This window comes from Halichoeres trimaculatus, unplaced genomic scaffold (assembly GCF_033239565.1).
Source record: "Halichoeres trimaculatus isolate MK-OKI-2021-1 unplaced genomic scaffold, fHalTri1.1 fHalTri1_scaffold_7, whole genome shotgun sequence".
NCBI lineage: Eukaryota > Metazoa > Chordata > Actinopteri > Labriformes > Labridae > Halichoeres > Halichoeres trimaculatus.
The window spans coordinates 37,747,902-38,036,259 of record NW_027437185.1 but is presented as its reverse complement, the minus strand read 5'-3'; the positions used below and the strand labels follow the sequence as shown (position 1 = coordinate 38,036,259).

At 39.1% G+C, this 288,358-nt stretch overlaps 6 protein-coding genes and 1 non-coding gene across 15 annotated transcripts; 2 read left to right on the top strand and 5 right to left on the bottom strand.

Annotated features, from left to right (window-relative positions):
* Positions 1-7,718: 7,718 nt before the first annotated feature.
* Positions 7,719-11,021, bottom strand: ccna2 (cyclin A2). 2 transcript variants are annotated; one of them, XM_074674912.1, is made up of 9 exons: positions 10,975-11,019; positions 10,426-10,863; positions 9,545-9,806; positions 9,328-9,434; positions 9,022-9,245; positions 8,736-8,940; positions 8,506-8,619; positions 8,278-8,411; positions 7,719-8,202 (listed from the first exon to the last, which is right to left on the bottom strand). In XM_074674912.1, exons 2-9 carry the CDS (start codon positions 10,642-10,644, stop codon positions 8,151-8,153), a joined length of 1,317 nt encoding a protein of 438 aa, XP_074531013.1. In that variant the 5' UTR covers positions 10,645-10,863; positions 10,975-11,019; the 3' UTR covers positions 7,719-8,150. The 2 variants fall into 2 exon arrangements, with proteins under 2 accessions (XP_074531013.1, XP_074531012.1); XM_074674911.1 differs by having other exon boundaries at positions 10,426-11,021.
* A 1,261-nt stretch (positions 11,022-12,282) lies between these two features.
* bbs7 (Bardet-Biedl syndrome 7) lies at positions 12,283-19,044 on the bottom strand. 2 transcript variants are annotated; one of them, XM_074673322.1, is made up of 19 exons: positions 18,556-19,044; positions 16,826-16,891; positions 16,636-16,698; positions 16,380-16,555; positions 16,102-16,288; positions 15,940-16,012; positions 15,750-15,857; positions 15,515-15,645; positions 15,195-15,279; positions 14,951-15,053; positions 14,652-14,844; positions 14,460-14,534; positions 14,307-14,375; positions 14,064-14,203; positions 13,780-13,944; positions 13,460-13,569; positions 13,254-13,357; positions 13,026-13,149; positions 12,283-12,913 (listed from the first exon to the last, which is right to left on the bottom strand). In XM_074673322.1, the coding sequence occupies exons 1-19, from the start codon at positions 18,589-18,591 to the stop codon at positions 12,780-12,782; spliced, it is 2,142 nt and encodes a 713-aa protein (XP_074529423.1). In that variant the 5' UTR covers positions 18,592-19,044; the 3' UTR covers positions 12,283-12,779. The 2 variants fall into 2 exon arrangements, with proteins under 2 accessions (XP_074529423.1, XP_074529424.1); XM_074673323.1 differs by having other exon boundaries at positions 14,307-14,372.
* Positions 19,045-19,455: 411 nt separating this feature from the next.
* tmem33 (transmembrane protein 33) lies at positions 19,456-26,874 on the bottom strand. The gene is made up of 8 exons (XM_074674209.1): positions 26,762-26,874; positions 25,709-25,776; positions 23,648-23,742; positions 23,352-23,539; positions 22,798-22,865; positions 22,377-22,510; positions 22,117-22,200; positions 19,456-20,517 (listed from the first exon to the last, which is right to left on the bottom strand). Exons 2-8 carry the CDS (start codon positions 25,754-25,756, stop codon positions 20,388-20,390), a joined length of 747 nt encoding a protein of 248 aa, XP_074530310.1. The 5' UTR covers positions 25,757-25,776; positions 26,762-26,874; the 3' UTR covers positions 19,456-20,387.
* Positions 26,875-83,668: 56,794 nt separating this feature from the next.
* Positions 83,669-87,025, top strand: phox2bb (paired like homeobox 2Bb). The gene is made up of 3 exons (XM_074674385.1): positions 83,669-84,301; positions 84,925-85,112; positions 85,490-87,025. The coding sequence occupies exons 1-3, from the start codon at positions 84,061-84,063 to the stop codon at positions 85,916-85,918; spliced, it is 858 nt and encodes a 285-aa protein (XP_074530486.1). The 5' UTR covers positions 83,669-84,060; the 3' UTR covers positions 85,919-87,025.
* A 4,863-nt stretch (positions 87,026-91,888) lies between these two features.
* LOC141793075 (LIM and calponin homology domains-containing protein 1-like) lies at positions 91,889-220,659 on the bottom strand. Of its 5 annotated transcripts, XM_074673420.1 has the most exons (29): positions 220,581-220,659; positions 220,082-220,386; positions 164,377-164,447; positions 158,806-158,875; positions 152,851-152,957; positions 142,607-142,637; positions 134,379-134,489; positions 131,637-131,835; positions 121,530-121,794; positions 117,968-118,231; positions 117,036-117,071; positions 114,227-114,350; positions 113,864-114,021; positions 111,249-111,726; positions 108,055-108,357; positions 107,903-107,969; positions 107,701-107,789; positions 107,504-107,609; positions 107,134-107,208; positions 104,502-104,530; positions 103,760-103,873; positions 101,218-101,310; positions 98,742-98,906; positions 98,536-98,630; positions 98,178-98,339; positions 95,130-95,225; positions 94,689-94,797; positions 93,206-93,308; positions 91,889-92,479 (listed from the first exon to the last, which is right to left on the bottom strand). In XM_074673420.1, the coding sequence occupies exons 2-29, from the start codon at positions 220,181-220,183 to the stop codon at positions 92,454-92,456; spliced, it is 3,648 nt and encodes a 1,215-aa protein (XP_074529521.1). In that variant the 5' UTR covers positions 220,184-220,386; positions 220,581-220,659; the 3' UTR covers positions 91,889-92,453. The 5 variants fall into 5 exon arrangements, with proteins under 5 accessions (XP_074529521.1, XP_074529522.1, XP_074529523.1 ...); XM_074673421.1 differs by lacking the exon at positions 117,968-118,231; XM_074673422.1 differs by lacking the exons at positions 117,036-117,071; positions 117,968-118,231.
* Positions 220,596-224,396, top strand: LOC141793076 (transmembrane O-methyltransferase-like). Of its 3 annotated transcripts, none has more exons than XM_074673426.1 (5): positions 220,596-220,673; positions 222,775-222,860; positions 223,073-223,363; positions 223,732-223,928; positions 224,011-224,396. In XM_074673426.1, the coding sequence occupies exons 3-5, from the start codon at positions 223,108-223,110 to the stop codon at positions 224,341-224,343; spliced, it is 786 nt and encodes a 261-aa protein (XP_074529527.1). In that variant the 5' UTR covers positions 220,596-220,673; positions 222,775-222,860; positions 223,073-223,107; the 3' UTR covers positions 224,344-224,396. The 3 variants fall into 3 exon arrangements, with proteins under 3 accessions (XP_074529527.1, XP_074529528.1, XP_074529529.1); XM_074673427.1 differs by having other exon boundaries at positions 220,671-220,728; XM_074673428.1 differs by lacking the exon at positions 220,596-220,673 and adding an exon at positions 222,631-222,676.
* A 34,203-nt stretch (positions 224,397-258,599) lies between these two features.
* Positions 258,600-258,708, bottom strand: LOC141794039 (U6 spliceosomal RNA). Its single transcript, XR_012598486.1, has one exon. It is a non-coding gene; the product is annotated as a U6 spliceosomal RNA (small nuclear RNA).
* Between the last annotated feature and the right edge of the window lie 29,650 nt (positions 258,709-288,358).

Genomic DNA, 288,358 nt, shown 5'->3' with positions numbered 1-288,358 from the left:
ACAGAGATGTCTCTATGATGAATTAGACAAAGCAAATTGAACTAACTATAAACTAAAATCAGAACAAGGAAGATCCCTCGCCGTGGTTTAAAGGGCCTGAGCAGCTCCTTCAGGCTCCTGCAGGTGACTTGATTTGTCACACCTCCAGGCACACGTCCTCTCCTGAATCTCTGAATAGAAATTTGTTTGTGTAGATTTGGAAAAGCAACAGGTACGAGGCGGTTGGTTCCCAGTCGGCTTCAAACTGCTGACTGATGTTTTCGCTTTGAGCAGCGCCTGGTTGTCAGTTTCCAAAGTGAATCTCTGTGAGTTTTTATTCATGAGTGGAGCGCCGGGGGACATCCTGGTATACAGAAGTGTGGACGGCTCAATCTGTCAGACGCTGACTGACACACAATAAGCCCCGTCATCAATCAAAGGGTCTCCCCAGCCGCCGCTGATCCCCTCTGCTTGCTCTGCTCCTCTCTGCTGAGGGCAGGTGTTATCAATACACATGGAGTCATTTCAGCAGATATCACCTGAAGGGAGCGTCCACAAATATTACATCACTTTATCTGAGGCAGTGAGACTGAGAAACATACTCTTTGTCTGAGGTATTAGTATTTTGAGCATTAACGACTACTTTGCCGTATTTGCAGTTGGAGGAGGAAGTAACCGGAGTCTGACGGGAGGAGGGAGGAAGTCTTCAGCTTTCAGAGCTATACAGTTTCTGCCTCAGGCTGATTCATTAGTTTGTTAATTAGCTGGAAACGAAAGGAACAAAATTGAAAATAACAGAAAGATCTCCATCATAAAGTGATAGAAAACACCTCACTCTTTTCAAATGCTCAGCTGAAAGCAGGAGAATAACATCTGTGATCGACAATTTATTCTTTCTCTTTGGCTCAAAGCAAAGTCCGTCTTGATTTATATTTCAGTAACTTGAAGCAGGTGTTTTCGACTCTTCTTCACAGGTCTCGCTCCCAAAATTATGACCACAGGCTCAAAGACCGGCGCAGACGATGAGGAGAAAACAACATCACAACCTCTCCTCATCTCTCATCTTTGCTTGAGCAGGAGCCGCCCCCTTACTGCCAGCGGGATGAACCCAGCAGGTTTCTACAAATCAGAGCGCTCTGTGTCTGTAGCTGCCACGGCTCTTTTTACGTTTGACTTCATTTGGAGTTTTTTCAGTTGGACACGAGCCTGTGTGCTGATTTCAGGGACTAACCTGCAGAGTGTTTATTGGAGGAGGGCTGAGGAGCCACAGATGGCGACGCAGTGCCACAGGACACTGACTATTTCAGCTCAGGAACAGAGGTGGAGAAAAATCCCAGTTATGGGATGTAACCAAGGTGTCAGACCTCATTAATCAGCAGGGTCTCCTGCTGAACGAGGCTGACAAGCAAAGTGTTATTACTCTGAAATAACCTGTGGTCAGACCTGTTGAGGAGCTCTGGAGGTTTCCTGTTTTGATAAAGTGTTGTCAGAGTGAAGTGTTTCTCAAACAGACCTCTGGAAATTCAATTAGATGCAAAGTTTGCGACTAGAATCATGAATAAAGTAAACATGAGGCTGGAGCCAGCAGCTGGTTAGCTTAGCATACAGAGGAGAGATGAAGATTACATTTATGTGTATGACTTGAATAAAAGAGATCAAGGCTTCAGGGCACGTTCTGCTACCATGGGATAGAGCATGGTTTGTGAGCACAGATTAGAACTATATTACAAGGTAGCACAACAGCTTAGCCAGCACAGCTCGTGATAAAAGCTGGTAACAGAGCTAACAGCTAGCCAGGGTCAATCCAGAGCTAAATACTCTTGTAAAATATCATCATCACCTTATTTTTCTTTCTTTTTTTATTTGCACAAATTTAACCAAATTAATGACTGATCTTGATGAGTACGCTTTAGAGATACTGATGGTTGCATTTGACTGTCACTGGACAAAGATAAAGTAGCCTGTCTGGAGATCCTACATGTAACCATGGCTGCATTGTTTACATGTTAACTCAGCTGTTAGCAGCCTGTAGCATGTCAATGCTAATTGGTGCTAGGCCAGATGTTTCCCACAAAGTGAGGAGAAGGAGGTGAGGATGATGTGCTGGTTCTCAGGTGTGAGCTAAGAAGTGACGACATGGACCTGTCCTTCCATCCATCGTTATTGGGAACGTAAGATCTATCTCCAATAAGATGGACGAGCTAGCTGTGCTAACCCAGCAACAGAGGGAATACCAGAGGGCAGAGTAGCATCATGCTATTCACAGACATGGCTAACAGAGCTAACACCAAACACCAACATTCTATTCTATCAAATCTTTACCAGTTTTTCCACCTTAAAAAGCTATGCTAAGATGCTACTGGTTAGGCTAGCAGCTCCAAAACTTGACAAGCTAGCTAAAAAATAAAAGGCAAACATAGAGGAAACAGGTAACCAGGTTTAGCTAAAGCTACAACATTTGAAAATGATTGTTGAACATATTCTTGTTTTTACTTAAGGCAGGGGTCTGCAACCTTTACTTTCATAGGAGCCATTTTTCCTCAGCTCACCTGGATCAAAGTCACAGAAGAGCCACAAAATCGACTTTACCTTAAGAATAAAGACTATAAAGTCTTTAAAATTGTGAACAAAGTCAAAATCTAGTAAATTGTTACCCCAACAAGCTCTTCTAATCAGTGAAATTGTACATGTAATTTCTTCGTTTTTTTTATTTTTAATAAATTAGCAAAAATGTCAAGAAATTTTGAAGTTTCAAGATTTTGCTTTTATTTTTGCAAATTTTCAAAAATTTGTAAAAATTTGAAGAACTTTTTAAAATCCAAAAATGTCAAAAATTGGCAATGTATCAAATTGAAAAAAACATTTCAATTCAATATTTAAAAACTTGCAATTTTTTTCCCCAAAATTTGCAAAAAGTAAAAAAAAAAAAAAAAGAAAGAAATTTCAAAAATTTGCAAGAATTAAACAACCAATCACTTACTTTAAGAATCTTAAAAAAAAAATAAATCTAAAAAAAATTGTCAACATTTTTTAAAGAAATGTTACTTCGGATTTTTTTTTTTTTCAAAATTAGAAAAACAAAGAAATTTAAATGACCCATCCCCCCTCTCCTGCCAAAAAAAAAAAAACTTAATTGCAAAAATTCTTTTTTTTTTATTTTCTTTTTTTTTTAATGAATTTGATAACTTGTAGATATTATTACGCAACTTCTCAATAAAGTGGTTTACTCGTGTTTTGAATAATCAAGCATGTTTATTAGGCCAGCCTGTGGACAGTTAAGGAAAATAAAAATTCTTCATTTAATTAATAAATTTTCAAAGCTTCAAGGAGCCACTTCAAAGGAGTCAAAGAGCCGCATGAGGCTCCAGAGCCACAGGTTGAAGACCCCTGACTTAAGCAGCTTCAAGGAGCTAGAAGTTTATTTATTTTACAGAAATACTGAAACTACTTCCATCTGTTTCTCTTTTCTTGCTGAGCTAGCCGAGCTTAATGCTAAATCTAGAAACAGCGAAAATGGTTAGCATGGGCTAAAGCTGTTTCCTAACTTCCTCTCTTGATCCTTTCACTCAGTATTTTTCTGCCCCTCACTGTTAAACAGGGTCAGGTCTCATTATACCAATAACAACAAGCTCAGTTTATTATTCTCCACGACAGCTTCTCACACAATCATTGTGTTTCTGTGCCGCTGTATAAGGAAATCAGCAGTGCGTAATTAAACCGCTCCCCTGGGCTAATGGTTATCGGTTCCTCACAGACTGTTCAATAAAACACGGCCTGGCTACCTCTGACTAATGGCCGTACAACAATCAAACCAAGACATAAAGAATCAGAGCTCCAAAGCCTTCCTGAGAGGAGTAAGAGGTGACGGATCCTCCAGCCTGTGTTAAGTTATCACTCTCAAAGAGCAGGTTTCAGAGAGCGTGCAGCCTCTGGCCTTTCCTTCTTCATATTAGCCTTTTGCCTCGAGGGTCTCATTTACTCTGTTCCCCTGAGGAGTCCAGAAACAACGAGCCACACGGTCCCTTTCATATTTGTCATCTGCAGCACATTCTCAATATCCCCTCCTGCCAGTTCACCAATGAGATGAGAGGAGTGCAAATAGCCCTCCTGAATGCTCTGCTTTAATGAGTGTGAATCAGGATGCAGATTTAATCTAGCTTCTGCTTTTTCTGCTGTTTAGATGTTTGAGCTCTGAGAAGAATTACATGATGAAGAAGAATAACACATTTTTAATTACTCTAAGATAAGACTCCTTAAACTCCCTGTATTGTGCAAAATACGCTAACAGAAACAGGAAATAGCTTTAAAGAATGCACAGTGTTTTATAAACAAGAACATGAAGAGATTTTATTTTGTTGTGAGAGAATAATGAGACTCCAGTCCATAACAACTCATCTGTCAAAGTCATTTTCTTACATGAATCTGCAAAGGCACATTCAAGCAATCCAGCCAGCTCCAGTCCAGGCGGTGTTTGGGAAAAGTGTCCCTCTCTCTGCTTCACAACACATGCTGAAACCTGTGCTCAAAGCGAGGCTGTCTGAAGGAGCGCGCCGGCTGAAGCACAGATTTCCCCACCGAGTTGCTCAGCTGCTTCAGAAGCATCCAGAGAAGCAGCAGCATCAGCATCAGGAGTCCCAGCAGCATCCCCACATACAGGCTCAGGTTCCAGCCCCAGCCCAGAGCCAGGGGCAGCGAGGTGGACGCCACCAGAAATTTTCTGGGGGCAGGCATCGGGTTAGGCAGCAGCCCGCCACCCCTCCTCGTCAGGAAAACACTCCTGCCCAGGCTTTGGGATCTGCTCAGGGGTTAGGCAGAGGCTGTGCTGCAGCTGGAGGAGCCATTCTTTAAACAGGTATCCAGGTGGGTTGGCTATGTGATAGAATTCCCATCAGCTCCCATGGTTTAATCCTCAGAGCCAGGCACAAAGCAAACCTGTTGAGAGTGTGAGCATGGTCTCAGAGCTGCTCCTTGGTGAGATGGAGGAAATCTGTCTGCAGCTGGGCTGTGTTTTCCTCCTCATCTCCTGTCAGACTCCTCGCAGAAAGCCAGCCCCCCACTTTATCAGGAGAGAGGGAGAGACAGCAGCGCCTCGCACGCCACTGGCTGGCTCCAGTTTGCTCTGAGCGTGAATCAGATCGCAGAGGAGTCAGGAGGAAACGTCAGGAGTGGACAGAGAGGAGGGAATATTTCTTTACTCTACAGGTTTAAATTCATACAGTCCTAAAATCTGAGGATCACTCAATTTTTTCATGTTTTCTTCATCAAAAATTAAGGTTGTATCAAATAATTTGATAATTTGCTTTAATTCTTTCTTGAACACCAGATTGAGTAGTTTTATTCACTGAAAAAAATCAAAACCTTTTTTTATAAGTTATGTTCTTAATATCTTTTCTTCAATAGTGATTTTTTGATTTATTGTGATTTTCTACACAGTAAACTGTTTAATTAAAAACACCTTTTTCATTTTTTGTTTGAAATAATGAAAGCCAGATGCCGTGTTTCATACAGACATTTAAATTAAAAACATAAAGTGCATCAAGTTTGTCACTTTAAACCACCGTGACATTAAACTAATGTTGCAAAAAAAAAAAAAAAAAGAAAGATGTGGTCACTTGGTGAAACCTGTGTTACTTATAAAAATCTAATATTGCAAAAAAAAAATGACTATGATTATTATTTTATCATTTTTATTACACTGTAAAAAATAAACTTCAAATGGTTTTAAAATAAGTGACCCAAGAACAGAGAAAACGTTGATTTTGACAGCATCAAAAAACACATCATCAATTTAAGGAATAAAATATTTTAGATAAACTTTTTTTATTATATATATATTATACAGTTATACAGTGGAGCAGCTCTTTGGCGCCATCTACTGCAGTGGAGGTGCTGAAGACATATTGTACTTCCAACTCCTCTAAAATAAGAATTTTTATTTCAACTAAATTATCAATACTAAGAGTTAGAATATCAATTTTGTATCACAGGTCAAATTATTGTGATATATTCCCATACCTGTATTTTTTCACACCTCACACCTGAGACCCAAGCTTTTGTCTGGTGTGTGTTTTTATTCCTCCTTGCTATCAGGGATTAGTAAGACCTTCCAGGTATAAAACATAAACTCCGTCTTTGTACAGGAAATTTGGTTATCTGTGTCATTTTTGCTATTAGTTATTGGCAGAGGTGTCAAGTAACTGAGTAAAAATACTTTGTTGCCTTACTTAAGTAAAAATTTTGGGTATCTATACTTTATTTTAGTAATTACTTTTTTAGCCAACTTTCTACTTTTTACTCCTTACATTTTAAAAATAGCCTCTACTGCTACTCTGGTTTCATTCCAGCTTCTTATCGTTCAAAAAGACAAAACACAAGATGAAGTAAAAACCTATCCTAAAATAGATGAAATTGCACAATTTGGAAAGAGTGAATTAGATTGTGGATGGATGAGATGTATATAAATGTAAAACTATTCGAACACCCCACTGGTTTCCCACTTCAGCAAAAACACAACAGAGGTTTGTAGCATCGTATGGTGTGTCAAGGTGTCCACAGCAGAGACTCAGGGAGTTATGTTTACTTTTATCTTTAAGTGGTTTTGAAATCAGTACTTCTACACTTTTACTTAACTAAAAAGCTTGAGTTGATACTTCAAATTCTACAAAAGTTACTTAAACAGGGTATATGATAAAACCCTGAGGTTGTTTTCAGTACTTTTTTAAGACTTTATAAAAACCTTTCAAAAAGTTTTGCGACTTTGAGTTGTTGGCAACACATCTTAAACGGTTTTAGTTTGCATTTTTACAGACGTTATGTAGGCTGAGAAGGAATAAAGCTTGAAAGAATTTAATTTATAGCTGGTGTATTTACCCCTCAAAATATTTATTGTTGTATCTTATTGTAACTACAGTCTTTATGTATTTATTTCATTTTTTTTATTTTTGTATTTTTCAACCGACTCCATCGTTTTCTGCTGTTAACGCAACAATTTCCCAGTTTGGGATCAATAAAGTAATTCTATTCTATTCTATTCTAAAACTTTATTGGCCAAATGTTTAACATCCCAATCAGGGGACAGTCGCAAGAAGGAAATAAATATTCATGGATATTTTTGGAGTCAAGGCTTGAATACCTACAAAATTTAACACCTCATAAAACCGCAATCAAGACTTTTTAAGGACCTTGATTTCCCAAAACTGATTTATCAACTTTTAATACTTTTTAAGACCCCGCGGACACCCTGAGGTGTCCACGGCATGGGCAGTTTCCCTACATGTGGCTAGTACCTCAAAGTTTTCTAAAATAAGGACCAACAGGTCTGAGAGGAAGACATGTAATAGCCACACATGTAGACGCTGGGTCTTCAGGTTAATTTTTGGCAGCAGTGTGTTTGTTAAAGGCCAGTGGTAAAGCTTTTCATAAACACCATGCTTGGGCAGTCAAGGAGATAATCCATTGTGCTGAAACCTCCAGCTAATTTAGCGCTCAAGCCCCAGATGAAAACATGCATAGAAAGCACAATCACAATTAATAAACCCTGCCCCATCATGTAAGCTTAATTAATACCCAGTAATTAAGAAGTCAGACAGATGAGAAACCAATGAACACACCAGGTCTTTCCTGAAAAGGATTTGTAATCAGTTTGCCCCAAGTCCCCCTGCCTGCTGCCTTTCAGACCCAAAAGTGGTCCTCTGCTGCTCCCATGAGTCCGGTATGACCATAAACACGTAGACGTAAAGTCTTACTTTAAATGATTTTATTTACAAGAGCCATATTTTACAGTGCAGAGGACGTCTTGAAAAGACATCAGTGTAATGAGACAGCTGACTCCTTGACAGACAAAAACACTTTAATTGCCATCCCATCAGGCCGTTGGGTTAATGTTCCAGCTGAACCATCAGCAACCACTGCTTCACTCAAAGCTACAACAGCAGGTAGAGGTTTACAGTGATGATTGGGCCTCGACATTTTGTCTGTTTAAAAATCAAACTTCCAAAATTGCTTGATTAACCAAAACTGTGGCATTTGTACGTTTATATAAAAAACATTTTTAAAAACTTTAAACATCTGGCGCTACTCCTAAAAGAGCAGGCCAGGACAAATTGCGGCACATCATTAAAAAAAAACAAGGAAAAAACTGGGTAACAACTCTACAGGGACCGGGGGAAGAGTCAGTTCAGCTGCAATTTAGCTGGAGCGTCGATGAGGGAGACTTCAGAGTACCTGTGGGAGACATAAGGGTTGGGTTAATCTGGAGTAGTAATAATGAAGTGTTACAGCGTGAAGACTCTGACTCACTTTGCGGTCTTGTATTTCTCCCGTACAGACTGCTGGGCGTGCTGCGCCGCGCTGAGGTAAAGTCTGTGCAGATCCTCAACACACGGCATCAGATCTTCCAGGGAGTAGCCGCTCATTTCTGTTAGGGACTTGGGCTGAGGAGGAGAGGAAACACCTGTGTCAATCATACATCTTCAGTACAAGCATCAGGAATGTAAAGAGAAGTATAGTATGGCACTAAAAACTTACCCATGAGCCACCAGTTACTGTGTGGTTGGCTAAGATGTAGGCAGCGGCCGCCGTGTGTGAAGGAAGGTATTTCAAGAAGGGATCAGAGTCGACTAGGCTGAGCTCACTGAGGTACTGAGGGAGGGGAAATGAAGATAAATGAGAAAACGTGTATGTAAACAAACGTGCAGCTGCTTTAGTGAAGTTTCTTGGCTGTAACATGCTCTGACTGATGTTTGCAGCAGGCTCACCATGGCTAGGCTCTCCACTTGTTTGCTAACAGAGTGGTGGAGGAAGTAGTGTGTGAGAAACTGGTTGATGGTTGGTGCTGCCAGATCAAAGGAGAGCACTTTAAGCACCAGATGCTCCATTCTTAACACTTGCTTCTTGGTGTAGGTGTCGTCTGTGATGTAAACAAACTCGGCCACCTCCGGGGGATAGATCTCCTCAAATTTCCTGCAGTAGATTTAAATAGTTGTTAAAAAGGAGAGCACCATGTTTGAAGGCTTTAATCTTAGAGAAATGATGGATACATACGAGGCCAGGAGCATGGCAGCGGTCCCGACCAGCTGGAGCTTCCCCCTCAGCACCGACATGGAGGACAGGAATCGATCGATGTAGTTTACAGCCAGATAAAGCGTCTCATTCTGGAGTTTGTACTCTTCGCCGACCTCCACCAGCCAGTCCACCAGGATGGCCCTCATGCTGTTAGTGATGTCAGGCTGCTTCTTCATGTAGCCAGCCTTGGGTCTGGTTTTTACCTGCAATGCAGTCAGTGTTACTGAGGCAGAGCGTTCATGAAAGGTTTGCAACTCAGGGGACAGCGCAGGACGTACTACTCACCTCCATCTCTCTCAGGTAGGTGTAGATTTCAGCAGCATATTCAGGAACCTCATTTACATTGACTGGTTTGTCCCCTCCTTCAACCACAGACATGTCCATGGGAGAGTCTGTTCAGATACAAATTTAACCACAACAGTTAAAACCCCACCGTACTTAAGCGTCCGTTTAAAGTTGGATTGTGATGTAAATTTTTAAAACCAGTCTGCTTTCAACCCACCAAAGCTGACGTCCATAGCTGATGGAATATCAATAGTGGCCAGGGGCTGTCGGAGCCGTGCCACAGCATTGTTAATCGTGAGAGGCGACTCTTCAGTGACGGACTCTGCTTTGACAGCTTCAACCACAGGCTGCGGCTTCTTGGCACAGACACTATCAGGCTCATCCACGTGGATCTGAAATGAAGGCTGCTTGGCACAGGGCTTCTCATAGCAGCTTTTGCTGAAATCTTCATTTTTACAGGATAAGGGTTGTGATGAATCCTGGAAGCACGCAAAAAAAAAAAAAAACACAACAAAGCAATTCAGATTCAATCTTTGAAAGTTTTTCCAAATGTCAGCACAGGTACAGAAACTCTTTAATAAGACGAAGTGCAACACAGGTTCATGTGATAAAACTAAGAGCTATGTGGGGAAATGAAGCAGTAATTGGTGTGGGGAATCAAGAGGCAGATTATTTTGTATTAACTCTGGAGCATGTATTGCTCAAGAGACAAGCTCGGGATTAATTAGCAAATTTTGTAACAAGTAAAAACGAATTGTGCACGAAATTGTTGCTTAAGTTTTCAGCAGAGGGAGAAAAGAGTTGGAGGTTTAATTTAAGACAATGCTGCATTAAATTAATGTGCAATCACTGGAAATAAAATGGCGGAAAAATTGAGTTCAGTTTAAAAAATAACTCAAAGTTTACAGTATCCAAGCATGTGAATAACACAAACTATATTCCAAAAATAAGTAAACCGCGCACTTTAACGGTGCATTGTTAAAACTTAAATTAGTTGCCTCCAAAACCCACAATGGGACCCCATCCTGGCTGCAGACATCATTAGCAAACACTAGCACGAGCAGGGGGAAGCTACTTAGCATCGTTACCCAGACTGACCTGCTTGGTGCCGCGCTGGTTGTGCGGTTTGCTCCGCTGGTTGTTCTGCAGGGCTCCGAGCACGGTTCTGTTGGCTGCTGCTTGTTTGGGCGGAAGATTCTCCTGGTTCTCGTTTGCAGCAGCTCGGGGCTTTAACGAGCCTCTCAGTCTTGACAGCATATTTTCTTGGTTGTGATACTCGCTAGCCGCGCTTCCCTGTCCTCTGTTAGCTCCTGACATGTTTCTCTCGAACAAATACTCCAACTTGTACACCTTTCTGTACAAAGATGCTACAAGTGAGGCGGGCTCTCGGCTCGAAAAACAGATAGAGCTGTTTAAGTTGCAGAAGATCGCGAATGGACTAAGATTTCGAGGCTAGCATTAGCTGCTACCTTGATGAGGAAGGTTGAAGACTTGAAACTAAGCAGTTGAGATGGCAACGACACTCGAACTGCAGAGCTGGAAACAGCGCAGAATAAAAACAAAGAAGGCAAAGGTGACAGGATTTATCTACAAAGAGGAAAAAGTGCGTTTTGAACCACCATGCCACCCCGTTTCGTAACAACCAACCTGCAAACAAGCCAGCTAGCCCCGGTCCATCTGTAACATGTACCGATGCTGCTTTCTCTCAGTTCAAGTAGCCCGCGAGGATTGAAATGGACCAATCACAGAGCGCTCAATGAGTGACGTCTCATGTGTACGGGAGCCGATGAGGAACAATGTTGGCTTGATTACAAATTCAAAACCGGTTTGACACATCGGGAAGGCAAAAGTCACACAAAGAAATACGTTAGGCCAAAAAACAACAGCTGGGAGCTCATGTTAAACAGACACTTCAGCGGTATAGCTTTGCTAACGTCACTTTTATACAGAGATTCGCTTTTTTGTTTTTAAATATATGGTTTATGACATAGGGAAGTACAGAAGCGTATTGCATTCACTTAAAGAAAAAAAAAACAACTCAGGTTTTTCAGAGTAATTTATTCTTCTGTTTGTTTTTTGTGGCAATTAAATTTGTTTTTCTGATTAATATTTTTTATTGGTTTGTTTTTGTTATAATTATTTCTGTTTTTATGAGTAATTTTTTTGGAGAAATTAATTTTGTTTTTCTGATTATTTTTTTTTTATTGGTTTAAATTTTGTTATAATTATTTCTGTTTTTATGAGTAATTTTTTGTGGTAATTAATTTTGTTTTTCTGATTATTATTTTTTTATTGTTTTTTTGTTGTAGTAATTTCTGTTTTTATGGGTATTTTTTTTTCTGTTTTCAGATTACTTTTTCCTGTTTTTCAAAATAATTTTTTCCTGAAGTATCGAGATACTTAGAAATCCTGCGAGAACCTCCAACCTACTGTTTTTAATGGTATTTTTTAACTTAACTTTCTACCGGCTTTCCAATGTAGAAGCAATGTAGAAAGTTAAGGATAAGGCATATATGTGCCAAACAGGATCCACAAAAAAACAAACCGAAGAATAAATTCCTCTGAAAAAAATGTTGTTTTTTAAAAGAACATTACATAAAACCATACAAATAAAAAAATGCCATCATTGGGGCTCCTAGCCCTTTTTTAATAACTATTGAAATATTTATTTGGTTTTATAAAAATACTTAGGATTAGCCCACTGGAACCTGCAAGTACAATGAATGAGAGTCTCCAACTTTGGTGGCAGTTACAGACGACAAACTCTGGGAACCCCTGTATTAAACTATTCAGTAGTCCTCAATTTAAGAGTCAAAAAGACTACACTTGTGGATATGTTTGACAATATATCTTCTATAAATATTGAGGGTCAAATAAGAGAAATATCCAGAACAAAACACATGATCAGAATGACAAAAATTCAAGAAATTTATTTCAAGCTAAGAAACTATTGGTTTAGGAGATGAGATGAGATTCAGACATAAGGAAGGAGGAACGAGGACAATGAGGGACAAATAATTTAATATTATCTTAGTGTATACTGTTATGACAGAAGCCTTTTTCTAACTATGAAACAAAGCTATCATAGTTGTATGATACATTATATTTCCCCTAAAACTCCTGTTTCAAAGAGGTAAGTCACAGTGATATGATGTTACAAAAAGAAAATAAATTCTGTGCGCTTTCAGCTGAAACTCTCAAAGTCATCCAAACCTTAGCCTCAACGACCCTTCACTACACGGGTAATATTATCGTGGTTTATTTTCAACCACCTTTGGTTACAATGCTGTCAAACAGACATGATAAATAAAGTCAGGACAAATATCTACACTTTGCTATGACTTTACATAAACATCTTTCCAATGCTATCACGTAACGACACTTTAGCATTTACAATACAAAAATAGCACATATACAGACTGTTAAACACACACCCTCTGGTCTACACGACATCAACCCTCACTGAAAAAATTCAACAGAGAGTTCAAGTCGTAACTGTCAAGTATCTCCAGCAGTGAAGACACTTTGGTTTTCACGTTCTGGCCTTTGAATTTAAATTTGTCGATGAACAGGTCGGTGATCATTCCTGCAGGAAGAGAGAGAAAATAAACGTGTTTAAAGTCACCACTCTCCAACAAACTCTTCATTGTTAATGCTAGTAAGGTAGAGTGCAGGACCAGATTTTAAAAACATCGTACCATAAAGCCGCTCGAGGTGTGCAGGCTGCTTCTTGTACTCCTCAAGGAGGTTAGCAGATTCATCCAAGATGCTGCGATACTCTGGGATCAGGAAGTCGGCGTTCCCCTCATGAACCTGAAGCTCCTAGCAGTCAGAGAAATCAGACATGACGTGGCTGAAAAGTTAGTAATGAACACAGGCATTTTCCAAAGATTGGTGGGTTTGTTTTCAGAGACAGAGACACTGACTTTCAGAGCATCAATAAGCTGAACTTTTCTGGCCAAAAGCAGCTGGTACTCCAGCTTTGGATGGATCATTTTCAGCGTGTGGCTCACAGAGTCGTCGTCGATCTCTGGAAGAGTTAAAAACACAAGGAAGTCAAATTTTGGCAGGATGAAATTTAAATGACACAGTTCTCCATGTGACCAGTGTAAGCTGAAAATAAATCACACACCGTATGAAATGTTCAGGTTGATTTTCCTCTTGGTGGCTTCTTTTGAGAGGACGTCACTCAGTATGGAGATGGTAGAGATGTTGTCTGACCTGAAGTGACCCTCTCCTTTACTACAACAACAAAACAAATTGAAAAACAATGAAATCAAGTTTAAATTCCAAATTTTCTTTTAATTCTTGACTAAATGTGGGAATAATTTAATCACAACATTTTAAAAGAGTTTGATAAGATTTTAGACCATCACACTCTTTATTTGTTGTCTTTAAAGCTCTACACATGATCTACATAAAACAGCTGTCAGCTGTCATGCTCACACTCACCAGTAGGTGGCTTCAAGCTGTGTTCCCAGAAACGTGTTACTGAAATAAAAAGTGATACTCTCTCCTGCTGGTGTTTTCTCCGGCACCTCTGGCAAACAGAAGACCACCCAGGAGTGGATCTCTGCGAAGCTGAACTGTCCCACCAGACTGAGCCTGTTCATGGGCCTGTGTGACGGCAAAGAGACGGATTCTTCTAAAGTCAAAATCAAAGTTTTGTAAAGTAGATTCTATGTTTAGCTTTGTGAGTTTAGCTCAGACTTTGCTCTGGTAGTTCAGCTCTGTACCTGTCTTGGTCGATGCCGTGTGTGCGCTGGTGGAGGGACAGAGGTTTGATCTGATACTTGCGGACCTGGCACGTCTTGGGTTGTAGTCTCGGGGTGATGTAAGCCTGCAGGGTCCCATACTGCCCCTCAATGGATCTCACCTAAGACAGAGTTCATGTGTTTAAAAAATACTGTTTTCCTGCAGTGAATCCTCAAGATCACTGACACCAAGGAGTTTTAATGCGTTATTTTAATGTGTTACACCTTCAGCTCCAGCCTGGTGGTGTTAGCCTGACATCTGTATGTGGCCAGGAGAAAGTTCCCATTGGGCTGCTGAAAACACAACATGTGACTCAAACTTTTAGAAGAAGCAACAACTTAATGGTTTTATTCTCACTGACTGTTTACAGAGCTCACCTCTGAATCACACTCACTGAAACTGACAACAGCTGAGTTTTTATCCACATCCAGCAGGTCAATGGGGACGTCACTCTGCAGAAGAGATTTGTCTTTCAGTTATATTTTTTTATTCTCTGCAGCGTGAGATCCAGAGAATCACTGAGTCTGACGTCACACCTTCGTCTACCAGAGACTGAGAAATGCACAGACCTGCAGCAGCAGGTTGTCGATGGCAGTCTGCACCTCCAGACTGAGGCTGTAGCTGGCGTCGTCCTGGCAGAGGGTGAACTTGTCGTTGATGCTGAAGATGGGAACAGCAGAGACGGCTGTGCTGGACTGAGACGTCTGCTGGTACTGCTCACGGCCCTGCAGGACTTTGACCTGCAGCTGCTCCAGCTCTGCCCTGAAGAGGACTCAATGATTAACAGATGTGTTTAACACTTTACCTGAACCTTTATTTAACCTCATCAGGGGCAATGTTAAGGTATAAAACATAATTGTTCTGGTACCTGAGGGCTTCCACTTTGGACTGGGTCTCTTTACTCATCCTGACCTCGTCACCTGGACCGGCCTCAGCCTTCTGTGGCTCTGTGGTCAAACCGGTCACCCATCCTAAGAGACACGGAGACATAATGTGCATTCCTGATCTTTCACAATTTAACTTCTTTATAAATGGGGGGACAGAAACAGAATTACTTTCCCCTCAGTTTTATACAAATAGTTAAATGGAGACTGTGTTCTTTTAAATCCAACCTGTGTATGTAGCAGTCAGGACTTCATCATAGGACTCCTTCCCGACACAGCCACCCTGGATGGATGTCACACTCTCTGATAACACCTGAAGTCAGGACAAACCAGATTTTTCCCCCATTAAAGTTCAGAACAAACTGTGTCACAAATAAAAGACACTAAAACAGGTAAAAGGTAAAAGGAAAAAGTGAAACTTTAGTCACTTATAGGTAGGAAACACGACACAGCTTCTCTCCAGAGTTTTCTGCAGCTTAGCAAACACTGGACTGACTGCAGTACCTCAGCTTACAGCATGTGATGAGTTGTGTGGATGATAAACTCACATGCTCAAAGCGTAATGCGAGCTCATTGGAGCTTTCCAGACCATAGATCTCAACCGTCCCATCATCTCTGCCCACCAGGACGTCCGTCACTCCATCTCCAATGATGTCATAAGAGTCAATGCACCGGATTCCTGAAAGAATACCACACGTTATCAGTCTGAGGTGTTTGGCATTTGTCATGTGACTAATTAACGTTAATGTAAGCGTGTAGCTAGTGTTCATGCAAACAACAAACCTCCTTTCTTCTTGTCATTGTCGATCTCCCATTTGGTCGCAGCCGACTGCTCACCAATGTTCACCAGTCCTATTTTACCATCTGTAGTCCCATAGAGGACCTCCTCACCTGTAGGGAAATCACTGATGTTAAACCAGATAACACTTCTGTATGAAGCAAGGTTACGTTACACACATTATCACTAACGTGCCTCCATCTTTGTTGTATAGTTCCAAGACAGACGGAGGACCAGGGACTTCGATGTCGTAGGCGAGCTCAGACCCCTGCAGTTAAAAACACACACAAAGATAAACAGTGTGTCGCATTCTTAAAGCAGAGAAAAACACAGAAGACATGAAAAAGTAACAGGAACCTGCAGAACTCTGAGAACTCGGTCTTGACACGCCAGAACCGGGACAACGCGGGTCAGGTTCTCTGAGGACAAACATGTGATATCATTGATCTTGTCTCCAGAGAGGTAGTAGTCCTGGTCCTTGCAGTCACAGTAGTGGTTGTAGATGTAACTGGCGCACACAAACAGGTCGGCCCCGGCCACGTGCCTGGAAAGAAGACAAGGAATGTTGATCTGTGCAAAGAAAATGACCTGAAGGTCTATGACAGTCAGTTAATGAGGGAGGAAATGGTTCCTACATGGCGTTAATGCTCTCAGTGAGGTTGGCTTCAAAGGTGAGAAACTGTTTGCCTTTCTTGGTGAATCCTCGCACTTGAGAACCAGAACAAACAAAGATCTTCTCCTGTGGAGTTCCTGCAGCTCCTCCAAGGTCCATCCTGGAGATTTTTGGTCCTGGGAGTGTTTTAAACACAGGCTGAGGCAGGGAGAAACAACAAGGTCAGTCTGAATATCCAGATCTGATAGATAAGGATAAGAAATGACCAGGACACGCACCACAGCCTCTCCTTTCTTCATCCCAAAACATGTCAGTACCCCATCATGGTCTGCAATAGCAACCTGAGAGAAAGAGGAGAAAACTGTGTTGCTGTAATATAACATGATTAAATAAACTCACAATCAACTTCTAAAAAACTCATAAATCTGTTTATGACTGCAGGCACGCGTCCTTCCTGGGGGTAAATACCTTTTGTGTTGCCTTTTTCCCCAGTGATGGAAGCAGCCGCATGGTTTTCTGGGATGTCACACCAACCTGAGAGGACAAAGTAGGAGCACAAGTGTTTTGGTGGCCTGGCTGATTAAAAAATGATGCATGTCTAGGCCTGTCACGAAAATCAATAAATCAATGAATCGGAAGATAAATAAAAATGTCCTCAGTAAGTTTGCCAGCCTCGATAAACTGACACGTGCTGCATGCTTGTTTTCCTCCTCTCTTTGGACCAAAGAGGCTGAATGAGAAGATGGCTCACTACGTCTATCTTTCCTAACATCAGGGTGCATAGGTTCTATAGCAGAGTCAGCAGATTTATAGCGGAGTGAGCATCTGTCAAAAATGCGATCTTTGGGGTGAAGACGGGGCTGCTGGCGCGTACACACGGAGAGAGCTGAAGCGAGCGTCCTGAGGGGTAAGGAGGAAACACACGCTAATATGAGTGATGGCACCAAAGATACGGTTCTTAAGCCGCCTGCCACAGTCCCAGTGTGGGAATATTTAGTTTTTATCAGAATGAACAAAGTGTGAGCTCATGAACACCAACCAGCTGATATGTCGCATTTGTTTGAAAATAGTGGCGACGAAGAAGAAGAAGGGGAGGTGCAGCGGAGCCTTGTTCTTTGACAATCCGCTCTTACTGAGGCTTTTGGTCTGCAAAGTAAATAGAAATAAAAGCGCCAAATGGTGGCGCTCAAAGACAGATACATTACCGAAGAAATGCAGCTCTTCAATACGGTTGAAAGCCAGAAATGTTAAAAATGTTTGACAGACAGTACGGATTGACTGGGAAAAAGGACATGTTACAAACAATTCAGGAACTGTATAAACTCCCTTTGATTTAGGCTATAGTTTTAATTGTTGTTTTTTTTTGTAGTTTTGTTTTTTCTATAGAGACAGGGTCTATGTTTTATTGTTTTTGATTAGTATTAATTATTTTCATTGACATGTATTTTTTTCTAAAAGAGAGTCCATTTCATTTTCATTGTATTTTTTCTCTTTCTTCTTTGTTAAATTTATTATATTTTTTGTTTAACTTATTCTATTTCAAAGATCCTGACCTTTTAATTACAGTTAAATACTCTTAAGAAATTAAAGTTTCTTGCTTTTGATACGGTGTACTCCCTTTATTATCCCTTTTATCATAATTACATCAATGAAAAAATGGAAAAAAAAATCAAAATAATATTGACAATAATATCGTTTATTGGCAATAATATTTCAGAAAATAATCATCTAGCAAAATTTGTTATCGTGACAGGCCTAATGTAAATTTTTCCTCTCTGGTCAGGTCACAGTTTTTCTTGAATGCATGTTTTTTAAAATTTTCTTTTTTCTCTTAAACTAAAAGTCTAACTTGGGCCATGAGTCGGAAAACAGCATTGGCTATAAACTCTATATGGGAAGCATCAGTTACTACAGCTGTTTATGACAGGCAGAAGTTGGAGTGTAATTTGAATAATCTCTATCAAATAAGCCTTACATAATACGAAAAATAGATTACAGCACAAATTTAATTACATGATTTCCCCCATCCTCTTAAGAAGCATACTGTGTTAACCTACATGTCAATAAATTAGATTCTGGGCACAGAAAGTCACTTGAGGAAGATATACTGGCATTAAAGGGTGTTATTACTCACATGTCATAACATAAGAATCCTAAAAAAAGTCAAAAATAAACCCAAATTGTAACTGAAGCTTTACCTGAACATAATCGACCCGATTTAGCTGAATGTCCATCTTCCTCCTCCACAGGTCGTCTTATTTTAGCAGAGATCAAAGTATGAAGCAGGTCTTCCAGGTAGCTTATCCGGCCATTAACTGCAGAGATCATCAGCTGTACTCCATAAAAAGCTATTCACAGCTTGTTGGTAACATTTCCATCCGAGATACAGGGCGATAAATGTGGTGAAAAGAGATTAACCATTCAGAGCGAGGAGATAAGCTGGGCGTGCTAACGTTAGCTTGCGAGCTAATTGGCTAACACGGTTTATCCCTACACCCGCTGTAAACTTTGGTTAATGTAAGTTTTAATTTACACATATCACATATAAAACCTCTAAATACCTCTAACTCATCGCCGTTAGTTTCTCATTTGACTCGGAACTAGACTCCTTCACCGCTTTATAACGAGTGTTGGACATAAAACTGTATCTGTACCATTAGGGAACTACAAGAACGCAGCATTCGTCGCCAATGGCAACGCAGCGACGTCGCAACAAGCTGGAATGCTATTGGATGCAAATAAACGCGAGAAGTTGAAGCTTTGTTCTGATTGGTTGAATGTAAAGAACTACATATACATTATAAATGGACCGGTTTTGACATCTGTGGCTTTGAAATTCTTAATTCTATGTGGATTTTATCATAATTATCACAGTTGGAAATGACTACTTTGAGTAATTATGATGATTTATGTCATGATTGAAATCCTATTTATGCTCTCAAACTAGGAAAATAAAGCTTATCACTAATTCAAGTGGCAATAAGTAACACTAAATTATGGTAAAAGGTCTTTCATTTAGGGCTTTGCTAGAAAAGAAACGTTTGGATAGAAAAATAATTAGTTTTTCGTGTTTTTTAAAAAAATACTTGGGTCATTCATTATTTGTTATTATTTATTTGTTTAATTAAGAGATCATTTTATTCATATCATATAAAATGTGGTTTGTTTGTAGGCAAATTAACACATGGGACATGACAATAAAATCATAGCATGCATCAGGCAAGGAAGCTACATAGCACAAATGAATGAGACACCCAGGACAGCATTCAGACTGACAAACAAGGTCAGAATGCATTCAGAAATATGACATGCAACGCATTTAAAAAAAAAATCCTACAGCAAAATATCAGGTATCTTTAAATATTCTGTAAAAAACAGCAGATATCCTTTCTCTCATTTTATCACCCTTGATGTCATCATACCTTCATAGAAAATGCTTGTTGAGTGAGTTCATGGCATGATAAGATAGTTATAGTTAGGCATTAAGACAAATAAGAGCATCACATGCCTCGCACATAAAAGAAAGAAGTGGACAATGCAGAGACAGCAAACAAACCCCATCTTCCCTCTATCTAATCTCAAGATTATTATTCAAAATCAAGAACGTACGCAGAATCACATTTCATTAAAGAAACTAATCTCAGAATGTTAATTTGTCATCATAGAATATGCAATTTTCATGAATAAATAAGGTCATAGGAGGAACATATAACAGCCGATGAACACAAGACAGCTGATGTCTGCTTTGCTTTGTCCAGTGAACATAAAGTGAGGAGTGTCCACTGCTTCAATGAGGTCACATTAAGAAGAGGGGGAGGAAACTATCAGCGTGAAACTTCAGTGCATTACTGGCTGCTCTCCACCTGTACTCAGACATCCAGAGGAGTCAGAGCACGGACTGAAGAGTCCACATTCAAAGAACAGTTCCTTCTGTTGATGGCAATGTCTGTTCCCATCAGAGTGTAAGTCACATCCTAAATGCTGGAAAAAAAAAACAAAGCATAAAGAAAAAGAAACTACGGTGGAGGAATCAGACCCCCGTGGGAGCCAGGCGGCTGATGAAGGCGATACTGCTGAGGCACATCCTCCTGAAGAAGACGGGGCAGGCGGGCTTCATGATGAAGTGCTCTAAAAGGATCCGCAGCTCCGTGAACAAGGTGCTGTGATGGAAACAGACGTATTAATGGACTGTCGTGACGAGGGAGAGTCATTCTGAGATTGTTCAGTTAAGGCCTCACTCAGGGATTGTGCATGTTAAATGTGCCAATGAGCCTAATTCACAAAGCTCACCCAAAGGGTTAAATAAGCCTTAAATAAGCTGCAGAGAAAGTACAGCGGCCATGTGCCAGCATCGTTTGCATACATTTGAATGATCAATTATATGTTGTAGGACAGGATCTTTTCTATTCAAATAAGCCTCGGTGAAATAGCCTCATGCAGGTGGAGTGAAATATTAAAAGGGATAGTTCTGATTTTTTTATATGAACCTGTATGGCATCCTCATCTGAAGTTACGTACATCAGCGCTGTCTTACCCCTGTCAGCGTCCTGTGACCCGAGATCTGGTGCAGTTTTGGTCCAGACGAAAGTAGTCCGGCAACATGGCTGGGGTCACGAAAATAAAGCGTTTTTCCTCTCAAAACAAATTGTGTTCAAAAGAGTGATACATTTGTGTCACAAAACTGCAAACGGGGAAAAAAGTCAGACCCCGTTATCGCTTGGCACTACTTTCTGCTGCGTATCACTGCGCCGTGCGATGCATCCAGCTGACCAGGGCGTGTTGTCACCGTCATAACAACTTAAAAAAGTTAACGATGATATGTCTGACTTCGACACTGATGAAGATGACATTACATTTAGCACAGAGCCAAGGGGATTTATTTATGAACCAAAATAAACTGATGCTGAAATTCGTCAGATGGAGTTAGAACGGGTGGAGAGAGAGACGAGGCACAGTCATGTCGCTCCTGGAGCCACAGCTGGAGCCGTGAAAAAGAGAGTGACAGACAAATGCTGGTGCACTTGTCAGAAGTGTGAAGTCATGTCGAAAGAGGTGGAGTGCTACTGCTGTGTTTACAGGAAAGGTCTGTTAGACACCCTCATTCAGTGCAGGGAAGTCATTATTGTTTGTGATGCAGACAGAAGCTGCAACGCTGGCCTCCTCATCAATTGAAAGGCCTCCTCATCAATCTGTGGCGTGATGAGGTTCAGTTCGTGGCAGCAGTAGCACTCCACCTCTGTCGGCAGAGCTGCACACTTCTGACAAGTGCACCACCATTTGTCAGTCGCCAGTCAGCTGGATGCACCGCGCGGCGCAGTGATACGCAGCAGAAAGTAGTGCCAAGCGATAACGGAGTCTGACTTTTTTCCGGTTTGCAGTTTTGTGATGCAAATGTATCACTCTTTTGAACACAAACTGTTTTGAGAGGAAAAACGCTTTATTTTCGTGACCCCAGCCATGTTGCTGGACTACTTTCGTCTGGACCAAAACCGCACCAGATCTCGGGTCACAGGACGCTGACAGGGGTAAGACAGCGCCCGAACTATACCTTTAACATCTACTGGGAGCTGGTAGCAACTGTGCTGCTTTTTTTTTTTACAATGTTTTTTTTGCTTAAGTTTTTCCCTGAACAAAACAACTCCTTCATGATTATATTATCAACGCTTTAAACCTGAACCTAAACTATAATTAACTAGACTGATAGGATTCTTTGCTTGATTAAAACCAGCACTTTGTCACAGTATGACATGGTATCTCACCGGCAGTAAGGGTTTCTTCTGGACGTGTAGCGCAGAGTGAGGAATCTGTAGTAAATGAATGGCAGCAGCAAGCTTCCCTGTCCGCTACGGATCATGAACCATGTGGGAAGGAAAAAAAAATGAAATTAGTAAATACAAAAACATTTCTTAATAATATTCTAATGCCAAGAGAAAATCTTTGTCTGAAGTTTTGATTTCCTGATATATGGATAGGACATCTCTGGACGGTTCCTGAGCATTAAAAGGTCAGGTAGACTTACCTGAAGAGCATGAAAACAGTGGCTGGCATCAGGAAGATCTCGTTGCAGGCGATGAACTTGAGGATGTTTTGCTGATTGGTTGTTAGTTTGTCCAGAAGGTTTCTGATAAACATCAGGCTGCTGGGGCCCATCGACTGCAGAGAGATTGGCAAAAATCAATCACAAGCTCACAAATAATGATAATAATAATAATACAAAATTAGAAATTTGAAGAACTATAGAAAAGTAGAAATTATTAGTATTTACACGGGAAAAAATGAGTACAAAAAAGATCACTTATATTTTGGTTGAGTTTATGAATTACTAAAACAGGGATGTAGGTGCTCGTCTTTCCACACGCCTGATTTCTCTGTTAATAATAACTTTTTCATTGCGTTTACAGCAATTTAGGTAAAAGAGGAAATCCACAGCATATACTCACATCAAGGACTTTCTTTGTGTAGGTCGTTGCGTGGAGCAGGGAAAAGAGAAAAACTGGAAAGATGCTCACTGAAAACACTCGTTAAGGAAAAGCTGGAGAAACGTTACACAACTTCTGAGGTCAGCTCAAAAAGTGGTTCACACAGAGATGATGGAGCGTTATCAAATTTTTCATGATGAAGATCATGAGGTTTGGTTATACAGGGGCACTGGCTCTGTATTAAATCCTCTAAAAAGCCTGGGTGCAGCACATCGTGCACTTTCATGTGATACTGATCAGAACAGCTGAAAGCTCAGCGTGCGCTCATGGAGTCAAAAAGACACAAACATGAGTAAACTCTGCCTGAACTTTAAAAGCATCATAAAAGTTTAAAAGGCAGATTTTGAACAATTGAAATATCACCACAAATAGTTGGTTCTTAACTTTTTAAAGCTCCAAATCAAAGTAAAAATCTACCAGCTATTAGTTCCTGACCTGTACATGAATGTGGAATCTTAACTAGGTATAAACAACTATCTCGTCTCTAATGATGTCAGTTTGAGGTGGAAGGATACTGGTGATGGGATAGGAGTTAACCAGGATGAGTGAGTAGAGCAGGTAGTGACAGCTGTCCTCCTGAAGCGCCTGGGCCAGGAAAGCTCTGCTCAGCTGGAAGCGGGGAAGCCTCTGATGCAGGCGAAGGGCACTGGTGAGGGCGTTCGCTAACAAGGCTCGCTGATAGAAGTTAGCTGCAGCATAAGGTCTGAAACACACAAAGTGTAAGACACACATTCTGATCCATGTCCAGGCAGAAAATAATGACAGGGAAAAATACTGTGAATTAAACTTCAGAGGAACTGAGCAAACTCACCCCAAAACTGGGAGAATAAACATTACAGAGCAGTAGACTGTGAAGAGACGTGAAAGCCACATGGCAGTTTCCAGCTTGTTACTCATTAAAAATTGCTGTGGAGGAAAGAAGACAGTACATTTGGTATTTAAAGGAGAAAAAGTTGAGAAATACTTCCTGAACTGGCTCTGTAAAACATTGTGGGTGAAAAACATAAAACTATAACTGCATCTCAGAGTGAAACAAACGACTGGAAATCTTTGAGAACTTTATGTTTCTGCACATTTTGGTTTATAAGCGCTGAAAACTTGCCTGTTGGTAAAAAGGAGACTTTGAAGTATTTTGGAACAGCCAAGATAAACAGACCAGACTAAAAAACAACTTAATTCAATCTGGCGGTTAATTTAGGTAACCCTTATCAAAAGTCTGGAGACGACACGCAGCTGTAGCCAATGAAGCTCTTATTATCCTGAAACTGACTGCTTTGGCTCAGAGTTTGAAGGCAAACTAAGGTAACAAACATACTTTTAAAAATCTGAAAACTCTGGCTATGTAGGGCTAAAATTATCTATTCTTTTCTTGCAAATAATTTTACATTTAACTCGGTCTGAATGTCTGTTAAAAATTCTGGAAATTGGCCAAAATTAATATATATATATATTATATATATATATATGTATATATGATATATATACATATATATTAATATATATCGACATATCGGCATCTGCCTTTTTTTTTAATCCGACGGTAGATATGAAACCAATTCCAAACTATGTTGTTTCAGCTCTGATGCAGCTGCGCCGCGGCCTGCAGTCACTTCCCCAGCACCGTCTCACCCACGGTACCCACAAAACTTTATTTAGTGTAGAAAACAATCTATTTATTTCTTTAAGTTTTCATTTAGCTTTTTAAAATATGCTGCTGAGCCTGGGAGCTGTCTAATAAACTCATGCTTAAAGGCATTTGAATGCATTTAAGTGTTGGAGTTTGTATTGTTTTTACATTTTTTGCTGCCAATATTTTCACTTTGACTGCAAATTAATATCGGCTTCAAATATCAGTTATCGGCCTCCTAGACTACTAATAGTCGGTATCAGTATCGGCCCTAAAAAAGTCGTATTGGTCTATCTCTACTGCACTTCTTTTGTTTTTATTGTTAAGAAACAGACAGGCTTGGTAATCTGAAAAATAACCATATAGACCACATCGTAACACAGCTTGTCTTTTTTTTTGTTTTTTTTTGTTTTGGGGGGGAGAGATTTATGCAACAATGAGTTATATACAACATGTTTGTACAAAGGATTACACAATATTATCAGCATGATATTAAAATTGGCAGATAAAAGCCTAAAAAGATAGTCATCAGTGTTCACAGATATAACTTCAAGTAATATTTGGGGATGAGTAGATGACTAATTATGTGCGTCAGATGACAGCCTCTCCGGTGACAATAAACAGAGTGTACGACAGTATTTCAAAGTGATGGAGATCAACAAGAAAGGCACTCTGGCTGTTTGCAATGCTTCTGAAGTACATGTGACTGGAGGACTAGCAAAACGCTCTTCAAGCACAACACTCTCCCTCATCCTAAACAGCTCAGAGAGCATCTGAAAACAAACAGAAAATGTTGGTGCATGCCAAAACCTGTCAGTAGATCTTGATTTAGTCATTCAAAATGGCTAAGAATACAGCAGGGACCATATTTCTGATTGTATATATTCATAGAAGAAAACAGTTAGTATTTGTGAGAGGATCAAATGCTGGTGTGTTTCACATCTGTTTAAAATTCTAGCCCTGAGACTTGGTGTTCTTAACACTGGAAAAAGGTTTGTTTAAGGTATCAGCCAAAATTAGTTTGTAAATATCAGCGTATCCAATATAGGAACAAATCCAATACTGGATAAACAGGATGTCTAAGATTTCCTAAAGATAATCCCATGATTATGTTTTTAAATATCTTTACAGGCTGAGTAGTACAAGACATTTATCTTTTTCAGTAGAATTAGCAGGATGTTGGTAATAACAGGGTGACAAATAGTAGAAACTAAGGGTGTCATTATGTACTTTAAGCCTACTTACCACAGGCCCAAGTTGGGGAGGAGGCCCTTGTTGGTTTGTGTCAGCCATCTTTGGATGTAAGGGTTGCTCTAATGGAAAAAAAAAATTGCATCATGAAACATGACTGCTCATACACACAGGAATAGTAAGCACCTGAGTTTTTGTTTCACTTCAAACATGAGCTGGATGAAAATGGGATTGGTTGGTTTTGGTTCTGTAGCAGGATACTGAAAGAAACTGACAATAACATCCAATATTTTTTGGTGTTGATGTTTAAAATTCAAACATGCTAATTTTACCAACATATGTGTACAAACAACATGCACATGTATTACAATGGAATTAGATTTCTCTTACCTAATGGTTCAGTATCAATTCATTTATAATACTTTTGGTAAAAAATGATATTTACTTAAAATACAAAGTCACTCATTGTAGAAAAAAATCATTGGGTATCAGAGCTCTAAAGGTCAGCGTAACCTTATTTTCCTGGAAATACTCATTTTAGGCAGAGTGTTAACCAAAGCTGCTGGTTTATCCCATGTATGTATGTCTGTACATTTTTTAATTTAGTAAACAGGATGCCAGAGAAAGCCATTCAAAGTGAAATGATTAATATCTCCAGGGATTATTCTTATAAAGGAGAACACAAAGGCTAACCGGCATTTATCTGCATCACTTTCCCTTTATGAAGAGGAAAATGAGGTAGCAACAGCTAAGCTAGCATCCGCTACGATTTCAGTAACTGTAATGTAACTCTTGGGTTTTGGTGGAGTGATGTAAACAGAAATAAGAAAACATGTACGCGTTTAAACCAACCTAGACCTTTATAAGAAAAAGAAAAGAAAGACAGACTTCTTTTTGTGGCTCATGATGCTACTGCTAGCAGCAAGTGGGTCTAGAATATTCTGTTACCATCGTTACTAGCATGGGAGCTAACGTTAGCTTTTCTCCTAGCTCATGATGAATATATGTTTCTCTTTCTACGCTAAGGCCGGAGCCAAGGCTGAATACAACAGCTCGAAATCAGAAAATATTTTATGATTTATATTAATAATATGACACAAAGCTTACCGGTGCTACAGAGTCAGCGTGCTGTGAAGAAGTGACAAGCCGCTGGTGTCACTTCACTAAGGTAAATGATCAGCTGACCTTCTGAAGCAAGAGGATGTCATCTCGCGAGATTTCAGAATGGTACTTCCTGAGCTACACTCACCTCTAGTGGTCAAAACAATGAATTAAATGATATGATCAATTATCAATATAAAGCCGTAATAATACATAATACAGATACAAAATTAAAGAAGCAGAAACCATATGAAATAATAATTAAGCGTTAAATTCTTTGCTCATAGAAAATTCTGGGGGATTGTACCACTATCACTTTTCAGGTTGTCTAAATGCAATGTAACTAGGTACCTTATTCTCGTGTACATGGGGGTAAGGCAGTATTTATAATAATAATAATAATAATAATAATAATAATAATAATAATAATAATAATAATAATAATCATCATAATAATAATAATAATAATAATAATAATAATAATAATAATAATACATTATTAGTATTATTAGTATTATTATTATTATTATTATTATTTATTTATTTATTTATTTATTTATTTATTTATTTATTTATTTATTTATGTATTTGTATTTCATTCTTTTATAAATACAAATTGATACTAAGAAAAATAAAAGATCCCCAAAACTGAATGAAAAGGAGCAGAAAGAAGAAAACTCTTATTGTATCTGCCCCTTCTTTCACAGGATATTAATCAACAATCACATGACAATAATATAAAAAAAAATTACAAAACAGAACAGCTGCAGGCAAACATGCCTTTTAACATTTCATTTTTTCTCAAAAAAGAAAAAGAAAAACAGCCAAAAAAAGAGAAAATTTTTTCCCCCCATTTATGCCACTCAGCATGATCTTATTTAATTTCACTGTATTTACTAAGAAATCTGGAACATTTTTTAAGATATAATAATAATAATGATAATAATAATAATAATAATAATAATAATAATAATGATAATGATAATGATAATAATAATAATAATAATAATAATAATAATAATTATTATTATTATTATTATTATTATTATTATTATTATTATTATTATTATTAGTATTATTAGTATTATTATTATAATAATAATATAATTTGATGCCACATATTAAAACATTCCCTTCAGCATACCAAACAGTTAACTTTATATTAAAATGGGGTAGATATGTGTTACAAGTGAACCTCGAGTAGGGATCTGTAGGACTAGAGGCTGCTCCAGCCAACATAAGACCAGCTACAGAATCTGCAGCCATCTTCAGCTTCCCCATTGTTATTCTGTTGGTCTGCACATATTAACTATCTAATGCAAAAATACTGATTAATTTGCTATCTATGCAACCCACACTATTTGAACAAAATTCAGTAATGTCACCTGTATTTGGGACATTCATATTGTTCTATTTGTTGCTTAATAATATGTCTATGTCTGGATATCAGCTGAATTTTATGTGTTAAACTTGAGGACAATGTTTCTTTGACACTGATCTGACAATTGTGGATTGTGTCCTTGAGGTTAATATACACCAAATCAAAATTACCCTGCTTCGATAGTTCATTACAGCTTGATATTATTGTGGCTATGCTTTAACATTCTCTTATTGAAGCAGGCACTTTGTGAGGATGGCAGATCCAGGATTTCTCTGAAATCTATAGAAAAACAAAGACAAAAAATATTGAAATAAAAATATAAGAAAATTAAAAAGTGATATACAAGTTGATAGAACTAAGTACATTTTAGAAAACACTGGAGCATAAAAATAAGAGACTTTTCCAAAACTCCATAGGGATAGATTTGCATGAAAAAAAAACAAAGTCACCAATATAATCCACAAGATAACAAAGTTATATCAACATAAAATATTCTGTTGAAAATATTTGTGGGGAGAGAGCTGCATGCACTGATTTTTTCCTGCAGTCTACTGGAGTCCTAAAAAGCTGTAGTGCGCCTGCGCCAAGGTTGACGCCCACGCTCCAGCGCAAGAACAGGCTCCATCTTTTTAATTTAAGGATCAAGGAACCAGTTTGTTAATGCATCAGATAAAAAACAAGAGTTTACTCGAAGAATTATTTTAAATCAACGCCTTTTTTATGAATTGAATGCAGACTTTAAGTGTTTTAACTATTATGTAAAGATCGACCACGAGAGGGCGCACTGCACCAGACTATGCACGCTCCTGCAGTTTGGCCTATAGCCTGTGTTGGATAATTATTTTAGCTTTAAGTGCACCTTATTTGGTCCCAACATGTTTTAAAATCTTACATCTGACTGCTCCTGTAGCTCATACATCCGCAGATTATTGGCACGAGTGTCGCAGGATGATGTGTTTGCTGGAGATGCCATTTGAAAATATAGGCAGTGTAAGCACTGTAGAATCTAATTATTTCTTTGCAAAACCTAATTAGGCATTAAAAAAGGTTAACGCCAGCGCCTGAAACGTTTTTGTTTAATAATCCCATTACTGACGGCTCATCATGTATAAAATGGTGCAGGAGGACACTAAGTTTCCACTTGTTAAAGGGAATCTCTGAGAAATAGTCGCAGTTTTTTGACACTATCTGCGTTTGGAAATTAGGGCTCGTAATTAAACTGCGGAGACTCAGCACAGCACCGAGTAAGTAAGGCTGCAGCGCCCTGCCGTGCATGCATTTTATGTCTTTAATTCATGATTTTGCTTAACTGCTGCAGAACGTAGAGTGTGTTTTTTTTCTTTCTTATAACGTGGAGTAGTTCACCGAGCATGTGTGAGTTTAGCAAACGGCGTCGTGCAGTGAGAAAAGAGCTTGATGGTTTTTTAAGCGTCAGCTCCTCTCGGACCAGCTGCAGCCACCAGAGAGCTGAAGCTGAGAATTTCAATGAGACGCGTTTTCTGCCTGACTTTTAATCCGAGCAGCTTCTGACACATGTTGAGCTAAAATGGTCCTTCTTTAAAAATCAAATAGAGTGTTGATTTTATCTGATACATGCAGCTTTTTTTATTGTGATTTTTTTAGGCCCGTTATTTGAAAAATTGTAAGGATGCGAAGTCAGCGCTACTGCAGATACACGTTTAATATTAAAGAAAACATATTAAAGGAGCATTTCTAACTTTTTCTGCAGAAAGTCTTGTTTTTAATTTTTTTTTCTAAATAAAAGCAGATTATTTAACGATAAATGAAGTGCAATCTTTAATATAAGTTATATTGGTGTAAATTTTAGCCGATTTTAGTGTTGTTCTTTACGGACACGTATTTTAGACTCTCACATTCTGGGATTTTACCGTAATTAAAATAATGCGCATAAAAAAAATAAATTAAATAAAATAATTAAAAAAATAAAACAATAAAAAAAGAAAAGAAAAAGAAAAAAAATTACAAAATAAATAAATAAATAAAAGATGCAATAAAAGTCAACCAACAGCTTAATACGGGATCATTTTATTTTAAAATAATAATCGAAAAAAGATCAGGTGTATTTTATTTCTATGCTGCAAATTAAAATGAGTTGGATCTGATACAAATTCAGACTGTCGTCATACTTTGTTCGAAATATTGAGTAAAAAATAACCTAAAACATAGAGGAAATTACAGATTAAATTATTACAGTAGTAGTCGAAATAATAATAATAAAAAAGTGTAATTTTTTATCATCTGACTCTGTTTCCCTGTGCGTAAACACAAACATGTCCACCCTGCGCGTAATCTCTCCCCTTTAACTCTGCTCCTATAATCCGTCACTGCTCCTCTATGGACTGTTTTTTAAAAGAAAGACACAAAGAGCAGAGAGTGAGTGACAGAGCAAAGTGAAGCTTTCTAAGGAGAAATAAACCGTGCTGCATCTGAAAGGATGCGCTTGTAATCGCTTCATCTCCCTCCCTGGATCTGCTCGCTAAAACAAACAGGGAGCGGCCAGGGAAGGAAATCAGGACAAGCGCGGAAGAAGACGGGAAGAAAGAGTCGGTTTGATGTGGAGGAAAAAGAAGGACACGGTGCATTTCTCTCTAAATGAGTAGAGTCACAAAAAGCGAGTTATCAACAGACTTCTCCTCCTTTTATGTCTTTGTGCGCTGATCTTTGGAGGCTCGGGATGATTGTTGCATGATGAGCTGCAGTGGGAACAGAGTCCAAGTGATTTATAGGAAACTTCAAAGGGGATCACAAGTTAGTTTTAAGTTTTAAACAAGATTTTATTGCTTTGACTGGCTTGAAGTTAAAAAAAAAAAATATTTGTTTACAAAATGTGCTAATACATTTAGAGTGGTCAGAGCAAAACAGGCCTGAGTCAACAAAATCTGCATGAAGAAAAAATAATTTGGACTTAAATTTTCATAGCTTCCTTTTTAGGGCACATGCAAAAAAAGTGCATGTTGATATCTGTCATATTTTGTCAGGAAGGAGTGAAAAATTAGGATTTTTGCTTCTTTAAACTGAACAAACCATGCAACATTTCCAAACCCTGCATGCTGGTTGAGTTTGCACAAAGTCAAAAATCTTTATCCAGCCATCTTTTTGAAAACTGGCACCATATATTTTGAAGAGACGTGTGTTTTTTTTCCTCCTAACTCATCTGCTGCACCCTCAGCCTCTCCTCTCCTCTCCTAACCTTTTCCCTGCATGTGAATCATCCAAAGGCTCTTTGTCATAAAGCCTCTGTGCCACAAAGAAAGATGTTTCACATCAAGCTGCCAGCAGCTCCACACCTGTAGAAGAAAATAAGCTTCCTGTGCCTATAGATAAATTCATTTTTCTGTATTTTGCTCTTCCTGAAGGTCTGTTGAGCAAAGCATCATTATTTATTTGAAATTAAAAAAGTAAGGTCTGTTGAATTATCTTAAAAAGGGAAATAAAAGGATGATATTTTCAGAAGTAGAGAAAAAAACTGAAAAGAAAAATAAAAAACCCAGAGCTGAGTTTTGCTCACTTCCGTCCTGAGGTCTGGGGGGACTGTGGTGCCCACTGTGAGCTCTGAGCCAAACACTGTTGACACAGAAAGCAACCAGAAAGCTGACTTTTCCCTTTTTGGGAGCAAAGCGATGTTTGTTTCTGGGCTGAATGGGGGCCTATAATGGCTCTGATGGCATCAGGATTGTCACCACAAATGGTCTGGGCGTTTTGCACGGCTGTTTGACAGAGCCTATTATGTCATTGGTCACGTCCCTCCACTCCTTGCTCGCTTGGGCCTGAATGGGAGTGAATTAATCAAACGGTTTGAGAGAGATCAGCCAACTTAATGCACTTTGTGTCAAGGTCTACAGCGATCCCAGACCCTGGCCTGGCCTCCCTCTGTACCTGCACATGGAGACCTGCAGCCAGGCTCCAAACAGGGAAGAGTGCAATCAATTTGCTCCACAAAACCTGACTCTCAGTGTGATTTTATCCGGTTTATGGTGAGAATATCACTGCATGTCCCTTCCTGGGATCATTTTAAGCTTTTTTGTTTGTTTGTTTTGACATTTTATTGTTTCTTTGTGCTGCTATGTCTCAGTTTTTTTAATTCTGGGTGTGACTGAGCCTCTAAATTGCTGAACCAATTTGAAAAGGTGACATTTTCAGCAGTTTAAATCCCCAGATGTGGTAAAAGTGGCATTAATGTTTACATTGTGTGAAGGGATTTTAGTCTGGAGCAGCTCAAATGAAGAATGCTCTGTGTGACACCAATAACTGAGTGTCATCCATGTTTCGGTGTTTCTGAAAATCTACCTTCTTTGTGAAATTAAGCCTCTTTCCTGCTCTTTTTTCTTTAAATCAAAGCACAGTAACTACCTTATTTTCACAAGAGAGAGGAAGGAAAACGGTTCAACTGGTCCAAAGTGGATCTCTGAGCCGTTATTGCTTCATCAAACACAATCAAAACGTGAATTAATCAAAGCACTCTGCGTCACAGCGCGCATGCATGAGCATTGTTTGGCTGTAATGGATGGCTTTAAAATTTGACGTTATTATTTCCCGTCATTTCAGGAAACAAATTGAACATTTATTGCATATATATTAAAAATTATACAGTCGTGGAGAGAGGCTGATGTCTCTTTTATTGAGGCGCACCGAGAGGTGAGGTCTCACTGGATCAATTTCCCTGTCTTGTTACTCCCGCAAGAGGATGTTTGGAAAATGCCTGCACCGCTAAATTGATTCAGAAACGAATTCATAACTTGGGGGGTTTAAGCAATTTTGCAGCTACCATTATTTTAAATCCTAATCTTTTCCTTTGTTTCATGTTTTGATTGCTTTACAGAGGCTTGTAGCGTTCTGCTTTTCGCTTTTTATTCTCAGTTATTCTCAGTCCGGTCCACGGTGGCCCCTTTTCTTGTCTGCAAAGAAAGAAAAAAAGAAAAATGCATTTAATACACTGGGTTTTGGGTGGCTTCACAAACATAGCCATTAAGCAGTCACAATGCTTTTATTGTGCACTTGATCTCAAAATAGAGGCTGGTCTGACTGCAGGATCCAGACGAACCTATGGAAAAGGCCTTGTCTTTGTCTGCCTGTGTGGAGATGAATGGCCCGTGTCAACCACATGATTAGTTTGCACTATTAAATTGTCAAAAAGGAAGGATTTTTCCCTAATAGTGCCTTTTCGTGAAGAATTATGGAATTCAGAGTTGTTTGCGACGGCCAGGGAACTTGCAGGGCTTTGCAGGGTTGAGGGCGAAGGTCAGACAGAGTTCTCAGAGCTGTGGCCAGTGTGGCGCGGCGCTCGGAGGGGATGTGGAGACAAATAGGCCTGTTTCCTGCACGATGGGAAGATTAATCTCGACATTGTACCAGATGAAGGATGTCTATGCGGTGACACTGTGATTCAACAAGCTTGGGTGGCTTAGCTGCCTCTGCATTCACGAGACAAATGCGTAAAATTGGTGCGTAAATGCGCTAAAACGCAAAGATACCACCGAAAACATCATCAAGTCGGAAAAATTATACAAACAAAACATGAAATATCCGACATACAGCTCATTTTAGAGACTCTGATAAAACTGGAACGGGAGGTGGGTAGATTTGGATTAAACGTTTTCGTCATGTGTTGCGCAGCTGCAAATAAAGGGAGCGATTGTTCCTTGCAGAAAAATGAGCCTGTTTCCTGTTCAATGGGGAAATAAATGCTTAAATTGAACAAGTATGTCCACGCTAACACCGTGATTCAGCAAACTAAAGGTGGGTTAGTTGCTTACACTTTCCCGGAAGTGCGTAAAATTGGTGCGTAAATGCGCAAAAACGCAAAGATACCACAGAACACATCATCAAGTCAGACAAATTAAACAAACATTACATCAAATATCTAACATGCAGCTCATTTTTGAGACTCTGGTCAAAATGACACGAGAAGTGGATTAATTTAGATTGAAAAAAAAAGTTTTCATCATGTGTTGCACAGCTGCAAATAAGGGGGGCGAATGTTCCTTGCAGAAAAATGAACATTTTTTCTGCTAAATGAAGAAATTAATCCTTAAATTGAACAAGTATGTCCACGCTGACACCGTGATTTAGCTAGCTTAATGTGGGCTAGTGGCTTGCACATCCTCGGGAGTGCGTAAAATTGGTGCATAAATGCGCAAAAACGCAAAGATACCCCAAAAAACACCATCAAGTCAGAAAAATAATACAAACATAACATGGAATATCCAACAAAAAGCTCATTTTTGAGACTCTGATAAAACTGACACAGAAAGTGGGTTAATTTAGATTGAGAAAAAAAAAACGTTTTCGTCATGTGTTGCACAGCTGCAAATAAAAGTGCGAGTGTTCCTTGCAGAAAATGAACATGTTTCCTGTTCAATGGGGAAATAAATCTTTAAATTGAACAAATATGTCCACACTGACACTGTGATTCAGCAAATTGAAGGTGGGTTAGCTGCTTGCACATCCTCGGGAGTGCGTAAAATTGGTGCGTAAATGCGCAAAAACGCAAAGATATCACAGAAAACACCATCAAGTCAGACAAATTATACAAACATAACATCAAATATCTAACATGCAGCTCATTTTAGGGAGTCTGGTAAAACTGGAACGGGAGGTGGATTAATTTAGATTTAAAAAAAGGTTTCGTCACGTGTTGCTCTGCTGCAAATCGGGGCGATTGTTCATTGCAGAAAAATGAACATCTTTCCTGTTTAATGGGGGAATTATTCTCTAAATTGAACAAGTATGTCAACGCTGACACTGTGATTCAGCAAACTGAAAGTGGGTTAGTGGCTTGCACATTCCCGGAAGTGCGTAAAATCGGTGCGTAAATGCGCATCAGTACCAAGAGTGTTGCATTTAATGACCCAGAAAAAAAAAGTCTGATCAAAAAATGACCAGACTGATCCAAACACAAGCTCAAACTTGACTCTGTGCATTTCTTATTTAAGGAATATTGCAGGCTGTGATCGCGCAGTAACACAGCTGTGATGCTTCCCTGCAGGAGCGCGTCATGACAGCCATGCTCCATCCAGGAAACCCCCTTCCTTTCTCCTCCACCTCTATTCTAGTGCCAAGGTTTTGTGTTAAATGTTAACAACTTGGCCCGATCCATTTAATCGCCAACAACAAATGTGTGTTGACTCTAACACTCGCCTCCTTTGTGCCCATTGTGCGGCTGCCCTCACTTGAAGATTTATGTATTTTTGATATTAAATTCCTTCTGTCATCAAGACTGCTCTCTTGTTGACTTTTCTTGACCTGCCGACCTCGTTCCCCAAACTTTCCCATATTTAACGCGGGAGCTGCAGCCTCTCCCCCTCCGGCTCCTCCGGCTCCTCCGGCTCCTCCGGCTCTGCTGCAGCTCAATGCTGTGTGGCTCCTTTTGTTGGCATGTGCTGTTTGCACTGTTCTTGAACTTCAGTGTGCTGCCCTGTCCCCGAGCTGTACTTTGAACCCTGCGGAACAATATCACCAGAAAATAGTGCCTTGTTGTTCTCAAAGTCAGGGGCTCGGAGTCGTTTTTACTGCAGCTCGATGAACTGGAGGAGACTGTTTAATATCTGAACGCCCTCAGAGCAGCCTGATGTGTTTTCTGATTCTCCCCACGCAGCCTTCATGTGACGCGTTCACGCAGCGTTGACGCACAATGACAGATACCCACACCTTCACCATATATGACGTCCCTGTCTCCTTTACAAGCCTCCCTCTGCTGCCCAGCTTGCTAATTAGTTAAACAAACGTTCAAACTAATGATCCCACTGGCCTGGCGAGCTCGGGGGGTTTTGTTCGCTGTCTTCGCCCCGGCCTCTCCTGCTGGAAACTTGGCCCCACTGACCTGAGCTATCAGGGCGCTGTGGAGACGGCTGGACCGCCCTGTCCGGAGTCCACCCCCCCAGGGGCCAAAGGGCAGCGACCAAGGCCCGGGAATGCCACCACCAGCTGCTAGCGGTGACACCGTGTACAAAAGGGGCTTGGTGAGCCATCCTTCTATGGGCTGTCAGAGCGGTGACAGAGCGGTGACAGAGCTGAGCGGACACTTATTTACTCTCTCAGAGGAGCTGAGGAGCAGCTCTGCGCGCTCGGTGTGAGACATCCAAGGTTTAAACTCTGAAACTGCAGAAAAACAGAATCATTTAAATTTATTTCTCATCTCTTTAAACTCGTCTTTACTGAAAAAGCTGCAGAACATTTGGGTCATTTCCTCTTTCACTGAGCTCTGATTGGAGATTAGAAACTTCAAACCCAAACTCATGAGCTCCCACTGATCAGAAAGTCATCATGAAGTTATCCTGTCACCTTTTCCCTCCGGTCACGTGATTATCTGCTGTTCAGGATTGAAGAGCTGCTTGGTTTCCTCATTTTCCAATAAGCACGGGTCGATCTGATGCTTTAAGCTGTCTATCAGTCATGGGTGGAGGGTTTTAATCATCAGCTCTTCAAGGCAAGGCAAGTTTATTTATATACAGGGTTCCAACAGCTCAACCCAGGTTAAATTTAAGACTTTGTACGACTTTTTTAAGGTCGTTTGAAATAAGATTTAAGACCAAGTCAACAACGAACAACAATTGAAACAAAGAAAACAAACAAATAAAAACATCACATAAATTACCTGGCAATTTTAACCCATTTTTTTTTTTTTTTTAATAAAACATCACTTTTTACCTTCTTTTTTAACCCCATTTTTACAAAATGTATGCCTTTTTCACATGTCTTTTGAAATTTAATATCTAATTTAATTCCCAATTTTGCTGCCATAATCATTTTTCCTAAGCCACTTTTGGATTTTTTGCCATTTTTTGCAATTTCATACCTATTTTGCACCTATTTATTAACCTTTTTCTACTTTCATACCATTTTTACCCATTTTTTTACATTTTCATTCCTATTTTTTACCTCAATATAAACATTTTTTTCCCCACTTTTGGACATTTTTTTTACATTTTTTAAACCCAATTTTACAACTTTATACCTATTTTGCAGCAATTCATCTTTTTTTCGGCCACTGTCGCAACCATTTTTGGAATTTTTACGTGGTTTTTGAAATTTAATAAAAAACTTAATTCCCAATACTGCTGCCACAATCAATTTTCCTAGGCCACTTTTGGATTTTTTTGCCAATTTTTCCCCATTTATTTCTGTCTCCTGGCACTGTAGGTAGAACCAATGTCTGCTCTAAAAGTTCCTGGTGCAACCACATCACCGTTTTGTTAGTTCTGCTATTGTGATTATGCGATGTTGCTGTGAGAGTAAACCAGTGAATTATTTTTGAAAAATAGATAAATGTTACTAAATAGTTTTTTAGTCCAATCCAACATAAATCTTACTGATGTGTTCAAATTTTTAAGACTTTTGAAAATTGGATTTAAGACATTTTAATGCCAATTAAGGCCTTATTTTTTAAAATAATGAATTTAATGCCTTTTAAGACTTTTCAAGGATCCTCAAGAACCCTGTATATCGCACGTTTCAGCACAGCAATTCAAAGTGCTTTACAGGCAGAGAAAAAAAAAATTCAATAAAAAAGGGGATTAATTAAAAAGATACAATAAAACAATAAAAAGTAATAATTAAAATCTATTTTAAAACAGATTTTAAGATAAAATTTGCAGAATTAAAGACAAGATATTAAAATGAATGGTTAAAATGCTCTACTAAAGGCAGCTGTAAAAAGCTCAGAGTTTCAGCAGACCTGATATTTTCTGGCAGCTTGTTCCAGATATTTGGAGCATAGAAGCTGAATGCTGCCTCTCCATGCTTGGTTCTGACTCTGGGAACTGAAAGCAGACCTGATCCAGAAGACCTAAGCGGTCTTGTTGGTTCATACGGGATCAGAAGATCATTGATGTATTTTGGAGTGTTTTAAACTCTATCCTCTGACAAACAGGAAGTCAGTGTAAAGACCTCAGAACTGGACTGATGTGATCCACTTTCTTGGTCTTTGTGAGGACTTGAGCAGCAGCGTTCTGAACCATTTTTTAGGGAGACCTGTAAAGACGCTGTTACAGTAATCAAGCCTACTGAAGATAAAAGCATGGACCAGTTTTTCCAGGTCCTGCTGACTCATCAGTCCTTTAGTCCTGGACACATTCTTTAAGTGATAGTAGGCTGACTTTGTAACTGTCTTAATGTGCTTGTTAAAATTCAGATCTGAGTCCATGATCACCTGGTGACACTGAAATGTATAACTGTGTGTCGTCAGCATAGTTAGTTAACTGACTTTGTTGTTTTTTATAACCTGAGCCAATGGGAGCGTATAAATGTTAAACAGCAGAGGCCCCAGGATGGATCCTTGGGGGACTCCACACGTTATTTTAGTCCGCTCAGATGTACAGTTACCTATAGACATGAAACACTCTCTGTCCTTCAGGTAAGATTTAAACCAAGTGAGTGCTGTGCCAGAAAGTCCCACCCAGTTCTCCAGTTGGTTTAACAGTATGTCATGGAATCAGCTGGAAAGAGAAAATGTTTTCAAGTTGAAGAAATGCTTGAAGAATTTGTGTGCAGCTATTTAAAAAACTCACTGAGTCATATTTTAATGCATTAATTAATTGATTTAAGAGATAAGGTTTAATCTCCTTTGAGGAATAAATTCATTCACTGCAAAAAACTGAAATCTTATCAAATGTTTCTGTCTCATTTTAAGTAAAAATGGTCTTTTTATTCTATTCTTATACTTTTTTTTTACTTGTTGCAGCAACTCAGACCTCATTTTTGTCTTTACACAACATGAACAAAAAGTGTTTTGGATTGCTCAGGTGAATGTGGCTCATATCAAGTCTAAAAAGACAATTTTCCGTAAAATAAGACAAAAAAAATTTGATAAAATTCCATTTTTTTGCAGCGTGTCAGAGCAAACTCAGCTCTGATCTGTGGTGGATCGCTGTAAAAAGGGAATCTTCGATCAGTTGAAGTGATGTAATTTTTTATAATCAAACCAACTCAACATTTTCAGTTAAGGTTTCTGATGTATTTTTGTGGATCATATCAACTTGAAATTCTGCTACAACTAAAAAAAAGAAGTAGTTCGACAAACTTAAATTAATTGCTTCAATTGGTCACACTTTAATAAATTAAATTATTTGGAATGAAATTAACAAGTTCATTTAACACAACTTAATAAGTCTAATAAATGAAATATTTTAATTCTTCTCAAATCAACATTTTGCATTAATCCAACTTAAAGTTTTCAGTTGTTTCAACTCAATAATCTGCAAAACCCAAAAGGACAAACCGTAGGTGAGGAGGGAACACTGTGGATATGAGACCCTGATGCACATTCAGATACCACACGGGGACAGTGTGTCTGTGCTCCATGGCATGGACCAGCTGCCTGGCTGTACTCCACTGCGCTAGCTGCTTGTCCTGGCTACCTGGTCGTTTGTGCTCCACAATAGCCACGGTTACATGAGGAGTTTTTTTTCTTTCCAAATTGAATCTTTCTGAATGACTTTTCCGTAAACAATAGTAAACATGGAAAGGAATGTTCCAATCTCTGGTCTACATGCGCCGCTGTAATCAAACAGAATAGTCAATGGGGCATGCGCAGAAAAACGTAAACATCACAAGATTTATCAAAGCTGAAGGACGACAGTTTGTTTATCACAGTGTTTTAATACTCCGTATTGTGAGTTTGTCGTCCGTCCAGTCTTGATATTATGTTAATTTCTTTCAAAGTTTGGATCAAAAACAAACTTTCATCCAGTGCTGACGGCTCGCTGCCATTTTTAAAGTTGAGGAACGTCTCTAGTTGCGTCTTACGTCATATCTGAGCATGCTCTGAAAGAACACACCCTGACAACTTTCTGTTTGAGTGGATACATGATACCTCAGTCAGTTTGGGGAAAGGAATATTCCACCCCTGTGAACCTGATCAAATGTCCGTTCAGATTGGCTCTTTTCTTTCAGAATGAGGTGAATACAAAGGTTAAATTCTTTTTGTTTGAGCAAATAAACCGAATACAAGCAGAATATTTGGGTCCATGTAAAAGTGGCTGAGGAGGGCTCCAATTAAAATACTCTCTCAGTAATGGTAATTTGAATATAACTGAAGACAAAACCTAGTTTGTCATTTCTGATCATAATTTTACCCCATCAACACATCTCATTTATTGACATTTAAAATATTTAACATGCTTAAAGGTACACGGTCCATGCCATGTGGAGCACAGAAAGCCTGTGCCCTTGGCAGGTTTACATCTTAAAGTGATACTCCGGGATGTAACAAGTTGGGTCCTATCACAAGGTTTAGGGCAGAAATTACCCCTACAGCAGTGTTTTTGTGCAGCAGAAGCCCAGAGCGCTCACACCAAACACCCCCTCCCTGCTCCTCTGCAGGTTTCCTCTGCACTCAGACGGGGCCATATTTTACTTGACCAAAAACACAAATAAAAGGACTCCCACTGAAAAAATCTGATATCAGTCTGCATTCACGCTTTATTAAGAGAATTTTCAGCGCGTTACTTTCACACAAAAACACCGCTAAATAAGGCTCTAGTTCTCATCGTGTCTCTTCGTCCTGGCAGACTACCTGCGTTTGTTTATATCTGACACCGCGCGCGCTCAGACTGATACACTAAGCGGCGAGCGCCTTGTAGCCAGCTGTGGCTCTGCAGCGGAGGTAGCACCGTTTTACAACACGACATCCGCACCACCACAGACTTTGGTCTTTTTAAATCTAAACTTAAAACTCACTTTTTTTAGAATGGCTTTTAACCCTGACTAAGGCTTTTAGGTATCGTGCTCTTATTAGTTTTTAACTTGTTTCATCTCTTCCAAATGGCTTTTATGCAGCCTTATGCACACCTCCTGTTGCATTTTTAAGTATCTTTCCTTTTTTTATGTATCGTTCCTATTTTATTGTTTTATGTTGCTTGTATCTATAGTGTTCTTATTTATCGTAAGACACTGCTGTGAAGCACTTTGAGGGCCTTTTGGGTTCTGTAAAGGGCTCTATAAATAAACATTGATTGATTGATTGATTGAAATGTTATTAATTTGAAATAACTTAAAGATAACATGTGCATTAAGATTAAATAAATTATCTAGATAAAGATAAAGATATTGGTGCAACTGCTTAAATTAATAAAATTGGGTTAATTCAACGAAACATTTTTTTCAGTGTTTTTGTTTTTGAGGTTTTTCTTTCCCTGCAGCGCGCGCCCTCATGTTTGTCCGTTTCCCCGCCGGTGTCTGCGCGCTCTGAGGAGGTCTGGACAGAAATGGATACTAATTGCGGGGCCTGTACACTGCTGGCTGCTGCAGCGCCTGCAGGCACTTGGAGGACCTGCTTGTCACCGGCTAATTGACAAGGGCTTGTCTGTCCTGGGAGCAGCTGGTCCTAAACGCAGCGCACAATCGCAATCTTGACACGGCCTCCACTCGCCTGGAGGAGTTTGGAGGGGAAGCGCCGTTAAAGGGAGATTTATTGAATCTCCCTTTGGGTGACGCTGTATTAAGTAGCGCAATATAGGCTGATTTCCGCGGGTGCAAAAGGGAGCCACACTCCGGGTATTAATAACAGAAGGTGCCAATTAGGCCAGACAGGTGACATTTGTGGTGACATTATGAATCACAGCAAACAAGACAAGCTGGGAGCAGATCCGGAGTCTGCTTTAAGGAGAAGTTACTCTGAGCAGCTCCATCACACACACACACACACACACACTGAATGCGCAGGGGTGTGTGTGTGTGTGTGTGTGTGTGTGTGTGTGTGTGTGTGTGTGTGTGTGTGTGTGTGTGTGTGTGTGTGTGTGTGTGTTTCTGCAGCCAGCTCTCACAGTAAAATAACCAATTCATTATTCCGGCCTGTTTCTCTTCAGCCATGTCTGTTTGGAGGAAAAAGCAAAGCAAGTATTGTTTCCTCCTTCAACAGGAGAAGGTTTCCCTGCACTTTCCCACTGCCTGTAAAGAAACGCTGCTTTTCGAGCCCCTTTTGAACAGAAAATCCTGATTTTTGTCCCTGGTGTTCTCCGGACGCGCTCCTTTCTTTCTGCGGAACAATGACAACAGTGGAGCACCCCGCCGGTGCGCCGCAGTCGGGGATCCCTCGGATTGTTTTGGACATCTTTGGATTTCATCAATCAAAATGACTGCAGTTTTCCATAAAAATGCAAGATTTGGTCCTGGAACCGAGCGGGCAAGGTAGAAAATACGAAGCTGTCCTTCTCGATGATAAATGGCCATCCTTTGATTGAACAAACAGAGAAATACGTGCCACAGAATCTGAGAAACAGGCGAAGATTGTTGAGATACTCGTGACGCGAAGTCCTGCGTCAGACCAGACCAGACATGAAGTCATGAGGAAGAAATCTGAGGCCTTTGGAGAAACGGTGTTCACAAATATGTGAGAAATTAAAGTAAAAACTTAGCTTTAATCAGGTTAAAGCAATAAAATTCATGTTCTACTAAAATAGTTAAAGTCTGTTTGCAACAGGAGCTTTTATTCAGCTGAGATTCTCCATAACTTCATGATTTACAGCCAAAAAAATCATTTTTAACCTCATCTTACTGACCCTCAAAGTTCACACCACATTCTGCACACTGTAACAAATTAATGTGAATTTATGAGAAAAATTCAACATAAAATTTTATGTTAACTGCACTGTAAAAAAAATCAAGAGTAACATACTGGTATGTTTAGATATAGCACTGTAGAATTAATCAATGGTAAAATCATATTATATTTAAATACAGCGATAAAAAAACAGTAAATGATGGTAAAACTGCTGAAAGTAATTTGAGTTGTGATGGAGGTTAACTATGCTCCACATGGCATGGACTAGCTGTCTATGCTCCAAATGGCTTAAACTGGCTGCCTCCACATGGCAACATCTGGCTGTGTGTGCTCCACATGGCACAGACTGGCTGTCTGTGCTCCATGTGGCATGGACTGGCTGTCTGCGCTCCACAAGGCACAGACTGGTTGTCTGTGCTCCACATGGCAAAACCTGACTGTCTGTGCACCACATGGCAATATCTGACTGCATGTGTTCCACACGGCACAGACTGGCTGTCTGTGCCCCATGTGACATAAACTGGCTGTCTGTACTCCACAAAGCACAGACTGGCTGTCTGCGCTCCATGTGGCATGGACTGGCTGTCTGTGCTCCACATGGCACAGACTTTCTATCTGTGCTCCACATGGCAACATCTGGCTGTGTGTGTTCCACGTGGCAAAAACTGGCTGTCTGTGCTCCACGTGGCATGGACTGACTGTCTGTGCTCCACGTGGCATGGACTGACTGTCTGTGCTCCACGTGGCATGGACTGGCTGTCTGTGCTCCATGCGGCACAGGCTGGCTGGCTGTGCTCCACATAGAACGAACAGGCTGTCTGTGCCTCACATAGCAAGGTCTGGCTGTCTGTGCTCCACGTGGCATGGACTGGCTGTCTGTGCTCCAGTATTTTACTGATATTTTACAGTAAAATCTTTGCACCATTTTTTACAGTGACAGTTTTGACAGCACTTTTATAAACTTCACTGTACAAAATGCTGGCAGTAGGGATAGTCACTAATTTTCTGTTATTTACACTGAACCTTTTTTTCACTGTGTTGTATTCAATCATAATACTAAAGTTTATAATTAATAATTATATATTTTTTAAATTTTCTTTATTATATCTTAACTTTTTGATTATTTTCTCTTACATAGTGTATAGCTTGTAATTCTGTATTATTTGGGTAGTTGCTGTTCATGTTCTTTCCTGTTAACTGTTTGCACCAACACACTAAGTCAAACTCCTCGTATGTGTAAATGTACTTGGCAATAAACCTGATTCTGACTCTGGTAACAGGATTTTATCTTGGAAATTTCCTCTTAAATCTACAGTAATTTTTTACAGTGTGCAGTAGCGGCCATATTTGGAGCAGACCTGGGATAAAACCTCAGTTTTTTAAACCCGACAACAAATGAATGAGTCAGTGAGCAGCAGGAGCCTCTTCACATGTTGTCTCTAAACGGCTTTAATCCTGAAGCTAATTATCCAATATTGACATTTTGTCCCGCCTCAGGTCACGGGGTCAACAGTCGGAGATAAATTGCACCAAAAGGAGGTTACAGGACGACAAAGGGAGAAAGGAAAGGAGGCGAGGACTGAAGCGAGGGGAAGTCACTGTAAGCTGAGTGTAGGGCCTCTGTCGCTGCAGCTCATTGAGATGAATCAGCTTCTGAACCGTTTTTATGTCTGTTGTTGTATTTGTGATATTTTTGGCTCGATTAAACTTTATGGGCTTTTAATGTCAGAGTATGAGGAAGATGATATTAAGATGAGGATTTATAGCCTGGTGCTCGGTGGAGGCTTCGTGTTTTATCTTCTGTGTCTTTGGAGCTGCAGCACATGCTCCATACGGCCTCTTTAATGGCTTTATAACAGGTATTGTTTCTCTGTGAGGACACCCACCCCTCTTCCTCTCCTCTTCCTCTCCGACGTGCAGCAGAGCTGATGGCTTGTCGTTCTTGAAGAATTGTTTAATTTCAGGGCCCCGGCGTTTCCTGAGGTGAGGTCTGCATTGGCTGCTAATAGAGATCTAATTGATGGGCAGAGTCCCGTTTCCGTGCTCTCTCTGCCTTTATTGCGCCCCGGCGTCTGCTGTAAAATAGGTCTGTAATCAGATTGGGCCTATTCCTCCTGGAGCAGGATGAGAGCTCAGGGCTGCAGAGGGAGAGACGGGAGAAAAGAGGAGAAACAAAAAAAATCAAGTTAAGACTGGAGGAGAAATTCGACGTACAGAAAAGTGAGCTTATCGTGGATTTCTCCCCTTTTGTTGGACTTTTTCTCTTCAACCTGTTTTCTTAAACTAAAGTCAGAATACTCCTCTGAGAGTTTGTAGTTTGCTGTAATATTTCTGCCCCTCATCTAAAATTCAAACTTACAGGATTAATATAGATCTGTCATAACATGCTTTGTTATTGCTTTCATAACTATTATTCTAACGAGGTTATCTGAGCTTTCATGACTCAGAATCACTCCTCCTGATCTAATCAGACGCCACACAGGCCCGTCGAGCTCATACCGCTCTTGTCACGCAGCCACAACATGTCAATCACGTCAAACCGGACGCTGAGAGCAACAGAAGCGCAGTGATCCTCCAGTTTCCCCTCTCCTCTGCTCCTCTCTGTCTCCTATAGAGCTTCCTGGAGGGCTGTGATTGGCCGCCTGTCCGGGGCCGCGATAGCAGCCCTGGAGCCGAGGATGATTGATGATGGCGAGGGCAAGGCCGAGCGCTGGCAGCATAAAGCCCCATAGACGCCTCAATAAAGAGCCTGGGCGAGTGGAGAGCCTGGGCCCCGCTCAATAGGGCCCCCACCGCCTCCGAGGACCCACGGCTGGAGGAGTGCACGCAGAGAGGGAGAGGCAGAGGAGGAGAGCTGCTCTGTTGTTGGATAATCCGTTTATCCACCGAGCCAGCAGCCGTCTGAGGCTGGATAAGTGCAGCGACGGATGTGTGTGGGGTGAAAATAGCAGGGGATGGCTGGTGGAGAGCAGGAGGAGGGTGAGGAGGGAGGAGGAAGGAGGGAAAATGGAGTCTCAGGATGCAGATAAAGCTAGGAAGAAAACCATCCTGAGCCAGAAACAGGTGTCAGCGAACCGTCCGCTCCTCCTCTCCTCTGGTGGCCTCCTCCAGCCCACAGATGCATAACTGTGTTGACCTTTGCTTCTGCAGATCAATGACAGCCTGCCTGGTTGGATTCCTTCGGTGCAGCGTCCACAGACCGCATGCAGCCCTGTTTAACCCCCAGCAGCACAGCAGCTCTGAAAAGCACAATTAGGCAGCAATCTGCTCTCCCCATGCCAGCTTTCAGCGACTCCAGCGTGGATACACGACGTCCTGCAGACCCTCCGCGCTGGAAGCTGGCAGGACGGCGGTCTGAAGGAGCAGCGGGGCCGTCGCCTGATGGCCTGATGGTCGTTTAGTCACAGGGAGCACGAATCAGAGAGCCATACGCGGCTCAGACCCTGCACAGGTTGCACTAACATCTACATTTCTGATCATTAGACTGATCCAGAAAGTCTTAGACTGATTTAAAAGCTGAGCTCTATGTTTAACTTTAAAGAAACTAAAAAAAGCTGTAAGTGCAAAAAGTTATCATGCCTCTTGAGATTCATGTATAACTTCTTTTTTATGTCTTGTGCAACAATAAAGCTTCCACATTTCAACAATGACTGCTCTTTTCTCAAAATCAAGATGTTTGTGGATTTAACTGCTTTGAATTTAATATTTATTCCTCTTTAAAACATCCTGACTTCAGCACACATGCGCTGATAAACATTTTATTTCCTTTGAGACCAGAAGTGATCATCAAACAGAAAGTTTTAAGTCGACTTTTAAAGAAGAGAAGGCGTCTGCCTCCTCTGTCAGAATCTGTTTTTTAAATGAAGAGATTAATTTAAAGAAAAAACCTTATGCACAAAAAAGGATAATAATAATAATAATAAACATATTTGAGTAAAAAAGTGCCAAAGGCTAACACACGAGCTAAACGCTAAAACACAGGGTACAGGTTAAACAGAAGCTAAAAGCTAAAACACTAACTAGAGGCTAAAAAAAGGAGCTAAAAGCTAAAAAAAAAAAAAAAACAAGCTAAAGGCTAAAATAGAGGCAAGAGGTTAAAACAGGAGCTGAAAGCTAAAACACAAACTTAAGTCTAAAACACGGGCTAAAGGCTAAAATAAAGGCTAAGGTTTCACAAGCTAAAGATTAAACCCAGGCTAAAAGCTAAAAGAAAAGCTAAAGGCCAAATGCAGGCTAACATAGAGGCTAAAGGCTAAATAAGGAGCTAAAAGCTAAAACACAAGCTAAAGGCTAAAATAAAGGCTAAGGTCTAATACACAAGCTAAAGATTAAAAACCAGGCTAAAAGCTAAAAGAAAAGCTAAAGGCCAAATACCGGCTTAAATAGAGGCTAAAGGCTGAAACAGCAGCTAAAAGCTAAAACACAAGTTAAAGGCTATGAAACTGGCTAACGGCTAAAACATGGTCTGAGGGCGGAAACATGAGGTAATAGCTAAAACACAACTTAAAGGCTGAAAATAAAGCTAAAAGCTAAAACACAAGGTGCAGGTTAAAACAGTAGGTGAGAGCTACAACACTAGCTGGAGTCTAAAACAGCAGCTAAAAACTAAACCACTGGCTAAAGGCTAAAACACGGGCTAAAGGCTATGAAACTGGCTAATGGCTAAAACATGGGCTGGGGGCTGAAACATGAGCTAATTGCTAAAACACAACTTAAAGGCTAAAAATAAAGCTAAAAGCTAAAGGCTAAACACAGGCTAAAGGCTAAAACAAAGGCTTAGGGCTAAAACATGAGCTAATGGCTAAAACACAAGCTAAAGGCTACAGGAACATGCATAGCCAGGTGTGTCCTCACTTTTGATTGAAGCCAGGAGGGCGTGGTGTTTGTAGCATTAAATCTTTTGTTCTTGGTTGTTTTTTTGTGTCATGTTTAATTGTATTTGTATAAATTGTACTTTTTGTTTGTATTTTTATTTCATTAAACAATACGCAGTGATAAACAAAGGAATGAGTCCTGTACTAGTCTAGTTTTGCACCCTTTGCAAGCAAACTGAGGTAAATGTTTAAGTTGTTTTTTTTTTATTGGTACATTATACCTCAAAGTATAATGCTTCAGGATGTGAAACTGTTTGTTTGATATTTTAACTTTGTAATAATGAATGAAATTGTTTGTACATTTATTACAAGTATGTAAACTGATGTTCTGTATGTTTTTGGTTTCACAGTGGAAAAACAAAGAAGACTGAGCAACAGTTGAACTCTGTGCTGTGTCGTTGATGTTGAGGGCAGCTACAGTAATATTTAAAGCTCCCATCTCCTGCTCCTTTCCTGCAGTTTAATCTGGATCATTGATGTCTTCATGAAATGGTAGTAACATGTTTTGGTCCAAAAAGCCAATAAATCAAGCACAGCAGCATTGTTTCCAGGCTCTCATAGCCCCTCTGTTCAGAACGCTCTGATTTAGTGGGCGTGGCCTTCATATGTAAATGAGCCACCGCTGATACCGCCCCGCTCTTCCACGTCACTGAGAGCGGCGCCACGAGCTCTGAGTGCACAATGTTTAGAAAACAGAGAAGCTCCTTTACCGTAACATTACAGGCTAAAACAACAGGCTAACTGCAGCTAAAGTTAGCATCCTGAAGCTAACACAGAAACAGGGGGGACACTGAGGAAAAGCTCTTCCATCTGCTCCACAGCACACAGCATTTAAAATACTCACATTTCCAGGGTCCCAGGTTTGTTGGAGGATGGTTGGTAATGCGCCTGGATTCAGGACCAGTCTATTGGCTAGCCCTCTGTTGGACTGTCCAAAGTTGGAAAAGCAGGCGGCCGTGAAGTGACTAGCACACACATGCTCAGTTTTACTGAGAGTAGCTGGAACATTTCCTGATAAATGAACTCTAGACACTTAGTCTGTCTTCTTCTGAGATGGGAAGCTTGAGCATGGAGCTATGTGGCTGTTTACAGTCAAAAACAGAGCAGTGATGGCTCTTCAACTTTGGCATTCTCTGACTGTAAATCCATGTGTCTGGCTGCTCTCTGAGCCCCACAGTCCTCCCTGTCATCCCGCTGATATCTGACTCATTACCAGGTTAAACCATCTCTTCCTGATTCCAATCAACGACTCAAAGTATTTCCTAACGACCCTAAAACTGTCCTAACAACAAATTACAGCTGATTACTTTCCAGCCAATTAAAGCTGCACAAAGTCTGCGTGAGTGTTTAAAAAGCCAGCGTAATAACCGCAGAGGAACAGTCACACACGTCTTTATTGATTTGAGATTAGTGCAGAGGGCCTTATTCATGGGGTATCCATAACCTGATTCTGCCTCTGATTTTAATTACCTAATTGGAGTGATTATTTAGCAATGGGAAACCATTCCACCTGTTCTCCTGTTTGTTATCACCCATCACACCTCACAGCTGAAGAAGCACCAGAGGAGAGGGATGTTGAGGAGACTGATGTGAGAAAAAGGGGACTGTCCCTTTAAGAATCACCCTCAGAAACACACACACAGAGAAATAAAAGTGTAAACATCAGCTCAGACCCGTGCACCCTGCTCTCTAACATGTAAATGTTCTGCAGCCTGACTGAATCTGATCAGCTCAGAGGCTGCAGACGTTTTCCAGCCCTGAATCGTTTCATCCTGTGATGCTGTGTGCATTGTTGGTGGGCAGAGGTTAACAAAAGGCCAGGATGGATCCAAGCCACCGGCGTTGGCCGCATGGGGAAACGTTGGCAGGCGAGCCGGAGAATAATCATGGGCTAATCTGATTTCCAGCTCTGATAATGGAGGCCGGGCTAAATAAGAAAAATTCCAGGCAAATTTGTGCAAATGAAAAAGGATTCCTCCTGACATAATGGTACAGTGCAAGGCTGCGTCTAATGAGCAATAATCTGTCTAAGAGCTTCTGCCTCTCTGAGCTCTGGGTTCTCCCTCCATCTTCATCCCGCCTCACCCCTCAGCTCCCTCGCCTCCCCCTCCACTCCAGCTCTCATCAGCTCCTTCTCTCCGGAGGAGGCGCATGTCACAGCTCTGTGACAGATACTGAGCAGAGGAAGAACAGGAGGATGAGGAGGAAGAGGATGAGGAGGAGAGGTGAGACAGGAGTGAAGATCCTTCAGACCATTATTAGGTTTAAAATCATTTCTGCACACAGAGCTAAAGATTTAAAATTTTAAAAATAGCAATGGTCTTTTTAAACTTATTTAATCAATATTAATGTGAAGTCATCGCTTTTTCCTCTTTAATTCAATGAAGCTTATGTTAAAAAATTCTCTGACATCAGTTTCTCTTTTTTTCTTTTTCTTCAAGAGAAGTTTGGGGGAATAAGCTGAAACTAAGGCAGCTGTTTTTACTGTTTAACTTAAAAAATAATTTAAAAAAATAAAGTAAAATAATTAAATAAAATACAAAAACTTAATAAATAAAGAAATAAAAAAAACTTACTAAATAAATAAATGAATAAATACAATTAAAAAAATAAATAGATAAATAAATAAAATATAAAAAACTAACTAGCTAAATAAATAAATGAATAAATGAAATTGAAAAAACTAAATGAGTGCATAAATAAATAAATAATTAAATAAATAGATGAATGAACAACATTTTAAAAAACTAAATAAATAAATAAATCGAATTGAAAAAACTAACTACAAAAATAAATCAAATTGAAAAACTTAAATGAATAAATTAAATAAATATTTTTAACAAAATTATTAAATTAAAAGAAAATAAAAAATATTGAATTAAAAAAACAAGTACATTTTTGAAAAATTATTAAATCTAAATTATAATAATAACAGTAATGAAAATAATAAAATTCTCTTTGTTTTGATTAGATATTCCCATGCTGAAATCTTCCTCACTGACGATGTTTAATAATAATAATTTATGCTCTTGTTCCTCATCACAGTAACATTTCAGCGTGTTGTTTTGAACATGCAGGAAAAGAAAACAGTCATTTTTCACTTCTGATTAATGTTTTTATCATTAAAAAAAACAGCTGGTGATGTACAACTGTAAACACAAACTTGATAAAGCAAAACAAAAAGAATTAACAGGTTCTTCACGTTATAAATTTGTGTCATCTGTGTGTTTGTCAAAAAGTATTCGTTGATTTCTGTGAAATAAAAAAAATTGATCCAACTTTAAAGCTCCTGTAAGCAACTTTTGCTTTGCGTTGATTCTGGCGCCCCTTGTGGACAAACTTATTTCACTTCCCTCTCTACACAAGTTCTGTTGTATTTTTGTGTATGTGGGGTCTTTCTGAAACCTGCTCCATAATTCTGCCTGGACTTATCGTCGCATACACCGCTGGTCTGCGCTGTGATTGGTCCTCAGGGTACACCACATTTAAATACTGTGCTGCCGCTTCCTGTTTCCTGTTTCATCCGCACAAACAAGCAGGAAAAAAACAGAGCTGACGGTAAAATTTGATATTAGTAGGAAAAAATATAAACAAAGACTGTGTTAGCATAAATCATTGCTTTGTTTAACTGACAAATCAAAAATCAGATTTTTCTCCACAGTTTAAAGCGCGGGTAAAATGTGAGACACAAAAACAATCGCTCAAATCTCCAGCTTTAACTTTGAGATCTATTTTTGTTCCCTCTCTTTTTCTGTTTTTTTATTTTTTTATTTTTTAGAGTGAAATATAAAAGCGTCCAGGAGATAATCAGCTCAGAGGAGTGGCCGTAAAAAGCAACATCATGTAATAACAGAGGTTTTTCTCATTACAGCCTAATGCGGCGCTCTGTAATATGTGTCATGGAGGCAATATTCACACAGCAGCAGCAGCAGCTGTAAGACAATTTCTCCTCCATAGAAAAATAACACCTCCTCCTCCTCCTCCTCCTCCTCCTCCTCCTCCTCCTCCTCCCTCGGCCTGCAGCAGCAGCAGCTCCGCTCTGTGTTCCTGACAACTTCCATAAATTATTGGAGATTTTCATATTTCAAATTTCATCTGCATTCACGCGCAGCGAGCAGGGCCCCGGCGGAGGCAGCGTCGGGGTGTCGGGCTGTGGAGGCAGCGGCCCCCACGGTAGCGGCGCTGCCACCGGCTGCCCGGCTCCGTGGCCCCAGAGACCCTCGGCTAATTGAATTGCATCCCCTGATTAGATTATCCTTGCAGCAGCTTGCTGCCAATCTGAAGTATGGGTGCCTTCTATCCTACTTAACCCTTCTGCCCCCCACCCGCTGCTGCAGGCACACACACATCCATACACACACACACACACACACACACACACACACACACACACACACACACACACACACACACACACACTGAGCCAAGGCAGAGTGCCCAATATATTCAGGGCCATCAAAGTTGGCCCGTTTTGTTATTTTTCTTTTGCATTGTCTGGCCTTGTAAAAGCGGCCATCTTTCAGCGCCTGGCGCTCGCCACCGCTCCTCTTTACCAAACAGCCGGCACACCGAGCGAGTGGTTGCTCCCTGTTTGTTTATTTGTTTGTTTTCTGCTCAGGTTTGTTTTTTTTTCTGCAGGAACCACGGGCTGACTCAGGGAGACAGAGGTTCATCAGAGCCAGACTCAGGCCTTGATGAGCCGAAGAGAAGACCAAAACAGAGATTAGAGCTCAGAGCTGGGACTTTGATAACTCTTTGATTCTGTTCAGTTACTCTTTGTTTGTCAACTTTATTTAAACCTTTGTGGCTGTGTGTAGAAAACTTAAAGCTAACAGGGTCTATAATCCTTCTTTCTTTTAAACATTTTAGTGTCAAATTATGCTTTTGTCATATTTTGGTTTCACTGTTTCTCCTTTTTGTTTTACAAGTGTCAAACTTTAACCTTTAGTTTGTGTTTTAGCCTTGAGCTCTTGTTTTAGCTTTTAGCCAGTATTTTAGCATTTATTCATGTTTTTGATCTTTATAGTGTTTTAAGCTGTAGCCTGTGTTCTAGCCTGAAGTTTGTGTTTTAGCCTTTAGCTCATGTTTTAGCTTTTAGCCAAAGTTTTAGCCTTTTTTTGGTTTAGCATTAGCTCATGTTTTATCATTTAGTTTGTGTTTTATATCCTTAAAGCAGTGTTTCATCCTTAGTTAAACTTTTTTTCAGTATTACACAAATGTTTAGCTTAGCTTCTTTTGGGTTTTTATGATCCAGTGTTTGATTTTTTAATTACATTGTCCCAGTATAGCATCCTCACTTTTCTTCGAGCTATTTTTGGTGATAGCTTAAAATTTATTTTGGTTATGTTAGCTAAAAAATGAAACATTTAATTTATTAAAAAGCCAATTTATTTACTTTTTTTATTTTTATTTTTTATTTTATTAAGTACTATCATTGCTTCTGTTGTTGTTATCATGTGCAGCTATAGCCTGTCTGTTTCTTTGCACATTTTTCTGACATCTGCTCAATGCACTATTTTTAACTTAAATTGTTAATATATTTTTATTCTACTCTGTAAAAATTTCTTTATTTAATATTGTTATTATTATTATTTTTCCTACTACATAAGTTCTGTTTTTTCTACTTTTTTTTTTTTAAATATTCAGTGTTTCTCTTAGTGTCATTCTCTTCACAACAGTTAAACTGAGAGAGCAGCTTTAAACCACAGTCAAATCCCTTGTGAATAAAGCTGATCCTGATTCTGGTTCTGTTGTTGTATATTAGTAGCTGTTGTAGTAGAAGTAATATTTTTATATCATTTGATCATTAGCCATCATTGTTGTGTTTGCTATTATATCTTATATTGCAATAATTGTTAATAATTATGTCACAATTGTCAATATCACCATCTTTCTTTTTATTTATTTAGATTTTTTGCTTCTTTTTTTTTCATGTAATCTTTGTCTTTATCTTTAATTTATTACCACAATTATCACTGCCATCATCACTTTACATCCTTTGGTTTATCTATGTCACCGTCTTGTATTAGTTAGTAATAGTTTTTCCCACGGTGCAGGACACAGTGTTATAAAAACAGCTGTTTGTTTGTTCACCATCACTGAGCTCAATAGCGCTTTATTTGATGATCTCATTTTTATCCTATTTATTTGCTCTATCTTTTATCATTACTTTTTTGTTTTTATATTTATCTTCTTGGGTTTTTTGTGTTTTATTATGTGTTGTTTTATTTTTCTGATTTATTTATTTTACTGATCCATGCTGCTACGTGTATATATATGGTGAAACACCGAGCACTTTATATGTCTTGTCACTCTGACCAAGGTTTGATGCATCAATTAGTTGTGTGTTGAAATGTGATCACTCTGTCTGCAAAACAAATCTACCCTCAGGTATAAATAAAGTAAAGTTGAAGTTAAAGTTGTGTTGTTGCACAATAAAAATAAATTAATTTAAAAAATAAAACAAAAACTTTTTATTGTTTTGTGATGTGGCTCTTTGCCTTTCAGTGTGCAGCTCTCTGAACCATTCATAAAAATATATACATGTATATTTATATATATTAATGGTGTGCCGATCAATTCCTCCCAACTGCAATAAGACTTTATGACACACAAACCTGAACTCTCAACTCTATTCTATTCTATTCTATTCTATTCTATTCTATTCTATTCTATTCTATTCTATTCTATCAATTTAAATTATTGATAAATTGATGCTAACGTTGGGATCAGTATTGGTCAACACTTGGGTGATGACATTGATACTTAAGTTTCAGTTTCTTTTCTCTTCCTCTCAATCGCTCATGTGCCCTATAAGTAGATAGATAGATAGATAGATAGATAGATAGATAGATAGATAGATAGATAGATAGATAGATAGATAGATAGATAGGTTTTCATTTTGTGTCATTTTGTTTATGTGTGAGAGGAAGTGTGTTTTCAAGACCTTGTGTGTGATGTGGCTCTTGGTCTCTGACTGGTCGGCCACCCCTGTATTACAGCATTATTTGTGGTTTTTTTGTGATTATTTTTGTTGCTTTTGTCTTTTTTATTTTCAAAACTTCACTTTTTGTTGTTGTGCATCAAATATCGTGAACTGGGTCTTATGCTGAAGCTGATGTTAACGGTCAAGGACACATTCAAGGTCACTGATTGGTCATTTTTTTCACCATTAAAACAAATAATCATCTTCATACTTGGGTTTAAAATGAAAGGAAAACGTCAGCTTCAATTCCAACTTAAAGGAAGCAAAAAATAACTAAGATGATCCAGTTAATCATCACATTTCAGAGGCTTTATGGCCCAGATTTTTAAATTTCTTCCTAAAAATAAAAACAGATATTTCATATTGTGTTATAATCTCTAACTGAAGCTCAGTTTTAATCTGAAAGTCCAGGTTTCTGTGTCCACACATGAGTTGCCTCCTGACCCTGTGATGACTGTAAACACCTCCTCTGTGCCCTCTTCCTCCTCCTCCTTCCTCCTCCTCCTCCTCCTGGCTGGAGCAGACCCATGTCATCTCATGCATTGCCACATTTCAGTTTTGGCCCGATGCATAACCCAGATGAATATAAGTGTTCGCTGAGGAAAAGTCATGTTCTGATGTAATTATCATCTATTGCTTCCTGTAATCGTATCAGATCTCTTTGAACAATAATCTGGTGGTGAACGTCTGGAACCCAGCCCTCCTCCTCCCTGTTTATTGTTCTCCACTCCGGTAAAACGCAATCCAATTGAGGGACTCAGCTATTAGATTTTTTGCTCTGTAGAATAAACTGAAATCGTATTTTTGCTGGAAATTATCAATACATCTCTGGGAGCGAAAGTAAGAAGACACGGAGCAGAAGTAGACCCTGGGTAGAGGAAGAGGAGGGGTGGAAGGGATGAAGGATGAGGAAGAGCTGGTGGGAAGACTTTCCACTGACTGGAGACGGGAGTTATTGACAAACTGAGGTCAGGAAATACGCCACAGTTTGCAAATTACATCAAAATACTGAAACGCTCCTGCTCAGAGAGACTTTATTGTTCAGTGTTTAGACCCTGAGAGGGAAGTGGGTGGATTAAAATGCTGCATGTTTATAAAATCTACGGTGGCCCTGAAGTGCAAAACGCAACCGCAAAAACAAAACAAACACAAAAAAGAAAACAAACACAAAAAAGAAAACAAACACAAAAAAGAAAGCGAACACAAACACAAAAGAAGAAGAAGAAGAAGAAGAAGAAGAAGAAGAAGGAAGTGTAACCTTCAGCGGACATCGCTGATTGGACAAGGCAGGCTTTCCCCGGAAACCAAACTTGCTTTCCCGTTGCCTTCTTCTTCTTCTTTTGTGGGTTTTCTTGGCGGTAAGCATAAAACCAATTGGTACATTACCGCCACCATGTGGAGTGTGAGGTAACACGACCATTTTGGGATTTCTTTTCTGTGTTTGTTTTTTTTTTGTGTTTATTTTCTTTTTTGTGTTTGTTTTGTGTTGTGTGTGTTTTCTTTTTGTGTTCGCTTTCTTTCTTTGTGTGCGTCCCTTTTTTGTGATTGTTTCCTTTTTTGTATTTGTTTTCTTTTTTGTGTTTGTTTTGTGTTGTGTGTGTTTTCTTTTTGTGTTCGCTTTCTTTCTTTGTGTGCGTCCCTTTTTTGTGATTGTTTCCTTTTTTGTGTTTGTTTTCTTTTTTGTGTGTTTTCTTTTTTTGTGTGTTTTCTTTTTGTGTGTGTTTTCTTTTTGGTGTTTGCTTTCTTTTTTGTGTGTTTTCCTTTTTTGTAAGTTTAATTTTTTGTTTGTTTTCTTTTTTGTGTTTGTTTTCTTTTTTGTGGTTTTTTTTTCTTATTTGCGTTTGCTTTCTTTTTGTGTGTTTTCCTTTTTTGTGTGTTTTCTTTTTCGTGTGTTTTTTCTTTTTGTGTGTTTTCCTTTTTTGTGTTTGTTTTGTGTTGTGTGTGTTTTCTTTTTGTGTTCGCTTTCTTTCTTTGTGTGCGTCCCTTTTTTGTGATTGTTTCCTTTTTTGTGTTTGTTTTCTTTTTTGTGTTTTTTTTTTCTTATTTGCGTTTGCTTTCTTTTTGTGTGTTTTCCTTTTTTGTGTTTGTTTTCTTTTTTGTGTTTGTTTTGTGTTGTGTGTGTTTTCTTTTTGTGTTCGCTTTCTTTCTTTGTGTGCGTCCCTTTTTTGTGATTGTTTCCTTTTTTGTGTTTGTTTTCTTTTTTGTGTTTTTTTTTTCTTATTTGCGTTTGCTTTCTTTTTGTGTGTTTTCCTTTTTTGTGTTTGTTTTCTTTTTTGTTTTCATTTTCTTTTTTGTTTTCGTTTTCTTTTTTGTGTTTTTTTCTTATTTGTAAGTTTAATTTTTTGTGTTTGTTTTCTTTTCGTGTTTATTTTTTGTGTGCACTTTGTTTTTTGTTTGTGTTCTCTTTTGTGTTTGTTTTCTTTTTCGTCTTTGTTTTCTGTGTTTGCTTTCTTTTTTGTGTTTGTTTTCTTTTTTGTGTTTGTATCCCTTTTTGTGTTTGGTTTCTTTTTTGTGTGTGTTTTGTTTTTGCGGTTGCGTTTTGCACTTCAGGGCCACCATATTAAATAAAAGAGCAGCGGTGCCAAAGACACATTTCACAAACGTTTCTGAAAACTGCAGATGTGACCTCAGTAGCTCATATTTTTCCAAACTATTAAACAAAAGCATGAATAGAGAAAAAGTGCAATCAAACATTTTCTTTAATTTAAAAACTGCAGCTTGACTCACATTAGCATTAAAAAAAAAAGCTCATACTCACAGGCTCCACTCATCTTCTCCCGGCTCTGCAGCGATGCAGCAGGTCTGCAGAGTTTTGCATCTGGTCTGCTGAAAAATTGATGACACACCGAGTTTGAGGCAAACCAATACCTTTAATCCAATCAGCCGGCTGAGACAGTAAACATGGACAGCTTCAGAAATCCATCCTGAAATGTGATTTAACAGAAGAACAGAGCAGCCAGGGATTCTTCGTCAGTGAGACGGAAAAACAATTAGACATGAAATAAACATAAATTTAGAGAAAATTACACAACAGCTGTGCTGCTCAGGAGCAGTTTGGATAAATCGTCGGTGACTGGTCCATAAAACTTTATCTTCTAAATTTAGATTTCATGTCTCTTTGGTAAAAGTAGAGTTTGACTTACTGATAGTTTCACTCTTTCTTTGGAAGCAGCTGAACTCAGACTGTAGGAAACTGATTAAAGGAATGAGAGACCGTGATTAAAACTTTGTCAGAGTTCAATGAAATTTAGGAATCATTTAATAAAGAGACTCTGGATGAAGAGCTTTAATGGCGTTAACTGCTTTAGTGGATATAATAATTTCATGAATAAGATTAGGGCTGCAAAGGGGTGGACACTTTCTGGAAACTCTCCAAGGAAAGTAAAGCTCAGGGAATTTCAAGTGAAGTTTCCAACTTTGAAAATTCCCAGAATTTTCTAACCCAAAATTAGATTTATTTATTTTTTGTTGTTTGTTTTTTTCTCCTGAGTTTAGGTTTTCATCCACCTGTGTACCTAAGAATTGATCCTGTTTCCTCAGAGTTTGTGGATAAAATCATGTTTGTATCATGAGCAGAAATGATGGAAAAGAAGTCATGTTATTGCAAAGTTAGTCAAATAAATAAGAAATAAAAATGGTCCTAATAAAGATCCCTGTGGAACGCCACATGTTCAATTAACAGAGTTTAGGGCAAAACCGTGGATAACAACATAATGCTCGCTTTCATTCATGTAGCTTGTGAACTATTTTAGCAGCTAACATCAGTTAGCATGTCATGACCATAGCCTGTATATAGAGTGGACAGCGTGGCTCCGTCATGTATCATTGTACGGTTTTGAAGCCAGAATTCCCCGTCACAGGCGAAGCCATTGGCAGCCAGAGTCTGTGCAGTAGAGACTGAGTGGAACCTGGTGACAAAACTAATAATTATTTCTTTGCTTTCGAGAGTCTAACCACTTCTCGACTCTACCTCCTGACATATTTTATGATCCCCGAAAAAAATACATAAGAATGTTAGCTGTCAATCACCATTAAACGTTACGTAAAACCTCCTTTTTAACCTCTTATAACTGATGAAAACAAAACTTTTCAGAACAAAGAGGCCTTGAAAACAAGACAGCCAAATAATATCTTCAAATCACCACAACAATCAGACATGAGAAACATTTCTACCAGGTGGATTAATTTTTTAAAGTTTGACCACAGCCCATCTGGAATGACTGGGGAGATGGATTTTTTGACCTATACTGCAGCCTGCCACCAGGGGGAGCAGTTTTTGTGGAGACCTCACTTCGAGCCAGGCAAAGCTAATGACTTTGATCGTTTTTTAAAGCTCCTGCTTCCAGTTTGTGTTGACTTTGGCACCCCCTGTGGACAAAGCAGTGTACTGGATCACAAAGCAGATCATCGGTTCCCAAAGAGTAGGAGAACGATTTAATGTAAAGCCATAAAAACAAAAAAGTTCTGATCCGTGTCCCATTAAGTTCCCCGCGATGAGACTGAACCAGGATAACAATGGAGTTAGCAACAGATTCATTTTGGAAACAGCAATATGTGCACACAGGAAGTCTAACTTCTTCTAACCAGCTGAGTTAAATATGTCTTTGATGTCTTTTCAGTTGGTTTTTCAGTTTTTGTTCAGTCTGTTTAAATACTCTGACAGTAGGGGGCGCTGGGCTCTGGTGTCGCTGTTTTTAAGGGTTGAGGATTTAGAATTTTGCGAACTCCTGGAGCAGATTTCATCCTGCTCTCCTCCAAAGTCAACTATATCTGACCTGTCTTTGAGTTTTTTTGCCCCGAGGAAAGATAAAAAAATAAAATAAAATAAAAGATAAATAAATAAATACAAATATATATTTTTATTTTATTTTATTTTTATATTTTAAATTATTTTTTATTTTATTTTATATTAATTTTTTTATATTTTATTTCATTCATTATATTTTATTTTATTTTATTTTATTCATTATATATTATTTTATTTTATTTTAATATTTTATTTTATTTGTTTTATTTTATTTGTTTTATTTTATTTCATTTTAAAAAAGCCACTTTAACAGATTCCTACTTTGACATTACAACACAGAAACTCTCCAACTCTCCATGATGGCGTTGTTCCCTTTCATAGACCAATACATTAACATAATTTTCAAACTGTTTTATATTTGTTAAAGCATTAACCTTTAATTCCCCTCTAACGCTGTTAATGCTTCATTGTCTACAGTTTACTTTATTCTCATTAACAACAGTTTCTGTACTGTGGGGATAAACATTAACTTCTGTGGAGCTCAGTGGGAGGATTTCCAAAAGAAAGATTTTAAAGCTAACAATATTTTGAATAATAAGTTGAAAACTTTTTGTAATATAACAACTTTTCTTCTAAATTTGAGGCCAGTGCTGCTGTAAATTGAAGAAAAAAAATCAGAATCAAAGTCTGTGTAAATACTCTGAGTGTGACTTTTCCTCCAGACATAGATAAAATAAGCTACTTCCTGACTCTGTGAATCATCTGTTTTCAGTCAGTGTTTGTTAAGGAGGACGAGTTACGGTGAATTCAGACGTCAGTATTTTAAGGAATATATTATTTTTTTTGTTTCAAAGTCTGACATTAGAGAAATCTGTTTACCTGCCCAGAGCCCAGAGCCCAGCCCGGAGCCAGGCGAGGAGGAGGAAGAGGATGCTGAGGCATGTCTGCGTCTCTGCTCTTCCCCTTCCTTCCCGTGCAGCCATCCATCCATCCAGCAGCTCTCCTGAGTCACTTTTCATAATTATTAAATTACATTCCTGGCAACCCATTAAGCAGGACATTCTCTTCTTAACCACCTGCTCTTCCCCCCTCCTCCACCCCATTTTACGCCATCAATCTTTCAGCGTTACCGGAGCCCCTAAAAGCTTTCTGACTGCTCTATAATGGGGGACAGCGCGGGGTCAGGGGGTGCTACAGGACTGTGTGCTCCGAGCAGTGATGCCTCAGCATTTGGGCGGGGGTGGGGGGGAGCAGAGGGGCAGGGGGGGGCTGTGGTGTGAGGGGGCAGTGGGGGTCAGGGTGAGCAGGCCGCTGTAACAGGTCACTGACTGGACCTCTGGAGGAGAACAAGAGGAGAAAGACGTGTTTGTACGTGTGATTATGGCTCTGTGTGTGTGTGTGTGTGTGTGTGTGTGTGTGTGTGTGTGTGTGTGTGTGTGTCCAGTTTAGCAGGAAAGTCTGTCCACCTCCTCCAAACTAAACTACAAACTGAGCTCATAAACTCTGATTGTCACGTTTCAAACAACAGAGCGATTTAATGAATAAATTTGTTTCTTTGTCGCTTTGCATCCTGGGAAAAGTAGTTTTAAACTAAGAAAAGAAGAGTAAAAAGAGAAGATCTGCTCTCCAAAATGAATGCACACCTTGGCCAAAGTCACATCTTTCAAACAGTGGGTCACAGTGCTCATGGGAAATGGAGTCTTTCAACTGAATTCTGCCAAAGGTGTCTCTGCAGTTAACGCCGTACAGATCGTCCTCACACAACGTTTAAGATCAAACTCTACACTGAATCGTCTGTGAAATAACACTTTAAAAAGATGGTCAAAGGGAGAAACTAAACTTTAAAGCTGTGTACATAAAGATTTTCAGACAATCTAATCATTATTTATCCTTTTTGAAGAAATCACTGGTTTGAAAGTTACGGAGCTTTAAGAGCTTCATGCAGCTCTCTTTCCTGAAATGAGTTTTTAAATGTGTCAGTGATCTGTTTCCTGAACTTTTATCCAGATTTGTTCAAAGGCAGCAGCAGAGCAACAAGAAACTCAGTGAATGGAAACGGTACGATCCAAAAACGTAAATTGAAGATTTGGACAGTCAGCTCTCTCTGTTGAAGACAGTAAACTGAAATCAAACTAAACACAGACTAAAATCCTTCAAAGCAGAGCTGTAACCGTTTCTGATCAGCCATGTTTTTAACTTCCTGTTCTTTTAGGTTGATTTTTTTGCTATTTTATTGCTACTGAATTTACATTTCACGATCAGGTTACTCAAAGGCCAAACTAGAGACAAGCATGTCAGATCCATGCCTTGTATGAAGATATGTTAAAGGTCCCATATTCTGCAAAAATCACTTTATTAAGTCTTTTAGTGAAATGTGTGGGTCTTTGTCTTTCCTTCCAGCCCACAAAATGTGATATTTAATGACCAAACCTGTTCTAAGTAGAGCTTGTTAATGTAAAATCCTGACCTAAAACCAGCTGTTTGGATTTTGGGGATTTGCTGACGTCAGCGATTCCTTCTTTAGACCAATCAGGAGCAAGTCTGACCTGATTGGTCCAGCAGTGGGGAGGGGAATGCCAAAGTTGAAGAGCCATCACTGCTCTGTTTTTGGCTGTAAACAGCCACATAGCTCCATGCTCAAGCTTCCCATCTCAGAAGAAGACAGACTAAGTGTCTAGAGTTCATTTATCAGGAAATGTTCCAGCTACACTCAGTCAAACTGAGCATGTGTGTGCTAGTCACTTCACGGCCGACTGCTTTTCCAACTTTGGACAGTCCAACAGAGGGCTAGCCAATAGACTGGTCCTGAATCCAGGCGCATTACCAACCATCCTCCAACAAACCTGGGACCCTGGAAATGTGAGTATTTTAAATGCTGTGTGCTGTGGAGCAGATGGAAGAGCTTTTCCTCAGTGTCCCCCCTGTCTCTGTGTTAGCTTCAGGATGCTAACTTTAGCTGCAGTTAGCCTGTTGTTTTAGACTGTAATGTTATGGTAAACGAGCTTCTCTGTTTTCTAAACATTGTGCACTCGATCACTTTCATGTTCAAACATTAGCACAAACTCTCTGAGAGAAGAGTTCACACACACATGCAGTGTTTTCATCTTTATTGCTTTTTGTTCCATTTATGTGCAAATATAACTAGAATATCCTGCATCCTTTGAAATATTTCTTTCACTCCATTTATTTGATTAAATGTTGACGCTGGTGATAGAATATCAACTAATTTAGCTTTTTAAGACACATTTCACTCAGATACATACTGATAAAAGGAAAAACAGCAATTCCTCTATGTTTTCATTAATTTCCCTCAGCTCTAAACGAAGCTATCATTGTTCAGATTTTATACTCTGACACAAAACTGTGGAAGACCTTTCCCTCCTCCTGTGTATGAGTGAACACACACACGCACACACACAGGCCCTGGACCGGATGTTGAGATAACATTTGCAGGCTTTATGGATTTCCCCCGCAGTGGTATTGACAGGCGAGTCAATAAGCCAGCAGGGTAAAGACAAACCCAACCTCACGATTCACTTAACATTGACTGGAGCTGGATCTCCAGGACGACCCGGGGAAAAGATCAGCGCTCTGTCCAAATACCCAAATGTCAAAACCCTACAGATGTTCCTGTGATGGGTGTGGAAAGGGTTAACATTTCTACATGGCTGAGAGCGTCGATATAACACAGGAGGCTTCATTTGTTTCACTTTCTGTGATTTATGATCCTCACTCAGCGTTTGGACGTACGACGGACAGATGAGGCTCAGTTTCAGATCCAGATGTTTGAAGCGTTGTTTTCTACGGTGTTGGTGTGTTTCACGTTTGGTCCCAGTCTTTGTTTCTTCACTTTGAGCTGCTTTGTTGAGCTTCCTCACTGATAAATGATGGGTGGTTGTTCCAAACAAAGCAAAGCATCCTCTCTTTCCGATTCTGACCTGTACGTCTGTAACAGCTGGTACTGCTGTCACTGTAAAACCTAAATAAAATTGGCCCTAGGATTGATCCTTGAGGCACTCCAACATTATAACCGATAAAAGACAAACACGCATCATTAATTCTTATACAGTGTGTACAGAACGACTCCATCCATGCAAGTGCTTTACCAGAGAAATTAAACTTTGACGATTTAGACGACAAGATGTTGTGGTTTACAGAATCAAAAGCTTTTTTGAAATCAAGATAAACAGCAGCAACACCTCCACTGTCAAGACTGGATTTTCCACGTCACTGAGAGCGGCGCCACGAGCTCCGAGTGCACAATGTTTAGAAAACACGGAAGCTCGTTTACCGTAACATTACAGGCTAAAACAACAGGCTAACTGCAGCTAAAGTTAGCATCCTGAAGCTAACACAGAGACAGGGGGGACACTGAGGAAAAGCTCTTCCATCTGCTCCACAGCACACAGCATTTAAAATACTCACATTTCCAGGGTCCCAGGTTTGTTGGAGGATGGTTGGTAATGCGCCTGGATTCAGGACCAGTCTATTGGCTAGCCCTCTGTTGGACTGTCCAAAGTTGGAAAAGCAGTCGGCCGTGAAGTGACTAGCACACACATGCTCAGTTTTACTGAGTGTAGCTGGAACATTTCCTGATAAATGAACTCTAGACACTTAGTCTGTCTTCTTCTGAGATGGGAAGCTTGAGCATGGAGCTATGTGGCTGTTTACAGCCAAAAACAGAGCAGTGATGGCTCTTCAACTTTGGCATTCTCCTCCCTGCTGCTGGGGAGATTTCTCATGTGATGACTCTATTTTAAAAAACACTAAGGGAGCTCAGACTGATGCTGACGAACTGTGTGTTTCATAATTTGGCTGAAAAGTGCATCAAACCTCTGCAGGTGGTTTAAAAGTTTAAAAGTGACTCTGACTCCATCTGTGAAAGTTTGCTCTAACTTTAGGTTCAGTTTTGCTCGAGGCGAATGTTTCAATAGAGGGATTAATGTTGGTCCTCGCAAAGATAGTACAAAAACTGTGTGAGTGTGTGTGTGTGTGTGTGTGTGTGTGTTTTAAAGTAAAAAGTCTAAGTGCAGATGAAGGGCCTCTGCTTCACCTCACAGCAGGCTGCTCATTACCTAATGCTCAGATCCCAACACATATTATTCATCTCTGACAGCTCACTGGCTTTGCATGGAAACACACACACACACACACACACACACACACACACACACACACACACACACACACACACACACACACACAAACAAAAACACACGTCAACAACAGGCTTTTATGTGTACAAACTGTACAGCAACACAAATCTCGTGTTCTGCATGAGACCGTGAGGAGAAGTGACCTTGCACTCCATGCTTAACACACACACACACACACACACACACACACACACACACACTGAAAGCATATGAGTAATGAACAACCTTAATAACACCTCCAACTTTTCCTGCTCTCCTCTCTGCTGGCTGTTTAAATTCACATCCCCCTTTAACGTCGCCCTAATCTGATTACGGGCGGGCTAATGGCTCTCCTTCTGCTCCTCCCAGACGCTCTGCCCAGACCTTGGAAAACACACACACACACACACACACACAGATGCAGAGTGTTCAGGGTGTGTGCTGCTGCAGCAGAGCTACATCTGCAGAGAGCGGTGGAGGGAGAGGAGCTGAGAGGAAGAGGAGGAAGAGGAGGAGGAGGAGGAGGAGGTGGGTGTGTGGTGTTTATATGCATGTGGGTGAGTGTTTTTGGGAGGGTGGGGAGGTGGTGGGGGAGGCAAACTGCACTCCAAAACCCCTCCCATCACTTTCCCTTTCTCCTCCCTGCACCGCCGCCTCCTCCCCCCTCCCCTGGAGTAAATCTATAGGGAGGGAAGGCAGAGACAGGTGCATTTCTCCACAAATTGAGTTAGCCAAGACATGCCACATCCAATTGGGCTAAATTGATGTGAGAGTTTGTGATGTCTGCCGTGGGTATTACAGCAAAGGTCAGTGTGCCGAGACAATGACATCAATCTGCTCCACGTGGCCGAGCGCTCGGGCCCCCGCCAGCCGCCTGATTCAGATGCAAACCTGCAAACACAGGCAGGGGAAGGAGAGGGCGGACGGACGCTGGTCCCAAACTGGTCGCCAACTGGTTACAAACTGGTCACAAACTGGTGGGCATTCTGGGATTGAATGGAGGCTGAAGAAGAGCTCAGTACATGCAGCCTGTTGGCTTTGAGTGCCACACTCCCTAAATGATCATGACTCTGACAAGAAATATCCAGACAAGTCTAAACATTTGACCAAAAGCAGGATTTAAATTTCTTCTCAGGGGTAAAAATGATGCATTTGCTGCTTGTTTGCAGGTATTTTGTTCTCATGTTTATGTTTCTGTAGTCTTAAATCAGTCACATGGAAGAGCCCTGTCTTTTCCAAAACACAGATATCAGCTGATTCTCTCCAACTCAACCACAACAAACCAACCTGCTCCCCTGAAGTAAAGCAGATCCTGCTGCAGATGACAGTTAGCAATGGAAAAGCTGCCTTTTGTCTCATTTACTTTTTTGATTTAGTCATATATACGTCTAAACTTTCTACTGAATACCTGGCAATTAGCAATTAGCTTGGGTCAGTTAGCAGCCTGGAAAAACAGGTGGATACAGCTAGCTTAGTTTGTAAGATCATCAACAACAGTATTGATTTCATCTGTTTCTAGCAGTGAGCTCTTAGTGAACTCAGTCTTCAAAGAACTTCAGAAAATTCCCATTTTTGGCTTTAACTGCACATTTCTGACAGTCGACAACAAAGAACTCACCAAACAGACAGTTTCCCATCATTTCTCAGGCTGCTTATTAAGCTGTAGACACGTTGATGAGTGTTTTTTTTAACATAATGTTTACTTTTTATTTTGATTTGCCACAACATGGAAGCAATTCATTTTTTGGTCGGACATAGACTGTTTAAACACTTTAATATCAATTCATGAAAGGCAAGGACAAAAAAAAAGGAAACAAAATAAAAAATTGAATAAATACATAGATAACTAAATTATACCCTATGTGTACAACAGTGTGGCAGTTTTGTTTTTCTCTTCAGCATGAAATCACATTCTTATAATATTTCTGATCTTTTTCTCTGTCTGCTAGAGTCACAGCAAAAGGAAAAGTATACAGTAATTAAAATGTTAACGACAGTTTATTTGGCCTCTAGAGATGAGATGAATGAGTATGACAAAAACTTACAGTGAAGCATCTTTTTACCACTATGGCCCCAACTTAAGGAACAGCCTACCTGAAGACCTGAGGGCTGCATCTAATGTTTATGTCTTTAAAAACAAACTCAAAATCTACTTTTTTAATCGAGCTTTTACCTGAATTACCTTTTAGTGTTTTATCTATTTTAAGTACAGACCAATTTTTATTTTTTTATTTTGTCTTATTTATTTATTCATTTATTTATTTATTTGTTTGTTTTTAATTTATTTTTTTGTTTTTTATTTTTTTTATTTTTTTATTTGTCTCTTCTATTTTAAAATCTTTTATATTTTCCGTATTTTATTCTCTAGTTTTCCTGTTTAATCCTTCATTTACTTATCATTATATATATATATATATATATATATATATATATATATATATATATATATATATATATATATATATATATTTTAACTTAATTCCAAGTATTTTTTATTCTTAATTCTTAAAAATCATTTTCTTATTTTATATTATGATATATTTAATTTTATACTTTTTAACTAACCTCCAGTGTTTTCTCATTTTTAAACCTTTAAGACGGCGTCTCCTCAGTACGTACTGGGTACAGCAGTGTGCCTTATCATTGTTTTTTATCTATTTTTCTTTTTATTAACACTATGTATGGGTTGCTGTGTTGGTGGAGTGGGTTTGGGGTATAATTCTTTTATTTGATTCATGTGTCTGTTTGTAAAGCACTTTATTCTACATTTTATTTGTATGAAAAGTGCTATATAAATAAATTTTGATTGATTGATTGATATAAAAAAAAGATAGAGAAAATAAAAACAAGGGAGGGTAAAAGAGTAAGTACAAAATATATACATATTCATGCACATACATACTGATGTATTTATTTATAATTCTGAAGATTAAAAAAAAAATTGATGAATGAATTTTAACCGACTTTTGCCATAACTATCGTGTGTTGCTGCTGTTTTATTCACCAACGCAGCTTTGTAATACTTCTTGCTTCTACTATAATGGAAAACAATTACTACATTTTTTATGATGGATACTATCTAAAAACCTCCTGATGACTCAGCTAATGAGCTTAAAACAATACATGGAACAAAAATGCTACTTCCAAGTGAAGCGTACAGGTGCAGCTCAGGTTGGTGTCAGCAGGTAACCACATCACAAAAGTTAGCGAGAGCGCTTTTTGAAGTTTAGGAATGGATACAGACCTGAAGATGAAACCAAATCAAAGAAGTTAAAGGTAAAGTCAGCAGGAGTTTCTGTTATTTATCAGTAAACACATCATCCAAACTGGGCTCCTCCTCTTGGGCTCAGTGCCAGCTGCAGCACACACCCACAGCTTCTGACCATGACTACATGAACACACTCTCTAACCCAGCAACCACTTGTAGCATCACATTTCTTTGTGGGAGAGACTTGAGAGGTGTGCACCTGACTTAGCATGTTAGCATAAGCTAATCATGGGTATCTGACACATACCTGGTTAGCAGAAAGCTAACCTTAGGTCGCTCTTCATCCTGATAGTGGAGCCAAACTTTATCTGTTTGGCGTTTCGTTTCACTTTGGTTGTTTTTCTTCCTCTGTGCTACGTCTGCTAGCATAGCTGCTCTGATTAGCTTCTTCCACTCACCAATCAACATGCAAAATCACTTCCACGCTGGGTTCACTGTGACTGGCTGATGTAATCATGTCCACTTTCCGCCCAGAAACGTCTCGAGACAACCAAAACATCAACATCCAGGCAGAGGAGGGGGTTGAGGCTGACACAGACACTGACACACATGTACAGAGGCCCAGAGGAGACGATTTTTACAGGATTATTCCTGTAAAAAAGGAAAATCCTGCAGACGAATCTGAAAAATACTGAACATCACAGAGTAAGATTTAGATTATCAACATTTTCTCCACAGTTTCCTTTCTTCTTTAACTAAGCGGGGGGATGACGTGATTTTCTACATATCTTCTTTCTGCTGATTCCTATTTTCTTTAACCGCCGTCAGCGCTAACAGCATTACTCCTCTCTCCTGATGCCGTCTACAGACGCTTCACAAAGCATTAATAAATTGACTTAATGTACATGTCAGATTTCTGCTCCTCTGCCGTGTTTTCATGAAGATGCCCACCTTTAATGAACACACACTGCCTATCAATTTCACATCCTACACGTGAGTGCTGGAGGTTCAGGGCTACTTTGCCTCTGCTCTCAGAAAATCCAATAGAAACTTCATCATGCTGTCACCTCGGCCGGGCCGGCAGACCCAGATTTCAGGGCTATGGCTTTCATCCCACCTCTATTCAGAGAGCCATTTTCTGTGATCACATTAGCTTTATTGCTCCTCTTACGGTTCCCTCTGTCTTCTCCCTGATACTCTATATCAGCCCGGGGCGATTGGTTTTCATTCTGTGGCTTCAATCTGGACCTGGACCAGCCTGAGCCAGGCCAGCTACACTGACGTTAATTCTTATAAAAGCTATATGAACAGCCAAGTCCAGCTCCCGACTTCATAAACTCACTCCATCAGCGTGACGTCGTCTCTGCTGCTGTGTTTAAGGTAAACTTCAGTTACAGTAATTTAAAGCTTGTTTATAAAGAAAACAACCTGGATGTTGTTTTGGTGACTCTTTATATAGATGTAAATACTATAAAAAAAACTTTTCCTATAACACTGTGTGGACAGATCTGAAGGTAGGAGACTTGAGGTGTTTTTTCTGGAAGGACGTGATGTTTACGCCCTCACCTGAGCTCATTAAGACCCCTGAGCTGATGCAAACAGACAACCAAATACCTTTGTTTCCCTAGAAAGCTAACATTAGCGTGTTAGCTATTTCAGACTTTAACACAGGAAAGTCCAGAGTAAATTTTTTTGTTGACTGATAGCGTCAGTTAATTCATCAGGATCTGGAACAGCTGGAGTTTATAACAATCGATGCCACATCCACAGAGTATTTCCAGTCTGCTCCTGGCTGGTTACTGTCTCCTGTTTATCATCAACATTCACATTTATTAAATACTTTATGAGTTTATGTTTTTTGGCATACAAAGTATTTTTTTTAACCAGTGACACTAGGTTATACTTATACTGATGTGTCCCTTTTTTGGTGAAAACAACATTAATGTTTGTTGTGTGAGTCTTTAAGGCTTGTCTGTGCTGTTACACTTTAAACAGTTAAAGGTTTATAAATTATACACATACAATTAGAAATTGATCATTTTTGACTAATTTAGCTGGTTCTTTTTTAAAGATTTTTTTTATTTATTTTCATTTTTTTAACCACTCTCCGCATGTTAATTCTTAAGTATTTAAAAAAATATAAATATAAAATAAAAAATGATTTATTTTATGTCACTGTATTTTTACACAAATAATTCTGATTAAATAAAAAAATTATAAATAAATTTAATTTCTATTTTTTTTTTAATATTATTTTGGTAATAAATTAACAAAGGCAATTAAAAAAAGCATTAATCATTTTTGACCATTTTAAATTGTTCTTTTTTAAAGATTTGATTTATTTTAATTTTTTAGCACTCTCCTCCATGTTAATTTTTAAGTGTGTAAATAAATATGAATATATAATTAAAATTAGATTTATTTTATGTCGCAGTATTTTTTACACAATTAATTTAATAAAAATTTATAAAATGTATAAATATATTTAATTTAAAAATATTTATAATTGTTTTTTCTTTCATTATTTTGGTAATAAATGAACCAAGGCAATAAAAAAAAATCTGAGGAGCCATTTGGGAACCAAAAGAGACAGGGTTTGAAAAGGAAAAAAAACAGCTCTTTAAAAACAAAAAAACAAACAAAAAAACAAAAACTTACTTCCCCAAAGTGGAAAAAAGTGAGAAAAAACAAACAAACATAAAAAACAAATAAAAGGAAATTTACCTTGAGGATCTTCAGCTGCATCGTGTCAGTAATTCAGCCATGTTCAGGAGTCTTTTTTACACCTCTGTTCCTGAAGATTAAACTCAGCATTTAATGAGGACAAACTGACACCATTACAAAAATGATCCTGTGTTTTCAGCTTTGTATAACTTCACATTGGTTTCACTTCAGTTAACAAAAATAATCAAGAAAATCAGAGTAAAGAATTTTAAAAAAGTGTTTTTGTGGACTTACATCACCTCATTGTCAAGCTCCTGTGAGGAACAGCTTGTGTCTACTTTGGCGCCCCCTGTGGACAAACTGGTAGCTACCATCTCTTTGCACACTGGCCTGTCTCTGAGTGGTATATTTAACTGAGAATAAACAAGTGGATGAACTTTTTATTGTCAGAACACAACTTTCATATTACAGGATAAAAACAGCGATTATTTGAGGTTACGGTGGACACATTGGAAAAAAAAAACAAACAAAAAAAAGTTTCTGGGTTTAAAATGCAGGGATTAAAAAAACAAAACAGCCATGTTGACATTTTATTGCACACTATCACTTCAGATGTTTTCAGTTATTTATTGGCAGCTTTGTGCAGTGTCTTGTTTAAAGTGTTTTGCTCGGAAAGAAACTGTATGTGTTGTTAATGTCAAGAAACTTTTTATTAACTCACTTGGTGCTCAGCAGCTTTTTTGCCTGAGTATAACTTGTGTTGTTGTTTCTGTAGGAAGCTAGAGTCCACACAGAGACCCAGGCCTTTTAGAAAGGTCATGTATTAACATGAGTATATTCTTTAACACAAACTAAACAGCATTTTTCCAGCCAGTCTTAAAACCAGACAAAGTCTCCTGACAGGAAGAAGCAGCGAGTGATGGCAGCACACTGAAGATCTGCTTTGCTGTTTGGTTTCCTTTAATCTCACCTTTGTTTTTGCCAAATGTGCTGAAAATGAAAAACTTCTCTGAAAAGTTGCTGTAGGTCCCCGCTGATGAAGCAGGAGCCATCACAACGCCCTCTGTCATCAGGTTTCCAGGAGCCCATGGGATCCACGGAGAAGCTTCGATTCATCCCCAGCCAGTGGAAATCGCAGGCCAGAGATTTGTCTGAGGAGCAATTTGCTGTCATTTGCCGAGAGCGTGGCGGCCTGATGCATAAACATGGTCCCTAATACGCCAATTCATCATCAGGCAGCCGGGGGACTCGGGGTGTGTTCTGATCAAATTTGCACACAGCGATGATGAGGGGCATGTTGGTTTTGATGCAGAAAAGTGCAGATCCAGCTATTTGTCACGTCAGGCTTCAGCAGAGGAGCCAGAGGAGGAGAGAGACGCGGTGTAGAAATAGAAGAGATAGAATATGACCAGAGCAAAGAGACAGGAGGAGAAACATCAGATGAGAAACAGGGAGAAACGGTCATTAAAATGATCAACAGACAGAAAACAGAGAGGAGCTGTTTGGTAGATTTTAGAGATTTAAGAGATTTTAGAGATCAGACTTTTAAATTACACAATTATCTGTGTCTGTTTGTGAATCAAAGACAATGTGTGGAGTTTGATCTGTGAAGGAAAATTACATCAGCGTGATTCTTGAGTGTTGGCTTGTTTTAATATTAGCTTCAAATAATTCAGAATGAGTATTTTCATATCTTTAAACTTCTCTTTCCATCTCTTGATCTTGTTTTTCCCCAGAGCCTCTGGTGTTGGAGCCATTTCTATAATTTCACATGTTTTATTACTTTACTTTACTTTAAGAGATTGATTTTCTTTTGGGGGATTTAGGATTAAACTTCATAAAGTTTGTGTTATTATCAACATGTTTTAGTTCTCATATGGATAGTTTGATTGTTTTTTTCACTGGGGGCAGAAACAGAGGAGACTTGATTGATTTTTGTTTTTAGTGAAATGAGATAATTTTTTCTTTGAGATCTTCAAAACTAAAACTGAAACTAAAAGTACAGTGGGGTAAATAAGTATTGAACACGTCAACTTTTTTCTCATCATATTTATTTCCAAAGATGCAAATCAACATTCGACATTCGAAAAGTTCAGTTTTGGTCTCATCTGACCAGACAACATTCTCCCAGTATTCTACAGGCTTGTCAAGATGCTGTTTAGCAAACTTTAAACCAGCTTCAACATGCCTTTTCTTGAGGAATGGAGTCTTGCGGGCTGAGTGTCCATAGAGGCCATGGTGGTGGAGTGCATTGCCTATTGTTTTCTCTGTAACAATTGTACCTGCTGCCTCCAAGTCTTTCTGGAGCACTTTCAGGGTGGTCCTTGGCTGGTTGAGTCCTCTTCTGACTATCTTTCTGACTCCCTGGTCAGAAATCTTCAAGGAGCTCCTGTGCGTGGCCTGTTGATGGTAAGGTGGTGCTTCTTCCACTTGTGAATAATGGCCCCAACGGTGCTGACTGGAATATTCAGGTTTTTTATAGGACCATCAATTTGCTCTAGCCCAGCTGATGTTGGTTTGCACTAATTGGAAGTTCAAGTAATAATTACTGACAGATTTCAGGTGGTATGGTGCATTTCCTGTCCAAAGTATTCAGCCTTTCCATGGTGTGTTCAATACTTTTTTCCTGTGTTATCGTACTTAATTCACCATAATCATTATTTATGGACCTGAACGTTGTGATTTCTTTTCATGTGTGGATTATTTGAGTTAACACCAATGTCTGGGAGAAATTTTGTTTGAATTGCAGCTTTAGAAAATTATGTGTACATATATCTTAAATGTATTCCTGTCAGGATGTGTTCAGCTTCAGGTATGTTAAACTGATGCATTGTTTTTATATTAGGTAAACACAAACATGTTCCCTTCATTTTTTTATTAAAGAAACTAACTTTCAGTCCTCCTGTGATTGTTTTAGTGGTTTTTCATGTCTGAATATCTAAAAATTGGAATGTTTTAGCCTCATCTCTTTGTTCTGTAAAGATTTTATTGCTATCCTTTAATATTTTTTGCAATTTTTTTTGCGGGTAAAAGCACTTTTCATGATGTAGTTACTTAAAAGTCGAACGTGGGACAAGAGTTGGAAATTAGCACTCGCTAATAGGGATGGGAATGGAAAACCTGTTACTGTTGAGAATCAATAAGAAATGTTTCAGTCCATTGTTATGGTTAGTCTTTGTGCTTAAAGATTCCCTTATCAATTCTTTACATTGTGCCGGAGCTGCCGGGCCTTACGTCGACTAGTCTGCTGCAGCTAGCTTAGCTTAGCAGTTTGATAACTGTTTGATTCAGTACATTCAAAATGGTATAAATCACCTTATTTACCAAAATAACAAAATAGAGCAAGCTTGATGCTAACGTATATGGGAAACTGCATTGATATGCTAGCAGTTAGCATACATCAGTATAACTTCAGCTTCAGAATAGAATTTCAAACATATCACATCAACTCTTTGTAAAAAATACTGAGAATTTCAAATGTCCAACGCTAACAGGCTAATGAAAGGCTCATGGCTGACGGAAAGGTTCCAAACAGCTTAAACCATTGCTATAACCACTTAGGGACACTAGATGGCCTACTTGAATTATTAATATATAACAACACAGAACATCAACGTCACACTGTGTGAAATTTTGACCTGTTTCTGTTTAATTATGCCCAGAAATATCCAGACTCAGGGACCAATTACATTTTATTCACTTACAGAATAAACTCAATTAAATGTTGTTGACACAGAAAACCTGTAAAGATACTTTTTGTACCAAGAAAACTCACAACAGGAATTGATAAGGGATTGGCATTGACACAATCTTATCAATTTCCATCCCTAGTTTTCTACTCTTTCTCTGAATCTGACGAATCTCACGTGACTTGTTGGTGATTGTGTCGGCCTCAGAGACCCATTGTGTTTCCAACTGGAGACTGAAAGTGGTCACAATATTTGTTTTTATTTATAAAAGACTGAAAATGTGATAAAAAATTTCTTTGGGTAGAGAAGAGTTCTCTTTTAAGACAACGTTAAGGACACTTTTAGGTGGAGACGACTGATGGTGTGACTGGAATCAGGACCAAGCCGCAGCATCTCATCATTAAGCACCGAGGCTAATTAAAGGAAAAGTCACACAGGGTGAAAACATGGAGCTGAGAGACTCAGAGATATCTCTGGATGTAAAGACATGGTGGGGTTTGAAACTATTAAAAATCAAACATAGAAAACACAAACATCCCTCTAACACAGCGACCTGACAGCGGTATAAAACATTTCACACACCCTGTTTGTGCTCCAGCCAACTCACCATCCACATGTATTGATTTGAGCAGGAATACCCACTCTATCTCTTCCAGCTCTGTGCAGCAGCCTCATCCTTCAGAGCCCGGAGAACGGCCTTCTGGGAACAGGAAGTGAATCAGAGGCTGCAGTGGACAGACTGGCTCTGATGGCTCCCATCTGGCTGTTCTTTAAGGATTCCTTCCAATCAAATTATGTCTGATTGATCAACAGGCGCTGCCATTGGACGCTGGTCATGGCGGCATAAATCACCCCGGCTGTCAGTGCGGATGGCTTTCCTGAGGAGGAGTAACGGTGACAAAGCGAACATGACAATCAGGGAAGTTTACTTCCTCCTGGACGATGTTGAGTTTCGTGATCTGAGTTCTGTGTTTGTGACGGTCTGAGATGAGTCTGATCAGACAGGATGTGGTCAGTTCAAGTCTTAATAGAAATATTATGATAAAAACAACAATAACGTACTCTGAAAAAGACAAAACAATGAGCCAAATTTAAAAATATGGAAGATTAACTGAGGGTAAAAAGTTTGATAGGAAAAAGAAGTAAAGGAACTGACTCTCGTACTGCTTTGACATTGACACTGATTAGATTTCTGCTCGAAAGAAATAAATTAGAAATACTTTCCATCTTCTTTTCAGCCTGGAGCAGCACATTATATCCTCTGTAATAAATAAAAAGCAGAAAGAAACAATCCTGCGTTCCAGTTTTTACGAAAACAGATATTTGTCAAATGTTTGTAGAGTTTTTACTTTCCTAACTGGCTGTTATAACTTCAGCTTTTTCTTTTGAGCGATCTCATGTGGACTGAATAATCTTCATTGAGAACTACCTCATCTGGTGAATTATGATGTACCAAATCTCCCATAATGCATTGCTACTTAAAAGTGTCTTTTAATCTTCATCTTTTTGTTTGTTTGGATTGATTCCTGCTATTAAAAGTTACTTACTCTAGCTTTCAGGACACACAGGGGTGCATCCAGAGAAGGCCAAGGGTGCCACGAGCCCCCTTTGAAATCTGATCAGCCACCCAAGCTGTGATTGGCTGTTTGACTTTTAGGAGGCAGGACTTTTGATAAAATCAACTTTTTTGTGCTGCTGGAAGTTTTTCTTTGATCATAAACTAGGAAAACTCAGGTATTTTCCAAGAAAGATGCTCACTGTACAATCTAGCAACGGTTTGAGACAATTTCAGAAAAATGCAGTTTTCTTGCAATTATTTACTATTTTAAAATTGTCATTTTAGACAAAGAGTTTTCTTTTTAGTCCTCATCAATGGTGGGAACATTTGACTGTTTGTCGTCTGTTATATTTTTAATTAAAGACAAAATATTTGTTTGGCCCATTGAAAATATAAAAATACGTCATTCTCTTGACATTAATCCACTCACTAATTGTTATATCAGCTCAGTATCAGTAACAGCGTTCCTCACAGAACTTATTAAAGTGAGTGTTTACAAAACTCTGTCACTCAAACTTCTTCTTCTACACATTAACACCAGCTGCCTTCATCTCTTTATTCACACCCCACCTTCTGCAATATTATATAATGATATTGAAATATTGTATTGTTTTTTTCAATTGTATTATATTATGTAATGTAATATTATGTTATGTAATATTATATTATATTATATTATATTATGTTATGTTATATTGTATTGTATTGTATTGTATTGTATTATATTAATTGTATTTTATTGTATTATTTTATATTATATTATATTATATTGTGATGTATTGTATTGTTTTGTTTCGTTTTATTTTATTTTATTTTATTTTATTTCATTTTATTTTAGTTTATATTATATTATATTATATTATATTATATTATATTATATTATATTATATGCTTGTATGGATATAAATGCACATTTTTATTACTGTATCTCAAAGTTTACCTGACTGGATTTTTAGATAGCTAGATATCTAAATAGCTAGCTAAATAGCTAGCTAGCTAGCTAGCTAGCTAGATAGATAGATAGATAGATAGATAGATAGATAGATAGATAGATAGATGGACTGAATTTATCCAAAGGGAAATTCAGGTTTGTTTATTTGTCAGTAAACAATGGAGAAGGGATGGAAGTTAGTAAACTTTCCTCCTTTTTGGAAATGTAATAGAAGGTAAATCAGTGATTTAACAATTTGTTTTTGTTTTTATTTTCAATCATCCACAAAACTGCAAAGTTTGTATGTCCCAACTTTCTGTTTGTCTGAAAAAAATTTTCTTGCTCACTATTTTCTTTTACATTTTTCAAAATATACATTTCAATCAATCAATTTTATCAAAGCAACTCATAATGCAACTGGAATCATGATATCACAGCCATTCTTATGTCAAAAGACTGTAAGAAGAAGTCTGTTGAAAAAAAGGGAAATTTTAAAATCGTGCTCCACGCCCCTCCTGGTCGGGCCACCCCAGTCAGAAATGTCTTAGCACGGCCCTGCTCACTGTCCCATAGATAAAGAGACATTTGGAGTTACATGTGTTTCACTGTTAGTTTTTATGTGGTTTGAAATTATCTATCTATCTATCTATCTATCTATCTATCTATCTATCTATCTATCTATCTATCTATCTATCTATCTATCTATCTATCTATCTGATAGTTTCTGGGCAGTAACAGCACATTTAGAGGATTTTTCCTCTAAAATGTTTAAATAAATCAAACAAAGCCTCTCCTCCAGGTGTGTCTGATACACTGAGCTGCTCGTTAGGATAATCCAGCCCTGCCTTGTTTGGTCTCTTTTGACTATATGGAAATAATAATAATAACAATAAGTCATATGACCCCTGATGGGTTATGCAGATGGCTGCTGGAGGCCAAACGCGCAGTGTGACGTACTCTGAGGTCACGTGTTCAGTCATAACACATCAAAGGAATATGAGAAGAGAGGAGCGAGACAAATTAGCAGCTTTAGAAATTGATAGCAGGTGTTTACATGAGCTATATTTTGCATATTATAATGTGGAGGCAGAGGGAGGGGGGGGTGTAATAAAGCTTACAAAGCGCTGTATAATAATCAATATAATTCACAATGACCTTGACGTTTTATGATGGATTGGGAGACACGGCCTACTGTAATTGCAGCCCACTCCTCCCTCCCTGCTTCCTTTAACGCCTCCGCTCCTACAGGCTGAACCCCTGCTCCTTTTCTCCTCCCTGACATTAAGAATCGCTCCATCATCCTCGATGCGCCGCCTTGTCGCCTGCCGCTCAGATGACCATTAATCGCTTAATTCCAGTAAAGCTACGTGCGCACAAAGGAGCGCTGTCCGCCGCTTAATGCATGTGTGATTAAGCTTTCAGGGCCGCACACACGGCATTATTAGCCAGCAGGTCCTTGTATAGAGGGCCAAATGCCTTCAGGGGGCCCGGGGGTGGGTGTGGAGAGGGAAGGGAGGAGGGGAGGGGGCGAGTTAATGACACTGACCCTCACTTCCCCAACAGCTATTCAATTCAACAATAATAACGGGTCACGCAGCTGATTTATGAGGCTGAGGCTAATAATTGTCAATTGCTAATGCGGGAGCCGGGAGGGGGGGCAATGCCAGTAGACTTTGCTAAATAAAATATGCTTTGACCCCAAAGGGGGGAGGCCAAAACAAGGAAAAACTGACAGATGATTTTTCACATAAGCCCCCTCCTTCTGTCTTTACACCAGCTTCCTCCAACAGCGGTGTGTGAGAGTGTGTGAGAGTGTGTGAGAGTGTGTGTGTTTGGTGTTTGTGCGTCCAAACACTCAGGAAGAGTCTGCAGCAGCAGCAGCAGCAGCATCAGAGGCAGAAACATCCAGTCCAGACTCCGTCCACCCCTCCACCCTCCTGCAATAAATTAATAACAAGCAAACAATGTGTCGTGGAGAGGCGGATTCAATTACCAAGTTTATTTACAGGGAAAATCTCATGAAGGCCATTGACCAACGTTAAACAGCGCGGGATGAAACGATGACAAGAGCCCCGATAAGAATTTAATTCCATCTCATTTCAGACGATTTTATGAATCAAATTCTTGAACACTGGCAAGAGATTTAATGATCACATCTTCTCGAAATCTTATTTCAGAAGCGGTCGATGGCATTTCTCTGCGTTAATGTCGACTTAGAGGTTGGAGTAATTTAGTAATTGATTCCTTGCCTGGCTCGCGCTCGTGCCAAGGCCGCGTTTGAGGGTAATATGTTTCCTAATCTTATCCCTCGGAATAAGATTTTTATGTTAATCCACTGGCTGCTCTCTTGGTCACTCGGGAAGCGCAGATAAAGGCGGAGAGAGGCCAGAGGAGCGGGAGCTGGCTGGAGCATCTGGGAGATAAAGAGAGGAGGGAGATAAGACGAGATGGAAATGTTTGGCACAATCAGACTTCATCCAAACCTCCACATTTCTTACAAATCTCACTGATATGAAACTAAAGTGAAAGAAATTGGTGCCAAAATGAGTTATAAAGGTTAATTTTCTTTATAAGTTATTATATCCTGCAGCCAGTGCTCACAGCTGCCTCGGATGCGCGTCACAGCCCGAACAAAAGACGCACCAGGTGAAAACGCGTCCAGAAAACGACCCAAACCAACAACAACAACAACAACAACAACAACAACACGAGCCCTCATGCAGCAGCAGCTCTGAAGTCTTTTGTGGTGAAGTTTTTTTCTTGCTGTAGACACAGGGAGAAGACACCAGGTCATAATTGAATTTCGTCTCTTCTCCAGATGTCACTTTCCATCTGTGCGTTTGGAAACGCGATGCGCTTTTTACGCACAGGCCACAAACACCTTTAACTCACTTTGCATGTTTTTTTCTCCCCTTTCCTCTCATGAAAAACTGTTTCTCATGCAGTTACACATAAATTTATAGAAAAATTAAGATAGTTTGTTCACTGATTGGTGTTTAATATAAATATGTTGAAGGTTAAGTTTTGGGTAAATTGAACCTGGATCCGTCTGAGCCCTCGCCTTCACCCATCCCCATCCTGTCTGTCAAATTGAGACATCAGACTAAATTGCCAGGAGAGCATCTCCAAAATGATTTTTTTTATCAGCCCCTCCTCTGACAACACGCCGCCTTATTAATAAGCGTTTTGATGAGCGCGGATCTCCTCGGGCGGAGGAGTGAGACGTTTGAGGTGAAATGTGACAGTGGGACCCTCCCATCGCGCTCTCCCCGCTCTTTATCCTCCTCTGATTCTTTTGCCTGTTTCGGGGGAGTGGATCCATCCAATCCATCCAGAGACAATGGCATTTTGTTCCTCTTTTTGTCCCTCCTGTCGACCCGCATTCCGATATTGCTGAGCAACGATAGTGCGCACTAAATGGAGAGGAGTTGCTCCTGCATCCCGCCCTTTGTCCGGCACTTGCCAGGGGAGTTTAGGGTCTCGCTCACTCCGCATTTTGCTGATTTATTTAAGTGAAGGCATATGGTTGCAGCCCTTTATTTGCCTCATAATTACGCATTAACTACCGCTTAACGTGAATTACAGGCTCATTATCTTACTGTAAATCACCGCTCGGTGCATCCCTGAGTGGGATGTCTGCGGGTTTGCATCCTGCACAAGCGTTTGAAAATGGTTCAAATCCACCCAGACTGCAGAGATCCTCAGTTTTGATTTAATGCTCTGACATGAAAACATCAAACTGTGGCCCCTCATCCCGCTCCGACCAGCTGAAAGAATTAAAAGATGTTGAAACTATCAAAGAGGAGGCGTTTGAATGGCTGGTGCAGGCTGGTGGAGGGACTATAGAGCAGAAGAATAAAGAGCTGCTTCAGTGAAAGAAAGCGGTGGCTAAAAGCTATAATTGAATTTGCCTCGGAGAAATATCAGAAAAGACTTCTCGTTTCTTTGAGCGTTATTAGATTAATTCCCAGAGATGGTTTCTTTTCTCGCTGCCAGACGCGTGGAGGGAGGACGGTGGACCATTTGGCTCTTTGGTTTCAATAATCAAATTAACCATTTGGTACAACTTTCTGGTCCCAGCTCGTGTGTGGAAAAGGGGAAAATCCAAAAAGAAAACATTTACATAACAGGCACCGGGTTGTGTCAAGAAAGAATTAACTTTTCTCTTTCTGCCTCTCGTTGGTGTGAAAAGAAAAACGCGCAGGGAAGAAAAGGCAGAAACACACAGCGACACGTCAGCGGCTGTGGAGGAGGAATAATTGATGGTAAAAGGGTGCGGGTCTTATTTTCTCTGATCATACAGGAGCTGCACCGAGCAGACCGGACAACAAGAGGGTAAAAGAGGCAGAAAATAATAAAAACTGCTGCTTTAGGTTTAAACACTGACGGACTGCTCTGATTCTTCACCATTATCACATCTGTCCCTCTGTCACCCTCTGTCACCACTCTGCTTTCATCCACTTTACAAACTGAAGCATCTTTTTGCTCATTTATAAAATTCAGCTGACATGTTTAGGTAATTTTTTCTTTAATTTCTCATTTTAAAACCAGCAGGTATGTTCATTTTAACCTTTAAGATCTTATTTGTTATATTTTGATGTTTACATATATTTTATTGTTCTCCTGTCTCTGACAATAACTCCTGCTGTAACATCACAATTTCCCAGTTTGGGATCTATAAAGTAATTCCCTTCTGTTCTGTTCTTTTCTATCCCCTTATCATAAACAATAATAAAAATAAAAGAAATCTGAAAAAGAAAAAAATGAGATTATTTCTGATATTATGTTTTTACATCTAAGATAGAGAAAAAGAAAAATAAGACGTGAATTAAAAAGCATTTTGACAATAAGTCCACATTTTGTACCCCAGATTAGGACTCAGGATTGTTTTTTCTGACAATTTTATTTATTTATCTATCTATTTTTATTTATTCCTTTATTTTTATTTTAGAGTTGTTTTACTCTGATAATATAAACTGTATTTAACTGTATTTTTTTTAATTTATTTATTTTTATGTTTATGTATTTTTTGTTTTTGTTTCTGACAATTTGATTAATTAATTTATTTTTATTTATTTATGTTTAAGGGTTGTTTCACTGACAACTTTAATTTCATTATTTATATCATTATTTATGTTTAAGGGTAATTTTCTTTCGACAATTTAATTTTTTTAAATGTATCTACTTATTTTTATTTGATCGTTATTTGCTGACAATTTAATTATTTTATTTATTCTTAATAATTTATTTTTAATTATTTTTTTATTAAAGGGTTGTTCTACTCTGATAATTCAAATTTTATTCATTTATTTATTTATTTTTATTTGTTTATTTTTAATTTTAATTTTATTTCAGGGTTGTTTTACTCTCACAATTTAAATTCAATTAATTTATTCATTTATGTTATTTTTGTTAAAGGGTTGTTTTATTCCAACAATTTAAATTTTATTTATTTATTTATTTATCAATTTATGTTCATATATTTTTTTTTAATTATTGCTCATTTTTAATTTAATAATAAGACCGATAATTTGGAGGAAACGATAATATAAATATTAGATAAATAATAAAGTAAAAAATAAATAAGTAACACTGGATGAGTGATAAAGCTGTTAAAATAGAAGCTCTGAGTCCATGTTTCTCCTCCTCAGCCTCCTCCCTGATGCTGCAGCCTCCTGTGGTGATAAAACCTCTCTGCTCATCCACACACACACACACACACACACACACACACACACACACACACACACACACACACACACACACACACACACACACACACACACACACACACACACACACACACACACACACTCTCGCTCTCTGTTCTGGGAACATCGTGGTGATATTTCACAGCAGAATCTCTCTGATCAATAACTGAAACACGGGGCTGGTGATGGACGCATCCAAACAGCAAACACTCTTCTTGCTAAATGTAATTGTTGAACCGGATTCCCAGTGTGTGTGTGTGTGTGTGTGTGTGTGTGTGTGTGTGTGTGTGTGTGTGTGTGTGTGTGTGTGTGTGTGTGTGTGTGTTTGTTTGTGTAATTTGGAGGAGAACAGCCTCAGCCTCAGCCAGGACTTGAACTGTGTCCACTGAAAAAAAGCAGAAACACACAGAGAGAGTGTGAGCGCCATAGAAAAGCTTCACCTTATTACACAAACCGAATTAAGACTCAGCCAATCTGTGAGCCTGAGAGGTCCGATGACTGCCTCCCAGTTCGTTACTTTCATTACAAAGATGTTATTTGCCAAATAAACGAAATAATGAAAGTAATAAAGACAATTACAAACTCATTTGAATCATAAAACACACCCGGAAGTTGAGCACGGATGATGCTGCAGCGGAGAGGAGGAGAGGATCAGGAAAGAGGTTTGATTTGGCGAAGGAGGAAAATTAGGATTAAATATGAGGAGAGACCAGTTCACGGGTCTGTGCGTCGGATTCAAACCTTCATTTATTTTCCTGCACAAAAATAAATCAATATATGGAGGAGTGGATCATTTATTGATAATAAAAATAAACAAAAGAGCAAAATAAGGCTGTTTGTGATTTGCGCAAACACTGTTAGAGGTCATAAGAAGTCACTCTAGCCTCGTTTTACGCATTTTTAAAAAATCTTTTCTTGGATTAAATTGGGAAATTGAAAACAGATCAGAGCAGTTAACCACAGCACGAGAGTTTTAAAGTAAAAATGATTCAAAGGAAATAAAATCCAGGCCATAACTGATGCCAAAACATCCCCAACTCGTGATTTTTACACGTTTCTTTTTTTCTGAATCTGAGGTCATGAAGTGAAAATATCCCTCAGACCCTGAAGGCTCAGGACCTGCGTGTTTTTCTGCCTGAGTGCAGCAGATGAGAGTGAAAAATCCCGGGGAAAAGCGCCGGAGCAGACGGGCAGAGAGAGGAGGCAGAGGGGAATACTCTGTGAAATCCTGCCCAAGGTATACGGTCGCTTAAAAGGCTTAAAAGCTTGGAGAAAATTGGATCAGGGAGAATCGTCACCCAACTTTCATTATTTCCAAGTGGTGTGATTGAATTAAAGGGCAAGATGGTGGTTGGAGAGGAGTGGGGTGGATGGGTGGAGGGTGGTGGTGCTGGTGGAGGGCTGCGTAATGGCGTGGTATTAAATTCTAATTAGAGATGCAGGGGATCAATGATAGGGAGGTTGGACAGCCCGGGCCCCCAGTGCCAGCCCAATAGACTGATGAGTTATTGTCATGTAAAAAAGCGCTAGCAATAAGACCAAACGCTTTGCTATTGTCCAAGCGGAAAGAGCCAAGTTTATTATGAGGACTATATGCTCTAGAGACCTCGGGCTAGGCGGCTCTTAGGGGGCTTTTCATAAAACAGGGCTAGGTTCCTATAAAGGAGGCCAGTTTTGGAGCAGGCGCTGAGCAGTGAACATCTACCCACCGTCCAGCCTCTTTCCAACCAGTTCAAACCAAACCAGTCCTCTCTGCCCCCCAGTCCAGACCGCGCGTCCTCCTCTCGTTGCTTTTGGTTGCATTTTTTTTCCTTTCCAACCCAATTTTTTGGGTGCAGTTTTTCTTTGTCATCTGTTTTTTTTTCCGGGAAGTGCAGCTTTCTAACTCCACCGAGCCTTCTCAAATGTATAAAATGGAGTATTCTTACCTAAATTCCTCTGCCTACGAGTCATGTATGGCCGGGATGGACACCTCGAGCTTGGCATCGGCCTATGCGGACTTCAGTTCGTGCAGTCAAGCCAGCGGCTTTCAGTACAATCCCATCAGGACCACTTTCGGGGCCACCTCCGGCTGTCCGTCCCTCACGCCGGGCTCCTGCAGCCTGGGGACCCTGCGGGACCACCAGAGCAGCCCGTACGCCGCAGGTAAGCAGCGGCTCCGGAGCCTCAACCCGCTGTATTATAGGACGTCTTGATTGCATTTGAAAATGGAAATGTGTTTAGTATTTACCAAACGAAATTTGCTTACACAAATGAAAGAATTTATCACGTTAGAAGCGATTGCAGGCAAGCGGTAATTCGGTTACGGGGTTATACTATCCCAGTCACACCCAAAACCGCCAACAGAATTATCTTAAGCTGCCAAAATGATCGGCATAATTTATTTACTTTGCGATGAGACATAAAGCTTCGAAAATAATTAGATAACCAAAGACTAAAGCTCATTATTGACACCGAATTGGAGTTACAGTAGCAACACGCGGGGCGGATGGGAACATTATGACAAGTTTTCAAACTTGAGCCTCAATCTGAGGAGCAACAATTAGTTTAACATTACAATTAACCGCATCACAGGTCAGCAGCGTTATCAATTCTGAAGTAATTCGCAGGTAATCACGGGCCTAACGCGATTGGAAGCTTTAGCCCCGCGTCCTTAACCGGATTTTAAACAAAATATCGAATTTGACTTCACTTCTATCTGACAACACGACGATTACACACACACACTCATATCCTCCTCTAACGGAGCCTTTCTGTTCCCTCCACAGTTCCCTACAAACTCTTCACGGATCACGGCGGACTGAACGAGAAGCGGAAGCAGAGGCGCATCCGGACCACGTTCACCAGCGCCCAGCTCAAGGAGCTCGAGCGGGTTTTCGCTGAGACACACTACCCGGACATCTACACCAGAGAGGAGCTGGCACTGAAAATCGATCTGACTGAAGCCAGAGTGCAGGTACACAGACACCGAGCCGGCTCGCTCCATTACGCACGGTTACGCACAATTACGCACGAGTGGATTCATGATCCAGCAATTATACACAAAAACATTTTTACATATTACAGCTTATCTTTTATTTCTCAGAAGATTTTAGTGGAATAAATATGTGAACGGACACACTGCGAGGTTATAACAGCTGGTAAATGTCTTCTGCATTAATGCGCAAAATAAAAACACGTATTTATGATCATTTTGAAATCCTTAAACTTAAATTACAGTCATAAGTTAAATATGAAAAAGGGTTAGGCCACTTTTTTCTTTGACCAAACAAGTTTTCTGCACTGTTTATATTAGAATGATTTTGTTTCTGACACTATTTCTCATTTTTCCAGGTGTGGTTCCAAAACCGACGCGCCAAATTCCGCAAGCAGGAGCGCGCAGCTGCAGCCGCCGCAGCAGCAGCCAAGTCCAGCTCCGGAAAGAAATCCGACTCCAGAGATGAAGACAGCAAAGATAACAAATCCACCGACCCTGACAGCACAGGAGGCCCGGGCCCGAACCCCGTCCCCACCTCCAACTGCGGCGGACCGAGCCCCACCGGAGGCCAGGTCAACACCACCGGAAACGGCCAGGTGGACCAGGTGAAGACTTCAGTGTCCACCGGTATGGGCGTGACAGCACCGAGCCAAGGCTGGGCCACCGCCCCGGGGACCATCACCTCTATCCCGGACTCTTTGGGCGGGCCGTTCGCCAGCGTACTGTCCTCTTTGCAAAGACAGAACGGAGCCAAAGCGACGTTAGTAAAGACCAGCATGTTCTAATGCAGCTCCGCGGCGGAGGAGGAAGAGGAGCGCAGAGGCAGAGGGAGCCTTCCTCATCCTCCGGAGACTGAAAAAGCAATTTCTCGACACAGACTAAAGGACAATAACCCGCAGTTAAAAAGAAGAAGACAACTCTCTTGTTTTATTTTTATGCCTTGCCGCCGTTTCTTGTGGTCAGTGGACACTTAGCTGTGAAAATATTCATCTTGACAAGTCATATCGGCTCCATGTTCTCCTCAAGTCGTTTAGAGTCACGTCTGCAGGCTAAAAACATGAAATCAATGATATATCAATGTGTTAATTTCAGCGAAGTGACGCTTTTCTTGGTGCGTAAATCCAGATCTCAACACAAACTCATCGAGAATATCATAAAAATGCAGAAAATGAAAGATTATGTGACGAAATGACTCTTTAAGATGAAGATTTTTTTTGCGCCAAATCACAGAGCAAACACACGCCTGCGCATTGGAAACGCGTCGTGCCATCAGTGCGTAAAAAAAAAAAGGAGCCTGGTTAACTCTCATCCCATGTCAGAGTTCAACAGCTGCTTTGTGAAGTGGAGAGACGCTGAAATCCACGCGTGGGGACGCTGCTCTCTGCCTCTCCCAGCTGAGCTTTTCTTTCCCGGGCTGCTGAGAGTTTAGTTTCTTTAAATTATCGATATAAACACAATGATTTCCTCGAAGAAAAAAAGGCACAAACTTACTGCAATGTTCACCTCTGACAGGAAATGTGTATGTTTTGTGTGTCTTTCTACGGCAGTGTTTTTGTGGCTCAGATTGTATAGTGTTAATACGTATTCTTGTCTCCTCTAGTTGAACCATAGGCCATACTCCCTCGTAGATCGATCATACAAGTCCTTTTTGATGTTTTACAAAGTTCCCTGGAAGAATTTATTTTGGGTATAAACGGGGAATGATGCAAACCTTGTATTTATTTGGATATAATTTGCATGTTTGTCTCTTTGTCTGATTTTAGGATGAGTTCTCTTCCATTTTGTGAGCATTATGTGACATGTTTTTGTCCCGGATCTGAAAGTTATTTATATGTAGGTAATGAATGCTTATATTTAAGAAGGAAATATTTCTACATGTGCACATAGTTTTCCAGGTGTACCATTGAAATGGTTGTTGATGATAAAAAACAAATAGTCCAAGCTGCTTTGTCATGTTTTCTTTTCATGGATGAGGAAAACAAAAATTTACACTCCTCAAAATCAGTTTTTAGATCCTGCTTTAGAGAAAAAAAAGCTTTTTATTTTTGCAACTGTGTCTGGAAAAAGATGGGAAGGTTCAGCACCACGGACAGCACCGCCACACCTCGAAAGACTTTAACTCTTACATATTTATCTTTAACCCAAAAATCTCTATGCTTAAGGATTTAAAGGATTCAATCCTTTTTTTGTGCTCATGTTTAGATTTAAGAATAGATTTCTGAAACAGAAGAGATAAAGAAAAACATGAGAGAAAATGAGACTTCACAGGAGGAGAAATAAGAAGCATCTGATCAGGATTTAAAGCAATCAGTTTGAAGTTTTCAGCAATGTTTTAAATTTATTTAAAGTGAGAAAATCACATTTAAAGCTCAACATTTGATGAATTTAGACGTTAAATTATTAAAGCAGGGAATTTAGAGCAGGTTATTTACAAAAAGTGTGACCTGTGTGTTGTGTTTGGTGAATTTTTTGGACCTAATTTTGCACAAAATTGACTGAAGATGTGTTTTTTTTTATCCAAGAAAAGGATTCATAATTTGTTTTCTTAACCAAGAACTTCACAGTTTAGGATTACAGCGACGGCACACTTTTAAATTTATCAAACTAAATCCAAAAGTCTCAAGTTTCCAGCAGCTTTAACCTAAACTTTCTGTGCAACTGGACTTTAGCGTTGTTTGTACTTTTGTAGCTGCATTATTGTTGAATTTTCTTTGAAATGAGAGCTGATAAAAGTGGAAACTAATCAAGACAAAAGGAGGAAGGAAAGTGTGGTGCAAAATTTAAGAGCTGCAAGAAAATTGCTTCTATTTTTATCTAATTTCTTAAATTTTATGACCTGTTTAACGTACTTTCATCTGGAGAATTATCTTTAAAAAGAAAAGAAATACCAAAGATAAGTTTAAACCATCTTAACATCAAACATTTTACAGTAAAGTTAAATTATTTATCTAAATAAAAACCCTGTAATCTGAGGGATGAGTGCTGCAGATGGAAACACACAAACACATCTTTCTAAACAAAAACAACAATAAAAACATGAAGTTTAACGTTGTTTGTTCTTTTTGTAGCTGCATTATTGTTGAATTTTCTTTGAAATCAGAGAAGATTAAAGTGGAAACAAAACAGGAAAAGAGGAGGAAGGAAAGTGTGGTGCAAAATTTAGGAGTTGCAGGAAAATTGCTTTCATTTTTATTTAATTTCTTTGATTGTACGACCTGTTTGACTTCCTTTCAGCTGGAGAATTATCTTTAACAACAGAAGAAACACCAAAAAATATTTTAGACCATCTTAACCCCATAACGCCAAACGGATCATATTTGATCCACAACTTTTTCAGCCCTCCACAGAAGCAGTGTGGTGTTTATTATCCTGAACAATCAGAAACATGCAGTGCACAGATAAACCAACACTGGGTGGTAAGTCTCTCATTAGCCGCCCTTCCTGTGACTCTCTCAGACCGCCAGGACTCAGGAAGTGGACACAGGTGGTTTTAAAAAGGTTAAGGTAAGAAAAACATCACAGTATTTACTGTCTCATCTATAGGAACAGTTACTGGATTCATGCAAAGTCAAAATACTCAATAATTCTCAATCTATGTTTGAGTAAACCGTGTTGAAGATGGTGTGTCAGATTAGATACAGCGGGTATATAAGGTCATGTAACTAAAACAGTCAATCAACATCTACTCGTATTTCATGCGCTATATCAAACAGTCTTTTTATTTTTAAAGGACATAATTTGGTACATTTAGAGTGATTTATTTGATTTTTTTAAATGATTTTGTGATTTATGATGTTTTTGTTTGTTCAGGAAAAAACAATGGTTGAGCGTTGGGACCTGATGGATCAGATATGAAACAAACTGAAACTCAAATATGGAAAAAAAGTGATATTTGGACATTTTTTGGGGGGTTGTTCAGAGGAACCAATCAAGGCTTTAAGGTCAAAGAACTGGAAGTTTCTGTCAATAATTTAATGGTTAAGGATATGGGATAATCACATTTAAAGCTCAACATTTGATGAATTTAGACGTTAAATTATTAAAGTAGAAAATTTAAAGCAGGTTATTTTCAAAAAGTGTGACCTGTGTGTTGTGTTTGGTGAAGTTTTTGGACCTAATTTTGCCCAAAATTGACTGAAGATGTGTGTTTTTTTATCCAAGAAAAGGATTCATTATTTCTTTTCTTAGCCAGGGGACCTCACAGTTTAGGATTACAGCGACGGCACACTTTGAAATTTATCAAACTAAATCCAAAAGTCTCCAGTTTCCAGCAGCTTTAACCTAAACTTTCTGTGCAACTGGACTTTAGCGTTGTTTGTACTTTTTGTAGCTGCATTATTATCAAATTTTCTTTGAAATCAGAGCCGAAAAAGGGGAAACTAAACAGGAAAAGAGGAGGAAGACCCAGGGGCGTATGTAGTGGTTTGGGGGCCCAAGGTAAACCCAGTCCATGGGGCCCTCCATGTCCTTGTAACTCCTCTTCCTCAGAGCTAGACTGGCCTTCCCTGGGTCCACTGTCTCTTTCCCAGAATCAAGGCATGACACAGTGCTAATCTTGTTCATGCTAACTTAACACAACTAAATGCATTTCCTCAAGTTCTGTACTTTAGTTTGATTTAGAAAAAAGTGAATCCATCATTTAGTCCACTTTGTCCTGGATTTGAAATCTTTTATGGTCCATTGACAGCTTATTTGTCCCACAGTGGGGAATTTACAGAGTAACAGGAACAAACAAGAAAGGATGAAGTGAAAAACATTACAATAGGTAAATATTGAAAAAAATAATTGAGTAAAGAAAAAATTTGTAAATATCGAGCACAACATCAAACTGGAAAAAAATCTACTGAAAGAGGTGATATTTACAGTTAGCATACTTTTTGGTTCTATTATTTTAAAGTGAATGTATTTTTATTTGACCCCCTGTCCAGTGAGTTATGTTTCCAAAAAAGAGATTTATACAATAATGTTTATCACCAACTCCAAAAGTTTGATTTAGAGAAAATGATCCTGTTTCCTGGGCTAGATAAAGTCCTTAAAATCCTAAAAGTCTGATATGTTTATCTCAGATCTCAGAGCAACATTGGTTTTATTTCACACTTGGTTGAAAATAAGAAAAAAATGGTAAAAAGTGTTTTTACCACTTTCTTCCTGAATCAAATGTTCAGATGTGTTGTAACATGGAATAGCCCATTGAATAAGAAGGGAGGGGGAGGAGCCAAAACCATCATTACAGATTAAGACTTTGATGGAGTTTGAAGCATGTGAAGTAAGATTTAGAAAAAAGAAATGCTTTCAATTGAAGAGAACTTCATAAATCAGTTTTTAAGAGATGCTTTGGGGGCCCCTGGGCAACTGCCTGTGTTTGCCTAACTGTAGCTACGGCCCTGGGAAGAGAAGAGTTACAGGCAGCGAATGATTGGAAACTTCAGTAACGAGAGCAGGAACGAGCTTTGAGGAGGAAAAGTGTGGTGAAAAATGTAAGTATCGCAGAAAAAATGCTACTTTCAGATGGAGAAATATCTTTAAAAATACAAGAAATACCAAAAATTATTTTATAACAATTCAAAATCAAACATTTTACAGTTGAGTTAAATTATTTATCTTAATGAAAACCTTGTAAATCGAGGGATGAGTGCTGCATCTTTCTCATCTTTCTAAACAGAAACAATAAAAACATGAAACACACTCAGAAGAAACAGGAGTCCACTTTGAATGTATAACATTTTATTTATAAACATACAGTTTGCTATAAATGCCGCTGCATTTCAACACCAAATGTTCCTATAGTTGGGATAGTGTTCAGGTGAATATTACAATAAATACAGAACAGACAGAAAAGGTTTCATCCCCCAACTATCCCGGTAAGAAGACCGTCTGGATACAGAGCTCCGTCTCAAAGATCCCGCTATAAGAGACTCAGCTGAGGTTTATTTAAGATCTAAATGAGGATAAAAAAATTAAAATACACGATCGGAACAGAAGCTTAAAAATACTGAAGATCAGAGATGATGAAGCTTCGCTAAAGGAGGAGGAGGAGGAGGAGGAGGAGGATGCTCGTTTGCTTTCATACAGCAAATCATTTGGTTATAGGCTTAACGTGCATTTTTTTTCTCAAACATCCGATCTGTCGCGTGTTAAAAGGAAGGAAAAGGAAAGAGGCGAATGTGCAGCTGGCAGCACGGATCCTCAGCTCAACCCAGAGGTTACAGGAGTTCATCTGCTGCTGGTTCGTCTGCTCAGACTGCCTCCAACGTGAGCTGATGTTTCTATCTCTGAGAAATGAATCCCTGCTCCCTCTGCCTGATGATAACAAACCGGCTCTTTCTGCAGAAATCACAGAGGAAGCTGAAGTAAAGCGCGATGTCAGGGAGGGCTGCAGCGTGCGCGTCTGCAGTTTCAGAGTTCAAATTTGGCCAAATCCCTCCCTACACCTTCAACGACGAGAAAAAGAAATAAAAGAGGAAAGAAACACCAAAGAGCTGGTGTTTTTATTTCATTCCTGCATCACTTTGCTTTTCCTCTAAGGCACATTGAAGTCCTGACTCCCCGCGCCGGAGGAGGAGCCACCTGCTGTGACCCCGACCCTCAGACACGGCTACACGTCCTGTTATTGCCCTAAAGATGAAACTACATCCATAACATGTGTGTGTGAGTGTGTGTGTGTGTGTGTGAGAAGCACATGAGAGGACTCAGGAGGTCACCGTCAGAACCAGGATCTGGACCGAGCTCTGTGTTTGAATCAGACCTTTATTGCACCTCGTGTTGTTGGCGTTAGTTTCTCGTTTTTTCAGATCCAGCCTGTCAGAAAAATAAAAACCTGCGGTCTGAGCTGCCACACCACGTCTCCAGGTTTCACTCCAGTTTGTAGCTTTGATCACTCCTCAATAAGAAAATCTCTACAGATAAAAAAGTGATTCTTTGATAAACTGCGTTTCCTTTTTTATGGGACTGAGCTGGATCCTTCTCGAACCAGACTCGCCGACTCGCCCCACCCCAGAAGAGTCTCCCTCCCACTCACGCTCAGCACGATGATGACACAGAGTCTGTGGCGCTGCTGCGGCGGCGTGGACCAATCAAATCCAGATTCCTCTCACGGATGAGATGACATAAACACGAAGAATAGATATTGTTTTTCTCCAGACTGTCCCCGGATCCCCCGTTTGTTCCTCCCCACCGTGATGAATCCTCATTGGTTACTGAGCTGCGGAGGATGCAAAGATCCCGACACGCTGTGAAGGACATGATTTGTAGATAATCACTTTAAAAAGAGATGTGGGGGGGTGGGGGTTCATCCGTGAACCTTGTGCTTTCTGTCGGGCGTCACAACGTGGTTGGCTGTCCGGCCGCTTGAGAGGAAGAGGGAGAAAGAGAAAAGGAAACCCACTGATGTTTATTTGAGGGATTTTCAGGTCACACTCTCTGATACTGACTCTGTTTTCTCTGTTTCCTCTCTGACCCTGGTGTTAAAAAGTTCCTCCCTCCTGATGCAGCTTCAGATCGGCGCCTCGCTGCGTCTGACTCGTCTGACTCGTCTGACTCGTCTTTATTAAAGCTGCAGCGGATCGAAGCTTCATATTAAAACACACTGCTCTTATCACACACACAGCGGGGCTGCAATAACGGATGAAACCTGGGATACACACTGAAATCTCTCCTCATGAAGCAGTGCCAGGCTCAGTTTGGAAACAATAAATCAAACGCAGCTTTCTGTACTTTTCTAACTGCTTTATGAGCACTGTGTTATCTGCTGCTCCGACGACACCATCACCTTATTGAAAACTGCTCTTACTCATCAGCGCAGAGGAGGAATACGGCCAGCATTACCAAACAATAAGGAGCGACAACTCCTAACCTGGTTTATAATTTTAGAAATGATTAATCGCTCTCATTCTGAGCTCCATAAAACAGAAAACGCTTTCTCTGATGTGTGGTTTTCTGTGGTTGATTTGCTGTGGATCAGCTCAAAGAGCGAGATCAGATTCTGATTTAATTTATGTTCCTCGTGGACGGATGGAAACTTGGCGTAAAGACAGAAACAAAGAAGGAGACTGATGAAGGAGGAGGAGACTTACAGCGGGAGCGGATGTAGCACTGGTGGCAGTTGAGGAGGCCGTTTCTGATCCGGACGTCTGTCCCCGTGGTCGTGTCGCCGAGCTGTCCCTTACACACGCCACACTGCGACAAACACAGGGAGGGTGGTGTGTTATTACACGTTATCTATGATTCAGTCTACAGTTTAGGTAAATCCAATGTTTTAGGGACGAGTAGTGTGTCGACCTCAAAGTTTCCAAAAGTTTCCTCGATCACATCAAGAGACTAAATCAGGGGTCTGCAACCTTCCTAGATTACCTAAATTACCGTCAGGCCAGAGCCACAAAATCTACTTCATCTTCACAATAAAGACAAAAAAGGGTAAACAATTGTAAACATTATAAAAATCTATAGAATAATTATCCAAACAAGAAGTTTTTTTTATCATTATTATTTTTTACATTCGATGTCTGGGTTTGGATTGGAAATAAGTTTGCAAAAATTACAAGAAAAAAGGTGAAATGAAAAAATTTAGTTAAAAAAAGTTTAAGGTTTAAAAAAAAAAGATTTTGCAATTTCATTTTTTTTGATTACGCAAATTTAAGATTTATTTGCAAATTTTGGGAATTTTGGGCAATTTTTTTTTTAAATTAAAGTTTAGAAATTTAATTAGTTCACAACTAAAAAAAAAAAAATGTAATTAATTCACAACAACTAAAAAATAAATTAAATTCATTCACAACAATTAAAAAATAAAATTAATTAATTTACTTAAAAGAAATTTAATTCATTCACTTAAAAAAAGAGATTTAAATTAATTCACTTAAAAAATAAATGTAATTAATTCATTACAATTTAAAAAAAAGAAATTAAATTAATTCATAATTAAAAATAAATTCAATGAATTCACAATTTAAATTTTAATTAATTAAAAAAAAATAAAACAAAGAAATTCAATTAATTCACAACAATTTAAAATAAAGAAATCTAAATTACAACAATTTTTTATTTTTTATAATTACTTATAACAATTTTTAAAATTAAAAAAATTGCAAAAATGAAGAAAATTAGGATCCAATAAATCTGCAAAAATTTCATAAAATTTAGAGAAAAGTTTAATTTGATAACAAGTATTGATAATATTGCTTAATTCATTGATGTTGTAGGGGGTGAAGTAGAGCAGTGGCAGGCTTTATTGACAGATGGGATGAAGATTTAGTTCAACTTAATGTTAACGTAGGATTTTATTTAGTGTCAGTGTCTTTAATCATCAATACCCTCTGGAAGAAAAATAACAATTCTTTATTTCAATCATATTTCTTAAAGCTACAAGGAGCCACTGCACAGGAGACTAAAAGTTCCTCAGTGTCTCTGATAAGTTTTAAAAAGTAAATCCATAACAAAGGAGCTGATGAGCAGAGAAAACCAGGGAATAACAGACTCTTTCTTTGTGATATGAGGAAAAAACATTTAACAAAGGTAAAAATCTGGACATGAGAATAAAGCTCTGTGTCTGTCACCGACCTTAAAGCACTGAATGTGGAAGTAGAGGCTGAGTGTCTCTATGATCATGGCCGCTCCTTTCCCTAACGGCTGCCCACAGCTGGAGCACAGCTTCTTCCCGCTCACAGACCTGCAGGATGAGGACAGGTGGGGGACACGGAGTGAGACAGGAACATGTGATGCTTGATCTCTCTGATTTTACAGTAAAGTCAAACTTTTAAAATTCAGAAACACTGGATCACACCAGGCTCTGACACAGCCAATGTTTGCAGACGTGATTCTCTCTGTGAAACAGGTAAAGACTCAGAGACAGCGTCATAACTCTGAGCGTGTTCAGCGTCTCTCTGCTGCAGTGATCCATGTTGTGAAAATGACGGTGCAGAAATGGACCCCCCCACCTCCTCCCACCTCCCCTCCCTCTGTGTGGGATGCTTGTGATGCAGGGAGCTTGTGATGCGGTACCTGTTGGGCGCTGGAGGCAGGGTGTCTGGAGCTGGTGGACATGCTGCGGGGGGTTTGGATGAGCTGTGTCCCTTGTTATTATCAATGGGAGCAATCCTGGAAATGGACAGCAACATGCAACATGATGAAGACTCACAGCTGCGGCAGCACTCGATTGGCTGTTGGGGTCTGACTCGAGCCAATCAGAGGGGAGAATGATGTAAAAGCCTGAATAACGCCTGGACTGAAACCTGTGTTTACTCCATCACTGAGAGCAGAGTCACACTCTGACATGTCCCCAACATGTGATTCTAAAGAGGCTCTTTCTCCAGGAGGGAGGACAGATCAGAGGTATCACGTGCCACCTGCTGGTCAAACAGGGGAACTGTAACTACAGGTCTTCCCTCTGCAAAGACCTGCTATGACAGTTTTGCCCAAGAATTATTATTCTGTGAGCCTAACATGATTACCAGAAATCAAAAAGAAATCAAAATGAATAATAAGGTTCAAAATGATAATACAGATAATCTAAACATAAAAGGAAAAAATGCTACTAAATGAAATGTCATGAAATGATGATGCAAAAGTTGAGTTTCACAGCGTGCTACCAAAACCAAAAGAGGCTGAAAGAAAATGCTGAAAACTAGTTTTTAACTTAAAGGGGCTGTGAGAAGTTTCTAGGTGATAATAATGAGATTATCAGCACCAATATATTATTTTGAAATGCTAATTCTCAGCTTCCTGATCAGGTCGAGTAGGACCAGATTGATTTACGGCACGTCTAAGTCTCCATGACAACGCCACGCCGGCTGATTAAGAGATCTGTGTTTTTCTCTGCTGGAAACGATTTCTGTGATTAATTTTGTAGTGATGGTGGACACTGGAGCCTAACTGTCAGACAGAAAAAGGACAGAAGAGCAGAAGAAGGAGAAACAAGAGAGAGATAGAGCACAAGCTAAAGGCTAACACATGAGCTAAAGGCTAAAACACAAACAAAACATAGGGTACAGGTTAATACAGGAGCTAAAAGCTAACACACTAGCTAGAGGCTAAAAAGCTAAAGGCTTAACCAAAGCCTAAAGGCTAAAATACAAGCTAAAGGTCTAAAATATGGGCTAAGGGCTAAAACACAAGCCAAAGGTTAAAACACAAGTTAAAGGTTAAAACATCAGCCAAAAGCTAAAATGATAGCTTAAGGCCAAAACACAGGCTAAAATACAGGCTAGAGGCTAAAACAGGAGCTAAAAGCTAAAATACAAGTTAAAGGCTAAGATATTAGCCAACAGCTAAAACATGGGCTAAGGGCTGAAACATGAGCTAATGGCTGAAACACATCTTAAAGATTGAAAGTTCCAGCTAAAAAGCTAAAACACAGGCTACAGGTTAAAACAGGAGCTAAGAGTTACAACACTAGGCGGCTAAAAATAATCTAAAGGCTAAACTACAGGATTAAGGCTCAAACACTGGCTAAAGGCTAAAACATAAGCTTAAGGCTGAACATGAGTTCATGGCTAAAACACAGACTAAAGGCTTAAATGTAAAATAAAGGCAAAAAAAAAAACAGACTTTAGGCTAAAAGAAAAGCTAAAAGCTAAAACACGGGCTAAAGTACAGGCTAGAAACTAAAACAGGAACTAAAAGCTAAAACACAAGCTAAAGGCTAAGACACTGGCTAACAGCTAAAACATGGACTAAAAACTAACACACTAGCTAGAGGCTAATGAGCTCAAGGCCTAACCAAAGGCTAAAGGCTAAAATACAAGCCAAAGGTTAAAACACAAGTTAAAGGTTAAAACCTCGGCTAAAAGCTAAAATGATAGCTTAAGGCCAAAACACAGGCAAAAATACAGGCTAGAGGCTAAAACAGGAGCTAAAAGCTAAAATACAAGCTAAAGGCTAAGACACTGGCTAACAGCTAAAACATGGACTAAAGGCTAAGACACTGGCTTAAGGCTTGAACATGGGCTAAGGGCTAAAACCTGAGCTAAAAGCTAAAACACAGGATACAGGTTAAAACAGGAGGTGAGAGCTACAACACTAGCAAGAGGCTAAAACAGCGGCTGAAAGCTAAAAACAAGCTTAAGGCTAAATCACAGGCTAAAGGCTTAAACATTGGCTAAAGGCTAAAAGAAAAACTAAAGGCTAAAACATAGGCTAAGGGTTAAAACATGAGCTCATGGCTTAAACACAAGCTCAAGGTTAAAACACAAGCTAAAGGCTATAAACCCAGGCTAAAGGCCAAATGAAAAGCTATAGGCTAAAACACAGGCCAAACTACAGGCTAGAAACTAAAACAGGAGGTAAGAGCTAAAACATGGGCTAAAGGCTAAGACACTGGCTAACGGCTTAAACATAGGTCAAGAGCTAAAACATGAACTAATGGCTAAAACACAAGCTAAAGGCTAAAACCCAGACTAAAGGCTTACAGCCCAAGCTAAAGGTTAAAACACAGGCTTAAGGTAATTAATCAAGTTGAAGGCTAAAACATGAGCTAAAGGCTGAAAGGGCTAAACTCTTTGTGCTAATGTAGCCTCCAACCCACAGTCAGCAGTTATTCTGCAGTGGTCTGTTCAAACTTGAGAGTCTATCAATAAAATGAAGAGCCAGGTTACGTTAGCTCTGCTTGGTGAGGTTGGAGTTGGTAGATGAGCTCTGGTAGGACAGAACCAGGATTCACTAACGTTACACGTTACAGACACGTCTCAGAGCACCGGGCTGTGAGGAGAGAGAAATATAGCAGCTGCTAAGCTACGCTACAAACTGACAAAGTTAGCTTGTTGTCAGGTTTCAAAGCGTAGCTCTAACTGTTGATAAATACCTTACCAAAAGGTGGCGCTGCAGCGATTCCAAACAGATCCTCCTCACAGCCTCTTTAGCTGCAGCTCTGTGTTTAACTTCTTTGTTGTGGGAACAAACTGATTTAGCTTTTCTGATCGTTGCTTTTTGTCTCTCATAGTTTAAGTTCAGCTGGTGTGCTCTCAGTTCTTTCAGGACAGAAACTGATGGTTGTAAAAATCAAAGGAGACAGAAAAAACACACAAACAGACGAGAGCATCCGGGGACACACACCTCCTGTCTCCTGCAGGCCGGCCGGGCTTGCTGCTGTCGCCTGAGGGCTGCTGAGGTTTCTTCACAGAAGCGGAGGATTTGGCGGACGCCTGGGGAAGTTTTTGGCCGTTCTGCAGATTGTGACTGGAGGTTTCTGGTTGGCCGCTGCTCTGGCTCACTGAGCTGAGGATCAGAAATGTGCCGAGGTCAAAATCAGGAGCTCTGAGTCTGGATATTACTCAAACATGGCTGAGGTAACAGGTTTTTCCCTCGAGAACAGGTGAAAACTGCGTCCCATTAAAGCCCCATGAGGTAAATTGTTAGACCAATGTTGCTCAAAGTATCTGTGAGCAGATCCCCTGACAGATGGCTGACAAACCTCCTGGCTGTTTTCATGCTGTCGTCAGCCGTGCTGATGTCACTGGTCCTGTCGTTTTCTCTCCTCCTCCACTCCACGCTCTCCGTGCTCGCCTTCTGAGGGCCGTGAAAAACCAGGAGCAGTCAGCACAAACTAAAAGAGCAGAGTTTCTCACCTAGTTTCAGACTTCCTGCACCAAACAATCTAAAAACCAGGAAGCCACCCACCGACTGCCTCTCCAGAAGCTCCTGCTTGCGTTCCCAGTCGGCCAGCGAGCGGACGATGGTGTCCTGAGGAGCCGGGGTGGAGGACAGCTCCCCTCTGCTGGGGGAGGGCAGGGCGGAGGAGCGGGGAGTCAGAGGAGTCACCGTTTCCTCCAGGATCCTGCGCTCCTGTTGAAGAAGAAGAGGAAGGAGAGCAGAATTAATCAACCCAGTCCAATCCGCTTTATTTTGTACAGCACATTTAAAAAAACAGTCAAGTTTCCCAAAGTGCTGCTGAGAAAAAATAAAACAAGAACATCAAGACATAAAATAAATTAAAAACATAAAAGGACAAAGATCACACAGCCCTTTTGCTGAAAAGCCAAAGACTAAAAATGAGTTTTAAGACGTGATTTAAAAGTCGTTAAGGTGGGGGATGTTTATATTTCCAGCGGCAGATCGTTCCACCACAGAGACCGATCAGCAGATCTCAGGGACCGTGAAGGAGTGAAGACATTTAAAAGATCAGAGTTAAACTGAGGAGCTGATTCATTGAAAGATTTAAAAAACAAACAACAAACTTTAAAAATTAATTCTAAGATTAATTTTAAAATGAACGGGGAGCCAGTTAAGGGACGCCAGGAAAAAGAAAAGCAGTGTTATTAGTATTATTTTAAGTAAGTATTATTTTAAAATTGTTACATGATAAAACTGAAATAATCTTGGATAAAAGCCTGAGGTGATAAAAACTGTATTCAACAACTGAATTTTTTGTCGATCAAATTTAAAACCACATCCAAACTTTATACCAAGATTTAAATTCTGGGTTTGAAATACGGTTAAAGAGAGTCCAGGAAAATTCATAAAGCTCAGAGCCATCCAGTCTTTCACGTCTTCAAGGCCCTGTTTACACGACAAAAGTTTGTGTTTTAGTTCGGCTGAAACGCTGTTTGCGTGTAAACGCGAGGCTGAAACGCAACAAAACCTGTGCATTTCACCTAGAGCTGAAACGATTCCTCGAATAATTCGAGGTACTCGATTACAAAAAATACTCGAGTAATTTTCTCCACCTCGAGGAATCGTTTAATTTTAAAAAAGATCAAAGAGTGGCATTTCAAATCGAGCTGATGCCATATTCAGAGAGTTTTCAGACCCCTCAAGCCACCTCTCTGTCAAGCATGTATTGATCTGCATCAGCTGCTTGTACCTCATATCTCAACAGATCGCACAGAACTTGGAATTTATCACCCAAAGTCACTTGATTTTACACTTGCTTGAAACAAATTTTCATTTGAAAAATAACTGCTCTTTAACTTAACAAAAATGTGTTTTATCCGCTTACTCGATTAATCGATGGAATTTTCAGTAGAATACTAAAATATTCGATAGCTGCAGCCCTAATTTCACCCTTATAAACTGTTGTCGTGTAAACGGCCCATAAAACAGTCCAGCAGACAAGCGGTCATCTTTCTTTTTTATCAGCAGGTAAATCTGAGTGTCGTCTGCGTACAGATGGTAAGACACGCCGCGCTTTTTAAAACCAGGCCAAGAGGAAGGAGGTGAAGGGAGAAAAGGATGGGACCAAGAACAGAGCCTTGGGGAACTCCACAGGTAAGGGGGGGTAAGAGAAGAGACACAGTCTTCAACTTTTATTTTAAGATTTTACTTTAAGATTGTTAGCTCCTCTTTTTGTCTGTTTTTTTTTTCTATCATGAGATTGTAAATGTAGTATCTCCTTCTGACTGAGGTCTTTTATCTTCATCAGGATCTAACGTACTCAGTCACGACATTTTTGACATTGTTCTGTTCTCTATTTAAATGTTTTAAAATTTGTTATTGAATTGAAACTGTCGTAATTGTTTTTCTATTAATTAATTTATGTATTTTATTTATCTATTTTTTAATTTTTTTTAAATCATTTTTTTATTTTTTTATTTATTTATTTATTTAATTATTCAAAAGAAGAAACTGTCTTAATTGTTTTTTTATTTATTTATTTAATTTATTTATTTATTTATTTGATTTTTTATTTTTTTTATTTTTATTATTTTCATTTTTTATCTTTTTAAATTTTTTTATTATCTCTTTTAATTTTTTTTAATTATTTTTATTGTTTTAAAAAAAAAAGAAAAGTAAGAAACTGTCTTAATTGTATTTTACTTTTATAACTTTACTGGTACAGAGAAGCGATGGTTGGAGCCCCACAGCTACTCCCATTTAAGATGGCTTCTCCTTTCAGGAAGTCGGTCAGTGTGCGGGAACTTTCTCCTCATAATTTAGACAAAATTGTCTTTATCCAATTCACCTGCCCGAGGAGTGGATGTGCAAAGATCTGTGAAACCAACACAGTGTTGGAGGCGAGCACTGAGAGCTGTGTGATCCTCTGTGTCAAAAACATGAAAAGAGCTGAGTCACCAGTCAGTGGAGGATCAGTAAAAACCCTTAAAAGTGCCGACTCAGCGCTGAGAAAGGCTTTAAAACCAGACTAAAAAAATGTCACCTCCTCGTGATACTTCCGCTCCTCTTCTGCCACCTCCCTCTGAGCCTTCTCCCACTCCTCCTTCAGCTTCTCCTGCTCGCGCTGGTACTTCTCCTGTCGCCATGGGAACAGACACACGACATACAGCAGAGAGCCTCAAACCACAGCAGAGGTGGAGATTTAACAATGCACGGGGCTCTGAGAGGTTTCAGTTAAACTCTGCCTAAAGCTTCATGCTCGATCGTACACTAACAGAGACATAAGTTAATCCTCCTGTAATTACTGCTGAGCTGAGAAACCCCCGTGTTGGGAGTCCTCTGTGGGATATTTACACATCAACTCAAAGATAGAGACTTGTGTGTAAGGGATGCAAAGCAAGCAGAAGCTAACCAAAGCTAACCAAAGCTAACCAAAGCAGGCACAGACAAAGGTAGATCATGCAGTTTGTTGACAAAGGGTTCCTCCTCAATCTCATAAAGAATAAATAATAATCTCAGTTATTTTGGTTTGTGTGACTGTGCAGAGGAGACATCCTCCTGGTTTCTTTAAGATTAATCGAACATGATTTTAAATAGATTTTATAATTTCAGAGGAAGCCAGGAAAAGGATGAGTTTAAAGCTCAGAGGTTTAGAGAGAAAGCACAGACAGCAGCATCACACTGAATCAAACACTGACACTGAGCACATCGATGCTTCACATTCACCCATTTCAAACAGTCCTGCAACGACCAGCGAGCTAAACGATCTGCTCTGATCGCTGCTGGCGTCTTGATTTATTCTTCACCATCACACTGTGCAGGTACCACTCTAACGTCTGGACATACGTGGACCTGAGATGATCCTCTCATCAGGAGAGACAGAGAGGGGGGGGGCTGGGCAGCAGCAACAGCAGCAACCTTGGACGAAGTCCTTGAGTGTGTGTGCATGTATGTGTTACAGTGTGTATGAGCGTGTGTGTGGTTTATAACCGATGACCTGACAAAAAGCCAAAGTACAGGTTCTCCCATGACACACAAGCCCCCTCTAGTGGTCACAGTGAGCATTGCAGGGGTCTCTGCTCAGTGTATCAGCAAACATTGAGGCAAGCTTTGCAAATAGCAACGACACCCGGATCTTTCTGAAGTGAGCACAGGTTTCACTGATCAGCTTCTGTTGATTTGGTATGATCTGATTTAACTTCATCAGTTTTAGTCCCTGGTTTATAATCTGAGGAAAACTGGGATTGACTGGCAAACAGGTACAGGTTTTTTAACACAGAAGCTCCTGTTATGGAATTTGTCCCTTATTTTAGGCATTCTGCTCACCAATTTGTGACAGTCAATTCACACAATGAGGCATTAACAGTTTTAATTAGTTTTAGCCAGATATAGAAAGTATTATTTCATTTCATGTCATTTGAATTGTTATTCTTATTTTTTTTAATTATTTAACCTTTATTTTACCAGAAAAAAATCAATCATGATAAATAAATAAATAAAAATGTGGTTATTACAAGAATATTAAATACAAACAAAATTTCATATAATTTTAACTTTAAAAAAAAATATAATTTAACCTTTATTTTACCGGATAAAAAACAATCATAATTTATAAATAAATAAATAAATAAATAAATAAATAAATAAATAAATAAATAAATATTTAAAAATAAGGTTATTACAAGAATATTTCATACAAACAAAATTCCATTCATTAATACTGTTTTTTTTAGAATTATTTTACCTTTATTTTACTAGATAACAACCTATCATTATAAATAAATAGATAAAAAAATAGATAAATAAATAAAGGGTTAATACAAGAATATTTAACACATAAAAAATTTCATTTCATTTATACTAATTTTTAAAAATTATTTAACCTTTATTTAACCAGTTTAAAATCTATCATGCTCAATAAATATTTTTTTTAAAAAAAAGTGGTTTATAGAGGAATATTTATACAAACAAAATCTCATTTCATTTATACTGTTTTTTTTATTATTCAACCCTTATTTTTCCAGTTAAAAACCTATCATCATACATAAATGAATGAATAAATAAATAAATAAATAAATAAAATACGGGTTATTACAAGAATATTTAATACTAACAAAACTTTGGAAATAATTTACAGCTAAAGTCCTGGAAATTAATCAACTACTTCACTGCTGCAGCATTTGAAACTATTATTATCCAATTACAACATTTTCTGGCAAATCCAGTAGAAAATTGTGTCTGAGATGAAAAGAATCATGTTTCATTTGTTTTCTTTTCCTAAATGAAAAGTGAAGCTGTTGTTTGCCAAATAATAAATAATCAAGTTATACCAGAGTTAAGTGATAATAATATGCTACTTGCAAAACTCCATAGCTGAACTTGAAGATCAGCTATGTGTCAGATTAACAGGAAATATTAAGTGAAATGTGTTTATAACTTTTGTTTTTCTTTTGTTTTGGTGAAGTTAAATATTCTAAATTGGATCAGATAACCCTCCCAGCTTGTTCCTGTGCTGTGTGAGACCCTGCCCCTGTCACCTTGCAGACTCATGCGTCATGCGTCCCTCCTTGAGGTGAACTGTGTACCTGCAGCATGCGCTCCTGCTCTTGCTGCCACCTTTCCTGACGCTTTCGCTCCTCATCCGGGTCCCAAGACCAGCGGTCAGCCCGCTTGGCCTGGGGCAACACCGGACCTGACACCTGATAGACCCCGACACACACACACAAAGACACACACATCAACATGCACAAATACACACAGGAAACACAGGTATTCATGCACACAATCACACAGACGAAACACGGTCTCATCCACGGAGCCGAGCGTCCCACACACACATCCACCGACCACAGGAAAGAAGAAGGGAAGAGAGGAGACAGAAATAGTTGGTCTACCACAACAGCACTACTCCAATGCTAGCCAAAGGACTCCTACTAAGGAGAGAGGAGACAGAGAGAGGAGACAGATGAGCTCAAAGGAAAACACAAGCAGTCTCGGCCATTTCCTACAGCCTCATCTGGCATGCTACGTCACGAACGGCTCGGTGCGTCCTGCCGACTGTGGGAGAGCCTCGCAGAGAGGACTCTGAGTCTGAGCTAAAACCAAACATGATCTGAGACTTTTAACGGGACTGTGAGACTTTAACTACCTCTGATTTCAAATACAGGATGTTTCTACAACATGTTTGATTTACTTCGGCTTCAGATTATTTCCAGCTTTCATCTTCTCTTTTTAGCTGTTTTGATAAAACCTAATAACCCAGACCACGATGTGCCAGATGGGAATCATAAAAAGTTGTTTTCAGAGTCAGAGGATGCTTTTACTCACATTTCCACGGTAATCCTTCTCCGTCCCTTCTGTGAAAAAAGTGAAAGAAAACTGGAGTTAAGTCGCAGTTTAAAGAGAATATTTGGCTTGAACAACATGCTTTGGAGGGGAAACATGGAGACATTCGGGAAATGCCAAGCGTCGTTTTGGAGTAAAGGAGTAAAGATGCTGATAACAGGAAACAGGGACAGAAAGCCAAACCACGGAGAGCTCTGCGTCCGGACCGGGAGGCTCTAAACTTCTAATCCAGATTAAAAACATCCAGATTTTTAAATCCAGATCACATCAAACATCACACTTTAGTTACACTTTTTTTATTTTATTTTATTTTATTTTTTTTACATTTTTCAGAACCATTTAATTTGGCATCACTGATCTAAATGGGCCTTTATACTTTCTGACACTGGGGGGGGGGGGCCAACACGCACAGGAACTGAAGGTTACAGATGTGTTGAGAGCAGCATTTATACTGAGATTTCAGATATTCAGTAACTTTTAGTAACTTTTCTTAAAAAATTGATAACATTAATGAAATTAAATAAAAAAAGGATCAAATTATCTGAGTCACTTTGAAAATATTGTCAGTCTGGATATATTTTTACTCTATTTTGAACAGGTAATCCAAGTCTTACTGGAAAAGTTGGACCAGAAAAGCTCTTTAGTTTAGGATTTGATCCTGAAACTAGCTCTGATCTGATACTTTATTGACTTTGGTCAAATCAAGCAGAATCACAAACTGACGCAGATTTTAAAGAGGATATGATTTGATACAAGAACAGGAATAGTTACCATATTGACCAGAATAAGACAACCCCATTCTTTTCAAGACCAATCTTCAGAAAAAATATACTTTCTAACTTTTTTTAATTGAAATTCAGAGACAATCATTAAAATAATAGTTAGAGACTGTTTTCTTTTTTGGCTTAAACCCAATCACTGAGGCCATGTGCAAACGTAGCCACTATCTGTGAAACTGCATATGTTTTTATACGTTTAGTCCTGTCATCCACACCGAACCGCAGTTTGACATCACTGAAAACAATGTTTTCTGAAAACTCCGGCCAAAGTGAAGATTTTGGAAAACTTTGGTTTTGTGGTTTCGTGCAGACACAGTTTTTGTTTCTCTAACATCACAGCTGAATAACGGAGGTTCATCCTGATTGGATAGCACAGGTTCACGGCTGAAAAACTCTGACACCCACGGGTTTGGCATGTTTCAAACTGCATTCACCAGCAGATTCGCCTGGAGTGTGTGGACGAAAGTATTTTAGAAAAAGAATGAAGGGGATATTTGTTTTTAAAGCCACGTGTAAACCAGTGGTGGCTGCTGGTCAGTCGAGGAGGGGAAGCTCATTTTTTCCAGCCTACGTCATAAATTTGTTTATTTATTTAAACGTAAATTCTACCCTCCGTTACTTTTCAAGAAAATGATCTGTGACCCTGTCGTACCAACCAGGTGTTTTTTCCAGGGATTTTACCAGTGTTCTCTTGACGCGCCATTTTTAAGAAAGGTAAACTCATTGAGGATCAATAAAACCTCCAGATCAGTCCAGAACAGAGAAGATGCTCTGGTGGAGGGTTTTACTTCAAGATCTCTGACTGGCTCATTTCACTGTCAATCAAAAAGGGATTCAGCCTCAGACAGATCATCCAATCATCATGCAGAAGCCCAGCGTCCAGGCCAGCCCACTGCCTCATAGACCCCCAGAGACGCTGAGCGTCCGATGGGCGGGACAAAGCTGCCCATCGGATGTGCGATCTCTGACATCACACTCTGTAACTCCATATTTTTGTCGGCCTGACTGGTGTTTATTGTCTCTGCTGCACTGATCATCGTCATCCTAGCATTAGCATCATAACTCCGCCTCGGTTGTCTGTCAACTCGCTGAACTTTTGGTCCACTCTGCTGTGGACAATCAGCGCTCCTCTACAGTGAGGTCACTGGCTTTACAAAAAGCTGGCGCCCTCTGCTGTTGTGGATGTGTCAATGCTTACACCCAGATTATAAGACAACCCCACCCCCTTTTTTACATTATTACAACAAAAAAAACTTGTCCTATATTTGAGTTAATACGGTAGTCCATGCCCTCTGAAGGTTTTACAGGTGTTTAAACATTTATCAGCTGACACAGGTTAACACAGGTGAACTGATGATGACTCCACAGGAAACTCAGACCACTCCAGTTCACACTCTTTTCTTTTTTTAGCTAGGGCTGCGTTAGCAAACTGTTTCACTGTATAACCAGATGAGAAAAGTGGGGATGAATACACAGGTAGTTTTTAATGATTAGTACGGATCTGATCAGAATATAAAAATCAGTGATTTAGCATTTTTGGAGCTAAACACCTGAGGATGAAATAAATTATTTTATGATTTGAAACAGTTAAGATACCAGGGGAATGTTAGACCTAAAATGAATTTTAATGGCGTCCTCTGAAACGATGGAAACAAGATTAAGAAACTTAAGAACAGACTGAAACACAGAAAGAGGTTAATAAATCCCACACGAGTCTGGAGGTGAGTGAAAAAAGAGAGAATGGGACTACACGCCTGTTGTTAAGCCCCTGGAGAGGCGGCAGGGAAACCCTGTGTGTGGAACATGATCTCCACCCATGAAAGAAAAAGGTTTACCTGGCGGAGCGAAGAACTCCAAGCGTAACTTAGGGTTGGTGGTTGCCAGAGGAGACCTGACAGTGTTTTCAAAGTCTGAAGTGAAATCAAAATGTGTGGGTGGAAGGAGAGGAGGGAGTAAGGAAGGGAAGGAAGGAAGGAAAGGAAAGGAGGGAGAGAAATGATAAAGGATAGACAGATGTCAAAATCAGGGGGAAGGGTTTGTTTATCTGACTCTGACAAAATGAATGTTTTTAATTTCTAAAAGATAAAACTGCAGACAGTAAGAAAAGAAGGGAGGAGGAGAAAAGCATAAAGGAGCAGGATCTTCAGGGATGTAAGGATAAAGGAAGCTGCTGATCTGGAGTTTGGACGTGCAGACGTCACTGACCTGAAGTCGTTTCCTTTGGAGGGTGATACCCAAATGATCCCGGAGCAGCCAGACTCGGTAAATCCTCTCTCCTCTGTGACGCCTCTTTGGAGCTGGGGACGCTCGTCTGCAACGAGACCCAAAGACTTTCAGCTGAGCGTCTCCACGTGTCCATGAGTCGTGCTTAAAGCTGACAGACGTGTGTGTAACAGCCTCACCTGACTCGGTTGTTTGTTTGCGCTGAACTGGACTCGGTTTGGGATGCTCTGAGCGGCTGGTTCGGCTTTGATTTGATCTTGTTTGGCTTCTGAAACACACAGATGAGGTGTTATCACCCTGAGCTCATTAAAAACAAATAAAAACCTTCACTTGCTGTTTTTGCTACGATCAACCACAAGGTGTCAGTGTTGCTGCTCAGACCTGCAGTTTGCTGAGCTGCAGGCTGCTTCTCTCTCTTCACAAAGCTCTCCTCGGGCCTCTGCAGCTCCTGCAAAGATCACAGGACGTTAAACACTGATCTGAAGGAGGCTGAGGCCAACAAACACGTTTAATATGAGCGATATGATCCTGACCGATGGGAGCGAGGTGGGTCGGCTGGGTGAAGAATGCTCCACCGCTTTTTCCTCCACGACGTCCTTGGATGCGGTCTCTGCTCCACTCGCTGCCCCCTTTGCTGCTGTGGACACCAGGCTCTCTCCTGCAGTGGAGGCGGGTGGAGCGTGCGTGGTCACAGCAGCTGATGAAGGAGCGTCCACGCTGCTGTTGACGGTTGTAGGAGGAGACGCCTCGAAATGAGGAGGAGATTCTCTTCCCTGACTTTCAGGCGAGGTTGGAGCGCTTCCTACGTCTCCGTTGACTCGCAGCAAACCGTCGCCCTGAAAGGAGAAAGGTTTGAATACTCGTGGTTCAGCTAATGTGGCTGGTAAGTTTTTGAAGTTAGCAGAAAACCAGAATTTCCACTGGTCAAATTTTTTCCTGAATTCATTTGGTCATTTTATGAGCTCAAGCTTTAAATTAATCTGACAATGAAGCTGTGAAAGTTTATCCAATCAAAATGAATCTTAAGTACATATAAAAAACTCCCCAGAGCAGTTCATGACTCATTAGGGAAAGGAGCTTAGAGGAGGTCTCATTAAAGCGTGAAATTTCCATCTCAACAGAGATTATTTTCTGTTTCTTGTGGTGGTTGGAGCATTATTTTTCCCTACTCTCCATTTGCTATACAGTGTGTGCTAATCTGTGAGTATGTGCTAACGTTTCTGTGTCTGTTTACTCATTGGGGAGGATCTCTGCTGTTTGTCTTAAAGACAGAAGAGGAGAATCATGAACGCATGATGATGTAGAGACAGAAATGACACCCTGTGATGTAAATAAGACAAACAACATGAGGCTGTTTGGTCTGTTAAATGAAAGAAAAAGGTAAAGACCTGATTTGTAAGAGAGGAAACCTTGAAATACTTCCTCTGTGATCTGAAATTAAAATGAATTTGACTTCCAGGTGGGGGGCAAGGGGCATTGTGGGGTATGTGTTCCTAGATCATACAGGCAACACTCTAAAAATAAGCCCCCCAAAAAACCCCAAAACCTGCAGCTGACAGAATTTGAAAGTGACAGAAAAACAAGCCTAAAGTCGCTGATATTGAGCAGACTTGGCAATGCTGCAGTTTCTGCGAAGAGAGGAAGGAGAGGATCACGACAACTCATGACTAGGGATCCTGGTATCAGGTATCTGCGGCGATCCAGCCCCCCAAAGCTGGATCGTGTATCAGTGGGAAAGGATTGGTCCAAACTTGACAGTAAGGCTAAACTTTGATTTAGTCTACAGGGTATAAAGTTTTACAATCACAGTCATTTCTGTAAATTCTAAAGCATTTTTAACCAAACTGCTGTAAATTCAATTTAATTTTTCTCTTTTACTCAAAACATTACCAGTCTTATCCCACAGTAGAGCATGTAGGTTACTATTTAACACAGGTATCGGGTCAGGATTGGTATCGGTCGATACCCAAAACCCAGGTATCAGGTGGCATCGAAAGGCGTCTGTGTACACCTAGAGTTTAATAATTATAATAATTATAATTTTGTAGTGTAAAAGGTGAGTGATGGAGCCAGTGGAGCTGCTGTAAAACAGTGAGATGTGACTGATGGGTGGAGTCCTGGTGATGACGCAGGCTGCAGAGTTCTGCACCTGATGTGATCTGTGGAGAGTTTTCTGAGGGAGATCGAACAAAAGGAGCTGCAGGAGTCAAGTCTGGAAGTGACAAGGGTATCAAAGGCTTGCTAGGCGCCGCCCTGTTGGCCATGGCTGCCTTTTGCAGCAGCTCTCTCTTCTTTGTCCGTTTCTTGTAATTTTTTCGTCTCTTTTTCGTCATCTTTGTATTTGGAGTGGATCATCACTTTGTTTGGCTCATTTGTTGGTCATGGACGCCAAACTGTTTTTTCTTCAGTGATATTTTTACTTCTTTTTCTCCTGTGTTTGTCTGGAGATCCTACATGTAGCCATGGCTGCATTGTTTACATGTGAAATCAGCTGTTAGCAGCCTGTAGCATGTCAATGCTAAGTGGTGCTAGGCCGGATGTTTCCCCACAAGGTGAGGAGAAGGAGGTGAGGACGACGTGCTGGTTCTCAGGTGTGAGCTAAGAAGTGACGACATGGACCTGTCCTTCCATCCATCGTTATTGGGAACGTAAGATCTATCTCCAATAAGATGGACGAGCTAGCTGTGCTAACCCAGCAACAGAGGGAACACCAGAGGGCAGAGTAGCATCATGCTATTCACAGACAATGATGGGCAAGCTGTCAGCATCTATTTTCTTATGGACATTTTTACACTTTCAATACACTTTCTTACTTTTGTTTTCTTGATTGATGCTGTGACTTCAATTTCGTTGTACTTGTTACAATAAAGTTCAATCCTATCCTAAAAGGGTGGCAGGACTGTCACCGTCTCCCGGCTCAGAAACCAGTCGTACAGATAAACCCAGTGCCCTGATTTACTGGTCGTTATCATGCCCTCATCTCTGTTGGTTATTAGCCATTCATCCTGCTCACACACCATGCTGGCACCCTGACAAAGAGGCCCTGATGTGTGTGTGTGTGTGTGTGTGAGGAGCTCCTGGTTAGCGGTAACTTAAGACACGGAGCTGGAGCTGGGTGAATGCAGGCTCTCAGTCCGCCCCCCCGCCGCCTCCACCTTCTCATCCCTTTCAGAGCGGTCTGTGTGGGCCGCCTTTGTCCACTGGGAGCCCACTTCACATTGAGAGGACCCTACTTGTCAACTTCTTAAGTCAATAGGGAACAGAGGGCTCCATTGAGAGCTGGATCTGCTCAGACTCCTGACAAGACATTCCAGAAAGGCGCTTTGCTCCATTAGGTCTGGTAATAACCAGCCCCTCCCTCCCCGCCACGCCAAAACACAAGATCGCACTTTGAATATTCCCATTAGGTGATTTTTTTCCCCTGGGAGAAAAGAAAACGGATCATCCTGAGAGGACTTTGAGCTAAATTGAAACATTTCATGCTCGTTCAGGGAGGGGAAACCGGCGGCTCATTACCATGGTGGCTCTGTGGCATGCTAACGGATCTGCCAAGAAAGCTGGAGGGAGTTTACCCAGCAGCGTGCGAGGAGGGCGGGTGAAGTGGTCAAGACCTGGACCACGGCCTCTGCAGAGCTGCTGAGGTCACACTCACCGTGGTTCACGCCCTAAACACAGAGCGCCGTGAAGAAAAGATGTGAAATAACAAAGCGTCAGCTGTGAGTCTCACCGTGTTCGGCCGCTGCTCCACCACCGCAGCTCTGGACTGGAAGTAAGGCTTGGGCGTCAGCAAAGGCACCGGTTTTGGCGACAGGCCTCGAGTGGATGGTGGTTCAGTGGAGCGGGAACGGATCTGAGGCCGCTGGTGGGCGGAGTCTTTAGGGAACTCCTCGATCCGCGCCTCCAGAGTGGACGTGAACTTGGGAGCCGGAGCGGACTGCTGGCGCAGGTATTTCATGGGCCCGTTGGGGTCCATGTCGAAGGGGTCTGGGGTGGTTGGGGAGGGGGACAGGGACAGGGGGAAGGGGGAGTAGCTGAAGGAGGGGTCGGCGGACACGCTGCGGTCCAGCAGCTTGGGCAGCTGGAGGCGTTCCAGCACAGCCTCGCTGATGGAGAAACGCTGGGCGTAGCGCTGCAGGATGGCCGACGCCTCCTCGGGGGTCCTGGCTTTCCTGTAGGCATGGCGAAGCTCGTCCTCACGGCGCTCCCTGTAGGTGGGAGGAAACCAGAGTCAGTTTCTACGATCAGAGACGGTAACTACAGATTCACAACACAGTCCAGTTTAAGATTCTTTTATTTGTTTTTAAATATTTAAAGATGTTGTGAGGAGGATCTGTTTTAACTGCACTCCATCGCCACCCTCTGGCCCGGAGTCTCACTCACACTGTCATGAATTACTTTAGCGAGTTCTGTGTTTGTTTTGGAACAAATGGAGATCAAATTGAAACAAACTTTCTTTGTTCAGGTCTACTTTTTACCAGATCCAGCTCCTCTAGGTAAGGTATTTATAAACTGTTACATAGCGCTGTAGAATGAAACGTGACAACAAGCTAACTTTGTCAGTTTGTAGCGTAGTTTAGCAGCTGCTATATTTCTCTCTCCTCACAGCCCGGTGCTCTGAGACGTGTCTGTAACGTGTAACGTTAGTGAATCCTGGTTCTGTCCTACCAGAGCTCATCTACCAACTCCAACCTCACCAAGCAGAGCTAACGTAACCTGGCTCTTCATTTTATTGATAGACTCTCAAGTTTGAACAGACCACTGCAGAATAACTGCTGACTGTGGGTTGGAGGCTACATTAGCACAAACACATTAACCTGAGTTTAGCCTTTAGCTTGTGTTTTAGTCTTAGGCTCATGTGTTTAAGCCCATGTTTTAGTTTGTAGCTTGTTATCAAGCCTTTAGCTTATGTTTCAGCCTTTAGCTTGTGTTTTGGCCTTTGGCCCGTGTTGTAGCATTTAGCCTATGTTTTAGTCTTGACCATGCTTGTAATTAAGCCTTTAGCTTATGTTTAAGCCTTTAGACAATATTTAGACTGTAGCTAATTTTTTCGCCTTCAGCTTGTGTTTAAGCCCATGTTTTAGCTATTGTTTTAGCCTTAAGCTCCTGTATCAGCCTTTGGCCTGTGTTTTAGCCTTTAGCTCATGTTTTAGCCATTAGCTCATGTTTTATAGCCTTTAGCTTGTGTTTTAGCCTTTGGCCCGTGTTTTAGCCCTTAGCTAATGTTTTAGTCTTGACCATGTTTTATCCTTTAGATTGTGATTTAGCCTTAAACTCATGATTTATCCATTAGCTCATGTTTTTAGCCTTTAGCTTGTGTTTTAGCCTTTAGCTTGTGTTTTAGCCTTTGGCTTGTGTTTTAGCCTTTAACTCATGTTATTAGCCTTTAGCTCCTGTGTTTTTGCTTTTAGCTTCTTATTTAGCCTTTAGCTTATGTTTCAGCCTTAAGCTCATGTTTTAGCTTGTGTTTTTAGCCCTTAGCTAATGTTTTAGTCTTGACCATGTTTTATCCTGTAGCTTGTGATTTAGCCTTAAGCTCATGCTTTAGCCATTAGCTTGTCTTTTTAGCCTTTAGCTTGTGTTTTAGCCTTTAACTCATTTTTTTAGCCTTTAGCTCCTGTGTTTTAGCCTTTAGCTTCTTATTTAGCCTTTAGCTTATGTTTCAGCCTTTAGCCCATGTTTTAGCCTTTATCTTGTGCTTTAGCCTTTAGCTTGTGTGTTAGCCTTTAGCTTGTGCTCTATCTCTCTCCTGTTTCTCTTTCTTCTGCTCTTCTGTCCTTTTTCTGTCTGACAGTTAGGCTCCGGTGTCCACCATCACTACAAAATTAATCACAGAAATCGTTTTCAGCAGAGAAAAACACAGATCTCTCTTCTCTCTGATAAACCTCATCAGTTGGTGCTGTAAATCAATCTGTTCCTGTCTGACCTGATCAGAAAGCTAAGAAATAGCATTTTAAAATAACCTGTAATCTGTAATACTGGAGCTGATAATCTCATGTTAAAGTGTGGATCAGGATCAGGCAGGTATCTAGAAGAGACTTTTTCTAGATCACTGAGAAACTCCTCACAGGGACTTTTTAAACAGTCTGGCCCCGTGAGGACTGAGCTTTTTCTGTTGCTGCTCAAAATCTGTGGAGCGAGCTTTCCTCTCACTGTTCGCTTATAAATCACGTCTTAAAACATTTTTATTCTTTGGCTTTTAACCCAGATGGAGCAATGAAACAATTATTTTAGTAACTGCAGCTTTGTTTTATTCTTTTTTAAGCTTACGAGTTTTCAGTAACCACGACAGTCTGAGGAGGAGCTCATTTCCTCTGTTTCACCCTGTTTGTTCGTTTCACTCACTTCTCCTCCACGATCTCCCTGTACGTCTTGATGCTCCTCCTCCTCGTCGATATGCAGGGATCTCCTGACATCAGATGCTCCATCATCTTCCTCTCCTCCTCCTTCTTGATCAGGTCCTGGGAAATGCTCCTCCTCCTGTTCTTCCACCGGGCCAGGTCCTGACACACAAACGGATAAACGGGGGCGCTTTAGTTCCAAGTATAACAGGGCAAAGGGGGGCGGACTTACTGGGACTGTGAGACCTGAAGCTCTGCTGTGGCCCCAGAAACCTGATGTAGGTCGTTAAAATGGGGCACGGAGTTTTCAGAGTTTGTGGTGAAATCATTTGAAATGACATGAACACAGGGTTAAAGCGACACTCACGTCCTGCCAGTGATCCTCCTCCTCCTTCATCTTGTTGTACTGGTTGTGCATCAGTTCGTGACGCACCTGGCTGTGCGGCATCATGGCCTCGTCCTCGCCACGCATGTCGATCATACTCACGCTCCTGGAGGAGAGGAGGGAGGTAAACAGAGACAGAGACGATAAAAACAGATGATTATTCATTCACACACAGAACATTCTTCGTTTATCAAAAAAAGTTGTCTCTAAACTTTAACGAGACTTTGCTGAGTGGATAAAACCCACGTGGGAGAAAAACCCAGTACCCCACCCGTTAAATGTTTCCTGTTTCATTCTATCATCTGAGTAAAACATCACAAAATGGATTATGATCAAGATAATAAAAAAGGAGAAGAGATAAAAAACAACCCAACATATTTCCTTTAAGCTCCTTTAAATAAAAACCTGTGTGTTGGGCGTGACTACAAGCAGAATATAACCATGTTTTTAAGAGGCGCCATCTGAACGCCAAGAAAACAAATCTCACTTTCCTCTTCCTTCTGAAGAGGAGGTTACAGCAGGAAATGAAATACACGTATGACGATGCATTTGTCAGATACATTCAAGAACTCATCACTAAACAGATGCACAGATCTTATTCCATCATTCACAAGTGATAGGGTAAAGTGCAGAGTAACTGTTAGCATGCTGCTGTGCTGGTTGTTTATTGCAGATTGAAGGAGGAACAGCAGGAGATACAGCAGCACACAGACCACCTGATGAAAGTTAATCACGTGAGCTAGAGCCCAATCTGCATCGCCTGCTCATAAATCCTCTCCTCTGCTTTAAAGAAGCAACAGATTTGCTCAAGCTTTGGCAGTTAATGATTCTTACGTTAAGATATTTTACATTTTGTGAGGGGAAAGGACGGGATGGTGAGTTTTATGAAACATGCAGCTGGCACAGGCACTGATATTAGAGAAGTAACATTTCTTTCTGCAGCCATTTAACTTTTGGGACTTCAGATAAATCTGAGAAAAACAGCTTCTAGCAAATGAAAAAAGGTTTCAGCTTCAATCAGCTTTTTTTTTTTTTTTTTAAAAAGGAAACCTGTATAAATGTAATAAATTTAGAAAGGAAAAGCAAACTGTCACTGAATCCACAGCACGACTCTGTCTGAATTTGCATTATCTGTTCTGTTAATCTTAGTACACTAAAGTGCAATACTCTGTCAAACACAGTTCATTTAGCACAATATCAGTTTAATATTTCTTTTATTATATTTTGTTTCTTTTTCTTTTTTTAATAATTCACTCAATTATATTTTTATAAAAAATAAACAAATAAATAAAAAGTATTTTAAAAAAGTTCGCTTAATATTTTCATAAAAAATAAAAAATGACTCAATAGGAATAAAAAAAGCTCACCTAATTATATTTATATTATAAAAAATAAAAAAATAATGAAAAGGAACTAAAAAAAGTTCACTTAATTATATTTTTATTATAAAAAATAAAAAATAAAAAAGATTTAAAAAATAGGTCACTTAATTTTATCTTTATATAAAAAAAAAAAAAAAAAAAAGGAATTTAAAAAAGTTCACTTGATTATATTTTTATGAAAAAAATAAAAAAGAATGTAAAAAAAGTTCACCTAATTATATATATATATATATATATATAAAACAAAATAAAAAAGAATAAAAAAATTGTTCACTTAATTATATTTTTATCAAAAATAAAAAAATAATAAAAAGGAATTTTAAAAAGTTAACTTAATTAGATTTTTATTAAAAAAGAAATAAAATAAAAATAACAAAAGATTTAAAATGATAGTTTACTTAATTAGATATCTGTTCTCAATATATTTTATCTGGTCTTGTCTTATCTCTTCATGTAAATAGTTTTTATTTGGTTTAGTACTTAGTTAAGTTTAGTTAGTCTTTATATCATTCATGTTGACATAAAAATAAGTACGATATAAAAATAAAAAACCTCAAAAGAACGAAAAGAAGCAGAAAGAATAAAAAGTCTTATTGTATTGCCCCTTCACTGTCAAAATGTTAAATCAACACATGATTAGAAAAAACAAAAATACTGTCAGCCAGCGTGCTTTTTAACGTTCTGTTAAATTGATTAAAATCCCAATTAAATTTGCATCAAACAAAACAAACTAAACACAACAAAAAATAATTTCTTATTTTAACTGTTATCAATAGTTTTTTTTTTCTTATATTATTTTATTTTTTTCTGTTGAAAGGTTAAGAATATCTTTACTCTCTGTATTTATCTAATATACTGGATTTAATATTGGTTATTGCTTATTTGGTTCTTACTGATACTTTATCACTTAATTTATTGTACACATATCGCTTATTCATTTCATAATCCTTTAACATTTTATTTTCTAACTGCTGTGTTTTGTGAAGAGCAGTGTTGAAAACAAATTTCTCTCCTGGGATTAATAAAGTATTCCTGATTCCTGAATCTGCAAAACTTTCTGCTTTGAGCCAAAAACTTTTGGTCAAGTTTACGTTCCAAAAAAATAACTCCAGACAATTTTTCATCGAGTAGGAGTTCACAGAAAATAAATAAATCACAAACTGAAGACATCCAATTAATAGTTATGGTATCAAACTCTCTGGATCATTTCAGTTATAAAAAGTTTAGTCTTAGTGATGATTGAAAACTTGCACAGATGTTTGTTATTGTGTTTTGTCAGTAATTTGTCTCACTCCAACCAAAGGCAGATTGTTTTTAGTACAGAGATCAAACAGTCTGTGCGAGCTGGGCGGTGCAGAGCAGAGCTGATGCAGTTAGCGGAGCCTCTGAGCGGGAAAAAGTCGACTTACTGTGGCTCATCGGACACACTGTGTGTGCTGCTGAGTCTACGGGAGATGGGCAGAGAGCATGGGGAGAGAGCACAACCACAAATGAGCAGACTGGACTTCATTCATGTGAAGATCCAAACACAGAAACGGGTAAATCGATCAGTTACTGAGCTGCAGACGTGGAAACTGTTCACAGACAATGAGTTAATCAGGATAAAATACTAAAATGTTGCTGGTGAAGCTTCAGACAGGCATGCTCTGGTTGCACAGATGCATTTGTCAGGTTTGGTTTAAAGATGGTGCTCAAACCAGACACCAGGGGGCAGTCTTATCTATGACACAGCAGAGTACGCTTATGGTCAACAGATGCAGGAAGCACTGATCCTAAAACACAGCTGAGAGTTAAACAGCAGAGAAAGCACATGCATCTCTTATCAGACAGCACGATGTGACCCCCGCTGAAGGTTTGGACCACAAGACTCCTCTGGACCAAGACCGGAGACCCTGATGCCTCTGAGGGCTTTCTTAAAGATGATGCCGCTGCATGAAGCAAAAGTTTGGTTGTTGATTTGTTCATTTACAAATCTGAAGATGTGCGAGCGATCGAGAATTGGGGGATTTCATGGAACGACATTTGATCAAATTTGATTTAGCTCCTTTAAGCGCTTAATGAAGTTTTCCAGATTAAATGTTGCCAACCAAAGTCATGCAAGGATAATCAATGAACTCAGAGTCCAACTTTTCCTCATCTCCAGATTTCTAAACAGAGTTTCCATGCACTTTGTGATAGAAATCGATTTGCATTCCCAGAGGAGGTCATGCAACTGTTGAGAGGTTGAGTCTGAGGTCAAGCTGCATGCTGAGGCGAGCACTCAAAGCATCAATGGACGGACTGATCCTCTGCTTTTTGCCGCTGCAGACATTCACTACGTGTGGAGCAGGACGCGGCTCACGCTGCAGGAGGTTTGCCGTCCTCCCAGCATCCCTGCGGGTCCTCGCTCTCGCTCATGGCCCTCCCCTTCCGTCGGCCGGCCTCCGTCGTCGCTGTTGGAGCGGTTGCCATGGCAGCAGGCACAGGAAGGAAGTGGGGCAGGCTGCAGGTGGTGATGTTTTTGGAGGAGGTCGGCGTTTGCGGCTCGTCCTCGTCCTGGTCTTCCTTCACGGACAGAGTCGGCGATCGCTGGAAGAGCTCCTCTGAGCAGGAGCGAGGAGGAGTGCTGCAGAGAGCAAAGCAGACTGAAACGCTAACAGAGCCGCCTGGTTTTCATTCTGCAGCATCAGACAGCGTTCCTCTGGAGGAGCCAACTTTCTTTAAGACATAAATCTGAGGAAATATCATCGCGAGGTCACAATCCCCCCAGGCCGGACTGTAGGAGGAGAACACAAAGTGCAGCTCTGAGCTTTGTGTTGGTTTTTGTCACACTAAGATGAACGGCTGCTTTCTGGGAGTCTTGTTATTGGACTGCAGACTCCCAGAGACCATGGCAGGGAGGGGACGCTGTGAAAAGACCAGTCTGCTCAGGCTCAGGCGCAGAGTAGGGGTCGGGGAGGAAGAAAGCCTCATTTCCTTACATCCGCAGGGTGGGTCGAATGTTAGCGTTCCCTGGGAGCGTGTGGGACTTTACTGTGTGTTCCTGCTTCATGAATGGCTTTGTATTGAAAGGTGTGCACAGGTTTGTTGGGTTTTTACTGGAAACTGGCCAACACCCCACACACGGGCCCTTATTCCTCTCCTAGGGTTCAGTTTTATCAGCTCAAAGTTAAGACTTTGTGAAGGTTTAGTAACAAAGAATCAACCTGGGAGGAACCTTTAAGGTGATTTTTTGCAGCTAATTTAAAACTAAAAACCACTGAAACATTAAAATGCTTTAAATCAGCATTCTTTCTGAAAAATGCATCCTGCTACCAACAAACTGACCCCTCAGAGGCTTCGACAACACCCCAGAAATCCCCTTTTCCCTGGAACGGAGACATAAACATGTCAGACGTCTGCTGAGCATTCCTCTCACTCCCTTGAATCTCCAACAACCCAATCAAGGCAATAATATCTGTGCCAGGAGGAGCTGGAAACTGGGGGTGTGACTGTTTTGATCCTCCAACAGTTTGTGACTGAGGAGGAAAAAAGAAAACAGCACACAGGCTGGATTGTGAAATGACACAAAATAGGGTTTTTCATGAGAGTAACACTGTTGTCGTGCAGTTTTATCTGCATGTAGCTCGGTTAGATTCAGCACTGAACCTTCTGCTGACTCACTGTTTGTTGCTCTGGATAAGAACAGAGTTAGAAAGAGCGGTACGTTAGTGAGAAGAGCCAAAAAGAGAAAAACCAGCTGTGAAAACCAGCTCACCTGGAGTAAAGTAGGAGCCACAAACTATAATAATTAATCTTAACAATAAAGACAAAAAGTTTTCAGTTTTTTAATCTAGTAAATAATTAACTAAAAAAGCAGTTTTTTTTGTGTTCATAAAACTGAACATGTGATGTCTTCGATCTTTATCTGAAAAGAAATTAGTTTTTTTAAATAAAAAAAATTGTAACGCCATAAATCACGTCAAATTACAAAAGTTATAACATTTCAATAAGTTGCAAATTTTTCTAAATTTTTGAAATAAAAAAAAAATAAAAAAAATCTTCAAAAATGAATTTAAAAAAATGGGCAAAAATTTTAAACTGCCAAAAAATTTTGGCCAAAATATTGTAAATTTGCAAAACTAAAAATTTCAAAATTTGCAATGGTTTAAAAAAAAAAAATAATCTGCCAAACTTGAATTTTTTTTTTTTTTGCAAATTAAAAAAAAAATAAATTTGCAAAAAAATAAAATAAAAAAATGGAAATTTGCAAATATTTCATTTTTTTTCAAATTTGAAAAAAATAAAATAAGACAGAAATTTCAAAATTTGGCAAAAAAATAAAATAAATTACCCTCTGAAAGAAAAATAAAAATTATCTTTATTTCCATAAAAAGGTGTGGAGGTTGTTTTTTTTTAATGGATTGTCAATACAAAAGTATGAGACCGTTATTAAAAATAAAATTAAAGTCCTTTTAGTTTTGTTTGAGTCCAGAAAAAGAAAATGCGACATCAGTTTTTCTGAGATGTGTTTGAAGAGGTAAAATCACAAATTATCAGACGACTTTGATCATATATTAATCTCGAATGTCCACTCTGCTCAGATACTTAAAAATTTCAACCAAATGTAGAAAAAAACAGTAAAAGTGGAAACAATTTAACCCTCTAAGGATGATAAAAACAGTTTACTCAGGATAAACTCCATCAGATAAGGCATCTTTGGAGGTCGCTTTTTGCTTCCAACTTGGCTAAAATATGAATTTTACTCTTACAACAAAATGTGGATACTGTTTCAGAGGTCAAAGTTTTGCGATATATTGCTGTATTAATGTATTTTCATTCCTGGAAGAGGCAGTGACCATCCAGGAGTTCAATCAGGAAGACAGCGCTAACATGCTAACAGAGGCTAATCCTCCAGTTAACCTCAAATGAAGACAGAAGGAGGTTTCTGATCAGCTGAGCTCCTTTCTCCTCCTCCTGTTTGATCAAACATCGACTTTCACAGAAAGAGAAATGAAAGTGAAACCTTTGCTCAGAGGTGACCATCAGGTACGTTTCCTCTGGGGGCTCTGCAGGGGGCGCTGCGTGGGGCTGGGGGAGGCTACAGTGCAGAGGCTCACTGCTCCTCCTCAGGATCTCAAAACAAGGCGGGGGTGCATGCAGACCCCCTCCCTCCTCCTCCTGAATCTGTATCTGGGGTCTGAGGGGCGAGGAAAGGGGCGGGGTGGGGGACTCTGCAGGGGGGAAGCTGATGCTAGGGACAACATGTAGACTGTTGTGGATTTAACCATTTATACCACACACACACACACACACACACACACACACACACACGGATGATCACGGAGGACAGATGAGATGGAAGGAGACGGAGAAAAAAAGCAACAGCAGAAATGATCAGAGCATGTTTTTTTTGATATAACAGAAAACAAAGAATGAAGTAGACAGCAGAGATGAGTGAGACACAGACTGAAGAGTATTCAGGGCCTGATAGAATAAAAATCCCCCATAGGATGCTGAAAAAGCTAAATCTTTTTAATCTATAGCTGTGATCGATAATCCCGATCCAGAACGAGGTCAGCGTTACACAGCGTGTCCTTAACTGACCGCTGAGTTGCTCTCCTGACCCGACCGTCACCAGCAGCATCCACCAACGGCTGAATGGCCAAGCACAATGTCGGTCCTGCCAATTCTCTGATCCATTATCACAAACAGAAAGTCAGCAGCAGCAGCAGCACTCAAACACTCAATGTAAAATGCTGAAGCGTGAGCCACGGTTTACTCCGATGGACGTATGTTTGTTAGACGATGTCAGCGCTGAGAAAACACACTCCTCTGCTCTGCTCGGGGATTGTTTCATATCCATTTTACAAAGAACAGAGAGAAAGGTTTGAATAAAACCCATTTTAATGACATCACTGTGTCTGTGTCTGTCAGTGACTCACCTGAGCGGTCTCTCGCCCCCTACAGGTGAAGTCGCAGTACTCCAGCTCTTGCGTCCTCCCTCCTCTTTGTCCTTGTCGTTCCTCTTCTTGCGGAGCGGCGTGGGCACGTACCCGCTCTGGTTGCTCTTGTTAGGCAGGTACTGGTTGAAGGGCATGGCGGTTTTAGGCTCGCTGATGGACGTGCGGCGGGCCAGCATGTCGTCTTTACGGACATCCGGCATCCTCCTGTGAGGGGGGCCGTCGGACTCTGAGTCACTGCCGCGGCCTGTGGAGGGGAGAGGACACACTCATCACACTCATGGTATGAAACATGACTTAATCATCAGGCAGAGGTTTGCTGGATTTAAAAATAGAGATGAATGTTTTTTTTCAGGGCTGATACCGATTATTAGAAGTCAAGGAGGCTGATAACTGACATTTGGAGCTGATATCTGCAGTAAAAGTGAGAATATTGGCGTAAAATTTTTCACTAAAAATTTTAAACTGGTTTTAGTAGACAGCTCCAGTTTTAGCCTCCCTACGCTGGCTTGATTTTAAGATTTTATTGATGACTTTTAAATCTCTCATGGGACTTGCTCCTAGCTACATTTCAAAGCTACTGATACCGTATGAGCCTCCTCGCAGCCTCAGATCCTCTGGCGTAGACCGTGTTGGCGCAGATCTGGGTGTAAAAATCAGCTTACGGCAACGTTCCCGTGTGATTTATAAAATGTGCGTCCCATGGCCAATCACGGCATACGGCTGATCAGGTGTTGATAAATATTCAAGGTTCAGCTGACTGAATCCACAGAGTTTACGACATGGAGGGACGCATTACGGGAAAAAGGAAACTTCTCCATGCTGGTAATCGACAACGCCACAGCAACAGGTAGAGAGGAAATGACACCGTGTTGCAGCCGAAAAAGTGGCATTAAAGAGAGACAGAAAAAACATGTCTCCAAGGAAATCACTGCAGTGATTCAGCAGCAAAGTAAAATACAGCAGAGTTTTAAACATTTGATTTACACATCCTTCGTTTATACCTTGATTAATTAATCCGTGACTGTTAGAGGCCACAATATTATTAATTGTTTCCGTTCAGGTCCAGAAACGTGGAAAGTTTTCTTTTAAAGATGTGTTTGAGCTCTGAAAGAAGCTGCAGACTCTGAACCTGTCACAGACTGAGGAGGGAGTGGAGCTGAAGTTTGTCCATCGTGCACAATTACGCACAGGTAGACCAGAGTTTTATGATAATTCGTACCAAAAGACGAGCACAAAGGTTGTGATCTCATGTAAATGAACGTCTTCTGTTGATAAAAAGTCACTTCTTCACACACAGTTCACGTTTATTTGATAATATTGTGGGGAGTGAAATAATCATCTTCACAGTAAATCCTGTGATCAAACAGCTTCCTTAAAAAAATCCAGGTGAAAAGTTTGATTCAGCGCCGTCTGAATGTTCTCTGCAGAGACTTTATCATAAAAACTGATAACAGCCTCTTTATTTCTATTTTATTTTTTTTAAATAAACCGAAAGAGGAAACATATTCTTTTTAAACGGAGAAATCAGCTGACAGCTCGCGCTGCTCTTTCATAGCGATGTATTTTATAGAATGGCAGGATAACAGTGAAATGTTAGAAACATTCTTGGTGTCATATTAATTCAAGGATCTAAATATTAAACTAAAAACATCAGTTTTTATTTCTGAAAATGTTTTGTGCTCATAACTCTCCTCCACAGACAGATTTCCCTCGCTGCACCGCGTTTTCCACTGACATGAAACTTACGCACAAGAACTCAGACCTGGCGTGGGATTTGAGCGTACCAGACGAACACGCTCAGATTGATAAATGCTGATCTGTGCGTGGAAAGGAGCGTACACACATTTTTCAGGCGTACGCATGTTTGATAAATGAGGGCCATTGTGAGCAGAGTCAGTCGCTTTGAAAAACTCACTTTTACAGACTCGCTTTTATGTGATACCATCTTTTTGTTCTTTATCTTGTCTTTTATATTTCATCTCATTTCTTTCTTTCTTACCTTTGTTTTACTGTACTGTTAGCATTTATATTGTTTTATTTCTTGTTCATTATTTTATCATCACTATCATTATTGTTATTACTTATACCTGCTGTCCTTTTCTGTGCTCCCAACCCTTTTTAATGCCTTTTATTTTCTTTTTCCTGTTGTTTGATGTTTTTAACTTTTATCTTGGTCCCCAAGCTCTCATTTTTTATTTCATGGTTCTTGTTTTGCCTGGATTCATATGGGTCAAATCTTGTGTTTTGTTTTTATGTTCTGGCTGTTAAAGTAAACTTCTGTTTTTTGATAAAAGTTCTATACAAATAAAGTTATTTAAGTTATTAACACAAACTCAAACACTTAACTACCTTTGAAAGCCTTTAATCATTTGTTTATCAAACATCTCCCAGACTCAGCAGCACATCTTATAAAGTTAAATAAAAGTTTTAAAAAATGTGAAAGGGATGTTTATCAAAATTTCTGCTGCCTAAGCTTACTGTCGAAACCTTTTCTCTTCTCTGCAGTGTGTGTTGAGCACTGTGTATGCACAGCTCTCACTGCTGATTGGCTGTTACCCGAGCCATGGCTCTGTATGTAACCAATCAGGTCGTACTGTGGGTGGGACACAGTCACTCAGCTTGAAATTGATTTTTTTTATCAAAAAAAAAAGGCTGATGCCGATATGCTTCAAATTTCTGGGTATCGGTGCTGATCATCAGTCTATCCCTGTTTAAAGTGACCTTTAAAATCTTGAGGTCATTTAACACATTGGTGTGAGTCTGCTGCAGCTTTTTCTGTTTTAAACATTTCCAGTAACAAACTTTCACTGCTTTCAAACAGAACTCATCCATATGTAGGATTGGTAGCTGTGTTAGAAATATTATTGGATTCAAACAAACAACATAGAAAGATGTTTAATCCTGGACGTTAGCCTGAGCTCACAGTCTCCAGAGTTTCTTTCACAGGCTGTTTCATCATGTACATAAAACCTAAATGTGCTGTTTCCGTCTTAGTACACGTGCAGCGCTGCAGCCGCTAACACAGCTAGCATAAATCAAACCTGAGCAGGTGGATGGCATGTTTTTACCAAACAAAGAAAGCCTCATAAATCAGCTCTGCGTCTACATTGTGCCTGTTCTGCTGACTAAATGCTAACCTTTGGCTCAGGATGCCTCTGTGTCTGCCTGCGATCACGTTTTCAACACGTCCCGGCTCTTTAATGTCAGCGGGAACACCTGGCCCTGCAGAAGTGCATCGCTCAAGGACTTTCCCCGCTGCACGTCTTAAATTCCTCTGCAGGATGTTATTGTGCAATCCTTACAGGAGGGAAACGAGGACAGGAGCGGCTGATTTATCTGAGCAGTCCGCCCCTCCTTATTAAGCTGTTTCTTTGTGCTAATGCTAACACAAACACAGCAGAAACTGGATACCTTCAGCCATGCTTCGCTCAAGGTCTCTGAAAATTCCTCCTCAAGATGTGGAGCACATGTGCTACTGGACTTCCCCTGGCTCTGGGTGCGTGCACGCTGCATCTGATGACTCTGTGTATACGTTCTCCCAGAGTAAAGACACGACTTCACCCAGATCTGAAGCGTTAAATCTCCTCTTCGCTCTAAACAGACACATGTGGGCTCAGAGGAAACAAACGTCATATTCTCAACTCGTGAAAACCTCCCTGTCTATCAACAGACTGCTTCGTCTTTAAGTGGTCTACGAGATCCACAGATCAGGGTCCAAAGGAGGCCTTGAGGTATCAGCTCTTCCCAACAGTGAATGGTGAAGTGACGTCTCTGAACCCGTAGATTGGAAACAGAAGTGACTCTGCCCTCCTGGTTGATCCAACACGTGTCTTTACGCGGCGACGCGCTCTGAGCATATGGAAACACTGAGGGTCAGAGCCGTACTGCAGCTTCACAGAAACTCATCCACATCGATAATCAAACATGAATTCACATCACAGGAAGTGGATGAAGACGGACTGAGACAACCTCAACACTTCCAACAGCACTAAAGGAAAATGAATGATGACACTTTCTGGGACGATGGTCATGATTTTTCTCTTACGCTCATTTATTATGAAACATCCATCAAAGCTGGGCTGAATCAGCAAGAAGCCGTTTCCTTTTTATCTACACACGATGTTTGAGGCTCATCCAGCACCAAAGGAACTTTCATGAGTTTATAACTTTAAACAAGTTCCCAAAATAACCCAGTAGTTCTTCGTCGTTACTCGTTGTGTCATCCATAGCTCTGTGAAATCCAAGATGTTTTGCTCGAGAAAGCATTCAGGATTTTACAACGACAGGAAGTGCAGAGGATTCACCTCCAATTTTGCTAAAGAAGTAAGTTTTTGAGCAGGTTTTGCTCTGGGACATCATGTTTATGTCTGTTTTTGCCTTTTCCATCTCTGACGTTGAAGTGGTGTCTGTTTACTCCCATCCTGAAAACGTCAGTTTTAACTCACAGACCGCTCGGCTCTTGCTCATAATAAACCTGCCGCTCCTGTCCTGTCCTTGAAATAGTAATTGATTGGATTACCCATTACGGGGAAAAGAAACAAAAATCACTTTAATTAGTCTTTTAGTGAAATGTGTGGGTCTTTGTCTTTCCTCCCAGTCCACAAAATGTGATATTTAATGACCAAACCTGTTCTTAGTAGAGCTTGTTAATGTAAAATCCTGACCTAAAACCAGCTATTTGGATTTTGGGACTTTTCAGACGTCAGCGATTCCCTTTTTTGACCAATCAGGAGCGAGTCTGACCTGATTGGTCCACCGGAGCAGATACCAAAGTTAAAGAGCCATCACTGCTCTGGTTTTGGCTGTAAACAGCCACATAGCTCCATGCTCAAGCTTCCCATCTCTGAAGAAGACAGACTAAGTGTCTAGAGTTCATTTATCAGGAAATGTTCCAGCTACACTCAGTAAAACTGAGCATGTGTGTGCTAGTCACTTCACGGCCGACTGCTTTTCCAACTTTGGACAGTCCAACAGAGGGCTAGCCAATAGACTGGTCCTGAATCCAGGCGCATTACCAACCATCCTCCAACAAACCTGGGACCCTGGAAATGTGAGTATTTTAAATGCTGTGTGCTGTGGAGCAGATGGAAGAGCTTTTCCTCAGTGTCCCCCCTGTCTCTGTGTTAGCTTCAGGATGCTAACTTTAGCTGTAGTTAGCCTGTTGTTCTAGCCTGTAATGCTACGGTAAACGAGCTTCTCTGTTTTCTAAACCAAAACATGTTACTACCATTTCATGAAGACATCAATGATCCAGATTAAACTGCAGAGAAGGAGCAGGAGATGGGAGCTTTAAAGCTGTAGCAGCGGGTGTCTCGCTGTGTATCAACTATGACAAAGTGTTGTTATGCAGGTTTTATCTAAAAATAAAAGAATTCAAAATGTGTTCACTGGATTGGTTAAAGTTAAATGATTGTTACATCGTTAAAATAGCTTTTTATTTGGTAAACAGTGTTTTTGACTTATAAGGACTCAAATCCAAGCCTGTGACTTGGACTTGACTCAACTTTTTTAGTCTTAACTTGAGACTTGACTTGGACTTGGGATTAAAGACTTGAGACTTCCACAGCAATGACTTGCTCCCACCTCTGATAATAACGTTAAAGCAGTCTGATGAGGCTGTCTTTCATAGACATCCGACATAAAATGCAGCGGACGCTGAGTGGCTGTATGACATGAACACGAAGCAGATCAAAAGATCCTGCTAACCTTTAAAAACACGCTAATCTATGACTGAACCACCCGATCTGTCAACCTTATTATGAAATCTGTATAAAACAGAAATATTCAGCAAAAGACGGAAAACTGGTTTGAGATCCTGTTGGTAAATGACAGGAACGTGGGAAAATGTGTCACTGATTTGTTTCTCCTCCAAACTGCCAGCCTGTTTGTTTTCCTCTTTAATCAGAAACGTTTCTGATTCCTCCAAACGAGAGCACGCCGCTCCGAGTCCGACCACGTGGACTGGAATCAAAGCAGCATGACTAATCAGCTGTGGGCTGGACGTGTTGGTGGACAGATTGGTCGTGTTAATGCTCGTGTAGTAAAATGTAAATGTTTTAAAACAAAGCCAGTGACAGCTTCATGTCTTCTCCACGGAGTGAGAGACGATGTTTGTCAGAGCTGCAGTGGATTCCTCCTCTTACGCTGAGGAGCTACAGGTTTTTATCTTTCTAAAGTTCCCGATCCAGTCTATTCTCCTCTGATCCAGAGAAACAAACAGCCAACAAGGCTTTTACTCTGTGTGACGGCTGCTGACAGCAGCTCAGGCTTTGGAGACGGCTGTTTCCTCGGCACTTCCTTCAAAACAAAAACAGTCTGACAGGACGCCCGGCCGCGCTCCTTTTCCCACACGGACTTCACAGATGAAGCTTACATAAAGATTTTTGATGAGTGCTGTAACTTTTTATAGGCTGTCATTAACATTTAAAAACAGACAGCTTCATATACGAGGCACCAATCAGCAGCTTTCACAGACGTTTGAGTCTATTTCTGATTCAGCTTAAAGCGTGACGTGAGCACAGAGCTGTTTGAAGTTTGAAGGCTCGAGGAAAATTAACTTTATGTCATTTTATTTATGTCGCTGAAGTGGATACTTTACATTCAACAAAAGGCGGTTTGCTCCAAACAGATAAAAACACATAAATTTAAGATTTGATAGCTTATTATCTTGATATTGATTATTATTTATGAAAAGTATAATTAAAGTTCTATGTGGTGAAATGTCTTTAAATTTATCTGTAACATAACAGGATCAGTTACACACTTCTTTATCTTAAAAATAGAGATAAATAAGTGTCCTTTGTCTTTTTTTTAAATTTAAATCTCTTTTTACAAACACATTTTTGAAAGATGTGCTTTTATTCATCAAAATGCTGCTTTTTATTTATTTTATCTTATTTTTTTTTATTTTTTCTTTGACAGTATCATGGGCAGGATCTCAAATCTTTTCATCTTTTTTTGTTTTAATTATTTTAATCTTTAACTGTTTTTATTTTACAGATTTTTTTCCCTTTCCTTTATCCGGTGTTGGGTCTTAGCCTTTAATATATTTCTAAATCAGGGGTGGCCAACCTGTGGCTCGCGAGCCACATGTGGCTCATTGCCTTTCGGTGTGCGGCTCTTCGATCCATTAATAAAAAAATTATATAAAGTTATGAGTAGGGGTGTGCTGATCAATCTAAAATATATATATATATATATATATATATATATATATATATATATATATATATATATATATATATATATATATATATATATATATATATGTATATATATATATATTTATATATATATATATATATATATATATATATATATATATATATATATATATATATGTATATATATATATATATATATATATATATATATATATATATATATATATATATATATATATATATATATATATGGATGCAAACCTTGGGATCAGTTGGGATCAGTTGGGATTGATACTTAAGTTTCAGTTTCTCTTCTCTAGTACGAATTGAAACACACAAACACAATAAACCTCACTTTGAAAATTCGAAATGTATTGATCTTCATTTTATGTCTTTCTTGTTACAGTTTTTATCATGTAAAGCACTTTTTAACACTGTTTTTGAAAAGTGCTGTGTAAATAAAGTTTATTATTATTATTATTATTATTGAACCTGCCTGAAAGTATTGATAACAGATCAGTCAGCGTCCCGTCAGAGACGTCTCCTCTGTCTGACGGTGACAGCAGGTTAATCTCTTCCTGTCTCTGTGGCTGTCACTCAGCTCATTGTAAACTCACACAGTCATCAAACAGCTGTAGTGGCTCCAGCACTCACACAGAGACACCTTTGTGTGTGGATGTTGATGCAGGGCTGTAAATCCTCACGGACAGGTGTCACACACACTGAGAGACTTCAAACCTGGACGAGAACAAAGGCTCCGTGCAAACATACAGTGGACGGGAGCAGGGTCACACAAAGTTTGGTCAAACAGGAAGAGAAACTCCTGGAGATGGAGTTTAACAGCATTAAATATCTTGATCTTATATTTCTCCAGGAAGGTCTGACAGCCAGCCTTTGTTGCTTTTTACTCTGAGACCTAAAACTCAGGAAATTAAAACATAAAGATTTTGTTGTTTCACAGGTATTGTTCAACGGTTTTCAATAAAATAAGATTGGAACATTGCAGGTATATGCTGTCACTTATAAAAAATAAAAAATAAAAATTGGTGTCTGCAGGTCAGGCTTTTTAAAGATCGTGATCAGCCTATTGAAGTCTGTTGAGTTTGCAAACAGGAAAATTTGGTAGAAAGCTCCTGAAGCCCAGGAATAGTTTTAGATCAGTATTTTTTAAAAGAAAACTCAAGACCAACTTTTTTACTTTGGCTTTTAGCTGATTGTATTTATTATTATTTTATGTTATATTTTAAATTATTTTAACCCTTTTTTTTGTTTTATTTCTACATTTCAGTTAAGATTTTTTAATGAAAATTTTATTCTTTGTTTTATTATCCTTTTATTATCCTGTTTTAGCTGATTTCATTATGCACCTGATGTTACACTTTCTCATTTTACCATTCGATTTATCCAACTTTTATTTTATATTGTGATATTATTTTATTTATTTATGTATTTACACATGTGCTTATCTCACCCTTGAGTATTTCATTGATTTATTAATTTTTAAATTAATCAATTACTATTTTGGTTTTAGTTTATTTTGAGTTTTTTATGTTATCATTTTATTCAATTATGGAATTTTCTGCTTTTTATTCCACTTCTTTATATTCATTTTATTTTATTTATTTATTTATTTTTTTTTTATACAGGACTTTGTTTTACAAAGTCCTGTATTAGAAGTGCTTTACAAATAAAGTTTGATTGATTGATTTTTATTCTTACTTCAAAAGCTCCTTTCCCAGCTGTCAAAGAAACCTGAGCGTCCATTAAATCTGAGCTCATCATTACCGAGTACTGAGAGCAAATAACTGAACGCTTTTCAGACGGGAACAATCCTGCGGTTAAAAATCATTTTTTCATCGGTCTTATGTAATATTCAGTCCTTAAAGATACAGAATTTGGGTTTTCATTATTGGATTTACAAATCTTCTCTTTGATTAGTCATGTAATGTCCTAGAATTCAGATTCATTATTTGGAGACTTTAAACAGATATGAGATTAAAATGTGATTTACTCGATCAATTAATTACAAATCCTGTAATTAATTCAATTTTTTTTTTTAATCGCCTAACCACTAAAATAAACACTTGAAATACTTCAGTCTGTGTGAACTGCATCTAAACAACATGAGTTTCACTTTTTAAACTGAACTACTGAGAAAACTTCAGCGTTTTGGAGTTTTTAAGTGAGTAAACTTCAGCAAAGTGGGCTGAGTTTGACTTGAACTACATCACATTCTTAAACATGATGCTCTTTAATGGAGTTTGTGTATTAGCGTCACAGAGGGATGAGGCTAAAGCTCAAATCACCTCAACACAGATTATTTCAAGGTACAGTGAGGAAATCCACAGGTAAAAAGCAAATTACTGTTAGTTTTTTATTTAACACACCCTTCAAGTGAAGCTTCCTCACTTATATGAAGTCAACTAACTGAGATGGTTTCAAGGGAATAAAATAATTCAGATTCTTTCAGTGACTCACAGATCTATCCTTGGAGGCCATATTGGTGGAGCCCACGCTGACGTTACGTTACTGAAATGTGTTTCAAACAAAAGCAGATGTTTTTTTTTTTTAATCTTTGTAGTAAAGTTTCTGCTTGTTTTATTTGACACCAGATGTTCACACCAGATTCATGTTACCTGAGAGCTGATGGGAGACACAAAGAGACTCCATCGCTCCAACAACAGGCTGTCACACAGAGAAACAACAAGTAAACCCCCATCTTTACGGAAAACTAAATTTAGTTTAGTCAAACTCGACTCCCAAACAGGCACTGCGCTGAGATCATTGACCTATTCTTTCTAAAAGCCTGAGACAAAAGCAGGGTGTTGTCCTGCAAAAACACAACCAGCTCCGTTTCTCCATAGCCCGGGCGATGAAGTTAGCAAACGAACCAAACCAATGAAATGAGAACATCACTTCTTACCATCACTACTGCCGCGGGGGACCAGGACGTCCGGTGACGGGGTCTGTCGAGAGCGTGAGCCGAAGGAGTCCAGACTGTCAAACGAGTCCTCGCGGCCGTGCCGTGGCGGGGAGAGTGAGTCGCTGCGCTCGGAGTCCCAGCAGTCGATGTAGCCGCTGTCTCGGATGTTACGTTTCGGGCTCTCTGCTTCCTCCGCCTCCTGCGTGGTGAGAGGCCACACCCATCAGGGATTAACGAATGGATCAAGACGTAAATAAATCACAACAAAATTCACTCATGAACTGTTTCATTAATGTTTGACTTAAAGGTAGAGTCTGCAGGATTTCCCAGGAATGATCCTGCTGGATGTAGAGCGACGTGAGTTAGCTTTCTGCTAACCAGGTATGTGTCAGATACCCGTGGTTTGCTGGTGCTAACATGTTAAGTCAGGTGCACGGCTCTGGAGTCTCTCCCACGTAGAAACGTGATGCTACAGGTGGTTGCTGGGCTAGTGAGTGTGTTCACGTAGTAGAAGCTGAGGGTGTGTGCTGCAGCTGGCACTGAGCCAAGGAAGAGGAGCCTAGTTTGGATGATGTGCTTACTGATAAATAACCAAAAATCCTGCAGACTTTACCTTTAAACTCTGCATAAACATATTTTCTGTCATCCTCTGAATTTCCTCTCCTCTCCTGGCTGACCCCTCCCTGTGTTTGTCCACAGTTGAAACACGTCTCTGTGGCTGGTGGAAGGTGGGGAGAGGCCTTTCCTGTCGACTAAAAGACTTCCTGTTCTTGACCTTTGGACTCTCTGTTATGTAACTCTCAAACCTCTAAAAAAAGCTGCTTTATGCTTTCACCCGGACTGGATGTGTTTTTCTGGAAGCTTCTTTCATCGCTCTTTAGTGAGACAGAGGCGTTGGAGAGGACAGGTGGAGGTTTGCTTTGAGGAGTCCTGAAAGTCAGCATTTTAATCTGAGTCTGTGCTGTATCTGTGACTTTCCCCCCTTCACCTTGATGTTAACACCGCGTCCTTAGGGATCATCTCTTTAAAACTTCCTCAATACGTGGGCAGATTTCTCCATATAAAGTATTTTTTTTTTTTTTTGTATAAACTTTCAGGTGTCTATGAGCTGTGTCAAATACATGTTAATCATTTTTCTGTCCTTTGAACACCTGTCTCTCTATCCCAAGGGTCTTCAACCTGCAGCTCTGGAGTCTCGTGTGGCTCTTTGACTCTTTGAAGTGGCTCCTTGTAGCCGAAAAAAAGTATTATTGAAATAAAGAATTTTGGTTTAAAGGTATTGATGGTGGAAGTCATTGGCACAAGATAAAATCATGATTTAACATTTTGTTGAATAAAATATGCAAAAATGCTTTCAAATTTTTTTCAATTTTTTGTAATTTTTTTTGTTTTTTTTTTTTTTCAATTTTTAAATTTAGTAAAAAAAAAAGAATCCAAATTAATTGAAGATTTGCAATTTTTTTTAACGTTTTTGCAAATTTCACAATTTTTGAATTCCTGCAAAATTGTGCAAAAATATTTACATTTTGCAATATTTGGCAATTTTTTTTTAATTTGTAAAATTTTTGGAAATGTAGCATTTTTGTTAAATTTTTTTTTTGCAAATTTATGAAATTCTGGCAATTTTTTAAAATTTCCAATTGTTTAAATTTTTGCATATTCTTTAAATGTATTTTTTTTTAAAACATTTTGCGAATTTTTGCAACTTATTGAAATAATATAAATTTTGCAAATTTATAAAATGTATGACAATACAATTTTTTTTCTTTTTTTTGGAAAATTTTTTAAAAACAAAAAACTAAGACATCATGTACAATTTTATAATAACAAAACACTTCTAGTTTGGATTATTATTCACAAGTTTTTTTGCATGTTTAGAATTTTATAAACTTATTGTCTTTATTATGAAGATAAAGTCGATTTTGTGGCTCCCAAATGACTTTAATCCAGGTGAGCTGAGGCAAAGCGGCTCTTATGAAAGTAAAGGTTGCAGACTCCTGCTCTATCCGATGCTTTTACTCAACAATCACCGATCTCGTCAGCCTTTACCTGGATCTTTGTTTTCAATCATCATTCTTAAAGATCCACTTTCCACTTTTTAAGTCACGTAGCTGCTGTTTCCTATTGTTGTTTAATCTGATTTATGAATTTAATCTGATTTTCACCCTGTGTGTCGTGGAAACGTGGCTTTGTTTTGGTCAGTGTGTGAACATCTGTTGAAGCGCTCCTGCTGAGTTGGCAGTGATACCTCGCTTTTATTGACCAGCAAAGGAACGCCACATCGTGGAAGAAATCGCACTGCGGTGACATCATGGTGTGTGTGTGTGTGTGTGTGTGTGTGTGTGTGTAACTTGTCTCTTCTCTGGAGCTGAGCCCAGATGATCGACTCAAAGATCAGCCCCACGTTCGTCCCTGGAGCTGAGGTGAGGAGTTTCCCACAGCCTGAGACGGTTTCTGAGCCGTGGGTCTAACGTCTAAGACGAGCGCTGATTCACAGCGCCCTGAATGAATGATTCAGCAGATTGTGCTCGTCAGGACGCTGCTGGGACAGTCTGTGATTTCATCTCATTAGAAGTGACAGCTCCTTTCTTCTCCTCCTCTCTGCTCTGCTTTGTCCTCCAGCCGCTCTGGTTGCTAAGAGATCTGCAGCAGGAACTACCGACTACATCGTCCTTGCTCTGAAGATTAAGATTTCACGGTATTTTTAGCACTCTGGAAACTACTTTATATAACTTTGCAAACCTTTCGCATCTGTGACAGCAGGCCCTCAAACTCCTTCAGGTCCAGCGTGGGCCCGCTGTAGGAGGTGCAGCCGTTGGCAGCTCGACCCAGCCAGTAGATGGTGATCAGAACCTGACGGAGGAGAAATGGAAACAATCAGACAGATGTTTGTCTCTCCTGACGTGTGTTGACTGTTTTCATTTATAAATCAGAGTCAAGTTTCCTTTCCCATTCACCACAGATGTGAAGTAACACAGTAAAAGTCTGTAAATCATGAAACACAATAACGCTCTGAAACTTCTGACTTCCTCCTGCAGCAGCGACAGCAGCATCATTACATAAACTCTTGATTATTATGGATTTCCTGGGAAAAGGAAAAGCAGCTCATTGTGTTTTCCCTGTTTGTTTGGTCGTCGGTTGCTTTCTAACTTTGACTGAATTCTTCCTCTGGAGCGTTGAGTTTTTAATCTTGATCATGAGACACTTCCTTTGGACGCTTCTTGTGTTTTTTTTTTCAGCTCGCTTTGTTGCTTTGGCTGTTTCACTCTTTAAGCTGGGAAACTGACGCACGCAGACGGATGTAAAGAAACTCAACAACTCAAATCTATAAATGATCAATAAATAAGATTCATGTGTAGTTTAATTCATGATGCATTAAAAAAAGAGTCACTATGGAAAAGAAGTGAAGCACATTTATTTTTCAGGACAGGTGCGTCGGAGGGTCAGATATCCCACAAACAATCCAAAGGTAAACACCCACATTCGTCCAACTTGCGAAGAAAATAAATATTTATTTTGATGTTTTGGTGCTTAGACCTTCATCAGGCAAACAGTTTGATCAGAGTACGTTTACAAAATATGTCAAACAGGAAGTGTTGGCCTCACACCTGCTGATACTTTCTCATCATGACGTCAAAACTCAGTCGATCCAAACAGAAAACAAAGATAAAAAGTGATGTCCTCCCTTTGGAGGTTTGTTTGGGGAGATATTTTTATGATCAGGATGAAATTCACATTTACTCTCTCAGCCGATATCTGATATCCCGATATTTAACAACTCATTTAGCCGATACTGTTTTCTTTTCTGCACACATAATTGCAGAGATCATCAAGTGGCTTATTACTCTTATCACATTTGTTGTAAAATATTCATTTCTTGTGCAAATTAAGAAAAATATAAACTTAATATATTATATAATTTGTATTTTTATTTATGATGATGACTTTTAAACCAAAAAACTTCAAAAAGGTAAATCCTACTTGAAAGCTGGATGATGGTGTTCCTGAGAAAATCATAACAATAGCTACAGATACATGTATGGAGGACCAAAAATGCCAAAATTAAAAATAAATAAAAGTAAACATAAATACAGAAATAAATGTAGAAATAGAATTAAATATCAATAAATAAGGTAATAAAACTGCTCTGCTCTCATATTTATTTATCTTTATATTTATATATTTATTTTTAGGCAGACACTGCCAGCATGAAATACACAAGGCCGACAGTTTGACCAGTGAATAAAAACTTTACTCAACCTTATTTATAAAACACTTTAAAACAACCCCAGCTGAAACAGAGTGCTGTACATAAAGTAGTGAAGGAATAAATAAGTAAATAAAACAAATAAATTAATAAAACAAAGGTGCACAAAGTAAAATAATTATTAAAACAATGAAATAATTAATAAAAACTATAAAACACTTTGGTTCATAAATCAGCATCACCATCAGTGCAGCGTTCGGACAGACATTTCGTTTTATTTTACTTAAGTCGCACACAATTCTAGTCGTCATGGAAACACCAGCAAGACACAGTTGCACTTTATCAAAACTTCAGAAATATATTGCTTTGATTTTGTGATAAGTTGTGATAGAGATGTTGCTATTGTGAGTTGTGTGGTAGATTCCTTTGACTGTAGCTGATGAAAGTCCGATCTAATCTATTTCTGAACTCACTTGTGGATCAACCAATAGGAAAACAGTTCAACCAAAGACACACTTAGGCCCGCCCCCTCATTTGAAGAAATGTTCCTTGTGTATTTCATGCTGGCAGTGTCTGCCTAAAAATGAATATATAAATATTAAAAATAATAAATTTGAGAGCAGAGTGGTTTTATTTCATTATTTATTGATATTAAATTATATTTTCACATTTTTTTTGTATTCATTTCTGTATTTAATTAAACTTTTATTAATTTATTTTCTTTTTCTTTTTTATTTATTTACTTAAATATTTATATGTATATACATAAATATATATAGTTTTTTTTTGTTTCGTATTTGTTGATATTTAATTATATTTTCACATTTATTTTTGTGTTAATTTCTGTTTTTAATTAAACTTATATTTATTTATTTTATTTTTGTATTTATTTACTTACTTTATATATATATATATATATATATATATATATATATATATATATATGTGTGTGTGTGTGCATATATATATATATATATATATATATATATATATATATGTGTGTGTGTGTGCATATATATATATATATATATATATATATATATATATATATATATATATATATATATATATATATATATATATATGTGTGTGTGTGTGTGCATTTTGCTGTTGTTTTGTTTTTATTTTCACTTTTATTTGTTTTGTTTTTAATTTTGGCATTTTTGGTCTTCTATATACATGTATCTTACAAACTGCTGCTTTAATTTAAGCTTAATTTACAACAAGAGCCAAATATCAGATCACTCAATCTGAACTGCGCAAACAAATCCACAAAAAAAAAAAAAAAATCTAAAAAACAACAACAAAAAAAAATACTTCAAAAAAAATATCTGCAGTCTCAGCCTATTATTTTATCAGTTTTATTACGTTTATATGATATCTGATGTTGTATTTTTAAACTAATATCAGCTGATAATGATAACGTGCTGATAAAAAGGTGCATCCCTTCTTTTTATCTCCATTTTCTGTTTGGATCGACTGAGTTTTGACGTCATGATGAGAAAGTATCTGCAGGTGTGAGGCCATCACTTCCTGTTTGACATGTTTTGTATACTCTGATCAAACTGTTTTTCTGATGAAGGTCTCAGCACCGAGGCGTTGAAATAAATATTTGTTCTCTTTGCAAGTCTCAGGGTGTGCAGGTGTTGATCTTTGGATTAAAAAAGAGGAAACTAGCAGAGCATGAAACAGAGGTCATACAGCGATCAAGCCGTGACAGCGGTCATCTGTCTCTGTGATGATTGGCTTTACTCACAGCATCTGTCAGAGCGTAAAGACTCACCGTGACAGTTAACTTGAATGCTCTTTCAACAACAATCACCATCTCAAACGGAACAGCAGGGGTTAAACTGTCACAGGAGAATTATGAGATTTGCTCGGTCTGACATGCACGGTGCATTTGTGGCAGCGCAGGCCGATAAATCACCTCTCGCAATGCTTTCTGGGAAAATGGTGATAAATAAGGTTTTATCTGCTCATACTTTTTATGACAGAGGATAAAAGAGCAAAATGAAATATGTCTTCTTTCTGCTTCTAAATCATTTCTTTCTTAAAATCAATAAAAGATCCTTCACTGCACCTTAAAGTCCAGCCTCGCTCAGTGAAGTCGCGTGTTAGCTTAAGCACGCTGCACAAACACGACAACATTGAGCCATTGTCCTGACTCTGCAGCCGCTCGCAGGCAGAGCACAGCACAGTGATTTATACCTGCCTGCTAGCTAGCTGAGTCTGGAGTGCATAAATAACCAAGTCGATCCCGTTTCCTGCCAACACAGTGACTCTGTGAGCGGCTCTGTGAGCGGCTGCAGGAGGCTGCACTCCTGCCTCCTGTAACCTGACGTGATCCTGACGAGCTGAGGCCTCTGCATGCAGCAGCGCGCCGTGTTCAGGTGAGAGCTGCACCTTTAGCGCTGAGGCCAGGTGCTCTCAGCTATATTTACTGCGCCCATGTCAACAGGCGGTCCACAGGGACGCTGTGATAAGAAAGCTCAGCGAGGCTTAATGAGTTTATTTTGGTCATACTCCACATACGCTCGGTGTCAACAGCCTCTGCCATTCATAGACACCTGAAGAAGAGGGAAGGTTTGACTCTGCTTTGACTTTTAGATCGGATTACAGAGCCAGCACTCACTGGATTACTACAGTGCCGTGCAGAGAGGGGGGGACTGAGGGGTGGTCGCCCTCTTTCATAAATCCATATCATCCTGAATTTAGAGTTATTCAACATTTCTCTGTCAGACTACGCTCCCTAGAAATGTACGTCATCATTTAATCACAGTTTAGACAAAGTTTAAAAGAATTATGTCTCAAAAATCCCAGTAACTCTCAGAAGAGAGAAACCTGTCTCTAAAACTCTACATTTAGTGACGCTAACACAGTCAACATTTCCTCCATTTTTTGTCCCTTTTCATTTTTTTTTTGTAATTTTTTTAAGATCACAAATGTTTAAAAAAAATTAAATTTTCTAAATTATAAAAGTTCTTAAATTTTTTGTGATTGGTGATTTTTCTTTCTCATATAATTTTGCCATTTTTTTTTAATTCTGATGAAATATTGATGAGGAGGAGCTGAAACATGACACACACTCGTCAAGGTTCACACCGAAAAGGATGGGACCTCAGCTGATTTGGGTCATGTGACTTTGGAGCAAACCATTGCTGATTTATAGGGATTCACAGGTTTTTTTTGTTGTTGTTTTTTTTCCATCAAATTCAATATCAAATTCAAGTATTCTCTTTAAAAATTTAAATTTTTCCATTTTTATTTATTTTGAAATTTAAGAAATTTTATAATAATAATAATAATAACAATAATAATAATAATAATAAAAATTATTTTTATTATTATTATTGTCATTTTGAAAATTTTGCAAGTTTTTGAAATTTAGCTAATTTCTTAGAATTTTTCCAAATTTTATCAACTTCCTTAAATTTTTGTAATGTTTTTTTTTTATCTTTTATTTTTTAATGTTGCAGTTTTTTCTAATCTTATAAAGATTTAAATTTTTCAAATTTTGGAATTTTTAAAACAATTTACATTAAAATTTATTCAAAATATTTCATCACATCACATTGAAACATGACACACTTTCTTTAAGGTTCCCAACAAAAAGGATGGGACCTCAGCTGATTTGGGTCATGTGACTTTGGAGCAAACCATTGCTAATTTATAGGGTTTTTTTTCAATGGGTAACACAGTTGATACAGATTTCTCAGACACACAAATGCTGAAGATAATAAATACAAACATGTTTTCTAGTGTTAATTTGAAAGAGTACACTTGACATTTGAGAAATCAGCACAAAAATTGCAAATTCCAACACATGATTTGCATTTTTTGCTAAATAAATGATGAAACCTGTTAAATTTCTGTAAAATCAGTCATTCCTTGAAATTAATATTTAGTAAAACTGATAAGGATGCATGCTAAAGTTTCCTCTTTGAAGGCAAAACTGGCGCTTAAGTGCCCTCTTTCGGGGGTGGACATTCGCTCTAAAGCGCCCTGGAAATTAGTGCCCTCTTCAGCAGTGTTAAATGTGCTGTTTGTGTCTTTAATTTCCATCATCCCTGTCCTTTAAAAAGTCTGTACATGCCACTGATTTACTTTTCAGTCCAACGATGGATCATAAGAAAATGGACGTGATCACGTGGGGCCAACTTTTGAAACCATCAAAGAGGAGATCTTAAGTTTCCTACAGCTCTAATGAAACAGAGATCAGCTGATTTATCTGCATTTGAGCTTTAACTTGAGTATTGTTATTCAATAATACTTCAGCCGGCCTTGTGAATCATTATCTGCAAACTTCCGAGTCCTGATCTGCCGTGTGTGATGCTACTGTGTCACCGATTAAATCCCACCGACTCGTGCCAGCTCCCATTGGAAATGGGTCATCACCCAATGCACTCAGTTGCTTACTATTGTGCTTTAAATGCAGCCATATTGATCCCGACTGCACAGCAAAAAAGGAATATCCGAGCCTCAAACTGTGGCTGCGTGATTCAGATCTGCAGCAGTAAACCTTCAGCAAACACAGGAACTGCACAAAGCTGCACAAAGCTGCACAAAGCTGCAGCAGCTCAAACAAAACACGTCAGAAGGTTTGACTGAAGTAACGCACAACGTGAGACTGTGTGCATCTCTCAGCTTCAGCAGCAGGGAGATGTTGAAAGAGCTGTCAGAAAGGTTTCCACCTCAGCTCTTTGTTTCATGCACACACACTCCAGTGATGCACACACAAGCCCAAACAAGCACACATTTCATCTGGAGTCACAATCTGCAGACACATTCATCACAAACTCCCTGCTCCAGCCGTCACATCAGCGCCTGCTCAACAAAAACCTCAGCAGTGTTCAAACCACCCATGCAACACCTGAAACTCAGCGCTCCGTGTGCTCAGTGTGTGCAGGGTAACATCAGCAAACAGAGCTGCAGATCTTCACCTCTCAGCGTGTGATGTGCTGCAGAGACAGCTGCTCCTCCATCCTGCTCCTCAGCCTGAGAGTCTGCAGGTCAGATCCACAGGGAGGTAGCAAAGCGTCGCAGCAGAGAGTTAGCGAGGAGTTTGCTGCTGCTGCAGACGCTGGCTCAAGCGACTCAGAGCGGCTAAAGGAGCTAGCAGCCCAGGCCGGCTCTGCAGCTCCTCACAGTAAGTTGGACGGTGCACAGCAGTATGAGAGACAGGAGGAGGGAGGGGGAGCTTTGACTGCAGAGTGGGCAGGGCCAGCACTATGTGCTCCACTTCTTAAAGCAGCCTTTATGAGACGGAGAGGAGAGGGTGTCTATAGATACATCTGAAGAGGAATAAAAGACGCTAAAGTCTTTTAAAAAAGGATAAAGAGTCAGAAAGACAAACACACAGGGGACCAAACAAGGAAGGAAAAGCTCTTGATGTTCAAAATTTACAGCTAATTAACTTAAAAAGTCCCCATAGCTTCACAAAACATGATTTCATACATCTCCCATCACAAGCTGATTTAACTTAATGACCATTTCCTACACAGTTAACAACACCAGCTGTTTTTTATTGCTGTGACTCACAGAAAAGGCATTGTTTCTAAGGATTAAACAACTTAAAGCACTTTTCATTAAGAGCCCTGGACATCCAGGAAGTTAATCAAACTATCCCCAAAGCTATCATAAAATAAAAACGAACAAAAAGCCTTTTCTGTCATCTCTTCAACTTTGGTTTTTAATGCAGTAATAACTTTGTGGTTTTAGTGAACTTTGAGTTTACTTTTTTTAATCTGTTTTTGCTGCACAACTGCAAAAACGAAGACATCACAGTTGTTAAAAAACAATGCAGCTGAGTGCAACCTTCATCATAACCAACGCTGTAAGTGCAGAAGTCTTAAAACCAAAGTATGAAAGTGCTTTTATGATCCTGACTCATAATCAATAACAATGGATGGAAGGACAGGTCAATGTCATCACTTCTTAGCTCACACCTGAGAACCAACACATCATCCGCACCTCCTTCTCCTCACCTTGTGGGAAACATCTGGCCTTGCACCAGTTAGCTCTGACATGCTACAGGCTGCTAAAAGCTGATTTCGCACGTAAACAATGCCGCCATGGTTACATGTAGGATCTCACCTCCTCCTTCTCACCTTGTGGGAAACATCAGGCCTTGCACCAGTTAGCATTGACATGCTACAGGCTGCTAACAGCTGATTTCACATGTAAACAATGCCACCATGTTTTTTTCTCACTTTGTGGGAAACATCAGGCCTCGCACCAGTTAGCATTGACATGCTACAGGCTGCTAACAGCTGATTTCACATGTAAACAATGCCGCCATTGTTACATGAAGGATCTCACCTCCTTCTTCTCACTTTGTGGGAAACATCAGGCCTCGCACCAGTTAGCATTGACATGCTATTCGTGCACCGTGTGTCACGTGTCTCTCCAAACTGTCACTGCAGCGTGGATGTTGCAACACAAGCTGCTGTTTTCACTTTCTACAGGTTTGTTTAAATGTTTATTTATCAAGCTTCTCTCAGATTTCTGATGCTTTTTACGTTTTAAACTCTCTGCCATCACAGTCTGTTTTATTGTTGTCCTGTCTTCCTGCTGTAACACTGAGCTGACTGTTAACACGGCTCAGAGAGCTTCACCAGCCATGATAAGAGACACCGAGAGGAAGGAGGGTGACAAATAAAACAGCTACAAGCTAAAGAAAAACAGAAACAGCCGACCATAATCGCAGGTTTCCATCCAAACACAAACAGATTATCCCTCCATATAATTCAGAGGTATCACTTACATTCTTCAGCTTTCGGCCGCAGTCACTTCCCCTGGAAGAGAAAGAGAAGAAAGAGAAGATGGAGTGAGACGCTGACCTGAGCGTTATTTAATGAAACATGTTACATAAATACATCAGCAGACGTGTTTGGACTGACTCCCACAGATCCAGGAAGCTAAAACTGAACTCTGAGGTGTTTAAAATGCTTAAAGGCAGACAAATAACAAGCTTATTTCATCCAGTGGTTAAATTCAAACTCCATATTACTTTATCTAAGACCATATGATGCTATAATAAGACTTTCTTTTATTTCAGACTCAGGTCGAACGCGGCACGCCGTGCGTCACACGTGTGGCCTCGCGGTGGAGCAGAGAGACCACAGCAGCAGCCGCTTAGCGCCGCAGATGTTGCCAAAATGAGACGATGTGGATGGTGTGGATGGTGTGGATCAGCGGCTGCAGCTATAAACGGAAAGAGGAATGAAGCAGCTGAGAAACATCCAAACACTGACTCAGCTGAAAGAGGACGCTACGGCAACACCGCAGGAATAAACAACCAAAACAAGCCAAACAAGAGAAAGTAGAGCTTACATCTGGACACCTGTGTTAGCTCTGACTCCATGAAACATCACCCTCATCCTGCACGGAGACTGTGAACCAATGAGATCCCAGCAGCCTCGGGGTCATAAACACAACGGCACAGCTCTTTTTAATATATGATGATGAACACAGGAAAAGCAGCTCAGTGAATAAAGGAGCAGACACTCGCTGCATGATACAGCAGATTTAATAAGACAGGAAACCAGGAGCTCTCCTCAGACACAGACTAAGAAAAACCTTCCCCTGGTGGTCTGGGACGACCTGGTTTTGCAGGGTCTGACCTGAAGCTGAAGGAAACTCCTCAGGAGAAGAGTTCATCTTGACAAAGATGCAGACAAACACATCTAATCAGTTAAATTTATGAATTCGTCACACTGAATTCTTTCCAAAAGAAGAAGAAGTTTGAAGTTATAATTAGACTGAGCTGAAGGAAAGAGGAACGCCTGCTCATCTTCATATCCAGCCTGGAGAGTTACCAAAACACTTTCTGAATCTGAGCTCAAGATATTTACAAGTGCCCACTCAATACCTGCCTCACAGAAAACTAAATAATCCACTGAATTGATTCTGCTCTGACAGGAAACAGTGGACAGGAGCCAGGGTGTGATTTTGCTCTCTGCTGATTTATTTTTGGCTCAGCGGAAAAAGTAGGAAAACTTATGTTTGCTGGACAGGGAGCTTGGAAACAGACGTTTCAAAGAATGCAGAGAAATATCAACTTTAAGAAAGTTTTTTCTAACCTTAATTCACTTTTCAATAATTATTACATTTGTTTAGAACAGGAAATTATAAACAAACAAAAGCCAGACACACACACCACCTGGTGGGGAAACATCCTGTAAAAATGAATCCTATGTGGAAGTGCTAAAAGTTGCTGTTCATTGAGGATCCACTTAAGACTGGCTGCAGAAAGATCAGAAGTCGTATAAAAACAGACTTTTACGGCGTTAAAAACATATTTGCAGCCTGGTTCAAAAAACAGTTTGGGTCTAAAAGGCTGATTTCTCTATCAGCAAACTCTACACGGGGAGTCAATTTTTTTTTTAACTCGGCGGTTTAAAAGTTATTAGGGTTGCCTGATTGTCCAATCAGAAAAACAGCTCAGGTCATGTGACTGCCCCAGCGCCCTCTAGCTGTTAGAAAGGAAACTCACAGCCAGCGTCATATCAAATGTGGCTTCCTCTGTGGATTGGCTTAAATTCACGGTTTCAGGAACAGACGGGTGATGTCGTGGAGGCTACGTCCATGTTTATAAATGTCTGTGGTAGACACAGATCATCACAATCAAAAACTTGAGAATCCAACACTTACGGCCGTTTATGTTGTATGTTCAGGACAAACAGTTATAGAAATGAAAAAATAAAATAAAATACAATAACAACAAAGTGGGAGAAAGAATCCGGTCTTGTTATTTCAGAATTGGCTGAATGTGTGTTCTGTGCTGTCCACCTCTACCAGCTCAGGTCTCTGGAGGGATTCTTGCTGGAGAAATGTAATAAGGTACTTTATAACCCCAAAAATAAAATGTATCCAAACAGTGGAGGTTGGTAGGGGCCTATGTTGGAAGAAATGTGGAGAACAAGTAGCAGACCACTTTCACATATTTTGGAATTGTTCCAAAATCCAATTTAATTGGGGGGAAGTAACTCGGACATGACAAGACATATTTGACCGTGGGATTGACTGCTCATTTTACACAATCTATCTTGGTAACATCCCTACCCACTTCTCAAAAAAAGACAAGTACCTATTAAAGATTTTATTAGCAGCTAGTAAAAAATCTGTGACACGATAATGGCTGCAACTCGATCCTCCAACAAAGACTGACTGGATCAATATTGTGTCTCAAGTTGAAGGTATGGAAAGATTGACTTTCTCACTTAACCTAAGAACAGAAACTCTTTGCAAAACTGGGAAAAATTGATTGTGAATATGACATTGAAGGCTTAAACCACTACTCTAAGAACTGACTGTATTTTTTATTTTATTTTTTATTTTTTTCTTTGTCACAGTGACATGAAGATGTATGGATGACCCTTTGTTCATTATCTTTGAGCTGTACTATTTCTCTTATGCTTGTTTGCTTTAAATGGAAAAAAAACATTAACAAAAAAAAAGTAAAACAAAAAAACAATAATAACAATAATTAGTAGGGTTGCAAAGACGAATCAAAAAAATCAATATAGATCGATTAGTACAAGCGTCAACTACGTTTTTCTATAATCGATGCATTGTGCTGCGTTATTATAACTGTATTAGTTTGTCTTCAGTTTATTTGTATTCTTTCTCTTTGTCGGATTATTTAGCAGTTGGCAACTAGCTGAAGCTGCATTACCGCCCCCTACTGGACTGGAGTGTAATTACCTGGGCTGTGGGGCTGTATGTGTCACATGTACACAGATCAGCGTGGAGGAGGAGAAGCAGAGCCGGCAGGTTAAGGAAACAAGTCAGCATGTGATTAATGTCAAAGCCGGAGAAGCTGTTTGTCCAAAAAACTCCAGAGTTTGGGAGAATTTCACGCTGAGTGAAAAGCTCGGGAGCTCACAGCGAGGGGAGGAGCTACAAAATCCCACATACACTCCTTTATATGTTGTGAAATGCCTGGTCTGTCTTTTAGGACTCCTTTAGTCTTTTTATTAAATTATCACCCCATGTGAAAACCATGAGGAGTTTTGTAAACTAACATTAGCATTAGCATTAGCTGCTGTTTGACCTGCAAGTTAAATGATTGAGGACACATTTTTATTTATTTACCTTTTTGTCCCACTAAGCTCTTAATCTGATGACATAACAATATATTTTCTGTAATTTTGCCCAAACTGTTGATTCATATCACTTTTATACTTTATACATGTAGCATCTGGTCAGTTTAATTATGTTCAAATATGTTGTTTCTTTGTTTTTATCATTAAGCAAACAGTAGCCATCAACTAAAATAAGAACGCATGTTTGGTTTCGCGAATATTACTTTAATGCATTATAATCCTCCCCCCCCGATTAATCGATTAATCATAATTAATCGATTAATCATAAATATAATTGTCAGAATAATCGATTACCAAAATAATCGTTAGTTGCAGCCCTAATAATCAGATTCTATTTTAAATCTTTCATCATTAGAAAGTCTGTTTATTCCTCTTTTAAATCGTGACACATTTATATAAAAACGTACTGCACTGTTTCTGTATTTACTGCGGATCCAAGACAAAAAAAAACTTTAGATCGAGAAATAATTCAGAATAGGAAGCAGACAGATTGTTGTAAAAGTGAAATTCCTGTCGACTAAATGAAAGGTAAGGGGTGTTTTTGGGGGGAACTGAGTATTGTCCTCTTTGTCGCTCTGCGTACACAGAACGAGACGGTTTCTGAATTCTTTCCAGAGCCCGAGGATCCCAAAGCTCCGCTCCGTCAACACCAAGGTGACGCCCAAATTACAGTTTCCAGAGTTTTCCATGACAGCAGAGAGCTGACAAAGAGAGGAGTGAAAGAGGAGGTAAAGGTAGCTGGAGGGGATGGTGTGTTACCCCCTGTCTTCCTCCTCCTCTTCATCATCATCCTTCTTTCCCTCAAACTGACTAAATAAACAGACAGGTTTCTTTTTTCTACTGATGCCTTTTAGAAACAGAGCTGAAGGAAGATTCCTCGTCATTATTTTGATGTTTTTTCACAGATTTCCAGTGTCTCCGTACGCGATCGTTAGAAATGAATTCCTGGAGCTCCTCTGTCCTTTTCTTTTCACTGTATTTGTTTCTGTGTCACTGTGGCAACCTGTTTGATTTTGTTTCTGATTTTTTCACACTATTTATTTCCTCGTATTTCCGTGACATTTCTCTGACAGCTAACACAAACACTCCTCTTATTGACTCTGCCCGGCTAACACAACTTATCTCAGCATCGATCTGTTTCCATCAACACACGCAGACGCCGCAGATGCTTCAGGTCTGAGCTCATAGAGTACCTGAGCCGGCTTGTCTCCACGTCTCCCTGTCAAAAGCTGTTTCCTCCATGAGTAAACACCTGTCCACAGACTCAGGAGGAGGAGGGGGGGGGGCGCTGAGATGGCTTCCTGTCAGGGGGACAAGCTGCAAGCAGCAGCATCCTGCAGGACGGAGAGTTACATAACTGGAAAGAGGAGAGAGCTGCCAAGACGATGACAGTCCAGTTTCCTCTCCAGTCCTCCTGTGGATGATCCCTCCAGGGGACGCGTTCACATCGCAGCGTGTTTGATGTTACAACATCATCAATAAGCAGTGTGATTTTTAATATTTCAGAGGACGGAGAGGGAAAGCTGGGTTTCCCCGTCTGTTTTTCAGCTTCAACTTTACTCTACAACCCTTTCTCACACAAATGATCTCAATCCTGCCAGATTGGATTTCACAACTCGAAATCCACCGCTGTGCCGCAGCCAAAAGCCAGTGGGAAAGGAAAACATGAACAACTGTGAGAGCTACCTGAACCCAAACAAACAGCCGTCTGCGAGTGATTTATCTCTTTATCAAACAGGAACGGTTGTCGCTGCACGTCGTTGCACGTCGCCACGCAGCATCCCTCATCCTCTGCTGCTGTCACTGTCCCGCTGCAGGATCGGTAATCAGGAATTAATACTGGTCGGCGCTGCTTCCCTCTTCTGATTTCATGGGGATGGAAACGCTTGGAGTTAAAAAAAATTAACTTTTACTTTGGTTTGTGTCACTTTTTCACGAGGCAAAACTTATCCAGAAATAATAATTTGACACACTAAAATTAAATCCATGTGGCAGCTACGCTGACATATAAAGAGCAACAAAATATAAATTAAATAAATTGCGTGCTTTTATGCATGTAGTTTAAGAGAGAAGAAGAGTTGGCGATTTTCCTACTGGACATGAACGCAGCATTGTAAGTTTTCAGGCGGCACTGTTCCGCAAAAAAGTGAAACATACATTTTTTTCTCGAAGAATTGAGATCAAGATTCTCTGGCACGATTTTTTTTACAAAATGTTAATTTTCCTGATGAACTTTAAGAAAACAAAAAAAGTTTTTTTGCTTAAATTCTTTATCAATTCCCTGATCAGTTCCTCCTGTGTACAAAAAGTAGCTTTACAGGTTTTCTGCATCAATGTTTTATTAAGTTCATAGGTAAATACATATGAAATTAGTCGATTCATCTACAAATCTCTGGACTTAAATAAATAAAAATAAGTAAAAATCTTTGCAGATGGATCCTAGATCTTTATGTAGATATGAATAATCTTATTGTTATATGTTTTTGACCTCAGTACGCCATCTAGTGTCTGCTTTGAGCTGCAGTGATAAAGTCAGCCATGTGCCGTCAGTACCTGTTCCTCTCTTCATTTTGAGTTTGCAGAGACTAACTGAGAAATGTTCCCGTGATGAAAGTTGAAGTTTTTATCGATGCATGCTAACTACTAGCATATCAATGGAATTTACCATATACATTAGCATCAAGCTAACACCAAGATTTCTCGATTGTTTTGGATGCATTAGGGGGTAAAAAACCTGTTGAATGTTACAGAGCTTCTTGGGTAAAACTTGAAGCAGAAATCCAGAATCAGGGGCAGTTTACACGACAACGGTTTTAGGGTGAAACGCAAAAGTTTTGTTGTGTTTCAGCCGACCTAAAACGCAAACTTTTGAAAGCGGCCTCCAGAGTGGGAGTTTTCTAAAAAAAACACTGCCAACACTGTTGCTGTGTAAACAGTAAGCTGGCGTTGATGATGACATCACACTCTGCTTCATGCCAGCACATCCAACAGTCCCGTTGTTAGGATGGTGGTGATCTCCCGTGTTGATCTTGTGCTGCTCAATCTGCTGAATCTGTGACTGTCTTTAACGAAATGAGCATCTGTTGCTCCACTTCTGCTCTGAGCATTCACCAACACACCAGATGATCAACTCTACTTCAGAGGAGATCTACCAAAAGCTGCTTCTGGACAAGACAGTTACAGCACCACCTACAGGCCTGGCATGCTCACTACGGCGTGTTCAGTCCCTCAGCGTTTCTGTGTAAACGCAGTTTTTTCACTGCGTTTCAGCGTTTTCAGATGAAACGTTGTTGTGTAAACGAGGCCTCAGAGTTTTCTTGGGGAACTGCATCTGCGAAGCTAAGCTAGCTGGGGAAGCTAAGCTAGCTGGGGAGGAATAGAGGACGTAAGGTCTGGCTGCTCCCAAGTCATTCAAGTAAAGTGAGCAGCAGCAGCAGCAGGGGTCACTTTAGCTTGTGAATCTGGATCACGATCTTTTAACGATTAATCGTGCAGCTCTACTAAGTTTATATACTGAGAAATTAATGTGCTAAATCAAAAAAACTTTATGAATTTATTATTAGACAAACTAATATTTAATACCACATAAACACTATAAATTGGTACCATTGAGTACCGGTACCAATGGCCAGGAACCAGCCATAGGTACCGTTTCCCTCAGTGTTGAAGGTCAAACTGCAGCAGAGGAATGTTTACTGTGAACTTACAACACGCTGAGAAACAGAGTGTGTCAACAAGTACGTAAGACAGAAGCACAAACACACACACACACACACACACACACACACACGCTGTCAAAGAATCTTTGTCCTGACAGAACCAGTCTGACGACTTCTCCTGAGACCAGCTCAGCTCAGTCCTGTCCCCCCTCTCTGTTCCCCCTCCTCATCCCCTGCAGCTTTAACCCTGTGTGAACACACACACACACACACACACACACACACACACACACACACACACACACACACACACACACACACACACACTCACACACAAACATTACGGTAACATGCACTTGTCTTTGTTACCAGGCAACGAAGAGGGAGTCATAGTTCAGCGAGTGATGTAAAGCGTTGTGTGGTGTTGTGTGGTGTTTGGACAGAGACCAGTTGTGTCTCACAGATGAGCTATTGTTGCCTCTCAGACTCCGGCTCTATAAACTTCCACTGACTCTCAGTTATTTATTTATGTTGGCGCTGAACGGGAGGATTGTTCGATGGCGAGGATGACAGACGGAGTGACTGACGGAGAGTGACACTTACAGAAACGTACGGACATGAGTCCTGATACTCACAAACCCACTGCTTCATGCTGACGATCAAAACCAAAACACATCACATGATGAGGTCATTATGTTTTCAGATAATGTTTAGTTTTGCAACAACTCTAACCCAAACTGTGTAACTTGTCTGACAAACACTTGTTGACCTGTTTGTGAAATCTGACACAGTAGAAGAAGCTCTGTTTACTTTCTATCGTTTGCTAAGCAGAGTTACGTCACTGTGGACTGATGAGTTACTGACATTCAGACAACACTTCAGGTTAACTCTTGTACAATGAATCAACCCATTGGCTGTCATCAACATCTATAGACGTCAATTCGGTTACAAATGTTTCCTGCAGGAAAAACAAACAAACAAAAAAAACAAAAAAAACAAAAAACAAAAACAAAACAAAACAAACAAAAAACCCACAAATGTTTCCTGCAGGAAAAAAACAAACAAAAAACAAACAAAAGAAAAAACCCCACAAATGTTTCCTGCAGAATAAAAAAGAAAAAATCAAAAAAAGAAAAAAACAAAGAAAAAAACAAAACAAAACAAACAACAACAAAAAAAAACAGACAAAAAAACCACTGGGTCTGGTGGAGCTTGTCAATCTAAATCCTGCTCATAAACTACTGTGGGTGAGAGCGCTGCGCTCTTTGGACGAGAGCTCAGCATGGATATGAGGAGAAGATGTGGGGTGACAGAGACATAGCGAGACGCTGTGAGTCTGAAAAGTTCAGACAGATCACGCTCCAACTGAGGATGTGTCGCTGTAGTTCAGAGAGAAAGATGACAGAGATTATGGAGAGGATCAAAGGATGGAGCGCGATTGGAAAAAAAGTATGTTTTGTCTGTTTTTTGGATCAAAAACAGGATAAGAGACATAAAAGAAGAGAGTCCACTCTTCTTAGGGAGTTTTGGTGTTTACAGAGTCAGAGAAAGAAAGATTATCTGGGTCTTTAAAGATCGTTCAAGATGCTCTGAAAATAGCCAGCAACTAATGACTTCAATGAGAATGTTTTGATATTTTTACATTAAAATAAAATCAAACGCAGTGTGTAACTTGTTAATTTTGTATCTTTCATGTAGGGCTGAACAATTTATCGAATTGAAACTAACATCGCAATATGCCGAATGCAATTTTCAAATCGTAAAGGCTGCAATTAAAAAAAAAAAAAAAGAGTTTCATGTACACAGACCTGGAGGAAATGCAGTAACACAGAGATTCTCAACAGAATGACTGAGGCTGGCAAAGACACACCCTACAGAAGAGGATAAGGGCCACATAAAAAAAAGGAAATTAAAAAAAATAAAATAAAAAAAAGACATCCAATTTTTCTTTCTTGCTGCTTTTTTAAAGGAAAAAGTGAGAATTCTGAGATGAAAGTCAGGATTCTCGGATAAAAGTCAGGATTTAAAGATTAAAGTCAGGATTCTGTGATTACAGTCAGATTTCTGAGATTTAGTCAGCTTTCTGAGATTAAAGTCAGGTTTCTTCAATTAAAGTCAGTTTTCTGAAATTGGAGTCAGACTTTAGAAACTAAAGTCAGGATTTTGAGATTAAAGTCAGGATTTTAAGATAACCTCAGAGTTTAAAGATCAAAGTCAGTTTTCTGTAATTGGAGTCAGGATTCTGAGATTAAAGTCTGGATTCTTAGATTAAAGTCAGAATTCTGGGATTAAATATTAGGATTATGAGATTTAAATCAGGATTATGAGTTTAAAGAAAGGATTCTGAAATTGAAATCAGGATTCTTAGATTAGAGTCAGGATTATGAGGTTAGGGTCAGGATTCTTAGATTAAAGTCAGGATTTTTAGATTAAAGTCAGGATTATGAGATTAAAATCAGAATTATGAGATTAAAGTCAGGATTCTGAAATTGAAATCGGGATTCTTAGATTAAAGTCAGGATTATGAGGTCAAAGTCAGGATTCTGAGATTAAAGTCAGAATTCTGGGATTAAAAATTAGGATTATGAGATTAAAGTCAGAATTATGAGATTAAAGTCAGGATTCTTAGATTAAAGTCAGAATTCCTAAATTGGAGTCAGGATTCTCAGATTAGAGTCAGGATCATGAGGTCAAAGTCAGGATTCTTAGATTAAAGGCAGGATTTTAAGAATACAGTCAGGATTCTGAGATTAGAGTCAGGATTCTGAGATTGGAGTCAGGATTCTGAGATTTAAAACAGTATTCTGAGATTAAATCAGAGTTCTGAAATTAAAGTCAAAATTCTGAGAATTATGTCAGAGTTCTGAGATTTCTTAAAATGTTTCTTTTTTTCTATTCTTTTATTACAGTGGCCCTAATCTTCTTCCTTAATACCTTTTGTTCACTTTCTTCTATATATTTTGTCTATCTTACTGATAACTCGTGATCAGCCAAATTTTACAGTGCTCTTTATTTTCAATCACAAATTGCAGGAAAGACATGTTTATATGTTGACAGTATCCTTTGTCATGTTGGTCGTGCTGTGGAATGACTCAGTGCTTCTGTATCGTGAATAATGCAGAAGGTAAATGTCCCTCCCAAACTAAATCGCCACAAAAATCACAAAAAGATGATTTTCCAAAATCGTTCATCTCTACTTTGATGGAATAACAGCGAGGTCAGGAGGAGGTGTGGACTCTTACTTGGCTGTGGGGCGTGTGGACGTGTCCTGCAGGTCTCCAGGGTCAAACAGCTGCGATCCTTTCAGTCCCAACTCTTCACAGCCTCGCAGGAACACACTGAGGTTGTCCTGCACCGGAAACACACAAAACACACACACACACACACACTGGGATAAATGGATGTTGGCAGAGATACAAGGCAATGAGAGGACAGGTTGTAAAAGTGCAGCTCAAGGTCTCACACACTCACACACACTCACACACACACTCCTGGCTCACTCTGAATCATGCACGGATCATAGAAATGAGCTGTTGGCTCAACACTCCAAAATGTAAACAATAACAAAGTATGCAAACACTAAACCCCCGCTCTGAGCATGCAGGACTTCCCTAATCTGAAACCTACCCCTGACATAATCCTAATCCCCACGTGGAATGAGGAATATTGGATTCTGCTGGAATGCAGCGCAGCAATATGTTCTGGCTTACTCGGCAGATTGCTGATCATGCAAACACACACACACACACACACACACACACACACCATCAGATCGCTTTATCAGGAATTTACTCATTTTGATTCTTCCAGCATCGTGAAGCAGGCGGATTAAGACAAAACACGACGTTTTAAGATCAAGTGTTTGGAGTTTTGTGCTACAACTTAAGGAAAGAAAGTCAGAGACTGAAAGTGAGGATACCTGCTGGCCCGAAATGTGACACCAACTTTCTCTTAGTTCCTTTCCTTCCTCAGGTGTCTCCTTCGTCCCTTCACATCCCCTCTCCTCCACCTGTTTCCTCTCAATCCTTCGTTTTTGCTCCGTCTCTGCTCCCTCTCCTCTCTCTGGTTTCCTCAGACTGACTCTTTGTTGAACGCAACCTGAGCTGAGCGCTCCGCTCCTGTTCCCAGATTTTTTTCTCTGACTCTCTTTGTTGCTATGTCTCTCTCTGCCTCAGAGCGCCACGGCTAACCTCTCCCTCCCTCCCTCTGACGGGGAGTCGGCGTTTCCCCTCCACCCTGACGTCCTGAGAAGTCTCGCTCTGACAAACCAAACATGAGTCTTTATGTAACCGTACGACGCGCTCACGTTTACGTTTGTGTTAACAGACTCCACCGGGCTGCTTGGAGAGACACATCAGAGGGATTTATTTATCCTAACACACCTGCTGGAGCAGGAACACACACACAGGGACACACACACACACACACACATAAGCACACACAGCTTGGAAACACTTGTTCTCACGATCCTTTCCCATACGCTGGAAAACACCCCGTCTGAACCCACCCTGCAGCTTCCTGTGTTTCTGGGACCGAGTCGTCTCTGCACTCCTGGTGTGGTAACCCCACCCGCACACACACACACACACACACACACACACACACACACACACACACACACAAACACACACACACACACACACAAATATGGGCTGCTCTTTGATAGAGGACACGGCTATCTCTTCTTTTGACGGTTTTCCCCCAGGGTGGACACACCTACTGTGGGACCAGCTGGGTCTCTCACACACACACACACACACACACACACACACACACACACACACACACACACACACACACACACTGCAGATCAAGGTCATATCCAGCTCCAAATGAAACCCTTAAAATTCAGATTGTTTATCTTTGTTGTGCTTGTTGATCTTTTCCTTTCTGCAGGTAAACGTCATCATCATCTTCCTCATCAGCTGATAGCTCATCATCAGGAATCACCAACCATGAAATAAACAAAATACCAAACAGGCGCAATGGAAAACCAAAGGTTTCACAGGGTGTTAGGAGTGTGTGTGTGTGTGTGTGTGTTTTCAGTGTGGTCATTCGCAGGTCGCTGCCACAGGAAGTGGGGCGTCGACCACAAAGACTGACTGACTGACGGCTCAATGTGATGGCAGGACTGAGAGGAAACACAGCACAAAGTCTCGCTCTACTCTGATGCAGAGAAAATAAAGCAGAGCTTGTATTTAATCTATATTTTCCTTAATTTAAAACAAAAAGTCAGTTTCAGAGGTCGCAGACCACAGTTCCCTCTCTGGTGTTTGTTTGGTGTTTCTACATGTGTGGAAATATCCAATCATGAGGACACAGCCGGCTTTGTCATCAGTATCTGACTGCTGGGATTAGATTAGACACTCAGAGTTTCTCAAGGAAGAGGTTTTGGTGCTGACGCCCTGGTTTAGTGCTTCACAGAAAGCTGCTCCTGGTGTGGAAACAAGACGTGTCTGTGTGATATGTGCTGGGTTTTTTATTTCAGTGTGAGGCAAGGTAAGGATGTAATGATGATACTTTTGTGGCCGAATAAATTATGTTAATAAACAGAAGCTGTTCCTCATCTAACACTCTTAAATGAAGCTAATGTAAAATATTAAAATAGAATACAATATAATAAAAAAGTTAAAATCAAAATAAGATAAGGTACAACAACATTATAAAACAGATAAAAAATAAAATAAAATCAATTTAAAAATTAACATAAAACAAAAATAAGAATGAATAAATAAAATAAGATAGACAATAAAAATAAAACAAGTTTTAAAAGATAAAATAAATAAAACAAATCTAAAATAAGACCAGAAAAATTAAAACAAAATAAAATGAAAGAATAAAAAAAGTCAAAATAAGATAAAATAAAATAAAACAAAACAAACAAAAAAGAGATAAAAAAAATAAAATAAAAACAAAATTAAAAAATAAAGTTAAAATAGGATAAAATAAAATAAAGTAAAAAAAATAAAATAAAAAGAAACAAAATAAATAAAAATAAGATAGAAAAAATAATACAAAAATAAAATAAGTTAAAATAAGATACAATAAAATACAACAAAACAAAAATAATTTAAAATAAGATAGAAAAAATGAAACAAGAACAAAATGAAAAAAAACAATTAAGTTAAAATAAAATAAAATAAAATAAAGTAAAATAAAGTAAAATAAAACAAAAATTAAATAAAAATAAGATAGAAAAAATAAAAGGCGCCCTTGTTATTGCTGAGGTTTAGTGCTGAGGGCAAACCAACAGTGAGGAGAGTTGTTTTATGCGAATCTTCATTTGTGAGGAGGGGGATTTATCACCAGCTTTCTCCGAAAACTTGCTCTGATAAAACATCAATAACATTTTTAGGACAACTGTGACAGAAATCGTTGATCAAAGCAGTTATCTGTGTGAGTGTTTGTAGGAAGAAACTGCAAAAAATCCAGTTTGCTTTGACAAGTTTTGAAAATTAAGTTTTGATCCTCACAAAATTATCCCAAAACCAAAAACCCTCCCCGGGTTTTGTAAGTGTTTAGATTTTGAAATAAATTAATTACTTTGTTGAAAGGCACTTCTTTCACAACACTAGTTTATTGACATTTATTTCATATCTATGAGGTTTTAATTTTTTTTTTTCTTGGAGCAAGTTTTGACAAATTCTTCATCACATACAGGGCGTAACTTTCCTAAACTGAGAAAAGTGTGATTTGCAAACAGCCACATCATATTTTTAGGGTTTTAAAAACACTTGGAGATGTTTTCTTTATTTTGGTGTGCGTCACTGAGTCGAACACAAACGCCTGTGGCTCTGAACTTGACGTCTGGAAAACAACACATTTTTCAAACGTGAATAACTACCATTCAGCTAGCGTGCCGATAAGCGCAGCGTGTCTGTTTACACGCCGTAAAACACGGGCATACCACAGCACGCAACAAGCGGCCTGTTGAAACCAACACTGAGCCACAGAGGCCACGCCGCTCTGATTACAAAACAGCCAGAGCTCCTCAGAGACTCATTTTCCCATTAGCCCCCAAACAGGAAGAGGAAGGGGGAGTAGGCTGTGTTTTATTACGATGGGCCAGATAACAGCAGAGCCCCTGTTTACATGTTTCTCACCTCTCTAATCACAGCCAAGAGCACCAAAACTCCCTGCAGAGCACAGGAAGCTCCAGAGACAGAGGTATGAAAGCTTTCAGGGGTCACAGGGTCCTAATGTTTGGTCTGGAATAAAACCAGCTGCTAAAATCTTCGCTTTAACTCTTTATACGAAGCTTCACCTCAACACGGGAGCAGAGGCTTTAAAACAGGACGGTCACTCACTAAAACAACCAAGCTCATGAGCTCTAATTAGTTCACAGACATAATCAACGGGGGCCTGAATCAGAAAGGCTGAGAACAAACTGATTTCGTGTTTATGAGCAGATCTCATCGTCCTGATATTTAACAACCACAGAGTGAAAACAGAAGCTCTTTGTGCTCCAACAGCCGAGTCAATTGTTATTCTAGCCCTGATTGTAAAAAGCTCGTAAAGAATGTGGCGGTGAAATTATCCACCACTTGTTAAAGCCAGAAAAAGCTCGTTGGCAGCCGTTAGGAGCGCTGGGAGATAAGGAGAGCCGCTGCAGCCCCGCTCAGACTTCCTGCTCTGTCGATCCTCGCCAAACCGAGCCTCTCTACATGTTTTTATTTTATTTTACTTAAGAGCTCAGGATCTCTTGGTCCAATCACCTCTAAAGTCCATCATGGTGCGTTTAAAACCCACCGAATATGTATCGACATGTCTGTGCAGTTAAAGTAGTTGTTAATTTTAGAAGAAACTCGAAAAATCAAATCATTGCTGTGCACATTTTGATGCTTTTTTGCTCACAGACGTTTTGCCTTGCTCTGAATGTTTCTGCTGTAAAGTTTAACTGCAGCTCCAATCACAAAAACAATCAGATCATATCGACAAGTGAAGCTCCAGGGACAATAATTTCCTGTTTATTAAATCTGAATTTCAACAAACCAACCAGGCTAAAAGCAACAAAACACATTGAAAGCAGTTAAACTGAGCAAAGTTTGACTTGGCTGAATACGGCAGCACAGAGTCGGCTTATAGGAGATGTCAGACTGGTCTCCAGATAATTTCTAACGACAATAAGCGACTGCTAGGTGTCGCCCTGTTGGCTATGGCTGCCTTTTGCAGCAGCCCTCTCTTCTTTGTCAATTTCTTGTAATTTTTTCGTCTCTTTTTCGTCATCTTTGTATTTGGATTGGATCATCACTTTGTGTGGCTCATTTGTTGGTCGTGGACACCAAACTTTTTGTGTCTTCAGTGATATTTTTACTACTTTTTCTCCTGTGTTTGTCTGGAGATCCTACATGTAACCATGGCTGCATTGTTTACATGTGAAATTAGATGTTAGCAGCCTGTAGCATGTCAATGCTAACTGGTGCTAGGCCAGATGTCCTCCCACAAGGTGAGGAGAAGGAGGTGAGGACGACGTGCTGGTTCTCAGGTGTGAGCTAAGAAGTGACGACATGGACCTGTCCTTCCATCCATCGTTATTGGGAACGTAAGATCTATCTCCAATAAGATGGTCGAGCTAGCTGTGCTAACCCAGCAACAGAGGGAATACCAGAGGGCAGAGTAGCATCATGCTATTCAAATACTTTTTCAGGGTGAAACAAATGTTGGTCCCAAAGATTCGCTGCACTTCCATGGACTGGGGAATATACAGTTTCACTTCTTGTTGAGATGATTTGTGTTTTTACAGAAAGGCAAGTCTTGAAATATGCAAGTTAATTGTGCAGTCAATGAACCATTAATGTCTCTGATTGACGCCGTACCTGTAAGGACGGAGATTTTTTTAGATTCAGGTGAGCCGTAATTTAAGCCAGTCGACACGCTGAAGCTGCTAAACCTGCTCCTGGATTCAGAGGTTTGTCTTTCAGACTGAGTTTCAGAGAAGTTTTCAAGGACTTTAAGTCAGTTTGATTCTTAGTGCTGTGGAAAAACTGTCTCCTACAAAATAAGAGCTCAAAGAAATCTTTTCAAATTAGAGATGACACACACACACACACACACAGACACAAACCTCCACATGACAGGAAGTGAAAGAAGAGCCACAGACGAGCAGTAAGACAGAAGAAAATCAGCCTCAGAAACTAAAGAAGTGACTAACATTGGTCTGGTTGGGTTTAAAGGATGAGTGAAGGTGTAGGACTTACCAGGCCAGCTATTGGTGTCGGTAGTCTGTTGATTTTCTTCACCAGGCTGGGTTTGATCGAGCTCAGCAACCTGACAACAGACACAGAGCGAAGGAAACATCACAACCTGAACACATCCAGGAGAAAACACAGCCATCCTCAAACACTTCTCTATGACGAGCTCAGATAAATATTTCATGCACCAAAGCCCCGCAGAGGAAAATACCTGCAGGCTGCAGAGATCAAGCATGTGTGAAAATGTGAGTGTGTCTGTTCTGAGAAAAAAGGGAGGATAGAGGAGGAAGAAAGGAAACTTATGAAGGTCCCAAAGAGCTGCCTGAAGGTTTATGACAGAACGGATCCTAAATCAGAGCTGAGGATCAGAGCTGCTGGATCCGTCCTACTGGGAGCCGTTAACCAGTTCACTCTGCTGTTTTCCTTCACTGCTTCCACACAGAAAGAGAGAGTGACTGAATCACCCTGCTACAGGAAAGGCTCATCAGTCATGAAGAAGGGTCCTCAATCTGCAACTTTATCAGGTTAATATACATGTTTGGTATGAGGTAAGACATTTTTTAATTGAATAAATTTCATTTAAAATGTATTGGCATTTTAAAATACTTTAAAACCTTTGCAAATTAATAAAATTTCTCTTGTTAATTTTTTGCAAATTTTTAAATGTAAAAAAAAACAATTGCATTTTTTTACATTTACTTTGAATTTTTGATATGTGGCAAGACATTAGCAAACAACAAAACATGATGAGTTAAGCAACTTTATGAATATGTGTTATCAAAGTATTAATTAAATTTTTTGGATTGTTTAATAAAATAAATTTCATTTTTTATTAATTTGTCGACATTTCAACTTTGTTATAATTTTTGCAAATTAATTCAATTACTTTTTATAGTTTTTGTAAATTTTAAAATTTCAAAAAAACTATTACAAATTTTTTACATTTATTTTACATTTTTGATATGCGACATGAATTTAGCTAACACCAAAAAAAATGATAAGTTAAGCTGTATCAGCAATATGTGTAATCAAATCCAAGTATTCCTTAAAAAAATTGAAATTTTTGAAAATTGAATTTTTTGGGGGAATTTATTTATTTTTTTAATTTTGATTTATTTTGCAAAATTCCAAAAGAAATGTATTTTTTTTTAATTAAATGATTTTCATTTCTTTTTTATTTGTCAACATTTCAAAATTGTTTTCATTTTTGAAAATTAATTAAATTTCTTTGTTTGGTTTTTGAAAATTTTAAAATTTCAAAAAAAATTATTGCACATTTTTTACATTAATTTTAAATTTTTGATATGCGACAAGACATTAGCTAACAACAAAAGAATGATAAGTTGAGCTATATCAGCAATATATGTTATCAAATTCGAGTTTCATTTGAAAAATTTTCAATTTTTGAAAATGTATACATTTTTTAATTTGGGCATTTTTAGTTTCAAAATTCATCGAATTTTTTTGAGATTTTTTTATTTCAATTTTTTTTATTTGGATTTTTAATTTTATTTTGAATTTTTTTGCAACTTGATTTAATTTCAAATATTTTGAAACTTGAATATTTCCAACTTGATTTTAATCTTTTTTTATATCAATTTTTTTGGCAAATTTTAAAAATTTCTCATTTTTGAAAATTTTCAAATTTATTTAATTTCTATTTTTTCCATTTTTTCAATTTTTTTATTTATTTTTTTGTTTTTTGCATTTTTATTTAATATTTAAAAAACTGAGATGGCACATCTACAGTTTTATAAAAAAAAAAAAAACTTCTTTAACAACTTTTCACTAGATTTTAACTATGAATAGAATTTTATACACTTTTTGTCTTTCTTGTAGAGATAAAGTAGATTTTGTGGCTCCTGAATGTTTTTAATCCAGCTGAGCTGAGGCTGAATAGCTCCTATGAAAGTAAAAGTTGCAGACCCCTGCTCATGAAGAAGTGTCAGAGTCGCTAAGTCTCCACCCCTCGCGCTCCTCACTCTCTGTCTCCAGTTTCATCTTTTGTGAATGTTTTCATCAGAGGAAGCTCTGTAATGACTCTGTGAAGGGAAACCACCCTGGGATCCTGTTCCAGGGTCAGATACGAGCGGCCTTGTTATGCTGATGATAATCCAGCAGGTATTTTGTGATGAAATGCTGTAACCTAACCTTTTAAACCCTCTCTATCCCTCCCTGTTCCTCGTCTGCGCCAGCTTCTGTTGGAGATTTCCTGCTGCGCTGGATGTTTCCCAGAATAACTCTCATCAGCCCCCAGAGAAAGATGCTCAGAGTGCTGCAGAGAGGACGTGTAGGTGAGGACAGCGAGCGGAGGATCCAGTGAAGGTTTCCACTCTTAAATAACCGGGAATGAGAAAAATGTTACAGCTTTTTCCTCTGCTGCCTCTGACTCACTCCTTGTTTTCCCTCCAACTCTTTGTTTACCCTCATGTCTTCTCCTCAGAAAATTTGCCAGCCATCCCATCGGGCCAGTGATTGAAATCTTTTGAAAGTTTTTGTTTCCCCAGTGTTCAGCGGGGATGTTGTCCATTTGTGTCCCCTGGAGACTGTTACGCTTCAAACTTGTTTCAACATGAGGGGGAAGCTGGAGGAAGTACAAAAGGAGAGCGCTTTCCAGGATTCTGAACTCAGACTCAATAAAAAACAAATAGAGAAAGAGAAACATAAATACATCATGTAAATAAGAATGTGCTGGGACAAAACGTTTCCTGAAGCTTTGAGCACGAAGCAGAGAGGAAGGGGAGCAGAGACCGGCTCGTTTGGGAAACCACTCTGAAATAAGCCGTCTTCTGTCAGTCTTTGAGGTAACTCAGCTGACATGACGTAAAAAACTTGATGCGCTTCATTCTTTTGAATAAAATCTGACTTTTAGAAAACATAAAGATGTTTGTTCTTACACAAAGTTGAATATCTCAAAGTTGGAGCAGAAAATGAGGCTTCAGATTATTGTTCTCTTGCACACGGCTCAATCAGGCTCAAACCATACCAGGCTTTCTGTGTGCTGTGACGAGCCGATTCGTTCTGCTCCTCCTGCTCCTGTTTTTGGTTGTTGATTGGCCAAAAACGGCTAACAATGCAAGAGTTGCTAACTGACAGTTAGCAAAACCGACTCCTGTCGCTCTTCGTCCTGAAGCGAGTAAAAGTTGAGCAAAGCTCAAACCTTGTTTAGGAAAAAACTTCATCTGTTTTCTTCCTCCGTGCTATGTCCGCTAGCGTAGCTGCTCTGATTAGCTTCTTCCACTTGCTAACCAACACGCAAAGTCACTTGTGCACCGGGTGCGTTGTGATTGGATGAGGTCACCATGCTTTACTATCCACGCAGAAACGTCACAAAACAACCAAAGCATCAACATCCAGGCAGAAGAGGGGGTTTGAGGCAGATACAGAAACTGACACACATGTATAAAGGCCCAGAGGAGACGACTGAGCAGGATTATTCCTGTAAAAGTTGACGTTCAATTTTTAAGGAAATGTTGCAGACTCCTTTAAACCTTCAAAGAGTCAGAAAACAGTCCTAGAAAGTTGATCTTCTCTTCTCCCAGACCCAAAAAATGAGAGTGAATGCACTGAGATGTAGGGATGAGTACCTTTCACATTTGAACCAACACAGTACCGATGCTACCTACCTGGTAATTGGTATCGGCACACAACTGTACCAATTTTCTATACTTTTATGTGTTAATGTGGTAAAAATATAAATTTGTTTAATAATAAAATTTCATTGTATTATTAAATCTAGCATGTTTATTCTTTAGAATATAACCTTTTGTAATGTTGTGTTCATGTCCAGCATGGAAAATCCCCTACTCTTCCACTCCCTCACAGTCACAAGGATGCATTCAGGTACCTAAACATGGTACGGTTTGGTTTTATGTGAATCGGTACTTTTGACAGAATTTGGTCGGTACCTATAAAAGTACCTAAGTGGGTACCCATCCCTACTGTGATGGGTTTTTAAAATGTAGGTGTTGAGAGACTTTCTGAATTTTTAAGAGGGAATTACTTTCTAAACTGACATGCTAATATCTGTCGAGGCGTTTACTTAAAGTAAAGTGTTGCTCGATGACTGCTGGTGTGTTCTTGGATTGCACTGTGGCAGATTACACACAGCCCCCTCTCCTCTACATGGTCAGTTTGGATCATAAGCAGAACTTTAAAGTAGTGCTGTCAGGTGGTTCAAAATTAATCTAATTAATTAGAGGATTTGTAATCAATTAATCTAATTAATCATACTTAAATCACATATCTGCTTGAGGTCCCTAAATAAATAATTTTCATTCTTGGACATCACAAAACTGTAGCGCATGACTTATCAAAGGAAAACATGAAGAAGAGAACTTTGGAAATCCACATTTTTTCAACTGGCCAATATTAAAATGTCTGCATATGCTGCCATTGGCCTCTATAAACACTCGATTTCAACCATTTCCTGCATCTATAGAAGTAAATAATGTTTTTCAGCAGGGGGAGGCGGGGTCTGGTGAAGCCTGACAATCTAAATCCTGCTCATAAACTAGTGTGGGTGAGAGCGGTGCGCTCTTTGGACGAGAGCTCAGCATGGATATGAGGAGAAGATGTGAGATGACAGAGGCACAGAGAGACGCTGCGAGTCAGAAAAGTTAAGGCAGCTCATGCTCCAACTGAGGATGTGTCGTCGTAGTTCAGAAAGAAAGACGACGGAGATCATGGAGAGGATCAAAGGATGGAGCGCCAGAGACGACCATGACCAAAAGCGGTTTGTTTTGTCTGTTTTTTGGATCAAAAACAGAAAGAGAGATATGAAAGAAGAGAGTCCACTCTTCTTAAGTAACTTTGGTGTTTACATAGTCAGAGAAAAACAAGTCTTGGGTCTAGAAAGATCGTTGAAGATGCTCTGAAAATACTTAACTACTTTAAAGTTATCCAGTGCTGTGTCTAAAGATGATGGCGAAAAAGAAGAATCTGTTCACAGATTAGTGTAAATTTAACCTCCCTGACCTGGAGCTCATCAACACTGTGTTTTAATCATCTCCAAATTTCTCGTTATTAATTCCAGGAATTCCAAACGCAGCAGGGATGCAGTTAAAGAGGAGGTGATGTCTGTATTCACAATAAAAACGGCGTGGACTCAGTGTAAATGAACTTGGCACGGAGGAATGCAGAGGAGAGAAAGAGCAAGTGTCTGTTTGTGTTTCAGTCTCTTTCAGCACCTCGGCTCCTCTGGGTGGGCAGACGGGAGTTCAAGTGTCACAGTGGAGGACGATTCAACGAGACGTGAATCCCCCTGATCACTCAGGCACAGAGACGTCAAAACAAAAGGAAGGAGCAATCATTTTCTAATTAAGTGGTAATTGTAAGTTGTTATACACAATCCTGAAGCAGATTGATGATAAAAAGTCTAATTAAATAAATTTTATCCCTTCAGTGGGAGAAAAACGTTGAGGGAAACTGTGGTCACTCGTTTGACCGATGCGTGAACCAGGACTGTGACGGCTGCTCTCCTTTTAGCGCAGCAGCTCTACAAAAGCTATTTCAGGCTACGATAGCGTGTAAGCTCATGTGTTGGCTCCAAATTCAGCAAAAATGAACAAAACTTACTCGCATAGCAGGATCCCGTTCTCCAAACCTCCTCTGAAATCCTTGTCACCAAAGCATCTTCCCGTCACCGCCTGCAGAGGAGGAAAAGAAGAGTTGGTAAATACGAGAAAAAGAGCAAAAAGCAGATCATTGAAGAATCAAATCAGCTTTAAAATCTGGAGTCCGGGCACACAGAGTCCACATGGAAACCGAGAAACAAGCCCAACAACCTCGATCAACACTCCTTCCACGTCTTCCTTCGCAGTAAATCCTGGGTGCAGTGTGGAGCGCTGCACAAAGAGCTGCCGGCCGTATATCAAGCTCCTCTCTGGTTAACAGCGCTAAACACTAACAAGCTTGACATAAGCCGCAATCATCCCGAGCGAATGGCTCTGGCAGGCTAATGTGTTGTGACAGGGGCTTTATTGGGTAATAGTTGCAGCGACCCTCTGAGAAGCTGCGTCTTTGCATGAATCTGCATGACGACGGAGCATCTGTAGGCATGCACGCTGGGCTCTTAAGACTCTCCACTGCTTCTTGTTGCATAACATTCAGCTGCACAAACGCAGGAGCTGCAAACCTGAAGCTAAAGTTAACGACACAAACTGAATCTGAGCACAACCTCATCATTAAATATGAATTAAAAGTCAGAAACACAAACACTTCAAGTGTTCACTCACTGTTTTCACACCAGGTCAACTTAAAATCCACTTATCCTCACACACAGGCACCCAGTTTGGCCGTGAAGCCAAGGGGACCCCTTTGCTCTGCTGCTCGAGAAGCCAAAACAATTACAAGATTAAATTTCCTGGGGCTTTCTTTCACATGTATTTGCACAGCTGTGGAGGAAAGTGTCTGGCCGGGGTGTGTGTTTCTGTCAGCTTCTTGGCTCGTCTGGGAGGCTGGAGCGGTTACAAAAGAAGGAGAGCGTCTGAATGTCAGCGCAGGACGACAGAAGGCCTCATTCCTGCGAGGGCGGGGGCAGGGAGACGCTGGGTTTGATGCTGGAGGGTCAGACTGAGGAGTTCACCCCCTGGATGCTAACGCTTAGCTTCTCACTGTGGTGGTAGCAGGGAAGCTAACGAGAGGTGGTGAGAAAACTGAGGAACTAAAGTTCAAATTCAGGATGTTTTATTGGCAAAGACGAAGACCTTGAAGTTACCATGGTTACCGCCTCCTCCTCTTTGGATTACATGAAGTCAAAGTGGGAGGAGATTTCTAACGACCTGTGGGAGGTTGTTTTACGTCGAGTCCTCTCCTCTTTATTTTGTGTCAACACGGACCAATTCAATGCAAAATTGTTCATCGTACACATTTCACTAAAGCCAGGTTAGCAAAGATGTTTGGAAACGATGAGTTTATCTGCGAGAGGTGCCGTCCACCTCAGATCCAGACTGATCCAGTGGCGTTTGTGACGCTCTCAGCGAGACGACAGATATTGCTCCTCCCTCTAACTTTGCGTGTCTTAAAGATGTTTTATACTTTGTTAAAATGGAAAAGATAAGATGTGTAATAAAAGGTTCACTTAAAAGATTTAAAAAAACATGTAGCTCTGTTTTTTTTTTTTTTCAAATACATACAAAGGTTTCCATTTATGAGTCATAACATGTGCAGTCACACCAGGGGTTTGGTATCTTTATTTATTTTCTCTTTTGCTAAATGCTAAGATAATGTGTGTTAACAGTGGGTAAAAATAGTGATGACTCGATGAATCAAAATATTTCCTTGCCCGATTCAATATTGATTCAGCAAATCCTCTGAATCGATTCATCTCCTGGCAAGTGAGAGGGACTGTGCATGTTATTTGCGTTGTGTGGACGAGGGCCACCAGAGACCAAAAAAAAAAATGTCAGCCAGATCAGCAGCAGCATAAAGCCTGATCCTTCAGCTTTAAAGTCTGATGTTCGGGTTTTTTTATTGCTCCAAAACGTGAGGTGACATTGAAATCAATATCCAACCCAACCCATAGTGAATCAAATCGCGACCTAAACAATCAAAATCGAATCAATTTGTGAGGTTCTTGGCAACACCCAGCCCTAATGTGTGTACAGTCTTTTCTTATTTGTATCTTTATATATATTTATGTTTATGTAGATCACTCACTAACAAACGTGATTCTTTCTTCTTCTTTTGTCCTTCTACAGCCACTGTACAATGAGACAATGAGCGATTACTACCTCAGATATCAACTTGTGTAAGTTCTTTCTCTAACTTGTTGTACAGACAAGCTTTGTTCGTATCTTCTTCTGTTTTTTTTTTCTTTTTTTGTTAAAATTCTCAAACTACTCTTATTTGACTGAATAACCTTCTGATAATTTATTAGTATGTCTTAAAATTCAATAAAAAAAGCATGGTTTCCTGGTAGCGTGGTTTTGCGAATACAATTCTGAAATAGGGATGGGTACCGAATTGGGTACTTTTATAGGTACTGGGTACCCAATTCTGTCAGAAGTACCTGATACCATTTCATGTACAACCAAAAGGTGCCATGTTTAGGTACCTGAACGCATCTTTGTGACTGTGAGGGAGTGAAAGAGTAGGAGATTTTCCATGCTGTTCATGAACACAGCATTACAAGGTTATATATATTGAAGAAGAGTCAAATTGAAAAATCTTCATGTTTTATTATTAAACAAATTGATATTTCTCACCACATAAACACAAAAAAGTAGCACAAATTGGTACCGGTTGAGTACCGGTACCGTTCGCCAGGTACCAGGCATCAGCCATCCCTATTCTTAAAGCATGATTTTGACATTTTTGTATGTATGACTGTTAGAAATGCATTTTTTTTAATCAAACAGTCCAATGAGAAATAACTGAATAATTCAAAGATCTGATTTAAAGTCTGGAGTAACCACTGATTATTTTCAGACTGTGACATGACTCTTTAAGTGGCCGGCAGAATCAGGGATGGGAACTGAATTCTGTCCGTAGTACCGATTACTGGACATAAACACAGCATTGCAGGGTTAAAAACTGAGGAATAAAAATGTTAAATCGAAAAACTTTGAGACTTTATTATGAAAAAAGTGTATTGTATTGAAAACTGGTACCAGTATTGACTGCCAGGTACCAAATCGTTTAAAATGTGAAAGGTACCCGTCCCTTGGCTGAACAGACGGTTCAGTAATTCCTTCTCATCGACCTAAAGAGAGCAAACCAAAAACAACTGATGACCACGTTTCCAAAAATGTCGTGTGTCCTTTCAGGCATCTGTAACCTGATTGTGAAACGAGCTTGTTAACACAGACGGCCTCATGTTGCTGGACTGGATGTCCTGGTTTAACAGAGGAAGCCTTTCTTCTCCTCCATTGTGCTGCAGACCGGGGTGACTTGGCCAGACGAAGCTCTTTGGCTCGGCTCACCGAGGTTCAACTTAATCAATGAGATTAATTAACTCTGCGGATCTATTAGTAAGACAAGTGAAACAAAATGTTCAGTCTGTTCTGACGATCAATCACAGATATAACTACTGGGGAAAGATTTGTCTATTAATGACGCTTCAGCAGTGAGCTTTGTGGTTTTAAACACGAGGTCATGTGACCTGATGTAGCCTCCGATTACTGGGTAACATCGGAGAGTCACACCTTCATCACTTTCAATATCCTCATCCTCATGACTTTATCTGGGACAGAACAGATATCCTGAAATTTATGAATCTTCTTCCCATCGTATGAATCTAAAAAATAATTGAGTTTTTCTCTGGGGGCCTGAAACTCCAGGTAGAGATCAGTGTCTGAAAGGTTGGGTCAATTAATATTCCTCCTCAGGGATTCACGCACATTAATATCAATTTTACATTCCTCCGCTGGCTCAGTTAAAGGTCTGATCCGCAGCGAACTGCAGGGACTCAGGTTTTCTCATTATCTCCTGCTTCGCTGGCAGAGAGCACAAAGCTGCTCAGGACCTTGATTCATGAACATCTGCTGCTCCCACAGGAGTCGTCCTGAGCCGAGGAGCTCTGCCACGGACCGGAGGGAGCTCTAAGTCTAACACAACGCACATCAACACAGGACAGGGGCCGGTTTCTGACTGGACTGGGTTTGAGGAGAGGTTACACAAACATGTACTGGTCAAACTGGACTGTGGCTGAGTTCATGGTGGGCTCTGGGTCTGTGCAGAAAGCACTCCTGACTAATAAACCACCCCCTGAGTTACAGCTACAGTAACATGGCTGTTAAGTTTAAGCACCGTTTTCCTCCAACATGGAAGTGTTGCTTAATGTAGGTGAAAGGCACAAGATTGTAAAACTCAACTGAAGTGGCTGTTAAACGCCAAATCTGGATCCCATCTGCATGTGATTTAGTCGAGGAAGTCATGAAAAATATATAAAGACCACCCAGACTCCTGTATTACTCCAAATAAATTTAAAAAACACAATATTGTTCAAAATAATCATTAAAATATGACACAGCTGTTTTAAAACTATTCAAATAATTAATTCAGCTAAAATAATTCACTTTGTGAGTGTCTGAAATCTGCATCAACTGTGTTACCAGATGAAAAAAACCCTATAAATCAGCAAATTCCAAAATTTGAAAATTTCAAATCTTTATAAAATTAGAAAAAAATTGCAATTTTTTAAAATAAATAAATAAATTAAAAACATTTTAAAAATTTAAGGAAGTTGATAAAATTTGGAAAAAATTCTAAAAAATTAGCTTAATTTCAAAAACTTGCAAAATTTCAAAATAATAAAAATAATAATTAAATTTCTGAAATTCGAAATAAACGAAAATGGAAAAACTTAAATTTTTAAAGGAATACTTAAATTTGATATTGAATTTGATGGAAAATAAACCCTATAAATCAGCTATGGTTTGCTCCAAAGTCACATGATCCAATTCAGCCGAGGTCCCATCGTTTTTGGTGTGAACCTTGAAGAAAGTGTCTCATGTTTCAGCTCCTCCTCTTCAATATTTCATCAGAATGATTGTCTAATAATGTTAAATTCTGGTGAAAAAATTATACAATCAATAAGTTTTCTGAATTATTTTAAATGAATCTAAATGTAAATCATTTTAAAAATTCCAAAATTTGAAAATTTCAAATCTTTATAAAATTAGAAAAAATTGCAACATTTAAAAAAAAAATAAAAAATAAAAAACATTCCAAAAATTTAAGGAAGTTGATCAAATTTGGAAGAATTTTAAGAAATTGGCAAAATTTCAAAATAATAATAGTGATAATAATAATTATGATAAAAAAAAATAATAATAATATTTTTAAAATTTAAAATAAATAAAAATGGAAACATTTAAAATTTTTGAAAGAACACTTGAATTTGATATTGAATTTGTTGGAAAAAATAACCCTATGAATCCCTATTAATCATCAATGGTTTGTTCCAAAGTCACATGACCCAAATCAGCTGAGGTCCCATCCTGAATCCAAACCATCTCCAAATAATCGAGCCACCATTCATCTTTTCGCTAACTTTGCTTCAGGGGCTGAATCCGTCTCTCTGTGTGATCATGGAGTGAGGGGAGGAGCAAGAGGAGGGGTGTTAGTTGAAAGACAGGAGCAAACTCGCGGACAATGTGAATAAATATACAGCTAAATAATACACAAAATAAACTTAATCGATACAAACCGTAGAGCTGTATTGATTCCTGTTAGATCGTGTGGAAGAAATATATGGATCTAAGCCCTAATATTGATTCATGGTGAAATATAGTCAAAACTTTTGTCCTTAACACAGTTGAAAAAATTATTCACAATTTTTTATATGTTCATATTCAAGAATTAATTACAGCTTAACCTTGCTAATTAATGAATTTAGTAAATTCAAGTTATATACTTTGCAAAAAGAGAATAAGAAGAAAAAAAAGCTCATATTTTTTTTCACTCCTTTCTAAACCTGAAATGCTCCCCTGGTTATGCAATCACTCCACTGTCTTAGCCGCGGCTCTACAGAGTCAGGAACCAAAATCTAATCGGACCTAAGTGACATTTACAAATAGGCTTACATGCTGTTTAATGTGCTGGAGCTGAGTCGGTAATCAGCTGTTGATGCTGCTCAGACTCACAGAGCGCTGGTTAAAAAGATGCAGGTCAATGTGTTTGGGAGCTACACTACTGCACGCTGCTGAACGCAGGAGTTTATAACCTTGAAAAACATCACTGTGTTTTATCAAAAACAGCAAATATCTAGTTTTAGGATTTTTCTTCATGTAAGAGAAATCAGGACAAAGGATCTGCAGGATAAACAACAGGCTCTAACAAAACAGGGAAGTATGATTTAGTCCTCGCTGGACTCTAAAGAAACAAACAAACGCTGCAGATTCTGGAAACTGCTGGATCTCTGCTGTGTATTCAAAGCGGCGCTGACCAGGGTCATGTGAGGCGTCTCAATTAAGAGCAGGAATGTGTCGCCTGCGTTTGATTGTATGCGAAACAATGGAGGCAACATTCCTCTGAAAAAAGCAACGGTGTTTAGCTTTCTCTTACACCCCGGTTGTTTCCTTCCCTCTATGTGCAAACCCAAAGTCACGCTCCTGGTTTCAAGTTCAAAGCACTCGTCGCTGTCACTTCAGCAAACAGAGAGACGGGATGACTCTGTTGGTTTAAAGATGCATGAATGAACTTTGCAGAAGCAAATTCAGCTTTCACCAAAACCTGTTTGCTGGTGGGGGTGTGTACATCTAGTGTTGCTTTGATGAAGACGGGGAAACACTGCTTCCATGTTGCCGGAAATAGTAAAGAAGCGTAATGCATTCACTTGAAGAAAGAAAAATCAACTCAAGTTTTTCAGAGTAATTTATTCTTCTCTTTGTTTTTTGTGGTAATTAATTTTGTTTTTCTGATTAATATTTTTTTATTGGTTTGTTTTTTGTTATAATTATTTCTGTTTTTATGAGTAATTTTTTTGTGGTAATTAATTTTGTTTTTCTGATTAATATTTTTTATTGGTTTGTTTTTTTGTTATAATTATTTCTGTTTTTATGAGTAATTTTTTTGTGGTAATTAATTTTGTTTTTCTGATTATTATTTTTTTTAATGGTTTGTTCTTTGTTATAATTATTTCTGTTTTTATGAGTAATTTTTTTGTGGTAATTAATTTTGTTTTTCTGATTAATATTTTTCTTTATTGGTTTGTTTTTTTGTTATAATCATTTCTGTTTTTAGGAGTAATTTTTTTTGTTTTCAGATGACTTTTTTTTCAGTTTTTAGGAGTAATTTTTTTCCTGAAGTATCGAGCTTCTTCCAAATCCCGTGAGAACCTCCAACCTGCAGACGACTCCCGTGGATTTGTGGTGGCTCCTGTGTCCCGCACGGATCAGAGATCCTGTTTGGCACATATATGCCTTATCCTCAACTTTCAAAAAAAATTACTCCTAAAAGCAGGAGGAAAAAATTACAACAAAAAACAGCAGGTTGAGGTTCTCGCAGGATTTCTTAGTATCTCGATACTTCAGGAAAAAATTACTCCAAAAAATAGGAAAAAAGTAATCTGAAAACAGGAAAAAACTTACTCATAAAACAAAAATAATGATAACAAAAAACAAACCAATAAAAAAATATTAGTCAGAAAAACAAAATTAATAACCACAAAAAAATTCTCTTAAAAAAAAAAGATAATAACGAAAAACAAATCAATAAAATAATTATAACAAAAAACAAACCAATATAATAATTATGACAAAAAACAAACCAATAAAAAATATTAATCAGAAAAACAAAATAAATTACCACAAAATATTTCTCATAAAAACAGAAATAATTTTAACAAAATACAAATCAATAAAAAAATATTAACCAGAAAAACAAAATTAATTACCACAAAAAAACAAACTGAAGAATAAATTACTCTGAAAAACCTGAGTTGTTTTTTTTTCTCCAAGTGAATGCAATACGCTTCCGTATAATAGATCAGGGTTGTTATGAGAAAAAACTCCCCTACAGTCACATCGTGTCGGGCATGTCTGAATAGGATTTCTTTCCAGAAACACAAAGAGATGAAAAATGAGTTCAACATCAAATGAAGAGCTTTCTGTCAAACAGTGGTAAATTTAAAACCAGGGACTTCCACTTCCAGCTCAGTGCAGTCCCTCCAGCCCGAGGGCCGTCAAGTGGAAACAGATCGGCTCTCAGGGGCCCCGCACCGGACAGCTACCTGTCCTAAATTAATGACCAATAACTCAGGGCCTGAGACAGGCTGGTTTCCGTGACTCGGGAAAGTAAAAGACAACTTCCTTCAAGGCCCTGAGGCAAAGTGCGCTCCGCGTTGACAGCTGTTAGCTCAAGATCTGATGAAACATAAACAGAGACATGTGCTCCTAACCCACACGGCTGCTCTGCTCCACAGTCACACCCCTGCTTTGTAGTCGGAGGCTTTCAGCGTTGCAGGATGTTGTCTTAAGTGTGTTGCATAATCCTGAGTGAAGCCGACACTGCGTCCAGGTCCAGGAACACTTTTAAACACGTCTTCTGCCCATTAGCCTTTTATCTAGTTAATGCAATTTGGCAAGAGTTTAATCTGTAAATACTCCGTGGGCTGGTTTACAGCACAAAAACAACGAGGTAAACACACTCAGGCTTCACCTTCTGGAAAGAAAACGACGGATGTATGATTTGTGTTTCAGCAAAAGACTGAAAACATTCACATTACTGGTTCATGGTTGCTGAATCCATACTCTCCGGTTCATGGAAAAGCAAAAACTGTGCTCATGCTTTCAGGAGAAACAGGATTTAATAGAAAAAAAAAACCCATAAAGACAAACAAATGTGGAGAAATTGGTACCATCTGACTCCTCTTTTAAGGAAGAGACCATCTGGCTGGGGGTCCCCTCGACTCAGAGCGCTCTTACAAGTTCAGCCAAAGGCCAGGAGCGGTGTCCGCCTGCAGTCAATCATCTGGACCTTTTCACAAGCTGCCACCGCCGCAGGGATCCTCCATTGTGACCACAGACAGTCTGCTCTGTGCTGGCATGCTGCTGGACCCACTGAGTACGCTGTGTACAGTGGTGATACAGTTTTACAAAAGAAGACGGAGAAGAGACAAGTCCTGACATGATTTTCCTCAGAAACAGGAGGGCAACAGATCATTTGACGACTGTTTGTACCACGGTGGTCGACAGTTTCTGGTTTGAGATTCTAAGTTTGCGAGGATTTATAGCTTAAAGGTAGAGTTTGCAGGAGTTTTCGTTACTTATTTGTAAACACAGCATCCAAAATAGGCTCCTCCTTCTTGGCTCAGTGCCAGCAGCAGCACACACCCACAGCCTCTGACCATGACTACATGAACACACTCTCTAGCCCAGTACCACCTGTAGCATCACGTTTCTACGTGGGAGAGACTCGAGAGCCGTGCACCTGACTTAGCATGTTAGCACAAGCTAATCACGGGTATTTGCATAGACATATATACAAAGATGCCTCATTACGTACTGAACTGCGTAGTGCGTCGCCGCCATATTGGATGGGTCTCCTCACTGCATTCCAGCAGCAGAGACAAACAGATTGACCACAAAGTGATTAATTATGCCTGTGTTTTGTGGCGCCTACGGTTGCAATAACCGGCGCAATTTTGAAAGCAGATCATGTGGGATTACCTTTCACAAGTAAGACTTCACAATAATTTAGTTTTATTGACCATTTATCATTTTATGTCATTATAACTAACAGTATTGGACGATCGACAACATGCTAACAGTAGGAGCTGGTACTCTGTCACTTTATCTCAATCGTTTTTCTTCTTCTTCACATTTTGAAGATTTCCAAGTGACACTGGCTTGAGGAGGCCTCCTTTACAGCGTCTCTCCATACAACCACAGCCTCACCATGACAACCACTCCCTGCCCCTACCATCATATCACCTGCTGCTAATGATGATGTTGTTCCTCCTCTGCTTGTTAATACTCCACCCTTTGTGTATTTTTATGACTCTGTAATACTTTCTTTTTTGTTTTATTTACTATGAAATATTTACATTTACAGTTACTTTAATTATACTACAGCTGCTAGTGTTAAATGACGTTTCTCCCTTTTATAACAAATTATTCATATTACTGTTGTTCTACTTATTATCTATTTTTTTTCATCTTTGTTCTTATAAGCATCCATACTACAGTTACATTTAATTTCATTGTTATTGTGGCTGATGTTGCCATCGTTTTTTTTTATTTTACTACAATTAAGTAGTAATTAAAAGAAATACTTATTATATTATTATTATATAATTGTTATTAATATTATTTTTATATTAGAAAACATGTGTGAAGTTGGCATTGTGAATATATAAATATGTGCGTGTGTGTGTGTGTATATATATGTATATATATATATATATATATATATATATATATATATATGGATGAGTAAATATGAGTATATATGTATGACCACAAAAATGTTGTTGCTCATACGTTTTGTCTGTCCGTCTCACTGTCCTTTCTCATTTGACGACAAAGAATAGCACAGTAAAAAGTATTTTAATTTGAAAGAATGTATTGAAATGTGTGACCGCGTTCTGTATTGTTAGTACATCTCTGTTGTTTGTAACAAACGTATCTGTGTGAAAATCAGGTAAAAATTCGCTGAGTCATGCTCATAATAGTTGTGCATTCTAAACCTTTCTAAGTACAATAAACGCACTGGGGCGGCGTGTGAGACCCATCCAAGATGGCGGCCGGCAGCTATGTCAGCTCCAATAGGCAGCGCCAGTCAATGAGGCATCTACGTATATAAGGTCTATGGGTATTTGACACATATCTAGTTAGCAGAAAGCTAACTCATGTTACTCTTCGCCCCGAAGGGAAGTGAAAATGGAGCCAAGCTTCACTCTTGTTTAGGAAAAAGCTTTATCTGTTTGTTTTTCTTCCTGCGTGCTGCGTTCACTAGCGTAGCTGCTCTGATTAGCTTCTTTCACTCGCTAATCAACACGCTAAGCCACTTGTGCTATGGGCGAGCTGTGATTGGCTGAGGTAACCACGCTTACTCTCCACCCAGAAACGTCCCAAAACAACCAAAACATCAACATCCAGGCAGAGGAGGGGGTTGAGGCAGACACAGACACTGACAGACATGTAGAGAGGCCCAGAGGAGACGACTGAGCAGGATTATTCCTGTAAAAGTTGACTTTTTTTATCTTAATGGAAAATCCTGCAGACTCTACCTTTAAGGTTGTGCTTTGTGTCCTTCAATAAAACCTAAATCCTTCAACTATTTTTTTAACAGAGCAAGACTCACCACAAGGGTACTTTGACTGGAAAGCAAAACCAGTTGGATGAAAAGATACAGAAAAGATAATGACTGTGAGAAAATATCAAAGATCTCTCGATACGGCGTGCTACAAACTCTCTTGTGGAAAGAATGACTCGATGTGTCTGAGGCCAGTTTGGTGGAAAACAGAAACGCTCGTGTTTCTTTCTCCTTGTTGCCTAATTTTAGCATCAGGAGGTCCTTTCCTTGAAACACAAGAGCTTTCAAAAGATTTAGGCTAATTTTGGACCATGCCGCTAAACCCTGCATGGCGCATCACTCCACTAAACCTCAGCAATCAGAGACAGACCAACACGATCAGTATGTCGGACTGATGTGAGTAAGAGTCAAAGCAAGGGGACAGAAAATAAACCAAAGCCAAACACGAGCTCACTTTGGTTTTTGATAATTAACTCTCACACACTCTAATAAAACATGACCAATCACTGACTGACGTGATCATCACAAACATGTGGTGTCAGCATCTGTGCAGACACCTCAGTTTAAACACAAACTGCTGGAGAGAAGCTGAATGAATCCAGCCCGACCGGAGCCAGAGCGGAGCCGCTGCACAGGCCACTGACAGTGAACAACCGAGCATTATTATACAGGGATCATCACAGGTAATGACAGTTAATGGGGCATAATTGATCTGGTATTTCACAGAGGAATCAGCACTGGACCGAGACGGTCTAATCCCAGAGTCAGACCAGAGCTTCTGAGGAGAGTGGTTCGATGACAGCGGACGACTCAGACTCAATCTGCCGCGAAGGGATGTTTCACAATCCAAAACTTTTTACGGCTAACATCTCCACAGACCACCTGAGGAGAGGAGGAACGATCCCACTGAGGATCAGGATTAAAATGTATCAGCTACACATGATGAAAATAAAAATAATGCAAACAACATGTGAAACTTTACGACAGGGACAGAATGTCATGAAAGACTTTAGATCTTCACAAGTTCACATGTGCCGACCACACGCTGCAGCTGCTAAGTCTGTTGATTTGCAGTCAGAGAGTGAAAACTGAACAGGGCAGAGTGGGAAAACCTCTGCAACAAACCAGGAGTGCACTCACATTTCTTTAAGAGACATCTGCAGAAAAGGAGCAGATAAGCGATACTGTTAGTCCCTGAGATACTTCCTGTATCCTTTCACTTTTTACCCACTTTTCAACTGTTTTCTTGTTTTTTTCCTTGTCGTTTATCATGTTTGCTTCTGATATGTCCAACTATTCAATATTTGTTTACTTTTCATTTTTCTATTTCTAATTTTCTTTGTAAGATTGTGAGTGACCATTGTGTGGTGAGGGCAAGGGTGGGCAGGGAGGGATGTGTGTGTATGTGTTTGACGGTTATGGGCATTTGTCGGGTGGGTGGGATATGTGGTGTGGGGTTTCGCTCGTGGCACTTTATCAATTCTTAAGACGTATTTGCTTGTTTATTTTTACTCCTGTATTACCTCTTATGAAATTTTTCATCTACTGATCTTTTGTGTTATACTTTGTTGGTCAAGGAAAATCAATAAAAAGATAAAGGAAAAAAAAATGACACCAAGTCCTCCTTGCCAGTAGTTGGCGCTACATTGCTGCGGTTTAACACCACGGCAAATATGTGTAAGGTCCTGTTCAGACAACATGAACAAACCAGGGAGAGTTAACAGTTAAACTGTTTTATTTTTCTCTTCAGTTTATTTAAAAAATAACTAAAGCTAAAATTGTATGTATCAAAGTACAAGTGGTATGAGTACTCAGTATTTGGTATTGTTAAGTATTCAAGAAGGAGTACTCATTCAGCTATTACTCTGAAAAAAGTGGTATTGAACATCCCTAGTTTAATTCAACATATTTCCTTTCTTTGTTTTTTTCTTTTGTTTTTTAATTGAGATTTTCAAGATGCATAATAGTAACAATAATTGCATTTATGAATATGCATGTAGGAAACATTATATATTATACATAGAAGGTAAAAATAAAAAAATAAAAAATAAAAAAAGAGAATAAAACACACAAAAAATACAAAAAATATCAAAAAATATTTTAAAATATATATAAAATAAAACTATAAAATTAATTATACCCACCAAAAATTACAGGTCAACCCAGTTTAGAAAAAAAAAGAAAACTGTACTTCGAATCCTGCCTTCTGTACAGGTAGGGGCCAGATGAACTGAATAATTATGCAGATGTAGACAAATATAACAAAGTCTAGTAAACAAGTATCTTCGAAAAAAATTTCAGTCTGACACCAAAGGGAATTGTAAACATCTAACACAGGAGTCTGCAACCTTTACTTTCATAGGAGCCGTTTTGCCTCAACTCACCTGGATTTAAGCCGTTCAAGAGAAACAAAATCTACTTTATTTTCACAACAAAAACAAAAAAGAGTGTAAAATCCTAAACATAGTAAAAATCTTGATAATAATTATCTAAACAAAAAGTTTTTTTTGTAAAAGTTTAAAACTAATAATAAATAAGATTAGACATTTGGTGTCTTAGTTTTTTTATTCTTAATTACTTTGCAAGTATTTAAAAAAAAATGAAAAATTAGTAATTTCATAAATTTGCAAAATTTATAAACTGTCAATAAGTTGGAAAATATTTTAAAAAGTTTTAAAGGCCAGGGAAAAAAAATCAAAAATCTGCATTTTTTAAAAAAATTGGAACTTAAATAATTTGCAAAAAAAAAAGAAAAAAAAAAATGAAATTTGCAAAAATTAAAAGATGGATTTTTTTTCCCCAAATTTCTAAAAAGTAAAATTTTTATTTAGTGCCAATGTCTTTAATCATGAATACCCTCTGTAAGAAAAATAACAATTCTTTATTTTAATCACATTCTTTTAAAGCTACAAGGAGACACTGCAAAGAGTCAAAGGGCCACATGAGGCTCCAAAGCCACAGGTTGAAGACCCTTGGACTTACATAACAAAAGAAGGAGAGGACATTCGAGTACGTCTGGTTTTTCGCCAACTTTACACATCTTAGTACAGAATGAATCCAGTTTTCATACAGAGGAGGAGCTGGGGACTTCCACCTGAGTATAACAAACCGTCCTGCCAACAACGTGACAAAAGCTAAGAGTCTTTCTTTGATTTGGCCAAATGTGCAGCTGGGGAGGGGACACCACACAAAGTGATAAAAATATTTTCCCAAAAGGTGGTTAGGGATGGGCAGGACCCAAACATGTGAGAACAGTTTGCAGGTGACTGATCACATCTGAAGCAGTTAGGGCTCAAACCTGACAGAGATAATCCATCATTGGTCCATTTTAACAGATTTTCAAAGAGAGAGCAGAGAAAACCGTCACAGTTCGGCTTCCATCAAACAAAACGAACCCTTTTCATGTTTTACAAACACAAACAAACTCTGTTGTGCTCTCAAAGCTCTAACGTTCCCAGGCACAGCGGTTTCTGTGAGAGTCATCTGGCGTGGGAAACCTTACGCAACCGCTGATTGTTCCTGTATTTCTCAGACTCAGACTCAGGGAGTTACACTAAGACGGCTTAAATCCACAACTGGCAGAGAAATAAAAAAATTAGAAAAATTCTCTAATAAGTTTGGATTCTGTGTGAAATATGGAGAAAAGCAGACTTTTAAAGCTTTTAAACCACATTTTTAATTGAGAACAGTGCACAGAGATGTATCAAATGTTGAAATGAAAAATTACAGTTTTATAAAAACCTTTTTTTATTTGATGCCAGAAACACATATAAAACAGTTGGCACAGTGTTACCCTCATGTTGCATCACTTCTTCTTTTAGCAGCTTTCTGTAAACACTGGGGGACCAAGGAGACCAGATTCTGGAGTTTTGAAAATGAAACGCCGTCTTCGTGCCTCACACGGAGTTCCAGCTGCTCAACAGTCTGCGTTTTGTATTTTTACTTTCAAGATGTGCCAGCCAAATGTTTTCAATTGGTGACAAGTCAGGACTCAGCCGGTCTGACTCCCAGAAAAGAGAAAAGGCCAGAGGAGCTCTGTCTGCTGATGTGGTTTTAGCCCATGCAGTGACTTCCACTGCAGAGTAGGGATGAGTATTGATAAGATTTTATTGATCTGATTCTTTATCGATTGCTCTATCAATTCCTTCTGTGAATTTTCTCTGTAGCTTTTACAGGTTTTACAGGTCAATAACATTTAATTGAGTTTGTGAGTGAAAAAATATAAAAAATTGTCCCTGGATCTGGATATCTCTGGACGTAAATATACAGAAATAAGTAAAAACCACACGTCAGGTGACATTAATGTACTGTTTTGTTATATGTCATTGACTGGTGTAGGCCATCTAGTGTCTTGAAGTGGTAACAGCAGTCGTTTAAGTTGTTCGGAACCTTGCCATAGTTATGAAGCCATGACTTTTCCTTCATTTACCTGTTAGTATTTTGACATGTAGAGTTTTCATTATTTTTTTTTTACAAAGACTAACTGTGACATGTTTCTGTGATGAAAGTTGAAATTTTATTCTGAAGCCGCAGGTACAATACATTTTTCCATATACATTAGCATCAAGCTAGTGCTATTTTGTTTGTACTGTTTTTGGTAAATAAGGAGATTTATACCATGTTGAATGCATTAAATAGGAATCTCCTGTCAGAGCGAAATGTTTATTTCTTTGTGAGTTTAGTTCTTCAGTAAAACTCAAAGCCGTATACATTGAATCAGTTTTCTTGGGAAACGTTAGCTAACTGCTAAGCTAAGTCAGCTGCCCCTACTATAGCGTAAGGTCTGTTTTTTATTGCTGTGCCACATGAGGACCAAAGATTGATGCTCTCCAGCATCAGTTTCAGCGTTGTTCCTTTAAAACAGATATCTCTGAATTCTCAGATTCTTTAAAGATTTTTTTATTCAGTGTCAACAATTCCCCCTTCAGACATTTGATGATATCATGTACTGTAGATCAGCGGCAGCTGCTGGTCAGTCAAGAAGGGGAAGCTCATTTTTTTCTGGCTTACATCATAAATTTGTTTATTAATTTAAACGTAAATTCTGCCCTCGGTTCCTTCTCAAGAAATGATCTGTGACCCTGTCGTACCAACCAGGTGTTTTTCCCAGGGATTTTACCAGTGTTCTCTCAACGCTCGTCGTTTTTAAGAAAGGTAAACTCACTGGGAATCGATTAAGCCTCTGGATCAGTCCAGAACAACTGACTGTAAAACTCAGAAGATGCTCTGGTGGAGGGTTATACTTCAAGATCTCTGACTGGCTCATTTCACTGTCAATCAAAAAGGGATTCAGCCTCAGACAGATCATCCAATCATCATGCAGAAGCCCAGCGTCCAGGCCAGCCCACTGCCTCATAGACCCCCAGAGACGCTGAGCGTCCGATGGGCGGGACAAAGCCCAGCGTTTATCCAATGACCGTCCAGTTTCCACAGTGGAACAACCCACTCTACGCTTCCCCGCTGAAGTCAGAAGACGCTCAGCGTCCGACTGTGTTAAAGCGCTGAGACGCTGCGGGGATGAATGAGAAGGAGGTGGAGCCAGTTACCTGTGATAGGAGCTGATTCTGAACTAAAGATGAAGGAATTCTAGCTCAGATTTTATCAATGAAATGTTCACTCAGCAGAACATATCAACACTTTTTAGGGACATTTTAGGGGAAGCTGAGCTTCACTTGCAGTCTTAGAGCAATCGCCACTGCTGTAGATAATAAAATCCCCAAATGTTTTGCAGTTTTATGAAAAGGTTCATCACTGAGAAACTGTTGAGCTACTCATTCACTTTAGCCTCTTAAAGAAAAGTGAACTTCCCCCCATCCTTACTTTTCTTCCAGTTTCAATACTTAATACGCTTTCTTTTGCACTGTTTTTTCCTATAAATAAGTTTAGAAACCACTAAAAGTTATTTAAACCCTCATTTTAAGTGTTTTCTAATCTTGAATTATGCTTTTTTATGAGATAATGCACACTTATTTATAGATCTCATTAGTAAAGTTGAATTACAGCTCCCTCAGGACGACTCATCCCTCAGCAGAGCCAGCCAGCAGGAACACACCTCCTTAAAGCAGAGCTGTTTTCACTGTCACACCTCCATCCCTGGAGACTGGCCAGTGTCTGACGAGCCGACCTGATGAGCTGTGAATGAGCGTCTGTCTGCTGCTGCTGCTGTTCACACTGTAAATCTGGAGACCACCTGGAAGCCCCGTCCATATGTGGCTGAATTTCTTGGCGGTAATGTCATCAACAGAGAGGAAACGTAAGAATAGATGAACGGTAAATGAGGATTCTGACAGATTGACTCCGAAACTCAAAGGAAAACTCTTCACAGGCTCAGCAGCAAAGCTAACTGTGTCTTTGTTAATTTAAATCTTAATCCCTGATATAATATATGCTCTGTTCTGCTATCTTAACACTGATCGAGACAACACAAAGGTCTATTTCCAGTTTAATACCAACCATTTCATCCCTGCAGACAAACATACCTGAAAACCAAACATCATCTGCTCACCATTAGGAGAAAATGTGCAGACCATGCACAGAGTAACGTACACACGCAGAGCCCGTCATGTTTAACCAAACCCTCTGTGACTGTAATTCCTGAAGACATGTGGGGAACCAGGAGTGAAGAAAGTTTCAGAGCTGGCTCAACTTTTGCATCTCACTTCAGCACAGCAGTTAATCAAACAGCGTCTGGAGGAGACAGGAGCCCAGAGAGTCGAGGATATCAAGAAGTCTTTAAAGAGACAAGTTCAACAGGTCAAAGTACAAATCTGAAAAACAAACAAGGAACAAAGGAGTGATTACAGCAGAGGAAAGGAATGAAGGGAACGTACAAACAAGCTTCTAATTTACCAACGACACGTCAGCGTTTGAAGGTCCTGTTGGTGTTTTACTGGAGATGCAGATATTAGACGCCTCACATGAGGTTTACATGGAGCCTCCAGGGTTATAACAGTTAACTAAAATGAAACTAAAAACTAAAATCTAAAACACATTGCAGTTAACTCAAACTAATAAAAACTAGAAAAGAAAACAAAAATGATAAGTAAACTAAAACTGTATCTTGTGTTCACAAAACTAACTGAAACTAATCAAAATTAAAGACAAAATGTCCTTATAACAGCCTTTAGGATTTGAATTAATCCGACACATTTTCCCAACCAATTTTACAACAGTTTTCGGCAGTTGTCAGCGCCGTACGGCACCATCATAGCGACATACTGGGACGAGCATGTTTCCTGCACTGACTGGCTGTGTGCTGTGCTGGGATCAATCGAAGTGGAGCAATGAATCAGGGCATGTGTAACAGTTTAATTTCATGTGAGTCTGACTTTATTGCTTTTGAGCCCAAGTTTGTAATTATTAAAGCTCATATTATATTGTTTTATATAATTTATTTTTTTATTATTTTAATTTAATTTATATTCATATTATTTTTATATAATTTATGTTTATATTTTTTTATAATAAGTTTATATTATTTTCATGTCTTTAAGGCAGCAGCCAACAGTTCAGTATCAGCATTGACTGAGCAGTGAGCTCTATGTTGGACTGGAAAATAAACAGTATTACAAAATATTTACTCTGACCTTTTTGAATCCTGCATCTGGTTAATAAGGTATGAAAAAACTGAAACTAAACTAAAACTAAACTGAAACTAAGTCTTGTTGCAAAAATTAAAACTAAATAAAAACTAGAACGCCTGCTCTAAAACTAATTCAAACTAAACTATAATGGAAAAAAATGTCAAAACTAACTAAAACTAAACTATAATGACAAATCTAATAATAATAAATCCAAAACTATTTTAACCTTGGGAGCCTCATATTCTGATCAGAACTGGTTTAGAAGCCCAAACCGAATAAAACTGCTCCATAAACACCTCAATCATTCAGTTTCACAACAGTTGAATATTTCTTTTCCCAGATCAATTGGAAGGAAAATTGTGTCACGTCAACGCTGGGTTCCATCTGAGCATGCTCAGTCTTGACGTACATATGCAATACCAGTACGACTCGTTTCCATCGCTAACTTAATGACTTTTCAAACCCTCTGGCGACTTCTTATTTATTCTTTCTTTTTTTTTTTTTGGTGGAAAACGTGACTAATCCAGCAACTTTTCTGGAGTTCACAGATTCTGGTGTTACGGCACCCCCTCCCCACTCCAAAACACTCACAGGAAGACAAATTCCCCTCTGCCCTCAGTCTCTCCCAGCTTGCACATCATGTGGGGTCACATTGGGGTCACTTTGGCGAGTCCCAAGCCCGGAAAAAGAGGAAGGTAGGGGTGGGAGAAAAATCAGTTTACACACCTGTCAGGATTTTTTATTTTACATTATTATAAATCGATATTCTTTGCTGAAAAAGGTTTTTTTTTGTTCAAATTTAGATCCTTCATTTTAGTCTTTCTTTATAAACTGGATTGGAAAAGAAGTTACCACTTTTCTCCAGCAGAGGGCAAAATGTTTCTCTCCGACTCACGTGATGTGCAATTTTGGGGAAAATATGTCTTTTGATATCATCTGTAATCACCATAATCATCATCGTTCAGCTTTTCACATGGTTTGGTGTTAATAAAAAAAAAAAAAAACTAAAAATTTCAAAAATTGAAACTATCAAAGAATCACAGTTTAAATTGAATCGGCACCCCAAAAATAGAAAAAGAATCAAATCACGACATCAGCATATCGTCCCAGCCCCAGAGGAGGGTTGGTATTTTCATTTTTTTTTTTAAATTCATAATGTTTTTCCTCACTCCTACAGCGTCCGTGACAATTGCATGCAAATGACTTAATATGAAAATTAAGCGATGGTGTCATTTAGCTACTTTTAACTTCTGTGACAGACAAAAGTGACTTTTCTTTCTGAGGAGCAGACGACACCAGCGGCAGACCTCCACCCACAGCTTGGTGTAGAAACAATAAGAACTACTTTACTAAACAGACGACAGACCTCCAGACCAGGATGGATCATATCACATGTAAACAGCTGACCTGAGATCTCCAATCAGAGTGATTTTAGTCAGAATGGAAAAAGTCTGCATGTTTGCCATCCTTTACAGAAACTAAGATCTCCAGGTCCCAAAAACAGTACATTCTGGACACTTAAACATGAATAAGAAGCGAAGAAGAGAAGCACCACATCAGGAATCTCTATCAAACTGAAAATCAAAATGTTTAAACTTCTTAAGAAAAGAAACAAACTCCCTGGGTGATGCTGACCAGAAAAACTTACAGTGTACTTTACATTCAGACTCTAATCCTTGGTCTTCAGACACATCAGACTTCCAAACTTGTGTTCCTAAAAGCTTAAACAGTCTGAATTCCTCCGCCCAGTCTCCTTCTCCATGCCTCCCGTCCCCTCAGCTCTCGATAAGCCCCTCTGATTAAACAAGCCAAATTTCCTGCATCTGAAACGACCTGGCCCTGAGCTACATGTTAGTATTCCAGCCGGTCCGTCCCATTTCCAGCCTGATTAGATGATGGAACAATGTTTGGGTTGAGGATTAACCCCGCTCCTGGCCCCCGATGCTGCTACTCACTTCCATCCCCAGCCCCTCCAGGTTTTCCTCTCTTCAGCCCTCAAAGGAGGAGTATCTGCTGTGAGGTTGGCTCCTCTGTTGTTGGGTGTGAAAGAATGGGAGGGAATATGTGATAAAAAGGACAATGGGGTGGTATGAGGAAGAGGATGCAGGGTGAAGCTGATTACTGCGTCCTGTTATATCTGCAAGGTGATGCTGACACTTGGGAATTGGAGCCAAGTCATTTAGCTTTAGATAAATCCACAAGCGAGAGTGTATGCAGACAGGAGGCGGGTGGAGGTGGTTTATTCCTCCCTGTTTTCCTCCTGTTTGAATAACGTGACTCTGAGAAATCAGCCTGTCCAATGAATTCAGCCTCATCATCAGTATTTGGTGGAAAAAGCAGCTGATCCTCAAAGAATTCAGCGTGAAGCTACCACTTTGGGAGAAAATGACACGGCTCCAGCAAAATTTTAAAAGATTTTCTGACAGAGAAGGGTTAAAGATGACTTTAAATGTCCCATTATCTACAAAAAAAGACACCAAAACTTATTCAGACAAGTTAAACTCTCGTTCAATTCTTTGTTTATAAGCTGGGTTGGAAAAAAGTTGAGACCCCTGTGCATTTTTTGGGGAAAATATGGCTCCTGATTTTTGAGGTGCCAATTCGATTTAAACTGCGGTTCTCTGATATTTTTTTTTGATTTTTTCCTTTTTTAACACCAAACCATGTGAAAAAGTTGAATGATGATGTTTACAAACTATATCAGGAGCCATAATTTCCCAAAAAACACACATCACATGTGAACCAGTATTTAAGATTTATTCAGGGGATCTGACATCTCTAGGGCTGCTACTAACGATTATTTTAGTAATCGATTACTCTGACGATTATATTTAAGATTAATCGATTAATCGATTAATCGATTAATCGATTAATCAGAAAAAAAAGGATAAGAATCCATGATAGTAAAATTAGCAAAATATTGTTTGCTTAATGATATATACAGAGAAACAACATATTTGAACATAATTAAACTGACCAGATGCTAAAAAAAAAGTTTATGAATTAACAGTTTGGGCAAAATAACAGAAAATATATTATGTCATCAGATGAAGAACTAAGTGGGCAAAAAAGGTAAATAAATAAAAATGTGTCCTCAATCTTTTCCCCTGCAGGTTAAACAGTTCACCCCCTCTTCCCTACCACTATCTGTAGCAGCTAACGCTAATGCTAACCTTAGTTTAATGAACTCCTGGTGGTTTTCAAACAGGGTGACGATTTAATAAAAAGACCAAAAGAGTCCTAAAGACAAACCATGAATTTCACAACATATAAAGGAGAGTATCGTCATCACTGAGCCCAATATGTAAGGCTTGGGGTAAACGATTATTTTTAAAATGATTAATCGGGCGATTATTTTATCGATTAGTCGACTAATCTAACGATTAATTGGACGATTAGTCTAACGATTATTTTTCTGTTGTTCAATTATTTCAAAACCATAAAATATACCAAATAAATGCCAAAACAATCTCTCTCATAACAGAGTTAATTAAACAACTCTGTTTTGAACAACAAAATGCAAAGTATAGAATAAAATTATAAAAAATAAAAAAAGCCAGTCTGTTTACTCTTACAGTTTGTGTTTTAAGAGCTGGATCATTGCAGTCTTACTGCCGTGCTTTCTGAGGTCATTTTTGTCACACGCTGTGTGCTTTTACACAGCGCTAAATTCTCCCAAACTCTGGAGTTTTTGGATGAACAGCTTGACGCATGCAGCTCTGCAGCCCAGGTAATTTACACACCAATCCAGTAGGTGGCGGTAATGCACCTTCAGGTAACAGCCAACCGCTAGATAATCCAGCAAAGAGTAAGAAGACAAATAAACTGGAGAGAAACTAACACAGTAATGTTGCAGCACAGTGCATTGATTATGGAAAATCGTCAACGTTTTTACTAATGGGTTTTATCGATTTGTCATTGCAGCCCTGGATATCTCAACTTTTTCCAACCCAGCTTATAAATAAAGGCTGAAATGAAGGACTATAATAATACTTTGATAAATCCATTTAACTCTGCCCCCTCAGTTAGGCCTTATTGATCACTGTACACCAGCACCACAACAATCACTGTAGAGCTGCAGCGACAAATTGATAGGGTCGATAAAAAATCGATTTGTAAAAGTGTCAACAATGTTTTCCCATAATCAATACACTGCATCATTACTGTGTTAGTGTCTCTTCAGTTTATTTTTCTTCTTCCTTTTTGTCAGATTATTTAGCAGTTGGCAACTACCTGAATCTGCATTACCGCCACCTACTGGACTGGAGTGTAATTACCTGGGCTGTGGAGCTGCATGCGTCACATGGAAACAGATCAGCCTGGTGGAGGAGAAGCAGAGCCGGCAGGTGAAGGAAACAAGTTAACATGTGAATAATGTCAGAGCTGGAGAAGCTGTTCATCCAAAAAACTCAGAGTTTAGGAGAATTTCACGCTGAGTAAAAGCACACAGTGTGTTAATTTGACAAAATTGACTTAAAATGGCACAGCAGTACGACTGTAATGATCCAGCTCTTAAAATACAAACATGTTGGTCTCATCAATGACGAGCCGGGAGCTACAAAATCCCACAGACACTACTTTATATGTTGTGAAATGCCTGGTTTGTCTTTGAGGACTTGTTTAGTCTTTTTATTAAATCGTCACCCCCCTTTGAAAACCATGAGGAGTTCATTAAACCAACGTTAGCATTAGCGTTAGCTGCTACAGACAGTGGTAGGGCACAGGGGGTGAACTGTTTGACCTGCAGGTGAGAAGATTGAGGACACATTTTATTTATTTGTCTTTTTGGTCCACTAAGTTCTTAATCTGATGATAAAACAAGATATTTTCTGTTATTTTGCCCAAAGTGTTGATTTATATCACTTTTTAAACTTTATAAATGTAGCATCTGGTCGGTTTAATTATGTTGAAATAGGTGGTTTCTTTGTATGCATATCTTTAAGAAAACAATAGTCATCAACTAAAATAATACGTTTGATTTTGTGAATTTTACTATTATGAATTTGTATCCTTTTTTTCCCCAATTCATTGATAAATTGTAAATATAATCATCAGAGAAATCAATTACTAAAATAATCATTAGTTGCAGCTCTAAATCACAGTGTGGTGAATATCCTCTGTGTCTATAAATAAGACCACTCACATTAAATTCATCTGACATGTATCTGCTCTCTACCTCTTTACCATCTGTTACTGATATAATTTATAATGTTTACCCACAATCCATTGTGTCTCATCCAGCCTGTATCTGTTTAATGTTTGACTGTTAATGTGCACATTAGCTTGATATTAGCGTTACTCTGTGTTCATAGAGAGCAGTCAAAGTCCTCATATGTGCACACAAACCAGGCCAATAAAGCAGAGTCTGAGTCTGATAACAGGCCTGGTTCCTGTGAAACGTCCTGTTTGACAGGCGGCGACGTAAGATGTTATAAGACGTCTCCAGAGTGATGAGCGTAAGAAATCATCTGGTTTGATTCCTGTGTTAGTGTGTGTCATGGATCGACTTCTCCAACGACTGAGCCAAAGGGAAATTATCAAACTCCTCAGACAGTGTTCCTGTGGATAATGTGGTTGGGCTGGAAACAGGGCTTTTATTGTGCTGCCTCTGAAATCTGAAAGAGGTAATGTTACTTCTGACCCACCCACCAGTCAAACTATAGGGTATGCTAACCCCTGCTAATCAAAACAAAAGCTATTTCTACAGTTTTACTCTTCTGAAAAGAGCTGTAAATAATCTTATCTGGTGGAAAAATGACAAAGATGGAAAAGGACCAGGTAAGAATTTGAAATTTGCTCATGATGGACAATGTGACTTTGCAGTTTCAACGTAGACCTGCAAACACCCAGGGCCCATTGGTGTATATCTGTTTATCAAAACCAATTTCACACATTAGCAAACACACGCAGAGCGCTGCAGTTACCTCATCATTCACACCATATTTACCAGGATCTTAGCGACAACCCCCCACAGCTCTGAGAGATCAGGAACAAAGGGCCTCCGTGTCGACACCAGCTCTCCCAGCTAAGCTTCCTAAGCAGCGGGGCTTTTCCAGGGGCCTCCGCTAGTCTCCAATATCCTGCCTGTCAAAGTCTCCATGAGGCCAGGAGCAACATCCAGCCCCCAGCAAGACTGGGAAGGACAGTAAGACACAGAGACGGCAGACAGACAGACGCCCAGTTTGGCCTGCAGGGATGGGCGTCTTGACGTTGGCGTGCCAGCGTTAGAGGAGCCTCTTTAAAGGAAAGAGGGTTCACCTGGAGTTAATTTAACACATCGTCTTAACGAGGGATGCAGCAAAAATTCAGCAACTGAAAAATTTGTCTGAAAAATGGCCCAAAAGTGTATTTTTAGTTTTCACTTGAAACTCACTGTAACAACACCAGGGCAGAAAAGTGATATTACTGTATTTTTCAAGATTTTGATGGTACGTCATGGTATTTTTTTGTTTTGTTGTGTTCATTTTTTTCTGTGCGTGAATGTGTTACCAGTAGTTTGGTAAATTTATAATACCTAATAAATAGTTTTGAATACTGCATAGGGACCCCTTGGTGTGGTACATCCTTATTCCTGTAAATCACTTGATATTTCTCATGCTTGTGACTGAAAACTCTGCCCATTTAAATATTTTAAAACATATAAGTTACATCACAAAAGATCAGTTCTTAAAATGTTAAAAATATTTTTGATAAAATGTTGATTTTGACGTGCAAGCGTGAGTTTGCAAAGCAGCAATAACTAAAGGACTGTAATCTTATTTAATTATGAATACTTAAAATAAGGAAGCGTAGCTCACCCTGGTACTTTTGTTGGTCATGGACACCAAACTTTTTGTGTCTTCAGTGATATTTTTACTACTTTTCTCCTGATTTGTCTGGAGATCCTACATGTAACCATGGCTGCATAGTTTACATGTGAAATCAGCTGTTAGCAGCCTGTAGCATGTCAATGCTAACTGGTGCTAGGCCAGATGTTTCCCCACAAGGTGAGGAGAAGGAGGTGAGGACGACGTGCTGGTTCTCAGGTGTGAGCTAAGAAGTGACGACATGGACCTGTCCTTCCATCCATCGTTATTGGGAACGTAAGATCTATCTCCAATAAGATGGACGAGCTAGCTGTGCTAACCCAGCAACAGAGGGAATACCAGAGGGCAGAGTAGCATCATGCTATTCACAGACATGGCTAACAGAGCTAACAGCAGACACCAAGGCCACATGTGAAGAGCTTCACCTGCTGTGAGCAGACAGGATCCAGGAGACAGAGACTGAACAGACTGCTGAAGAAGCTCAGTCCTGGACCCTGTGGAGGTGGAGGCTGGCTGACTGGACAATGATGGACAAGCTGTCAGCATCGATTCTCTTATGGAGCTTTTTGCACTTTCTATACACTTTCTTACTTTGGTTTTCTTGATTGCTGCTTAAATAAAGTATTTTCTATTCTACTCTATTTAGCTGCTGACGTTACCCTCATGCGCACACTCTGTTAATCCTACCAGGTTTCTTGGGTAAAGACCAAACGTACACAGATGCAGCTGATTTTTCTCCACTTTCCCAGTTTTTCACAGCAACAGAAACACTTCCAAGGTCAAAGCCCAGCTTGTGTTTCTGGGAGTTTAGCGGGATTGGTATAATCATGAGTATTATCACGAGACTTCTGTCATCACCCACTTACCACAGGTACCAGATTAGTTTCACCGACAACTCCTGCAATTATTTTAAATCTCTACATGTCCCCAGATAATTTTAATCCCTCAGAAACAAAGACTAATCTCCAAGCCGAGAGGTTACACTTGTTAATTTTTCAGAGAAAGTGATCCAGTGTAACTCAAGCGTTTCTTTCTACGAGACTGAGCGATATAAAGGTTTGGCTCTGTGCCTATGAAGTGCTCCCTGCTCGCTGCAGTATCCAGGCAACGGAGCGTGAATCTGAGTAAATACAAGACAGATGATAAGAAGTGGATTCATCTTCATGTTGTCATTTTTAGAGAGGGAGGCCTGTACGGCGGCCAACACAAACAAAAACCTCCTCTTTACTTTCAACACGATAAGAGCTGGCTCATCTTTGGGTACAGGCTCAGACACGCGGCCCCCTCTCCTCATTACAAAGCTCCGTCCTCAGGACGGCTCCACTAATCAGGAGGTTCAGGGACAAACTGAGTCAACACAGAGCATGTAGCAGAGCGATCAGTGTGTTTACAGCTTCTGCTTTCAGACACGTCGAGGCCAGCGGTGAAGCTGTGCTGTAACAAATACCTGAGAGGAAACAAACTTATACTCAAAAGGTCATAAAAAGAAGAAACAATCACCAAAGTTTCTTCAGATTCTTCTCCTCTGATATTCTTTCGGGGATATGATAATTGTCAACTTTAGAAATGACCTGTAAGACCTCCAGCTTGAGCAGAGGCCCTATACCTCGTATAGTGGACAGCTGAAGGTGAAACGGTCCCTTCCTCCTATATTTTCTCACGGCTTCACTCCTCTGTCACCCCTGGAAACACGGTGCCTGTCAGTCCAAGTTAAAAGCGACCATCCGTTAGAGAAAGGAAGCAGTGGAGCCAGCTTTCCTTACTCCAAATGCACAGGAATCCTGTCATTGTGCCTCTCCATGGGGGTGGAGGGTTTTAGGACAGAATCCCAGGACCAGCTCAGTATCAACCAAACAAAGAGGGGTTAATATTTATTCCTTAATAAATCATTTTAAAGATCAAACTGTGCCTCTGAATGTCAACACGCCTTATATCTGTGTTGATGGCATGAAGCTTGTGACCAGCTGTAAGTCATATTTATTATCCAGGTACTGATGAAATGGACGTAACCAGCTTAAACTAGGAGTCAGGGTTAATGAGTGAAACTTTGGCTGAAGGCTTGTAACATCTCTGTGAGGGGAATTAAAGATAAGTTTACCAACTAGATATCGCAGCAACCTGCGGCTCTTTAACTCCACTCTACTTCACCTCCTACAACATCAACAGCCCACCAACTTTCCATGCACCTGTGGCTAACCTCAAGTTTTACAGCCCTGGGAAGATAACTACATCTACAAAAAGACTCATCTGGAAGAAAATACAGATTTTAATTCTGTGTGGATGGATTTATTTAACTGACAAAGTGCTGGCTAAATATACATGCTTAATATCTGGAAAAACATTAACAAAAACAATAATAATAATAATAATGAGAATGGCTAAGTTATCAATACTTGTAATGAGTTAATTTTTTTTTAGCAATTTCAAAATTGTTAATTTTTTTTGCATATTTTTTTTTCAACTATTATTATTTAGAAATTGTTGCAACTTTTCAAATATATTAAATTTGTTAAATATTTTGGCCTCTTTGTTTTAAAATTTGTTTAATTTTTTTTTTTTAAATGTGACAATTTTTATTTTTTTTTTTGCAAATTTTTGAAACTTTTTAAAACTATAAGATCTTTTTTTTTTTAAATCTCTGCAGCTTTTCAAAACTTCAAACATTTGACATTTTGCAATTCTATGAAATTCCTTTTTTTAATGTTCTGCAATTTTTTTAGTTCAATAATTTTTGACATTTTTTGCATTTTACTTTTAATTTTTATTTTAATTTTTCAAATTTATTACTTGCAAATTTATAAAAACTAAAAACATAAGACATCACATGCGTAATATATCAATTAAAAAAAAACTCCTTGTTTAGATAATTTTTCATTAGATCTTAACTTTGTATAAAATTCTATACAGTCATTGTCTTTATTGTGAAGATAAAGTAGATTTTGTGGCTCCTGAATGACTTTAATTCAGGTCAGCTGAGGAAAAATGACTCCTAATGAAGGTAACGGTTGCAGACCTCTGCACAAATCACACATTTCCACAAAGATAAACTTTTCATTGAAAGAAAAAGGTGAGATATCAACAGACACACACAAAAAAAAAACATTATCTGGAAGGTTTCTGCTAGAGCCAGTGTTTTTTTTTTAGATTTTAAAGGAATCCAATGAAAAGGACCCTTTACTCAGCTGATTATGTAATAATATGGAGCACCTGGGGTCACGGGAAGTCCAGGGTTATGTGCCACAATGATTCATGTGACAAATGTGAAAAAGCAGGACCAGCGAACACAACAGTGTGATGGAGTGCTAACCCCTAAAAAATGTACAAATGCGATAATATTAAGCACTTTTTTAAGAAGATCTTAAGAGGAATTTAGTTATTAGATTAAGCCCCAATTTCCTCTGTAGGGTCTGGTTAAGCTCACATTCTTCAGCATGGCACCGATTACTCTCTGCACACCCTTAAACTAAGAGGAGGAACAAGAGATGGACTGAAGTCTGATCAGGATCAGAGAGACTGGGCTCACACTTTCAGAAATGATCCGAGTCAGTTCGATGAGTCTGGACGGTTTCACAACAGTTGTTACGATTATAATCTGAGAGGGCTCAGTGAACGCAGATTAGGCCTCCCCAGCATTACATAAGTTACTTAGCAGCTGTTTGAATAAGTGATTTTACTCCTTAACGCATGATTAGCTTCGCGCTTAGCGAGTAAAAAATGTGAAAGTGGTAATTTGTTAAAACCAAAGATTTTAAAACTGTGCAGAAAACTTTAGTAACAGTCATCCTGTCTCTCTAACTACAGTAAGAAACTACGGTTTTTGACGATGATTCAGTTTTTGGTAAAAGTCACAAGTGTCATGTCCCTAAGCGTCTTGTATCTGTCTAATGATAAGGGGAGGGAGAAAAAATCTTAGTATCAGGATTTTTTGTTTAATGATTTTAAATTCAAAAGTCTTTTTCTTTCTAAATCTAAATCCTTCATTTTAGTCTTTGTTTATAAGCTAGTTGGAAAAAGTTGAGGTGTTAGATGCCCTGAATAAAACCTTAAAACTGACTCACATGTGATGTGGTTTTGGAAAAAACATGGCTCCTGGTATCTTCGTAGATATCATCATCATCATTCAACTTCTTCATGTGTCAAAAAAGCAAAAATCAGGAATATCAAAGAATTGCAATACAAATCGAATCCTGATAAATGGACTTTGGTAACCCAGAGGAGCTATCAGGCTGCCCCCCCTAAAGAGGGAGGTGCAGCTGGTTAGATTAGTCAGGATTAGAGTTGATCCCCTCCCAGCAAACTGATGGGGATAACCGCGCTAAAAGGCCAGTTCTGTAAACTAAGCTGGGCCATTGTTGGTCTGTAGCTGACACTCTTAAGTCAAAGAGTCCTGAAACCAGTGAACTGCTGGTGTGAACCAGACACAGGTCAGACATTAAACAGCTCACAGCTTCAATACAGCAGGGGGCTCTGCTATAGCATCATCACTGGTAGGGGGAGTCCTGGCAAATCACAATACGATCACGATATTGTGATATATTGCGATATTCTACCCAGTTAACTATTTGATTGAAAACAACTTTTCGATTTTATTGTGTTTGAAATAATGAAAGTCAGATGCAGTGTTTTATACAGACACTCATGCAACTAAAGTTGCAAAGAAATGATCGGTTGACAGACGTGATCTGTGTAAACAATCGATCAGTCAGTGATGGGCCCATCCTTACATATTAAACTGATCTAATAAACCTCTGGGAAGGTCTGACCATAGACTGTAAAAAAAATGGACGTCCGCTTGCTCGGCTTGAAGTGAGGTCTCCACAAAAAACTGCTCCCCCTGGTGGCTGGCTGCAGTACAGGTCAAAAAATCCATCTCCCCAGTCATTCCAGATGGGCTGTGGTCAAACTTTAAAAAGTTAACACACCTGGTAGAAATGTTTCTCACGTCTGATTGTTGTGGTGATTTGAAGATATCATTTGGCTGTCTTGTATTCAAGTCCTCTTTTTTCTGAAACGTTTCGATTTTATTGGTTAAACGAGGTTAAAAACGAGGTTTTACATAACGTTTAACGATGATCGACGTTCTTGTGTATTTTTTTCAGGGATTGTAAAATATGTCTGGAGGTAGAGTCAAGAAGTGGTTAGACTCTCCAAAGAAAAAAAAATCTCCCAGAATCCCTCATCGTCTCTAAAACTCAGGACACTTTAGGTAAAGTTAAAACATAAAGGTTTTATTGTTTCACAGGAACTGTTCAATGATTTTCAATAAAATAAGATTGGAACATTGAAGGTATATGCTGTCAGCTATAAAAAATGAAAATTGGTATCGGCCCGAATTGGTACCAGCAGGCCAGGCTTTTTAGAGATTGACGATCGGTGATCGACAAGAAAATCGGTGTTGCTCATAAAAAAATTGAATATATTGCAAAACATGACCATGATTATTATTTTAACCGTCTACTACACTGTAAAAAATAAACTTCAAAATGATTTTAAACTAACTGTCCCAAGAACAGAGAGAAAACATTAATGTTGAAGGCATCAAAACATCAGTTTGTTCATGTGAACGTCTCTTCTTCGCACACCAGGGTGCAATATGGAGTTCCTCAAGGTTCAGTGCTCGGACCGATTCTTTTCATCTTGTATATGCTTCCTCTTGGCACTATATTGAGGAAACACTCCATAAACTTTCACTGCTATGCAGATGACACTCAGCTTTAATTGTCAATGAAGCCTGAAGAAACCAACCGCTTATCTAAACTTGAAGCATGCCTCAAAGACGTAAGGTCCTGGATGAGCAGAAACTTCTTACTGCTGAACTCAGAGAAGACTGAAGTCATTGTTCTTGGACCCAAACATCTCAGAGAAGCTTTTTTTGAACAACATCGCCGCCTTGGACGACATCGGCTTGGCTTCCAGCACCACTGTCAGGAACCTGGGAGTTCTTTTGGATCAGGACCTGTCCTTTAACTCTCACATCCAACAGGTTTCAAGGACGGCATTTTTTCATCTTTATAATGTCAAGACAATTAGACACATCTTGTTTCAGAGCGATGCTGAGAAACTAGTTCATGCTTTCGTTTCTTCTAGGCTGGACTACTGTAACTCTCTTTTATCTGGCTGTCCTAATAAGTCTATTATTATACTACTACACAAATAAAGACTGATTAATAGGGCTGGACTATTTTGGAAAATTATCTAGTTGCAATTTTTTGGACCAATATTGCGATTGCGATTTAGCATGCAACTTATTTATTTATTTATTTTATTTTTAATTTATTTTATTTATTTATTTCATTTATTTATTTTTAATTAATTAATTAATTAATTAATTTTATTTTTTATTTATTTAATTACTTTTAATTTTAACTAATTTAACTAATTTTTATTCTTTTTTTTTTTGGGGGGGGGGGGGGGGATCTTTTGCATTATTTACTAAAAACAATTAATAAAATCATTCTTTATCATTCTATAGTATGAAGGCCAGGCCTACATGTTATGATGAAACTAAATAGATTGAAGCATGAGTTGATATGTATAATATATCTTTATTTAACTATCAAAGAAGTATATTGACAGATTGATTTAACTTCAAGCCTCGTAAACGTGTAATATTTTTGCCAGAAAAAAAGCATTTTGACTTTTGCTGATTTTAAGGAAGAAGGAGCACAATATCTCCTCCAGGTCTGTGTACATGAAACTCTCTGCGATTTGAAAATTGCACTCTGTTACATTGCGATGTCGGTTTAAATTTGATTAATTGTTCAGCCCTACTGATTAACTGATTGAAAATAGGAATGAAATATTTTTTCGCACCTCTAATCACTGGTCAGTGTTTGAGCCATGCAGCAGGTGATAAAGATGTGTAACAGGATGATTTGTGATGAATCTTTTTCTGCAGAGCTACTCTCACTATCCACAGAGAGCCTCCTCCTCCTCCTCATGTCAAAGCAGGAGTCGGTGTTTACAAAGAGAGTGAATAACAGCTCAGTGATCAGGTCAGCTTGTGCCTCTTTGTCTTAAAGTTTGATGTCAACAAGCAGCAGCTCTGCAGGGATTTGACTCTGGATTAAAATCTGCCTGTGGTTGTTGCTTATTCAAAGCAAGGACTGTAACTGGAGACATGTTAGAGATGTTTGTGTCACACACAGTCCTGGTTCTGCTAACATTATACCAGTCTGTTCAGGTAACTGCACCGACTGGTCGCAGTGAGCTCTTTAAACACTTGGTTTGTGCTTCACTCAGACTTGTTAAAAGCCCTAACACTACTGAACTGCATACAAATAGCCTCCCTGATCTGCAGAGTTGTCAGTGGTCCAGGCCTAAAGGGGGCCTGAGGGAGCCTGGGGGAGCCTGAGGAGACCTCTGCCTGCTGCTGTGCACACAGAGGCTCCTTCTGTACAAGTCAAACATACGCCATTTAGCGGATGCTTTTATCCCCTTCCCCACAGTGAGTGCTTGTATTTTCAGCACGGTTTGGCCCAACGGAAATCTGAACCCTTCACCCCAGCAGCAGTGCCAGACTTTGAGAAGTGAGCTACAGACAATCAGCGACTGAAACGGGTTGAAAACATGATGCCAGACCTGCTACGAACCATCAGACGGAGCCAAAGCTGACGGCTGCTGCAGTATTTTAACATTTTTAACTTCTGCCAACACGATGCTCTGAGCTAATATAACACAGTGGATCCTGAAATGCTCTGTCTCCATCTCAAACATTAGCATTTGCATCCTGTAGAGATGGAGAAAAACCTCACCAGACATATTTTTAAGTCTATGTATGTCATTTGTTTGGCTCACTCCCTCCTCTCATGTCGTGCTTGCTTTATGTCATGTCAGCGTTCTCCTTTTCACACACACATTGTCAAACACTGACAGCAGAGGACGCTTTGTTTGATCTCGATCTGCCCGTGAAAGTCTTTTCTAATCATCATCACACACTTTAAACTGCTGTACAGGGGGTGACTTCCTGAAGGACACCTGACTGATCTGAAAGTGTTGACTCTTTATCTGCCCCCATGATCCTGAAACATGCAGGTTTTGCTCTGGGCTCAACAAATCTCAGATGAAGTGGTTCCTTCTGTTTTTATCTGCTTTGAACTTTAATATTTGGTTTTGATGTCTGCAGCAGTTACAGCAGCTCATGTCTCTGGTTTAGTGTCAATACCTGAGAGCTTCAACACTAACGTTGTCACATGACTTCCTTTCAATGTTCAACAGATCTGTCCAATCAATTTTACAACGAGCACGGATCTGCTGGATGGGGTTTGAGGTCTGGACTATGAAGGGGCCAGTCTATCATTTTTAAAATTCCTTTCATAAAATGGCCTAAATCTCCTTCGAATGGCTCTTTTCTATTATGGAGACTCTGAAGATAAGTTATTTTGTTTTATGGGGTATTTTAACAGCCAACTGAACAAAATCAACTCCTGAAGTCTGACATGCTCTGGATACCAAATCTCAGCCCTGACTCCAGGATGTATAAAACTCCAGTGGCAATATTGTGTTTTTTACTTAACAAATGTGACGATGTTAGGGTTCTTCTTCAGTTTAAGTGGGAGGTCCTTCATGTTTGCAGGTTCACAGGATTAAGACCATCATGCTGTCACTAGGGATGGGTACCTTTCACATTTGAAACGATGTGGTACTGATGCCCGGTTCCTGGCAATCGGTACCTGAACTCAACAGTACCAGTTTTCAGTATTTTTTTGTGTTTTTATGGTAAAGAATATCAATTTGTTGAATAATAAAATATAACATTTTGTCAATTTAACACATTTATTTCCTATTGCATAACCTTGCAATGCTGTGTTCATGTCCAGCATAGAAAATCTCCTACTCTTACACTCCCTCATAGTCACAAGGATGCATTTAGGTACCTAAACATGGAACCTTTTGATTTAACATGAATCGGTACCCTGTGCTTTCGACAGAATTTGGTCTGTACTAGGGCTGCACGATTATCGCAATCGCAATCGCAATCGCAATGTCAGCACATACAATTATGTAATCGCAAAAGAGGATATCGCAATCGCAATCGCAATGTCAGCACATGCAATTCAGATTTTTCTCCATGATAACCAAGCAAGTCTGTAGACTCATCATGACACAACTTTTTTTACTAAATCGCAAGCACAATCGCAATCGCAATATTGTCCACCTAATCGCAAATCGCACCTTTTCCCCAAATCGTGCAGCACTAGTCTGTACCTATAAAAGTACCTAATTTGGTACCCATCCCTAGCCATCACTGAACCATGCAAGCTGCATATTCAACAATGAGATACTCAAGGCAAATACTTGCTACGGTTACGCTTACGCACATTTGCTGTACTTACTATAGCAAATATGCGTAAGCTCCTGTTCAGAAAACATGAATGAACCGGGGAGAGTTAACAGTGAAACTGTTTGATTTTGCACCTCAGTTTATTAAAAAAATGCTTAAAATCTGACAGCTGTTAGTTTTATTTGGCACTTTTAACATTTTTTTTTAAAGATATTTAAAAAATGTGTAAACTCAGAGAGAGCTTTTTGTGTTCTATTTTGGATTTAATGGTAGAGTGACTGTGTTGTCTGATCAAAATGAGCTGTCACTGTGACTTTAAATTTTATGTAACAAAATTACTGGTACCGGTGAGTACTCAAGAGGGAGTACTTGTACTGGTATCAGTCTGAAAAAAAAAAGTGACATCAAACATACCAAGTACATTCCTTTAATATTTTGGAAATCTGTTGTTCTGATGTAGTTAACCATGTGTTAAAAAAGGTCACTTCAAAGTGGTTTATTGATTTTATTTAGGGATAGAACAATTATCGGCTGGGCCGATTATCAAGGCCAATATTTAGCATTTTGGGGCATATCGGCATCTTCCTTTTTTTTTAATCCGACGCCGATAGGAAACCCATTCGAAACTGTGTTTTTTTGGCCCTGATGCTTCTCCCTGTCTACACTATGGAAGCCCTGAATGGTCATTTACTTAAACTTTAGCTACTTATTTTTTAAAGTTTTTATTTGACTAAATAAAACATGCTGCTAAGCGTGAGAGCTGTTTAATAAACATATGCTTGAAGGCATTTGATTGCAGTTAAGTGTTGGTGTAAGTATTGTTCAAATTTTTTACGCCAATATTTTCACTTTGACTGCAAATGAATATCGGCTTCAGATTTCAGTTATTGGCCTCCTTGCCTACTAATAATCAGTATCGGTATTTTTCACTTCTTCCTAATTTGACTCCTCTTTCCTTTCCATCAAGTCTTACCTTATTTTAATGCATATAGCTATTTTTCTTGTTTTCCTGTAAGATATCACATACTTTAGAGAAAGGGTAGAGGAACTTATTGAAGGAAAAAATGATGAAATTTTTGTTTTGTTTTTTTTTATTTATTTTGTTTTTTCTTTAGTAACACAGAGCCATGATACTTGAATATTACTTTTAGTTTTTTGGAATAGCTGTAAAACATGTATCTTTGTATTCTGTGTTATTAATGTCTCTCTTTTTTCTTTTCTGTCTTCTTTCTCTCTCTCTTCTTCTTTGTTGCTGTTGTCGCTGCCTTTTTTTTTTTTTTGACTTTTTTTAAATTATTGACTTATTTATGTACCAATTTATTTATTGTCACAGTTGGGGGACACGTGTTTTTTTCGACACCATATAAATTACAAAAATGTAAAATACTGTCATCCTTGGGTTGAATTTAAAAAGATTTGTATTGAAGGTAAAACATGATGACAATGAAAAGTATAAAAATAATAATAATAAACTTAATCTGCAGAGGAAAAACAAATCCATATCAGTATATCTCTAGTTTTATTATCTTTCACTCGGGACATCCCTGCCATCCCATTTTCTGCTCTTCTTCTTCCTCCAACTGTGTTTTATTTCAACAAAATTACAGTTATACACCATGCTGTGTAAAAATCTGCTTTGTTCCTGTTTTGCCCAATCATATTGCATTTCTGTGGTGCTCACAGCTGCTACAGTTGTTGCTATAAAGTTAACGAGCTGTTTCAAGTTTCAAGAAGCACAATAAAAAGAAAAAAGAGGGAGGGTTTGCCTTTTTCAGACATTTATACAGAGAGAATAACCAGCAGGCACCGTCAGAGACACACAACACACACGTCTACTGAGGAACACCTGCTTTAACTATCATTAAGTGAGGATGAATTATGGTAAACAGTAGAAATATGAAAGGGGGAAAACGGGGGATTAAAAGCAGATTCAGTAACAAGATAAATCAACATTTTCTGTGAATAATTTGGAGCATTTAAGGAAAAATATTGAGAAGACAAAGCCTGACAGCACAGATGCATCAGTGACTGTTCAGAAATCTCCTCTGGTCAGAGAAAAGCACGACTGTAGTGACAGCAGTGCTGCATCACGCAGGCCTGTCCAGACAAACGCCAGTCAGCTGAGATACAATTGTGTCACTTTCCAGAGTGTGGTGACAGCGTGCATTGTTGGTGGGGGCGACCAGCTGGGGAGCTTTGAGAGTGTGTGTGAGTGAGAAAGAGTGTGTGTGTGTGGTTTTGAAAGGGTTGCGGATCGGGGCGCTCAGGAATGCTGGGCTAAGTGGGCACAGAATCATGTGCATGAGGCTGTGTGTGATGGACAATGAAAGCCATCCCGCTCGGCTCTAAAAGCCTCCATTCATGACCGACCTGAGTCATCTGGTTCTGCGCGGCGTGAAGAGAAAACTCAGAGTTATTCCACCACAGCGTGCTTAAAAACCAATGCATCTGTCACCAAAACTCAAACTCAGACTGTTTCAATATTATGACAGACGTAAGCTGAGGCAGATGTGTTTCCTGACTCATGTTGAGGCTACTTTTATTTCAAAATGACCGTGAAATCAGCTGACAGGAAAAAAACTCTAATCAGGAGAATCAATACCTTGACCTGCACTGGAGCCAAACCACAGCTTTGAGTTGATTTAAGCATATCATAAAACACCATGTGATGTTTGTAAGAGCTAGAAAACAAAGGAAACAATTTAATTTAAAAATATTTAAATGAAAAATGCTCGTTTCACCTCCACTGTCAAGGTTTCATCTCTTTATAATGTGTCTGTGTGGAAATAAAGCATTTTCCCGCCTTTAGTGGGTCACATGACCAGCTGCACGGAACTGTCACACAGTGAGTGACATCATCGCCAACTGCTGCCCTCTCAGAAGTGAACTGACAGAAGGTTTGGTAACTTCTTCTCATAAATGCTACAATTTTGACCAAATCTCTCCAAAAATAAAATATTTTTCTTGTAAATTTTGTCAGGAATTCATTTCTGTCAATTTTAAAGCTGTACCACTTTCACTTTTTTGTCTAGACGCCCAAATGTGGCAGCTTGTGTCGAACTGGAGCATTCATTCTGCTGGGGGGAGCTGAGAGAGCTTCTTTGGGATTCACTGACAGAAAACCATCGGAGAAAAACCTAATTTCAAACATCTTTAGTAAAGCAGGGTCCGCTCTGTTATCTGAGCTATTTTCAAGCGATACCATTTATGACCTCAGAGGAGATAATTTTTCAAAAAGACCCAAAAAGTCTCAAACTTTTATTTTGAAAGGCAAATTACTGGCTTCCTGTTTGAGATAGGTAAAGGGTGTCAATATATGATTTCTGCGTCTCAATGAGACCAACATTTTCACGTTGGTTTGATCTCTCTACCACGTTCCTACTGCACACAAGAGCCATTTCAGCGTGTCTAGGTGGCGCTAGAGAGCAAATTATGGGATGTTGGGGGTCAAGTTTGATATTGTATCAATTTTTTTTGCTGATTCTGAGGTGTGTGCCAATTTTGCTGAGTTTTTTAACACGTTTAGGGGGTGAAATTAGGGCTCAAAGACCAGAGGGATGAAAACCCAGAAGCAGAAGAAGAAGAAAAAGAAGAAAAAGATATGGAGCAAAAACAATAGCATCCTCTCTCCTAAATAGGGAAATAACAGAAGAAAACTACTTCCTCCATAGTGCCTTCACAGAATAGGAGCTAACAAGAGGGAAGAGAAAAATCACACTGCCATAAAACTGATGAGCATACACAGCATGCTTTCTAAATATATAACACTTTTTTTTGTGTATTTTTTAAAGATTTAAACACAGGACGAGTGTTGGTTTAATTTCACCCCACTGCTCACAAACAGTAGGTCAAAGAAAGCAGAGAGCCAGGCAGAACAAGAGGACAACTGCCTCCTTCCTGCAGTGCTGCTCTGCTGCTCCAGGACTGTCACTCAGCCCGCGATGGGTCGATGGTACACGCCTCACTCGGTCCCTCGACAGTCAGAAAGAGTCCAGCTCCCCAGCGCCTCAACTCTGAAAACTAGGAAACCAGCTCAGCCTGCACGACCCAATTAGAAACGTCCCCTGGACGGAGGATGAACGTCAGTCTCTGAACTATCCATCAGAGAGTCCCACATGCTGGCTAGGAGCAGGGCTAAATAAAGCAAGTGACAGTAACACCTCCAGTTACGTACCACAGACTGCCTGCTTCATCTCTTCAAAGTTTTACACTGATCAGGGGAACATTTCAGGTTTACAACAGAGAGGAAAAAATGGACAAAAGTTGTGACTATTTTTCACCATAAATCCATATTATACTGAATTAAGAGTTATTCAACACGTCTCTATCAGACTATGCTCCCTAGAAATGTCCCTCATCATTTATATCACAGTTTAGACAAAGTGTAAAAGACTTATGGCTCAAAAAAGAAGAGAGAAACCTGTCTCTCCAACTCTACATTTAGTGATGCTAACACAGTCGACATTTCCTCCATGTTTTGTCCCTTGTGCTAACTGCAGACCTTGAACATGCCACCACCTGACCTCCATCAGCTCATATTTCTGCTCCTTTTCTTCACAGTTTGCTCTTTATAACATCTATAGTAAGAAGAGCAGAAAATGTTGGTAACACAGTTGATGAACAGTTAATGCGCCCCATGTACAGACAATCGTTCTGATGAAATATTGATGAGGAGGAGCTGAAACATGACACGCTTTCTTCAAGGTTCACACCAAAGAGGATGGGACCTCAGCTGATTGGGGTCATGTGACTTTGGAGCAAACCATAGCTGATTTAAAGGGATTTATAGGGGCTCTTCTCCCATCATATTCAAGTATTCTTTCAAATATTTTAAATGTTTCCATTTTTATTTATTTTGAAATTTAAGAATTTTCATTATTATCATTATCATTGTTATTATTATTATTATTATTATTATTATTATTATTATTATTATTATTGTAATTATTATTATTATTTTGAAATTAAGCTAAATTCTTCAATTTTTTTTTTTTTTAAATTTTATCAACTTCCTTAAATTTTTTTAATTTTATGATTTTTTTTTTTATGCTGAAATTTTGAATTTTTTTATTAAGATTTAAATTTTCAAATTTTGGATTTTTTAAAAATAATTTACATTAAAATTTATTTTTACAAAAATCTTCACATGAACAATTTCATAAATTTAGAAAACTTATGGATTGAATAATTTTTCACCAGACTTAAACAACATAGACAATCAAATCGATGAAATATTGATGAGGAGGGTCATGGGATGGGTCATGTGACTTTGGAGCAAACCATTGCTGATTAATAGGGTTTTTTTTCAATGGGTAAAAAAGTTGACACAGATTTCTCAGACACACACAAAGTGAATTATTTTACCCAAATTATTCATCTAAATATTTTTAAAACAGCTTTGTCATGTTTTAATGATTATTTTGAACAAATAATGCTGAAAATAATAAACAAAAACATGTTTTCTAGTGTTAATTTTGAAGAGTAGACTTGATGTTTGAGAAATTGGACAGCTCAAAAACTGAAAATTACAAAACATGATTTTCAATTGGGTCCCTCCATGTCCATTTCGCCTCCACTGTCAAGGTTTCATCTCTTTATAATGTGTGTGTGTTACACATTCCATTTTCCCGCCTTTAGTGAGTCACATGACCAGCTGCACGGAACTGTCTGTCAGTGAGTGACATCATCGCCAACTAATAAATGATGGAACCTGTTCACTGTCTGTATTAAATGAAAGAGAAATATCAGCCAAATGAACCACTGTAAAACTGGTATTTGGTCAAATGGATAACTTTACCCCATGGACTTGAAATGAACCCCTAATTATAGAATCAGGCTCTCCATACTGGACTCAAAGAACTGAACCTGAACCTTTCTCTGAAAAAGCTAAAGAGCTGATTAATGAGCGTTAAAATAGGAGGCATGCGTTGTGACCCACATTGCGTGTTAATAAGGGCAATCAATAGAGTGATGTCAGATTACATGAGAGGACATGCAGCCTGTAGTTATAGTCAAAGATTAGAGAGCAGACTGGTGACCAAGCTGCTCTTTAATCACTAAAGAGGCTGAAAAAATGTGCCGGCTTTAAAAAACACTCAGTTTGTTGTTACAGACACTTTAAAAAGCAGATTTTTTTCCAGTAACTAATCAAAAAAAGTTTTTAATGTATGCCAAACTCTTCAACCTGTGCTTTAATGTAGACAGAGCTGGTGTATTTTTGACAGAGCCCTGGGACTCTGTCTCAATGTCACTGTCATCTTGTGGCAGTCTGTTAATGAAAAAGAGAGTAGGTCAACTATAAAAAAAAAACTTGAAAGATGTTTTTGAAAGACAGTTACATCAAGGAAAAACTGAAAAACTCTGGTGGTTTTTGGATCTTCTGTGGCTTTAACGAGGAAGTGGCAAAACTTTTCTCATAGTAAATCCTGTTCTGAGCATGCTCAGTGTCTTTGTTTCTGTCAGAATGATTCAGATCTATTAAATGACGCAACTGCCGTTCACACAAAAACCAACAAAAATAAATGGTTTCTCCAGCTCATTAGCTTTTATTTTCCCCCTTAAGTGTCCAATCACCGCCGAGGGAGCAGATTCGAGCCTACAAAGGCTGAGCTTATGCTCGCCAACACCCAGTTTTTGTGGCACAAATGTAGTAAAAAAGCTAGAGTAAGTTTTAAAGACGTTAACAGCACCATAATAATAGCTACTTCAATTAAAACGCCTGGTCTTTTTTGTCCATTTTTGTCAATAATTTTGTCAAAAAATGCCCTATGTGTAAATAATTTACACCCTTTTATTTACCATTCTTGTGTTATAAAATACCTAAAACTGTGTGTTACAAAAAGGAAAAGGACAAAAACGGAATTGAATTTTCTTCATCTTTCTTTATATAAATTCTTGAAAAGTGCAGATTGAACATTTCTGAGATTGCAAATATTTAATTCAAACTATTTTTCAAGAGCTCAGACAGTTTCACATTTTTTCACAGCCGTCTGAGTCCATGTTACAGGATGTACAAGTTGTCAAAAAGCCAGGCGTTGTTTTATTTTAGCAGTGGTAGACTCTGAAACGGTTCCTGTCCACCTGAAGACACAGACCAACTTGACACGTCCGCAGGACAGTGTCCCCAGTGTAAACAGGATGGACAGTTGTCACATGGTGTCCATCCATTTGACAAAGAGCAGCTCTCCGTCACGTATCCAACCGGATGGATCTTCTTTTTGACTTTTTGTTGAGCGCATTTTCTTGGGTTGTGGGGACACCAACCCTGCCCTGGCGGTAAGTGCCACAGGCTCCAAACCCTTGCTGGCTAAGGTGACGAAAAAGGAGCGCGACCACGTCAAAAGAAAGCCCGTTCCCTGAAGCTGCATTGGTCTTGCCAGTGTAGAGCTTGTAATCTACTGTGTAGCCATTTACGTCAGCCAGCACAAAGAACTTCAGCCCCCACTTTGTCGGCTTGTCCTTCATGTACTGCTTCATTTTTATCCGGGCTTTAGTGGCAACCATCCTGTTTATATAGTTTATATACACACTATATATTCACAGCTTTCAGGGGCACTTTGATCGATTAAAATTGTACGAAGAAGTGAGGAGTTACGGTAATTTGAAATGCACTTGTGCAGCGGTGTCACCGGTGATCCCATGGATGTAGGAAAGGAGAAAGAGGAGCACAGAGATGTTGCAGATTTCCACAGTGGTTTTATACGTTTGACTGAAAGGAGGAACTCTCAGACTAAATATGAAGAAAGAAAAGAAAAACATCCCACGCTGTCAGCATCTGTCGTGCTTCTTTTCAGGGCGAGCATTAGCTGCTCCAGCTAAAGTGGAGGGTAACAACAATCGCTAACAGCTTTCCTGCAGAGCGGCTGTGCAGCCCTGGCACACAGTCAGCTCTAACACACTACAGCTGCATGTGTGTGTGTGTGTGTGTGTGTGTCACACTGCGGTCTGAGTGCCAGGCGGTCTTGCTCTCTCCTCCTCCACGGCCCTGTTTCTCCTCCTCTGCATGAACACACAGAGCTGACAGGTGAACAGGATGAATATGTTCACCTTGTCACTGACAGACACGCAGAAGACAGGAAGTCAGAGGGACGTCCTGACCAAGCAGCTGATGTCCTCAGCTCTTTACAATTCAATCCAGCTGTCCATTGATATACAGTAGAGATGGGCAATGATTATGGACAGGTATGGACAGGATTATCTTCAGGTCGCAGTTTTATGCCGGAGCTGGACAGGAAGTTGTGCACGGAAACCATCTAAAATGCCCAGTGACTTTCAAAATAAAACAAACCAGATGGTATTTAAAGTTCCCTTGAGGAGTTTCTCAGTGATCTTGACTAAGTCTCTCTTCAAGATATCTGCCTGATCCCAATCCACACTTTAAAACGAGATCATCAGCACCAATATGGGTTATTCCTAAATGCTACTTCTTAGCTTCAATCGGGTAGGACCGGATTGATTTACAGCTCGTCTAAATTTCTATGACAACACCACGCCGGCTGATGAATTTTAGTAGAGAGAAAAGAGAGAGATGTTTTTCTCTGCTGAAAATGATTTCTGTGATTAATTTAGTAGTGATGGTGGACACTGGAGCCTAACTGTCAGACAGAAAAAGGACAGAAGAGCAGAAGAAAGAGAAACAGTAGAGAGAGATAGAGCACAAGCTAAAGGCTAACACATGAGCTAATGGCTTATACGGGAGCTTAAGGCTAAAACAAAAGCTAGGGGCTAAAACACAAGCTGAAGGCGAAAAAATTAGCTAATCGCTAAATATGGGCTAAAGGCTGAAACATAAGCTAAAGCCTTAATAACATGCTAAAGCCTAAAACATGGTCAAGACTAAAACATTAGCTAAAGGCTAAAACATGGGCCAAAGGCCAAAACACAAGCTAAAGGCTAAAACACAGGCTTAAAGCTAAAAATTGAGCCAAATGCTAAATCATGGGCTAAAGGCTAAAACATGGGCTTAAACACAGAAGCTAAAGGCTAAATCACAAGCTAAAGGATAAAACATCAAGTCAAGACTTAAACCTGAGCTAAAAGCTAAAACAGGAGCTAATAGCTAAAAAATGAGCCAAATGCTAAAACATGGGCTTAAGGCTGAATCAAAAGCTAAAGACTGAAAAATCGGCTAAACACTTAAACATAAGCTAAAGGCTAAATAACAAGATACAGACTAGGGCATGGGCTTAAACACTGAAGCTAAAGGTTCAAACAGGAGCTAAAAGCTGAAACATGAGGCTAAAATCCAGGCTAATGTGTTTGTGCTAATGTTGCCTCCAACCCACAGTCAGCAGTTATTCTGCAGTGGTCTGTTCAAACTTGAGAGTCTATCAATAAAATGAAGAGCCAGGTTACGTTAGCTCTGCTTGGTGAGGTTGGAGTTGGTAGATGAGCTCTGGTAGGACAGAACCAGGATTCACTAACGTTACACGTTACAGACACGTCTCAGAGCACCGGGCTGTGAGGAGAGAGAAATATAGCAGCTGCCAAGCTACGCTACAAACTGACAAAGTTAGCTTGTTGTCACGTTGTCTTGTTGTCAACAACAGCACAACGTAGTTGTACTGATAAATACCTTCCCTCTGGGTGGGGTATGGGTACCTTCCACATTTGAAACGAGGTAAAAAATGGTAAAAAATATCAATTCATTTAACATATTTCTTCTTCAACATATAACCTTGCATTGCTGCGTTCATGTTCAGCATGGAAAATCGCCAACTCTTCCACTCCCTCACATTCACATAGATGCATTTAGGTACCTAAATATGGTACCTTTGATTTCACATAAATCGGTACCTGGTAGTTTTGCTAGAATTCAATTGGGTCCTTTAAAAGTAACTAGTTTGGTACCCATCCCTACCTCGTGGTGTTGTTTCCAGTAAAAATTTGACTTGGACAAAGAATTTGTTCAAAACAAACACACATCTGGTTAAAAGTCACATCTTTAGGACAGTGCCTGTGAGACTCCAGGCCAGAAGGTGGCGCTGCATTCACATTAAAACAGATCCTCCTCACAGCATCTATGGCCTGGCTACTGTCACAAACTGACATATTGAACGAAGCCAGACACGTCAGCAGTTTACCACATGAAAGCTAACTGGAGCTGATCTTATGGCTGTTTACATCACAAAAATAACCTGAATCTGAAAACCTAGCTCCCTTTTCTTCATGTAACTCCTTGTTTGCTTCTTAGGTGGACACATTTTGAATCTCAGCTGTGCTATCCACTCAGAGATCCAGCTTTTTTTTTCTGTTTTGGAAATGAACGCAGCCAAAGAATCCACTCCTCTCCATGAAAGCTCCTTGGGATGAAGGGCATTACACAAATCAGCTGCAGGCAGGAAACACATGAAGAGCAGAGAGGCTTACGATCCGTGATGTTTCCTCTAAGATGAGAAAACAAGGCTGCTCTGCTCCCTCTGACACAGGTTTCACTGATTTTATGTTTAAAGATTAACAGAGAAATAAAAAAAAAGCTGTAAGAAACTAAAAAACATGGAAGTATCTTGAGTGGATGCATTAAGCCTGGGTGTAAACAAACCTACAAACATGCACACATAGTGGAGGAGGAGGGGGCTAATCTCCATCCACTTTCGTAATCCACCACATGATCACCTCTCACCCTAAACGTGTGTGCGTGAGTTCAGAAAGACCAATCTGGACCCAGACTGGGAGGCTTTTGCTGACCACTGCATGGCCGTCTTAATACTCTGACAGCTTCTTCTTCCCCGTTTCATCCTCTTTGTAAACTGTAACTGGATATGACAACACAGCTGGGAGCTTATAATCTGACGCAGCACGGCCCAAAACGCATCCCAGAAGTTATGAGTCAAAGAAACTGTTTTTCTACTTCAGGAAAACTGGCTTCCCTGAAATGCTAATCCCTTGTTTTTGCTATTTTACTAATGCCACGGTGTCAACACGCCAGCTCTTTCCCCGCTCCACCAGGAGAGGACAGAAGGCCTCTGCAGAGATTAGGAAGATCATAACCACAGGATTAGTGATTAGCATCTTACTTTCAGGGATTTCTCATTTGTGTAAGTGACGGAGGGTGTGTGCTGTTAGTTTACGTGCTGACAAAGACAGAAAACTGATTTCTACAACTGGATGTGTCTGAGCCACAGAAGAAAAGAGGATTATTTTGTGGTGCTTTGCTCAATAAATAACGCTTTGGATTATTCAATCACAGCAACATTAACGTCAAACATCTGAAACTGTGACTAAGGAAACATTTATAATGACAGATAGCATTAGCTGGAGCATGATACGCTGCGTCTTACTCTCTTGTGGGTAATGAGGTTAAAAGCTATAATCTGGATGGTTTCAAGATGGGAAACTAAAGAAGAAGAGGAAGATGAGGAATAGAGGCTCTTTTTTTAAAAAGTAAAAACTTCTCTTTTTCCCAAACACTGTAGGTACCGATACGAGGTAAAGTATCGGGTTGATATCAGCCTTTTGTTTCAAGGTATTCATACTTTTGAAGGCTGCCGATACCAGCAGCCAATACTCTCGGCAAAAAAAACTCTTACGTAAAATAAGTCCTCCTCACCAGTAGTTGGCGCCTCATTGCTGAGGTTTAACACCATGACAAATGTGCATCAGGTCCAGTTCAAAAAACGAATCACAGACTCAGAGAGAGTTGTTTGAGTTTTTATTTTTATTTTAAGCCGCAGCTGTCAAACAAAAGCGTGACGCCGTAGCAGCGGGACACAGTTTACCCTGCTAATAAATCCAACGAAGAAGAAAAACGCGACACAGTAAACAAAGAGCAGAGATGAAGACATGCAGCATTTTGTTCTCTCTGTGATTGGCATGTAGCTCTTTGATACAAAGAACAATCAAACTTTGTTTCAGAGAAGTCTGTGAGCCGCCAGGAGAAATACAGCCGCTGTCGGGGTAAGTGATGATTCTTTTGACCAATCAACGGTCTGCAGTGTTGTAGCTCCACCTTCTGAGAGCGGATCAGTTCAGTCTGGCACCCATACGAGAGGGTCCTAAAAAGTGGGACGGCTCCTCTCTGTTATTTGGGGATCTGTCCCAGGATAAGTCAGTGCGCCGTACCGAGACGAACTGAACCGGTCTGCTTGGTGGAAACGCGGCTTTTGTTGAAATTTTATGTATCATTGGAACAAGTGGTATCGGTGAGTACCCAAGAGGGAGAACTCAATAGGGCTGAAACGATTCCTTGAATAATTCGAGTAACTCCATTACAAAAAATGATCAAGGAATTGTTTCATTAGACCCCTCTGGCGACTTCTTTACAAAAAAGCAACTACGGACATGTCTCGCTTCTTGTCAGGAGTTTGGAGACTGGCCGCTCCAGAGCAGAGACTACGAACAAACTGAGCTCACAGGTTGTTGATGGTTAAAATATCAAGTAGCTCTGGTGCCAAATCAGCTCAAACACAGCAGGGATCATCATTTCAGTCTAAACATTGCAAAGACTCAAAACCTGATCATGAATGTCTTACTCCTACTTAACCCCCTGATGCTTGTTGTCGCAAATTTGAGACATACCCTGTCAGGTCTTGATGCAGCTAAAATGACCTTTGTATCTCATTATTACCTGTTGATTCATATTCTACACAGACCAAAGATTTTACCAGAACCACTATGTCACAATATATTGGTCAGTATACTCAAATTTACAATCTCCACTTAATTTAACACCTTTGCAAATTGCAAAAACACATTAAAAAAGCTACATTTACAATTGTTGATTAATTCAGGCAGTAAGGGGTTAACGTGTCTTGTATCTAATCAGATCTTACTGAACTTGAACTATATCATCTAAAGTCATTTGTTTTTCACCTTTTTCAACCAAATTTTCATTTGAATAATACCTGCTCTTTAACTAAACAAAAATTTGTTTTATCTGATTACTCGATTAATCGATTAATCGATTAATCGATGGTATTTTCAGTAGGATACTCGAATATTCAGACATTCAAAAGCTGCAGCTCTAATACAAACATATTAGAATCAGTCTAAAAAAAAGTGTTATCCAGCATCCCTCCTGTTTAGGGCAGGGAGGTAAGTAAGAAATCACTGTGTCCTCTGCTCGTTGGCAGGGCCTGATGGATTACTGATAAATTACAGTTTTGCAGACGCCTGAGGTTAAAAAAGTAATGAAAACTGAGTTGTTTAGATGATAAACAAAGGATTAATGGTCCAACATTGGCACTAAAAGGTGCAGAATGAAAAAAATTGCATGTACTTCATTTATTTTGTCTGAAAGCAAAGCAAACTAATGAACTGAAATCCTTAAGATAATCAAAACCTCCACAGATGTATCCATCCTCTCCTCTGTGTTTGTCTAGAGCAGTAAAACCCTGTTACCCTTTTTCTTGTAAACACAGTTTTTCTTTTCCAGTGATTATCCACTCTGTCCAAACAACAACAGGTTCATCAGTTTAGCTCTGACTGCAGGAAAAGACGCGTACGGTTTGGGCAGCTGATATTAATCATGTCCATGTTTCCACTTTACTCTCATCCTGGAATAATGCACTTAAATGTGTACTCTAAGCTCATCATTCAAGCTGCACACACAGAGCCGGGGAGGGGGTCGGAGGTTGTGGTGGACCACGGATTTTCAGCTCAGCAGAGCATTAAGGTGAGTGATGAGGGGGACATCCTCGATCTGGCCTTAACCCCTCGCTGACAGATGCTTCCTACTTACCCACACTTCTTCTGCTTTACACCAGTCTGTTCTGTTGGAGTCACTCTGCCCTCAAACTGGGAACCACGTCAGGCATGAAATAAGAAGAAACTACAGATATTTCTGAGAAAATTGCTTTTAAAACAGCCCGGGGCTGAACACGGCGCTGCATCGTATTTTTCATCAAAACAGCGACAGAGAAACGAGTCTGTAGCAGAGGTGGTTTAAAAAAATAAGATTTCTCAGTAAAGGTATGAAGCATATTCCTGTTTGATAGCAATGTGTTAATTTAGCAAACAGTTTCTGATGGATGTGTAAATAACTGAGACTTATATACAAATATTTTAAAAGTTGCAGGAGCCTAAACAAAGATTTTATGTTTGCTAAATGTTCATAAGTTGCAGGAATACATGTTAAAAATGTTTTTACTGAAGAAGTTAGATTGTTTTTATTTCTACTTCCTGTTATGTGATTTTATCTTGAAATGCAACAGGAAGTGAATGTGTTTCAGACAAGATTATCAGAGCTTTGCAGAATGAAGCGACAGATTTTTGGCCCCTTGTTACATTTCTTATTTTTAGGTATTTTTTGCCACTTATAGAGACATTATTTGTGTAATCTGTCTTTTTGTGATATTTACATTCATAAAGTAAACAAACTGACGGAGATCTCCAGTGGATTTATTTTTTATCAGACAGTGGATGAGGAATCTGAGAGTCCAGAGCGTTAAGCTGTTGGCTTCACCACAAGAAAACTGCAAAAGTCAAACAGGAGACTGCAGCGGTTTGGTGTTAAAACAGGATTTAAAGCAATAAAGAAGCAAAATTATGATTTATTCATTTTTTAGTGAGTGAAAAGTAACAAAATAAGACACAAACGGTTGAATTTGTCATGTCTGCATGTCTTTCCAACACTCAAGTTCCTGTCAAAACACGACCAAGGATTCAGACCTGGCTCTCTGGTTGTTTGACTGTTTGACTGTTGCATCCTCAGATATCAGCGGAGTAACAGCAGCCTTTGACATGCAGATGATGTCACGTTCCCTTTCAGGCACATCACAATAAATTTTGATTACCCACAGCCCCCTGAACGTCCCCCTGAACATGACACGACTTGGATAGAGAAGCGTGGAGTGTACGTTAAGACAGAACAGAATCAAAAGAGAAGAAATGCCAAACAGGTTGAAACAGGCTCCAGAAAAAAACAGTACGCATGTTTTTGGCACATAACACAGCTATTTAAAACACTGATAAACACAGATCATTGGTTAAGAAGCCACCTTTAGACAAAAATCCCACATTTAGTAACTGAGTTTTGTCAAAGTCCAGAGATAATCAGAGCAGATTTAGCTCCCAGCTGTCTGATCAAACTGTTGCTCTGTTTATCACTGGCAGCTACTCTGAAGCTTTTGATCGTTCCTGAATGCAGCTCTGCTCTAACGACTGCAGCTGAAAACATAAAACCTGTCTGAACTTCCTGTAAACTCAGAGTTCATGTGTCGGGAGTCAAACTCGGCTGCAGACTCAGCTGACATGTCTCAGTTTTAAGCAGATTTTAAACCACGTATTGTGCTCTAAGATTTGCGAGTCAGCCCGTCTGGCTGTGTGGGCTTAACTTTACGTCTGTTGAGACTTCAACTCATTTTTTGGGGATGTCTGCTTTCACTGAGTATGACTGACTGTTCAAGAAAACCAACAGAAAAGGAAACACTGCAGTGACTTAATCTCTTATTGCAGGGGTGGCCAACCTGTGGCTCACGAACTGCATAAAAAATATATATAGATATGATTAGTGTTATGAGTAGTGGTGTGCTAATCAATCTAAAATATTGATATATTGATGCCAATGTTGGGATCACAATTGATCAATACTTGGGTGATGAGATTGATACTTAAGTTTCGGTTTCTCTTCTCTACATGTGCTCCACTCAATTGCTCATGTGCTCATAGCTATCTAGACAGATAGATGGAAATCTATTGCTTTTCATTTTATGTCATTTTGTTTATGTGTGAGAGGAAGTGTGCGTGAGACCACCTGTGTGATGTGGCTTTTTGTAGTACCACAGAAATTTTTGTGGCTCTTGGTGTCTGACTGGTTGGCCACCCCTGTCTTATTGGGTATACGATTCAAAAGTTTTGCTTTCAAAATGTCTTCTGCTAGTTTCAAAAAGATTGCTTTTCTGTTGAAAAAGTCTTTCACCAAAACTCATGCAACTCCTAACAGATTCACTCTTTCAGATAAATTTGTCCAAATTAGGAATAGACTGATTATTGGCTGGCCGGGCTGATTATCAGCACCAAAATGAAGAATTTTGAAGCATATCAGCATCTGCTTTTTTTTTTAATCTGGCGGCCATTAAGAACTTAAATTTCATCCTGTGTTATTTTAGCTCTGATCCAGCCACACCTACCATCTGATTAGGGACACTCAGAGACATTTTTATGAAAAACTTGACTTACTGTAGAAAACTTTAGGAAGCTAATTTATTTTTTTGAGTTTTTCAATTTTTTCGTACCAGTACTCATTGTAAATTTTCACTGTCAAAAAATAATCTTTGTATATATCTCGCTCCAATATATATATATATATATATATATATATATATATATATATATATATATATATATATATATATATATATATGTAAATAATAATATTTTTCTACTTTTCTATATTTCTTTATATTTCTTCAAATTTCTAATTTTATATTCTATTATCGTATTTTATTTTAATTGTTATTGCATTACTGCACTTTGTTTTTTTCGTGAGCTGCTTTGACAAAAAAATTTCCCCCAAGGGGGATCAATAAAAGAAAATTCTATTCTATTCTATTCTATTCTATTCTATTCTATTCTATTCTATTCTATTCTATTTAACTTAATAAGACAGCTGCTGAGCCTGGGAGCTGTTTATTAAACGTATGCTTAAAGCAGTGGTTTTCAAAGTGTGAGGCACACCTCCCCTGGGGGGCGCCAAAGAGTTCAACAACAAAAAACAAAGCACAAAAAAACAGCATTAATAGAAAATAATCTGAACTAGCAATGAACGCAAAAAGTATAGAAACAAGTGCACCGTGGTTTCATCTTTATTTTCCCTGGCAATTTCCGCCATACTGAGTGAGTATTAACTTTGCCATGGGCTATGTAGAGAGTGGAGGAGAGTTGGGAACGCGTGACCGATTTGATGACGACTGATATTTATAGCTGCGTTTTTCTTAGACCGGATTCTCCAAGGCCACAGTGTGTACCTTGTTTACTGTGAATCTGTAATCTATTTGCGTTTGAAAAGCTGTCTAAACACTTTGAAAACCCACGGCTTAAAGGATTTTTAAAAAGTTAAGTGTCGGAGTTTGTATTATTCCAAATTTTGACACCAATTTTTTCACTTTTACTGCGAATGAATATCAGCACCAAATATTGGTTATCGGTTTCCTTGACTACTGATAATCAGCATTAATATCAGCCCTGAAAAAAAAATATCAGTCCATCTCTAGTCCAACTTTTTCAACATCACTGTACAGAAGAAAGCCAATCTTTAAAAACCACAAACACTCTTCAGATTTTTCACTCGGCTGATGTTACCAACACCCTGTGGCTGTTAAACCCACTGAAGGTTTCCTCTTTCATCAAAGAAATCAGCCGACTGTGCTCTTAAGTAAATGGGAACCTAAATACAGGTCATTAGTCGCAGCAGATCTGACGAGATGAAGAGACGAAGAGGAAGACAAGGATGTAATGAGTCTTATCATGTTTAAAGACAGAGCCTTTGGTTGCCATTTGTTTCTGCTACATCCTCGTGAAAACATCACTAAACACATGTTTTTGTGTAACTTTGCATCACAGTATTATCTCTACCAAAATTGGATCTATCAGCGAAACATCATTATCTGTTAATATCTGTGAACTTACAGCGTGAAAACACACAACTCTCCATGTTAAAAATAAATAAATCCATGATTTCTAATGGATCTACTGCAATAAAGAGGTGTTGACACATCTAAAATTTGAAGAAAAGAAAGCACAACAGTGTGTTTTGAAAGTCAAAGTTGCGTTTCCACCTGACTGACAGATTGTTGCTAATGTGAGCAACACAAAGAGCCCAGTGAGGATGCTTCCTGGTGTTTCTCAGACGGCTTTAATTTGCCTCTGACAAACAACACAAAGCAGAGGGAACCTGTTATTCCACCCTCCAGCCTCAGGCCCTGACATCATATACTGCAGCAGCTAAAGGTAAGCAGACACAAAAGTCCATCAGGATTCAGAGAGAAAGGAGCTTCATGCTTCTCTATTCTTTCAGGGACTGTGTGTGTGTCTCCAGAAAGCCTGTCACCAGGTGTGTGTAGGTAATGAAATCAGTCCCTGGGGGTGGAAGGTGACAGAGGAACAATAGCACAGAGAGGTATCAGATCACTCTCATCCGTTCAGTCTTTTGAGTCCTCAGCCCTGATCTGGCTCTGAGATTCTGGGTCAGTAGTGGCTTTTTAAAGACCTGATACGAGCCTCCAAGGAGATGGAGCTGCTAAGTAGGCCTGCGTTGGAGCCTGACACTTTTAAAGAGGATCTGACCTTTTCTGTCCTAGTCTGACATGTTGAACACCAGGCTTAGGTAAAAATACACACAGTGGTCAGATTTTAAACTAGCTGCAGAATCAGAAAGATGGATGAAAACTACAGGAACCAGACTTATTAATGCTGAACCACCAGTTGGAAACTACAGGGACTTCTACCACTCAAGACATAAAAGTGGATATTTTCCTACCTTTCACTATTTCTACTCTATTAGTTACTGGTTTTGTTGCTTAGTAACAGAATCTTGTATTCTTACCACACAAGCAGAGCAGATTTGGACCAGTTTTTTTTCTGTAGAACCTCAGAGCGGGTTCAGAAATAAATAAATAAAACCTTTGGGTATAACCATAGACTGTATATAGAGTGTATATAGAGAAGCCAAAATTCCCCATCACAGGAGCAGCCATTGAAGCAGTTGTGCAGCCAGAGCTGCGCAGGAGAGACTATGAGGAATTCTGGGAGAATCTGAGTGAAGCTGGGTGACAAAAATAATATATTTTTTCTCTTTCGAGAGTCTAATCTCTTCTTGACTCTACCTCCAGACATATTTTACAATCCCCGGAAAAAAAACACAAGGATGGCAGCTGTCAATCATCGTTAATTGTGACGTAAAACCTCGTTTTTAACCTTGTATAAATAAAAACGAAACTTTTCAGGAAAAAGAGGACTTGAATACAAGACAGCCAAATGATATCTTCAAATCACCACAACAATCAGACGTGAGAAACATTTCTACCGGGTGTATTAATTTTTTAAAGTTTGACCACAGCCCATCAGGAATGACTGGGGAGATGGATTTTTAAACCAATACTGCAGCCAGCCACCAGGGGGAGCAGTTTTAGTGGAGACCTCACTTCAAGCCGAGCAAGATGACGTCCATTTTTTTTACAGTCTATGAGTAAAAGATGCTACTGGGTGGGTCTCATTTGGGCTTGCAAGTTTTTGTTTTTATTTTATTTATCTATTTATTGTTTTTTTGTTTTTTTTTTGTTTTTTTATTTATTCATTTATTGTTTTTTTGTTTCTTTTTTAACTCTCGGATTGATTGATTTATTTTCTTTATTGATTTAATTTTTATTGTTTTGTTTTACTATCATTATTAAAATGTATATTTTCATTTATATTATGATTTTAAAGTTCTATTTGTTATTTTTTATTTTTATTAAATTTATTTCATGATTTTTGTGCACACATTTTTATGGGTATTTTACATATCTGTACCTGTTTATAGAAAAAATGAATTTACATATAATTATATTCGATATGAATACTTGGCTAGCACTGCATGCTGCTTTTTTACAAGTAATTTTAGTTGTTAGTAATCAATAATAACTAAAATGTTATTAATCTTTCATGAAAGCACCCACAGAATGTATAAAGCATGGATTTAGCTTTACTGCTGTCTGAAATGAAAAATTTTGAAGCCTATTGGTGACAGCTGCATGATTGAAAATGCTAAGTCAACCTAGCATGACGCAAAGAGCTGAGGTAAGGAAAGTCTTTAGCTTCCTCGCTAACCGCTAGCATGAAACAGCCTGTCAGTGATCTGGCTTTCGCAACCACAAGTGGATCCTGGTTGAACTGCAGCTTGTGGTCAGCATGAAAAGTGAAACACAAGCCTGGAGGTGCAACAGGTAGATATCATTTGAAAGCTGAAATGTTTTCCAAATTGCTGTGTAGAAACTGGTTTTATTTATTAATTCATTAAATACTGACTTATAATTTCTGTTCCACTTCGGATAGCGCACCAATACATTTTTAAACAGGAGATAACAAACAAATATCACATAGAGATAAGAGAAGCAGCCCTCGTTAACTGTCCATTCATATTAGCACAGATGAGTTTAACATAAATACGGTCACTCAACATTTCAAAAGGCCCAATAATCCTTACGCACACCTCTGCTCCACTGAACCCCTCACTCTGTCAAACATGTTTCACTGCCATTAAACCTGCACAGCTGAGCCTGCATTCCCCTCACATCTGACAGATAAACACCCCATCCTGAGTGTTTTAGAGGCTGACAGGGAGCACAGCCCGCTGCAGGATGACAAAGTCAAATGCAATGGGGGCCGGGCGGGTGTCGTGATTGAAATTCTCTCAGAACAAAACCTTGTTTGTGTGATTATTGTTGGGCAGGCTCGCAATGAGGCAAAAATCCATTCCACATGATGCATTCATTGTTTTCAGCCAAACACGCAGCAGGCCCCACAGCAGCCACAGCTACTGTACAATGGCACCCATCAAAAACAAGTGGGGGAACTCTGCAATATATAGGGGGGGTTGCAGTTTTGATACGGGCAATATTGAATACCAGACATTATATTAATGCAAGCAAGCACATGTTTCTGTCAGGGGAGTCTGGGGGTTGCTATCACAAAAAGCAAAGCAGCAGGAATGTTAATTTACAGATGATTAAAAGCCAAACAAACCAAACCAAGTGTTTACACATCAACAGGCACACTCCTACACACCATATGACCTTTATACTGAGAGAAAACTGCACCAGACTGTGTCACCTTTCAACAGGTGACGAAGCAATAAAATAACTGAACCATTTAAAGGAGAAGTGTATGCAGACTCAGGCTGCAAACCAGTTACTAAGGCTACACATCAACAACAGAGCACCTGAGCAGGAGTCATCCCATGTGTAAGGAGTTAGAAACCTCTCTTTTGCACTCACCTCTATCCATTTCTGTGCCTCCTGAAACGCGGAGTCTGCGCCGGACTCGGTCACAGGGTGATGCTGATGAGATGGTCCTATGTCTGCAGCGGGACTTGCCATTGGCGAGGAGGCTGTGCTCTCCAAGAGTTAAAGCCTTTCAAGTAGAGTAACAGCAGGTCGGTGGCGAGTTATTCCACCAGAAGTGGTCGTGGGTCGTGTCGGTTAGCCGGTTCTCCTCCGTTGGTTCAGGGTGTTGCAGCAGCAGCAGCACCGGCGAGGCGAACGAACCAGATCCTGCTCCCCGGTGTCACTCCTGTTGGAGTCTGTGGGCAGAGGATGAACTGCGTCAAGTCAGACAGATGGAAATACGTAGCTTCCGGTGTGCTGTACCAAAATAAAAGCTTTGGGTTGAGAGAGAATACTACAAGTCGACGACGATAAAACTTTACAACGTTACTATAGAAAAACTCAAGACAGCCACACACTACTCATCTGCAGATTAAAACTGTAAATTTACCTGTTCGTGTAGAAACCCCAGTCGGGAACCGTGTGGCGCCACCAGACCGATCTACCTCGGCTAGGCTAGGAGACGGGCCTAGCCAAACGCCAGGCAAGTATCTTCTATTTAACATCCAAAGATGTTTAGACAGTTGGTGCAGACATCAGTAAGTGACTGGCGTTTTCATTGGTACAAAATTTAACATTAAAGTGACCTGTGCGTGCTTAAACGTCAGCTGTCAAAAAACTCTAACGCAAAGCGGGCGTTTCAGCTAGGCCGCTAAGGTGGTTAAAACACTCACAGGCCACTAAATTCGATTGAACTTAAGTTGAATGTCTGTCTTTGACAACATCTTGGGTTTAATCAACAGTGAATTTGTTGTTTGAAGACAGTAGACAGCGCAAAGTAAAGGAAAAAAATGGGTTTAATGAGGTTGGGGACGTGCAGTGTTCGAAGGGAAGTGCTACCCTTTCAAATGTAATGTACAAATCTGCGCATGCGCACAGCAACCACTCCGCGCTTAAGCCATATTACAAGGAAATTAACTGTTTTTATTTTTTTTTTATTTACCGTTCTCTCTTTGTACAACATAAAAATACTATAGATATTTTTTATATGACAAATAATATAAAGTTTTATCTTAAATGTTGAATTGTAGGCTGAAGTTGTAACTATTTTCCATTGTTCAAGTTTCTAAAGCTCTTGTTGAAATTTTTTGTGGACAATGGCATCCTTAAAAAAAATGTATAAGGTTATGCCCTTATTCAGGGGAAACAAATTTTTTTTTCTAATTTGACAAATTTTAAACTCAAATTTGAATTGAATAATTCAAATAATAACTTTAAATGTATATTTACCTTTTTTGGGAAAAACTAAATATATAAAAACAATGAGTTTAATTTTATTTCTGATTTTTTTGAAACCTTTATCCATCAGGTCGCACTTTCGATAGTCTTCACATCTCAATCGAAAACCGGAAACGTATTATTCAGCGCCAGTTTTGGATCGGTAAAGAACATTTTAAGGTTATTACACAAAAAATAACCATAGTTAAAACAATCTAGTACATAAAGTTAACAATTGTGAGTCACTGAGTCACCAATCACTCCTTTTATTTCGATTACCAGTGATTCTACCTCTTCGCCAACAAACAATTTTCCAGACTCTTATTGTGGTAGTATAATATCGTAGTTTCCGGTAGTTATCCATCTGTTGCTCAATCACTTAACTCAGCTGGACCACAAGACTCGCACACCGCAGTATGATTCGCTCCAATGGACAAAAATACACAAAGCAGTGCCGCTCCACCATCAGCCAATGAGGGCAGCAACACTCATGGGACCACACACCCACTTTGGGTATATGGAGCAACTGAGCTGAGTTCACTGATCTGGAGCAGAAGAAATGTGAAAACTGAACTTTAAACACTCATCAGAATAAGACAACTAGCAACTAAACATTATAATAGTTGGATATATCTTTAACTTATTTTTTTATTACATCAATTTGACTTTATTCATTGTGCTTTTGCAAAAATAAACAATACAGTAACTGGTACAAAAGCTTGTTTTGATCATTGGGAAAACTTTTGCTGTGAAAGGTCATATCTGTTAACTGTTTTGATTAAGATTTCACCCAAAAAACACTCTCAGTTTGAAAAAATATATTTAAAAGCTTTAAAGACGAAGAATTTAACAAATGCATCCAAAAACCTGCACTGAAACATCAAGAAACTTAGTTTGATCATCTTTAATGTGGATTTTAAGTTTAACATGTCACTTATTTTCATTTATCCAACAAAACACCAAAAAATAGATAAAAATAAGAATTAGCCCACTTATGGAAAGAAAATCAAGCAGAAACTAAGTCAAAACAAGATGTAAAATCTGATTTTTGAGCTTTATAATTGAACCATCATTGTCTCATACTGTGGATAAATAAAACTCATTTTAGCCAATGAGGAGCTGACAGTTTCTTTATTATTGTTACATCTTTGCTGACCCCTAGTGGCTAAAAGCAGAAGTACTGATAAACTGGAAGGAGGAGCTTCCACACTGCTTCCCTGTGTGTTTCCCTCTCTCCAAGGCTCCTACTTCCTGGATACCAAAAATAGAGTAGCGTCTTCTGTCATAACTTTTAGTCCTTGATATCTCAGCCCAGTAGGAAACCATGGGGTGTTTGTCTCAGCAGTCTGTCTGTTTTCACGTTGCAGGCCTGAGTCTTGACCTGCAGGAGTGAAGGAGCCATCTGTGTGTGACAGGAGGTGCTCCTGATCTGGACAAACCACAGAGCAGCTTGGCAAGTACTGCAACTCTACAGCTTAATGTTGTTTTTATACTATATAAGAGCCATAAAGTAACAATACCCTGATGTGCATATGTTGCATTGTTTATTTACAATTTTTAAAAAGTGAAGGATTAATTTTTCAAAACAAAGGGTGCAGGAGATTTCTTTTAACTTCTTTTTCACCAAAATAGAATCAAATAGAAACACATTTCTCTTTTCCACAGGTTTTGGTTTTTCCCACTTTCCCACAGCTTCTGAAATGTGGCTCATGGTCGTCTCCGTCCCGCTGCTTCCAGCCGTCCTCATGGTGTCCACTCGTTTCCGTGTCAAAGCGTCCGCTCTGTGCCGTCGAGCCGTGGCCTGGGTCCTGAGGCTGGTGCGAGGGAGAGTGTGTGTGAGGAGCACCCACGCTTTCGTCTTCTCTGAGTGCACCCACGGCAGAGCTGACAGCGTCCTGGAGACCTTTGACCTTTACGCCAAGACACACCCCTCCCTCTGCATCAGCCCACAGACAGGTCAGTGTCCAGGTCACTTTATTTACAGAGGAAGGAATTAGAGGGAATGTGTGAAATCAGAACAACAGTGGTTGTGAGTTTTTTCTTAATAATAACAAATAAAGAAAAAATGTTTTTTGTGCAGAATTTTAAATTCAGGGCAGAAAAAGTCCCACAAAGTAAAAAAATAATGTTATATTCCTCAAGTTTATGACACTAATTTTCTGCTCCGTGATGATTTAATGAAACAACAAGCAGCCGTCTGTTTGCCCTCAGTGTGACAGCCTGCGCTCTGTGATTCAGTAAACACTCGGTCAATGATTTACTCTGAAACATAAAGATAATGGCGTGATGATGACTCATAAGCCCCTCCCCCCTGTCCCCTGCAGCTGAAGCGGTGGGTGAGGTGATGAAGCGAGTCCGTCCCTCTCGAGTGTTGGAGCTGGGGACTCACTGTGGCTACACCTCTGTCCACCTGCTGCGTCTGCTGCCCCCTGCTGGCAGGCTGATCACCGTGGAGCTGGACCCCCTCACAGCAGAGCTCGGGGAGGAGATCATCCTCGTAGCTGGATTCAAACACACGCAGGTACAGGAGGAGGTTTTTATTTTATTTAACTGACAGACTCAGAGGAGGACGCTGACTGACTTCACTTTCTGACTCTGAGCAGTTCCAGGTGCTGACGTCCAGCTCAGCTGAAGCCATCCCTACCTTACGTTCAAACCTAGAGCCTGATGAAGGAAGCAGTGAGGGGCTGGATCTGGTTCTGATGGACCATGACCCTGAGCAGTATCTTCAGGACCTGCTGGCTCTGGAGAAAGAGGAGCTCCTCAGACCCTCTGGCTGCTCGGTGCTGCTAATCCACAGGAACCAAAGAGCTGAGGAGGTCAGAGGCATCCTGGATCAGATCAGAGCGAGGGTGGACTGTTTCTGCATCAGGACGGAGCTCCAGGTCCTGACCGAGGTCTTCTATCAGAGAGGAGACTCACAGAGGGACAGGTGAAAGCTTTACCCACTCCAGGGTTATCACTGACTCTAAACGTGCTCAATAAATTATTTTCTACGACTCGTTAGAGTTCCTGTTTTCTTGGTTAAATCTTGTTTTTTTAAAAGGCCAAACAGCATTTTATTTTGTTTTCTCTTACTAAATTCATTTCGTTCACAAATTCATTCGTTACAATGCTATTATGAAAGTTTCTATTAGTGCTATAAATCAGTGGTACTTCAACTTTTTTCAGTGATTTACCTCCTGTGAATTGTTTTTCTGCCCATTACCCCCTGAAAAGCACAAAGCAGTTTGGGGTTGAAGAAAAAGACTTAAAACAGTGCTGTACTGTTAGTGTCTGATTAATGAAATATTCTTTTTCGACAATAACATTTTTGTTAACCCTGAAAATTGTGACTGGATTGACAGAAAAAAATACTACTACATCAACTATTTAAAAAAACTACAGACATGATAAAAAGGACAGATTTGTTGAAAAAGAAACAACTTGTCACCTTAAATGTCTTCCATTGGTTTCAAAACAAAGAGCTGCTCTCTAACCAAATTTCATTTTTTTTGCCAATTTTGTAAATTTAGAAAAAAAAAAAAACTTTATGAATATTTTGCAAATTTTTTAAAGTTTTTAAATTTCTTCTTTTTTTATTTCTGCAAATTTTACAGTTTTTAAAATTCCTTTAAAAAAAGAGTGTTAAATATTTTGGAAATTTTAACTAGACTTGACTATTAAAATTAAAAAATGTATAATTTTTTTTAGCAAATTTGTAAAATTCTGGCAATTTTGATTTTTTTTTTTTTTCAAATTTTTGAAATAATTCATATTCTTTTTTTTTAATTTTGCAAATTCTTGAACTTTTAGAATTTGGGGGAATTTTTGCAACTTATTAGAATTTCTTTTTTTTTTCAAATTATTAAAACTTTTTTTTAATATATTTTGAAAACAACAACAACAAAAAAATTATATAAAAAAATAAAAAACTAGGATATACAATCCAATCCAACTTCATTTGTTAAGCACTTTAAAAAACAACCATAGTTGAAACAAACGGCTGCACAGGAGAATAAATAAAATACAAGATAAAAGAATAGACATGAAACATAAATAAAATGAATTTTCAAACGCGACATAAAACAAATTAAAATGAATGAAAAATGCAGAAGAAGCAGTCAAAATAAAATAAAATAAAAATAAATCGTAATAATAATAATACATTCGCCAGTTGCTGTGCATCAAAGGCCAGGGAGAAAGGTGGGTCTTGAGGAGGGATTTAAAAAAACGGGCAGAGACGAGGCCTGCTTAATGTTTTGAGGCAGCCTGTTCCAAAGTTTTGAGACTGCAACAGCAAAAGTGCAGTCATCAGATGTACAATTTTATAGATACACAAAAATTTCTTGTTGAGACAATTATTCTCTAGATTTTTACTTTGTATAAAATTTTATTCCTTTTCTTTTTTTTTTGCTCTATTGCAAAGATAAAGTAGATTTTGTGGCTCCTGAGCGACTTTAATCCAGACTCCTATGAAAGTAAAGGTTGCAGATTCCTGTCCTGGATATAATATTCTCATTACGAACATAAAAGGATATTCAATTCAAACATTGATTGAAAACATAGTGTTTAAGGAATTTTGCTTGGTTGCTATTTTTTGATTCCCCAGGGGTACGTGATCACTCGATCATTGGAGATCTCACCACAGCTTAAAAGGAAAAACAAGGAAACACAGATAAACACATTTTTCTTCTACATCTGTTTTATGTTAAATTATTACAAACAGAAACAATAAATCATAATGAAAGAAAAAAAAACAACCAAAGAAAGGAGAGAAAATCTGTTTCACAATCTTTAACAAAGAAACAAAGAAAAACATACAACTTGCAGAGCACAGAGTCACCACTTGATGGCACTCTCCCCATGTTAAAGTAAGAGAAGTAAATTTCCTCCAGCTGGTTTGAAAAGACAAACGTTTAAAGGGAAATTCCCCCTTGTTTACAAACCTTCAGCCTTTGCTGAGTGAGAACAGGAGCTGTTTCTCTCTGAGTTTGGAAATTATTCATCCTGATTTATTCACCCGGACACGGTGACTGAGCCGCAGCACATCCTCTCCTACATGCTGTGATGTTTACTCCCAGACCCCATGTCAATGTTTGCATTTCAAAATAAAGCTTTAAAAACCAGCCCCCCTCCCTCTTTCTAACACATCAGCGCTCAGTCCCTAACTGCCCATAATGAATGTTTTGAATTCCCAGCATGCACTGCATCTGAAATGAGGAGGATCAGCGTTGTCTTGAGGGTAAAAACTCTGATGGAGTTTTTCCGAATTTGCCTCTAATGGCACTGCTGAGGCTTTCAGAGCAGCTGGAGAGCCATTACATGGTTTAGAGACAATTTAGTGCAGGATTTAAATAAATAATATCTGTGCAGAAACACGACTTAATTAAATGCAATATTTCCAAGAGCCCGGGGGAGGGTCTCAACCGGAGTTCACAAATGTTACACAACAGTGTGATAAATGCAGTAATAAGGAAATCTATTCAAACTTGGAGAGCTCGCAGCAGTAAAAGAAAAACAGAGAGAATCGTTAGAAACGATGAATCAGACATGGAGGTGAGGTAACTCACAGCCAGGGGTGAAAACTGGGAATCTAGCTGGCTCCCTGCAGAGGAAAACAGTGATAGAGGTGGAAAAACAACAATCTGCATGAATTCTTTATTTCTTTATTGCTCGTCGCTGCTCGAGCTGAAAGTAGTGATTACAGTTTGTGAACGTCGTGGGAAAAGCTGCAGACGTACAGTGTGAGTTTTATGTTCCTCAGCTAGTGATAACACCTCATGATAACAGAAACAGAAAACTGATTTATTCACAAATCAAGACATTTTTTATTCCTGGAGAAAGTTAACACCCACTCCAACAAAGTGACCGCATGAAATTCAACCTGAATGTTATCTGTAATCAGCAATCTGAAGAGTTTCATGCCCTGGCAAAGCAAGTTTATTTTCAAAACCACAGTCAGGCAGGGATTTAAAAAGCCTCACAGACTTTTTTGAACAATATTTTCATTAGTTTTCAAGTTTTATAATGAAGGGCCAACAAATCAAGTGCGTGATATTACAGATAAAGAACATAAATCAAAAACACACACAGACAGACACCCATTCATACTGAGTAGATCTGCACCAAATGACACAAAAATATGTACACACACCTACTCGCAAATATACACTTATGTGCAGACAAATACATAGACCTAAGTATCATCTAAACACATATACTCTAATAAACACACAAATATACACAATAAATATAAATATACATAAATCTATATGCAAACATATATACATCCAAACTAAAGCAGTAAAAAATAAAGAATATATAGAAAAATAAAACATTAATAATTTAAATGTCATGTACAAAGGTCTTCAAAAAATAAATAAATAAATAAAATTAAATAAATGAATACATTTTTAGATATAAAAGGAAATATATTTTTGGTTTGTTGATTTTTTTGTAATATTTGCAAAATTTTTGAGCTTAAATTTTTTGACTGAAAATTTAGAAAAAATGTTTTTTTTTCTTAAGATTTTGCAATTATTTGCAAATTCCACAATTCTTTTACATTCATCAAATTTTGCAAATAAGTCAAATTCCATGTTTTAAAAATATTTAGGAATTTTAAATTATTACAATCCTGTTATCTTGACATTAAATGTTTTAATAAATACTTATTTTTTTTAGCAAATTTTGGTTCAATTTTGCAACTTTTTTTGAAATTTCAAATTTTGGGAATTTTTGCAAATTTGCACATTCTTTAAATTTCATTTTTTTTTTAAACTGGCAAATTCCTGAAATTTTAAAATTTTTTAAAAATTTGGCAACTCATAATTTCATAAATTTTATATATTATTTTAAATATAATTATTTCATATAAAATGTTTATTAAATGTATCAAAATAACAAAAACAACAAGACATCTCTTGTACAATTTAATTATCACAAATACCTTCCATTCAGATAATTATTCACCAGATTTCACTATCTATAGAATTTTACACACTTTTTTTGTCTAATTGTGAAGCTAAAGTAGATTTTGTGTCTCTTGAATGACTTTACTTTGAGTGAGCTGAGGAGAAATGGCTCCTATGAAAGTAACGGTTGCAGACCTCTGGTTATGATCATTATTTGTGCACATATTTGAAGGATTGAGATTAATAATAAAACAATTCCTCTGTCATGTTGAGTGACTTTAGTGAAGATTTAGTTGCTGTTTCCATACGTGTCACAATTTAACTCAAAACCAATAACAGACAGTCAAAGAGGGAAATTAAAAGATAAAAGCAAACAGACACAAAAAGATGCTAAGTGCTAAGTTGTAGCTTATGTCCATGTGTTTTGTGTTTCTGTTGTTGTTTTGTTTCGTGTTTATTTTTTTACAGTCTTCTCTCTCGTCAGAGGCCGGAGCTCTCGCCCCCTCTCTGGTATTTTAGCGACACTTTTAAACTTCCCCAGCTTGTCCCTAAACGGCCACTGCGTGATATGTAATTACACAAAGTAGACCAACTGTAATGATTGCTCGTTAGCTTCCAGCACCACCATCTCCGCCCGGATGGTCTCCAAACTTCCCACAACAAAACTATTAGAGCCCAGACGTGGTCAATTTCCCAGCTGTCAGATGTGATTTAACATTTCCTCGGCTTTCTCTGCAGAGAGCGGCGACTCCACACAATGATGAACAAGCAAACGTAAACACCATGTTCTGTGACCACCCGGGCCCTCGGCCCTTCCTCTAAAGTCCCTGAAAAATTCCTGTTTTAATGGCTCTGATTTCCCAGTTCCTCCTCCATCAGGCTGTGAACTGCTCTCTGTGCTGCGGCGGCTGGAGCGCTGATGTAAACACAGCTTTCAATTATAAATCAAACTCTGAAGGAGCCAGCGCCCCCTGCCCCCAGGCGCTCTGCACAAAGAGCCGGCCTTCATACCCAAACGCCCCTCATGGAGGAGCCGGGAGCTCCTCACCAGGAGAAAGACCGCTTCAGGGTTGTTTGGTGCCAAAGTTATGCCGAGAATGTTTCGCTCATCTTCTGTGTTCGTTGGAAGCTTCAGTTTGTTTTCCTCATCGCTCCTCCAGCAGAGGTTTGACAGTTTCAGGGTTTATACTGATTTCTGTTTTCATCAAACCTAAAGAGGCGTGGGATTTACCGCCCCCTTTCCATACATACTGTAAAGAAACAATTCTGGATGTTCAAACTGAGCATGTGCAGATTTCCAAACCTCTACATGTTCGTCTGTTGTAGAAATCTCTGAATCTGTGAACTGATCAAAAATATCATGAGACTCATAAAATGATAAATCAGTGCATGAAGATTCACTAACTGGGAGGGGTGGACCTCAAACACCAAGGTCTGCCCGTAACTCTGTCTCCAACTGGGCTCCAAAGTGCTGGCCAATCAGAAGGAAGGGGTTTGTGGAGCAAGCAGCCTTAAAGAGACAGCAGATGAAATAAGACAGAATGTTTACATCATGTAGCTCAAGAAATCAGACTATGAGCTTAGTCTGAATGAAATCAGACTATTGAGATGCAGGTAAACAGCTCAGTCAGACTGAGACCAGACTGAGCATTGGTAGATCCACACATGTAGATAATCCGATTGTTATTGGACTGTGATTAAGCCCGGTTTCCACCAGTTCGGTTCGTCTCAGTACAGCACTCATTTACTCAAATACCGACCTGTACCGTCCCACTTTTTGGTCTCCTTCAGTTGGGGTGTCAAACATACTGATCTGACCCCAGTAGGTGGAGCTAGAAACACTGCAGTCCAATGATTGGTGGAAAGAGTCATCATTTCCTGTGTGGCAGCGGTGATAAAGAACAACACATAACCTTGACATATTTAAATCTCCAGTCAACTTGGTGAAGAGGACTTCCTGTTCGATTGGAAAATGGTGTCACGAACTGTCTGAAACAACTTTCAGACTACACCACCACTGTGTCTTTACAAACGAGCTATGACCTTAGTCAGACCACTTCCTGGATGTAAACGTACCGACTGTTTCAGACAAACTGAAATAAGGATTTTCAGAAACACCAGTGTGAGAAAAAAGAGACTTTTTGAGATTTAAAATGTGGCTTTAAAAATATATATTTGGAATATTTAAGAAAGTTTGAAAAGTTAAATTTTTTTGCATTTTTTTAAAAATACAACCATTTTTAAATTTTCATAATGTTAAGTTTTTGTGGATTTAATTTTTTTCCATTTTTTTAATAAAGATCCTATGTTTTGATTTTTATAATTTTGTTAAGTTTTGTAAATGTAATGTTTTTGAGTTATTTTTTAAACATTTTTTAGAATTTCTTTAGAAATTTAAACGATTTGAAGTTTTTGTAAATTTTTTTTTTGAGTTTTTAGAAAATTTTCAGAATTTTATTTTGAAGTTTCAACTATTTTTTTTAAGTTTTTGTAAATGTAATCTTTTTGAATTTTTTTAAACATTTTTTAGAATTTCTTTTGAAATTTTAATGATTTTAAGTTTTTGTAAACATTTTTTTGAGTATTATGAAAATTTTCAGAATTTTTTGTTTAAATTTAAACTATTATGTTAAGTTTTTGTAAATTTAATTTTTTGAAATTTCTTTGAAATGTTTTATAATTTTTTGAATTTTTGATAATTTCTTGAGTTTTTGTAAATTATTTTTATTTTGTTTTGATAAAATCATGTAAAGATACTACAAGGGCACCAAAGGGACACTGTGAAGCCCAGATAAAGGACAATACCCTGTCTTTAAAACTACACTGGGAGGCAAAAAGACGTCTTCTTCTGCTTGATTGACTTAATGTTTTTCTTATTTTGCCATTGATTTCTAACATATGGAAAGCACAAGTTGCAGACACGATGGTGGTTTGGTTGGGGTGTGAAAACAAATGTTGGAGAAAGGACTGGGAGTCGGGTCGTGGGGCTGCTCGGTCGCCTTACGCCATCAAAGTCTGTGTTTCTGTGGAGACTCTGGATCTTCTCTCTGTGCGGGCGCCGCATCCCTCCAGGAGCTTTGGCTTCCTCTCTCAATCCACAGACATGAAAGCCTCGTTTATGTGGGTTTATGTGAGGCTACAAATGACCAATAAGTGTGTGTGAGAGAATGAAAGAGTAAACAAACATGGCAGACACTGGGAGTGAGGAATTAACTGGAAATCAGCGCAGTGTGAGCAGTGTGAGAAAACGTGGCAGCTGTGCTACGTTCCCTCTCTAACATGACGGCTCCTGGCAGAGTAAACACTTATTTACAGCAGAGTCTGTTTAAAAATTCATCCCGTGTGTCCTCTGAGACGGTGGAGGGACAAAGCCTCCCCCTCCCTCAGCGTCTGGTTCATCAGCTGAAGTGGGCAGAGCAAAAGGACACTCTTGATGGCCTCTCCAGAGACCAGGCACTTCTATATTTGGTACACTGAGATAGCCTGCAATATCCCCCTTCCCACACACACTCACACACACTCACACACACACACACGCTGAGAGCACACACACACTAAGAGCACACTTGGTAATGCTCACTTCACGCTCGTGTAATGATGCTCTCCTCTCTCATCGGACTGCTGTCACGCTGTCACTTGAAAAACTTGTTTCTCTGACCTGTCATCTTTCAGCAGACCGCCTGCCGTGTCATTTGGAGAAATTACCATTTTTATGAAAGACTAACATGTTCAGGGTTTGCTTCAGTTTCTTTAAGAGTGTGTCTGCTCGCACTTTACTGTGTCAGAGTGATTGAAGCAGGAATCAGCTCTCAGCCTGGACGTGAAGCAGCTGAGGGACTGATGGGTTTGTAGCTCTCTGCCTGAAATAACATCTGACATTTTTATTCAGAAAACTGACTGATGAAAAAAGATGCATCAGTAAAAGCCCCAGTCATGGATTTAAAGCTTTTAGAAACTTCAAAATGAGGCTCAATGTTACAGCCTTTTTCATTTATAAACAATCTGTCAGGATTTGGTCTTCAGTCTTAGGGTCTTCAACCTGTGGCTCTAGAGCCTCGTGCTGCTCTTAAACTCTTTGTAGTGGATTCTTGTGGCTTTAGAAAATATAACTGGAATATTTAAGGAGATTTTTGAAATAGTTAAAAACGTTTGCAGATTTTTGAAATAACAACCAGTTTTAAAAATATTAGCATTTTTTTTTCAGTTTTAAGGATTTTTTTTTATTTAAATAATTTTAAGTTTTTGTATTTTTTTTTTTAATTTTTAGATTTTTTTTTTGAAATTTTAATAGTTTACTTAAGTTCTTGTAAATTTTTTTAGGTTAAGATTTTTTTGTAAATTTATTTTCATTTAAATTTGTTAAGTTTTTTTGTAAATTTAATTTTTGGGTTTTTTTTTGGTTTTTTGTTTTTTTTTTAGTTCATTTGTATTTTTTTTTACTTTTTTGAATTTTTTGGAACTTTCTGAATTTTTTTTTAATCTTTGGAAAAATTTTTGAACTTTGTTTAAATTTTAAATATTTATTAAGTTCTTGTAAATTTTTATTTTTGAGTGTTTAGATTTTTAAAAAGTTTTATAATTTTGATGTTTTTGAATATTTCATTTTTTTTAAGTTTTAATTTTTTTATATTTTGACTTTTTTATTTTTATATTTTTGTTAAGTTCTTGTAAATTTATTTTTTTTCAAGTTATTGATTTTTTTTTGTAGATTTTACAATTTTAATAAATTTAAATTTTAACAAATTAGTTAAGTTTCTATACATTTATGAAATTGCAAAAAATTGTATATTTTGAAATTTAATTCATCAATCCAATCCACAATAACACAAAGAGTTTCTCTTTTAAGCTGAAAAATATTCTTACAGAGGTTTTATTTTTGGTTTTCTCTTGAACACACTCTGTCTCCAGTGGCCCCCTGATGAAGATCTGCAGGTCTGCTCTGTGTTTTAATCTGTGGAGGGATCTGACACCATGAGGTGGCTCTACCACCCGCCTCTGACCTATACTTCAACCTACAGCGCACACTCAATGCACACACACACACACTGCCTGTGGAGGGGGGAGATTGAGAGAAAATAGACCCCCCACCGTGCAGTGTCTTAAGAGGACTGAAGCCTCTCAGAACGAAGCTTCTCTGCTCCAGGTTTAGAGACCTCCTACCATTCTCATTTTCAGGGAGAAAGAAGATGTGTCCACACGTCTCACGTTCAGAGACAAAGTTCAACCAGAGATCCAGGATTCCTGAGGCATTTTCAGACGGTTCAGCTCACGTTTGGAAGCTTTAACGTTCTGCCTCCTCTGCAGGAACAGGATGCACAATAAAAACCCTTTACCTCACAAAAAGCTGGGAGTTGATGAGTAGTTTGGTAAATCTGAACCTGTACATGTTGTTATGTGAAAGAAAAAGCCTGATCCTGACTGCATCAACTTTCATTTCATTATGTTTTTTTAATCAGACCAAAACTCCTCTCTGGCTGCTTTAGAGCCCAAAACCTAACAACGACCTAAGACCAAAAAAATAAATAAACAAGCAAACAAAAAAAACAAACAAACAAACAAACAAATAAATCAATGAATAGATGAATAAAAAAATAAATGTAAAAAAATAAAATAAAATTAAACAATTTTTAAAACAAAGAATTGAACAAAAAACATAAATAAATAAATAAATGCAAAAATAAACTAATAAATAAAATCTTAAATAAAAAAATGAATGAATGAATAGATAAATAAATAAATAAATAAATAAAAAAGTTACAAAAAAAATCCCTGAAATGTAACAGCTGGTCAATAATGTAACACTAGTGCCGAGCCCCAAATTTAATGATAATTTTAAAAATGTAATAATTACATTTTGGGTCTTTGTTACATTTCGGGCTCTAACAGACCTTTGCCAGGTTTTGCCTTTAGCCAGATGTGCATTAGTTTTGTTTCTTTTCCTTGTTTTGAATATAGAAATATTTAAAAGACAAGGATGTACACCCATGAAGTGGTCATTTGTGCAACATTCATGCTCTTCTTCTTCTTTTTAATTTTTGCAAAATGCCCAGAATAGTAGAAAAAAAAACATTTTTTAATAAAAATTGCAAAATCATAATGCAAAACTGAGCAGATTTAGCAGAAGAAGACAATTTTAGATGTTTTTCTTGTTGCTTCTGAGGCAAAATGTGAAGATAAATACAAGTTAACCCCTCAAACGCAGCTAGTAGCATAGAAAACAGATACAGAGAGGTGATTTGTTTGATAAAACGTTTATGTCATGAAGAATTAACCATGTATCCTTGAATGATGTAAAAACATTGATAATAACAGGGATGAGTTGAGGTTTTGTGCTCATCATGTGACTTGATGTGGGGCCCTCTACTTCTGCTTTATTTCTGCTAGCAAACACTGTGACGCTTGTACTAGTGTTTGCTATCAAACGTTAGCAAAAACTTTGCTTTGGATCTGAATTTAAAAAAAAAAACTGATAAACATAGGGCTAAGCTTCGAAATCAGCTCAGAGTGAAGCTTAGTCATAGACAAATACAAAGAAGTTAGCATCAATAACTGTTTAACCAGTTAAAAGATGATTTCCTTTTGCTCCTGCAGTGCTAACATTGAACAGCAGGAGGCTAACATCATCGATGCTAGGCCTCCACCAGTAGTATACAGTGTTTCTGTACAATAATATATCATCTCTCATCCAGGCAAAAAAATAAAAAGTTAAAAAAGGTATGTTTTTATTTTTATTTTGTTAATTTCTCTAGGGTGGCCCCTAGTGGCCACAGAGCCCTGAGCAGGCATTTAATTTGCTTTTGGCTTGGGCTGGCTCTGACTTTAGGTCCATAAAAAAATAACTGAAAACAGGAAAGATAGGGAAGAAGGGAGACACTGCAGGTGAAGAGAGCAGAAAAAGAGCAATCACTTCAATAAACCTCCATCGACTAAACATCTTATTGTCATTGACCTTTTCTGTATTATTCAAGTATTTACTCAGCCAACCACACTCAGAGTATGGATTGTGTCTGTGCCCCGTGCGTCTGCCTGAATTCATGAAGCCCAGTGTTTGCCGCCTTGTTCGTTATGGATTGGACTCAGGAGTTTTATGGATCAATTGTGTTTCTGCATCATCAACCTTTCAAAGCGCACTAAGGGCGAATCGATCCAGCACAAAATACAGGCAGAAAGGTAAGGCTGCAGGAACGTGGAGCCATTGATTTGGATGTTTCCAGGCAAAGAAGAAATGAATAGCTGCTGTAAAATTCTCACAGGTGAGCAGGAAAAGAGGATGAGTGAGGGAAATATAACATGCATATTCTCTATCATTACAGCCTGGTGTTTTATAACTGCAGCTGGGATCAATGCTGAAAATGAAATGTCAGGGAATCAAAGTCGTACGGTCAATAAATGATGATCATTGACTCAGAAGAGTTGGAAAAGTTTGGTCAAACTGACTTGGAGAGCTGCAGATACAGGGTGGAAAAAGTGATTTTAATCAAACGCCCACGCTCACACTTGGCTCATCAAGGGTTGATACGTACAGGACCAAAATGAGCCGAATCAGACCAGGTCAAAGTCACTTTGTGTCGACAGCCAGCATGGAAAATCACAGATAGGTTTTGACTGATTCTTGTTGGTCTTCCCTATGATTTATCTTTGCAAACTAAGATTTCATTTTGTTGGATTGCTGACAGTCAATCTTCAGATTAAGGTTAATTTTCCAGTTTCTGAAACACTCAGATAATCCGTTTACATGCGCCAGCAAACAGGGTTAGTCCTGTTTACGTGGTATCCCATTTAAATCATTTACACAAGGACAACATCTCGACGCACAGAGAACGTCATGACGCAATGTGCATCAAATCAGCGTCTTCTTCCTGTATCCATAGCAACCTCAGCAACAACAGCAGCAGCACGAAATATTCAGGTTTTCAGGTTTTTAGAAACTGGAATACGAGTTTATTCCAGTTTCTAAAAGGGTTATAGGAAATCTGTCAATAGAACAAGAGAAAAGTAACCAAAAAGAATTAAGACATTAGTATAGTTTCAAGCAAATTTTCAATTTTTTTTCCTTGTTCTATTGGCATTTTTTTTTAACTTGTTCAGACCTCTTTTTTTTTGTCTTTTAATAACTTGAAATCAGACATTTTTCTGGACTGGTCGGGTGAATATGGCTCTTATCAAATAAAACAAGACACTTTTGACTTAAAATGTGAAAAAATAAGTGATAAGATTTAAGTTTTTGCAGTATAATAATAGAATAGATAGAATAGAATAGAATAGAATAGAAAAGAATAGAATAGACAATACTTTATTTATCCCCGAGGGGAAATTCAGGAGTCACCGCAGCATTTAAGAAAACAAAAGTAAGAAAGAGTACAGAAAGTGCAAAAATGTCCATAAGAAATTAGATGACGACATCCCGTCCACCACTCGTCCACCACTCTCCAGCCCAGCCAGCCTCCACCTCCACAGGGTCCAGGACTGAGCCTCCCCAGCAGTGTGTTCAGTCTCTGTCTCCTGGATCCTGTCTGCTCACAGCAGGCGAAGCTCCTCCGATGTGTCGAGGGAAATCATCAAGCCCTACACTAGTTAGCATTGACATGCTACAGGCTGCTAACAGCTAATTTCGCATGTAAACAATGCAGCCATGGTTACATGTAGGATCTCCAGACAAACACAGGAGAAAAGTAGTAAAAAATACCGCCGAAGCCACAAAAAGTTTGGTGTCTGTGACCGACGATGAACCATACAAAGTGATGATTCACTCCAAATACAAAGATGACGAAAAAGAGACGAAAAAATTACAAGAAACGGACAAAGAAGGGAGAGCTGCTGCAACAGGCAGCTACTTGGGTAGCGCCTAGCAACAAAAATGCTAGTAATAATAATAATAATAATAATAGTAATAATAATAATAATAATAATAATAATAATAATAATAATAATAGCAACAACAATAATAATAATAATAATAATAATAATAATAATAATATTAATAATAATAATAATAATGACAATAATAATAATAATTAGATTATTATAAAATATTAATAATAATATAACAGTATTAATAATGATAATAATAATAACCATAGTGTTTATAATAATAGTAATAATAATAATAATAATAACAATACAAATAATAATAACAATAATAATTTATATATTTATTATTATTATTATTATTATTATTATTATTATTATTATTATTATTATTATTATTACTATTATTGATAATCTAAGTATCAACAATATAATTATCAAAATTTATAATAATAGCAATAATTATAAAAATAATGATAGTTATTATTATTATTTTATTATATTTTAATTTAAATATATTTTATTTATAAAGCACTTTAATAAAAGTAACAAAGTGCTTCATAAAAGGCAGTAAAAACTGGTAAAAAATAAACAGCAGAAAAAAATAAAAGCAAAAAAAAAACTAAAAAAAAAGCATAAAAGCAAAACCAATAAAATCAAAAATGAAAAAAAAAACAACAATCTTATATAAAATAAAAGCTTTCCTTAAAAAAGGCCTTCAATGATTAAATAAATCAGGGAACTGATTAAAAAAGTCTGATCTTATTTTAGCAAAACCACTTTAAAAAACTGCATAAATAACAACAACAATTTCAGTCTTGTCAGTGTGACTTCATGTTGCACATTTTCTCCATACACTCTGATCCAAAGCTCACAGACTGAGAACATGAAGACAAACTCCACTCCTCTTCCTCACGTGCTGCATCCTGCCCTGAACAACCGGCCGTAATGACCTTATTCCAACATGGAGAGTAATTCCCACAAAGTGCCATGGGTGGAGCAGAAACAGTTATGGAGCTGCTGAGTTTATTTCCCATGAGTCTATTACTGCTGAAGTAGCCATAGATATATTAAGCCTTGGAGCAGAATAAGCATCATGTGATCCATTACTGCTGCTTTTATAGCAGCTGCTAGCGCCACAGCATCATATGAAATTTAAATCGTATTGTTTTTTCCATCTTTGACCAGCAGACGTGAACCGAGGTCGTTTTCTGAGGATCCCCGATGACGGGAACAACTCCCAGCGCCCGTGCTTTCTTCTCCCCACAGTGTTTCCTATTTGCTGTGAGTGATTTCTGCTGAGATTACCCGCACGCTGCCGCTAATGGCTGCTGTGAATGTTTAATCTGATGCATCGCCACTGCCTCTTTCATCTTACTCCAGAATGGAGGACAAGTGTTCCCCAATCCCCTCATGGAGACCCGGGTTTTCAAGCCCACAGGAGAGGAGGAAGAGGAGGAGGAGGAGGAGGCAGCAGCTGTGCCTGGGTCCAAATGGACTTTTCATTAGGACTCAAAGAGGCTTCAGGTCAGAGCAGCACGGGCTGATCAAAGCTCTGATACTTTGACTTTCTATTAACTCCTCAGACCTGCGAGCGCTATCGGCTGCTCGTCAGACGGAGTCGACTACTTCAGATGTCGGTGCTCGCCTTCACGTGGACGTTGCAGAGTAAATATTTTGCTCATGAAAAGTGTTGATTTGATTTTCAATTGTTGACTCATTTTTGTTATTATTACTTTTCATACTGTTTCAAACTTGAGAGTCAATCAACAAAGGCGCCCCCTAGTTGGCTCATTTGTTGGTCATGGACACCAAACTTTTTGCGTCTTCAGTGATATTTTTACTACTTTTCTCCTGTGTTTGTCTGGAGATCCTACATGTAACCATGGCTGCATTGTTTACATGTGAAATCAGCTGTTAGCAGCCTGTAGCATGCCAATGCTAACTGGTGCAAGGCCACATGTTTCCCACAAGGTGAGGAGAAGGAGGTGAGGACGACGTGCTGGTTCTCAGGTGTGAGCTAAGAAGCTGGATCCATCGTTATTGGGAACGTAATATCTATCTCCAATAAGATGGAGGAGCTAGCTGTGCTAACCCAGCAACAGAGGGAATACCGGAAGGCAGAGTAGCATCATGCTATTCACAGACATAGCTAACACCAGACACCAACAGAGGCTGGCTGACTGGACAATGATGGAGAAGCTGTCAGCATCTAGAATGAGATTCTCTACTAATATCAGTGGTTCTTCCTTAATGCTACGTCTTGGCCTCCTGATCGGGTGTGGACATCGAAATCTCTATGCCTAACTGTCAGACAGGAAAAGGACAGAAGACAAGAAGATTGCTAAACAGGAGAAAGATAGAGCACAATCTACTGGCTAAAACAAAGACTTAAGGCAACAACAGAAGCTACGGGCTAAAACATGACCTAAATGCTTAAACACAAGCTAAAGGCTAAAAAAACAAGCTAAAGCCTAAGCATAAACTAAAGGCTAAAATATGGGCTAAAAGCAAAACAAGAGCTATAGTCTCAAAAAAGGACTAAAGGCTAAAACAGAAAGCTACAGGCTCAAACATGAGCTAAAGTCTTAACGCAAACTAAAAGCTTAGTCAAGGCTAAAGGCTAAAAAACAAGCTTAAGGCTAAAATATGAGCTAATACCAAAACGGGAGCTAAAGGCTTGAACACGGGCTTAAGGCTAAAACACCAGTTAAATGCTAAAACAGGCTAAAAAACGGGCTAAAACATGTGCTCAAAGCTAAAAAAAAAACCCACAAAAAAACAAAAAAACAAAAAACAAAACAAGCTAAAGGCTAAACCCAGGTTAATGTGTTTGTGCTAATGTTTCCTCCAACCCACAGTCAGCAGTTATTCTGCAGTGGTCTGTTCAAACTTGAGAGTCTATCACTAAAATGAAGAGCCAGGTTACGTTAGCTCTGCTTGGTGAGGTTGGAGTTGGTAGATGAGCTCTGGTAGGACAGAACCAGGATTCACTAACGTTACACGTTACAGACACGTCTCAGAGCACCGGGCTGTGAGGAGAGAGAAATATAGCAGCTGCTAAACTACGCTACAAACTGACAAAGCTAGCTTGTTGTACTTAATCTCATGGCGTTGTATCTGGTAAAAAGCTGATTTAAAGAAAGAAAATTTGCTCCAAAACAAACACACGCCCGGTTAAAAGTCACATCTTGCAGGATCGTCCACCTGGACAGGATCATGTTGTTTGTGTGAGCAGTTAGAGGACAGTGTTTGTGAGAGTGATCTTACTCTGCTCTTTGCTTTCTCCCGTCGCCCATTTCACGGCCGTTATGTTCCTGTAAGCTCGCTGAGAGCAGCGGAGCTTCCTCTCCTGCAGATTTATTGAAGGTGTGTGATAGGGAAACAAATGAGGGTATGATGTGAGCGTGGCACCGGGACATTAAGCGGTTAGAGGCTGTAAATCAGACGTTGATTAAATCTGTCTGGGACAGAGTCGACCGTTGGCTTTGAGAGCAAAAATGACTTTATTTGGTGATTTCCCTGACAGGTGTGTAGATCACTGAGGGTGTAAGTGCACTGTGGCACATTTCAGGCCATTACAGCTGCCCCTGGTCTGTTGGACTTTAAAGGGACAGGATCCAGGATGGCTGTTCGACGGCGTCGAGGAGGACTGTAAATGTGAGCATCATATTTTGTGGGTTGCTTCCTGTCAGGACGAGGAGACAGCGGGGGTTGATGGTGTGTTAGTGTTTTCTTTCTTCCTCCCTCTCTGTGGTCTCTTTCCAGAAACCCTTTTTTGTCTTGCTGAGTTTTCTGTTTTTGTAAAACAAGGATTTAAATAAAAGAACAGCACAGGCTTTGTTCTTCTCTCTCCTGCAGCATTTCATCAGGCGAGTGCTTTTTCTTCCTTCTGAAAGTCAGAGCTGTCAAGGCCACTTTAAAACAGAATACTTTTCCTCCTATTTCCTCTCTGCTGTGTGCTGCAGGGAGGCAGAAGGTCAGCGCGCTGCAGAGCCTCAGGTTTGCCTTTAATCAAGGCAATGTGGAGGAAAAATGAAGGTTTGCTTTTGTAATGAATTGATGCACTTATGGTCTGAAAACCGTTCTCCTGTGATTAGTGGATGTCAGGGTGGGGAGGCTGCGTTAACTCCTCTTTCCCTGCAGAATAATTACAGCGTGTAGCGCTGCGTTTGATAAAAATGATGTTCCCAGGGGTCTGCATCCTTTACTTTCATAGGAGCCGTTTTCCATCAGCTCACCTGGATTAAAGTCATTCAGGAGCCACAAAATCTACTTTGTCTTCACAATAAAGACAAAAAAAGTAAAAAAAAAAAAAAAAAATACCTAGTTATAATCTAGTAATAAATTATCGTAAGAAGAGGGTTTTCTTTCAAATGTATGAAATTGTGCATGTGATCTCTTCCTTTTTTTTTAAATTTATTTGATTAATTTGCAAAAAAATCATTTTTTTGAAATGCAAAAAATTCTTGACACTTCAAAAAATATTTGCAATTTTACTTTTTTGAAATTTCATTTTTTGTTTAATTATTGGCATTTCACAAGGTTTTGAAATGTAAAAATTAAGCATTTTTTCAGGTTTGCAAACATTTTTGAAATGTAAAAGTTAAGAATAAATGTTCATAATCTGTAAAAATGTAAAATAATTTTGAAATTTCAAAAATTCATTAAAATTTGCAAATATCTTTAACAAGTAAAATTAGCAAAAATAAAAGTAAATTAAATTAAAAAGCTGCAAAGTTAAAAACTAGCAATTATTATCTGAGGAAGAAGTGTTCTTTCCATTTATAAAATTGGACATGTGATGTCTTGGTTTATTATTTTTGATAAATTTGCAAAACCTTAGAAAATGAAAATTTAAATTTAAAAACTTAGCAAAAACATTTGTAATATTTCAAATATATTTGCAAATTTATTTTCTTGAAATTTCATTTTTTAATTTACAATTTATTTATTTTTTTAATATTCTAAAAAAATTTTGAAATGCAAAAAATAAGCAAATTAAAAAAAAGTTTGCAAACATTTAAGAAATGCAAAAATTTCAAATAAATATACACTTTCTGTAAAGATTTCAAACAACTGAAATTTCAAAAATTTGTCAAAATTTGCAAACAATTTTGATTTGTCAAATTTGCAAAAGTAAAAGATTTTCAAATCTAGTAATTAATGGTCTGAAGAAGAAGTGTCTTTTTTTCTAATAAAGGAAACTGGACATATGATGTATTTGTTTATTAGTTTTGGTAAATTTGCAAAAAATAACTAGAAAACAAAGAAATTTAAAAATCTTGCAAAAATCTTTTGCCATTTTAAGAATATTTGCAATTTTATATTCTTGAAATTTAAATGTATTTTTTATTTTAATTTTTTTTTTTTAAATTTGAAAGGAAATTAAAATAAAATTAAAATGTACAGAATCTGTAAAAATAAAAAAAAAATGAAATAAAAAAATGCTAAAATCTGCAAAAATTTTTGAAATATCAAATTTGCAAAAAAAAAAAGAAAAAATGTAATAAAAAGTCTGCAAAAGATAAAACAATTTTGAAATTTCATAAAAATTTCAATTTTATTTTCTCAAGAATACTTGACTTTGATAACAGTGTTGATTTTATTGCTCAGCTCTTTATTTTTCTGTTGTTTGCTCATGTTTTGCCACACATCAGTCGTGTTTATTAAGCCGACACGTTGTCAGCCAAATGAATTCATACACAGAGAATTAAAATCTGTATTTTCTTCAGATTTGTCTTTTTGTAGAGACCTCAGAGCCACAGGTTGCAGACCCTCGTATCAGTCAGTGAACGTGTTGTAAACAAAAGGCCCAGCTCTCAGCATCGTTCATTAGCCGGTCTTTTCACCGTGGAGCATGAATTAGGCCCTGAGAGGAGGACAGAACAATCACCTCAGCGGGGGAGTGATTTCACATTTTACTCATGAGGCAGTTTCCGAGAAATCACATCTTTATTCCTGCACATTTAAGGACCCAAAATAAGCTTTTTAAAAACACTTACAGAATCAAATGGAGACCATTAGACTGCAGTTTGAAACCCCGATGCCAGAGTTTGAACAAAAGCTCTTTGATGGTGTAACAGTGCCGAGCACTTCAGGCGTTTATGTGTGAATAGTGTAATTTGTTATTTCTTTTTAAGACGCGCTCATTCAAGCTAAGTGTCGGCCGTTTTCTGACACCTGAACAATGAAGCAAACCTTATTTAAGGCGCTTAATGTGCCAGACTCCTCAGCTATAGCACGACATGTCCGTGAACTCTTCCTACTAAACATGTCTGTCAGTGAAACGCTTCAGGGAAAAATGTGGAAATTAATGAGAAGTGGAGTAAAATGGGATTACGGAGTTGTAAAGTGAGTTGAGAACAGAGTTTTCTTTGTCAGGCTCAAACTTTGTTATTGTCTGTTCAGGCTCGGCTGTCATTACATCATTTCTGAGCAGAGTTAGCGGAGGAGTCCAGTGAAGCAGCGTTAAACCCACACAGGACGTGCAGAACGTGTAGTCCAACAACACAACAAACAGGTGCCACAACACGAGCTGATGTTACACCAAACAAAAACTGACTCAACGACCCTGAACTCACCACGCTGGTCGTAGAGAATCAGCTGTTCACTGTTGTTTTCTGGAGACTCTGAAAACTGCCAGGGTTTAGTTGATATCTTGTTTCTGCAACTTCCTCAGGAGAGCACGAATCAGTTTACAGCACTCAGACCTCAAGTCTTTTGCTTCCAAAACAAATGCACGTCCTGACTAAAGTAAATGATGGTGCACTGACTCCAGCTCTCACCTGGACAGCTCTGTGATGGAGCTCTGCTGGTTTTTGAGATGCGTCAGCTGCAACTGCATGCTTAGCTCTTTGACAGGAGCTCTAACTTACACTCAGTTTTTTTTTTTTTTTTTTTTAAATTTTCTCAGTTTTTTTTTATGCCTTTAATCAGGGGATAGGTTACTGGTTCTGGTTACAGCTGGATTTTTTTAATCAGGACCTGATCCCAAAAACTGGGATGAAGGCTCTTATGATTATTACCAAAACTCACCAAACTTTGCCCAAAAATTCAAAAATTGGCAAACAATTTAGATGTGTCAAATTTGCAAAAATAAAAAATGAAGTATTGTCTGCCTAGTTAAAATTGAGTAATAAATTATCTAAAGAAGTTTTTTTTAATGAATTTATGAAATTGTGCATGTTATTTTTTTTTATTTCTTTATTTTGAGAAATTTGCAAAAACTTAGAAATAGAAAATTTAAATAAAAAAAATTGCAAAAACTTCTTTAAATTAAAAAAAAACATTTGCAATTTTATCTTATTTAAATTTCAAATTTTATTTTATTTTTTTAATTTGAAATTTTTTGAGATGTTTTCAAAACATTAAAAAAAAATAAAAAAGAATAGTGATGTGTCTGCTCTTCAAGGTGAATGACGGTAGCCGGCTCCTGATTGGGAGCCAAATTTTTTTTTTTTTCTTTTTTAACTCCCAACCTTTTTTTTTTTTTTTCAAAGCAGCACATGATTGGAGCCATGTCATTTTTTTCGGCAGTTACACACAAACAGGAAAACAGGAGGAAGGGGGTCAGGGAGACAAGAGAGAAGGAGCCGACACAAATCCACCGTAAAAGTAAAGTTGAGAAAATGTAGTGACAGCAGAAAAAGGTTTCACTTAAATCAGTAGAAAAAGCTAAAAGTTCAATTGTTAGTTGTTACATTTATTTTTGAATTTTATGATTAATTTTTTTCAGCACCCTGTAGAAAAGGTAAATAAAGGCAGCAAATCTAAAGAACGAAACAAAATGCATTTTTACATCAATAATTAATTGTGCATACAATTTAAAGTATTGTTGGTAATAAATTAATTTAAGCAATAAAAAAAATGAAGAGCCGCTAGGGAGCCAAAAGAGCCGGCTCTCTTAAGTGATCCAGAGTTCCCACCACTGGCCCAAAATTCAGTCAAGCGACAGGCCTCAAATTTTCTGTGCATACTCATCATGTATGAAGGTATTTCAGGTGCAAAATGTTTGAGCACCTGTTACATTGAATTTGTAGTTGTGTACATTGAATTTGTATGTGTATCAGTAAATCTGATTCCCCACACTCTATAAGTTGTGTACTTGCTACTTACAACCACTGGAATCCTCCCCACGAGTCACACATTCTCTGTTTTCTACGAGTGCAAATCAGAAATCGTACTTCCTGTCCTGAGGACACAGCTATTTTCGTGGTAAATTATTTCACATACTTATTGCAAAAGTTCACATTCAGATTTGCACATATTCAAATTCTCACCGCACCTTCACTTCATAAGATACAGGGACACAAGTTTGTTTTGCACCCCGTGCAACAGTAGGTGCATAATATGAGCGTGTCGGTGTTGAATAGAATAGAATAGAATAGAATAGAAAATACTTTATTTATCCCCGCGGGGAAATTCAGGAGTCACCGCAGCATTTAAGAAAACAAAAGTAAGAAAGAGTATAGAAAGTGCAAAAAAAGTCCATAAGAAATTAGATGACGACATCCCGTCCACCACTCGTCCACCACTCTCCAGCCCAGCCAGTCTCCACCTCCACAGGGTCCAGGACTGAGCCTCCCCAGCAGTCTGTTCAGTCTCTGTCTCCTGGATCCTGTCTGCCCACAGCAGGCGAAGCTCCTCCAATGTGGCGCCGGCGTCCGATGTCAGCTCTGTCAGCCACGTCTGTGAACAGCACGATGCCGCTGGGTTAGCACAGCTAGCTCGTCCATCCCCTGGGGCTAGATCCCACGTTCCCAACAAGGATGGATGGAAGGACAGGTCCACGTCGTCACCTCCCAGCTCACATCCGAGAACCAGCACGTCGTCCTCACCTCCTCCTCCTCAGCTCGAGGGAAATCATCAAGCCCTACACTAGTTAGCATTGACATGCTACAGGCTGCTAACAGCTAATTTTGCATGTAAACAATGCAGCCATGGTTACATGTAGGATCTCCAGACAAACACAGGAGAAAAGTAGTAAAAAATGCCGCCGAGACCACAAAGAGTTTGGTGTCCGTGACCGACAATGAACCATACAAAGTGATGATCCACTCCAAATACAAAGATGACGAAAAAGAGACGAAAAAATTACAAGAAACGGACAAAGACGAGAGAGCTGCTGCAACAGGCAGCTACTTGGGCAGCGCCTAGCAACGGAAATTTTGTGAAAGTACGGAAGTATGTGACTTGAAGAATTTGTGCACCTGGAGTTACAATTTTGTGAATGTGTATTTTTGTGTTGTATTTGTGGAAAGAAAAAAGAATCAAAACATACAAGAAATAATTTCACAAGTACACATCTCATAGAGTGTGGGAAATCAGATTTACTGATACACAAACAAATTCAACGTACACAACCACAAATTTGATCTTAAAGGTGCCGCCTCTGAAAAAGTCTTTTATGACCACAGTGAATTCTGGACAGGAAGTCTGGAAGATTTTGAGGATTCATAGGGTGGGTATGAACCGAACTCGTTCTGTTTGGACTTTTTATCTATTTTTTTTCATCATGGAGAAGCAGGAAGATGCTCCAGAAGCCTAACAACAGTTTGCAAATCACATGATTGGAAAATAACTCAACTGCATCGTTGTTGACACATTTACACTGGAAGCCATGATATAAAGTTGGAAATTTAATCCCCTTGGACCAGATTGAGCAACGTTTGGATCTGGGGTTTGAAGGAGAATATTTGTGTTTCCTAAGCTGCTCATCTTTAACTTTCAGAGATTCACCTTTGAATTAAAAAGCTCGACTGAAACACAAACTGTTTTATCCCCACTGGTTGATCGGTGGCGTCGACCTGCTGTATCTCTAAGAAGACGACTGTGGAGGTGTCAGAGGGCAGCTGTTCGAGTCCAATCAGGTGTTCACCGTACAACGTCTCCTTTAGTTCACAGAGCTCTTTGAAACCACTCCACATCGTCGTAAACAGCACCACGAAGAGCTCGACCTTGTTTTCCACACTCCTCACATTGCTGCACATCCTCATACGTTCAGCGGCTCTTCCTGTCAGACGCAGACGGCGTTTTAATCTGTGGACGCTCAGGAAGACAGAGGCTTCTATAATTAGAGCCATCTGCATGCACGCTGCGTTTCGCTCTGTTAGTTCTTCGACTCCAGATGCAAATTGGATCCCACAAAGCCTTAAGAGTCACCTAACGAACCTCTTAATGCAAGCTTTGATTGCGTTTCACTTGTCAGAAAAAAGTGATTTGAAAGCCCCTCAGTCTGCATTAAATCTCCATAATGAAGCAAGACAAAAATGCCACGGCCATTAGCACATGGATTACAATTTTTAATCTGCTGCGGCTCATTGTGATGAGGCTGGCGTGCAGGAGGGAGATTATTCAGAGGAGGAACGGACATATTTCTTTTCTTATTGGGCGTAGCATCTGTTGTTTACTACGAGGTGTCACTGTACGGTACAGTAACGCACATTAGCTGCTCCTCTGATCGTCGTCTCTCACATTAAACGTGTTCATGCTGCTCAGATCAACCAGATCAACCAGCCCCTGATGTCAGACTGATTCACTTGTTTTTATTATTCTGCTACAAATCCTTCCCTGACCTTGTGGAGGATAAGAGGGATGAATAATAGATGTGTGAGATGTTTTATTAAAGTTGAATCCTTCACTGAAATAAGACGATAAAAGACAAAACAACTGCGTGAATAAAACAGGTGAGAGGATGTGATTCATAGAGAAAGTTTTAACGATAGTTTTTCTTGTTTTAGTGAATTTTGACCACTTTAACTTTAGAAATGATTGAATAATAAATAAATCACTGTAAACAAACTGTCTGGATTTCACTCCCTGAGTCAAACTAACCAGGAAGAGCTTCCTGAACCGTGTCGACGTTTCTGTTCGATGTCTTCCTCCTCAGTCTGATTATCATCTGGAGCAGTGGGAGCAGAGTGAATGTGGAGACGTGATGCTTTTAGCTGCACCTGCATCCAGACATCTGTTCAAAGACATTAATTAAAGCTGAGTCATGGCTAAAAAGACTCAAACTGGATCCAGGACTGCACCACAGATCGGTGCTGCACCTCTTTCCTCCTGGTCTAGACTTTACCACGAATCAACAGTGATAACCCTGACAAGAGGTAACGGTGTGACCAAGAGAAGATCAAGAAAAACCTTTTTTTTTAGCCGGAGAAATGGACATTTTATTACAAGAATACACAAACAGCTGTTATCCGTGAGTCAATCAGGTAAACAAAGAGAAAGAGAAAGTTTGGCGATCTTGAACGGAGTTGACGTGTGAGGTGTTTCTGAGCGCACAGCAGAAAACCTCAATAATAAAATCAGTGATATGAAAGCTGCTTTGAGGAACAAGTGCTGCAGTAATGCCCCAGTACCTTGATAAATAACTTTTAAAGCAGTTTATGAATTCAAACTAGGGCTGTCATTTTAACGCGTTAATTAGATTAATTAATCACATCGCAAATTAACGTGTTATAAAAATTAACGCAGATTAATCTGGATCCCAAACCTGCGGGGCGTTCAAAGATACACTTATTTTCAAATGTCTTGTATTTACAAACTGTTTGTCCTACTTGGAAAAAGTGGCGTTCTCGTCAGATTTTCAAATTTCCGACGGTCCCTGAATGTATCACACGTGACGTCAGCAACATGCTTTAAACCGGGGGAAAGCGAGAGTGATACAGTCCACATCCTTTTTGAAAATCTGCAGAAAATCAACCGTTTGCTCAATTCTGTAAAAAACAGATAATTTTACACTCTTTACTGCATCAAACAAGCCCTGAATGATTGATATTTGTCCTGTATTTAAATCTAAAGAATTCTTTGAAAATTTCCCTCCATCTTCCTGGTGTCATGTTTCAGCTTGGAGCTGCTCTGCACCAATCAGCAACAGTTTGTGTGTTCAGAGCATGTTAAACTGAGAATACTTCACTTTTCTTTGATCCAAGACTTGAGTTAGGTGTTTGTACATAGTTCCTCACAGTTTTTAGCCTTTAGCCCTGGTTCTCCTGACCTCATAGAAGAATAGAAGTTCATATTGCAGTGAAAATTGAGTCCACATCCAGTAAAAATGTGACAGAAGCAAAAAATGTCCTAAAAATCAAATCAGCTTATCTTAGGTGCAGGACTGTGTAGATTTTGTAAAGATAGAACCATAACACTTTTTTCATTTGTTCCTTATGCATCAGGGTACCTAAAAATGTGTTGAATATATTCCCACCTTATTTTTAAATGTTTTTTTTTGTCTTTTAATGTAATTTTAATGTCCTGGAATTCAAATTCTTTATTTTGGGACCTTAAGCAGATATGAGATTAAAATGTGATTAATTAGATTAATTAATTACAAATCCTGTAATTAATTAGATTAATTTTTTTAATCGCCTGACAGCACTAATTCAAACATGTCAAAACACGAATCTTCGAAGGACCCAGATGTATAAAAGCAAAGAGCGGCTCAAACTTTGAAAAGTTGCTGTATGGCTCCACATCGCCACCTTTCCAAAGTATTGTTCGCTGTCTTTTCATATTTCGTCTCAAACTGTGACGCATCACGCGATCTCCACCTTTAAACAGCTGAACAGGCGCTGTTATCCTGCTGTTAGCGCCTGTAAAGGTGGGGTATACCTCAATTAAACTAAACGCTTTTTCGGGCTGTTAATCTGGCTAATGCATACCGCTAACCAACTATAATTTTGCTGGTGGTACAAACGGTCCGTTTTCTCCCATAATTACCTGTCATGCATAATGACCCAAATCCAGCACCCCAGCACCAACAGATCCTTCATTTCCTTCGGGCGGTGTGAAAAATACCTATGTTTGACTCGGCGACCTTTTAAAAACTAAAACCTGTTGTGTTCTGCAAAGGTTTCTAAGGGACTGCATTTCCCATGAGCACCATGCCAACTGACAAAAGCCTAGTTCCTACCATAGACTGTAAAATAAAAAAAATAAAACATAGAAATAATGGACGTCATGCTCCCACCTGCTCCCCCTGGTGGCTGGCTGCAGTATAGGTCAAAAAATCCATCTCCCCAGTCATTCCAGATGGGCTGTGGTCAAACTTTAAAAAATTAATCCACCTGGTAGAAATGTTTCTCACGTCTGATTGTTGTGGTGGTTTGAAGATATCATTTGGCTGTCTTGTATTCAAGTCCTCTTTTTTCTGAAAAGTTTCCTTTTTATTAGTTACACAAGGTTAAAAACGAGGTTTTACGTTTCGTTAAACGATGATTGACAGCTGCCGCTCGTGTATTTTTTTCAGGGATTGTAAAATATGTCAGCAGGTAGAGTCAGGAAGTGATTAGACTCTCAAAAGAGAAAAATAACTGTCCACTGTCCACTCTCTATACAGGCTATGGTTTCCACCAAGTGGTCCAGTTTGGTTTGTCTCTGTATGTGACACATTTTGTGGTTTCTTTGACCAAAACCGGGAACAGGTTTCCCAAGTTACCGACCCGCACCGTCCCACTTCTTGGTTCCCTTCCGTTGGGGTGTCAGACTAAACCGATCTGACCCCAGAAGGTGGAGCTAGAAACACTGCAGTCTGTTGATAGGTGGAAAGAATCGTCACTTCCTGTGCGACAGCGGTGATAAAGAAACAAAAGCTTAATTGTTCACAACAAAGAGACACATGCCAATCACAGAGAAGATGAATTACTGGATGTCTTCATCGTTGCTCTTTGTTTACTGTGTCACATTTTTCTTCTTCGTTGGATTTATTAGTGGGTACACTGTGTTGCACTGGTATGGCGTCACGCTACTACGCTGCTCATGTTGAAGAGACAAGCCTTAATCACCAAGGCCTTCCCCTGATAAGCCTCCAGAGAGAGGAAGAGGTTTGTGGACCAGAGAGTCTTAAAGAGACAGTGTAAGGCTGAATAAGAGTTTCAATGTGAGAGAAATAGGGATTTTTTTGTCCCTGGAGAGGGACAGGATAAAAACAATCTCAATACCTCTCTTTAAACGGGCACTTGTTATAGGCAAAAGTCAATTGATAACTTCTTTTCTTTGTTGATGAAAAATTAACTGTCCCTGTTAACGTCTGAACAACATAAATACGTCTTTTTGCTGCTCCAGTATCAACCACGAGGACAAAACATCATAAAGAAAGAAAAGGCAGATTTTGTTTGTAACTCTAGACGAAGCCTGCAGCAGAAGTAAACTTCTGTAAGTTTTATTTTTCCGACAGGGCAAACTGTGGTTAAAGTTTCCCTTAAATAAAGCAAACTAACAAGCAGAGAAGCTGAACCTCAGCTGCTCAGGCTCTGAAAACTTAATTACGTTTCTCAAACTGAACTTCTCTGTTTCCGTCCTCCTCCCGTCCCCGTGCAGGAGCTGTGGTTTCAGCAGTAACAACAGCTGACCCGAGGGTCTCGCCTCCTGACAGCGCTCCGTGTTTGTCTCTGTTTTTCTATAAATACCAGATAAGGGCCACGGCACATCCCATGTGTAGCTGTGTGGTTAATTGAGACCCAGCATCAGTGACCCTGCTGTACGCCGAGCCCTCCACGCCACCGTCCATCACTCAGGCTGAGTAATTGGAAGAAACGCAGACACTGAGGGGTAACATCTGCAGGACGAGGGACGCTGTGACCGATGGAGCCGCGGTCCAGAGAGGGTCTGTCTGTTTGCTCTGACCGAGGTTTGATCACAGAGAGGATCAAGGTGATACTTAGTCAAATAAAACATGTTTTTATTTATTTCACAGAATTCACTAAGCGGCTCCAGGAAACACCAAAACATCATCATCATCATTACCATCATCACCAATAAAATAAATAAATAAATAAATAAAAATAAATAAATAAACAAATTAATTAATAAAATAAATAAATAAATAAATTAATTAATTAATGAACGAATACATGAATAGATAAAATAAAAACATTTTAATAAATAAATAAATAAATAAATAAATAAATAAATAAATATGTGTCCACAAAAGGGAAATATTCAGGGAAACTGGACAACAGAGACATATTTATGCAGAATTTTCAGCAACTTGTTTCTCTTGACTTGTTTTTAAACTACAGAGATCACAGCCTCTGTACACGAGGCGTGCACTTGAACCACAAAGCCAAACCAGCGCTTCAAGCCTGGCTGAATCCTCCCAGACTGTTGGCTTTGAGTTGGTTGCTCCTGTTTTCAGATTTTTTGCACCGGCTGAGCATAACTCCTCACTCTGAAGGAGACACACAGCTGTGTGGTCCCTTAACTCCATCCTCTACACCAAGGGTCTCCAACCTGTGGCTCTGGAGCCTCATGTGGTCCTTTGACTCCTTTGCAGTGGCTCCTTGTAGCTTTAGACAATCTTGTTATGTTAGAGAATTGTTATTTTTCTTACAGAGGGTATTGATGATTAAAGACTTTGACACTAAAATAAATCACAAGTTAACATTTGTTGAACTGATTATGCATCACATCTTGCAATAAAACTTTCAATTTTAGGGGAGTATTTTGGCTTTTTATAACATTTGGCAATTTTTTTTTACAATTTCAATTATCCGACATTTTTCTGAAATTAAAAAAAAACAAAAAAACAATTTTCTTGTAAATTTAAAGAAACTTTTTAATTTTTTTGAATATCTGCAAATTTTTGCTAATTATTTAAATTCCTTTTTTTGAAATAAATGCAAATTAATCACATTTATACATATTTTTTAAATGTAGCAAATTTTTTAAATTTAATATTTTTTTTCCCTGTATTATTATTTTTTTTTTTTGCAAAATTATAAAACTTTGGCAAATGTTTGAAATTTCACAATTTCTTGGCAAATTTAAGCACTTTTTTAGCTTTATTATTTTGAAAAATGTTACAAATTTTTGAAATGTCAAATTATTGGAAAAATTGTACTTCTTGTTGAAATTTTTTGATATCAAAAATATTTTTGATTTAAATGATTAAAAATACAAATCTAAGACATCACATACAATTTTATAAACACAAAAAAACTCTCTATTTAGATAATCATTTATTAGATTTTTTTTTTTTTTTTTTTTGAAGATAAAGCAAATTTTGTGGGTAACAAATTTAATCCAGGTGAGCTGAGGCAAAATGGCTCTTGTGAAAGTAAAGGCTGCAGACCCCAGCTCTACACGCTGAATCTACTGGAATGAGTCGGCATTGCAACTACAATACAACAACACTAACTTAAGACAATCTGTGAGATGGAAGTGAAGTGATGACAAAGAAACACTAGTAAATCTTCTCACTTATAGTTGTTAAAGAGGTGTTTACCTCTACAAATTCATTAGTGCCCATAAAAACCACTGCTGATATTTTTTAAACCAGGCGTGGATTAGATAAACCTGCTCAGACACGCCCTGATTCACTTTGCTCTTTCATCAGCTGCTTGTGTTGCTGAAAGATGAACCTCTGAGTGAACAGTTGTTTTTGATTAAAATGGAAACATTGTGAAGGACGTAGTTGTTGTTTAACATTTAATCTGATTCATATTTCCAGGACTTAAAGGGGTCAGAAACCTACACCGTGTTTGGCACAGACACAAAACCCACAGGATCCAAACCCAGCGCTCCACGCAGCCGTGACGTTTCCTCCCTCTCAGATTTGGCTGAACGGTTGTTTAACTGTGTTTTATTGGACATTTGGAGCCATCAGTGTAAAAAAGCGCCAACAGCAGATTTGGACAAAGGTTTACAGCTGCATATTGACTAAATAAGCAAACAGTGTGTTGTGTGTGTGAGGGTTTTTGTCTTGTGTCTCTGCCAGCAGCCCCAAACAAAGAATCAGCGAGGCGTTCAATATTTGAGAATGAAATTGGAAAATAGAGCGTCCCCCTCTTCGTTAGCAAACCTCTCCACGCTGCTTTGCATCTCACATTCATCAATCAATAGCTAATATTTCCCTTCATATCTCCTCTTCCCTTTGAGTCCTCTGACTTCTTTACTCTCAATTAGCATGACCCTGGAAAGAAAGCGCCCTCCACCGTGTCTGAGCTCGCCTCCATCCCCTGAATGCCATTTCCACCATGGAGGAGGTGACACAATGAGCAGCCCCAGGTATTTTCTCCTGAATGAGAGGGAGGAGGAGGAGGTGTGTGTGTGTGTGTGTGTGTGTGTGTGTGTGATGGGGCTGTGGAGGGGTTGCAGTATCCCCAGGGGAGGGCAGCACAAATCCAAGGGAACAAAAACGCATCCATATTTGGCAGGGCTTTTGTCTCCCCTGACAGCGGAGTGTACCGAGGGGGGCCGCGGTAATGAATTGGATTAAATGTGAAAGTAAGAAAGCACGGCTCCTCAAAGGCCAGGATACGGAGGGAGGAGGCTCAGAGAGGAGGCTCAGAGAGGGGGGGGTTGGTGGGAGGTATGCTAATGTGTGTACAGTCAAAACGCTGAAGCAGATCAGGGATGCTAAAGTTAGCAGATTAGCTCTTAAAAAGTAATTCTGCTGTTTTTAGGCTCTGAATATTCAGGATGTGCAGCTGAGTGTTTGCTCACGCTCGTATTAATACAGGAAACGGCGTCTTTCATACAAGAGGAGCAGAACGAAGTGCTTCACTATAAATCAGAGAAAATAAGGAAATAGGAGCAGATCATGGTGAGGAGTAACACAGCATTTAAAGAGTGAGCAAACAAACTTGTTAAAAAACAAATAAATGACTTTATGTGGATGAAATATACCTCCATAGATTGTTCGATAGTGATCGCTGCTTTCAGCTGTTACAGGTTTGGAAAAGCAAAATCAAAGAAGGATTTGAACCATAGACTGTAAAAAAAAAAAAAAAAAAAAAGGACGTCATCTTGCTCGGCTTAAAGTGAGGTCTCCACAAAAACTGCTCCCCCTGGTGGCTGGTGCATTATAGCTCAAAAAATCCATCTCCCCAGTCATTCCAGATGGGCTGTGGTCAAACTTTAAGAAGTTAATACACCTGGTAGAAATGTTTCTCACGTCTGATTGTTGTGGTGATTTGAAGATATCATTTGGCTGTCTTGTATACAGGTCCTCATTTTTTCTGAAAAGTTTTGTTTTCATTAGTTATACGAGGTTAAAAACGAGGCTTTACGTCATGTTTAACGATGATTGACAGCTGACGCCTGTGCATTTTTTTTCAGGGATTGTAAAATATGTTGAAAGGTAGGGTCAGGAAGTGATTAGACTCTCGAAAGATTAAAAAAATATATATTATTTTTGTCACCCGACTACACTCAGATAGAAAACCCCCAAAAACAAAGGATCCAGGAAACTATGTCCAGACAGAGACCTGCTCCAAATCTATCAGAGTCACAAAAGTGGCAAAAGTGAAGCAGCTTATCAATCGGCAGGACCTTGAGAGGAAAATTCAGGTAACACTTGACTTTAGAGGTGCACATATTTCTTCCCGCTTAGGTAAAAATTAGACAAAGTTTTTCTTATTTCTTTTAGTTTACCCCCAAAATTTCATGAGGATTTGGTGAAAATGAGCTCATAACTTCTGTCCAGATTGTGTTTTTCAGTGCACCTGTTCTCACAGTGTCTATCACAATCCATGAACGTCACATCTGAAGCTTCAGGTGGATCATGTCAAACATTATCGGTCTAAACATAAAGTTTATCATTTTACATCTGATCTCATTATGCAGATCAACAAACTGGGAACTAAAGAACTTGGTGAAATGAAATACCAAATATTTAACTATCAACTGCTTATTGGGAAACTGAATTATTTAATGAACATGTCAAAGGTAATTATCAGAGGAAACGATGAAGCTAACTTCTGTTTTCAAGAACTGAGCAGCTGTTTATCACCTGCTTCTCTGGAAACAGCAGAAACGTTGGGATACTTCTAAAAACATTTGGTGCTGGGTTGGGATTTTATTTCAGATAAATTATTTGCTAATCGTCACCTTCTTACCTTGATATTTGGAGTAAATTTCAAAAAGACACTGGAAAACAAAAACCGTAACCTACCGATTGTGACTTGGGACAATAAATGTGGACATTATTTTAAAGAAGTTATGAGCTACTTTGATAGAAATAAGACACTGCTGTAAAGCACTCTGTGTATCTTTGGTCACTGTAAAGGGCTATAAAAATAAATATTGATTGATTGATTGATTGATAATAACAAGAATAGTAAATATAGTGAATAGTTTGATGATATTCTGTAGTTTTTACTTTAAACATGAAATCTGTTTCTGTTCATCATCATTTCAACTTCCTCTGATTATTTACTCTCCTTTTTGAGTCTTAATCCAGAAACTCACAGGTCGGTAATTTCCAAGTTGGAAACTTCGACTTTTGACTGATAGTAAAAGAAATGACTGTCAAAGAAAGGCAATGTCGCGGCGAGTGGAAAGGAATCTTAAAAGTGAAATCTTCATCCTTCAGGTGTATTTAAATGAAGTACGTCACGTTTTCTTGTTGTTTTTATATATTACCTGTTCAAATAATCTACATTTATGAGCTCTACTTTCATAAAAAACAGTTTTACTTTATAACTGAATAGAAAACTGGGAAACGTACATAAAAAGAATAATTTCTGACATTGTAACATTGACTTGTACCTTTTCTGTGGAGGCTGCCATTGTTGTGTGATGTAAGATGAACCAAACTCAGTGATGACTCCCCTCTCTCCTTCAAGCACAATTACTGATTTGGGACATCCTCCAATATGGCGGCTCATAAAGTACATCCGGTGCCGCGGAGGAGAGAGGAGAGAGGAGAGAGGAGAGAGGAGACTGCAGTTTATCGCTTTGAGACGCAGCCACAGTAAGGCTCAAAGTCAATAAGCCAGAAATAAGAGACAAGTGTGAGTGTTAAAAATAAAACAGGAAACACAAGAGACAACTTAACCAGGAGACGTGACAGCAACAGTCACTGACATTCAGCTAGAGGGCGCTAGTTAGCACGGTCACTCTTAACCCCAACGCTCCCGAACAAGACATTTTTATGCTGCTTTCACTTTGAATGGATGGTTCAGATATTAGCACCTCTTTCCGATGAAGTAGGCTGTAAAGACGTCGAACAGTAAAGTAAAAACATCAAAAGCCCCCTGCTGTCTGCAGTGAACATCGTGCAAAAGAGACAAATAAATAGATAAATAAATAGATAAATAAATATAAACCTGGTTTTGTCCCTGTCCTCACATGATCTGAGTTACATTAACCATCCGTCCATCCTTGGACCTTGAATCCCTGATATCAGTCTTTAAATGAGCTTCTGGAAACACGTAGCCCTGGGGGGCTCTCCTTGTTATCTGTAACCGTACGAACATGTAAAATAAAAGCCCAGAGAAATTCCCGTCTGCCTAATGAGGAGAAAGGAGCCCTGCCCTGCTGTAAATCAGACATAAATGAAGTGTGTAACTCAGCGGCGGCGGCAGCACACGGCCTGTAAGCCGATTAAAACACCTGGATCCAAACAGCACACGGCTAATTGAATCGGCCATCTTGCTCATTCCGTATTCCATTACTCTCGGCTCTTTCAACGTGACCTCAAACCTCGGTGGATTCCTCTAACTGCTGCTCTTTAATGTATAAATCTCCTGAAGAGAGAGCAGCCGCAGTTTTTGATTTGCATTTTATGAAGCTGCAGACTGCGTTGGGATAATGATGAGATGTGGGGGCAGTGTTAATGCTCTTAATGTTGACCACCACAGTTCACCCTCTGTCTGCACGCTGCAGCCTCTGCCGGCTGTTCAGCTGGTAATTACATTCACATTCCCATAACTCCGGAAAGGACGAGGCAGGGTGACCCGCTGAGCCCGGCTGACGAGGAGAGGACGTAAAGACACAGAGAGAGGAGAGAGCAGCTAAAGGTGACCTGCTGAGGAGCGTCAAAACATTTTCCTGAACTAGATTCTGCCATGATAACGAGGAAATGTCAAACTCCTCACTCCGTCCTGCTCAACAGTGTGCAAACCTGTGCACCTGACTTTAACCTCAAATCAGAAAAACCTCCAGTTTCAGCTTAACAACAGTTACAGAGTTAGCAAATCTTTTTGCAGCTCAGTATTAAATAAGAAATATGCTAAAGTTCCCCTTTTTTGAGACAAAACTCAGGTTTTTTAAAGTCATCAAACTAAAAAAGTCTACGTGGGAGAGACTCGAGAGCCATGCACCTTACTTAACATGTTGGCACAAGCAAACCACGGGTATTTGACACATACCTGATTAGCAGAAAGCTAACTCACATCCCTCTCCATCCTGAAAGTGGAGCCAAACTTCACCCTCATTTAGGAAAAAGCTTTATCTGTTTGATGTTTTGTTTCACTTTGGTTGTTTTTCTTCCTCGGTGCTACGTCCACTATCGTGGATGCTCTGATTGGCTTCTTCCACTCGCTAATCAACAACACGCAAAGTCACTTGCACACTGATTGGCTGAGGTAACCATGCTTACTCTCCGCCCAGAAACATCCTGATACAACCAAAACATCAACACTCAGGCAGAGGAGGGGGTTGAGGCAGACACAGACACCAACACACATGTAATGTACAGAGGCCCAGAGGAGACAACTGAGCAGGATTATTCCTGTAATAGTTGCCTTTTTTTTTTTTTTTGAAAGTGAGAACGCCTCATGACATAGCATATCATCCTTGCGCCAAGGGCCATGCTGATATTCAAGGTATCATTCCCATGTTTATTACGTGTACCACAATTTGTAATACTACTTTGTTTTTTAAGAAAGTCCTGCGGACTCTACCTTTAATGAGACAAGACCCAAGAGACAGGATAAAGCCCCACTAAAAACTCACAATACCCCCTCTTTAAAAAGGAAAGATGCAATAGAGTGCTAATTTAGGGACATATCATGTTAGAACCCAGGTTGACCTGGGAGCAATGTAAAAGGAGAATTAATACAGAATTTGAGAACAAACAAAGTAGAATCATAGAACTGACAATATCTCAACTCAATCCACATTCACCTTTACAAAGTGTGAAAAATAGTGACCCGGGTTACAATGGCGATACTGTGATTTGATTGGTTTGGGGCCAGAGAAGCAGTGGCTTGGCCAATCACAGGTGAGCAGTGTCATGACAGCAGCCTCATCTCATTGGTTAATCATTTTTGTTTCTTTTACCAAGGGACGCCAACTCTGCTTGACCTCCTTGCACGCAACAGCGTGCAGTATCATATTTTCACCACTCATTGGCCCCATTTAGGAGGGCGCTGTTTCACACATCGTAAAAAGCTCAATAAATAGAGGAGAGAAATAAGGAAGAGACGACAGTGACAGCAGTCTCCGGGAGAAAACGCCACTGCTTGGTAGAAGGCGTGTAAGCTGGATGATTATAGTTGCGTCAGTTACATAATAGTGCAACGCCATAGCAGCGCGACACAGTGTACCCCGCTAATAAATCCAACGAAGAAGAAAGACGAGCAGTTTTGTTTCAACAGCAGTTTCATGCTGTTTGATGTCGCCATTTTCCAGACGAAAAGAAAGATATCTTCGACTTTCTGGGGTTAGATCGGTTTGTCTGGCATCCCGACAGAATGGTCCCAAAAATTGGGTCGATAATTTGGGGACCTGTCCCGGTTTTGGTCAAAGGAAACGCCACAGAATACTGAGAGGAACAAAACTGAGCTGCTTGGTGGATGGTGGTTTTCGTGGCTCGAAATTCATCAGGGAACAAGTTTGAAAATCCTGCAGATGTTGGAAATATCTCATATAACCAACAATCAGGAAAAAATAAGAACTGGAGCTGGCTTGTCTGAAAACAGCGCCACCGGCTCCCAGCATGAAGACGAACAGTTTCATCGCTAAATGATGAGAGGGTTTCAAGTCCATTTTAAACTCTTGTAAATCGAGAGCAGGAAAAACTGATCTATAAACTGGTCTGTCAATCCAAACTGGTCCCTGTCCTCTACATATTTCCTGTATTTTCCCTCCTTAGAGTAAAGTATCACCTCCATGTGTTTCGTCAGCATTACCCTTCACTCCTCACGCTGCTTTTTGTCAACAATCCTCCCGATTCAGCAGATTGGATCGGCCTCCCTGTAGCAGCAGTGATGCGTCATCCTTTGTACTAAAGTTTGGTCCCTTCAGGCTGGAAATCTGCGCTGTTAGAAGTTAGAAGTCGTCTCAGTTACATGGAGCACAGTTTTACAGAGCGTGAGCATTGGATGGACTGGAAACACGCAGAGCAACAAGCCTCTCCGCTCAGCGCTGGGGTTAAATATTTGTATGTTTGTGCTTCAGTCTGTTGGATTTATGAGGCCACAGCGTGCGTGTTTCCTGTAAAAGTCCATTCACAGAAAGTGAACAATGCTCTAATGCAGCTCCTCTGAAAACACTCCACTCATTCATAATCAAATTACAACACAACAGAAACTCTCAGCAAACTGAATTACAGCTTCGAGCTTCCTGTGATGAATCACTGGCTCTGCTCAAGTAGTTTTTCACCGCCGTGCAGGAATGAATGGCAGCTAACAGCCCGCTCCGAGGAGAGGAAACTGCAAAGTTACAACTTCAGAGATTGGCACAAAGCTGCAGAAACACTGGTGTTTCAGTTAAACGCTATCCATCATGGTGTCAGTCGAACGGTACCAACCGAGAAACGTCAGAGTGGATATTTCTCTCTAAGTGGGGAGGAAGCTCAAACTCTGAGCTGGTGTTTCTGACAGCGAGCGCTCTGTAATCAGATATTAGAGACATTATGAGGGAGTCAAACTAACACCATAAACACATGTCGCTGTTCAGGCAGAAAAATAACACCTCTGTGATCTGATGTCCTGTAAGTCTCAGTTGATGGTCTGTTATTTCTAACCAGCACACTCTTGTTATACAGAATAACAGGTGGAAAGGAAGCAGGTCTGATAGACTGAGTTTGAAGCTGTCATCACTGTGCACTGAAAGTTAGTCTGCTGTGTTCTGCTGTATTCGATGTGTTTTAGATCAGGCGATTAAAAAATTAATCTAATTAATTACAGGATTTGTAATTAATTAATCAAATTAATCACATTTTAATCTCATATCTGCTTAAAGTCCCGAAATAAAGAATCTGAATTCTAGGACATTACAAAACTGTAGAGTAGACTGATCAAATGAATACACCAAGAAGGGAAGATTTTTAAATCCACTTTTTTTTCCAACTAGTCAAAATTAAAATGTTCTCGTTCACTGCCATTGACGTCTATAGGCGCAAATTCGATTGCAGCCATTTCCTGTGTCTATAGAAGTAGATTAGGTTTTTTAGCAGGGGAGGCGGAGCCTGAAGGAGCCTGTCAAACTAAATCCTGATTGTTAACTACCTGTGGGTGAGAGCGGTGTGCTCTTTGAACGAGAGCTCAGCATGGATATGAGGAGAAGATGAGAGATGACAAAGACATAGCGAGACGCTGCGAGTCAGAAAAGTTCAGACAGCTCACGCTTTTCAGGATCAAGAAAAAAGACGATGAGAATCATGGAGAGGATCAAAGGATGGAGCGGCTGAGATGAACGCGATCAAGAAAAGTATGTTTTGTCTGTTTTTTGGACCAAAAACAGGAAGAAAAACATAAAAGAAGAGACTCCATTCTCCTTCGGTAGGTTTGGTGTTTACATGGTGAGAGCAAACAAGATTATTTGGGTCTTCAAAGATCGTTCAAGATGCTCTGAAAATGGCTGACAGCTATTTTTCTAGGTTTTTCTTTATCTTGGTTTTATAAAGTGTTTGTAAATAAGCCTGGCAGCTGAGTAACTCCAGGAAAACACCTGATTCATCTCCAATCTGTTTCTGCTCGGTTGTGATTTGGCTGCTTCCTCATCAATTGTGTTCAGTCTGTCGGTAGCTGAAGTCTTAATACCAAAGAGTTCCCGAGATGATGCTCTCCTCGTTCATGTCAGGCTGTAAAACCTCAAACCTGTTGATTCCTGGCCCGGCTGCACCCGTTACACCAGATACATCTGCAGTCCGACTCCGTTCTGTTTCCTGTTGACTGTTGATAATAGGGGGGGGGAGGAAATATCGTAAATCTATATATTGGGATTTTTTTCTTTGACAATATCAAAATTGGGAACTGGAAACTGGGAACGTCTTGGGGTCCCCCTGAGAAGAGCTGGACGAAGTAGGTAGGGAGAGGGAAGTCTGGGCTTCCCTGCTTAGGCTGCTGCCCCCACGACCCGACCCCGGGTAAGCGGCAGAAGATGGATGGGTGATGGATGGATGGATATCAAAATTGGGATTCTTTATCAATTTTTTTTTTCAAATTGAAATCTTCATTTTAGTCTTTGTTAATAAAACGGATTGGAAAAAAAGTTTCCACTTTTCTCCAGCAGAGGGCGAAATGTTTCTTTGTGACTCATGTGATGTGCATTTTATGGGAAAATATGGTTCCTGATATAGTCTGTAGACATTATCATCATCAATTGACTTTTTCCGGTGTTAAAAAAGCAAACTAAAAATCACAAAAATTGTAAATATCGAAGAAGAACCCCAAAAGCCGTAATACAATCAAATTGCAAGAAAAGCCAATCATCCCAGCCCTAACTGATAAGTCTCTCTTCATTCATGTTGGGCTGTAAAACCTCAAACCTGTTGACTTCTGGTCTCGCTGAGCTCATTATGTCTGTTCGTTGTTGTAGTCAAGATAAATACAAACAGATTTTGACACAGTTTGTTTTATTTTGAAAGTCTCTGGGTGTTTTTATGTAGTTTTCTATCACAACTTCCTGCCTTACTTGATCTACCCTACACTCCACGTCCGGCAAAGCCTGTCTGATCCGTTGCCGTGATGGACCGGAGACAGACTGCAGACAGATCTGTTGTATTTCAGCCATAATGTGAGGCCCTGCGAGGATTTTATTAATGATGCTAAAACAGTCTCTTTTTTTAAGTATTTGCCTGTTCAAAATCTTCAATTTATATTAGGATTTCCACCAAAACTGTTTTTCTTTAAGTGTTTTTTCTCCGTCTCCATGGCCAGGTTGGATTTTCTCTGCAGAACACAAATCTTAATTCACAGCTCTTTGAGCTCTTTTCTTTTGCTTCCAAAACAAATGCATGTCCTTACAACAGAGGATGATGGTGCACTGACTCCAGCTGAAGTCTTCACCTTTAAAAAATGTGCTACTGATGTCAAAATGTTGATTTTTTTTGTGATGCGTCAGCTGCACCTGCATGCTTCGCTCATTGGCAGGAGCTCTGACTTACACTCTTTATTTCAATCTTAAGTTATTTTCTTATTTCCTTTTTATAAATATAGTCTTGATGCATTGATGCATTGCTGCTCCAGCATCCAACAAAAACAAAAGGCTTCACCCATTGACTTTAAACAAAACCAGTCAAATCCAGGAAGACGAAGCAGAGACAGAGCAGAGGCAGCTCTGGTTGTCATGTTACGTCGACAGAGTCATGAGAAAATGGTCATAACAGACAATCAGTTTCACATTTAGCTGAGCTCCGTGCAGCAGGGTCTCTCCTCTGTGCGGTGACCTGTTTGTGGTTAGCATGTCACACCTCTCTGCTCCTCTCAGGCAGCACATACGTGAAGACAGAGCTGATCGATCCCACGCGGCAGCTGTTAAGGTTGGATCCCTGCACGGTGACGCCTCCTGAAGCCAGAGGACGAGGATACCAGCATTGGTCATTTTTACTTTTCAGACAAACCCCGGACGTCTAAGCAGAGCGCGGGGAGTGGATCCTGAAGCTGTTAGCTCTGGGTTTATTAGCTGAATGAGCACCAGGAGGAAGAAATCACATTACACAACACACCGCGGGCCCCGTGTTTACCCACGCAGCCGCTCCATGCAGCTTCACTCAGGGGGACGGAGCTGGGAGGATGATGTGACATTGATGGAAGTGCTTTGTGCACCAGGTTGCCTATACGAGAATTACATCACTGATAGATAACAGCGACCTGCTGCTGCTCTAACATCATCTCGTCATCCACGGCTCGGTGTAGGTTTGTCAGAGAAAACAGCTCTTTGTTCACTTCAGGAGGAGTCACACCAGAAACGACGCTGAGGCCGCCTCCCTCGACACGCTTAAACTACACTGGAATTGCAGGATATTGGCCTCAGGCTGCAGCGCTCTCCACAGCCCCGAGGGGGGCACCTCTCCTCTGTGGGTTTTAAAGGTCACGGCGGTTTCACTCCCTCCCTGTCGCCACAGAGAAAAGCACATGAGCTGACAGCCCATTGAGAATATTGTTTCTATCACTGGGCCCCTATAGAGCCTTTCCAGCGCTGCCCTTGGAAATGCGTTGAAAGGCGGCTCACAGCATGGCAAAACACACAACACACACACACACACACACACACACACACACAACGCGCTCGCCTTGATGCCCTCGGTGCCTCTCAATATGCAAACCAGAGATAATGGCATTCACGCTGCAGTTGGTACCATCACACGGTGCTTTGTACCACGCTCTCCTGGTAAATAATGACAGCTGCTCCGGCGCTGAAGGTAGCACCAACAACATCTCGACTTCAGCGAGTGCAGAGGATGAGCTGTCGTTCTGAAACGGTATCATCATATATTTTTAAACGCAGCAGATCAGGAGCACGCAGGACACTGACGCCATCCTGCCGCAGATAACAACACGGTACCTCCTCAGTTTGTTGACAGTCAGGTGAAGAGATCGTTTGCAGCCAGCGAGCCAAACAGATGGCGTCACGACTGGGAAATACTGTTGCACAGCAGCGAAATCTGCCTCCTGGATTTGTTTGTTTTCATTTACCTGAATCAACTGAGCAGGAAGCAGAAGAAACGTTGAGAGGAAACGGCGAGACAGATGGTTTAATCCATCGAGATAGAAACTGTTTAGCAGGTGAATGTGGAGGAAGTCATCAGCAGGGGCTGGGCTCAAGGAGAGCATCTGCAAAAAACAGACGAAAAATACGGTCAAAAGTTTTCAAACACTCCAATATGATCATCACATTTATTTTCAAAGCTGCAATTTAAACTAAATTTCTTCCAGACACTGGTATCAACTCAAATAATCCACACATGAAAAGAAATCACAACGTTCAGGTCCATAAATAATGATTATGGTGAATTAAGTACGATAACACAGGAAAAAAGTATTGAACACACCATGGAAAGGCTGAATACTTTGGACAGGAAATGCACCATACCACCTGAAATCTGTCAGTAATTATTACTTGAACTTCCAATTAGTGCAAACCAACATCAGCTGGGCTAGAGCAAATTGATGGTCCTATAAAAAAAGTGTTTTTTTCACCAAGCAGTTAAATAGCACACACCTCATTATTCACAAGTGGAAGAAGCACCACCTTACCATCAACAGGCCACGCACAGGAGCTCCTTGAAGATTTCTGACCAGGGAGTCAGAAAGATAGTCAGAAGAGGACTCAACCAGCCAAGGACCACCCTGAAAGTGCTCCAGAAAGACTTGGAGGCAGCAGGTACAATTGTTACAGAGAAAACAAAAGGCAATGCACTCCACCGCCATGGCCTCTATGGACGCTCAGCCCGCAAGACTCCATTCCTCAAGAAAAGGCATGTTGAAGCTGGTTTAAAGTTTGCTAAACAGCATCTTGACAAGCCTGTAGAATACTGGGAGAATGTTGTCTGGTCAGATGAGACCAAAACTGAACTTTTGGGCTGTCATACTACAGACCATGTTTGGAGGAGAAATGGCTCTGCACATTAGCCAAAAAACACTACACCAACAGTGAAGTTTGGAGGTGGAAGCATCATGGCATGGGGTTGTTTCTCATCTCATGGTGTTGGCAAACTTCATATAACTGACGGAGCAATGAATGGAGCCATGTATGGGGAAATTCTTGATCTGAATCTGCTGCCATCCACCAGGATGATGAAGATGAGACGTGGCTGGACCTTCCAGCAGGACAACCATCCAAAGCACACGGCAAAGTTGACTCTCAAATGGTTTCAGAAAAAGAAAATCAATCTGTTAGAACGGCCTAGTCAATCACCTGACTTCAATCCAACTGAACATTTGTGGTGTTATGACTGTCAGTCATATGTTTGTAGCGCGGATGGGGAAGCGCTGTTTTGTTTGTTTCTCTCTCTGTCCTCTGTCTCTCTCTAGTTCTACTTGCCGCTCTCCTGCAGGTGTGACCTATGATTGGCTGAGGGGTGTGGGGACGCACCGGCTTCTGGTTGGAGGAGGACGTCACATGGCGGGCAGCGATTGGCCGGACTCGAATGACGGGGTTTTCAAAGGGGGTTCCGGTAGTTCGGACGCTGGCCCTTCTGCCTCACCACCGCCATTCGTCTGAGCTGCGTTAGGACGTTGCCAATCTGTGTGTGTGTGTGCTGTCAGTATAAATCTGACTTTGTCCGGTTTTGAAGAATACAATTGCAGTCCCGGTAGTAGGGGAGAACAGCGTGGGAAGGGGGGAATTTTTCTCCTGTTTTATGTTCAGGGAGTCAGTCCCAGGGTTTGTATGTTTTTTTTTTAAAACTCTAGTGTTAAGTAAGTTTTTGATTTACCAGAGTGATTTTTGTTTGTTTCTTTGTTCGTTTGCTGTTCCTCCCTGAGGTAACCTAAAGGAAAAAAAACCTTTTGAAAGAATAAACATTGGGTTAAGACTGCAAACTTGATTCTGTTTCTTCGTTTCTGTGTTGAGACGCTCTGGTGGTGAGACAGGAGAGGTCACTTTATGTTATTTCCCAGCACCCCTAGACTGGGTCGTAACAGTGGAAAGAAGTAAAGAAAAGGGTTCACCAGAGGGCACCAAAGAATATTCCAGATTTAAAGACAATCTGTGCAGAGGAATGGGCCAAAATCACACCTGAGCAGTGTGGGCCGTTAGTTCAAACATACAAGAAGCTTCTGGAAGCTGTCATTGCAAACAAAGGCTTCTCCACTAAGTATTAGATGAGTCTCAGTTAGCATGTTCAATACTTTTTTCCTGTGTTATCGTACTTAATTCACCATAATCATTATTTATGGACCTGAACGTTGTGATTTCTTTTCATGTGTGGATTATTTGAGTTAATACCAATGTCTGGGAGAAATTTAGTTTGTTTGCATCTTTGGAAATAAATGTGATGAGAAAAAAGTTGACGGATCTTGAGGAAGTTTTGTACATTTGTTCGTGTGTTCAGTGATTAAAGTTGATAATCTGCTGGAAAATAAAGTTTTATTGATATACGCTAACAATAAGCATATCAATGTAATTTCCAATGTATGTTAGCATCAAGCTAAAGCTGAAAACACAACAAAAACATTTGATAAGATTTCAGTTTTCTGCTGTGAAGAAAACTTGGGACACCTGTAGAAACCGGTAGCTCCAACTTTAAGGCTTGAATTTCTGCAGAACGACTTTTGCAGAAGCTTTTTGTGTAATTATTGAATTTGACCTTACACTTTTTTAACCACTTACTATTGTTAAAATTCAAGCCATTCATTGGACTTTAACTGTTAAACATCAAGGTCACGAGTTGGGACATAACCTGTTTAATGAAAACTCAGGTTTCATTATTCTTTGTGCACAATACCATCCAGTAGCTGTATGAAATAAAAGAAAAGTTGTTTTCTGCAGCAGTTTAACGTCCAGCTTTTATTTAGCTTCAAACTTCTGCACAGAGAGACAGAAAGAGCACAGAAACACTGATTCCCTGACTGACTGACACGTTGGAGATAAGTTTTAAATAAACATTTGAGCGGCCATCGGGGAATAAAGCTGTACTGCTCTCTTGTCAGATAGAGATGAATAATTTATACACATTCATGATAAATGCAATAAATGCTGACATTGTTGTTTAAAAGTGATTGTTCTGCAGCTCGGGCCGGTGGACAAATTCAAAGACGCAGGAAAAAACACAGCTTTGAATTAGTACACAGTGTATTTGTGCATAACAAATCAAAAGACTGTGTATCACTAATTTAAAGAGGTATTAACTATTCATCCTCTGTTTGTGCACATGAAACCTTTGAGTTGTTGTTAAATATCACTGCTTTCATTAACTGTTAAAGCGACAGTCACGGCTCTGCCTCAGGGGGGCATGAACAAACACTTTGAACACGTCTTTGTTTATGTTAAAACAACATTTTTATTGCTTTACAAAACATCCAGGAACTTCTCAGAGGAGGGAACTTTTACCTACGGGCAGCGCCGTGCCTGATCCAGCGCTTACTCTGGAAGATGGATATTATGTGGCGATCACAATGTGCTGAATGTCAGACTAAACGTATAAGCAGTGTTTAAGATTCTGGCTGTTGTGCTCACAGGCAGGTTGACTAAGCTCTGTGGTGTTTGCAGCAGCAGCAGCTGCCTGCAGGAATAGCTCCGCTGGGACTGAGAGACACACACACGCATACACACGCCTGCTTAAGCAAGCGATGACACTTTGGGAAAAGTAAGTCTGGTTTGTTTTCGAGTTACACACACTCAAGATTTATCCCTTTACGCTCAGTTTTCAGCGAATGACGGCGAGAGCGAGGACGGGAATAAATGACCTCATCCATAAATAAGATGTTTGCTTTGAATATGGACGTGTATGATGTGTGTTTGCTGGAATATAAAGTGTTTCAGGTCAAACTGTGCAGAATCCTTTTTCTGTCTTTCCGTGAAGCAGTCAGTAACCTGCCATAAGCCAGATCACTTGGAGTGTGCTTATGTGCAAATAGGACCAGAGTCCTTGAAAGTTTCCACGGCTCAAGTGTCATTTTATTCACAAAACAACAGCACAGAATGGAGAGTTTAACACTAGAGTTTCCTCCTTAAAGCGACCAGTTACTGAGGCATATTGAAAGTTTTAACCTTTGCAGTAAATCTATTGAAAACAGACCGCTGTAGTACAATTCGTGGTCAGATACTTATAAAAACACTCAGCCTTGCTCAGAGGGCTCCTTATGCAAGTCCCTCTCTGCAGCTTTTGTACCTTTGTAGCGTTTGGTGAGGCTTTGACAAAAGGTGCAGAGAGGTTGAACCTATTTATTATGGCTGAAATGAATCATCTGTAAATGATGAGCACGTTTACATTTTCTTTCATGGTCACGATTAAAACCAAAGTCTATCTGTAAGGTTTCAGTAAACTTAATGCGTATTGTTTATAGGCCGCTGGTCTAAAGCTGCAGCTCTGTACATTCAGCAGAAACTCAACAACTCTTCAGCTGACGTCTTTAAATGAACGGATTTATCAGGAGAGCTTAAAAAACACACCAGAGGAAACAAAACCAGATTAAAGTGAGGACATGGCGCAGGAAAGGAAAATGTTGGTTAAAAAAAAGAAACATTTGGAGCTAAAAATGTTGTTTTCAGGTCAAAATAGTCGTCATGACAAACATACCAGATCAAATCCAGATCCTGATCCTGCCATAAAAACATCCTGACATATTTTCCCCATACCGCCCCCTAATGGAGAACATTGTCCCTTAGTCAGATGCAGAGTTAATTTTGTCCATGGCACAAAATATTTGTCAACAAATCTTTTTCAAAAACATAAACAAAATAAAAACTACCTAATGAGAGTTAAATAAAAACGAACTAAAAAAAAAAATAAATAAATAAATAAATAAATAAATAAATAAATGGAACTAAAAACAGAACTAAAAAAAAAAAAACTAAAAGAAAAAGTAAATTAAAAACAAACTAAATGAGAGCTAAAAAAATAAATAAAAACTAATAAATAAATACAATTAAATTAGAAACAAATCAAAACTAAATAAAAAATAAATAAAAACCAACTGAATGAAAAACAAAATAAAAACCTTTATAAAAACCAACTAAGTAAAAAGTTTATTAAAAACAAATCAAAAACTAACTAAATAAGTTATAAAAAAAACTAATTTAAACTAATAGATAAATAAAATAAAATTAAAACCAAATAAGAACTAAACAAAAAATAATTAAAAACCAACTACATAAAAAACAAAATGAAAAACTAAATGAAAACAACTAAGTAAGAAACTTCATTAAAAAAAATAAAAATAAAAAGGAACTAAATCAATTAGAGCTAAAAAAAAAAAAAAACGAAATTCAAACTTATAAATAAATAAAAGTGAATAAAAACTAAATAAAAGCTTACTAAATGAGAGCTAAAAAAAAACTAAATTAAAACTAATAAATAAATAAAATTAAATAAATACTGCATGAGAACTACTTAAAAAATAAATAAAAACCAACTAAATAAAAAAACTAAAGAAAAAACTTAATCAAAAACAACCAGACAAGAAACTAAATAAAAACTGACTTACTTTATTGAAAAAATAATAAAAAGTTGATAAAACTAAAAAGAACTACATAAAGAAAAAGGTTAAAATTACATAAAGAATAAATAAGAACTAAATAAAAAAAACTAAATAAAATTTGGCAAAAACTAAATAAAAAGTGAGATGTGATGATGAAGACTCTGACCTAGTCCTACTGACACTACTCAACAAATTAAAACGAGACAAAATGGAAGATTGAAGGCCCCAGAGTGGCAGTGGTTGAAATGTATCACAGAAGCTGCTGCTGACACTTTCTCATATGCAGCCGGCTGTTACCTTGACAACCGTGCACTGCACAGTGGAGAGGATCATGAGGACGAGTACAAACCTTTACTATTACACAGTCCATGGTAAAAACACAAGAAAAAAGGACAGACAGAAAGAAGAGCAGGGGTGGAGCTGGGAAGAAGAAAAGCTTTACAGTCAGACGCCATACGTGTCAAACTTTGTCCTCAAGACGAGCTGCAGAGCACAGCTGTGGGATGAAAAAGAAGCTCCAGAGAAAAAGATGATCAAGGTCACCAATGAAAACAAAACAAACAAAAAACAAGAGTTTTATGTTTAAAAGCAGAGATTAGGTCTTTCCATTCACAAAATTACGAAGAGTTGTTGTATAGTATTTATAGAGTCTTACATCTCAGATCCCCTGCTTGTCTTGTTCTGCAGGTTGTGGAGCTGATGAAACTACATGTTCATATTCATGGGTCTTTCTCAGCCACGGGGCGAGGACGTTCTCACTTAAAGATTCATACTGACTGACACAAGCTAAAGAGCTGCTGCCTGAATCCGTCTCTCTCAGGCTGATTGTTGACTGCACTTTCATTTAAATATTTATCGTATGCATATCGCAGCCCTAAGGGCAGTGTTGGAAATTAAAACAGTCGGCCCGTTAATTGCCAAAAATGCCAGCGAAGCTTTGGGATCTGGATGTTGTGTTTTATATTAATGAGGCAGAGAGTGCAGTTTGACATTTATGTTTGGCCTGCAGATGCAAATGAGTCTGGCTATAAGTCCAGAGAGTGAAAGCACAGGCAGGCGGCGGTTATTTGATTTGTGCTGAGAGAAAATGACCGCTGGTTCAGACAGGTTCAAATTATTCTGAGTGGAAAAGTGTTAGGAGTAGATTTTAAGTTTGACTTCTGGAAAAACTCCTGGAATAACTGAAATCTTATCAATCCAATTCAATCATTTATTGTCATTGACACAAGGAACAACGAAAGTCATTCAGGATCAACTAAATCTACTTTATCTTCACAATAAGAGTATAAAATTCATTACATGGTAACAATCTAGTGAATAATTATTGAAACAAGACGTTTTTGTGTTTATAAAATTGTGCATGTGATGTCTTAGTTTTTTGTTTCTGATAAATTTGCAAAAATAATATTTTTTAAAAAAATTGAGAAATTTATAATATCATACATTTCAAATTGTGTGGTAGTTGTGCAAATTGTGTGGAATTTTAATAAATTACAAAACTGTTAAAAAATGTTGAAATTTCAAGCATTAGAATTTTTTTCCAATAAAAAAAGGAAATGCAAAAAAAAAATTGCAAGAATTTGCAAAAATTCCAAAACTTGCAAAAACATTAAAAACTATTTCAATTTTTTTTCACATTTTTTTGTTAAAATTGTAATTATTGGCAAAATTTCAAAAACAATTGGATTAAAATAATTTGCTGACTTTTTGCAGAAATAAAAAAAATTGCAAAACCTTTCAAAAAAATAGTTTTTTTTCTTTATTTGTTAAAATGATTTAAAAAATAAAATAAAATAAAAAAAGGAAAAATCTCCAAATATTTGAAAGCTTTGTTGTTAGAAGTGATGCGTATTTAATCTAACAAAAAGTCAATTTTTTGTCCAATGTCAATGTTTTTAATCATCAATACCCTCTTTAAGAAAATGAAAATATTTTATTTCAATAATATTTTTTTTAAAGCTACCAGGAGCCACTGTAAAGGAGTCAAAGAGCTACAGGTTGAAGCAGGTTGTTTACAGCCACAATGCAAGTCCAGTTCACAGTTCAAGTTTTATTTATTTATTTATTTTTCAGTAGAAAATGTCTTTTTAGACTTAATTTGAGCCACATTTACCTGACCAGTTCAGAAAAATGTCTGATTTCAAGTTATTTAAAGACAAAATGAGCTCTAAATTGCTGTAACAAGTTAAAAAAAAAACTTCCAATGGGGCAAGAGAAAAGTAACTTGTGTTACAACATTAAATTTAGTTTTAAACAATTTTTTAGAATTAAATAAAAAATAGATAAAACAAAAACAAGCCAAAGGCTAAAATATGGGTTAATATCAAAACAGGAGCTAAGGGTAAAACATGAGCCTAAAGCTACAACAGGAGCTAAAGGCTCAAACACGAGCTTAAGGCTAAAATACAAGCTAAACACAAGCTGAAGGCTGAAACAGGAGCTACAGGCTAAAATGTGAGGAAAGGACTAAAACACAAGCTAAATGCTAAAGTATGAGCCAAAGGCTAAAGCACAAGCTAAAGGCTAAAACAGCAGATTTTTCTTGTTCATTTTTGTCCTTAAACAACTTGAAACAAGACGTTTTCCTGGAGAGTTTGGCTCATATCAATGAAAACGACAATTTTTCCTTGAATGACACAAAAACACTTGGTAAGAAGTCAGTTTTTTTGCAGTGTATGTAGGAACATGATGGGCTACACTGCAAAAAACTGAAGTCTTATCTAGTGTTTTTGTCTGTTTTAAGTAAAAATTGTCTTGTTTACTCGCTATAGCCATATTCAACTGGTCTGTCCAGAAAAGTGTCTTGAGTCAAGTTGTTTACGGACAAAAATGAACAAGAAAAAATTGCTAGAATTTTGCTTTTTTCTACTTGTTACAGCAATTCAGACCTTTGTTTTTCTTTTTAAATAACTTGAAATCAGAGATTTTTCTGGACTGGTCAGCTGAATGTGGCTTATATTAAGTCTAAAAAGACATTTCCCACAGAAAATCAGACAAAAACACTTGATAAGATTCAGTTTTTGCAGTGTAAAGATCCAAACAGCCTCACTCTTGTCTCTGGGATCCTCAGAGTGATACTGATGACTCTAAAACCTCCTCCTGACATGATTAATCTCCTAGTGTGTTTCTCTTTTCAACACTGGACTCATCTGAGTCTCCCCCAGATTCAGACATCAATAGACGTCCTGATCCGTTCAGAGTCAAAGCGGGTCTAATGCCCCTGCAGGTAACGTCCAGGACGATGAAATATGGCACAGACTCGGGGCTTAAAAGGTCGTTCCTGATGCAGCCTCCTAATGGGCTTTCCATATGTTGTTAGCGTCTGCCACCTGAAGCCCGTCAGGCCTGCTGAGCCAGGGGGAGCCGGGGGGAGCCGGGGGAGCCGGGGGAGCCGGCCCTCACGTAAACATCTGCCATCAGAGTTTACGCTGCAGAGTGCACGGCTCAGGCCCACTGACAAGATAACTTGTAAAAGCTTGGTGAGGGGTCAGAGGTCGCAGATATCAGATGAGGCGTATTCCCTCGGTGAACCTTCCTGTAAAGATGGATAAATCACCTGGAAGGCTGCCGCCGCCCATTTGTTTCTGTCCTTCCCTCTGCCTTCGCTTTTTTTTTTTTCTTTACAAGCCTGAGAGATCCGCTCAGATAAATCCTGGGCTGTAACTCTCTGAACTTTGCAGCGCACTGAGGGAGGAAATGAGGACAGGGGGCTGCTGGGCTGCTGGCACGGTGACATTGATAAAGCACTACACCAAAACCTTTGACCGCTATAATTTAGCAGAGATTGATTATCTAATTAAAATGTGGCACAGAAAGGAACTTCACGTGTTTGGAGCGGCACTAACAAGATGCAACTGTCCAGTCATGCTTTCTCTGGTCATTATGCAACCGTTATCCTCCAGGAAGGATGAAAACAAAGGATAAAAACATCAGCTTGGTGAAGCCCTGACAGCGTGCAGGAACTGTGAGACCCTTTCCTACTCCGACAATGATCTCAGCTCTTTATTTTTACACATATTCCAATAAAAAAATGAAGCATCTCATCTCTTTCACGTTTGATCTGCTTACATCTGCTGATTCCCCCGCTGGTCACTCCCATCTCATTCTCACCCTCCAGGAGGAAGAGCATCCCTCTGTGGTCTCCATCCTCTCTGTGATGTTGTGATGTTAACTCGTATAAGCATGAAGTTTCACCAAGAGATGCCAAGAAAGTGTCTGAACTACGTCCAATTTGTCCGAGCAAACCACATTAAATATGTATTGGCAGCAGAAAATGCTGACTACAGTCAATCTGCAAATCCCCGGACATTTATGAAAGTTAAGTTTGAGGCCTGTTAGGAAGACATGGATGGTTGTGTTTACATGTGGGGAATGAAAGTGGAAAAAATACACATGAAGAGTCTGAGGAACATCAACTTTCTACAGAAATACCTCAAATTAAAATCCCTATGAGGACTCCCTCGAAAAGTTATCCTTCGAGATATCTGCCTGTTCCTAATCCACACTTTAAGGATTCTCTGCCAATATTATGGGTTATTGCTAAATGCTACTTCTTAGCTTCCCGATCGAGTTGAGCAGAACCGGACTGATCTACAGCTCATCAAAGTCTCTATACATGTCTGTCAGTCAGAAAAAAACAAGAAAAAAAGCTAAACAGGAGAAGAATAGAGCATGAGCTGTAGGCTAAAACCCAAGCTAAAGGCTAAAGGCTAAAATACGAGCTGAAGGCTAAAACACAGGCTAAGGCTACAACAGAAGATACAGGCTAAAACATGACCTAAAGGCTTAAACACAGGCTGAAGGCTAAAAAACTGGCTAAAGGCTTAAGCACAAACCAAAGGTTTAAATTTAGGCTAGCAGCAAAACTGAAGCTAAAGGCTAGAACAGGAGCCAAATGCTAAAGTATGAGCTAAAGTCTTGAACACAAGCTAAAGGCTTAATCACCAGCTTAAGGCTAAAAAACAAGCCAAAGGCTAAAATATGGGCTAATAGCAAAACAGGAGCTAAGGCTAAACATGAGTCTAAAGCTACAACAAGAGCTACAGGCTCAAACATGAGCTTAAGGCTAAAATACAAGCTAAAGGCTTAAATGTGAGCTAAAACACAGGCTTAAGGCTGAAAGAGGAGCTACAGGCTAGAACATGAGGTAAAGGCTGAAATATAAGCAAAATGCTAAAGTTTGAACTAGGGGCTTAAGCACAAGCTAAAGGCTAAAAAATGGGCTAAAAGCAAAACAGAAGCTAAAAGATAGAACATGGACACAAGCCTACAACAGGGGCTACAGGATAAAACATGACCTAAAGGCTTAAACACAAGCTAAAGGCTAATGCACAAACGAAAGGCTAAAATATGGGCTAAAAGCAAAACAGGAGCTACAGGCTAGATTATGGGCTTACGGCTATAAAACAAGCCAAAGGCTAAAACAGGAGCTACAGGCTAAAACGTGTGCTAAAATCTTAAACACAAGCTAAAGGCTTAATTACCTGTTAAGGCTAAAAAACATGCAAAACAATAGCAAAACAGGAGTTAAAGGCTAGAACATGGGGTAAGGCTACAACAGAAGCTAAAAGCTAAAACAGGAGCTACAGGCAAAAACACAAGCTAAAGGCTAACATACGAGCTTAAGGATATAACCCAGGTTAAAATACAGGCTAAAGGCTGAAACTGGAGCACAAGGCTAAAACATGTGCTAAAGGCTAAAGCACAAGCTGAATGCTTATATAAATATGGGATAATAGCAAAACAGGAGCTACAGGCTAAAACATAAGCTAAGGTCTTAAACACAAGCTAAAGGCTTAATCACTGGCTTAAGGCAAAATAAAACAAGCTAAAGGCTAAAACAGGAGCTACAGGCCAAAACATGCGCTTAATGCTAAGACATCAGCTCAAAGCTGAAAAAAAACAAACTTTACTTCTCTCTGATTGGTTGAAGCGATCTTGGCATTCATCACTGAAAAGAAACGAGCCGTAAGGACCAGGCTGTAGAAATATTTAGTTCTGCCGTCAAAAGACATCCTGAAACATGCTCTGGAGATACTTTTTACACCTCTGTATTCTGTGTTATTGCTCAGAACCAGAAACTGATGCTCAGTTTGAGGCAGTTTTGGTCTAAACTCCTAAAAAGAAATTCCTCAGACTCCAGACTAATTGGCATTTTGAAACAGCTCCAGCAGTTTTTGGACAATCCTGAGAAACAAACACAACATGAATTAATTTGTTCATTCTGCAAACAAATGGAAGTGGAGATTGGGGGTGAATCCACGTGCCTAAACTGCTCATTAACGTCCAACAGATGCTGCACGCAGAGACTGGGACCGTGGAGTTTCATTTGACAGCTTCTTTTTTTCTTACAGTACGCTCTCCATGAAACTGTCTCCTCTGTCTCAATTAATCACTCAGCGGACAGGCTGTTAAACGATGGAGGCGCTATCAGCTTTTAATCTGCTGCACAGGCACTCACACAGCTCCTCAATAAGTGGCTGAAAAATCAGATTAAGAGCACCCCTCGTCACTGCTCATGGTCCTAATGTCACGTTACACAGGTCATTAAGCTAGCAGGATAACCAATGATTAGTCAAGGGGCACATTTGATCTCCCCTTTGCTCTATTGTTGAAACAAATTTGTGTCAACACGATGGTAGAAAGCTGGCCCATGTCAAGTCAGCCATTGAAAAACAGGATTTAGGGTCTATTGTGCTCCAGCACGCCTGATGTATGTGGGGGAATTCGGCTCAGATGCTCTAATGACCCCCTGTGGTGAGGGCATGTGTGCGCTTATTGATTTTCTGCTTGTCATATGTATTTCCATGAAAGCTTTTAATGGTGGGATCTCTTACCGCTGCTGAAGCTTTGATTGTTTCATTGATTGGTTTTAAAGTTCAAAGAGAACAGAAGGAGCAGAGTTAATGCACATTGGAGATTAAGGATATAATATCATCGAGAAACTGCTTCTAACTGTGACTCTAAACAACTTTCATATGTATGTTTTTAAAGTTTACCTGCAGAATTTAATAAATTTACTTCTGACTAAAGGAAATTTAGGTAAAGTCGACTTGTTTGTGCTGATCTTGGTATTTTAATAGGGGTTATGCACAGGCGGTAAGAATCAGGGTGTTTATTTACAGTAACTGTAAAGCCATGCTATCGTATGATACCACTGAGTGCTCGTCATCAAAACATCCACAACTCTTCATTTTCATTGTTGCTGTGTGGTTAGTTTTAATGATTATGTTGATGTTTTTGATTGAAGCTTGATTTTTTACACACCGATGATGTTTGATTGTACATAAGTGTCCTTTTAAAGCCATCTCCACACCACTGCTGTGTGCTGTACACTGCAAAAAAAAAGGAATCTTATCAAGTGTTTTTTTTCTTATTATCAGTAGAAAATGTCTTTTCAGACTTAAAATGAGCCACATTCACCCAACAAGTCAAGAAAAATGTCTTATTTCAAGTTCTTTAAAGACAAAATCAGGTCTGAATTGCTGTAACAAGTTGAAAAAAAAAATTGCCAATGGAACAAGAGGGAAGTTACTTGTATTAAGACATTATTCTAGTTTCAAGAAAAATTTTGAGAAAGCTGTTATTGCTCCATTGGTCTAGCAAGACGTTTTTTACTCACAATAATACAAAAACACTTGGCAATATTTAATGTTTATAGTGTAGGAGAGATAAAACATGTTGTGAGGAAGGTATGTACATCTTATTGTGTGTTCAGTGATGAAAGTTGATATTCTGATGGAAAAACAAAGTCTTATCTTAGTATGCTAACTGCTAGCATGTCAAAGCAATTTCCAGTGTATGTTACCATCAAGCTAGCACCAAATACTCTATATCATTTTTGGTACATTAAGAGCTCTATACTAGTTGAATGGATTAAAAATGAGTTAATAAGTTATTCAAATTAAGACATTACTCTGGTTTTAAGCAAATTTCTGAACCAACTTTTCTTGTTACATTGGTAAAACAAGACATATTACTTAAAATAAGACAAAATACTTGACAAGATTTAATTTTTGACAGTGCAGGAGAGATAACACATGTTGAATGAAATGAAAATGAATCCCTTGTGAGGAAGTTGTAAACATTTGTTTGTGTGTTCAGTGATGAAAGTTGATATTCTGCTGGAAAAACAAAGCTTTATCGGTGTATGCTAACCGCTAGCATGTCAATGCAATTTCCAATGTACGTTAGCATCAAGCTAGCACCAAATACTCTATATCATTTTTGGTACATTAAGAGCTCTATACTAGTTGAATGGATTAAAAATGAGTTAATAAGTTATTCAAATTTAGACATTACTCTAGTTTAAGGCAAATTTTTGAACCAACTTTTCTTGTTCCATTGGTATAACAAGACATTTTTTTTCTTAAAATAAGGCAAAAACACTTGACAAGATTTATTTTTTTTTACAGTGTAGGAGAGATAACACATGTTGAATGAAATGAAAATGAATCTTTTGTGAGTAAGTTTTGAACATTTGTTTGAGTGTTCAGTGATGGAAGTTGATATTCTGCTGGAAAAACAAAGTTTATCGATGTATGCTAACCGCTAGCATGTCAATGCAATTTCCAGTGTATGTTAGCATCGAGCTAAAGCTTAGAATATGACATAAACACTTGATAAGATGTCAGTTTTCTATGTTGAAGAAAACTTGGAACACCTACAGAACTCGGTAGCTCCAATGTACGTTAGCATCAAGCTAGTGCCAAATACCCTATATCATTTTTGGTACATTGAGAGCTCTATACTAGTTGAACAGATTGAAATGAATCTCATGTGCAATGGGTATTACATTTGTTTGTGTGATCAGCGATGAAAATTGAAATTTTGATTGATGCTAACCACTATTATCTCAATGCAATTTCCAATATACATTAGCATCAAGCTAGCGCCAATTGCTTTATATCATTTTTGGTACATTTAGGGCTACATAACATGTTGAATGGATTAAAAAGTAATCTAATGTGTGAGAGTATTACACTTATTTCTGTGTTCAGTGATGAAAGTTGACACTTGCTTGATGCTAACAACTAGCATATCAATGCAGTTTCCCTTTGTACGTTAGCATTGTGTTAGGTTTTTGAATCAGAGCTCCTAATGTAACAAAAAATAATTTGAAATCTCCATTTAGATTTTAACTTTAAACACAAACGCAAGTCTTTCAGCTCAAACTAGCTAGTGTTAGCAAATAACCTCAAATCTCCAAAGAAATAAATAAATGCCCAAGCATCCTCACACCAGTGCAGCACTGATCTGTGCATAGAGCCCATTTTTGTCCTGGTTCAGCTGCTTCACAGCTGGTCTTATCCTTCAATCTGAACACAAACATATTCATTCTTCCTCATGGATTAAATTAGAGGTGTTAAACAAATGTGATGAACAGAATTTCGGCACCATAATCTGATTATTTCAGGCGTTTTCCAGAGACTTCAAGCGGCCTGCGGGACAGAAAGGAAAGAGGGATGAGAGGAAGAGAGTTTCCAGCAGCGCCTAACAGATCACAGCTGCCAATATTTTGTATTCAGAATACTGTAATCCCCTTTACATAGAATCTGTTACTGCTTAACCACTCACCTCTTTCTCTGGGAGCAATTAAAATGAGCTCTTGAAGATCCGGTCCAACAGGAAGCATTAGCAGACTTATGACTTCAAAGGCCGGGCTCAGATATACCACAGCGAGACGTGTTTTCAACCATGACTCCTTCACAGCCAACAGGATTCCTTTCTTTCCTCTTTACATAACGCACAGAGTCCGTCTGACGTGTTATCAAAGAACACGAGCGCGAACAGAAGGGATTGGGATTCTTAAAAGAGTCAACAGCTGAAAGCAACTCCTGCCCTCACAAAGGGAGAAAAGACGGGATTTAAAGTCGCTCTCTCCGCAGCAGTTTGATTTGCTCACAGGACCCCGGGCGCTGTTTCCTCATACATGTGGATGATATGTAATTTGGTGCAGTGATGGGCCAGAGCCCAGCGAGTCATGGACTGTGGATTTCACGAGCCTGCAGATGGTTTTTTTTTTCTCCTCCTAAGCCTTCACGCCAGAGACGATGATTCTGTAGACACAGACACATTTTTCATTGACAGCTTTGGTGTAAACATGCACGACGGCTGAGTGACAGTAAGAACACTGACACTACATCTCACGCCTCTGTTCAATGAGCGCAGAAAAAAACTGTCAGGGAAATGCAAAAGCAGAACATATTTGGCCACTGTCAGGAGTTTTCATGTCATGTTCATAAACACAGATCTTACTTTTTATTATACTTTTCTATGTTTAAGACAATTTTTTATGATGAGGTTATGAGTTCATTTGCAGTTATGAAATCTGGCTAACTGTAGAGTGATGACAAATCAATCCTGGTTTCAAGTTTTTGGTCTGGCTCAGATGTAAGACTGGGTATCACTGACAAAGAGTTGAGCCATAAAACAGATCTATTCACCCTAGATCTATGCTTGTCATACAGAGCTTAAATAGCATGAAGGAAGAGAACTAGGTATCTGTATCAAGGCTTAAAGGTAGGTTTTGCAGGAATTTCTGTTATTTATCTGTAAACACAGCATCCAAACTGGGCTCCTCCTCTTTGGCTCAGTGCCAGCAGCAGCCCACACCCACAGCCTCTGACCATGACTATGTGAACACACATACTAGCCCAGCAACCACTTGTAGCATCACTACGTTTCTATGCGGGAGAGAGTCTAGAGCCGTGCACCTCACTTAGCATGTTAGCACAAGCTAATCGTGGGTATCTGACATATACCTGGTTAGCAGAAAGCTAACTCACATCACTCTTCATCCTGTGCTGCTCCTCGAGTTCCTGAAAGTGAGAGAAAGTTGAGCCAAGCTTCACTCTCGTTTAGGAAAAAGCTTTATCTGTTTGTTTTTCTTTTTCCGTGCTACGTCCGCAATCGTTGCTGCTCTGATTAGCTTCTTACACTTGCTAATCAACATGCAAAGTCACTTGCGCACTGGAGGCGCTGTGATTGGCTGATGTTACCACCCTTACTCTCCATCCAGACATGTCCTGATACAACAAAACATCCACATCCTGCCAGAGGAGGGGGTTGGGGCAGACACAGACACCGACACACGTTTAGAGGCCCAGATTCTTCCTGTAAAAGTTGACTTCTTTTTTTTTTTTTTAAGGAAAATCCTGCAGGCTCTAATTTTGAAAAAGTTGGATTGGTTCATCCCTGTAATAGCCATTTAGCTCGTTAAGCTAGCAAAGCCCTGGTTGTGTAGATACACGGTCTAAAACAGCAATTTAACAGAAAGTGTGTTTTTGCTGAGTCTGCTTCCGTTTCAGCCTCAAGGACAGATTTTTACGTTAAAAGAAAGTATCTTCTAAAATTCCCTCAACCTGCTTCTCACTCCCAGATGTTTCAAAATCAGTTAAAAACTCATCGCTTTACCTCAAACATTTAGTCCATGAAGTTATCAGTCATTTATTGTGTTAATTTCTTAATTCTTACACCATCCAAGGGGTTGAAGTTAAACCAGGACACAAAATGATGATCAACCTCACGCTAGTCCATCCGGATGTCGTTGTAAACTGTCCTCACTGTGTTTGTCAGAAAGCCAGGTGTCATCTGGTTGATCCTTTGTCCATCCCGAGCCTGGAATCACCTGTGGGATGAAAAAAACTGAGTGTTATTGTTGAGTTTCAGCCTTTTAAGTCCATGTGGCCCTGGATGAAAAATGCTCATGTTCTGCTCTGATGTTGTGCCACACTGTGCAGTTCACAGAAGAGGACAAATGTGCCATTCCCTTTGTTGTGCACCGCCTCTCCCTGGGCCGCCTCATTGCATGCTTACACGCCACTTGAGGCATGCTACCACTGAGTAGGCTAATTGCCTTCCCCCTCTCCACTCCCCCAAAATCCAGCCATGCCTGGATCATCCATTTGTCTTTGTGTAATGAAATCCCAAAGGGCTGCACAAGCTGCAGCGCCCCGTGGCAGCAGCTATTGAATACAGACGCAGGTTTCTGTTGCGCTCTTATCGCCGCCCTCGTTAATCCAGGACCTCTTCCACTCGGCGGACCAGTTGCCACTAACGTAATAACCTTAAATCAATGAGACGAGCAGTGGGATTTCACTTTGGAGGGATGGAGTGGGGGAAAAAAGCTGTAAACAAACTGAAGGAGGTGTGACTGTGAGGGCAGGCTGGTACAGCTCAGCTGTCAGTGTGTTTTTCTGCTTTTCTGCCTGATCATTTGATGCTATTAGCAGACTGTGGTGGAGAGGAAACTGCACTGATAAACTCCACTACTAATTCTTGTTGTGTCATTTATCAGCAAAACTTCTTAATTGTCTAAACCTCCTTTATCTTTGAACACAGCCACTCGCTCGTGGAAACAAAAAGGAGGTTGAGTTCATTCATTTTTCTTTCAGTAGTTTCTGTGAAGTAAATAATTTCACAAGCAGTAAAAAAAGCAGCTTTTGTTTAGATACTGATGTGTTTGTTAGCAGTTAGCAGAAAGGGTGGCTCAGTTAGCTTTGATGGGCTAAATCATTTGCTGGCTTGATTAGACGGCTAGAACCGTGTTTTAATAGCTCATTATCTTACAATGTGCTAAAAAGGGTAAAAACTACTTGACAAACAAAAAGTTGTGATCATAACTTCATTGATAAGAATAAAAAAAAGGTTTCAGCCTTTTAACATTTCCCTTGTGTGCATGGAGATCCCATCATGGGCGCATTGTTTACACTCAAGATCAGCTGCTTGCAGCCTGTAGCCTGTCGATGCTAACCGGTGCTAGGCCCGATGTTCTCCGCAATCTGAGAAAAAGGCAAGGATGGGGCAATGTCTTTCCATCCATCATTATGAGAAATGTGAGGTCTATCTCCAATAAGATGGATGAGCTAGCCGTGCTAACCCAGCATTAGAACAGCGTTTTGGTTTTCACAGACATGGCTAACAGCATTTACACTTAACACCAACGCCACACTGGAGGGATTTCACCTTCTGTGGGCCAACAGGACAAAGGAGAGCGAGACTAAATAGACAAGTGAAGAGGGTCAGCTCAGTCCTGGGCTGCTCTCTGGACTCTGTGGACCCTCTGGAGATGGAGGCCTACATGAGAATGATGGCCGACCTGTCATACAGAAGACCTTTAACCTTTATGTTTTCAGTGTTTACACATTTCATGCTGATATACTGGTTCTTTTTTCATTTCTTATGGTTAAATAGTCCTATACACATTTTCTCCTCTAGGTTACATTTCTATATTATTCTACGTGATATATTCTTATAATGTTTGCACAATACACTTTCTTGTTTGCTGCTGTAATTCTGTTAATTTCCCTGATGTGGGACAAATAAAAGAGTATCTTAACTTATCTTTAAAAGTTGGAAACAAACACAGAACCATGCTTTAGTCTCTTAGTTAGATAGGTACTTTAATTATCCCAAGGAAAATTCAAGGTATCTGTAGCACTCAGATTATAGTTAATTAGTAGTTTGACTTGAGTAAATAATAGTTGTATTGGGCTAATATCAGGAAAATTAGAGTTCGCTCATGGAGGCTGAGACCAGTTTAATGAACACAAAGACCCAGGGTTGAATGCAATTAAAATGTTTTATATAATGGAGAAGGTGAGTAATCATTTACATATGTACACAAGTTGATCATGACCAAATTGACATCAGGAAATCATGAAATGACAGGAAAACAATTTGAAATAACCAAACAAATCCTAGAGTTCACTTTGTTATGAATCCATGGAAAAAGGGAGTGTGTCTTTTGCTTTATGAATCAGTGTGAATGTATCAGTCTTTCGCTTTAGGAATCAGTTTAAGCGAAAAAAAAAAGTATTTTGCTGCAGTTTGAGTGTGTGATATAATAACCTTGAGGAGGTTGTGCTGAATATGAGTGTGAAATAAGTGTGCCTCCTACCACACAGGTGGATCTTCATCAAAATGAAGATCCAGGGTCAAAATCTAAAGAAAAAGAAGGAAGGGAAAAAACCCAACCTAACACTCAACCAGTCAGATCAAAATCCGCGACGACCTTGCGACTTCCACGCTGCATCTGCTGCTGCTGCCCACTCCAGCGCTTACCCCAAGCAGTCTCTGACAGACTGTTCAGCCATGTTTAAATCCTGTGCCCAGAATGTCACGTGAGCTCCCCGCGAGACGGTACCGAAACCTTGCGAGAACCCAGAAGAACCCGGAGCACACACCTTAAACCCACTTCACTGCTTACAGAGGTTACATATCCAGTAGCGGTTACAAGACAAACATGACATAATGGAAAACAGTTTAATAATTGAATCATCAATATCTTAATGCAGGCCCAAAATGCTGGTTGAAAGTTGAGTCTAAGATGCAGCATAGCCTCCTGTTGCTAGCAACTGTAGCAATGAATAACCATAGACTTTGCAAGTGTGTGGACCAGACACTGACTGTATATAGACTGGACAAGTGGCCCTGTCATTTATCATTGAATGGTTTTGAAGCCAAAATTGGGCGAAGCCATTGGCAGCAGTTGTGAGTCTTATCACTTTTTGACCCTCCCGACAAATTTTCCAATCCCTGAAAAAAATGCACAAGAACGTCAGCTGTCATTCGTTGTTAAACGTGACGTAAAACTTAGCTTTTAACCTCGTAGAACTAATGAAAACAAAACATTTTAGAAAAATAGGACTTTAATACAAGGCAGCCAAATGATATCTTCAAATCACCACAACAATCAGACGTGAGAAACATTTCCACCAGGTGTATTAATTTTTTAAAGTTTGACCACAGCCCATCTGGAATGACTGGGGAGATGGATTTTTTACCTGTACTGCAGCCAGCCACCAGGGGGAGGAGTTTTTGTGGAGACCTCACTTCGAGCTGAGCAAGATGACGTCCATGTGTTTATCCATGGTGACAGTATTGTACCAGTATTTAAGCATGTTTATTTTGGTTATTTTATTTTGTGGTTTGTGGTACTTCTGGAGCCAACCTCAAGTGGACACTCCATGAACTGCAGATTTTTTTTTTTTTTCTTATCACTTCTGTGTCGGCTCTGTAACATCACTGTTTGTTTTATCAAAATGTGAGTTTGGCTATTGTTTTATAAACTGAAACATCAGTTTCACAGGCTTTAAGTGCCTGTGTGCTCTGGTTACTAATGAGTGGATCCTCATAGTTTATATTTCTTTGCAGGTTGACTTTAAACCAAATGTCCCCAGCGCTGAAACTTGTTAAAGCTCCAAAGTCAGGACAAAAGAATCCTCCCTAATGATCCCAACGTGCCCTTGAGGAGCAGTTAGCCTTTCCCCCTCTATGAGTAATATCCTGATTAGATGATAACAATGATGATTGTAATGGACTGTCTTCACTTCACTAATTACTTTGTGCCATTAATATGCAACAACAAGCTCTTCCAATCATCGGTGAAAGCCAGGCAGAAACTGCTAATTGGATTTGTAAAATCCATTGCGGCTGTTTTTATTCTGCAGAAGCACAAAAGATTGGATTCACTTCATCAAGTCGGACACATTAGTCCCAACACAAACAGGATGATGTAACTCGGAGGATTAACACAGTCATACCACAAAGCTGGGTCCACGGCAGCAGCGCGTCAGGAAACAAACGGGAATGTGAGCATGCCGTGGGAGTGGGATAGATAGCTTCTGCTCCACTGGGCTGTGCTGGATTTCAGTGGATGCACACCATAAAGCACCAATAAGCTACAACCTCTGCCTCCTCCCAGCTGAGAGACCCCCCTGCTCCAGTCCATAACATGATGGATGGTACAGTCGTACATAAGTGGCATCGTTTCACCCCTTGCATAAGCAGAAAACAAGCTTAGAGCAGCACTCTGTAAATTAGCCTCAGCCTTAAGAGGATGTGTGTCCAGATTATTGCGTCCTGTGATTCCATTAATTAATACTGTACGCGTGTTATGACAGAGGGGCGTGGACGTTACACAATCATAGTGGAAACAAAGGGTGCCACTGGTCAAAAGGTGTTTATTTCACGGGCCCCGGCCCCACTGACAGCCTTTTCATATCTGGACATGATATAGAGCCCTGACCTGGGGACACGACGCGTCTGCGGTGCAAAGATAGCTCTTCCTTTTGAAATCCAGCAGAGCAGCAAATGCAGGAGCCGTGAAGCGGATAACCCCTCTGTCTTGAGTTTCAGCTCAGAGAAAAAAAGGAGGCTGAAGGTAAAGTGTCATCAAAAGAGGCACAAAAGAGTCAAACATCACCGCGGTACAAATAGGTCAAGGTTGGCGTTGGAGTGCCGGGGAACCATATCTCACTCTCAGCCTCCCACAAAACCGGGCTGATTTATTTGGCACTACATGTGACCTGGAGGAAACGGGCTTTGATGTAGACACTGTGTGGTTGACTCTTACATTTCTGCCAGAGCAGGGTTTGAAATGTCAGCTCCACAGCTGGTGGATCCACCATCCTGTCCAAGCTGGGGAGGCTCAATAACTCATGAATGGATCAACGTGAAATGTGCTGCAGGTATTTACGGCTTTAAAAGGATTCACTGCTTCAGTTTGGGAAATCCTTTCTCTCTTTTTTTTCCCTCCAACTCAACACTGACATTTGACATTTCAATTTTTTAAATTTTTTGATTAGCAGTGAACATTTGGGGCTGCTCATTTCATGTATACTCTTTATCAACAGGAGTTTCTGAATTTCTGTCTAATGCTGACATCAGCCCAACACGTCTTTTTGTTCCCACTCCTTTAACCAAAGTTACTTGAAAAAAAACAACAGTAACAGCTCCAAAAGAGCAACATGTAATGTGCTATACATGACGATGAAATTTCTTAAACTAGGAACTAAGTCTCCTTGGACAGGGGTCTACAACCTTTACCTTCATAGGAGCCATTTTTCCTCATCTCACCTGGATTAAAGTCATTCAGGAGCCACAAAATCTACTTTATCTTCACAATAAAAACAACAACAAAAAAAAGTATAAAATTCTATACATAGTGAAGATCTATTGAATACCTATCAAATCAAGAAGTTTTTTAAATTTGTATTTATTGAATTGTACATCTGTTGTCTATGTGAATTAAAACAAAAAAAATAAATAAATTCACAAAATGTTGAAACTTCGCAAGAATTTTAAAATAATAAATTCAAAATAAAATGATTTTAAAATAATAAATTCAAAATAAAATAATTTTTAAATTAATTTAAAATTTATAAAATTTTCACAAAATCGTTGAAATTAAAAAAAACTTAAAAAAAAAAATTAAAATTTGCCAATAATTAAAAAAAAAAAACTTGCAAAAATATGTTTTAAAAATTGTTATAAATAATATGCAAAAAATGCGGGGAAAAAAAAGGATTTTTTTAAAAATTTAATTTAATTCAATTTAATTTTTTTTAATCTCATTTTTGGAGTGAATGCAGAGCGATTGTGGAGATGCAATCCCAGCAGTAATGGGTGGAGCAGCATGGTGTGACAGAGGCAGGCATCTCAGGTAGCAAGGAGCAGAAATTCTTGCATGCTCTGTGCACATAACAACTTCTGCAGAATGTAAACAAACTCGTGTCAATTTCCACAGAGTGGAATGAGCCCGACAGGAAGTCAGGCACTGAAACCACAGTAAAGCACCTGGTGACTTTCAAAATAAAACAAACTCTGTCAGAAGCAGCTTGTAGGTAACTTTATTTGTGGAGTGGAGCCAGATCAGCAGGTTTGAGGTTTCACAGCCCAGCATGGACGAGAAGAAGATCAGCATCGGGGTCAGACTCCAGCTGTCTCACAGTCCTGCTGCCTGGACTAATTGATCAACATTCAATCCCAGCTCCTGGAGTCACATCCCAAAGCATCCAGGGACTCAGAGTGAGACACTGAATCCAGATTTGCTCACAGTGACATTTTCAACAACGAGTAAAAACAAACCTCTACCATCGGAGTGATCATGGTGCAGCATCGTCCTGCAAGAGGTGGCGAGCCAGGATGCTGAGGAGCACAACACACCTCAGGAGAAGGGAGGTGCCACAATGTTTGGGTTCAGATTTGACAAAATACAGACATGACTGATGCAGACACTTTATAAACTCCACTTCTTGCCTTTTGCACTCAAATTTTGCAAGCAGTGTTCACCACACACCGCAGAGCAGGGGCGTCAAATCTGAATCTCACCACCAAAGGATCCTCTCAGGGAGAAGCTCAGAAACCTGTTGTTTATGCACTGTCACAACTTTTTATGTTCTCTTTTTAAACAAAAGTAGTGG

Coding starts and splice junctions, on each gene's coding strand:
- ccna2 (XM_074674911.1), bottom strand. CDS start 10,644: ATGTCAGGAGCTAACAGAGGACAGGGAAGCGCGGCTAGCGAGTATCAC. Junction 9,246..9,327: donor CCTACCTGAGAGAGATGGAG/GTGAGTAGTACG, acceptor ACTGCATTGCAG/GTAAAAACCAGACCCAAGGC. Junction 8,412..8,505: donor CAGTAACTGGTGGCTCATGG/GTAAGTTTTTAG, acceptor TCTCCTCCTCAG/CCCAAGTCCCTAACAGAAAT.
- bbs7 (XM_074673322.1), bottom strand. CDS start 18,591: ATGGACATTCAGCTAAATCGGGTCGATTATGTTCAG. Junction 16,892..18,555: donor ATCGGGTCGATTATGTTCAG/GTAAAGCTTCAG, acceptor TTGTCCTCTCAG/GTTGGTGTGACATCCCAGAA. Junction 14,845..14,950: donor TCCAAAGTGGAAGCCCTCAG/GTACCAGAACAA, acceptor AGTCCTCTTCAG/GGCAGAGCTGGAGCAGCTGC.
- tmem33 (XM_074674209.1), bottom strand. CDS start 25,756: ATGGCTGACACAAACCAACAAGGGCCTCCTCCCCAACTTGGGCCTGTG. Junction 22,511..22,797: donor ACACAAAGAAAGTCCTTGAT/GTGAGTATATGC, acceptor ATCTCTCTGCAG/TCGATGGGCCCCAGCAGCCT. Junction 20,518..22,116: donor AGAAGAAACCCTTACTGCCG/GTGAGATACCAT, acceptor TTTCCATCACAG/CACCTTGTTCACGGAGCTGC.
- phox2bb (XM_074674385.1), top strand. CDS start 84,061: ATGTATAAAATGGAGTATTCTTACCTAAATTCCTCTGCCTACGAGTCA. Junction 84,302..84,924: donor GAGCAGCCCGTACGCCGCAG/GTAAGCAGCGGC, acceptor TTCCCTCCACAG/TTCCCTACAAACTCTTCACG. Junction 85,113..85,489: donor TGACTGAAGCCAGAGTGCAG/GTACACAGACAC, acceptor TCATTTTTCCAG/GTGTGGTTCCAAAACCGACG.
- LOC141793075 (XM_074673420.1), bottom strand. CDS start 220,183: ATGGCAAGTCCCGCTGCAGACATAGGACCATCTCATCAGCATCACCCT. Junction 118,232..121,529: donor GGGGGCGAGAGACCGCTCAG/GTGAGTCACTGA, acceptor TGCTCTCTGCAG/CACTCCTCCTCGCTCCTGCT. Junction 114,351..117,035: donor AGTGTGTCCGATGAGCCACA/GTAAGTCGACTT, acceptor CCTCTCCTCCAG/GAGCGTGAGTATGATCGACA.
- LOC141793076 (XM_074673426.1), top strand. CDS start 223,108: ATGTGGCTCATGGTCGTCTCCGTCCCGCTGCTTCCAGCCGTCCTCATG. Junction 223,364..223,731: donor CTGCATCAGCCCACAGACAG/GTCAGTGTCCAG, acceptor TGTCCCCTGCAG/CTGAAGCGGTGGGTGAGGTG. Junction 223,929..224,010: donor CTGGATTCAAACACACGCAG/GTACAGGAGGAG, acceptor GACTCTGAGCAG/TTCCAGGTGCTGACGTCCAG.